Source organism: Anomaloglossus baeobatrachus, chromosome 5 (genome assembly GCF_048569485.1).
Source record: "Anomaloglossus baeobatrachus isolate aAnoBae1 chromosome 5, aAnoBae1.hap1, whole genome shotgun sequence".
NCBI lineage: Eukaryota > Metazoa > Chordata > Amphibia > Anura > Aromobatidae > Anomaloglossus > Anomaloglossus baeobatrachus.
In genome coordinates, this window is record NC_134357.1 from 276482025 (window position 1) to 276770382 (window position 288358).

Sequence of the window (288358 nt, forward strand, 5' to 3'; positions counted from 1 at the left end):
CACTGAGTACTGCACCCATGCTGGGGACAGTACAATACAGGTAATCCAGAAGGCTGACCGGGGTGTGGTACACAGGCGCATAGTAATCAGCTCTCACACATGTACCCATGAGAGGACCCCTGGGGATCCCAGGAGGGGGAAAAGCCTTGACCTTCACTGGAATAGTGGAGGGGGCCAAAAGCCTCCATCTCCTCTCAAGGGGTGTGGTAAGAGAATCTGGTTGCTAGGTGGCGTAGGCAAGAACAGGAGAGGAGGGGCAGTGAGTCAGTTAGAGCAGAACTCCATAGGGCTCAGTGAGGAGCAGACCTGTGGGGCTGTTGCTGTCTAACAGCGCCCGCGCAGTGGCTACTGACGGGGGAGAACGGTCAACTAGGAGTGCTACCCGAAATCCATCTTCAGCTAGAGAGAGAGCAACGGAGTGGGAAGTAAGGAGACTGCTAGAGAGTACCAGGCCCAAACGGGCGGCAGATCCCGGAGCGGAGATAGATCCAGCTTTCTTTTGCTAAACCTGCCGCTGTGGGGCTCTCAAAGCCCACGCCACAACACCACAAAAGCCGCAGCCACGTAGCCACAGTTAGGGCCCATAGCTCACAGGAGGCAAGAAGCTGGAGTGATCTGGCCCAGGCGACAAGCACACGGCAAACGAAGGGGAGAGAGGCTGCAGCATCTTCCCTGGGTGACCCCCATAGGGACTCAAAGTCGGGGTTACTCCAAACACAAAAAGGGCTAAGGAAGGCGAGTTGGTAGTCACCCTCATAAAGTCAGCCTGAAGGACACCTGGTTCCCGCCTGGTTCATCCCAGCTACGCCCGGGTTACTCACCCTGCCACCTGAAGTGAGTAAAAACCCTGAAAGACATTCTGCCTGTGTGGAGTTATTCTGCGCCTTGTGGTACTACGCACCTACATCGGGCCCTGGGGCTTGCCTCACTCTCAGGAGGCTATTCCAACTAACTGCACATACCATCAGCCCCAGGCGACCCTCAACCTGCAGTGGCGGTCCCCACTGACCGCAATACTGAGAGTGGCGTCACGACAAGAAGAAGATCTCCTACCTGTGACCAGATCCAGCTGAGTGGAGTCCCTGAAGGTAATGCACCGACACAACACCTGTGGGGCTTCACATCTGGCGTCACGAACAGGATAAGGACTAGACCTGTTCAGACAGGTGACCATGTGCCTGGGCGGTCCGCTTGAAAAATTGGAAGCGCCGCCATATTGCCACCATGAAAAGCGCGCTGAAAAACAACAGCAGCCCGCGCTGGGAGAAGTTACCGCCCACGAAGAGGTGTGGCTACCCAGAGATCCCCTGCAGAGTTCTGACCTTGCCAGCTATGAGAGTGGAAGCGTCCAGAGACGTCGGGACAGAAAGGAAGCCACAAGCCTGCTGCTGGGAGAGGAGCTGCTGAAAGAGGCAGAGCAGAAACTGAACAGCTTGCTATCAGAGGCAACGGCGAGTCCACAGCTGGAGAGTCGTGCAGAAGAGGGCGCAGAAGAAATGGCGTCTGACCGCAGAAATCCAGAACCGGGCTCCGCTGCCTGGTGGTATCGGGAGCTGGCCCAGTTCTGCGACCGACTGGAGACCCGGGTTGTGGAGCAGATCCGGGAAGAACGAATGGAAATGCTGGAGATGACCGCGGCGGTTCGGGCCTATGAAAGGAGAGCCGCGCGCCGAGTGCCAGACAGGACGGCGATGACGCAGACCCCGATGCTGCCACCGGTGGGTGAGTCGAGTGATGCCCCGGCCAGCGCAAGTGCCCCGACCCCTGCTGCCACGCCCGCGGTCCCCGAAGAGGCGTCCGGTGCGGCGACGCTGAAGCAGGCCGCAGCCACACCAGGTGCGGCCTTCCAAGCCCCAGCGGCCGCAGCGATGCCCTGCTCGGCCCACCAAGACCCGGTCCCTGCAGCAACGCCCAGTCCGGCCCGCAAAGAACCGGCTGCCACCGCGACCCTCATCCGCGCCGCAGGCGTAACGCTGACCCAGGCCGCCGCCCTGCTAGGCCCGGCCCGCCGAGACCCCACCGCCGCAGCAACGCTCGTCCGCGCCGCAAGTGAGGTGCTGAACCAGGCCGCAGCCACGCCAGGCGCGGCCCGCCAAGCCCCGGCCGCCGCAGCGATGCCCTGCTCGGCCCACCAAGACCCGGTCCCTGCAGCGACGCCCAGCCCAGCCTGCACAGATCCCATCACAGCTGCGACGCCGATCCAGGCCGCCGCCATACAGGGCGCGGCCCGCCAAGACCAGGCCGCCGCCACGCCAGGCTCGGCCCGCACAGACCAGGCCGCCGCCATGCCAGGCGCGGCCCGCCAAGACCAGGCCGCCGCCATACAGGGCGCGGCCCGCCAAGACCAGGCCGCCGCCAAACAGGGCGCGGCCCGCCAAGAGATTGCATCATCATTTACCCCGGCCCGCAAGGCCAGAGCAGACACCGCCCCCCAGTCCAAAGAGGTCCCTGCTAGGAAGACCCTGATAGGAGAGGACCCCGAATACTGGAAGCTGAAGGCTGACCTAGAGGCCCAGTTCCCACAAGAGATGGTGGATCGGTATCTGCTCCCTCCGCATACCCCCAAGGAGATTCAGGCAACCCCTGCAGCCGCGCCAGAGAGTCCACCGCCCAGACCAGCTGAGGACCACTCATCTCCAGCGCTACCACAACCAGAGTGCTCAGAAGCACTAAGGGGGAGAGGAGGCCAGGAAGCTGAGGAGCTGACTCCGGAGCCACCGGCAGTGGAGCAATACTCAGAGCCGGAGATGTTACCCTATTCCCGTTGGGATGAGGAGGACTTGACACCGTCTGCTGACGAAGACCAGCCCAGAAACCTCACCTGGGGCCCTGCAGGCATTGAGGTAACAGCCCAGCAGAACCCAGCCCGCAAGACAAGGCGTCGCAACAGAACAACGCTGTCCCCTGCACCGCCATCCCCAGAGCAGAGAGAAGTCACGGCCAGAGATCTACAGGAGAAAAGGTTCCTGAGAAGAGCCAAAGCCCAGGCCAGAGGACCCCTTTGCAGAGGAGTTGTGGAGGACTTTAACTTGAAAAGCGGATATGGCTTTATAGTGGCACCGGGTATGAAAGAGGGCATTTTCGTTAATAGGAGGGATGTGAGAGCCCACTTGCCCAGAGGACACCCTGGCAGAAACCTAAAGATGGGAGACACAGTGCAGTTCACCATGCATCAAGGCGAAAGAGGACTGTACGCGCTTGACGTAGCACTATGTACCAGCAAACCTTACAGCCACCCCATGCTACAGGAAAGAGAAACAGATACAGGAAAGGAAACAGATGAAGATCAAGAAAGAAAAGACAAGGAACCTACAGATGAAACTACCTCAGACGACGACAAAGAGCAAGAAAGCAGCAGGTGCCGCAGCCCAACAGGCCAAAGCCCTGGTATGGAGGAGTAAAGTAAAGAAAGAAGTTATCAGTTAAAGTTTTGAAAAAGTTTGTTTTGCAACGTTCTCAAGTTCAAGTAATGTGCCCACAAAAACTATTGTGAGAAAACCATAAACCTTAAGGCTATGAACTGGCTATAGCCACAAACTCTCGCAGTGTAAATAGTTACACCAGAGGGCACCACCACCACCAGAGTCAGCCTGTTTAGGGGCTTGGCTCGTCTGCAACCAGGAGGAGCCCGTCCGTATATAGGGCCTTGGCTCGCCTGCGACCAGAGAGCATGCCTGTTTATGGGGCCTGGCTCTCCACCACAAAGAGGGTACCTGGTCAGCACCAACTGTGGAGGCCGCCTCTGCATCCTGCCAGAAGAGGCTGAAGGCGCGGATCCACCAGGCCAGGTATACCCTGAAACCACCAGCCCATGAAAGCCGCCTCTACATCCTGCCAGAAGTGGCTGAAGCCGCGGCCAACGTGAGAGGGTTTTGGGTGGGTTAACGGACTTGTGGGTGGAGGGTGGTGATGTATGGTACCTGGTGCTTTTAAAAATGTTTTACATGTTTTAATGTTTTATGCATTTTAAAATGTTGTCTTGCAGCCCGAGGACGTGCTGGTGATAACTAAGGGGGAATGTGGCGCCCCTGACCTGGTCAGGCACCACTGAGTACTGCACCCATGCTGGGGACAGTACAATACAGGTAATCCAGAAGGCTGACCGGGGTGTGGTACACAGGCGCATAGTAATCAGCTCTCACACATGTACCCATGAGAGGACCCCTGGGGATCCCAGGAGGGGGAAAAGCCTTGACCTTCACTGGAATAGTGGAGGGGGCCAAAAGCCTCCATCTCCTCTCAAGGGGTGTGGTAAGAGAATCTGGTTGCTAGGTGGCGTAGGCAAGAACAGGAGAGGAGGGGCAGTGAGTCAGTTAGAGCAGAACTCCATAGGGCTCAGTGAGGAGCAGACCTGTGGGGCTGTTGCTGTCTAACAGCGCCCGCGCAGTGGCTACTGACGGGGGAGAACGGTCAACTAGGAGTGCTACCCGAAATCCATCTTCAGCTAGAGAGAGAGCAACGGAGTGGGAAGTAAGGAGACTGCTAGAGAGTACCAGGCCCAAACGGGCGGCAGATCCCGGAGCGGAGATAGATCCAGCTTTCTTTTGCTAAACCTGCCGGTGTGGGGCTCTCAAAGCCCACGCCACAACACCACAAAAGCCGCAGCCACGTAGCCACAGTTAGGGCCCATAGCTCACAGGAGGCAAGAAGCTGGAGTGATCTGGCCCAGGCGACAAGCACACGGCAAACGAAGGGGAGAGAGGCTGCAGCATCTTCCCTGGGTGACCCCCATAGGGACTCAAAGTCGGGGTTACTCCAAACACAAAAAGGGCTAAGGAAGGCGAGTTGGTAGTCACCCTCATAAAGTCAGCCTGAAGGACACCTGGTTCCCGCCTGGTTCATCCCAGCTACGCCCGGGTTACTCACCCTGCCACCTGAAGTGAGTAAAAACCCTGAAAGACATTCTGCCTGTGTGGAGTTATTCTGCGCCTTGTGGTACTACGCACCTACATCGGGCCCTGGGGCTTGCCTCACTCTCAGGAGGCTATTCCAACTAACTGCACATACCATCAGCCCCAGGCGACCCTCAACCTGCAGTGGCGGTCCCCACTGACCGCAATACTGAGAGTGGCGTCACGACAAGAAGAAGATCTCCTACCTGTGACCAGAGACAGCCGAGTGGAGTCCCTGAAGGTAATGCACCGACACCACACCTGTGGGGCTTCACATAGTCCTCAAAGTTAAATTATGTTCACCCATTTCCTTAAAACAAGCCAATCTATGAGGTTTACTGTGAAACAATGCTGTAGGTGATGTGAGGCTGTATATAAGTGGAGTCGGATGATGCCTCACGGAGCACAGAATACACAGGAATGTCCGGCACAGAGAGAAATTTATTAACATCATTCTGTAGGTTACCATACTGACACATACATACTTTATATATACATATTTACAGATTTAGCACTGACATAACAATGTGTAACCCTGATAGGCTACTTTTGGCAACTAACCCTCTCAACAAAGCCTACAACTTGCAGTAACCCTCATTCCACTATACCGCTGCACGACCAGCTCTACCCTCACCTACTGTATCCTCACCCATCCCCCTCATTCCACTACACCGCTGCACGACCAGCTCTACCCCACCCCCTGTAACCTCACCGATCCCATTCATTCCACGATATCGCTGCATGACCAGCTCTACCCTCACCTACTGCACCCACACCCATCTCCCTCATTCCCTTATACAGCTGCATGACCAGCTCTACCTTCATCTATTGTATCCTCACCGATCCCATTGATTTCATTATATCGCTGCATGACCAGCTCTACCCTCACCTACTATATCCTCAGTCCTCACCCATCCCTCTCATTCCACTACACTGCTGCACAATCAGGTCTACCCCCACCTACTGTATCCTCACCGATCCCATTCATTCCACTACACCACTGCACAACCAGCTCTGCCCCCACCTATTGTATCTTCACCGATGCCATTCATTCCACTATACCACTACATGACCAGCTCTACCCTCACCTACTGTATCCTTCCCCATCCCACTCATTTCACTATACCGCTGCACGACCAGCTCTAAGCTCACCTACTGTATCCTCACCCATCCTTCTCAGTCCACTATACCCCTGTGCGACCAGCTTTACCCTCACCTACTGTATCATCACCCATCCATCTCAGTCCACTATACCGCTGCATGACAAAGTCTACCCTCACCTACTGTGTCCTCACCCATCCCCCTCATTCCACTACACCACTGCACAACCAGCTCTACCCCCACCTACTGTATCTTTACCGATCCCATTCATTCCACTATATCGCTGCATGACCAGCTCTACCCTTACCTACTGCAACCTCACCCATCTCCCTCATTCCACTTTACAGCTGCATGACCAGCTCTAGCCTCACCTACTATATCCTCATCGATCCCATTTATTCCATTATATCGCTGCATGACCAGCTCTACCCTCACCTACTGTATCCTCACCCATCCCTCTCATTCCACTACACCGCTGCATGACCAGGTCTACCCCCACCTACTGTATCCTCATCGCGATCCCATTCATTCCACTATATCACTGCACGACCAGCTCTACCCTCACCTACTGTATCCTCAACCATCCTTCTCAGTCCACTATACCGCTGTTCGACCAGCTTTACCCTCACCTACTGTATCCTCACCCATCCCACTCATTCCACTATACCGCTGCACGACCAGCTTACCCTCAACTACTGTATCCTTACCCATCCATCTCAGTCCACTATACCGCTACATGACCAGCTCTACCCTCACCTACTACACCCACACCCATCTCTCTCCACCATTCCACTATACAGCCGCATCACCAGCTCTACCCTCACCTACTGTATCCTCACCCATCCCACTCATTCCACTATATCGCTGCACGACGAGCTCTACCCTCAACTACTGTATCCTCACCCATCCTTCTCAGTCCACTACACCGCTGCATGACCAGCTAAACCCTCACCTACTGTATCCTCACCGATCCCATTCATTCCACTATATCGCTGCATGGCCAGCTAAACCCTCACCTCCTGTATCTTCACCGATCCCATTCATTCCACTACACCACTGCACGACGAGCTCTACCCTCACCTACTGCAGCCACACCCATCTCCCTCATTTCACTATACAACTGCACGACCAGCTTTAGGGTACTTTCACACTTGCGTTTTTTTCCTTCCGTCACAATCCGCCCTTTTGGAAAACAGTGGAATCCGTTAACGGATTCCGCTGTTTCTCATAGACTTGTATGGATGACGGATTGTGCGAAAAGGACCTGCGTTGCTTCCGCAGGAACGAAGCATGTAACGTTTTTTTGAGCAGCGGAATCCTCAGGATTTAACTGCGCATGCTCTCTCTGGCTCCCTGCACCCGTAACCAAGATAAATATCGGGTAACCAAGCAAAGTGCTTTGCCTAATTATACCCGATATTTACCCTGGGCACGTGTGCAGGGAGCCCGACACTTCCCCGCTTGGCTCCGCCCCCTCCCGCACTCCACTCCACATGTATACACACACACACACACACACACACACTCACCTGTCCTCAGCGCCATGGCCCCGCTCGGCTCCACCCTGCACTCCGCCCCCATTCTCGGCGGCCGAGCAATCAGCTGATCACCCGGCGGCCGGCTACTGGGAGCGGTCAACTGATCACCCGGCGACCGGCTGCTGTGAGCGATCAGCTGATCACCCGGGGGCCGGCTACTGGGAGCGATCAGCTGATCACCCGGTGGCCGGCTACTGGGAGCGGTCAGCTGATCACCCGGCCACCGGCTGCTGTGAGCGATCAGCTGATCACCCAGGGGCCAGCTACTGGGAGCGATCAGCTGATCACCCGGTGGCCGGCTACTGGGAGCGATCAGCTGATCACCCGGCGGCCGGCTACTGGGAGCGGTCAGCTGATCACCCAGCGACCGGCTGCTGGGAGCGATCAGCTGATCACCCGGCGGCCGGCTACTGGGAGCGATCAGCTGATCATCCGGCGACCGGCTGCTGGGAGCGATCAGCTGATCACCCGGCGGCCGGCTACTGGGAGCGATCAGCTGATCATCCGGCGGCCGGCTACTGGGAGCGATCAGCTGATCACCCAGTGGCCGGCTACTGGGAGCGATCAGCTGAGCAACCGGCGGCCGGCTACTGGGAGCGATCAGCTGATCGTTCACAATAGTCTGCCGCAGGTAAACTGTAAAAAAAAAAAAAATCAAAACGGATTCCGTTGTTTTGCAGCATCCGTTGCATCCATCACACAACGCAATGCAACAGAAGCCAACCAACGCAAGTGTGAAAGTAGCCTTACCCTCACTCACTGTATCCTCACCCATCCCGCTCATGGTAGCATAAAGCCCATTATAACTAATTAATTTACCATTAATAAAGAAATAAATACTCAGACACATGACATTTGGACTAAAATGGCCGTGGTGTTTTATTATTGGTAACTTGATAAATTAAAATACCATATTATTAAAAATAAATAACCATAAAATATCATAAATACCACCATAAAGTACAATTAACCACTTATAAAACCACAATCCACCCAACATAGTTGGGCGATTTTTCCCCAACTAATAAAACATCACGACAAAAAATAATAAACAGTTAAAAACCATGACTTTACACTGGGAGGGCGGGCGGGGGATTCTTCTTTCTTCACAGCTGGAAACTGACACAGCTGGCTCACAGCTGACTCCTTATAAAGGCAAGTCTCCTGCATATTTACCTCTGTCCACCAATGACAGACTTTAAAATTGGCGCGCAGCATGCTGACCAATCACACAGCCTGCTCGCGTTACTCACAGGGGGCAGATTAACCCTATAAATTCCCACCATAACTACTTGATAAATTAAAATACCATATTATTAAAAATAAATAACCATAAAATTTCATAAATACCACCATAAAGTACAATTAACCACATATAAAACCACAATCCACCCAACATAGTTGGGCGATTTTTCCCCAAACGGCCGAGTATTAACAATACGAGGCCCCCCCCAAACACCGCAGCCATTTTTCTATCATATTCTGAATACCCACATTAAAAATGTCCAGACCAACGTCAGAGAGATGTACCCCATCTGACCTGTATAGGCCAACCGTAAAACCTTCCAGATCACTATGGCGATATGAGAAGTCGCCCAAACTAACAAAAAATTTTGCCATGTCACGATTGACACGTTTCCTTATTTTTTCCAAAAAAGGCAAGCTGGCCATTCCAGACCAGTCTTGGTACAATTTCAGAAAAAATCAGCGCTGAATAAGGAAAAAGGTTCTTTATTAGCGCAAAATCTCTGTGGAAATTAGATAACAAGTCCAATGTCTTTATTTTACCTAGGTCATTTCCTCCAATGTGTAAAATTATGAGATCAGGATACGGGTGAGTCAACAGCATACCTTTTAAGGTGCCAACTAAATTAGAAAATTTTAGCCCCCTTATACCGTACCAAAAAACATTTATCAGATCATACTGAAAAGATAAGTTCTCTGTGTAACTTCTACAAGCCGCTCTCCTCTGCGCCCAATGTATACACGAGTGACCTACAAGCCAAATCACCATTGGGCCTAGAATTGGAGAGAAACAGAATAAATTAATTATAATAAATTAGGACGTATATACAACTGATAGCGTTTTGACGCCCATCTACCAATTTTACCAATTCTTTTTCCTTTGAGCCTTTGAGGCCAGCTCTTGCTGCCTCGGTAGCAGCCCCGATCCGAAAAGAATGTGAGGAGAAGTTGGAGCTATCTAGCTGTAATTTAACCATACATTTTTTTATTATTGCATTAAATTGAAACTTAGTGGCAGGAGAACCGTCTACATGTAAAAACAACAAACCCGGGGTATCCCCCCCGTACAGTAAGCCATTGATATAAATTGGTGACGGGGCATATACATGAACCCCGTAAAGGGCGCAACTTCACAGAACACCCTTTACCAAGTTGGTCCATTTTTGATCTACTAATAAATAACACAGCACAAGAGTCAGATACATTAACATCCTTCCTATATAAACCCGAGGTGTTGCACCGACTATGTGACAACAACTCACTAATCCTGAGTGCTGCGAAGAAACAAATCACAAAAGCTGCACGAAATAAACATAACTCAAAATTATTAAAACAAACTTCACTCAACATAAACCATAACCTTCCTAATAGATTCACGGATATAGGCCTGCGGCGATCAGGCACAACACAACCTTTTTTACAACCCTTTAGCGCCTGCCGAACCGCAAATAAGCTTAATAGAGACTCCTCACCATATAATTTTAAGAAAAAAGAGATTCCACAAAATGTTTTATACAAAAAGGTATAACGATAACCTAAACCAACATAAAAATTCAAAAAACCAAGTGCTGTAGACACATCACACTTGTGGGGAAACAGATTCCTGGAATCACAAAATTGATTCCAAGCCAACCAAGCAGCCGAGTATGCCTTCCAAGTCCCTGGTGCAATAGAATTTTTAATGGAAGCTGCTACTAATCCAAAATTGCCTCCCATAGCTGGGACGGGCATGCAGTCAAAAGGGGGTCCATCTTTCCTGAACTCTTCCTGAATTCCTCTAACCGCTGAGAAGAGAGGTAAAAAACGGAAGCATTATTGCACTCAGGAGCAAAACGAGCCTTCAACCAAATATTCCACCTCAAACACAAAAGGACCAATTTTCGCAATATACCACCTAGAAACCTACACTTCACCACCAAAGTGTTTAAAGCAAAACCCAAACCTTGACAATGTGATATGAATATAATCCTCCTATATGCTAGTTCCTTACCCCAAATATGCACTGACACAAAAACCGGAAAAAGCTCCAATAACACCTGTTTCTCCAGCAAACCTTCCGACAACCAAGATGAAGGCCATGAAGAAAAGCACCAGTGTGTACGAAAAATCGTACCGAACCCAACTTCCTTAGACACCCCTGTAAACCAAAGGAGATCCTGAGACAACATAAAATCCTGCTGAACGCAGCTAATCCCGTTAAAACTTTCTAAAAATTCATACCAAATTCTTAAATCCTTCCTCATCTCCCACGAAATTCTAATGTGTGAACCTGAACACCTAACACCCTTAGTTGCATCATACAAACGTCTTGAAAACACTCTCCCCATTGGCAAAATTCTTAATGCAAAGTTCAAACCACCCAGCAGAGATTGGAGCTCTTGCAGGGTACACTTTTTCTTCACTAAAAAACTCGCAATACAGCCTTTTAACTTCATAATCTTCTGGCCAGGGAGTCTCAATTCCATTTTTTGTGAATCCAAAACAATCCCTAAAAACTCAAGCTCTGTACAAGGGAAAACTGTTTTATCATGAGCTAACGGAACCCCAAAAAACTTCATCAAACCCAAAAATGTATTTAGTAATTGCAAACAACGTCCTGACCTACCAACAAATAAGAAATCGTCCAAATAATGTAACATACCCCCCTCTGAAAACCCCTCTTGAACTGCCCAATGCAAAAACGTGGAAAATGACTCAAAATAATAACATGATAAAGAAAAACCCATAGGGAGGCACCTGTCAAAATAAAAAGAACCCTCAAAACAAAAACCCAAAGAATTAAAACCCAAGGGGTTAATTGGCAGAAGCCGGAAGGCAGACTTAATATCTGATTTGGCCAGGAAACAATCCGGGCCAAACTTCCGTAACAAATCCACTGCCTCATCAAAAGATGTGTAACTCACCGAAAATGCATTAGGATCAATAGCATCATTCAGTGAGCTACCTGTTGGATAAGACAGGTGATGTATGATCCTAAAAGAATTAACCTCCTTCTTGGGGACAACCCCCAAAGGTGATATCCTAAAATTTGTAAACGGAGGAAATTCAAAAGGACCAGACACCCTGCCTAACAACAGTTCTTTTTCAATATGTGACCTGACTACCTCCTTATGGCTATCGACCGATTGTAAATTCTTAGTTACATTACAACCTATACCTTCAAAAGAAGGTACAGGAAAACCAGCCTGAAACCCACTAAGAACCAGCGCTGCCTTCGGCCTGTCTGGAAAACGGTCTAGCCACGGGAGCATTCCTTCCAGGCTCACTGGAGTCTGAGCCTTTGAAAAACTGCTCCCTAACACCAGATGGCTGTACCGTGGACTGACCATGCTTTTTAAAACATTTAAACAAGGGGTGAGCCCCGCCACAAAACGAGCACTCATGGCGAAAGCGACAGGTACCCTGCCACTTGCATGAGGACTCATTGAATGCAAAGCACACCCCCCTTTTTGAATTGACATTCACCTGCTGTCTGTGAGGGTTCTGTCGCTGAGGCAGCATTAAATTCAGCCATAATCCGACATCTTTAACACCCCACTTGACAGCAGGATGAACAGCCAATTTCTGTCTGAAAGACTCATCGTAATTCAGCCACGCTAAGCCACCGAAATTACGATAAGCCTCCAGAATACAATCTTGGTGTTGAAACAAACCACTACATAATTTAGGAAACTTCTCCCCAAGAACTGCAGCATAAATGGAGAAAGCCTGCAACCATGAATAAAATGATTTAAAATTTTTCTTTAGTTCTGACTCAACCTCTTGTTTTCCATCAGGTTTCTCCACTTTATGCTGCAATTCCCTAGCAACCGGTAAAAGAGAAAAGATATCTACATACTCTTGTCTCCAAATCTTTTCTTTAATGGAAGCACTGAGATGAAAACCCAAAGGGGAAACATCACATGTCAGTGCTTCCTTTAAATGAGACTCTGCCACCCCAGGGAACCTGTCCTGAATAGAAACTTCAGCAACAGGTGCCTGGGGAAGCACTACATGGCCCCCCAAGCAACTCGGACAAAGTCCTAATGACCATATCCTTAACACAATTAATATTGGGTGCTCCAGCAAGGGGGCTCTCACCATGTCCTCCGCTCCCGGGTCCATCCAACACGCTGTACAGGGGTTGACGACCTCCACTTGCTGCGGCGTCCTCTTCGGATTCTTCGGTCGAGCTCCAGACCTGCGTCGCCGCCGCCAAAGCCCCAGCCGAGCTCTTTTTCGATGGGGCCGGCGCGTACAGGCCCGTGAGTGACCCAGGATCTCCGCTATAACCGGCCACAACAGCCGGAGCGGAACTCCCGGCGGCGACTTCCGGGATAATCGCCCGCCGGGCATTCTGGGAGTCGCGCCCTGATGACGCGGCCAAATCTCGTCGGCTTCTTGGGCGGTCTCGCGATGCTCCGGACCCTCCTCTCGCCGGAAGTCCCGCCTCTTGCGATGTCTCCGACGCCTTCCTCAGCGCCGCGCCGACCGCGAGCAGATGCCGACCTCTTCCTCCCTCCGCCGGACCGCTGGGAACAGGATGCAGGCGGTGAGTAGACGTCGCTCTTCTTCCTCTTCTTCCGCAGAGATCTCCGGACGTCTTCTCCATCTCCGGGCCGCAGAAGCTCTTCCCTCCGCGCAGGAACACCGGCGGGATCCGGAGCTGGATCCAGGACCACTTCGGCGGCTTCGTTCACCGGCGCCAGACACCTCTTCAGCCACTCTTCGCCGTCCGCTGCGCCGACCCGAGCCATCATCTTCTCCAGGAGGGACTCCATCTGGATTCTTCTTTCTTCACAGCTGGAAACTGACACAGCTGGCTCACAGCTGGCTCCTTAACAAAGGCAAGTCTCCTGCCTATTTACCTCTGTCCACCAATAACAGACTTTAAAATTGGCGCGCAGCAGGCTGACCAATCACACAGCCTGCTCGCGTTACTCACAGGGGGCAGATTAACCCTATAAATTCCCACCATAACTACTTCCATTACAACCACGCAGCAGGCTGACCAATCACAGCAGCCTGCTCGTGTTACCACATGAAGGGTATTAACCCTTCATTCCCCATACTGAATTTGGCACCGCTGAATGCCACAACCTAAACCTGTAACACCTATAAACATAACGTCAAGGGGGGGGGGCCATGCCACCATGTAATCACCAGGCTATACGCTGCTAGTGATTATACATTCCACTATACCGCTGCACGACCAGCTCGACGCTCATCTGCTGTATCCTCACAGCCTCCTTGTAGACTATGAGCCCTCACAGGCAGGGTCCTCTCTCCTGTACCAGTCTGTGTCTTGTACTTTTCATGAGTATTGTACTTGTTTTATTATGTATACCCCTTTGTCACATGTAAAGCGCCATGGAATAAATGGCGCTATAGTAATAATATTAACAAAGAATAAAAATAAATTCCAAATTAATGAACAATTCATTGGTACCAACCCCCATAGACATAGCAAGATTTTCTTTTGACTCGTCTCTTTAAATAATAATAGTGATACCCATGCCGAGACAGCCTAGCCCTAACCAATGGAAACATGTATAATTTTACTAACAATGTCCTTAAAACAGATTGATCATTTTCATAATATAATAACATATGCAGACGTAGCGGAGGGAAATTTTTCATTAAAGGGGCTTTCCAGGATTAGAAAAACATGGTCGCTGTGAAAATGGTTGTCCATGATTAGAAAAATATGGCTGCTTTCTTTCAGACCCCTGATCATGGGTTGTGTCTGGTATTGCAACTCAGCCCCATTGAAGTGAAAGGAGCTGAGCTGCAGTACCATACCCAACCAATGAAACAATATGGTAAAAAAAAGAGATGCTGCACTAGATGCTGCGCTAGAAACCACAAGAATCCAAGGATATATGATGAAATCCTTTTTTTTTATTTCTGCTGGTCAACGTGTTTCAAAGACATATCCGTCTTCTTCATCAGGACAAAAAGCAAAAGGAACAATATAGCAACAACCACGCATATGTGACGCCCTGGGCAAGCCAGGGGTCACAGGTCACAACACCAACATGCACCCCACATTCCCTGCAGGAACACCAAGGTCAGAACACAAATCCTTGTTGCCTTCCTCCAGGGGCTGATGTCCACACCAGGGGGTGGGCCAGGCGGTTGGCTCCGCCCACCGAGGAGTTCAAAGCCCTGGAGTCGGGAAAACCAGGCAGATCAGTCTAGACAGAGTTAGAGAGAGGAAGGAGAAGGAGGACAGTGAGAGTAGTGACAGAGAAAGTGACAGTTGAAAAGCCTGAAGTTAGTCCGGGTGTGTGCCCCGGACTGAGACAGCAAGGTTGGCAGACGGCGGTGACCGTCTGCAGGAGAGGCTACTTGGAGGTTGCCGAAAGGACCGTGGACGGGTGGTGGCCCGGCGGTACCCGAGCGGTATACGAAGAGAAGCCGGCACCATTGGCAGGGGCCTTTCGGATCCCGGCAAGGCTAGGAGTCGCCGTGAATTTGCCAAATCCGTCAGTGAAGGGGACCTCAGGGTCTCCCAACAACCAAGTCCCGATTGAAGGCAACATTCCGACCGTTAAAGAGAGACACCGCCACCGCCAGGGCACCAGTTTCTCAGGGCCAGCGCCTGCGGGCAAGAGAGGGGCTCCTCCGGCTCATATCCAAGCTGGGGAGCGGGTTACCGGTGGGAATCCATCGCTACCAAAGAACCGTACTTAGGTGCAGGGAAGTGACCGTCACCGCTAACTGCAGGGAACATCAGCACCGTAGCCGTCCAAGGGACCCGTCCAACCAGCCGTTTGTTTACCGTGAACTGTGTCATCATCCTTGGTCTGAGTGAGTACCTCCGTGCCGGGCGGCACAGCGCTACCACTGCGTCCCTGCACCTCCACAGGCCCCATAACCCGCCTGTCCACCATCCCAACCCCATCACTGGGCCCCGGGACCACCAAACCCCCTACCCACGGAGGGGCCAATCAACAACTAGCTGCTCCATACCACCACTCCCGGGATCCCCAGACAGAGCAGCGGTGGTGTCCACACAATCACCACAACCGTGGGTGGCGTCACGGACAATAAATTATCCCAAAAACCAAACCCCTTTCACTCACGGGCGAGGAGCGCCGCTCGAGTCCCCGGGATCCGGCCCATCGCTCGAGCCACCGAGCAGCAGCAGGCCGCAGCAGCAGCGGCAGCCGGACCCGAGCAGTGGGAGAGCGCAGCGTCCCCTCCTCCGCCCGCGACACATACATATATACACGCCTAGGATGTGCCATGTTTACAAATGTGAGTCAGCTGCAGTACCATACCCAACCAATGGTCAGGGTTGGAGCTGACTTGTTTTTCTAATCCTTGACTACTCCTGTCAGTTTCTGCTTTGTGAAAGTGGTTGTCCCAACTGGGCATTCCCAAATATATTTCTACCATGAAGGGATCTTCCCCCCTGTCCACTACTATCAAGGTTTGAGAATCCCAGCTTAGATCTGTTTCTGGTCGTCTTGAGGACTTTATGCCAAAGTATGTTGTGCAATACTTAATGTATTTCAGTACTAAGAAACGTGACCAAACGCATCTTTCGCTAGTGATGGATAAGAGATATAAAAACAATCAAGTGGGATAAATCCTTTAGGGTATGTCCTTACACACAGGGCCGATTCTAGCTTCTCTTCTGCCTGGGACATGAATGGTGGCCCTCCCTGCAGCACAATACAAACCTGCAGTGAATATACGGAATTCCGCTGCTGTTGTGTTTTACTTTTACAGTATTCATTGTATAGTGAAAATTACCTGGCAACAAAATTTTCCCACTCAGAACGATTATGGTAATACTAAGTATGCATAGATGTTTTCTTATTTTAGTTGTGAGCTTTTTTTCATGGTGAGTTGACAATTTTATTGATACCAATTTTTGGGTACATACAACATTTTGATTGATTTCCATTGCATTGTTTCGCGGAGATGAGGTAACACTCCCGCAGCCCCTGAAATTCTGACTTTTTTATTTTTATTCTTGTCTTGACATATAATGTTCAATTTAGTTAACTTTATACTTTGAAAATGTTCACAGACCAGACTTTTGCGGATTTGATTATAGCAAATAGTGTTTTTAAAATACAGTTAGGTCCAGAAATATTTGGACAGTGACACAAGTTTTGTTATTTTAGCTGTTTACAAAAACATGTTCAGAAATACAATTATATATATAATATGGGCTGAAAGTGCACACTCCCAGCTGCAATATGAGAGTTTTCACATCCAAATCGGAGAAAGGGTTTAGGAATCATAGCTCTGTAATGCATAGCCTCCTCTTTTTCAAGGGACCAAAAGTAATTGGACAAGGGACTCTAAGGGCTGCAATTAACTCTGAAGGCGTCTCCCTCGTTAACCTGTAATCAATGAAGTAGTTAAAAGGTCTGGGGTTGATTACAGGTGTGTGGTTTTGCATTTGGAAGCTGTTGCTGTGACCAGACAACATGTGGTCTAAGGAACTCTCAATTGAGGTGAAGCAGAACATCCTGAGGCTGAAAAAAAAGAAAAAATCCATCAGAGAGATAGCAGACATGCTTGGAGTAGCAAAATCAACAGTCGGGTACATTCTGAGGAAAAAGGAATTGACTGGTGAGCTTGGGAACTCAAGAAGGCCTGGGCGTCCACGGATGACAACAGTGGTGGATGATCGCCGCATACTTTCTTTGGTGAAGAAGAACCCGTTCACAACATCAACTGAAGTCTAGAACACTCTCAGTGAAGTAGGTGTATCTGTCTCTAAGTCAACAGTAAAGAGAAGACTCCATGAAAGTAAATACAAAGGGTTCACATCTAGATGCAAACCATTCATCAATTCCAAAAATAGACAGGCCAGAGTTAAATTTGCTGAAAAACACCTCATGAAGCCAGCTCAGTTCTGGAAAAGTATTTTATGGACAGATGAGACCAAGATCAACCTGTACCAGAATGATGGGAAGAAAAAAGTTTGGAGAAGAAAGGGAACGGCACATGATCCAAGGCCCACCACATCCTCTGTAAAACATGGTGGAGGCAACGTGATGGCATGGGCAACGTGATGGCTTTCAATGGCACTGGGTCACTTGTGTTTATTGATGACATAACAGCAGACAAGAGTAGCCGGATGAATTCTGAAGTGTACCGGGATATACTTTCAGCCCAGATTCAGCCAAATGCCGCAAAGTTGATCGGACGGCGCTTCATAGTACAGATGGACAATGACCCCAAGCATACAGCCAAAGCTACCCAGGAGTTCATGAGTGCAAAAAAGTGGAACATTCTGCAATGGCCAAGTCAATCACCAGATCTTAACCCAATTGAGCATGCATTTCACTTGCTCAAATCCAGACTTAAGACGGAAAGAGCCACAAACAAGCAAGAACTGAAGGCTGCGGCTGTAAAGGCCTGGCAAAGCATTAAGAAGGAGGAAACCCAGCGTTTGGTGATGTCCATGGGTTCCAGACTTAAGGCAGTGATTGCCTCCAAAGGATTCCCAACAAAATATTGAAAATAAAAAATTTTTTTGGGTTTGGTTTATTTGTCCAATTACTTTTGACCTCCTAAAATGTGGAGTGTTTGTAAAGAAATGTGTACAATTCCTACAATTTCTATCAGATATTTTTGTTCAAACCTTCAAATTAAACGTTACAATCTGCACTTGAATTCTGTTGTAGAGGTTTCATTTCAAATCCAATGTGGTGGCATGCAGAGCCCAACTCGCGAAAATTGTGTCACTGTCCAAATATTTCTGGACCTAACTGTATATATATATCTAATATATAAAGCTGAGTGTGTGTGTGTGTGTGTGTGTGTGTGTGTGCGTGTGTGTGTATGTCCGCTAAAGGAATCCGCACCGTCGCATTTACAATCACGAAATTTTGCATAGACACTCCATGTGACCCAGGGAACATCATAGACTCTGTTTGGGCGTCAAAATTTAACTCCGCGCTTTATAATTACTCTCCAAAAATCCTGCTGCCATTAAACTGAATGGAGGTGGGGGGCTATAGTTATTAATAGCAACTGTCAGTGGTTGCTATAGGAACAAAATAAACTGTTAGTATAACAAGCTTATGTGTGAGAGAGAGACAGGAAAAGATAGAGACAGACGGGGATAGAGACAGAGATAGAGACAGAAAGAGACAGCCGGGCAAAGAGACAGACCTGGAAAGAGACAGACCTGGAAAGAGACAGCCGGGCAAAGAGACAGACCTGGAAAGAGACAGCCGGGCAAAGAGACAGATGGTGAAAGAGAGAGACAGACAGACTGATACTAATACAGAGAGATAGAAACAGACAGAGACATAGACACAGACAGACAAGGAAAGAGACAGACAGAGAGACAGACAGACAACGACACATATACAGAGACTGGGAGAGAGACAGTTACAATCCCGGGCATATATATATAAAAATAATAATGGGGAGGTGATTACAATTTATTATTTTTTTTTTACATTTTATATTATATCTTAAAAAACGTTTTCCATTTTGTACACCTTTTCAGAGACTTGGACCTGCAATCACCTGATCACCTAAACTGTATACACTCTAGTCTTATATACTGCAATACTATAATATTAATCAAAGTCTCATATGAAGCCTAGCCTCTGACTGAGCTTCACAGAAAAGCTGAAATGGCAGCAACAGAGGTTTCAACAAGCCTCAGCTGTCATGGTAGCCCAATGGGAACCACAAGATCGTATTGTGGGAAGAGGGGTGGGGGCGAAGGGTACCAATGTCATGTGTCTAAATGGTTAATAGAAACTATTGGTGCTTAGCTCCAGCCACTGCTGCTAGAGGTAGATGCCGGCTGTGTAATATAGCTAACACCTATCGCATGTGGAGCAGGCTCATCTCCTGAGAACACTACTCACGTCCCCTAACCCACTTTGAGGCTGACTTTTTCGGCAGATATCACATGTGGTGGCACCTCAGGCCACCAACTGAGGCGAAATGCCTGAGGCGACATCCCTCTTGGCAGAAGCAGACCTACATGAGTTTCTACTTGCTTTACCAGTATAGTGGATGACATCTTACATAACATACAGTGGTATGGAAACATTTGGGCACCTCCAATCAAAGTTACTGCTATTGTGAACAGTTAAGCAAGCTGAAACTGAAATGATCTCTAAAAGGCATAAGATGACACATTTCCTTTGTATGTTAGGCAAAAAACAAAAGTTATTTTCATATTTTACATTTTTAAATTGACTAAAAGGAAAATGGACCAATGCAAACGTTTGGGCTCCCTGAATGGATAGTAGGTAGTAGCACCCCTTTGGCAAGTATCACAGCTTGTAAACACTTTTCATAGCCAGCCAAGAGTCTTTCAATTCTTGTTTGAGGGATTTTCCTCCATTCTTCCTTGGAAAAGTCTATTAGTTTTGTGAGATCCCTAGGTCGTCTTGCATGCACTGCTCTTTTGAAGTCTAGCCACAGATTTTCAATGATATTCAGGGGACTGATTTTTTTTTCTCCACACATACCTTTGGTCATTGTGGTCAAAAAGTTCTATTTTAACCTTATTGGTCCACAGGACTTGTTTTTTCAAAATGCATCAGGCTTGTTTAGATACTTTTTGAATACTTCTGACGCTGAATTTTATGGTGAGGACACAGTAGAGGTTTTCTTCTGATAACTTTTCCATGAAGGCCATATTTGTGCATGTGTCTCTGAACAGTAGAACAATGTACCACAACTCCAGAGTCTGCTAAGTCTTCATGAACGTCTTTTGCAGTCCAGGAAGGTTTCAACTTGCCTCTCTAGCAATCCTACGAGCAGCTGTCACAGAAATTTTGCTTGGTCTTCCAGACCTTTTCTTGACCTCCACTATTCCTGTTAAATGCCATTTCTTAATTACGGTACATTTAGAACTGAGTAAAGGGCAATTTGAAAACGCTTTGCTATCTTCTCATAGCCTTTTCCTGCTTTGTGGGCTTCCAACATTTTCATTTTCAGAGTGACAGGCAGCTGCTTAAAAGAACCCATGGCTGCTGTTTTTTAACACTACGTTAGAGGAGGCTGGGTTTTCATAAAGCTGTTAAGTTTACATCTACTGGCCTTTCCTAACGATGATAGTGAACAAGCTATAAGCCTAACTGGCCAATTAAGGTCTGAAAGCTCGGTCAAAGATTTTTGAGTACACAATTCCTTAAGGGTGACCAAACGTTTGCATTGGCCCATTTTCTTTTTTGTAATTTTTAAAATGTGAAAGATGAAAATATTTTTTTTGCCTAAAATACAAAAGAAATGTGTCATCTTTAACTTGATACCTTTAAGAAATTATTTAATCTTCATCTTTCTTAACTGTTCACAATAACAGTAATTTTGACCACGGGTGCCCAAACTTTTGCATGACACTGTTATGCACATAATTTAACATTAACAGCAAATCAATTTAGGCTTAGGATTTTCACTATCGATTTTACCTTTTGCAAAGAAATCCATGACAAACTGTGCACAGCGGATAAGTAGCTTACCTGCAGTCCTATGCAAAGACATAAAAACACACTTTGAGCATGAAGAGTTGTGCCTCAGTTCTGCTACACCTATGAAAGTCAGCTCTGCTACATGTTTGGCAACCTCAGCAAAGACAAATTTACATCTGTTTGTAATATCGTGTGCATCAGAAAATTTATCTTTCATGGAAAAATCTTTAAATCTAAGCCCAGCTGTTCACATCGCACCATAAATCAGGTGGCTTGTATCTCCAGTATTTATCTCTGGTGTTCATCTTCATTTCTGCTTCCAGGAAAGGGTTAATCATGTACTAAGTTGTGGATCCTAAACCAAATAACACGCCAGAAAAGGGTCACGGTCATAAGGGGAGGGTTTGTGACTGGGAGATTGGACTCTGCATAAAAAGGTCTCCACAGAAGCTGGTGACAGAATGTAAATTTAGGAGACTAAATAGTAGGGCGAGCCAGGGGGAGGGGGTCATCTCTGAGACATGCCAGCGCTGGAATATTGGGACTGATGGAAAAAGCAGAGATTATCTCAGACAACTTCGAGTGGGATGTGAGGAGAGGAAGAGCAGACTAGGAGTGTGAGATTCTTGTTGGGTAGCGGGACACAAAGCTGTTTCTCCAGATGAAGAAATGTAAAAGATACAAGCATCATCAAGAAAGCCACACATTTACAGACGATATCCCCCAACATATGTCTCCCCTGCTCCAAGCTGACAACTACATGAGTTTTGGGGGTGCACCCCTTATATTTCTACAATGCTGACAACATATACAGACATGCACTTCATATATCGAAATGGACACATGCATCATCAGACACAGACCAGACAGTGGAAATCAATATATCTTTGGAAAAGTTGGGTTAGAACATACAATGGAGGAAAGGTATTTCAGCGTCTGTTAAAGGGCCAGGGGTAGCTGCAACTCTGACTTCCTGTTGATTACTCATATGTCCAAAGGCAGGGAGAGAGAATCCGGTGGTGACTGGGCACGGGGCTCCCATGACATCACAACCTGATGTGAGCCCTGGGTACATCAGCACTGGCATCACTCGAACTTCGCCAGCACAGGAAGTGAGCATAAGATTTTTTATTTTAATGGCGCCAAAATGGGGAGTGAGGAGGTATTGTCCAAGTAGTGGACAACCCCTAAAAAGCCTTCAACCCATGTATACTAGACAATAGTGTGACGCCCTGGGCAAGCCAGGGGTCACAGGTCACAACATCACATGCACCCCACATTCCCTGCAGGTACACCAAGCTAACCCAAAATCCTTGTTGCCTTCCTCCAGGGGCTGATGTCCACACCAGGGGGTGGGCCAGGCGGTTGGCTCCACCCACCGAGGAGTTCACAGCCCTGGAGGCGGGAAAACCAGGCAGAACAGTTTAGGAAGTGAAAGTAGAAGGAGGTGAAGTGGTAGAGGAGCTTAGAAGAGAAGTTGAAGTAAAGTGAAAAGAAACAGTTTTGTAAAGCCTGAAGTTGGTCCGGGTGTGTGCCCCGGACAGTGACAGCAAGGTCAGCAGACGGCGGTGATAGTCTGCAGGGGGACTGCTCGGAGGTTGCTGGAAGGACCGCGGACGGGTGGTGACCCGGCGGTACCGGAGCAGTATACAAAGAACAGTCAGCACCAGGGCAGGGGCCTTTCGGATCCCTGCAAGGCTAGGAGTCGCCATAATTTTCCAAATCCGTCAGTGAAGGGGACGTCTGTCTCCTAACAACCAAGTCCCGATTGAAGGCAACAGCCCGACCGTGAAGGGGAGACACCGCCAGGGCACCAGTTTCCCAGGGCCAGTGCCTGCGGACAAGAGTAGAGCTCCTTCGGCCCAGCTTGAAGCCGAGGAGTGGGTAACCGGTGGGAACCCATCGCTACCAAAAGGACTTTACATAGGTGCAGGGAAGAGACCGTCACCGCTAACTGCAGGGAACATCAGCACCGTGAACCGTCCGAGGGACCCGTCCATCCAGCCGTTTGTTTACCGAGAACTGTGTCGTGTTTACTGGCTGAGTGAGTACCTCCGTGCCGTGCGGCACAGCGCTGTCCCTGCGCCCCTGCACCTCCACAGGCCCCATCCCCGCCTGTCCACCATCCCAACTCCATCACTGGGCCCCAGGATCACCAACCCCTACCCACGGAGGGGCAACACAACAACTGGCTGCTCCGTACCATCACTCCCGGGATCCCCAGCCAGAGCAGCGGTGGTGTACACTCAATCACCACAACCGTGGGTGGCGTCACGGACAATAAACAATCGCCACACCCAAACCCCCCTTTCACTCACGGGCGAGGAGCGCCGCTCGAGTCCCCGGGATCCAGCCCATCGCTCGAGCCACCGAGCAGCAGCAGCAGGCCGCGGCGGCCGCCGGACCCGAGCATTGGGAGAGCGCGGCGTCCCCTCCTCCGCCCGCGACAACTGTAATGTAGTTGATTTGTAACCGTGTGCTGAGTGCACAATGGGAGGCCTATTTATGTACCTTTTATTGTGCATGCCCCCCCAAAATATTTTGCCTTTTAGTGCATACAGCTTAAGGCTGCTTTACACGCATCGATATCTCGTGCGATCGTTTGTGCGGCACGGGCAATTTGTTGCCCGTGTCGCACAAAGTCAGTAACCCCGTAACACGTACTTACCTCTCGAACGACCTCGCTGGGGGCGGCGAACATCCATTTCCCGAAGGGGGAGGGACGTTCGGCATCACATCGACGTCACACAGCGGCCAGCCAATAGAAGCGGAGGGGCGGAGATGAGCGGGACATAAACATCCCGCCTACCTCCTTCCTTTCGCATTGCCGGCGGCCGCAGGTAAGCTGCAGTTCATCGTTCCCGGGGTGTCACATGGAGCGAGGTGTGCTGCCTCGGGAACGATGAACAACCGGAGCACAGAAGGACGTTCGATCTTTTTGAAAATGAGCAACGTGTCAACGAGCAACGATAAGGTGAGTATTTTTGCTCGTTCACAGTCGCTTATTTGTGTTACACGCTACGATATGTCAAACGATGCCGGATGTGCGTCACTTACGACGTGACCCCGACGACATATCGTTTGATATATTGTAGCGTGTAATGCCCGCTTTAGTGGTTGGCTCTAAGGTTACAGATTACAAACACTTTGTATGTAGTCTGATCATGTAGTCACTGTAAGACATCTCAAAGTGGATTTCTATGGTCAGACTTTGTTCTGGCCCCTGTGTCAAGTACAGCCAAATTGACTCCCCAGAAGTTACACTTTAACATCCAGAATACACTACATAGGCCACAAGATGGCATTTACAGGTATTGTTGCAAAGCCATACCTTGTCCTTGACGTATCTATAGGGATAGGCGGGTCTCCAATGTAAAACTTCCCTTACCAACTGTACCTAAAATAATGACACAGACTACGACTTTATTGCACGAATGGCCACAGCTTTATTTAACAGTATATATGTACCCAAACTCGTGGCTCCACATGCCACCCATTGATAACACATAACCTGTACATATATACTTATTCTCCACAAAACCCACCTGATAGATCCGTCCGAGAGGCCAAACCATCATTCCTATCCCCCGGCCGTAACCTCCAACCGGCCCAGAGGACCACCTCGGCCGTGACCAACCGACCCGAGGTGTGGGGTAATAACGTTCCATCGTTAATTACCCCTCCCCAGAACCTGCAGGACCTCCGCCCACAAGTTCCCATCCAAACCGAAGCCACTCCCCCTGAGTGGCTTCATACCAACAAACCGACTGTCGGTACTTCCAACCTCTCTGAACGGACCTATCACCCCGCTGTGACAAAAACAAAACTCTTTATTTTTTTTTTATTTTTTTTTTTTTTTATTTTTATTTATTTTCTTTTTTTTTTTTTTTATGATACTTCCACCCCTGTATAACTTAGGTTTTTTTTTTTTTTTTTTTTTTTTTTTTATATTATTGCAGGGCGAGCGGGTGGGACACATTGATTGTAGGACAAAGAGGCAGTGACCTATGCACATCCCCCTTTATACCCCCTGCAACACCCCACCCCTTCCAGTCTATCCCCCAATCCCCTTTGCCATTTCTCCCACCAATCCAAAAGCCCCATATACAACCTTCTAGCCATATACCTTAACCCTTTCCTACCCTGAACCCTCCCGATTGTCATGGGGCCTATTCACCCCTATGGGGTTCACTGCCCATCTTGACGTATCTATAGGGATAGGCGGGTCTCCAATGTAAAACTTCCCTTACCAACTGTACCTAAAATAATGACACAGACTACGACTTTATTGCACGAATGGCCACAGCTTTATTTAACAGTATATATGTACCCAAACTCGTGGCTCCACATGCCACCCATTGATAACACATAACCTGTACATATATACTTATTCTCCACAAAACCCACCTGATAGATCCGTCCGAGAGGCCAAACCATCATTCCTATCCCCCGGCCGTAACCTCCAACCGGCCCAGAGGACCACCTCGGCCGTGACCAACCGACCCGAGGTGTGGGGTAATAACGTTCCATCGTTAATTACCCCTCCCCAGAACCTGCAGGACCTCCGCCCACAAGTTCCCATCCAAACCGAAGCCACTCCCCCTGAGTGGCTTCATACCAACAAACCGACTGTCGGTACTTCCAACCTCTCTGAACGGACCTATCACCCCGCCACAGACCGGCCAAGTGACACCTTACTTGGCCCGGGCCCGCCACACCCCCATTGTTTGCTTTAAGCCATCCTTCAAAACCAACATCCACAAATCCAAACCTATGCCCGTGAGATGAACCCCATCTCGCCTCAATTAATGCTCGGTGGACTCCTCTAGCTCTCCCTGTCGGACCACCAATCGTCCATTTCGCGCTCCGACCCTGCCAATGCCCGGTTCAATTTTGTACCCGGGCCCTGTTAATATGATCCACCGACCTCGCGAAACGCCACTGCTTCCGGCTATGATACCGGACCCTACAATCAAAATACCAGGGAACGCCTTCCACAAATGCAACAAGTCAAACCTGATATCCCTCTTCAACTCTGTCGCCACCCTCACTCCAAGGTCATTCCCTCCCACATGCTGAATTAACGCATCCGGTTCCCGATCAATACAGCTAAAAACACCACCTCAAGGCGAACTCTCCCCCAGGTCATGACCAATTTCCGAGCCATTTCAGACGGGCTTCCGTCAGCGCCACTCCGAGCTGCCGACCTTCCCGGCGACCATCCGCCCACAAAGCTTCCCACCATCTCCCAATCTGCCGAAACCATTCTTCACTCAGACCTCACCTAACGGCCTCAGTCGCTGCCCCAATCCGGAAGGAGTGGGACCCTCAATCCCTTGTCTCCTCCCACACCCGTACTAAAGCCGTCTTCAGCACTGCGATAAACTGGAATCACTATAAAGCGGATCCATCCCCATGCCTAAGGAAAACAACAGGGTAACCACCCCACCTTCCAAAACTCCTTCACTTGTACCACCGGGCGTAGCTAGTGCCCTGGAAATTCAACAACACCACCAGGCATCCCCGGCCCACTTGATCTGTCATTGAAAACCATAGCCAGCATTCCGCTCTATCCATCCCAAGCATCACACCCTCCACCAACAGTCCGCCTCCTGCTTGCCCAGCCGGGCTCACCAATTCTCCGATGCGAAAGGCCCAAAGAATGCCAATACGAAGGCCACCGTGAACAAGGCTCATTCATAAGGAAACGAGCATATATCCCCACAAACACCCCACCACACGACCCAACAATGGGAACGCTATAGGCCGCCTTGTGACCCGCGACCGCGCCCCCTTTCGAACACCCCTTCATCGCCTGCCGTTCCAGAAAAAATCTTTGTCGCGTCCCGACCCCTTGCATTTCAAACAAGAAAGCCCACGCCTCCAACTTGAAACCTATGACCGAACAGACCGACCTACAGAAAAATCCCCATTAATCAACGACAAAACCCCCAACGTTCCTCCCGTGTAACCAGGCTCCATCCAATCCGCCTTCACCAACTCTACCCATTTCTGCCACACCGACTGATACCGGCAACCAGTAGCCTCGGACACTGATCTCCTAAGCCCCCCAAATGCTACACCGACACCAGGTCCCACAGCCATTAGGGCATAGCACTCCATCCTCGTCTGCTCCCGTCACAGTCACCGGAACCTGTGCTACTGCAATCGAGATAGCGCATCACCCACCTCATTTTGAACCCCGGCACATACCGCGCCACCACCCCAATGTTGAGCGCCAAGCAACGCAACAATAGCTGCCTCAAATACCCCACTACTGGAGGTGATTTAGCCGACAGTGAATTGCTAGAATGCACCACCGCCATGTTATCACCATCCATGCCAAGCTTCTTGCCTCCAAACTCGGGCCGCCACTCTAAAGCCACTAAGATGGGAAACAATCCCAGCAGCGCAAGATTCGTTACAAGCCCCCTTTTTCACTCACAGCCGTGGCCATTTTCAACGCACCAATGTGTTTGAAAAATTGCCCCAAACCCGAGGCCCCCCCCGCGTCCGTAAAGAATTCCAGCTGTTTATTTGACAATGCCATTGGCCAGCCATCACATCTTTCCATTGTATTGTTCCAGAAATGCATCCCACACCAGCAGATCTCCTTTCATCCCTTCGTCACTCTGACAAAATGATCCGAAGCTGTCACCCTTGTAGCTGCGCCTGCCAATCGCCTATTAACTATTTGCCCCATCGGCATAATGCGACAAGCAAAATTCAATTTATTACGCACTGACTGCAAATGTCGCAACCGCACCTTCCCAGCCTAAGACAAAACTGCACTGACGCCTTCAAATCATGCAGCTTGCCCCACCGGCAATCGGCGTTCCATAGCCACCGTATCAATTCCGTTGCCCGAAAAAACCTTGAGCCGTCCCTGGGCCTTCCGCTTTTTTTTTTTTTTTTTTTTCTTTGCAAACGGAATACCTAGGCTTCCTGCTAACCCCTGTAACGTTAAGATCAACAAAGGAACAAACTAAGGAGCCCACCGGGCCAACGTAAAGAAATCAACCCAATAGTGAATCACCGCATGGACTACTGCCACTTCCCTGAATACCACTTCCACAAAAGAACTAAACGCTGCAAAATAAACACATGAACTCGAACAACCCCGTGGGCAGGCACCGATCCACATAATATTCACCATCCCACATGCACCCTGAAAGCTGAAAATTCTCCGGATGCCGGAATTAACCAAAATTGCTTCCACCTCCGCCTCGGCCATCAGGGCCCCCCCCTGCCGGGCTTCCCGCAGTGACTCCCATGCCGTGTCAAATGAGACATGCAGACCACAGACAACTCAGGTGAAAAAACCCATCGATCACTGACAAGTCTGCCGGATAGGATAATGATGAATGAGCCAAAAGGTGTTCGGCTCCTTCCTGGGCACCACCCCAAGTGGCGAAATCCTCAAGCTGTAGAATGGCGGGTCCTTGAACAGGCCCGCCATCATCCACAACTCCACCCCCTTCTGCAGCTTTTCCCCCTACCACCTCCAAATTTTTTTTTTTTTTTTTTTTTTTTTTAGCGGACCTCAAATTACCGAAACACCGGCGCCTCGGATTCAAACGGAATCCGGAAACCCTCCCTAAAACCTGTCGCCAACAGCTCCACCGCCCGAACATACGGTTATCTATTTAAATAGGGGTGCATCGCCTCTACCCTCACTGGCGGCCTCCCTTTCCAGACCCCTCCCCCCAACTCTCCTTAACCTTGGTCGAAACACCTGGCCAAAGAGCGGGGGCCTCCACAACCGGAACACTCGTATTGTAACCGACACGACGCCCCCAAACTCACTTGCCCCTCATTAAATTGCCAGCCTGGCCCTTTTTCTGACCAGCCGGGGACTCGCCGCTCGCCCCCGGGCTCCCGGCACCCCCTCGAAAGGGCTGGGACGAGGCCGTCATTAACCGCATCCACAAAGAAATATCTTTGTGGTCCCACCGGATGCCAGGCCGCAGAGCCTTCCGCTGCCGGAACTGCGCATCATATCACAGCCAGCCTAAACCCCCATACCCTCAGTTAGCCTCGCCGATCGAGTCCATGTAACCGGAAAAGGGGGGAGGGGGGGGGACGCTCCGGCTCCTTTTCCCCAATCACCCCGGCTAGGGCCACAAAGTACTGTAGCCAGTTAGTAAAAGTGAGCAACCTATACTTCCTTTTCTCCTCCTCCTCCTTTCCCTTCTTGGAGTCACTCGCTTCCTTCGTCCACGTTAAACTTTTCCAAGGGGAGCAGGGAAAAATTTTTCACATACTCCCCTCTTCGTATCTTCTCCCTTACCTCTTTTTTTTTTTTTTTTTTAAAATGTACCCCCAACGGACTTTCAACACCCACGTATCCTGATACTGCACTCCGTGCCCTGTCGCCCAAACGCGCAACCTCGTCCTTCTTTCCGTTTGTCTTTTCCATGTCCTTGCTAACCACCGGCTCAGCCGCCACGCCGTCCGCCTGACCCGCAACAACCGCCAGCCGAAGTCCCCCGTCAGACCCAGGCCCACTCTGACCTCACCGTTCCGCCAACACCCCTGCAATACCCCCCAACAGCTAAGCCCAAAAATTCCGCCCCGGGTAACACCGACTGACTGACCGCCCCCAGCATGCTACCCCCCGCAGAGGAACCCCCATCCCCGCTACCCACAACATTAAACAATAGTGGTCGTCCTCTTACCGAGCTGCCTCTGAACCGAGCAGCCGTAACACGAACGTCCTGCTGCCGCTCCATCCGTTCAGCCGCCTCCTCCAATCCTTCTTCCTCGCCGGCTTCAGAGACGCTGCTGAATTCCTCAGGGGGGACCAGCGAGGGGACAGCCTGCCTCCAGCGGCCGTCAACCCCCACGGTCACCTCACCCTGCTCCTCCGGGCGTCTCCCGCTGGGCCTCTGTCTTTTTGCTACGCGGCATCCTGCCGCCGTTCTTCTTTTCTGCCTCCACTCCTGCCTGCTGCCCATCCCCCCTGCAGGCATCTGTATGGGTCTCCCTCCCTGCCGACTGCAGGGAGGCCGTGCCGCTCCGACATACGCAGGGAACTCCCCCCAGCCTGATCCTTGCTGGGGGGGACCGTTATTACTGACCGGAGCGTCCGGCCCTGTGGACTGCAGGGCCCTGCTCCCGGTCCTCTCCGGCTGCCGCTCTGATCCGCGCCGCCCCGCACGCACCGATCGCTGCCCTGCCGCCTGCAGGAGCTCTCCGCTCCCCCTCCACAATGCTGGGCACCACCCCCAGCCAACTCCTCACTGGGGGCTGCCGTCGCTCCGGTCCGGGGCCGTGCAGGCCGCAAACCGGAAGTAGGCCTTGCCGAAGCTCCGCCCACTTCCGGCCTACGGGATCTCCGGCGAGGATTCCTCCCGGCGGCTGGTGACTCTCCAGACAGGTGAGGAGAGCTCCGCTGCCCCGGAGGGTCCCCGAGGGGGGGGGCTCCCAGATCTCTTCCTCCTCCCCCCGCCAGGGGAGTAGCGCTCCGGCGGTCGCGCCCGCCGAGCGCGCAGTGCCGGCCTGGGAGCAGAAGCAGCAGGCCTAACCGCTCCAGCCCCCAGCCCGCCGCCAGCTGCTCCTGCAGCGTGTCCACTTCGCTGACTTCAGAGGCCCCACCAGCAGTGCAGCCAGGGCCGCCATCTCGCAGGTCAGCGAGGCAGCAGCACAGGTGGGACACATTGATTGTAGGACAAAGAGGCAGTGACCTATGCACATCCCCCTTTATACCCCCTGCAACACCCCACCCCTTCCAGTCTATCCCCCAATCCCCTTTGCCATTTCTCCCACCAATCCAAAAGCCCCATATACAACCTTCTAGCCATATACCTTAACCCTTTCCTACCCTGAACCATCCCGATCGTCATGGGGCCTATTCACCCCTATGGGGTTCACTGCCCATCTTTCACATAACCATCAACGATTTGCAACTAAATTTAAGGATACTATTAATCTACAATACTGTGAAAATGTTTTAGGCAGGTGTGGGAAAAATGTTGCAGAATAAGAAACTTTATAAAAAAAAAAAAAAGTGTTAATTTTTATCAATAAACAGAATGCAAAGCAGGAATAAAACAAATGTAAAGATAAATCTAAATTAAACCAATATTTGGTGTGACAATTCTGTCTTCAAAACAGCATCAAACTATCAATTCTCCTAGGTACACTTGCACACAGTTTATAATGGAATTCAGGAGGGAGGTTGTTCCAAACATCTTGTAGAACCAACGACAGATCTACAAATTGTAGGTTTGAGCAAATCTTTCTGTCTTTACATTTTATGCCATATAAGGCTAAGGACAAAGAGCACAAAATAGGGTCTTATCAGGCATTAAAGTGTAATGTGCATGAAATAACACTCACTTATTGGGGTTGTGAAAGTCAGAACCCCTTTGAAGGCTTGAGGTAATGATGGCTGCCGCAGCCCCACGTGCATTGTCGGACTGGCTACCGTAGAAACCGCCAATAATACCAAGCCTGGCTGTGGTTACCTGCATTGAACTCCGGAGCTCTGACCTGAGCTCTGGAGGGCAGCCTGGACTGAACTCAGGGTTTGCAGGACTGAACCGCTAGCGCCGACTGATTCCCCCAGAAATTGAGGTTCAGTTCATGTCACAGCTGCGGAAAGGCCGGGCTGAACTCCGAAGCTCTTACCTGATCTTTGGAGTTCAGCCCGGCCTGTCCACAGCTGTCATGAACTGAACCGCAATCGCTGGGGAATCGGTCGGCGCTCGTGGTTCAGTCCTGCAAACCCTGAGTTCAGTCCAGGCTGCACTCCAGAGCTCAGGTCAGAGCTCCGGAGTTCAATGCAGGTAACCGCAGCCAGGACCCGTACTACTGGTGGTTTCTTTGGTAGTCAGTCCGACACTGGACACGTGGGTTGAACTTCAGTGCTGGAGAGGAAGAACGGGGTTAATGCCGCACTGCTGAATGAAAAAACTGTTGATTATTAAAATATTCTTCTTTTATTTCATAGGTCTACGCATTTCAGGGATCAAGTCCCCTTCTTCAGGACAAAGGAAAAAGAAGGGGACTTGATCCCTGAAATGCATAGACCGTGGCATTAACCCCTGTTCTTCCTCTCCAGCAATACATTTAATGCCAGATAGACTCAATAATGTTGAACCTCTACTGTGTTTCACTGTTGCCTGTAGCTACTCCAGCCCTTTAATGATTAAACTCTCTTCTATTACATCCAAATATTTGAGTCATCAGTCTACTTAATAGTAGACGGGATAAGCTGAGTCACACTGGTAGCTGCCAGTTCTGAGCTGATAGCACTGCTAAACTAAAGGTCCAGTCACACTAAACAACTTACCAGCGATCCCAACAACGATAGGGATCGCTGGTAAGTTGCTAGGAGGTTGCTGGTGAGATGTCACACTGCGACGCTCCAGCGATCCCACCAGCAACCTGACCTAGCAGGGATCGCTGGAGCGTCGCTACACGAGTTGCTGGTGAGCTCACCAGCAACCAGTGACCAGCCCCCAGCGCGGAAGATGCTGCGCTTGGTAACTAAGGTAAATATTGGGTAACCAACCCGATATTTACCTTGGTTACCAGCGCACGCAGCTACATGTGCAGAGAGCAGGGAGCAGCGCACACTGCTTAGCGCTGGCTCCCTGCTCTCCTAGTTACAGCACACATCGGGTTAATTACCCGATGTGTGCTGCAGCTACATGTGCACAGAGCAGGGAGCAGCGCACACCGCTTAGCGCTGGCTTCCTGCTCTCCTAGCTACAGTACACATCGGGTTAATTAACCCGATGTGTCCTGCAGCTACATGTGCACAGAGCAGGAGCCGGCACAGACAATGAGAGCGGCGGAGGCTGGTAACGAAGGTAAATATCGGGTAACCAAGGTAAGGGCTTCTTGGTTACCCGATGTTTACTGTGGTTACCAGCCTCCGCAGAAGCCGACTCCTGCTGCCTGCACATTTAGTTGTTGCTCTGTCGCTGTCACACACAGCGATCTGTGCTTCACAGCGGGACAGCAACAACTAAAAAATGGCCCAGGACATTCAGCAACAACCAACGACCTCACAGCAGGGGCCGGGTTGTTGCTGGATGTCACACACAGCGACATCACTAGCAACATCGCTGCTACGTCACAAAAGTTGTTCGTTAGCAGCGATGTTGCTAGCGATGTTGCTAGCGATGTTGCTTAGTGTGACGGGGCCTTAAGTTTTCACGGCCAACCACCAAGGTCCTCAACATTGCCCATTTCGTAGTGTCCTCATTGCTGAGAAAAACAAGCAGATACTTATGCATCATGCAATACCATCAGAGAGGCATCTGATTGGCATAATTCTACTACAGAATAATTTTTGAGTCAAACATCCAGATAATGTCATTAACAACTATCTTTAGCGTAAAGAGGAACATGGAGTTGAGCAGCACGGTAGTTCAGGGGTTAACACTGCAGTCTTGCAGCACGGTGGCTAAGGGGTTAGCACTGCAGTCTTGCAGCACGGTGGCTCATGGGTTAGCACTGCAGTCTTGCAGCACAGTGGCTCAGAGGTTAGCACTGCAGTCTTGCAGCACGGTGGCTCAGAGTTTAGCACTGCAGTCTTGCAGCACGGTGGCTCAGGGGTTAGCACTGCAGTCTTGCAGCACGGTGGCTCAGGGGTTAGCACTGCAGTCTTGCAGCACGGTGGCTCAGGGGTTAGCACTGCAGTCTTGCAGCACGGTGGCTCAGGGGTTAGCACTGCAGTCTTGCAGCACGGTGGCTCAGGGGTTAGCACTGCAGTCTTGCAGCACGGTTCCTCAGGGGTTAGCAGTGCAGTCTTGCAGCACTGGGGTCTTGGGTTCAAATCCCACAAAGGACAATATATACAAAGAGTTTGTATGTTCTCCGCATGTTTCTTTGGGTTCCCTCCTACACTCCAAAGACATCCTGATAGGGAATTCAGGTTGTGGGTCCGAATAGGGACAGTGATAATCATGTCTGTAAAGCACTGTGGAATTAATAGCGCTATATAAACAAGTAAAATAACATCATTGGTCTGGGAGAGGATGCATCGGTCGTCAGTGAATGCCCTCTATAAGGAAAACCAAATTTAAATAGTCATGTCATGGTACCACACCCCGGAATTGCTACATAAATGTAATCCAACTATCCCAGATGTGTGCTGGCGATGTGGGAACTCAGGGGCCTCACTATTTAATATTTTCTGGACCTGCCCAACCATAAGAAAGTATTGGAAGGAAGTGGAGTCACTGGTGGAGGGGGTCCTTTTGTGCTCAATTCTATTAGATCTAGCAGTCTATCTATTAAACATATTCCCTCAGGGGCTGACTAAATACAAAATGAAATGCCTATGACATATGCTTACAGCCGCTAAATGTCTCATATCTCTCTCATGGAAAAAGGTGGCACCCCCATCTAGAGAGGATCTATATGCGCGTATCAAAGATGTACGTACAATGGAACAAATGACGGCCTCCCTCCATAACACCATAGATGCTTTTTTACAGGTTTCGAGCGACTGGGATGCTTTTGTAGTATCCTTCCAACTGTAGGCTCTGTGAAGTAGATAATATTCACGTACAGTATTATAAGATAGACTTCTTCTTTTTCAGGAGCATACATAGCATGGACTGCCAAGTTGACACTGGACTCATTCCCCCCTTTTACTACTTACCCCCCATTTTCTGGGTTCAATCTGCATTCTCTTTTCTGTATTTTATAGAGAAACTGTTAGCTTTATATGACTATATTTGTAGACATAAATGTAATGTACTATGATTGGCTCATTCCTAATCAAAAAACAATAAAATAAAAAATTGGTTAAAAAAAAAACCATCATTGAGAAAGTCTATGTGGGATTACATGAAAAGGCAGAAGATTTTGACCAAGTCTACATATGCAGAAGATCTGTGATTGGTTCTCTAAAGCCTGCTTTACACACTTCAATAGATCTTTCAATCCGTCGTCGGGGTCAAGTTGTAAGTGACGCACATCCGGCATCGTTCGTGACGTATTTGCGTGTGAAACCTACATGCGATCAAGATTGAACGAAAATACGGTGATCGCATACACGTCGTTTATTCCTCATACATTGGACGTTTGGTAGTACGAAACTAGTCAATTGTAACGTGTGACATCCATCATACGATTTTGATGTCTGAGGCTATGTGCACAGGTGTGTGCTCTGCACCGCAGCTTAAAAAAGGTCTGTTTCAGAGCGCAGCTGAAAAGCTGCGTTCTGAAGCGCCTCACAATGTCTGTCAATCACTAATCTCTGTCAGTCCGTCACTATCTCTGTCCCTCTCTCTCTGTCCATGTCAGTCTATCCCTCTTACCCCCTCTCTCATACTCACCGATCCCCGATCCCCGGCGCTGCACGGCATTCACACTGCTGCGGCGGCTTTTAGTGTTTTGAAAAAGCCGGCCGCCCATTAAACAATCTCGTATTCCCTGCTTACCCCGCCCACCGGCGCCTATGATTGGTTACAGTGAGACACGCCCCCCACGCTGAGTGACAGGTGTCACACTGCACCCAATCACAGCAGCCGGTGGGCGTGTCTATACTGTGTAGTGAAATAAATAATTAAATAATTTAAAAAAACGGCGTGCGGTCCCCCCTAATTTTAAAACCAGCCAGATAAAGCCATACGGCTGAAGGCTGGTATTCTCAGGATGGGGAGCTCCACGTTATGGGGAGCCCCCCAGCCTAACAATATCAGCCAACAGCCGCCCAGAATTGCCGCATGTGTGTCGCCCTGGGCAAGCCGGGGGACACAGGTCACAACACCACCACACCCCACACTCCAGGTAGGCACATCACAGCTAACCACAAATCCTTGTTGCCTTCCTCCAGAGGTTGATGATGCACACCAGGGGGTGGGCCAGGCGGTTGGCTCCGCCCACCAAGGAGCTGACAACACTGGAGGCAGGAAGAGACCAGGCAGTCTAGTCAGGGAGGAGGAAGTGGAAGGAGTGGAGGAGTAGTCTAGACAGGGCAAAAGTAAACAACTAAGTGAAAGTGAAGGAAGGAAAGTAGTAAAGGAGGAAAAGCAAGCAAAGTAACAGAAGAGAAAGACAGCCTGAAGGGTCCAGCTTTGTGAGGGCCAGAACAGCAAGGTCAGCAACGGCGGTGACTGTCTGGAGGGGGACCGTTTGGAAGTTCCTGGAAGGACCCCGTTGGCTGTGTGCCCGGTGGTCTGGAGCAGTGTTCCGAAGGACAGTCAGCACCAGGGCAGGGGCCTCTCGGACCCCGGCAAGGCTAGGAGTCGCCAGATTTGCCAAATCCGTCAGTGACGGGGACGCAGCTCCCCCAACAACCAAGTCCCGATTGAAGGCAACAGCCCAACCGGTATTGGAGAGACACCGCCACCGCCACGGCACCAGTTTCTCAGGGCCAGCGCCTGCGGGCAAAGTGTAGAGCTCCTCCGGCCCAGATTGCAGTCGGGGAGCGGGTAACCGGAGGGAATCCACCGCTACCATCAGTCAACACAGGTGCAAGGAAGAGAGACATCACCGTCACCTACCGGGAGTGCAGGTGCAGCCGTCTGTGGGACCGTCCTACCAGCCGTTGGTTTACCGTACAAACTGTGTCCGTGTGTCAGGCTGAGTGAGTACCATAGTGCCGCAAGGCACAGCGCTGCCCCCGCGTCCCTGCGCCCTCCAGGCCCCACACTTCACATCTCATCACCGGGCCCCGGGATCACCAACCCCTACCCACGGAGGGGCAACACAACACCTGGCTGCTCCGCATCACCATCCCCGGGACCCCCATACTGAGCAGCGGTGGTGCAATCACCACAACCGTGGGTGGCGTCACGAACTATAACAATCCCCACACCCAACATCCCCTTTCACTCACGGGCGAGGAGTGTCGCTCGAGACACCCCGGGATCCGGCCCACGGCTCGAGCCACCACTGAGCAGCTGCCGGACCCGAGCAGAAGGGGTGAGCGCGGTGTGCTGACACCCTCCTCCCTGCCCGCGACAACTTGGCGTCACGAACAGGATCTTACCGCTCTGCCGTCAGGTAGAGGTGCGCCTTGTTACCGCCGGAGGTATCCGGCAGAAAAATTTCAGAAGCCGCCATCTTTGGCGCGAAAAGTTCCCGCTCGAGCGTCTTCTCGAGCAGTAGAGGCGCGAAGGCCAAAACCCCGCCCCGAGAGAGGAGGGGCCGGAAAGAGCTAAGGGGGACGCGATGGCGGCCGGCCGCATGTAGCCGCGGCTATAAAAGCAGGGACGCCAGGACTCTGCAAACATCCCGTTCCTGGAAGCAAACGAACCAGCCGTCATGTGGATGCCGTCCCGCGACACCGTACCCCCCGCGCCTGGAACCGCGGCGTGGGTGGAGATCCGGACCGCGCAGCTCTACCAACGGCTGCAGGTGAAGATGCAGCTCCTCATGGAGGAGTGGGAGGCCGACATGGCGGACGTTGTAGCCACCGTGCGGGGACGCGAGGAGGAAGCGGAGAAAGGGAGGATGAGTGACCCACGTCCCGATGCCCTGGAGGGGCCGGTCATCGCGGCTGTGGGGCCCGGTCCAAGCCCTCTCCCTTCGCTGCCTCCCTCGCCACCCGTTCCGGAGGCCGTGACCCCGCCACTAGGCCTGCTACCACCGCAACCGGTAGCAGTACCCAGCGTCCCCGCCCAAGCGGGCCAACCTGTAGCCGGAGCCCGCAGCCAGTCAGCGGTGTTGCCGTGGAAGACTCTGAAGACCGAACCGGAGGCACCCCCTGAGAAACTCCCCGAGCCGGAGCCGAGGACCCGTTCCGAGCCGAAGGCCCGGCTGCGGAAAGCCCCTGTGCCCATCCCCCACACCTCGGCTGAGGTGGCGCCGGGTTGTTGCTGCAAGGCAGCGCCCAAGGCCATGACACCGCGGGATACGCTACCCACCTTCCTGACAGTGGGTAACGTGCTGGATGTCTCGCGGGGCTCAACCCGTGCGCCGGAGCAGGTAGCAGCGCCATACTGGGACAGGGAGCCGACAAAGCTGGGCCTGGAGATCGCGGAGAGGGAGAGGAGGAAGGCCGAGCTGGTGGCCAGAGCGATCCGGGAGAAGGAGAATCTCCGGCAAGCGTCATTCCGTGACCGGGGACCGCTGCACGAGGGACAGGTGAGGCGGTTTGATGTCCGCCGGGGCTACGGGTTCATCTACGAGCCAGGCCTGGAGGCCGAGGTGTTTGTAGCCCGGCGGGATGTGCATGCTCACCTGCCCGAAGAGCATCCCGGCCGTAACCTGATGCCGGGAGATATTGTGCACTATACCCGGCACTTTGGGGAGCGAGGGTGGTTTGCGCTGGACGTTAACCTCAGGAGGGGCCCGGAGGCCCGAGCAAGCGCAGACCTCTACCCCTTGCCAGCAGCCCCAGCGCTTGAAAGACCGGAGTAGGGCAATGGATGCCCGCAGCACCGTCCCCGTTGGGACCATCATTGAAGTTGTTGTTTGAAAAAGTTTAAAAGTTCTGCAAATGATAAGTGAAAATGATCCGAAGTTCACCTGATTCACCATGTGATTAGCAACCGGCAGGAGCTGGCACCGTTGTCCCCGTGGGGACCGTTTAAAATGCATGGGAACTATCCATGGACAAGCCCGTGAACTTGCAGGGCACCACAAACGTTAAGTGGCTTGTAAATATGTTGGGTACCGTTACCGTTTCCGCCATGCCGCCTCCGGAGAGGCAGGTTGGAGGGAGGGCCCTGAGCAGAGCAGGCCAGGGCCCAGCCACCAAAGGAACCGGTGGCCACCCTCTGGAGGGGAAGGACAGATCCCGCTCGGGTAACTTGTGCTGGACTGTGGGTCAAGGGGTGCTGCCTGGGCTTTAGGGGCAGCATCAGGGCCAGGTTGCTTGGGTGGGAGAGAGCGGAAACCGTGACCGTATACCGTTGCAACGTTTAAGTAAATGTGCCTCCCGTCTTGGGAAGAGTTTTTGATTAAAAATGTATTTATGTTTGCTTAACCCTGTTATCCCCTTTTTACAGAAAAATAAAACCGGTGTAGGACGGCAGCCCGCGGACGGTCTGCATTTTGCTAAGGGGGAATGTGTCGCCCTGGGCAAGCCGGGGGACACAGGTCACAACACCACCACACCCCACACTCCAGGTAGGCACATCACAGCTAACCACAAATCCTTGTTGCCTTCCTCCAGAGGTTGATGATGCACACCAGGGGGTGGGCCAGGCGGTTGGCTCCGCCCACCAAGGAGCTGACAACACTGGAGGCAGGAAGAGACCAGGCAGTCTAGTCAGGGAGGAGGAAGTGGAAGGAGTGGAGGAGTAGTCTAGACAGGGCAAAAGTAAACAACTAAGTGAAAGTGAAGGAAGGAAAGTAGTAAAGGAGGAAAAGCAAGCAAAGTAACAGAAGAGAAAGACAGCCTGAAGGGTCCAGCTTTGTGAGGGCCAGAACAGCAAGGTCAGCAACGGCGGTGACTGTCTGGAGGGGGACCGTTTGGAAGTTCCTGGAAGGACCCCGTTGGCTGTGTGCCCGGTGGTCTGGAGCAGTGTTCCGAAGGACAGTCAGCACCAGGGCAGGGGCCTCTCGGACCCCGGCAAGGCTAGGAGTCGCCAGATTTGCCAAATCTGTCAGTGACGGGGACGCAGCTCCCCCAACAACCAAGTCCCGATTGAAGGCAACAGCCCAACCGGTATTGGAGAGACACCGCCACCGCCACGGCACCAGTTTCTCAGGGCCAGCGCCTGCGGGCAAAGTGTAGAGCTCCTCCGGCCCAGATTGCAGTCGGGGAGCGGGTAACCGGAGGGAATCCACCGCTACCATCAGTCAACACAGGTGCAAGGAAGAGAGACATCACCGTCACCTACCGGGAGTGCAGGTGCAGCCGTCTGTGGGACCGTCCTACCAGCCGTTGGTTTACCGTACAAACTGTGTCCGTGTGTCAGGCTGAGTGAGTACCATAGTGCCGCAAGGCACAGCGCTGCCCCCGCGTCCCTGCGCCCTCCAGGCCCCACACTTCACATCTCATCACCGGGCTCCGGGATCACCAACCCCTACCCACGGAGGGGCAACACAACACCTGGCTGCTCCGCATCACCATCCCCGGGACCCCCATACTGAGCAGCGGTGGTGCAATCACCACAACCGTGGATGGCGTCACGAACTATAACAATCCCCACACCCAACATCCCCTTTCACTCACGGGCGAGGAGTGTCGCTCGAGACACCCCGGGATCCGGCCCACGGCTCGAGCCACCACTGAGCAGCTGCCGGACCCGAGCAGAAGGGGTGAGCGCGGTGTGCTGACACCCTCCTCCCCGCCCGCGACACATGCATTAGATGCGACAGTTCTGGGACTGTACCCGGCTCTTCCCGATTTGCCCTGGTGCGTTGGCAAATCGGGGTAATAAGGAGTTAATGGCAGCCCATAGCTGCCAATAAGTCCTAGATTAATCATGTCAGGCGTCTATGAGAAACCTTCCATGATTAATCTGTAAATTACAGTAAATAAACACACACACCCGAAAAAATCCTTTATTAGAAATAAAAAACACAAACATATACCCTGGTTCACCACTTTAATCAGCCCCAAAAAGCCCTCCTTGTCCGGCGTACTCCAGGATGGTCCAGCGTCGCATCCAGTGCTGCTGCATGGAGGTGACCGGAGCTGCAGCAGACACAGCCGCTCCGGTCACCTCCATACAGCAACTGAAGACAGCCGCGCGATCAGCTGAACTGTCACTGAGGTTACCCGCTGTCACTGGATCCAGCGGTGGATGCAGCGGTGGCCGCGGGTAACCTCAGTGACAGCTCAGCTGATCGCACGGCTGTCTTCATTTGCTGTATGGAGGTGACCGGAGCGGCTGTGTCTGCTGCAGCTCCGGTCACCTCCATGCAGCAGCGCTGGATGCGACGCTGGACCATCCTGGAGTACGCCGGACAAGGAGGGCTTTTTGGGGCTGATTAAAGTGGTGAACCAGGGAATGTGTTTGTGTTTTTTTTTCTAATAAAGGATTTTTTCGTGTGTGTGTGTGTTTATTTACTGTAATTTACAGATTAATCATGGAAGGTGTCTCATAGACGCATGACATGATTAATCTAGGACTTATTGGCAGCTATGGGCTGCCAATAACTCCTTATTACCCCGATTTGCCAACGCACCAGGGCAAATCGGGAAGAGCCGGGTACAGTCCCAGAACTGTCGCATCTAATGCAAGCGGCAATTCTGGGCGGCTGTTGGCTGATATTGTTAGGCTGGGGGGCTCCCCATAACGTGGAGCTCCCCATCCTGAGAATACCAGCCTTCAGCCGTATGGCTTTATCTGGCTGGTTTTAAAATTAGGGGGGACCGCACGCCGTTTTTTTTAATTATTTAATTATTTATTTCACTACACAGTATAGACACGCACACCGGCTGCTGTGATTGGGTGCAGTGTGACACCTGTCACTCAGCGTGGGGGGCGTGTCTCACTGTAACCAATCATAGGCGCCGGTGGGCGGGGTAAGCAGGGAATACGAGATTGTTTAATGGGCGGCCGGCTTTTTCAAAACAGTAAAAGCCGCCGGAGCAGTGTGAACGCCGTGCAGAGCCGGGGATCGGTGAGTATGAGAGAGGGCTGCTCAATTCAGTTACTCAGGAGTTTAGCGGTCACCGGTGAGCCCTTCACTGGTGACCGCTAATCGGGACGCGACACAGACGGAGCCGCAGCATGACAATGAAGTCGGGTGAGGTTCACCCGAGTTCATTCTGACAGTGCGGCTCTGTCTGTGTCTGCTCTCATCTGACATTCAGCTCTGCTACATGGCTGTCTGTGTCTGCTGTTAGCGGCCATGTAGCAGAGCTGAATGGCAGATGACATAGTAAAAACGCATCCCTGCATTACACACGCTTGGCAAGTCAATAAATAAAAAAAAAAAAAAAGGTACCCAATGCATACGTCACAGAACACATGATCTAAAGGATCGCACACAAAATTGATCAATTTAACATAGACTACTAACGCTCGTGTGACAGCAAATGAACGACCTACGTGCAATCTCATTCGATCGCATATGCGACCTGGGCGTGTCACATCGCATACGAGATCGCACACCTAATTGTAAGGTGTAAAGCTGGCTTAAGATGTTTGGAACAACCACCCCGGCGAATTCCTTTAAAAACTGTGTTGAAGTAGTGCATCTGGGAGAAATGATGCTTTAATGCGGTTTTTAAGGCAAATGGTAGAAATTCCAAAGATTGATTTGATTTAGACTTCTCTTTTGCTCATTGCATTTTGTCAGTTAATAAAATATATTAACATTTCTATTTTTCTTAGTTTGAAACATTTTTTCTACACCTGCCAAAAACTTTTTCACAGTACTGTAAATATAGTTGTACATACATTCTTATGATTAAGAAGATAACTCCATCTAGCATGATCACTTCATTGTTTATTTAGTTATAGCACCACTCCTACACCTTCTTATAAAACACTGAATTATTAAGATATATCATGGGTTCCTAAAGTGTATGGGACCAACTGCTCCACTATATACAGTGCTGGCCAAAAGTATTGGCACCCCTGCAATTCTGTCAAAGAATACTCAGTTTCTTCTTGAAAATGATTGCAATCACAAATTCTTTGGTATTATTATCTTCATTTATTTTGCTTGCAATGAAAAAAACACAAAAGAGAATGAAAAAAAAATCAAATCATTGATCATTTCACACAAACCTTCAAAAATGGGCCAGCCAAAAGTATTGGCACCCTTAGCCTAATACTTGGTTGCACAACCTTTAGCCAAAATAACTACGAACAACCACTTCCGGTAACCATCAATGAGTTTCTTACAATGCTCTCCAGGAATTTTAGACCATTCTTCTTTGGCAAACTGGTCCAGGTCCCTGAGATTTGAAGGGTGCCTTCTCCAAACTGCCATTTTGAGATCTCTCCACAGGTGTTCTATGGGATTCAGGGCTGGACTTATTGCTGGCCACTTTAGTAGTCTCCAGTGCTTTCTAGCAAACCATTTTCTAGTGCTTTTTGAAGTGTGTTTTGGGTCATTGTCCTGCTGGAAGACCCATGACCTCTGAGGAAGACCCAGCTTTCTCACACTGGGCCCTACATTATGCTCCAAAAATTTTTGGTAGTCTTCAGACTTCATAATGCCATGCACACGGTCAAGCAGTCCAGTGCCAGAGGCAGCAAAGCAACCCCAAAACATCAGGAAACCTCCACCATGTTTGACTGTAAGGACTGTGTTCTTTTCTTTGAATGCCTCTTTTTTTCCCTGTAAACTCTATGTTGATGGCTTTTCCCAAAAAGCTCTACTTCTGTTTCATCTGACCAGAGAACATTCTTAAAAAAGGTTTTAGGCTTTCTCAGGTAAGTTTTGGCAAACTCCAGCCTGGCTTTTTTATGCCTCAGGGTAAGAAGTGGGGTCTTCCTGGGTACCCTACCATACAATCCCTTTTCATTTACGCGCCGACGGATAGTACGGGTTGATACTGTTGTACCCTCAGACTGCAGGGCAGCTTGAACTTGTTTGGATGTTAGTCGAGGTTCTTTATCCACCATCCGCACAATCTTGCGTTGAAATCTCTCGTCAATTTTTCTTTTCCTTCCATATCTAGGGAGGTTAGCCACAGTTCCATGGGCTTTAAACTTCTTGATGACACTGCGCACCGTAGACACAGGAACTTTCAGGTCAAAGGAGATGGACTTGTAGCCTTGAGATTGCTCATGCCTCCTCACAATTTGGATTCTCAAGTCCTCAGACAGTTCTTTGGTCTTCTTTCTTTTCTCCATGCTCAATGTGGTACACACAAGGACACAAGACAGAGGTTGAGTCAACTTTAATCCATGTCAACTGGCTGCAAGTGTGATTTAGTTATTGCCAACACCTGTTAGGTGCCACAGGTAAGTTACAGGTGCTGTTAATTATACAAATTAGAGAAGCATCACATGATTTTTCAAACAGTGCCAATACTTTTGTCCACCCCCTTTTTTTGTTTGGTGTGGAATTATATCCAATTTGGCTTTATGACATTTTTTTCTTTTCATTGAAGACAAATTAAATGAAGATAATAATACCAAAGAATTTGTGACTGCAATCATTTTCAAGAAGAAACTGAGTATTATCTGACAGAATTGCAGGGGTGCCAATACTTTTGGCCAGCACTGTAGTGTAAACCAGGATTCTAGTGCACATTGCTGTTAATTACCAATTTCTAAACTACCCTTACAGGGGCTATTAGGCTATGTTCAGATCAAGCATTTTTCAAGGCTTTAAAAAAAATGAATTTTTAAGAGTTTTTTTCTTTTCCTCATGCATTTTTTGAAGATTTATATATATATATATATATATATATATATATATATATATATATACTTTTCCTGAAATATTTTTTTGCAACCTTTTAACTTGATGTGTCAACTTTAGAAGGAATTCCTACTGGATTCCTCAAAGAAGTTACACTTCTTTTATTCTACCATGAGTTTTTCAAAATCTGAAGAGGTAAAGTGTTCAAAAGACTGAACATTTACAGCAAAGTGGATCACCATCGAAGCCTGAACTTCCCAGACAACACAAACTGATTCTACTCTTGTGATGTAGCACATGAACCATTAGATTAAATCTGTTTACCAGATTAGATCATCTGTTTAGTCGGTAATAATGTTTGATGACATTTCAGGGAATAGTCACTGAAGTGAGTGATAAATTATGTAGAAATAGTAAAATTTACAAATTTCTGTGGTTTGCAATCAACTAATCTAACAAGATCAATTTACATAGCACATGACTTCTGTCTGTGCTAGCCTTAGGCAAATTTCACACATCCGGCTTTTTGCCGGTTTGCCGGATTCAGCGCACTCCAGTACAGTGTATACAGTACAATGGCAGCGCAGCCAGCTCCGGTCACATGCTGTCATGTGACCGAAGTATGTGACCCGGAAGATGCCGCGCTGCCATTGTACTGTATACACTGTACTGGAGTCCGCCGAATCAGGCAAACCGGGGAAAAGCCGGATGTGTGAAACTATCCTTAAAAGGTCTATGGTCATGATGTCAGAAGAGAAACCCAGCATGGGGTACTACAAAGGGAGGAGACCAAAGGGAGCCAAGCCCAGTGCTGGAGCCAGGACAGGTAAGTACCACTCATGGGTAAATAATTCTGAAACTGTAGGGTTCAGTAAAAGTAACATTTGTTTACTGCAAACAATTTGCTATGGGGACTGAATAATTCTGATTACAGCTGTATATAGTAGAATTACCAGTACCGATGCCACATCATTTTGTACCAAATACATAAAGTAGTGGTCAAAAATCTGTGTTGAATGGGTCAGAATATGTGTTAAAGGGGCTGTGCAATAATAGGACAATCCCTTCTTATTCCCCATATTTGACCACATTAAAATAAAAACACTTATACACACCTCCGGTGCCGGCCAGTTTTCAGCAGTACCAGCACTCGCTCCTCCAGGGCTCATGAGAGGCTGTTACGTCACATGATCCCTACGCCCAATCAGCACCAGCTTCCCTGTTCCCGCCTTCAGACGTGTATGTAATCAAGAGGAATGAGCCATGGGAGAGTGAGTGCTGACGCTGATGAAATGGCACCAACACGGGAGATGAGTATAAGCTTTTTTTATTTTAGCAGAGATAATTATGGGGAATAAGGAGGGGTTGTCCTAGTAGGGAACAACCCCTTTAAACCATAGATTCCTAGATTTCCACATGTTCCCTCATGGTTCTGCTGGCTTCTGAATTTACAATGAGCACATTTCAATTAGAACAAGGAAAACTGTTATATAAACATGTGTGTCCAAACTTTTGACTGATACTATACTTAGTAACCTCTAGATGTTTCAGCCCCCGACTCCCTTCTCCTTTACCAAGATCAGGAGTTGCTGATTTGTGGGAAGGATTTATGCAAGCCTCGAAACCTTTGGTCTAAATCGTCAGAAATTTGCCAGGAGTGTTTTCGGAAAATTGTGACAGTTGGCATATGTGCAAAAAATAAACCAACTATGCTTAATGTTTATACTTCTAAAATGTAAAAAATGGGATAGGTGCAAGACTTACAATAATAATAAAATCATGATTTTATTAATCAATTTAAAAACCTCAGATGAAGCGGTGAATGCGAAACGTGTGTCAGTAAAGGGTGGCTGTTACATAATAGGGATTTTTTGCGTTAATACATTTAATGATTTATCTTCTCTTGATGTCTGTTGCACTCGCATGATTGGGACACAATCCTGTGATTTCACATTAATCTGCATACTACCCTTTTGTACTGTTTCTTTACAGATAGCCTGCATTGACACTTTCCTTTTCTTCTGGATTTTTTTCTCATGTTACCTATCGTGTTTCTGATTTATGTACTTGTTTTTATTGTCTTAAATATCCAGTTTATTTACAGTCAATAATATCATGATTTTTTTAGTATTAGAAGACTTGCACCTATACTGTTTTTTTCAGTATTTTTCCATGCTAAAGACTTTTAATACTGGGTGGTTTATATAATTGTATCTACTGTACATTTCTGGATGAACTCAGTTTCTGTGTTAACTTTCCCAGCTGGGAATAACCCTTTAACATCTATATTGTGTTGATCGTTGGGGATCTGACTGCTGGGACCCACCACTCCCTTCTTTGTCTATAGGACAGCCCAAGATAGCCTCACTCTATTTTCATAAGGTGTTTCAAAACCATGTTTTTGGGTTCAGTGGCGGTGGTTAGCCAACCAAGTAATCATCAAGATATCACTTATCATGTGGATAGGTGATAACTTGTTCCGTTGGGAGAAACTCTTTAAGTTTGCTTTTAGGTAAGCAACATTGTGAATCAGGAGAACTATACTACATTTCTAATTGGAGGTATTTCCTAATATTATTATTATTATTACACCTACTACATATTAGGATAGCATCTTTGAGATGGGAATACCCCTTTAACTCTTTTAAAATATAAATATTCTCTTCATCTGCATTCTGCCACCACCAGAGGTGAAGGAACTTTTCTCATTTCCCGCCGTAGACTGCACCTGCTTTTGTCCAAGGCCTGTCTTTAGCTGAAAACCCTTCTGAAAGGCCCCATTTACATGTATGTGTATCACCTATGTATTTTATCTGTGTTTACACGTGTAGAACATGCACCCATTATAGTGTATTAGCAAGTTAACATTTATGGGTTTTTTTTGTGGACTGATTGTCCACTTATGCCTTTATATTTGACAGATAGGGAAGCAGGAGCAAAGTGAAAAACACCCTCCCCGCCACTACCTCCCCCATATCTGAATCAGCATTTCCAGTGCAAAAATACGGAATACAACTGACATCAAGTTTCACGGAATGTACCCCTATTCATTTGATAAAGGGCTGATGTGCAGTACCCTGCTGTGGCCACTATACAGTTGACGGAGCTGTTCTTCGCTACTAAGCACATCCAGCCACTGCCGGCACCGGGAAGAACTAATCGGTGTGGGTGCCGGATATCGCACCCACGCCATTCTGGTAGTGATGACCTACCCTTGGCCTTCTATATTAAAGTACTGGAGAGTGGGCAACTCTTTTGAGTATTAAAAAGAATAAAGTGGAAACAGACATACAAAGAAGCATATTTAACTTGTAGAGCAGCTCAAATAAATGGTTACAGAAGCTCACAAACCGACCTTTGGGTTACTGACAATCACAGCAATATAAATGTATTTTTAAGTTAAAATAAAACAACTTCCTATGACTTTTGTGCAACATTTTACAAGACATGTATTTGTAATATCCATATATTCATTTGGTTCTGTTGATCTTGTTCAGAAATCAACATATCTACAATCAGTGTCTTCGCTATATCTACTAGTTCATAGAGTGGAAAAGTCTTCATCTGTAGGAAGGTTGTGATGCCTCCCACGTCTGGGCAATGAGGACTGAGAGACATATTGTGTGGACAGAGGTATGTCTGAGAGTTGGGTATCTAGATCAGGTTCCGGACAAGACACCTCAGAACATTGGTCTAGTATATAATACTGCTCAAATGCTATGAAGTTTATAGAAACTAAAGCTTATGTCCAAGGGGTCAGTTACTTTACTTCACCTCAGTGTTTTCTCCTCCTGTTCTATGTCAATATAGTTCTTGGCTAAAATTGTCTCATACCTGTCTTCTTAAAACATATCTTAAAATCCGAGGCTAGAACTTGTTCAAGGTTTCTTTTCATGTGCACAACCATTTCTACAGCACGGTCTAAAAGCTCCTCACTCATGTAGATCTCTCCTTCAAGAAATACAGATTTAGAGCCCTCCTTCAGGATACACAGATGTAGATCCCTCCTTCGGGATATATAGATGTAAATCCCTCCTTCTAGATATACAGATGTAGATCCCTCCTTCAGGATATATAGATGTAGATCTCTCCTTCTAGATATACAGATGTAGATCCCTCCTTCAGGATAACAGCTGTAGATCTCTCCTTCAAGATATACAGATGTAGATCCCTCCTTTGGGACATACAGATGTAGATCCCTTCTTCAGGACTAACAGATGTAGATCCTTCTTTCAGGATATACAGATGTAGATCCCTCCTTCATTATATACAGAAGTAGATCCCTCCTTTAGGACATACAGATGTATATGCCTCCTTTAGGACATACAGATGTAGATCCCTCCTTTAGGACATACAGATATAGATCCCTCCTTTAGGACATACAGATGTAGATCCCTCCTTAGGACATACAGATGTGGATCCCTCCTTCAGGATATACAGATGTGGATTCCTCCAGGACATACAGATGTGGATCCCTCCTTCAGGATATACAGATGTGGATTCCTCCAGGACTTACAGATGTGGATCCCTCCTTTAGGACATACAGATGTAGATTGCTCCTTCAGGATATACAGGGACCTAGAGTGTTCTATAGGACATGCTCCGAGCTGCTTTCAGGATAATCAAAGCTGTGCTGGCGTTCACTCAGGGTGATTTGCTCTGTGGTACTGCTGCCCATCTTCTCACGGTACCATGTGCTTTCACTGTTTCGTGACTTTCCAGCACCATTGCTACAGCTATCGACCAGTTTGTGTTTTTCACAGATGCTTCCGAGTCCGGCTCGAGGGGTTTGGCTATTTGTATGCTTGTATTCCTCTTCAATATCTTTTCCAAGTTTCCACAGTTTCCATTTTTTCAGAAGCTCGTACTGGACCTGTGGGTGGACAGATTGAGCGAATGTTAAAGAAGGCGGATAAAGAAAAAGAACCCATGTCACTTGCCTCCTCACAAATCATTCCTGTTTAGTAGACATCATGTAATTGAGCCCTATGTCTGTACTGATGTATGTGCCCTCCTTTCCGTCTCTTCCTTCCCATGCACCTCCCTGGAGGGTCTGATCTTCTATCCTCTCTCTATTAGTCACTTTGTGGAGATGTTTTCCCCGAATTCTGTCTACATTTTCTTTGATTGGTTTACATACTAGAAAAGTATACATGTCTTATATGTAAAAATATTTAACTGTCTTTTGAGTCGGAGAACGTCAAGGTGATAGTAGCATGTGGCAAACATATCGAAAAATTAAGAAATACGATCTGCTTAAATGAAGGAACACATTAGTGACCATCTTAGCTCAGCATCTTTATGCAGAATTACACCACTTACCCACCACTTTAGCATTTTCACATACAGCCCTGGGCCTGGGGGCCATATGTGCAAATTTACATGACTGATAAGGCCTCCCAACCCCTTCTACCCAATATCGCCTTTCATATTATGCATGTTTGCTCCATTATTGAGGCTTTTTTCTCTAAGTCCCACATCTGTACAAATCTTCCATTAAAGCTTGGCTGAAGATTGTGTTTACAGATAGACAATGATTTACATATCTTCTCTATAAATAAAGATGCAGATGTCCTGAGCAGGAAGCAGGAGTCCGCACCATCAGTGGAAGCCATAGACAATTACATCAAATGTATCACTGAGTTTAAAGAAAACACACACTGTATGTGGCGTCCATGTGGGGTGCATGAGCATGCGGTGGTGCATGACTGTATGTGGCGTGCATGAGCATGCGGTGGTGCATGACTATGTGGCGTGCATGTGGGGTGCATGAGCATGCGGTGGTGCGTGACTGTATGTGGTGTGCATGTGGAGTGCATGAGCATTCAGTGGTTCATGACTGCATGTGGGGTGCAACAGCATGTAGTGGTGTGTTACTGTATGTGGAGTGCATGTGGGGTGCATGAGAATGTAGTGGTGCGTGACTGTGTGTGGCATGCATGAGTGGTGAATGAGCATGCGGTGGTGCGTGAGTGTATGTGGCGTACATGTGGGGTGCATGATCATGCAGTGGTTCATGACTACATGAGGTGCGTGACTGTATGTGTGGTGCATATGGGATGCATGAGCATGCAGTGGTGCGTGACTGCATGTGGGGTGCATAAGAATGCGGAGGTGCGTGACTGTATGTGGGGTGCATGAGCATGCAGTGGTGCGTGACTGTATGTGGAGTGCATGTGGGGTGCATGAGCATGCAGTGGTGCGTGACTGTATGTGGAGTGCATGTGGGGAGCATGCAGTGGTGCGTGACTGTATGTGGAGTGCATGTGGAATGCATGAGCAAGCAGTGGTGCGTGACTGTATGTGGTGTGCGTGTGCAGTGTATGAGCATGCAGTGGTGTGTTACTGTATGTGGCGTGCATGTGGGGTGCATGAGCATGCGGTGGTGCGTGACTGTATGTTGCATGCTTGTGGGTGTATGAGCATGCGGTGGTGCATGACTGTATGTGGAGTGCATGTGGGGTGCATAAGCATGTGGTGGTGCGTGACAGTATGTGGAGTACATGTGGGGTGCATGAGCATGCGGTAGTGCGTGCCTATTGGAATCCTCTATGCATCTAAGAGCTTGGGAATCTAGCTTTTAGGGAGCTGCACTAGTAATACCTAACTCCCATGATATTGAAAGTGTTTTCTGTGTGGGTTTCCTCCGGGTTCTCCGGTTTCCCACACTCCAAAGGCATACTGATAGGGAATTAGATTGTGAGCCCCAATGGGAACATTGATGATCATGTCTGTAAACACTGCGGAATTAATGGCGCTATATAAGCAATGCATAATAATTATAATAATGCTGACTTTAGTGTATGAAGAATAATTGTAAGGTGCCAAAATAATTTCTAATTTTATAACATTATTTTATTTGTTTTTCTCTGTAATGTTTAGGTTTATAAGTAGTCGATTAATAGATCTGTAAATCCAAACTTTACTGAAAAACTAAAAATGTAGATTTTTGTTAAAACCTATTTTCCCCCATGTCAGTGTTTTGTCAGGATGATAATATCTCCAGTGAACACACAATTCTCAAGCTCTTCATACACATTAAACTTGTTAGAACTCGTCTTATATGTACAGGGCCATACAGACTACTCTAACATGATGGCAGAATATCAGCAGACATTCTGGGAACATTAAAGCATAACTAAGTAATTAAAGGTACATATCATGTAAAAACGCTATTTACCTGAAGATTTGAGGTTAATCTGCAGGTTAATAGAGTTCTATAGCTGCTGCACTGACAGCTTGGCTACCAGGAGAAAATGAGCTTTATTGCTCTTGGCGGCCTCCGACTTTCAGTTATAGAGGCGCATCCGATGAAGCTTCAATCACATTTCCTCTCTGTAGCTGGGCTTTCAATGCATTGGTCTCAAGGCTTTAGAACGTTATTAACCAACAGAGTAACACTATATCTGCAGGTTAGAGATGTTTTTTACAAGACGGGTTCCCTTTAACACTGAAACTGTGCTGTTTCACTGCTCAGTTTTTCTGGCTTTGTACAAGGGGTTAGCAAAAGTTAATCCTGAAGCTTTAGTTTTCACCTGAATTTAAAGAGGCAGTCTGGGCTTGGAGTAAAAGTGTAACGCCTGCCTGGATCCACAGACTCAGACGAGCTGTAATAGACAGGCTAGAGTGAAATCACTTCACCAAGCAGGACCCCCAGAACCCTGAAACCCTTTAACCCCTATACAGGGATTTGGAATTACACAGGGCCCTGGAGATCACTACCTGTGGAAGGCTGCAGTCCGAGAGAGTAGCAGTCAGGTAGGGTCAAAACAGGAATTGCAGAACAGGAACAGAATCGATAGGCAAGGACGTAATCAGAAAACATAGCAGAGGTCAAATTCGGATCGGGCTGCGAGGTACAAAAACAGCAGGCAGAAGACGTAGTCAGGAAACAAGCGGTAGTCAGCACACAGGAATCACAAAACAGAATAGGGCAGAACAGGAGCCAGAATATCAGAACTATCTCTGGCAGTGGTCAGCAGGCAGGAGGGGAATTAAGAAGGGTGTGGTGTCTTCCCATAGGCTGTAGCTGAACGCTGGCAAATTCAGCTGGAAGACACACGCCACCTATAGTCAGCCAGTGGTTCTGCAGATCCCAAGGAAACTCAGACCAGTGGATGAGCAGAGCCTGCACCCACCGGCGCCGCTGGCATCGATTCCTCTCCCATCACCACCACCATCCATGGCGTCGCCTGGCGATCGGAGTAGAAGTCGCTGGACCGGACTCCGGTGGTGATGTAACAATAAGTCAACAGTCAACCTATGTGACTGCCAAATCGTGACAGTGTGCGGTTCACAAACTATCATGATTCCCTGGTATTTCTGATGCAAGTGGCTCATTTGGTTTCCCTCAATTTACTTCTATTGTATTGAGAAAAGCTGAATGTATTTAGTCAGCACATGACCGTATGTATGCAAATTGTAAACATGCAGTCAGGTAACCAACTGATCGCATTGGGGATACCGTGGAATCTTGACAGTATGTACACTGTATGCTATCACAACTCAGTAGTTTTCTGTCACTTCATGTGACTGCAGATTTTGTCCTATTACTAGACAATCCCTTTATTTCATATAATATGGTACTCTGACAATAGCTTTTTATCTCTGCTTTGATAACCGTTTTCCTTTGAAGAAGAGTCTTCTGCATCTGACAGTTCTTTTAGCTTCTGGTCTAGCCTATCTCCGTAACCACATTTCCTGCCATTAATCTAATCTTTAGAAAAAGCTTCATAGGCTATGTGCGCACACTGCGTCTTTTTGACGCTGCGTTTTTGGCCGCTAAAAACGCACAAAAACGCACCTGCGTCGAAAAACGCGACAAAAAACGCACGCGTTTTGCCGCGATTTGGTGCGGTTTTTTTTGCTGCGTTTTGCTGCGTTTTTGCTCACTGCGTCTTTATGCATTTTTTATCAGTGAACAAAAAAAAAAGGTCTGATGTCATTTCCTTCTTCAATGTGTTCTTCATTCTCCACTAGTGTATGCAGAAGAGCAGACAGCTGCAGAACTACAAGGCTCAGCATACTCCATCCAATAGTGTATGCAGGAGAGCAGACAGGAGCTGCAGAACTACAAGGCTCAGCATGCTCCATCCAGGACTATATGCTTGAGGGAGAGTCAGGGGGAGCAGACCTACAAGGCTCAGCATCCTCCTTCCAGGACTGTATGCAGGATTTCTTTGCCCCCCCCCCAAACAAAAAAAATGACGTAGGCTTCGCCATATTTTTGTATTCTAGCCGGGTACAGCAGGCAGGTACGGGCTGCCCCCAACCCCCAGCTGCCTATTTGTACCCGGCTGGGAACCAAAAATATAGGGAAGCCCTTTTTTTTTTAAATTATTTCATGAATTTCATGAAATAATTTAAAAAAAAAATAACGTGAGCTTCGCCCAATTTTTGAGTCCAGCCGGGTACAACTAGGCAGCTGGGGATTGGAATCCACAGTGCAGGGTGCCCATGCTTTCTGGGCACCCCCGCTGTGAATTGCAGTCCCGCAGCCACCCCAGAAAATGGCACTTTCATAGAAGCGCCATCTTCTGGCGCTGTATCCAACTCTTCCAGCTGCCCTGATGCCGGGTGGCCCGCTGGGTAATAATGGGGTTAGGGCTAGCTGTATAGCTGGCCCTAAGCCCGAAATTCATGGTGTCACGCCAATATTAGACATGGCCACCATGAATTTCTAGTAAAGATAAAAAAAAACACAACACACAGAAAAATATTTTTATTAGAAATAAAACACAACACAATTAGTGACTCCATCTTTATTGAAATAAACCCCCCTCCGCAGTAATCCTGGGTCAAGGGTCCCGCGCCGTCCAATCCGGATCCAATATCATCTGATCGGTTTGCTGGAAGGCAAAGCGATCAGATGATGTGTCAGGATCAAGTGCCTGAATCACATGACACAGCAGCTGATTGTATAAAAGCCGATTATACAATCAGCAGATGCATCAGTAGAAAAAAAAAAAAAAAAAAAAATACTCACTTATGTGCTGATTACCGGCAGCTCCTACAGCGATGGGGCGGGAGTCTGATCCTGTCCGATCGCTGCAGCAGCTGCCGGTAATCAGGGATGAAGTCTCCTGACGCATCCGCTGATACCGGCCGGGCGCCCGCGTCACCGCGATACTTACGATCAGCTGATGCGTCAGGTGACTGCATCAGGTGATCCATCGCCAGGTCCTGCATCCATCGGAGCTTTCCCGGCCGTCTGCACACAGCCGGAGCGGCGATACCGTGAGAGGAGATGGGAGCGGGCATGGCACCGGGAGGCTGCAGACAGGTGAGTATAACTTTTTTTTTTTTTTTTCTACTGTTAACTTTTGTTTTCGCAGCCGCTTCCACCTCCTGCCTGTACATCACGCCGCACGGCAGCATACATGCACAGGACGGGAGGTGGACGCAGCGGTGACGGTACCGGGAGGATTCACGCTTCTGTATATACTGACAGAAGGAATCCTCTTCCTGTACACGTCACTTTACTACCCACCTCCTGCGTTTATAGCTGCGTTTTTGGTCTTAGAAACGCACCAAAACGCAGCTATTTGCGTTTCTCATTGCGTCTTTCAATATCCCATTGAACTCAATGGATGAAAAGCGCAGTGAAAAACGCGGGAATAATTGACATGCTGCGTTTTTGTGGCACCACAAAAACGCAGCTGAAAAAAAACAGATGTGTGCGGACAGCAAAAATTAAAACTCATAGACTTTGCTGGGGAAGCAAAGTCCTGCAGTTTTGAGGCCAAAAACGCACCCGAAAAACGCGCAAAAACGCCGCGAAAAACGCACTGTGCGCACATAGCCATAAATTGTGTTATGCTTTAATCTCATGTTATTTACAGGATTACTCCTGATTTTAGTCATGAGATCGACCTTAGAAGTTGTGGAGAAATCTAAATTCCAGTGTTACCCACTAAGCGAGCCATAGACATACGCTACTTGTTATGTAATAGGCATAGGGAATGGACATATTTACTTCAGAGGCCTGCTCTTATAGACTGAAGGTTGCTCTTTAAGAAAAAAAAACATTACAAGGCACAATATTGTTGGCCAAACATTGAAAAGAGATTTTTCTGGATCTCTTGCTATCTGTATACAGGCTAACGTGTCCCACCACCCATTCTAAAGTACCCTCACTTACCTCTTTGTTGACAAAACAATACAGTACAGCTACCAGCATACCCTGCGGACAAAACATTGAGCAATGTGAGGTTCTGCTGGGAAATGGAGACAGAAAAAGATTTAGAGAACCAACCTACCTGGAATGAACTAAAGAATAAATCGAAAAAGAGTTTAACCAGCCTCAGAGTCCCATGTGCAGTTTCATCTGTGATCACTGCAAAGACCACCTCATGTATTCCGAGCAGAGGGATTAGGGTGAGTGTAGACCTGGCCAACCTGAGGAGAGACATTGTGAGAAATGTGAATTTGTATCTCACACATGTATTCTCCAATATAAGCTGGCCCTTCAGTTGTGAATATATAGTAACTCTGTGCTCCTGTAGTCTCTTAGCATTGCTATTATCCTGCTGAGCTGACATGTCTCTCACCTGAGTTTATAGTCTGTGTACCTCATCTGATGAGCTCTCATCTTGGACAACAGAATCTGGATAATCCGCATGAATATCAAGAAATTGATCTAAAAGAAATAGGAAAACATAGTCACCCAGGTGAATGGTGTCATTAAGGTTACTTGAACATACAAGACTGACATATCCTTCATCTAGTGTGAATGGTAGCCTAGCTGGTGGATCTGGCTAGCAAAGGTTGGTCTGGAACTGCACCAAAAGTAGGGAGTCTGGAATGGCAGCAGAAACATCAGGTAGGTGGAAGGTCAGAATATCGGCTGAGGTCAAACAGGAAACTAATTAGCAGGAGAAAGGCAGACAAACACATGTGAACCAGGGCAAGGAGAACTATAACTGGCAATGGAAACAGGAATTCAGGTGTTTAGGTAGCCATCAAACCTGTCCAGGGTTAACAGCAAGCGCTTAGCCATCAACCCAGCCAGGACAGCACCATAAATCCCAGAGAATCACAAAGGACTACAACATTGACAGGCCATATCACCTGCAACAAAGGTGCAACACCACTCAGCAACAGATGCCGAAACGTAGGGGACTGGTACTGACAAGGATGTCACACAAATAGAATGGACCAAGTTAACCATGCAACCTTGTCACCAGGTCAACATCCTACTGGTCTGCTACAAAACAACAATAAAACTGAAATATGTCCCATAAGTAATGGATCTTCTCATCTAGTAATAATAGATTAGATGAACAAAATTTTAAAAAAATATATATATTGTGAGGTTCTAGTGGCAACATTACTGAAGGTCATTATTGATATACTGCAACAAAGATCTCTCTCCTCTTTGAGGAAAGACAGAATTACCCAGATCCCCAAGGACGGATCTAATGACATTGGATTCTTAGCATTTGATCTCCCTCCTGAATTCTGATGTGAAGGTACGTGCTAGAGTTCTGTGGTTTTATTAGAAACTGTTTGACATCAGGTCATTTTAAAAGACTTTGAGAACTTACAAATTAGGAGGGAGAAGATAAAGGACAATTATAGCACTTAATGCATCTAAGTCCTTGGATTGTGGTGACTGCAGTTATTTTTAGGCAGTCATAGTTAAGGAGGGCTTTGCCCTCAGATTTTTTTTAAACTGGGCAAAGTTATTAAATTCACTTCCAATAGCTAAAATTATAATAAATGGTTATCACTGGAGAAACACAACACTGAATCCTGGCAGGTTCACTACAGCCTGTTTCTTTTATTTTTAACACAGGCATTCTATTGGCCTGCAGAATGCTGAAAAGGAAAAAAGCCCTTTAACTGATCTACCAAGATGTGAACTCTAAATAATAAAAAGTGAGGGTAATATAAAATTTGGGGAAGAAATGGTAATAAACCCCCTCTTAAGGAATAACGGAGCCCTAAGCAGAGTCATGGGTAATGGGTTAAAAAGCAGAGCAAGCTAATAAGTGCTTGGAGTCAAGAGTTTAAGGGGAGGTACTTTAGAGGGGAGTGGTCAGGAGACTTATAGGGGAATATACTATATATATATATATATATATATATATATATATATATATATATATATACACAGTGCCTACAAGTAGTATTCAACCCCCTGTAGATTTAGCAGTTTTGATAAGATGCAAATAAGTTAGATCCTGCAAACTTCAAACAAGAGCAGGATTTATTAACAGATGCATAAATCTTACAAACCAACAAGTTATGTTGCTCAGTTAAATTTTAATAAATTTTCAACATAAAAGTGTGGGTCAATTATTATTCAACCCCTAGGTTTAATATTTTTTGGAATAACCCTTGTTTGCAATTACAGCTAATAATCGTCTTTTATAAGACCTGATCAGGCCGGCACAGGTCTCTGGAGTTATCTTGGCCCACTCCTCCATGCAGATCTTCTCCAAGTTATCTAGGTTCTTTGGGTGTCTCATGTGGACTTTAATCTTGAGCTCTTTCCACAAGTTTTCAATTGGGTTAAGGTCAGGAGACTGACTAGGCCACTGCAACACCTTGAGTTTTTCCCTCTTGAACCAGGCCTTGGTTTTCTTGGCTGTGTGCTTTGGGTCGTTGTCTTGTTGGAAGATGAAATGACGACCCATCTTAAGATCCTTGATGGAGGAGCGGAGGTTCTTGGCCAAAATCTCCAGGTAGGCCGTGCTATCCATCTTCCCATGGATGCGGACCAGATAGCCAGGCCCCTTGGCTGAGAAACAGCCCCACAGCATGATGCTGCCACCACCATGCTTGACTGTAGGGATGGTATTCTTGGGGTCATATGCAGTGCCATCCAGTCTCCAAACGTCACGTGTGTGGTTGGCACCAAAGATCTCGATCTTGGTCTCATCAGACCAGAGAACCTTGAACCAGTCTGTCTCAGAGTCCTCAAAGTGATCATGAGCAAACTGTAGACGAGCCTTGACATGACGCTTTGAAAGTAAAGGTACCTTACGGGCTCGTCTGGAACGGAGACCATTGCGGTGGAGTACGTTACTTATGGTATTGACTGAAACCAATGTCCCCACTGCCATGAGATCTTCCCGGAGCTCCTTCCTTGTTGTCCTTGGGTTAGCCTTGACTCTTCGGACAAGCCTGGCCTCGGCACGGGTGGAAACTTTCAAAGGCTGTCCAGGCCGTGGAAGGCTAACAGTAGTTCCATAAGCCTTCCACTTCCGGATGATGCTCCCAACAGTGGAGACAGGTAGGCCCAACTCCTTGGAAAGGGTTTTGTATCCCTTGCCAGCCTTGTGACCCTCCACGATCTTGTCTCTGATGGCCTTGGAATGCTCCTTTGTCTTTCCCATGTTGACCAAGTATGAGTGCTGTTCACAAGTTTGGGGAGGGTCTTAATTAGTCAGAAAAGGCTGGAAAAAGAGATAATTAATCCAAACATGTGAAGCTCATTGTTCTTTGTGCCTGAAATACTTCTTAATACTTTAGGGGAACCAAACAGAATTCTTGTGGTTTGAGGGGTTGAATAATAAATGACCCTTTGAATAAACTTTTCACAATTTAAAAAAAAAAATAAAAAAAGAAATAACATTCTTTTTTGCTGCAGTGCATTTCACACTTCCAGGCTGATCTACAGTCCAAATGTCACAATGCCAAGTTAATTCCGAATGTGTAAACCTGCTAAATCTGCAGGGGGTTGATTACTACTTGTAGGCACTGTATATATATATGTATCATTACTTACAATTTCTAAATCAGATTACCATAGACGAAGTACTGATAGTGGTATGAGTAGTTTTAACGACCAGATACAGTAACTTGGAGCTGTGCATCTTAAGTCCCAGTGTTTCAACACTAACTCTGGGTCACTGTTAATAGGTCACTGGGTTACCATACTGGTCACAGCTGAGTGCCAGCAAGACAACTGAGAAATAAGACGTGGGCAGTGAAATGAATCTTCACTACAGGTAAAGAAAAACTCGGGCACATCGTTAACAGGATCTTTTCAAAGTGTCCATCTATCTTATTGAGGAGACCTACCAGATCTGCCCTGAGAAAAACACACTCGTTTTCCTACTTGAAAACACATACTTGTTCTCCTAATTGAAAACACATACTCGTTCTCCTCCTTGGAAACACATGCACGTTCTCCTACTTGAAAACACATGCACGTTCTCCTACTTGAAAACACATGCTCGTTCTCCTACTTGAAAACACATGCTCATTCTCCTACTTGAAAACACATGCACGTTCTCCTACTTGAAAACACATGCTCATTCTCCTACTTGAAAACACATGCTCGTTCTCCTACTTGAAAACACATGCTCATTCTCCTACTTGAAAACACATGCTCGTTCTCCTACTTGAAAACACATGCTCGTTCTCCTACTTGAAAACACATGCTCATTCTCCTACTTGAAAACACATGATCGTTCTCTTACTTGAAAACACATGCTCGTTCTCCTACTTGAAAACACATGCACGTTCTCCTACTTGAAAACACATGCACATTCTCCTACTTGAAAACACATGCACGTTCTCCTACTTGAAAACACATGCTCGTTCTCCTACTTGAAAACACATGCACATTCTCCTACTTGAAAACACATGCTCGTTCTCCTACTTGAAAACACATGCTCATTCTCCTACTTGAAAACACATGCTCATTCTCCTACTTGAAAACACATGCTCATTCTCCTACTTGAAAACACATGCTCGTTCTCCTACTTGAAAACACATGCACGTTCTCCTACTTGAAAACACATGCTCGTTCTCCTACTTGAAAACACATGCACATTCTCCTACTTGAAAACACATGCACGTTCTCCTACTTGAAAATACATGCTCGTTCTCCTACTTGAAAACACATGCACGTTCTCCTACTTGAAAACACATGCACGTTCTCCTACTTGAAAACACATGCACGTTCTCCTCCTTGAAAACACATGCTTGCTCTCCTCCTTGAAAACACATGCACGTTCTCCTCCCTGAAAACACATGCACATTCTCCACCTTGAAAACACATGGACGTTCTCCTCCTTGAAAACAAATGCACATTCTCCTCCTTGAAAACACATGCACGTTCTCCTCCTTGAAAACAAATGCATGTTCTGCTTGAAAACACATGCACGCTCTACTGCTTGAAATCACATGCACGTTCTCCTGCTTGAAAACACATGCACACTCTACTGCCTGAAAACACATGCACGCAGAGCCAAATGAAGCATGAATTGACATTGACATTCAATTATTACTAGCCTTTCCCTTATGAGTTCGAATTGGGGACTATTTCAATAATGTAAGATCCTTTTTTTAGCACCTTAATGATCAGTTGCACACTCTTTTGTAGTATGGGGTATCATTTCGACCATTAATTACCAGTATAGCAAGGAACACAGGAGACCGTAAGATCCACCAGAATGCCATGTTGTGATTTGTGGTCCAACACCTATACAGAAACATGAAAATGTTGGTTAAAAGATGTTCTTCATTTTGACAATGATTTCTTGCTGATGTACAATAGTCATTAATACCACTGACTGTCTAGATTTTTCTTCATCACCAAAGGTCATTCCTTCTATCAGGGGTGGACACAGACAGAATAAGGCCCCTGTGCAAGAACAATATGGGCCCTTTACAGTCCAATAAAGGGTCTGTGACAGAAGGTGCTTGCTGTTTTGGAGGTAGATGTGGAGGATGTTGGCTCCCTTACTTCTTGACTAAAGGGGGCTTTACACGCTACGACATCGCTAATGCGAACTCGTTGGGGTTACGGAATTTGTGACGCACATCCGGCCGCATTAGCGATGCTGTTGCGTGTGACACCTATGAGCGATTTTGCATCGTTGCAAAAACGTGCAAAATCGCTCATTGGTGACATGGGGGTCCATTCTCAAAAATCGTTACTGCAGCAGTAACGAAGTTGTTCCTCGTACCTGCGGCAGCACACATAGCTCCGTGTGACCCCGCAGGAACGAGGAACCTCTCCTTACCTGCCTCCCGGCCACTATGCGGAAGGAAGGAGGTGAGCGGGATGTTACGTCCCGCTCATCTCCGCCCCTCCGCTTCTATTGGGCGGCAGTTCAGTGACGCAGCTGTGACGTCGCTGTGACGCTGAACGAACCGCCCCCTTAGAAAGGAGGCGGTTTGCCGATCACAGCGACGTCGCCGGGCAGGTAAGTATGTGTGACATGTCTGGGCGATGTTGTGTGGCACGGGCAGCGATTTGCCCGTGTCGCACAACAGATGGGGGCGGGTACCCACGCTAGCGATATCGGTACCGATATCGCAGCGTGTAAAGTAGCCTTAACTGTTGAGCTGGACAGATTGCACCTAAGGTATGTACCGCTCTGCCTTTTATACTGATCACAGGCCAATTATTAATTATTTCACTTGGCTCCTATAGACTTTAAGAATTCTAATGAAAGAACAAATCAATTGAATCCACATTAACCCATTATATTTTAAATACAAAATTCAGATCATCTAATCCAGAAGATCTGCTCTTCTAGTGTAAAACTGCAATTTAAAACTGTTATACAAAAGATATGCAGTTATAAATCAGCACTATGGCATATTTTTGTCTTTGATACTTAACATCACACTTGCCAACTTACCAAGGCAACCATCCAGGAGATAAAAAGTATTTCCCGCATGCCAAATACATTGCTGATCATTTTTTATGTATTTGTGCTCTGTTACCAAATTCATGACCTTCCCATGTTTGTTTCACTGCCTCTCTGTATAAAAAAAAATATTCTAGCTTCACTATTTTCTTGGAAATTTTGGGCAAATTTAGTGGGGCCTGGAAGATTTGCTAACCAGATTTGCTCCCGGAGATTTGGCAAGTATGTTTAATATGCCTTGTTGGGACTATGTGACCTTCTGCAGGACAACACACCAACTATCCATGCTGTATATGCAGAACATATACGGCAAATATATGTGCAAGACTGTCTCGAATTGTAGTCAAAAATACTTTCTACACATTGTTCTATTAACACTTTTTTATGTGCGAAAACTTTGTGATAGCCGTAGACAAAATAATTGATAGTCGACGTGGAACGGGGGCGCCCGTAAACTTAAGGTGTCATTCCCTCCATTGCTAGGTAGGGACACCCTCCTATCTAGGGTCATCAGGGCCCCCCCCTCCCGTCCCTTCACTCTAGTATCAGTTGATGTAAGGGTTGTCCTGACCCTGTGTTATTGTTTTTGTTTGTGTGTTTATTGGGAATTTTTAAGAATTTATAATAAACTTGTATTTTAATAGGGGTTGAGGATTTTTGTTAGGCTGTGATAGCCGTAGACAAAAGACAACATTAACTAACAGATGTTTCCCTCGTTCCCTTCTGAAGTGAATGTGCTGACTCTGTCCAAGTCTACACAGCAAAGCTGAACCTGAAGTGAAGAAAGTCAGTTATTGTTTGGCCAGTGAGAAAATTGAAATATTACAATAACATTACTCTCGGACAAATGCAGAGTTGTTATAAATCCAGTGTATAATGAAGATTTGCAGTGGAGAGAAGTGCTAGCTAATAGCTGTACTACAGATTCATGGTTTTAAGCGACGTTTGTTGACATTTGGCTCTGCTCCAGAGCGTCTCAGGAAATTGGCCAGTCCCTGTGACAAGCAGTAATGAGTCTTATCATCCGCAACAGCTTTTAAATAAACAGAGCTCATTTTCTGTGAATCAACTTGCATCAGCGTTACCTGTGATCCCTGCACTACGTCTCAGCTGATGTTATTTCCCTGCTCATACACGTTCTTACATATTTCAGTAACTATGGGGGGCTGCGAAGGTAACAATTGGATCCGTACCTGGGGACGCAGTCTTTCCTGATCCTTAACCTTTGATCGCATTTATCTCTATATGCTTCAGGCTATATTTAACAAATGTACTATTCGTAGGTTGTGGTTTTTTTTAACATTTTATATTAATAAATCTTTAATTTACTACTTAGTTTGATAGGTCCTCATCAGTGAAATTTATTAACTATTTAATAAAAATGTTTTACACTTTTATATCATATAGTAACTATAAGTATTTCTAATTCAGATAATCCCAGATCATTTTAAAACAGAAGTAGAAAATAATCAGAGCAAAAACCTAATAAACGTCTAGCGGACCTCTTACATATACTTACATTACATTTTCGTAGGTATATTTCACAGCCACCCAAGGAATGATGAATAAGAGTGGAGCACCTGAATAAGAGACAATACTAATTAAGTAACATAAATCCAATGGACCGAGCAAAGATTTATACTTAATTCCCTTAAATCAAGTCATCTTTATGATTGTTCCTGGGTGGACCAGTATCTCATGAATAGATGGTGTTGGTGATAGATCATCTCAAATTAAAAAGGAACCTGTCAGGTTCAATATGAACCCCGATAAACATGAGCAGTTCTGGGTGTATATTGCTAATCCCTGCCTAACCGTCCCTGTATACAGTAGCACAGATAAAAAGAGCTTTAGAAAAAGTATTTCTAAAAATCCCATATGATATGCTAATGAGGCCAGTGACTAGTCGCAAGGGTCTTACTTTCCTTGACTGGTTGGCCCCCTTAGCATGTAAGCACATCCCTGTGGGTGTGCTAACATGCTAATGAATGAGCAGCGTCAGAGGATGGTCACACTCATCTCTCTTCTGCCATCGCATCCTGGATTTCGGCTCATTGCGCATGATCCCGAACCTTTGGTCATGTGCACTACATGAGTTTAAAGCCAAGACATGTACACCCGGCTTGACCGAAAGTCCAGGATCATGTGCACTGAGCCGAAATCCAGGAGTCAGACACGATGGCAGCAGAGAGATGAGCATGACTGTCTTCTGATGCTGCACATTCATTAGCATGTTAGTACGCTCACAGGGGCATGCTTACATGCTAAGGGAGCCGACTAGCAAGGGAAGCAACGCCATTGCGACTTGTCACTGGCTTCATTAGCATATCATATAGGATCTCTTGAAATACTTTTTCTAAAGATCGCTTATCTATCTTACTAGATACAGGGTTAGTTAGGCAGGGAATAGAAATATGCACCCAGAACTGCTCATGGTGCAGTAAAGTGAATATTACATCTGACAGGTTCACTTTAATGAGGCTCTTTTACCACAGATACACAAGTCTCGCTCACAACACCCCTGGTGGGTGTGAAGCATTTCCCTTTTCAGCATCCACTGCTTGTGATATAAGGTATTATATGTGATATTATAGATGGACAGGGACTACCTCTCTATTCTAGGGCAAAGCAGGAGAACCCCATCTAATTGTCCATATGTCCTAATACCTTTAAAGTAGACTAGGACTAGACCTAAAAAAAAAATAGATCTTTGCTGTGTGAACTTTAGGCAGCCTTTAGTTAGGTTGTCAAATGGTGCACACAGTAGATATTTATCAGAGCATTGCTGATTGTGCGATTCTCTTTGAAATATAGGTCAAGTCTAGGATGAATTGGTGTGCGAAATGCTTAAAGTTCACAAAAAATATTTTATTGAAATAGAGGAATACAAAGCCAACAGTTTGTGTACCCTTTCTAATTAGTTCTTTCAGCCATTTTTAGTACCATGTATTGCTGACAAATCCATAAAATCAAGCACACTGTCATGTGGACTCCATAGGAAAACTGTAGAACTATCATGTTGCCTTAGGTAAAGATCCCATGATAACTTTTCGGTGAGGTTGTGATGTTGCGTATTTTTGTTACACATAAAAACGCAGTCTCTTCCAGTTCTAGTAAAATGGATGGGATTTATACAATTCTCACGTGCACTGTGCTTTTTTACGCAGCGTAAACTGATTTGCAGTGCGTGATTGAATTCTCGTCAGTTTCTCTGTACGCTATGTTTTATGAGCGGATATCTCCCATAGAAAAGCATTAGATGTGGAAATGCTGAAAATCTACAAATAAAGAACGTATGTCCCTTTTTAGTGCGTTTTGAAAAATGCTCTAAAAATGTATGTACTCTGCACATGACTGTGTTAATAAAGGTTTTTCAAAGCAAAATAACTGGAAGTATATATAACAAAGCAGCTTTATGTAAAATATGACACAACAAAAAGAGATAAAAGTCGCAGCATCAAAAACGTGATGAAAACACGTAAAAAACACACTAAAAAATTCAATGAAAAAAACACGGAGATTTGGAAACTCTGATTCTTCCAAATTTCTTATATACTTATTAGGGATGATTGAATACCTCAAATATTTGGCAACGCCCATATTCGCCGAATAGGTCGCCGTTATTCGATTATTTGCGAATATTCGATGCGCAATGTAAGTCTATGGGAAAACCGAATGGTTGCCAAATAGCAACTATTCGGGCTTCACATAGACTTACATTGCGCATTGAATATTCGTATAGCGGTGGCCTATTCGTCGGATATTCGCGAAGCCGAATATTGCCGAATATTTGTGATATTGGATCATCCCTAATACTTATGTGTAAAATACATATTCTAAGATAAAAAGCAATGATAATAAAATTAAATTTTGTGGGGTTTTTTGTTTTATTTAAGCTTTTTCTGAGTTTTGTTGACTTCTTGGAAAACTAGATAATGTGGCTGCCAACCATGACATCCAGATGACATCTCACAAAGCTTATCAGAAGCTTATTCTATACTGATGAGACACAAAACTTAATAGACAGTAGAAGTGTTTTTAAGGAGGCAGCAGGTTCATTATCTACTTGGTCCTTTTGCTGCCTATAGTGAAGTCATTTTTCTGGTCAGTTTTACGGGGAAGTTTACTATATGTGACAGTTTTCTTCCTTTTGGAGTGGAGCTTTCTGGAATATTGATGTGATTTTGAGCATCTTAGTTACCCTGGTTCCTTAGACTTCTGAAGATATGTTTAGTTGTATTGCAATAAATGTTTGGCCTCCATGATGATACTTTGCAGAGCAGATTTATTATTCAGGAGCCTGGGAAAGTTTGTTTACTCTTGAACTCCCATGGGATGGCAGGTGGATAACCCAACAAAACTAGTTGACCTCCTCACCATCACCAGTATTGTCTACAATTTCTCGGAGAGTGGTGCTGTTGCCTTCTTCACTAACATAACATCTAATCACCACATTGGAAGGATCCTAGATCCCTTAATTACTACATACTGGTACTAGTAGTGTCAGAATGACTATGGAATAGCAGGGAACTGGGGCTCCTAAGCTGACCCTCAACCTAGGGGGCCCTCTGCTTTCCCTAACCTTAGGGATACTCCTGATGGTGGAGAGCCCTGAGTCTCCTTCCTGGCCCTGCTCCTGATCAGTCCTGATCTGATTTCCCCTCCCATTATTCCCAGGGAGGGATGGGACAGGAGTGTGTTGAAAACCACAGGTAAAAAAAGACAAGCGAAAACCAAAACTCTGTCACACTGCACGCACACACTAAAGGTAAAGAAAATAAGAGATTCAGGAGGAAAAATAAGAGTACAAAACAACCGGGTTAAAGCCCACAACTGCTCAAAGCAATAGGCACAACTTAAGCACAACTTTCACCAGAGAGTCTGGGACATCACACCTCACAGACCAACATAGAATAAACTATAGCTGGCATGGCTAGAAGGATTCCACCAGCATAAATAGGAGGGGAGCAGATATGCTAGATCTCCTCACAACCTGTGATTAAAGGAGCAAGCAGACGAGTAGAGATTAACTCTTGCGAGCCTGCCTATGAATCAGCACACAGGAACTTGACACCCGAGTCTGCCTGTATTGATCCCAGACACCAGAGAAACCATTGGGTGGAGTGTCAGAATCTGCAATGTAAACACAGCTCAAGCCGCCATGACAGTCAGTGAAGTTTGTGCAAAACTCTGTGTGACAAGTAGCTTTGCAGGCTTATGGAACTGATCTATAATTCTTGTGTGTGACCTCCTTACTCACCCCATCCGATGCAAACATACAGAGCAAAGTAGCTTCTCTCTGAAAATACAGATAGGACCAGCAGGTTGTGCAGATATATCCCTTCCACCAGCAGCCAGCAGTAGTTAGCGATGATTCCATAGTGCATGAGAACAGAAGCAGCTCGACACCCAGCCTGAGAGTTTTAGGGTAAAAAGGGTAGAAAATAAAAATATTATAGCGATGATTGGAATCCACATAGAATCTAAGAGTCGTAAGTGCATTCTCATGTACTTCTAAAGTAGTTTACCATGCTATTTAGTTAAATGTTTGGTGGGTTTATCATCATCTATCCTTACTGTCTAATATGGTACCACTTTGGATCCATTTCTGATAATTTTTACACACTAATAGACTTGTATAGGTGATTCTGATCTGTGATTCTGATCAAAGTGGAAATGTTTCCTTTATTTTTTTGTGGACACACGGTCATCTAATATATAAAGCTGAGTGTATATGTATGTTTGTGTGTATGTGTGTGTGTATGTTCGCTAAAGGAATCCGCACCGTCGCATTTACAATCACAAAATTTTGCACAGACACCCCATGTGACTCAGGGATTGTCATAAACTATGTTTTGATGGGAAAATTTAACCCACGCTTTACAGTTACTCTCCAAAAAAACCTGCCTCCATTAAAGTCAATGGAGCTTCAAGCTATAGGTTATTAATAGTAGCTGTGAGTAGTTGCTATAGGAACAAAATAAATTGTTGGTATAAGAAGAAGCTTATGTGTGAGGTAATAAGATGTCGGTGGGAAGATGGATAGAGAGAGACAGGAAGAGACTGAGAGACATAGACACAGACAGAGTAAGTGGCAGACAGGGAAAGAGACAGAGAGACAGAGACAGACAGGGAAAGAGACAGAGAGAGAAAAACAGACAGTCAAAGAGAAAGACAGAGGCAGACAGGCACAGAAAGACAGGGACAGAGACAGGGAAAGAGACAGAGAGAGACAGACAGACAGACCGACAGGGTAAGAGACAGAGAGAGACAGAGACAGACAGAAAGTGAAAGAGACAGAGAGAGAGACAGACAGTCAAAGAGACAGAGGCAGACAGACACAGACAGACAGGGAAAGACAGGCAGACAAAGAAAGAGACAGACAGGGAAAGTGACAGACAGGGAGAGAGACAGGGAAAGAGACAGAGACAGAAAAAGAGACAGAGACAGGGAACGAGACAGACACGGAAAGAGACAGACAAGGAGAGAGACAAAAAATATGAAAAGAGACAGAGACAAGGAAAAAGATAGGGAAAGAGACAGAGACAGGGAAAGAGACAGCGACAGATGGGGAAAGGGACAGATTGGGAAAGAGACAGAGCTGGAATGAGACAGACCTGGAACGAGACAGACCTGGAACAAGACAGATGGGGAAAGAGACAGACTGGAAAAGGGACAGACGGGGAAAGAGACAGACGGGGAAAGAGACAGACCTGGAACGAGGCAGGCAGGGAAAGAGACTGACAGACAAACAGACACAGAGATAGAGAGAAATAGAGAGACAGACAGACAGAGAGAGAGAGAAAGAGACAGACACAGAGATAGAGAGAGACAGAGAGGCTGATTCCGAGACCCATATGCATCTTCTGCGTGACTGATGTTCACTCATATGTACGTGCTGTCTTGATATTGGGAATGTCACTTTACCTCTGACGAGGCTGAGCCCATAACTTATTTCCCATTGAGAATATATCATTAATTTCTAAAAATAACATATATAGCATGATTTGGTTCTTAAGTCCCTCTCTTGTTTCTACATTAGCTTACCATATACAGAAAAATATGTTTACCTTGAATCTTATTGCAAGCTTCACAAACATCTTTGATGATTTACTTTGCGTTTCACCTGTAGAGGTATGCAATAGATGGGCATGGGGAAATGCCATTGCTATTATTCTACCTGTGCATACTAACAGTACTGTCATCCATTTATAGATGGTCATATGTCATGATCTTATACTATTTCACATGTGGGAATACTGAGGCTCCATTACTTTCTAGAGGTCGTTTCAGGTATGCACTCACTCACCCCTAGCTTTCCTCCTTCAATATAGGACCCTTCCTTTTTTTCTTAGCCTCATTAAGTTACTTTACTTGTTTGTGATGCAAGTATTCTTTTTCATCACCCTAGATTTATCAGCAAGTAATCTATAAAGACATTCATGACTTCCTTTGGTGCATAAAGAAAGTGTTTCTAGTTCACATAGGTAGGTTCAATTTATTCTTGTCCCTCCTCCAGTATTAACTCTACTATTCATGTTTTAATAGATCTCATTTGACATAAAGGAGACCCTTTAGAATAAGATTGATCAGATGGGAGGCTGCATTTTCTGTCTATTTGAATAATGTAACATTGTATGTATTTATCATGCATGAATATGGTTGCATTTGCATTTTTGTTTTTCATTGTATATGATGTCACATGATGTATTGACTTGTTATCTATGTCACAATTATGATTCATTTTGTTTTCTGGTTTATTTGTATTTCTCTCTTATATTCTATGTTAATAGACCTATGTCCTTGAAGAAGACCCACCAGGGTCGAAACGTTGGATGATGCACAAATAATTAATAATAAAAAAAAAATTTTAAGCACCATATTGGACACTTTCACAATTCTATTTTAGTGTGTCAAAGTATTTTTTCATTTTTGGACTTTATTTCTCCAGAGCACCTATAATTTCGATAGCTGAACCAGGTTTATTCAACTAAATATAGACACAGAGAGACAGACACACAGAAACAGACAAACAGAGACAGACACACAGAGACAGACACACAGACAGAGACAGACATACAGACAGAGACAGACAAAGACAAACAGACAGAGACTGGGAGAGAGACAGAGAGACAGTTTCTATCCCAGGCAATGCCCAGGTACTACAGCTAGTCAAAAATACACAAAAAAAGATAATTGTGTTCTATCTGTGAAAAACATTCAATGAGACCTAAGGACTAGTGATGAGCGGACACTACCATGCTCGGGTGCTCAGTACTCGTAACTAGTGATGAGTGAGCACTACCATGCTCGGGTGATCTGTACTCGTTACTAGTGATGAGTGAGCACTACCATGCATGGGTGCTCAGTACTCGTAACTAGTGATGACTGAGCACTACCATGCTCGGCTGCTCTGTACTTGTAATGAGCAGTCGGAAGCTCAGATAGGCTCAACTCAAGTACCAGAGTATAATCAAAGTCAATGATGGACTCAAGCAATTTTCAAGGAAATCGTCCAGAAAAATGTTCGAGTCACCATATTGATTTCCATTATACTTGGTACACAAGTGGAGCCCAGCCAAGCATTAACTGTGCGTTCAAGTAACGAGCACCCGAGCATGGTAGTGGTCTCTCATCACTAGGGATGGGCGATCCCGATCTGTAAAGCTAGGGGATCGTACCGATCACATAGTGATCGTGCACACGATCCCGACCATGAGTTTTCCTGGGAGGCTCGTGTTACAGGTCAGGTTGAGATCGGGTCCAGATCGGGTCATGGGCTGTAAAAAAAATAAAAAGCACATTATTAAAAAAACATTGTCATTATACTTACAGGTCCCATGACACGTCCTGCAGACTCCCGGACGCTCCTGCTACTTGCGACCATTGCTGTGCTGCCGGTAACCATCAGTGACTTGCAGGACCTTCAATGACATCATAGCATGTGAACGTCTGGTGTGAATGTTGATTGGCTTACAGACTAGACACATGACTATGACGTCATTGAAGGTCCTGGTAACTGAACTTTAATTGTCACTGTGCGAGTGTCGGATCATGGTGCACAATCTGCCCACAGGAGCGGTCGGCTGCATGTATTTCCATGCAGCTGTTGTGCTCCTGTCCGTAGATTGTCAGACTGTGCGGGGATATGCGAGTCGCAAGTGCAATCATCCCCTCACTGTCAGGCTGCATGTTGCTCTGTAGAGAGCGATGTAGCAGAGCTGACTTGGCTCTCTGTGCTTTTCACTGTGTATAGACTGTGTCTGTACAGAGTGATGAAGCTGACAATGCTCTCCCTGTGGACTACGTTGGACTAAGGATTGTTTTATAATAAAGGTGGAGTCTCTAAATGTTTTTATTGTTTTATTTCTAATAAAAAAAAAATCTCTGTTTTGTGCTTTTTTTAACTGTTTACTAGAAATTTATGGTGGCCATGTCTAATTTGGCGTGACACCATGAATTTCGTGCTTAGTACCCTCTGAGAATACAAAGCTGGTATTAACCCCTTTATTACCCAGCATGCTACCGCCATCAGGGCCACTGGACGAACCGGGTAAGGCACCCAGAAATGGCCCTAAGAAACAATGCACCATTAACAGGGGCGGCTGCGGGCTGCCGAGATTCCCAACCCCCAGCTGCCTGGCTTTACCTGACTGGCGATCAAAATGCGGCAGGAGCCCATGCATTTTTTTTTTTTATTATTTTTTAAATAAAAACAAATTAATGGGCTGTATTTTGATCGCCAGGTAGGTAAATCGAGACAGATGGGGTGGCAGCCTGTAGCCGTCCACTTTATCTGCGCTGAGAATCAAAAATACCGTGGAGCGCTTGGTCATTTTTTTAAATTATTTATTTTTATACAACTATATATTGTGTACTATATATATATATACATATACATATATATATATATATATATATATATATATATATATATATATATACACACACACAGTACAGACCAAAAGTTTGGACACACCTTCTCATCTCTAGAACAACTGTTAAGAGGAGACTTTGTGCAGCAGGCCTTCATGGTAAAATAGCTGCTAGGAAACCACTGCTAAGGACAGGCAACAAGCAGAAGAGACTTGTTTGGGCTAAACAACACAAGAAATGGACATTAGACCAGTGGAAATCTGTGCTTTGGTCTGATGAGTCCAAATTTTAGATCTTTGGATCCAACCACCGTGTCTTTGCAGAAAAGGTGAACGGATGGACTCTACATGGCTGGTTCCCACCGTGAAGCATGGAGGAGGAGGTATGATGGTGTGGGAGTGCTTTGCTGGTGACACTGTTGGGGATTTATTCAAAATTGAAGGCATACAGAACCAACATGGCTACCACAGCATCTTGCAGCGGCATGCTATTCCATCCGGTTTGCGTTTAGTTGCACCATCATTTATTTTTCAACAGGACAATGACCCCAAACACACCTCCAGGCTGTGTAAGGGCTATTTGACTAAGAAGGAGAGTGATGGGGTGCTACGCCAGATGACCTGGTCTCCACAGTCACCAGACCTGAACCCAATCGAGATGGTTTGGGTGAGCTGGACTGCAGAGTGAAGGCAAAAAGGGCCAACAAGTGCTAAGCATCTCTGGGAACTCCTTCAAGACTGTTGGAAAACCATTTCCGGTGACTACCTCTTGAAGCTCATCAAGAGAATGCCAAGAGTGTGCAAAGTAGTAATGAAAGCAAAAGATGGCTACTTTGAAGAACCTAGAATATAAGACATATTTTCAGTTGTTTCACAGTTTCTTAAGTATTTCATTCCACATGTGTTAATTCATAGTTTTGATGCCTTCAATGTGAATCTACAATTTTCAGAGTCCTGAAAATAAAGAAAACTCTTTGAATGAGAAGGTGTGTCCAAACTTTTGGTCTGCACTATATATACTGTATATATATATATGTTTTTCTGATTTTTCGCTTTATATTTTTGAGTAAAATGTAAATTGTTCTTTTATTCTATAAACTAGTATTTTGAGAAAATAAGTACAACATTTATTGCTTGGAAATTTGGAGACATGTTGTCAGTAGTTTATAGAATAAAATAATTTGCATTGTACTAAAAAATATAAAAAGAAAAATCAGAAAAACTGACAATTTTGTATATATATATATATATATATATATATATATATATATATACATATACTAGCTGTACTACCCGGCTTCGCCCGGGTTAATAACTGCTGTTAACAAAATAGAATGTATTAACAAAAATGTATTCTGCACACAAAAAACACAAAACAAATAGATAGAAATGTAATTATTAAATTGTTGCCTATATTAACCAATCAGAGCTCAGATTAATTAACTGTAGCAAAATAGAATCTAATCTGTGATTGGTTGCTATTGGCAGCCTGATAAATCTCCAGGCAACAGAAAGCCCTCCCCCCTGACAGTATATATTAGCTCACACATACACATAATAGACAGGTCATGTGACTGACAGCTGCCGTATTTCCTATGTGGTACATTTGTTGTTCTTGTAGTTTGGCTTCTTATTAATCAGATTTTTATTTTTGAAGGATAATACCAGACTTGTGTGTGTTTTAGGGCGATTATGTGGCGAGGTTGGTGTATGTGTGGTGAAATGTGTGCTGAGGGTGGTATATGTGCTCAAGCACGTGGTAGTGTGTGGCGCCTTGTGTGTGTGTGTTCATATCCCCGAGTGTGGTGAGTATCACATGTCGGGGCCCCACCTTAGCAACTGTACGGTATATACTCTTTGGCGCCATCGCTCTCATTCTTGAAGTTCCCCTTGTTCACATCTGACAGCTGTCAATTTGCCCCCAACACTTTTTGTTTCACTTTTTCCCCATTATGTAGATAGGGGCAAAATTGATTGGTAAATTGGAACACGCGGGGTTAAAATTTCACCTCACAACATAGCACCCGACGCTGCCCGGGATGTCTCTGTTTCTCTCCCATTCTCTGTCTATCTCCCCCTCTGTATATATCTCTCTGTCTCTCTCTCTATCTCTTTGTCTGTCTGTCTCTTTCCCTGTCTATCTCTTTCTCCGTCTGTCTCAATCTCTTTCTCCGTCTGTCTCAATCTCTTTCCCTGTCTGTCACTTTCCCTGTCTGTCACTTTCCCTGTCTGTCACTTTCCCTGTCTTTCCCTGTCTGTCTCTTTCCCTCTCTTTTCCTGTCTGTCTCTTTCCCTCTCTTTCCCTGTCTGTCTCTTTCCCTGTCAGTCTGTCTCTTTGTCTGTGTCTGTCTCTTTGTGTCTGTCTCTTACCCTGTCTATGTCTGTTTCTTACTCTGTCTGTGTCTGCCTCTTTCCCTGTGCGCATGCTTCTGAAGTTCTGGCTGCACTGTGGCTCCCAGCTCCATTCGCTTTAATGGAGGCAGATTTTTTGGCGAATAACTGTAAAGAGCGGGGTTAAAATTTCCCCTCAAAATATAGCCTATGACGCTCTCGGGGTTCAGACGTGTGAGTGTGCAAAATTTTGTGGCTGTAGCTGCGACGGTGCGGATGCCAATCCCGGACATACACACACACATTCAGCTTTATATATTAGATATATAATTATATATATATATATATATATATATATATATATATATATATATATATATATATATATTATATATATATATAGTTGTATAAAAATAAATAAATTATTTTAAAAAATGACGTAGTGCTCCGCGTTTTTTTTTATTCTCAGCGCACATAAATAGGGATGGCTACAGGCTACCCCCATCTGCCTGACTTTACCTTGTCTGGCAATCAAAATACAGGGAGCACATTTTTTTTAGCTATTTAAAAAAGTAATTAAAAAAAATGCGTGCACTCCCGCTGCATTTTCTATTGCTAAGTGTAATCCAAGCAGCTGCTGGCTGCTAACCCCCCACTGCTTGCTGTTACCTTCACTGGCAATGGAAAATCCAGGGAAGCCCTTTCTTTTCAGTTTTTTGCCCAAAAAGTAAAAAAAAATAATTGATGTGGGCTGCGCCATATTTTTGTATGCTAGCCAGGTACAGCAGGCAGGTACGGGCTGCCCCCAACCCCCAGCTGCCTATTTGTACCCGGCTTGGAACCAAAAATGTAGGGAAGCCCTTTTTTTTAATTATTTCTTGAATTTCATGAAATAATTTGAAAAAAAAAAATGACATGGGCTTCGCCCAATTTTTGTGTCTAGCCAGGTACAACTAGGTAACTAAGGATTGGAATCTGCAGCGCAGGATGGCCCAAGCTTTCTGCCCACCCCCCCGCTGCGAATTGCAGTCTGCAGCCACCCGAGAAAATGGCACTTTCATAGAAGCGCCATCTTCTGGCGCTGTATACAACTCTTGCAGCGGCCCTGGTGGCATGCTGGGTAATAAGGGGTTAATACCAGCTTTGTTTTACAAGCTGCTATTAAGCCATAGATTCTTAATGTCAGGCCAAGTTTGACCCGGCCATTAAGAATCTCCAATAAAGGGTTAAAAAAAAGACACCACACAGAGAAAAAATACTTTATTAGAAATAAATACACAGACACACTTAGGGACTCCATGTTTATTACTCCCTCTCACCCCTCCACGATCCTGGTCTTCTGTCTTCTTCAACCAATCTAGCTCTGCTGTATCAGAATGCAAGAGGGGAGGAAGAACGCTGCTATTCCCTGTGCGTCTAATCATTCAATGAGTGATCAGAGGCTGCTGGTTGGTAAGCAGTGATGTCACCGCTGCCACCGTTGCCATAGTAACCTGACGGGCGGGTTACTATAGCAACGATGATCTCCGATCACCTGATTCACGACGCCGCTATCCACCGGCTGTGACAGCAAATCCCTGCATGTGGGCTGACTCTGTAAAGGACGGGGAGCTGAGTGTGTGTACGAGAATTTCGCCGGTACGTGGCAATCGCTGGGTATCTCGAGTACTGAGATGCTTGGGCGAGCACCGCGTACCGGCGAGATGCACTGACAAGACCTAGCATGACATCATAGCCATGTGACCGGTCTGTAACCAATGAGGTAATACAACATTCACACGTGACTAGTCACATGCTATGACGTCACGGAAGGTCTTTTGGTTACCGGGCGGTACAGCAATGATCGTACTCGGAAGGAGAACCGGCAGGAGACAGTCTGCAGAACGCGTCGTGGGACCTGTAAGTATAATGACAATGTTTATTATTAACGATATTCTTTATTTTACAGCCCTCCCTGCCCCATTCCATAACTGTAAAGTCAAAGATCGGTGATCGGGGCGCAAGATCGTGTTATCTCGATCCCGATCTTTACAAAATGATCGGGCAAGTCTCCCTGATCGAGACCATCGGGGGATCGCCCATCCCTACTCATCATTACTAAGGAACATTGAGGACGGTACATTACAAATTATATGGATGATACTGGAAAAAAAGATTCCAAAGAGATGCTAAAACCTAATAGTTAACAATAGTGACCTCTTTTTTCTATTTCTGATGACATGAATTTCCAAAATAATTCAATACAGACATAAATTCTTCTCACTTCACTACTAAGCCAGACTTGTAGGTATTCCTCCTCAATACTCTCATTGTAACGGGTTTTCAGCATGGTGTCAATCACTAGCACAGACACACTCTTCAAAATGAACGAGATGAACAGGTTGATGTGAATGTAATTCCTCATACAGTGGAGTTTACTGCAAGAAATGGAAATACATAGTCAGACATAAGAACTATGGAATCATTCAGGTGTAAGAGTAATGGTCACCAATCAATTCGATAACCCTTTCCACGATGGGAAGTACTAGCCCTGGTATAGCAGAGATAGTGTTGGTTGTTAGTGTTTTGGGTGAATAAGCCTGAAATTAAAAGTCACCTTTCTAATGTAGAGCCAATGTGTCTATTACTTATTACCAAGTATTATTGGTAAAGTCAACAAAGACCTAACATCTGACTAAATACCACTCATGTCTGTTATTACAGTATCTTTCTATGTCTGTAGCAACCAGTTCCATCTTTTTCTTATGGATCATTTGTATCATACGCCTCATTGTTCATTTGCCATTCACATTCATTTACCCTTCGCATTCTGTCAGATCTATATGGCCACCTCAGCAGGGTTTAGGCACATACAGTATATACATTAGATACCTGTTGGCAGTTCCAACAAAGTAGTGTCTATGGTGGAGCAAAAATGTTAAACAGCTTGCAGATCCCATCATAACTGATTGTATTTACCAACAAATATCTCATGTCTATGGCCACAGGCCTCCATTAAATTGGTCATGTACAGTCACGGCTGAAAATGTTGGCACCCTTGAAATTGTTCCGGAAATTAATTATGCCTCCAAGAAAATTATAGCATTTTTGTTATACACGTTTATTTCTTTTGTGTTTATTGGGACAACACAAAAAAAAGAGACAAAAAGGAAAATTGGACATAATTCACACAAACCCCTCAAATAGGCCAGACTCAATTGTTGCTATCCTAAATTTAATATTTAGTTGCACACTTTAAAATAAATAACTGCAATCAATCGCTTCCTATAACCACCCACAGCTTCTTACACTTCTCAACTGGAATTTTGGATCACTCATCTTTTACAAACTGTTCCTGGTCTTATATTTGAAGGGTGTTTTCTCCCAATAGTAATTTTATGATCTCTCCACGTTTGTTCAATGGAATTTAGATCCGGACACATTTCTGGCCACGTCAGAACTCTCCAGCACTTTGTTTCCATCCATTTCTGGGTGCTTGTTGAAGTATGTTTGGGGTTATTGTCCTGCTAGAAGACCAATGACCTAGGACACAAACCCACTTTTCTGAGCCTGGGCTATTGCAACCAAAAATCCTTTGGTAATCTTCAAATTTCATGATGCCGTGCACACAGTGAAGGCATCCAGTGCCAGAGTCAGTAAAACAACCTCAAAGCATCTTTGAACCTCCACCATATTTTTAACTGTAGGTACTTTGTTTTTTTCTTTGTAGGCCTCATTCGATTTTTAGTAAACAGTAGAATGATGTGCTTTACCAAAAAGCTCTATCTTGATCTCATCTGTTCAAAAGGTGCTTTTCCAGAAGGATATTGGCTTATTCACGGACATTTTGGCAAACTACAATCAAGATTTTTTTTTTGTGGCACTGTGTCAGCAGTGGGGACCTCCTGGGTCTTCTACCATAGTGTTTCATTTCATCCAAATGTCAACAGATAGTTCACGTTGACACTGATGCACCCTGAGCCTGCAGGACAGCTTGATTTTCGCTGGAACTTGATTGGGGCTGCTGATCCACCATCCGGACTATCCTGCATTGCAACCCTTCACCAATTTTTCTCTGCTGTCCACAGCCAGGGAGATTAACTACAATGCCATGGGTTGTAAACTTCTTCATTATGTTGCGCATCATGGACAAAGGAACCTTAAGATCTCTAGAGATGGACTTATAACCTTGAGATTGTTGATATTTTTCAACAATTTTGGTTCTCAAATCATCTTCTCTTTCTGTTCTCCATGCTTAGTGTGGCACACACAGACACAAAATGCAAAGATTGAGTCAACTTCTCTCCTTTTTATCTGGTTTCACATGTGATTGTTATATTGCCCACACCTGTAACTTGACACAGGTGAGTTTGAGTAAGCTTCACATGTATGAAACAAAGTTGTTTACCCACATTTTTGGAAAGGTGCCAACAATTGTGTCCTACCCATTTTGTTGTTTTTTTTTTATATATATACAGTATGAAATTTTGTACAATATGCCTTTTATTCTATGTTTTGTTTTATTCCAATAATCACAAAGGAAATAAACATGTGTATAACAAAACATGAGTAATTGCAATTATTTTCTGGGAGCAATACTTAATCTTGTGGAACGATTTCAAGGGTGTCAATACTTTCGGCCATGACTGTACCTGTAAATTAGACCTGACTTCTCCAAATGCATGTCCAGATTAATGAAACATGAATGTTCAGCAGTGTTAAAATCTATCCTTTCATATGCTTTTTTTCCGTTTGAAGATGTGAAATGACCATTGGCCAGTCTATAAACGCAACTGTCAAAATTGGCAAAATTGACCTAAAATGTCTGATGTGCATGGCCATATTTAGGGAGTATCCCACAGAGGAGGAAAGATCGGTTATGGAATTAGATTTGCAGAGATTTTTACAGACAAATAGGATAGGGGAGACAGGAATTGTTCAAACCATAACAGCCACCTACCTGAATCCCACAAGAATAGCAAGTGCCAGTACAAGTGCCCCCACAGATATAGAATATCCTACAGTGTACATGATCTTAAAGCTTTCATAGGTCTTGGCAAATTTTTCCTGTAAATTAATGACAACAGATCTGTTATGGATAACAAAAAGCACAAACTTAAATCGCATTATCCATAAAATTGACATAAAAATGCAACATGTACATATTCCATCATCATGGAGCTTCAATAATCAATGTTTCTGAATCACTTTGACATTGCTCAGATCACATTATCTATTAGGCTATGTGCCCACGGGAGCCTGTCTGTGCGGATTTTGCCGCGGAAAACCTGCGGATTTTTCTGGATTTTCCAGATAAATCCACAGGTTTTAGCATGTACAGTCACTCCCCATGTTATCCTATGGGACATGGGGTGTGCTGTGTCCACGCTGCAGAAAGTGCGGCTGCTGAACATGCTGCGGATGTAGGCATCTGCATGTATAATTGCATGTCAATTATTCATGCGGAATTACCTGCGGATGTCCCGGACCTCCGCTATGGAGATGAGAGGCCGAGACGTCTGCAGGTAAGCCGCGTGAATGTTCGCATGTTTCGCGCAGCTATTCCGCTGTAATCTAGCAGCTAAAAATAGCTGCGGACGCCGGCGGGCAGCTGCGGGAAACATGCGCTCGTACCTACGGATACATCCGCAGGTACGAGCGCCCGTGGGCACATAGCCTAAAAGTCATTTCCCATTATACAACCCAAGTCACTGACATCAATCACCCAAGAACATAATTCGACAGAAACGAACATTCTCGATATTAGGGGTCGCTCACATCTGCGTATCAAAAAAATCGTTCTGATATTCATCCAGGAGTGTAGGACAAGTGAATTCAAATTGGTTTTCCGTATGTCATGTGAGTGCTATGTGAGTGTGGGATTTTTTTCTCACCTACTATTTATATGTCATGCACATGTCATCTGTATGTAATGAGTTTTATTCTCAGGAACTTTTATTCCACAATCATTTATAGGACATTTACAGTGATCTATGCTGAAGAATGGTAATAAAAGGCATACAGATGGTCCATTTGTCATCCTTTTTTTCTCTCGCAACTATAGACTTGCATTAGCGAGTCTTGCCGTTTTACGTCACCATAAACAGCATGCTGCAATTTTTTTCATTATTGTTTAACATTGGTGTGAGTGCAATCCAATTTTTTATCGGATTGCACTCAGAATATTTATACGCAGATATGAGCGAACCCTTAAGGGTGCTTTACACGCTGCGACATCACTAGCAATAGCTAGCGATGTCGTGCGCGATAGCACCCGCCCCCGTCGTTTGTGCAACATTTGGTGATCACTGCCGTAGCGAACATTATCGCTACGGCAGCGTCACACGCACATACCTTTTCAGCGATGTCGCTGTGACCGCCGAACAATCCCTCCTTCAAGGGGGAGGTGCGTTCGGCGTCATAGCGACGTCACTGCGGCGTCACTAAGCAGCTGCCAAGTAGCAGAGGAGGGGCGGAGATGAGCAGAGTAGGGGCGGAACATGTTTACATTCCATGTAAACAGGAATGGTCAAAAATACCTTCATCCAGGATCCAGGAACTCATTAAAAGCTACAGGAAGTGACTAGAGGCTGTTATTTTTGCAAAAGGAGTATCTACAAAATATTAATGTCACTTTTATGTTGAGGTGCCCATACTTTTGCACTGGTCAAATTTTGTTTAAATGCGGATTGCGCATTTTCTGTTAGTATGTTAGTACAATAAACCTCATTTTAATCCAGAAATATTACTCAGTCCATCAGTTATTAGATATATGAAACTGAAATAGCTGTTGCAAAAACCCAAAATGTTCTAAAGAAAAAAGGTTAACATTAATAGGGGTGCCCAAACTTTTTCATATGATTGTATCTCTGAAACACAGGCCGCTTATGGTAACAATGTTGTCACAGTATTACGCCACTTTGAGTTGCTGTCCCCAGTCTATTTGTGATAACCAATGCAGGTAAAAATCGACAGCTGTGGGCTGCAGCCACCAGCTGTGTGCTTTACCTTGGCTGGTTATCAAAAATAGAGGCTCCTACACAACATTTGTTATTTATTTATTTAAATAAATAATAAAAAATATGACTTGTGCTCCCACCGATTTTTGATAACCAGCGCAGATAAAGCAGTGAGCTGGGGACTGGAATTTTCAGGCTAGGAAGGTCCATGATTATTGGGCCCTCCCCAGCCTAAAAATAGCAGCCCGCAGCCACTCCAAAATTGGCGCATCCATTAGATGCGCCAATTATGGCACTTTACCCGCCTCTTCCCGAATGCTGTGGTGCGGTGTCAATCGGATATTATATAGGGTTAATGTCAGCTGTGATTTGTCAAAAGTATGCTGAACATTAACAATAGGAATATTCAGAGTCTCTAACTTTCTATGGTATTTGAGGATGAAATCAAACTTCTGCCAGGAAATCTTAAATGAGTAAATCAGGAAATAATAGTAGTAGTAATAATAATAATAATAATAATAATAATAATAATACAATTGCTTTATATATATCGACAACATAATTAGCAGCACTTTTCAAATGGTACATGTGAAGTGACAAGTCTGGGAGGCCTCTGGCTGTGTAGTCGTGGCAGCACTGTATTCAAGGCACATCCCTGGCTTCATCACTTCTTTAATGTTGAGAGAGTGTATGTCGGTGTCTTCATCGGCCGATGCACAAAAAGGCTGCAGGCAAAAGTCCAGATGCAATAAAAACGACATTTATTCACAAAGATAAAACACTCCGGGCAGCAGATTCCGGCAATATTAGTGGAGCTGGGGACACCCTGCCCGAACGCACCCTCTGGTGGGAATATGCCCAAAGTACTCCACTTCCTACGGGCTTCCACTCTTCAGCCAAGCATACACCGGACCCACACTGGCAGAATAGGCTTTGAGGTTGCGTTCACCTCCTTATCTCCGGTGTCCCTTGATGGTCCGCTCACACAATCACACTTGCCGTTGCAGATGTGCACTCTCCGCTGCCCCGGATCCTCTCTCCCTACACACATTCAGACCTTGCCTAGATATCCGGCCGACTCCTCCTCCCCGGTGGCAACAGCCGTCCCACCCGGCCACTAGGGGGTGCCCTAACACATCATATACAATAATAAAAATCAACACTTTTAATAATCACAATGCCGGGTAACTATGCTAAACTAGTAGGGGGTAGGCCCACCCACTACATGCCTCCCCTCTTAAAATCCGAGCCTCCCGGCAAGGCTCTAAAACTTTAAACATATTGACAAAAAAAACCTTTTGGGTCAGTCCTCAACAGCGGCACCAGTTCAGCGGCACTCCCGGTCTTTAGGGGCGCTTAATGGCGCAGCAGCGCTCCCGGTCTCTGGATAGCGCCCGGAGGCTCAACAGCGCTCCCGGTCTTAGATGGGCGCCCGGAGGCTTCAATAGCGCTCCCGGTCTTTGCTGAAGGTGCCCGGAGGCTTCAAAAGCGCTCCCGGTCTTTGCTGAAGGTGCCCGGAGGCTTCAGAAGCGCTCCCGGTCTTTGCTGGAGGGCAACGGGCCCGTAAAACTTTTCAACAACAATGGAACTTTCTGCCGGTCTGGAACAACACCGGTCTTTGAAGGTGCTGAAGTTAACAACTTACTCTGGGGGCCAGGCTCGCTTCCATTCTTCCGCTTGAGCCTGGATATAGGCCCCCAGAGATTGTCCCGGCTGGCGGCGGATTCGCCTGAAAGACACAGGGGCGAAAGGCGGCTCCGCCGGTGCAGCTGCTGCAGCTCCTCTTGGGGGTGATGGTGTCTCTGCCCGAGATGGCGGTGGTGCGTCCAGCATGATGACCGGCTTGTTTGTAACATTTTGCGTTACCGCTACCACGGTTGGAACCTTCTCCGGGTCAGGGGCCGATGCAGTCGCTGTTTCCGGGACAGCAGCCCTGACACGCCGGGGTTGAGAGGGCGCGGGCGGGAGCGATCTGGCATGGCTCCGGCGCCGCTCTTGCTGCTCCTCCCACTCAATCTCCTCCTGCCACTGCTCCGCTTCCCGGGTGGTTGGCATGCGGGAGACACAAACAGCAAACAGGCCGCGGCTACCTGCGTCCGGCAGGAACTGGACTTTCTCGCCCGGCCACAAAGTATGGAGTCGCTTGGGCAGTCCTTCCACGTCGAGATGAACTCTATTATAAAAGTAATCATCCCCGGTCTCGACTTCTCGGATGAATCCATATCCGTCCTGCTGGTTGAACTTAACAACCACCCCGGTCACAAACTGCTGTGCCAGCTCCTCGCCACCAGAACCGGACAGCATTTCCCGGACGATGGTCTCGGCCAGGAGACGTTCCTGGACGGGGTCAGGCTTCGGGGTCGGGACACTGGGGCGCGGCTCCGCAGGCGGGGCGATGACTGGATCCCAGAAGAAGCCCCGGTGATCTTTCTCCAAGCGCTCAGCAAACTCCTCAGCCGGCTCCGGCACAAATGGGGAAGCGGCGGCGTTAAGCTGCGGGGTCTCCCATGGGAAGACTGCAACCCCCGGACGGTTTGGCATGGGTGGGGTGGCATAGGTCGCCTTCACCTCTGTGATGGTGCTCCCGGTTTGAGCATCCCATGAGGTCTTCCAGGAAACTTTGTCCGGCCTGGTGGAACCTCCCGGTCCAATGGGAAGGTCCGCCAACGCGGCCTCACTAGCAGGGGCGAACCGGGGTCGACCTCGACCGAGGCTGATTAGGGCCATAGTCGTTGCCAACTCCGCGGGTTGCCCAAAGGTCTCCATCTCGGTCTCCGACAATATCGCTGGTAATGGCGGTGATGTCGACGCTGAGACTGGGGAAAGTGGAGGCGGGTCTTCGTTTCCCGCTCTTAAACGGACTCCACCCCCAGCCTCACGCATCATCTTGACTCCTCCGCTGAGGTACTTCTTTTTCTTTTTCTTCATCTTCAATGCCCTGGAGCTGGCGCCTCCCCTCTTTGGGCGGAGTACTCTGTCCTTTTTCTTCGGCGCCGGCCAGCCCCAGGCTCTTCTTTTGGCGCCAACTTTTCGCGCGCTCTCGTTATCTTCACAGACGACGGCCATCTTGCCGCCATCTTGTGCCCGGTCCAACGCCTTGGGCACTTCTTCCTCCCACCATGGGACTGGAAATCTGTTCTCATAGCCCGGAGACGGTGCACTCGGCACCACTTGGTCTCCGGCTTCTTGGGTTCCTGGCAGGGGAATCGGATCCTGCCGACTACGCCACTTGAAGTGACAAGTCTGGGAGGCCTCTGGCTGTGTAGTCGTGGCAGCACTGTATTCAAGGCACATCCCTGGCTTCATCACTTCTTTAATGTTGAGAGAGTGTATGTCGGTGTCTTCATCGGCCGATGCACAAAAAGGCTGCAGGCAAAAGTCCAGATGCAATAAAAACGACATTTATTCACAAAGATAAAACACTCCGGGCAGCAGATTCCGGCAATATTAGTGGAGCTGGGGACACCCTGCCCGAACGCACCCTCTGGTGGGAATATGCCCAAAGTACTCCACTTCCTACGGGCTTCCACTCTTCAGCCAAGCATACACCGGACCCACACCGGCAGAATAGGCTTTGAGGTTGCGTTCACCTCCTTATCTCCGGTGTCCCTTGATGGTCCGCTCACACAATCACACTTGCCGTTGCAGATGTGCACTCTCCGCTGCCCCGGATCCTCTCTCCCTACACACATTCAGACCTTGCCTAGATATCCGGCCGACTCCTCCTCCCCAGTGGCAACAGCCGTCCCACCCGGCCACTAGGGGGTGCCCTAACACATCATATACAATAATAAAAATCAACACTTTTAATAATCACAATGCCGGGTAACTATGCTAAACTAGTAGGGGGTAGGCCCACCCACTACACATGTACAACCAGATTTAGCATTTAATAGTATGAAACTATTTGAAAATTCAAACAAAAGGCATAAAGATCCTACTTCTAAGAGCTAAAAGGCAAAAGTATTTAATGTTAAATCAATGAAGCCATCTTTAATAAAAAGAAAAAATGGAAGTATACATACAGATGAATGAGTTAGTCACCCAGCTAGTATCTGTGTGTGTTCTGAGAAATATAGTAGAATGTGTGGTAGGCCTACCTATAACAAAAAGTGTACTTTAAAAGTATATTTAAGGAACTGTGGATGTTGGGAGTTAATGCAGTAGTGCATTCCATAGAGCCTAGGTGCAGCATGAGAAAAGTCTTGGAGAAAGGAAGACAGTTTGAAGTTTGGAATATCTAGATAATTAGAATTCTGATTCCTTAATTAGTTCTTTAAGCAAAATGTGTTCTCTTGATCCTTTCTTAAAGAAAACTTGGTAAATGCCACTGAAACACCAGTAGTAACTCTATTCTGACTCCAAAATAATTTGCTTGTTTATATCTGCATTTTCTTATTTTTAGCAAAGCAGGATATACCAACTCAAACAACTTGGATTTTTGGCAAGCTCAAGAGCCAACCTAAAGTTGATGGTGGAAATGGGTTGAAGAATGTCATGGCAAAAAGCCCATCAACAATCAGAAACTACCAGCTTGAGGAACAATGAGTTCCATTGAGCCAATACCTTATCTGAAAAGAGCGATACAATCAGTGTAACGGCACCTCAAAAGTGACTGAGGCGCCAACAGACAATAATGGTTCTGTAGAGCATATGAAACAGCACAATGTTTGTAGAGAACTCTATATAATTGTACCTGGTCCTCCATATCTGCTTGGTCAAGTTGACATTCCCGAGCATCACGTAAAGGATGGCCATGCACCATGGGTGCCCATTGCCCATCTGGTCCACAATGTTTGTATACGGAGCCATGCTGCACTGAGAGGGGACAATCTTGTTACTGACTCATTTGTTACAAATTAAGCTTACTGAAGATGTCTTACCTTTCTTGTACCAAGGCAAGAACCAGGGGCAAGAGACATTGGCAGTGGTATTAGGTTGAGTATCTGGCCAGCAGGAAAACTTATCAAATGTCCTGTTGCAGACCAATCCTGAGGAAACATCACAGTTTCAATTATGGAAATTAATTACATACTGTAAAGGAATAAATCAATTTAATAAAAATAGAACACAGCTTTTTAACTTGATAGAAGAACTTGATGTAAAGACAATGAATATCCTTTAATAGAGTGCAGTTTGGCCATATTCCTATTATTTTGTTAGTCAATGAAAGAGAATCTCTGTTAACCACTTTGTTCCATTTACAGTTAGGTCCAGAAATATTTGGACAGTGACACAATTTTCGCGAGTTGGGCTCTGCATGCCACCACATTGGATTTGAAATGAAACCTCTACAACAGAATTCAAGTGCAGATTGTAACGTTTAATTTGAAGGTTTAAACAAAAATATCTGATAGAAATTGTAGGAATTGTACACATTTCTTTACAAACACTCCACATTTTAGGAGGTCAAAAGTAATTGGACAAATAAACCAAACCCAAACAAAATATTTTTATTTTCAATATTTTGTTGCGAATCCTTTGGAGGCAATCACTGCCTTAAGTCTGGAACCCATGGACATCACCAAATGCTGGGTTTCCTCCTTCTTAATGCTTTGCCAGGCCTTTACAGCCGCAGTCTTCAGGTCTTGCTTGTTTTTGGGTCTTTCCGTCTTAAGTCTGGATTTGAGCAAGTGAAATGCATGCTCAATTGGGTTAAGATCTGGTGATTGACTTGGCCATTGCAGAATGTTCAACTTTTTTGCACTCATGAACTCCTGGGTAGCTTTGGCTGTATGCTTGGTATCATTGTCCATCTGTACTATGAAGCGCCGTCCGATCAACTTTGCGGCATTTGGCTGAATCTGGGCTGAAAGTATATCCCGGTACACTTCAGAATTCATCCGGCTACTCTTGTCTGCTGTTATATCATCAATAAACACAAGTGACCCAGTGCCATTGAAAGCCATGCATGCCCATGCCATCACGTTGCCTCCACCATGTTTTACAGAGGATGTGGTGTGCCTTGGATCATGTGCCGTTCCCTTTCTTCTCCAAACTTTTTTCTTCCCATCATTCTGGTACAGGTTGATCTTTGTCTCATCTGTCCATAGAATACTTTTCCAGAACTGAGCTGGCTTCATGAGGTGTTTTTCAGCAAATTTAACTCTGGCCTGTCTATTTTTGGAATTGATGAATGGTTTGCATCTAGATGTGAACCCTTTGTATTTACTTTCATGGAGTCTTCTCTTTACTGTTGACTTAGAGACAGATACACCTACTTCACTGAGAGTGTTCTGGACTTTAGTTGATGTTGTGAACGGGTTCTTCTTCACCAAAGAAAGTATGCGGCGATCATCCACCACTGTTGTCATCCGTGGATGCCCAGGCCTTTTTGAGTTCCCAAGCTCACCAGTCAATTCCTTTTTTCTCAGAATGTACCCGACTGTTGATTTTGCTACTCCAAGCATGTCTGCTATCTCTCTGATGGATTTTTTCTTTTTTTTCAGCCTCAGGATGTTCTGCTTCACCTCAATTGAGAGTTCCTTAGACCGCATGTTGTCTGGTCACAGCAACAGCTTCCAAATGCAAAACCACACACCTGTAATCAACACCAGACCTTTTAACCACTTCATTGATTACAGGTTAACGAGGGAGATGCCTTCAGAGTTAATTGCAGCCCCTTGTCCAATTACTTTTGGTCCCTTGAAAAAGAGGAGGCTAAGCATTACAGAGCTATGATTCCTAAACCCTTTCTCCGATTTGGATGTGAAAACTCTCATATTGCAGCTGGGAGTGTGCACTTTCAGCCCATATTATATATATAATTGTATTTCTGAACATGTTTTTGTAAACAGCTAAAATAACAAAACTTGTGTCACTGTCCAAATATTTCTGAGCCTGACTGTATGTCACATCGGTCCTAGACTTTTCCGAACAACTAACTTCCAGATGCAGCTGTACCACAAAGAAAGGCCAATTTGGTTAGATCTCTTAGGGGTACTTCTCACATAGCGAGATCGCTGCTGAGTCACAGGTTTTGTGACATACCAGTGACCTCATCAGCGATCTCGCTGTGTGTGACACTAAGCAGCGACCTGGCCCCTGCTGTAAAATTGCTGATCGTTACACACTGTTCTGGTTCATTTTTTGGTCGTTGGGCTCCCCCTGTGCAGCACGCATCGGTGTGTTTTATACCTTACCCAACGACCTCGTTCGTGACTCACGTAGGCGTGCATCTTCGTTGTATTCTGTGCCCTCTCTGCTCCGATTGGTGATCGCTACTGCGTTCGGATTGGCAGCTTCCATCCTCTATTCTGGCTTGTAGATCGCAGTACATTTCAGATGGCTGAATTCACTTGTCCCGGACCGCGTGTAGCAGCAGATCGTAATACAGTCCATTCTGCATCGAGACTGTAGGATGGACAAGGATGGAGAAGGATGGAAGGGCTATTATGTTGCCTTCTCTAAAGGCAAGGCCGCCCAGTCACAACGCAGTTACGACCACCAATCAGAGCAGAGGGGGCGCGGAAAAGGCAATGCAGATGTGCGCCTATGTTACTAATCAAGATTTGAATCGTGCTATGTGACAGGGTCCCAGCGACCGCCGTATTGTTGCTGCGTCGTTGGGAAGATCTGACTGTTTGACAGCTCACTAGCGACCCTGTAGCGACGTACCAGCAATCCTAACAAGGTCGTATCATGGTCGGAATCGCTGGTACGTCGTTTAGTGAGACGGTACCCTTAAGCCTGCTTTACACGGTACTATCAATCGTGCAATTTCACAATCGATCGTACCCGCCCCTGTTGTTTGTGCGTCAAGGGCAATTAGTTGCCCGTGGCGAACAAAGTCGTTAACCCCCGTCACACGTACTTACCTGCTGTGCGACTTCGCTGTGGGCGGCGAACATCCTCTTCCTGAAGGGGGAGGGACATTCGCCGTCACATCGACGTCACACAGCGGCCGGCCAATAGAAGCGGAGGGGCGCAGATGAGCAGGACGTAAACATCCCGCCCACCTCCTTCCTTCCGCATATCCGGTGGGTGCCGCGGGACGGAGGTAAGCTGCAGTTCATCGTTCCCGGGGTGTCACACGGAGCGGCGTGTGCTACCCCAGGAATGATGACCAACCGGCGCTATTTTAATTAAACGAGATTATGAAACCGAGTGACGATTACACGACTCACGATTTGTGAGCGATACTGCGTCGCTCAGAGGTGTCATACAGCCCGACGTCGCAAGCGATGTCGGATGTGCGTCACAAAAACAGTGACCCCAACGATCTATCGCACGATAGATCGTTTCGTGTAAAGCACCCTTTAGTCTTGTTAAGAATAACAAGAAGAGGTGACTGCAAATTTGCTATGTTGTAATTGTCATGTGTTACTGATTGCTTATACGTTAATATATAATAAGGAGCCTACATTTTGTAAGTATATATGATAAAGACAGCATGCTATTAACCTGTTGCAGGGGACCCCATTGACATATTCTGTTGGCACTCAGTTTCATACTTCTTCCAGCTGTCATACAGGTAATCCATTACCTGAGCTGAGACTGCCTGTGAAGAAAACAGATATGGAAGCCAATTCACAGACATACAGAAAAGTGATGCTATACAGAGTCTAACTGCAGCTTACAAAATTGCTTCCTAAATGAAAGTAACCTGATGCACGGCTCATTTCATGCACATAGCTTACAATGATGCAAGTAAGCATTCCATTACAACTTTTCAAAGTCATATGAAAAAATAATAGATTTTATGTATACTGTGCCAATGCTACTCAAGAGTCAAACTTCAGATAATCAAGGTGTGTGTAGCAGAATGAGGTTCTTTTCAAGATTTATGTCTAAAATCTGGAAGAGGACCTGGATGTTTGAGAAGTGGTGTCTGTCACTCCACCTTTCCATGTTTTGGAAAGACCAGGTAGGCTCCTAGGTTCCAATTGGGAGAGCCCAATAAGAGGTTCATGAGCTTTTCCCATAATGCTCCCAGTTTGGTGCAAGACAGGTTGTAATAAAACCTATTGGACTCACTACAAGAATGGCATGGTCAATGTGTGTTTGATTATGAAGTACTGGGGAGTAGGCGTAGTCTCATAGTAAGGGGTGCTGCATATGTTTTGCTAGAGTTTAGATGGCCTAGGGCTTACTTTGGAACACTGTGTTGTAAAACTGCTTATGTTGTGTTTAAATATAATGAAGAAGTTTGAGGCCAGCCCCACATTTGGAGAGTATTGGGCATAAATAGAGGTTTCCTGATTAATCAACTGTCTTGTACAATGCTACCTCTGCTACAGAGCTTGTGTGGCGCCCCTGACCTGGTCAGGCACCACAGAGTATTGCACCCATGCGGGGACAATGCTTCCAGGTAATTTCCAAAGGCCAGGATGAGGTGCACACACAAACAGATAGTGACCAGGTCTCCCACACCACAAGAAGGGACCCTTGGGTAGCCAGTAGGGGGTTAACTTGCAATTCCCAGCTAGGGGTGTGTTCAGAGGCTGGTTGCTAGGAAGCAGGGCAGAGAGGAAGTGAGAAGGAGTCTGGAGCTGGAGGTGAAAGGGAGCAGAGGGGCTCTCGTGTCAGACGGGTCCTGAGGAGTGCAGTAGCTGAAAGCGGGGGAGAAAGGGTACCGTGGGTCGGCCTGAAAGACACCCAGAGAGAGAGGGGTGGCTGAGTACGGAGATCCTGGTATCCGAGCACGCAAGGGGAAACAGATCCCCAGTACAGGCAGCAAATCATCCAGAGCTGCTTAACCTACAGGTGGGGGGTACTTTATGCCCTCACCACTACTACACAGAGCTCGAGCCAAGCAGCAATCACCAGGCCCATAAGGGGACAGAGCCAGAAGCCATCCCACCAAGGCCACGCTGCCGGCAGACGGGCCAGAGAGAGGGGAGCAGGCTAGTAACAGCTTCCCTGGAGGAGTCCTACCACGCTTCAAGCAAGGGATCCTCCCAAACAAAAAAAGAGTGCAAGGAGGGCGAGCGGACAGCTACCCTCAGAACGGCCTCCTGGAATTCCTGGTTCCACCTGGTTATCACAGTGTCGCCCGGGCATCTCACCGTGACCTCTAAACAGTGAGTAAACACGTTAAAAGACTTCTTGGACTGTGTTTGAGTCATTCTGCGACCTGTGGTCCCACCCACATACACCGGGACCTGGGGCTTGCCTTACTCTCAGGAGGCTATTACAACCTACTGCACCCACCATCAGCCCCAGGCATCCCTTAACCTGCAGTGGCGGTCCGCACTGACCGCAATTCTGAGAGTGGCGTCACGACGAATCCCAAAACGAAGGTTCCCTACCTGTGACCAGACCGTCCCATCCCGTGGAGTCCCTAAGGGTAATACACTGCTGCACCGCACCTGCAGGGCTTCACATATCTGGCGTCACGAACAGGATTTGGACTAGACCTGTTCAGACAGGTGACCGTGCGCCTCAGAGGTCCGACCGCAAAAATTGAACCGCCGCCATATTGCCATCTTCAAAAGCGCGCGCTGCAGCCCGCGCGAGGGAGAAGAGCACCGCCCACGAAGAGGTGTGGCCGCCCCAGAATCCCCACAATTCAGAGAGCGTTCTGACCCAGGAAGTGGAAAGGGAGCGCGCAGATTTTTGAAGAAAAATGGACGCTGCAGGAGGTAATGCCCCTGGTCAGGGCGACGCAGCCCAAGCGATGCCAGCCCCCGTCGCGCTGGACGCAGCAGCGCCCGGTGCCGGTGCCGCGGTCGCAGCCGCGCCGGCCGAAGTCTCCCCCATAATGCCAGTTTCCTTACTGTATGTCCCAGGAGCGCAATGGCTGCCCCAATACACCGGTAAAATAGACACGCTGACCGGGTTTAAGAAGAAGATCAACACCCTGCTAGACATGCACGCGATGACTGGTAAGCAGAGGGCCGCTGTGGTGCTGGGACAATTGACTGGAGCAGCAGAATTGGAAGCTGAGTCCTGGACCAATGATGACCGGGGCTCTGTTGAGACCATCTTTGCCAAACTAGCAGCTGCTTTTGAACACCGCACAGAGGGAGAGCTGAGGACGGACTTCTATAACTGCCGTCAGAAGCCCCAAGATAGCATAAGAGACTATGCCCTCAGGCTGCAGGCTGCACTACGGGCTCTCAAGCTGGTGGACCCTGTCAGTGATCAGGAAGGAAACCGGATGATGAAGGAACAATTCTTGCGGGGCCTGCGCTCTCCTGAGGATGGGAAGCAGATGAAGCTGTGGTCCCTGGAACACCCTGACGTGGACTTTGCCATTCTGAAAGACAGGGCAGTGAAAGCACTCCAACCTCCTGTGGACACAGACCCCGTCGCACCCGCATGGCCTGCCAGTTCCACGGCTGCAGGAGCGGAATCCTCCTCGCAGTCCCTGGTAACTGCAAAAGGACTCAACGCGTCAGCAGAGACTATAAATACACTATCCTCCCAGGTGCAACAGCTCACTAAGGATGTCGCACAAATCCTGAAAGCAATGCAGTTGCCCTCAGAAACCAAAGTCCCTCATCGGATCCTGCTAGCTGACAGCCCAGAGGACGTCCCTTGGATGCGGAGGAGAAGAGGTCCTACAACCCGAGGCAGGAGCAGTGATCGCTATGACTCATCTGGACAACCCATCTGTCGTCGTTGCCAGGAGGCAGGTCACTATGCAAGGGCTTGCCCTTTAAACGAGCCAAACCTGGGGCCGAGGGCCAGTCCTCAGGATTAAGAAGATCAGGCCCAGGTCGCTGCCGTGAGCAGTACGTGGGTGGGCGTCCTGTCCTGTCCATCGTCCTGGATGGGATCCCTACCCCGGCATTATTGGACACCGGCTCTCAGGTAACCACGATTCCGTATGTCCTGTATCGTAGGTTTTGGTCGGACGACGATCTCCGACCACCGGACCCCTCCCTCACCATCTATGCTGCCAACGGACAACCTATAGACCAGATTGGGGTCAAAGAGGTAACCATAAAGGTGGGAAGGCAGGAAAAGAAGGGACAAGGACTGATTGTTGTGGACACTGATATTAGAGAAAGGAACCCGCAAATGATTTTAGGCACTAATGTCATAGAAAATTGCCTAGGGGAAGTGTTGTTGTTGCTTCACCAGATTGTTGAAGGTGCTGAGGGCAGGTCGCAAAGAGCCTTGCAAAAGGAGATCCGAATCATTCTGAGGAAGCAACAGGTAAAACAGACTGGCGGTGAGATTGGTAGTGTACGGGTGATGGATGCTAACCCCATTGTGATACCCCCACGGAGTGAAATGATGATGTGGTGTAGAGCAGCGGTAGGTCTCAGAGGACAAGATTACCAGGCTGTACTAGAGCCCACTCATTCAGACCACTGGCCCACGATTCTGACAGCCAGGGGGGTAGTTGATGTACACAAGGGACGAGTGCCTGTACGAGTGTTGAACTGTGGGGAGGAGGAAGCCAGACTACCAAGGTACGCTACCATAGCCAAACTGTTTACATGCTCAGATGACGCCATAACACCTGTAGGTCCCCTGACACAAGCTGACTCAACAGAGGACGAGACCTCCCAAAAGCAGTTAGAGGACTGGTGCCAGAAACTACACGTGGGGACTGACTCTACACCCGTCTACCAGAAACATGGGGTTTACAGGGTCGTGCAAGAATACGAGCAGGTCTTTAGTAAGAACCCACTAGACTTTGGTAGGATCAAAGGGGTGCAACATCACATACCCACAGGCAGTCATCCTCCCATTAAGGAAAGACAGGCCTATTCCACCAGCCCATTACCAGCGCACAAAGGACATGCTGAAGGACATGAAGGAGGCAGGAGTCATAAGGGACAGTTGCAGCCCCTGGGCGGCTCCCCTGGTCCTGGTGAGAAAGAAGGATGGCACGATGAGGATGTGTGTGGATTACAGATGGATAAATCAGATAACACACAAGGATGCCTACCCTTTGCCAAGGATAGAGGAATCCCTCGCTGCCTTGAAAACCTCTAACTACTTTTCTACCCTAGATCTTACTAGTGGCTACTGGCAAGTATCTGTAGCAGAAGAAGATCGGGAGAAGACGGCCTTCACCACCCCAATGGGCCTCTGTGAGTTCAACAGCATGCCATTTGGACTCTGCAATGCCCCCGGGACCTTCCAGAGGCTTATGGAATGCTGCCTAGGGCACCTCAACTTTGAAACCGTCCTGCTCTACCTGGATGATGTCATCGTGTACTCCAAGACCTACGAGGACCACCTGAAACACCTGGCTGAAGTCTTTGAAGCGCTATCCCGATATGGAATGAAGCTGAAACCATCCAAGTGCCATTTACTGAAGCCAAAGGTCCAGTACCTAGGTCACGTGGTCAGTGCAGAAGGAGTAGCACCGGACCCAGAGAAGGTCACAGTCATCCAGGAATGGCCCACACCTACTACCGTTCGGGAGGTACGTCAGTTCCTTGGCTTGGTAGGCTACTACAGAAGGTTCATCAAGGGATACACGAAAATGGCAGCGCCTTTGCAAGAGCTCCTGGTAGGCCACCCAAAGAAGAAAGGAAAGACCTCCGGCCCGCCATTTCACTGGGGAGAAGCAGAAGAACACTCCTTCAGACAAATGAAAGGGGCCTTGACGGGTGAAGAGATCCTAGCCTACCCTGACTACAGTCTACCATTTGTACTGTATACAGATGCCAGTAATGTGGGACTGGGAGCAGTGCTTTCACAGGTGCAGGAAGGCAAAGAGCGTGTGATTGCTTACGCCAGCAGGAAGCTCAGGCCTACTGAAAGAAACCCAGAAAATTATAGCTCATTTAAGCTAGAGTTCCTGGCCATGGTATGGGCTATCACAGAGCGGTTCAAGCACTACCTGGCAGCCACCAAATTCACTGTCTTCACGGACAACAACCCCCTGACCCACTTGGATACTGCTAAATTGGGTGCCATGGAGCAGCGTTGGGTAGCCCGACTGGCGAATTATGACTTTACTGTCAAGTATCGAGCTGGCCGCAAGAACGGCAACGCAGATGCTCTGTCCAGGATGCCTCACCTAGCAGACGAGGGTGAAGATGTAGATGATCTTGAAGAGATTGAGCTGCCAGCGTTCCATCGCCATGGAGCAAAACAGTGTCGGCAGTTGCGTGCCAACCGCCAAGAGGTGACCCTGAACCCACTACCTCACTACAACTGGAAGGAGACCCAGGAAAATGATCCAGCGGTAGGCTTGGTAAAGAAACTGATCAACCAGCCTGGCGCCAGCCTTGACAAAGGAGCCCCAGCTGAGGCACAGTACCTATGGAAGGAGAGGGGTCGATTATTCATCTATCAAGACAAACTTTACAGGAGCATCATTGACCCGAGGACGCATGAGAAGGTGTGGCAAGTGATTGTACCACAGAAGGATACGAGGATGGTGCTAGAAGCCTATCACAATGGTGCAGGCCACTTTGGTTGGAAGAAACTGGAGGCCCTACTGAAAGTAAGATTCTACTGGGTGGGCATGAGATCTGCCCTAGAGAAGTGGTGTCGAAACTGCGGGCCCTGCAATCTTAGAAGAAAAGACCAGCCCAGCCAAAGAGCACCACTCCAGCCAATCCAAACTAAACGGCCCCTGGAGATCGTGGCCCTGGACCATGTAAAGTTGGCACCCAGCAGACAAGGCTACAACTACGCTCTCACTATGGTTGACCACTACTCCAGATTCCTGGTGGTAGTACCAGTCAAGGACTTGACCGGTCAGACTGCAGCCAAAGCGTTCCAGACACATTTCTGTCGACCACATGGCTATCCAGACCAAGTGCTCACTGACCAAGGACCAGCCTTTGAAGCTGAAGTGTTTAAGGAGTTTTGTAACCTTTACGGCTGCAAGAAGATCCGTACCACGCCTTACCATCCTCAGACCAATGGCATGTGTGAGAAAATGAACCACATCATTCTCGACCTTCTGAAGACTCTCCCATTAGAAGAACGAAGTCGGTGGCCGGAAAAACTGCCCGATCTAGTGGACATGTATAACAACATCCCTGTGAGTTCCACGAACTGCACACCGGCATACCTGATGAGGGCCAGACCAGGGAGATTGCCAGTAGATCTGGAAATGGGAGTTGAGACCCCTGAAGACCATCAACAAGGTGCTGATTGGGATTCCAACCGCCAAGCCCAATACAAGAAAGTACAAGAGTGTGTGGAGCGAAGCCTGACTCAGCAGCGTGAGAAACAAGAAAAGGCCTACAATCGAAAAGCACCTGCTGTTCCTTTGATGCCAGGAGATATAGTTCTCAAGAGAAAGAGAAGACATCATAAACTTGACAATCACTGGGAAGAAGAACCCTATACTGTGTTACCATCGACGCTTAGCAATGAAAAGACATGCCGTATCAGCAAGGATGGAGGAAAAACAACAGCTGTCGTTTCTAGAGATCGCTTAAAGAAATGTCCTGAACAACTAAGAACCCCTGAAGAAATTCCCCACCCTTTGCCAGTTCAAGAACCAAAAGAAAAGATGATCCATACTGTACTTGGAGATTTCCCAGCAAGTTGGCCTCAATACAATGGAGCAGTAGTTATTCCAGTCATTACATTCCCTCAATCTAGAGAAGTAAGAGAACCAGAAGAACCTGTTCAGAACCTGGAAGAGCCAAATGTAGCTGAAGCAGAAGACCATGCACTGGTATCAATACCCAGTACACCCATTATTCACATTGAGACACATACATCGGGTGGGAGGACACAACCTCAGACAGATGACAGTATAGTACTGCGTAGATCAACCCGCAGCAACTTTGGTCAGCTCCCATTACGCTATAGAGAAAGTACAGTTTAGTTCAAAGTGACGGTATGAAATGTAATGTTTAACCTGTTTACAGTTAGGTAACGTTTAAGTGAAATGTGCCCACAAGGACTATTGTGAGACCTCTTTAAAATGTTTTCTTTGCACTAGTTCACGTGCACTTTAAAAATGGACCATCAGTTATGAACTGGCTTTAACCACAAACTTTTGCATTGTAAAAAGTTACCTCCTTGGTATCAACCACAGAGTCTGCCTGTTGAGGGGCATGGCTCTGCACCAACAAGGGGGCACGCCTGTTTATGGGGCCTGCCCTCCAACACTCGGAAGCGGGTACGCCTGTTTATGGGGCCTACCTTACACCACTCTCCTCAGGAGAGGAAGATTGGAGGAAAGGTTTGGGGAATGTGATGGCCCAGACCTGGTCACCAAAAGGACCGGCGACCTACCTCCTGGAGGTTTTTGGGTGGGTTTCGGACATGTGGGTGGTTGGTGGTGAAATGGTACCTGGTATGTTTAAATGTAAATGATTGCCCCTGTGTGGGAAAAGTTTGTATTTACCTTTTTCTCTTGTCTTTGCAGCCCGAGGACGTGCTGATGATAACTAAGGGGGAATGTGGCGCCCCTGACCTGGTCAGGCACCACAGAGTATTGCACCCATGCGGGGACAATGCTTCCAGGTAATTTCCAAAGGCCAGGATGAGGTGCACACACAAACAGATAGTGACCAGGTCTCCCACACCACAAGAAGGGACCCTTGGGTAGCCAGTAGGGGGTTAACTTGCAATTCCCAGCTAGGGGTGTGTTCAGAGGCTGGTTGCTAGGAAGCAGGGCAGAGAGGAAGTGAGAAGGAGTCTGGAGCTGGAGGTGAAAGGGAGCAGAGGGGCTCTCGTGTCAGACGGGTCCTGAGGAGTGCAGAAGCTGAAAGCGGGGGAGAAAGGGTACCGTGGGTCGGCCTGAAAGACACCCAGAGAGAGAGGGGTGGCTGAGTACGGAGATCCTGGTATCCGAGCACGCAAGGGGAAACAGATCCCCAGTACAGGCAGCAAATCATCCAGAGCTGCTTAACCTACAGGTGGGGGGTACTTTATGCCCTCACCACTACTACACAGAGCTCGAGCCAAGCAGCAATCACCAGGCCCATAAGGGGACAGAGCCAGAAGCCATCCCACCAAGGCCACGCTGCCGGCAGACGGGCCAGAGAGAGGGGAGCAGGCTAGTAACAGCTTCCCTGGAGGAGTCCTACCACGCTTCAAGCAAGGGATCCTCCCAAACAAAAAAAGAGTGCAAGGAGGGCGAGCGGACAGCTACCCTCAGAACGGCCTCCTGGAATTCCTGGTTCCACCTGGTTATCACAGTGTCGCCCGGGCATCTCACCGTGACCTCTAAACAGTGAGTAAACACGTTAAAAGACTTCTTGGACTGTGTTTGAGTCATTCTGCGACCTGTGGTCCCACCCACATACACCGGGACCTGGGGCTTGCCTTACTCTCAGGAGGCTATTACAACCTACTGCACCCACCATCAGCCCCAGGCATCCCTTAACCTGCAGTGGCGGTCCGCACTGACCGCAATTCTGAGAGTGGCGTCACGACGAATCCCAAAACGAAGGTTCCCTACCTGTGACCAGACCGTCCCATCCCGTGGAGTCCCTAAGGGTAATACACTGCTGCACCGCACCTGCAGGGCTTCACACTTGCAATAACTAGGCATTGAAGAGCTAAGACATGAAGGTTGAGCTGTGTTTGATGCCTGTTGCTGACAGATCAGTGATGTGAAACTGCAAATGTTGCTGTTTTGATGCGTGTGGCAGAAGATTATCCGCTGCCATATGGATCAACAATTTGCAGTTTTGCATCATTGATTTGTCAGGGACAGGCATCTAACACAGCTACTGCTTGTGTTAGATCTATTGTGTCTAGTTAACAAGCTCCATTATTCAGGCACAGCGGAGTGCAGTGTACAGGACCATAAAGTGATGGGGCAGATTACATTGGTGAAACACGTACAGCCACAAAGGAGCCTAAAAGATAAATGGGCCCACTTCCATTTCCCAGTGGTTTTCTCACAAACATATAAAGAGGAAAATTATGATGAGCTACTGGACTGCAAAGGGCCCATTCAACGTACAGGGTATTATAGACATAGATCAGCTGGTTAATGTGCCAAATATCTGTGACGGAGCTGAGCACAGTATAACAGAGTTGTGCTGGAAGCCTTACATATTCATCTGTCAGAAAGCTTCCATCACAGTTCAGTTCTGAGTCATCAATTCAGAGGGTTAGGGCTAGTAATGAGCACACAGGAGAAAGAGATGAGGTACTGCTGGGAAATGTCTTTGCAGGGTAAGAATAGGACAGCACATTTAGCTATGTAAAGCTAGATGCTCAGAGGTGCAGAATAGCTGCTTATGTTGGGCTTGATTTCTATATTAACAATAAGGGGTACTTTACATGCTGCAACATCGTTAGCGATCGCCAGCAATGTCGAGTGCGATAGCACCCGCCCCCATCGCACATGCGATATTGTGTGATAGCTGCCGTAGCGAACATTATCGCTACGGCAGCTTCACATGCACATACCTTGTCGGCGACGTCGCGGTGACTGCCGAACAATCCCTCCCTCAAGGGGGAGGTGCGTTCGGCGTCACCGTAACGTCACTAAGCGGCCAGCAAATAGAAGCAGTGGGGCGGAGATGAGCGGAACATAACATCCCGCCCACCTCCTTCTTCCGCATTGCCGGTGGACGCAGGTAAGGAGATGTTTGTCGTTCCTGCGGCTGCACACAGAGCGATGTGTGACGCCGCATGAGCGACAAACAACATCGTATCTCCTGATGTAGCGACATTATGGAAATGAACGACGTTACACAGACCAGCGATTTTTTACGCTTCTGTGCTCAATCACTGTCGCACTTAGGATTTACAGGTTGCGATTTTGTTACCGGCGCCGGATGTGCGTAACTAACGACGTGACCCCGACGACATAACGGTAACGATGTCGCAACGTGTAAAATACCCCTAAGTATGCGTTTACTATTCTTTCTGAAAAATAATGAATTTGAAGGAATAACCCTTTAAAGTAATGTATCACAGTGGGTGAAATAAGTATTGAGCACCTCACCAATTTTCTAACTAAAAATGTTTCTAAAGGTGCTGTTGACACAAATTGTTCACCATATGTTGATAGCAACCTGTCCATCCACACAGGCAACAGAATCAAACTACAGATGTCCAGAAATTAATGATGTGTATTAATGAGAAATGACACAGTAAAAAAGTATTGAACACACTTACCAGAATTTGCATAACAAATCTTAATGACCTTCAGCTCGATCTCTAGCCATTGCGACTTGATGGATGAATGCTCTGTAGGAAGATCAATCTTGTGCAAGCCTAAATAGCTCCACCAGGGTCTTCTCCACTGTTATCTTAATAGTATCAAGCCATCAGGTTGCTGGTCTTCCTCTTTGACTTGTTCCTTCTATTCGTCCGACCATGATGTCCTTCTCCAGTGATTGCTCTCTACATATAATGTGTCCAAAGTAGGTAAGTCATAGCTTGGTGAAACTTATTTCAAGTTACATGTCTGGCTTGCTTTCATCCAAACTTGATTTGTTTGTTCTTTTTGCCATCTATGGTATTGAAAACATTCTTCTCCAGCATCACATTTCAAAATCAATGATTCTTCTTATTCGTCCAGGTTTCACATCCATATGTTACTACAGAAAAGACCAGACTATGTATGAGCCATGTCTGCATCACCAATGAAATGTTCCTCAATTTGAGGATCTTGTCTAGTGATATCGTTATTGATTTGTCCATGGCTATGCTCTTATTGACTTTTGTTGTCATCGCTGCATCTTGATTGATCACTGATCTAAATAGGTTGAAATCCTTTACAACTTCCAGTTTGTCGCCATCCATCTCAAATGAGTCCCGGTCATACCTGGCAGTAGTCAATATCTTTGTCTTCTTTGTATTGAGTAGGAGTCCCATGTTTGAGTTTTTCATCTTAACATTTTGTAATAAGTACTTTATTCATCTACAGTATGCTTGTTGCTATTAAGGTTGTATCATCTTCGTATTTATTATTGTTGAAGATTCGGCCAGTAATTTTTATTCCGTCTTTTTTTTCAGCAAGTCCAACCTTTCTGAAAATAGCTTCTGCATATAAATTGGAGAGAAATGGTGACAGGATGCAGCCTTGCGTGACGCCTCGCTCTACTTTGAACCATGCCGTGTCTTCGTGTTCCATTCAGACTGTTGCTTCTTGGTCTATGTGAAGGTTCCTGATGAAGCTGATCAGATGGTTTGCGCACCCATATCCCTCATAATATTTCAAAGTTTCTGGTGATCAACACAGTCAGAGGCTTTGCTGTAATCGATGAAGCAAAACTAGAGCTCCTTTGGCCCTTTTCCATTATCCATCTTATGTTAGTAATAACACCTCTTGCTCCTCTGCTTTTTCTGAATCCTGCTTGTTCCTCTGTCAGCTCTTTGTCAAAGTAAAGGGGGCTTTACACGCTGCGACATCGCTAATGCGGAGTCGTTGGGGTCACGGAATTTGTGACGCACATCCGGCCACATTAGCGATGCCGTTGCGTGTGACACCGATAAGCGATTTTGCATCGTTGCGAAAACGTGCAAAATCGCTAATCGGTGACATGGGGGTCCATTCTTAAAAATCGTTACTGCAGCAGTAATGAAGTTGTTCCTCGTTCCTGCGGCAGCACACATCGCTGCGTGTGACGCCACAGGAACGAGAAAGCTCCCCTTACCTGCCTCCCAGCTGCTATGCAGAAGGAAGGAGGTGGGCGGGATGTTACGTCCCGCTCATCTCCGCCCCTCCGCTGCTATTGGGCGGCGGTTCAGTGACGCTTCAGTGACGTCGCTGTGACGCCGCACGGAAAGGAGGCGGTTCGCCGGTCACAGCGACGTCGCCGGACAGGTAAGTATGTGTGGCGGCTCTGGGCGATGTTGTGCGGCACGGGCAGCGATTTGCCCGTGTCGCGCAACAGATGGGGGCAGGTACCCACACTAGCGATATCGGGACCGATATCGCAGTGTGTAAAGTAGCCTTAAGGCTGTATCCGTCCTTGTGGGATCTTCAGTAGTATTTTGCTGCCATGAGGTATGAGTGCAATAGTCCAACTATTTACACAGTCAGTAGCATCTCCCCTCTTCAGAATAGAAATAAACAGTCACCTTGCCTAGTATTTGGGACATCTGCCAGTAGTCCATATCCATTGACAGAGGTGTGTGACGACATCAACTGCTGCTTTGAAAGACTTTATTCATTCTATTGGAATATTGTCACATCCAGGTGTTTTGTGTTTTGGCAGAAGCTTTATCGCAGCAAAGATTTCGTCTTTTAAGATGTTTGTTGCTGATTCCAGATTTTTCTGTAGCTCTCCACACATGGTCCTTGTCTCTTGGACAACAATTCTGATAATTATTTTCATTTCTCTGTCTGAAATCTTGTGCGGAGCACCTGGTCGTGGCTGGTTTATGGTGGCACGATGTTCTTTCCAGTTCCAGAGTATGGTCCCAACAGTGTTCATTTGTGAAGGTCTTGAGACAGCTTACTGGTTTTACCCATCTTGAGCTGTTTCTTGTGTGGCATCTTGGTAATGAGATACCTCTTTATAGGCAATCAGTTGAACCAGCTATTATCTTTCGTTAAGTGGCAGGATTGCTTTCTAATTATTAAAAGATTTTAGGGTGTCATAACTTTCCATGCATTTTGTGTCATTTCTCATCATTGCACATAGATTAATTTATGGACAGCTATGGCTTGGCTTATTTGCCTATGTGGATTGGATGGGTTATTATTTATAATATATTAACTTAGACAATTGGTGACGTGTCCAATATTTATTTCACCCACTGTAAACTTTTACAAATTAATCATATTCTTTTATACCAATCTGTTTTTATCTGGACAGAAATTATTCTAAGCATGATTATGGGGGTAGCCATCCTGACTAAGCTGCTGCTAGCGCGGTTTATAACAGCAACTTGGACTTAAGGGTGCTTTACATGAGACAATCTATTGTGCGATAGATCGTCGGGGTCACGGTTTTTGTGACGCACATCCGGCGTCGCTTGCGACGTCGGGCTGTGTGACACCTTCTAGCGATGCAGTATCGCTCACAAATCGTGAGTCGTGTACTCGTCGCTAGGTTTCATAAAATTGTTTATGAAACATGGCACCGGGTGTTCATCGTTCCCGTGGCAGCACACGTCGCTCCGTGTGACACCACGGGAATGATGAACATCGCTTACCTGCGTCTCGCGGCTGCCGCCGGCTATGTGGAAGGAAGGAGGTGGGCGGGATGTTTACATCCCGCTCATCTCCGCCCCTCCGCTTCTATTGGCCGGCCGCCGCTTGACGTCGCTGTGACGCCGAACATCCCTCCCACTTCAGGAACAGCGACGTCGCCCGGGAGGTAAGTACGTGTGACGGGGGTTAACGAGTTTGTGCGCCACGGGCAATCAATTGCCCGTGACGCACAAACGACGGGGGCGGGTATGATCGATCGTGAAATCGCACGATCACTCGTCCCGTGTAAACCAGGCTATAGGAACGTGTAGACTGCAGATGTTCATTGACTTCTATGGGAACATTTACTAGACATGTTCTAGACATGAACTATGCAGTTGTCATTATGCAGACAAAATGAAGACGTAATCATCTATTGTGAATGAAATTCTCTGTGTTATCTATATAGGTGTTGGTGTTACCTTCTATTATGATTCTGCATTTGATAATAATGAGATGATTGCTGAAAAGTGATCAAGAAGTGCCAGTGTTTTCTGAGAGTCAATGGCCAGAGTTAAAACTCCAAGATTTCAGAGATTTTTTAGTAGATAGATGATTTTTTCCACTTCACTAACATTTTCAGAATTAACGTAAAATCTAGATTAACACAATAGGTCAATCCCCTATGACGTCTTCTCTTTAAGCCAACACGAAACATCAGATGACAAAACACGCAGTCATTCTATGCTTGGGCAAACTCATGCGGATTGTGTAAAGAATACGTGAACAATTTTTTTTGTTTAATATGCATAGGCAACTTAATTCCTATTCTATTCGACTATTTAAGATATCCATAAATTTGCAAAATAGTTATACCGACATTGTGTGGGTAATACTTCTTCCAGATTCTGAGAATTATGGCTCATTAGTCATCTACCTATCTTATAGAAACTCCTTAGTATGCTAAAGTCGCTATTGCTAGGACATGTCTTCCCTCACTATCTCACTAGTTTGCCTCAATGTTATGTTGTTATATAAGAAATGGATAATCAGAATAGAAATTGCCATTTGACATTGGTGGCCACTCCTCTTCTGATACCCTTCAACCTACTCTATGCCGTCACCATGTGAAATTCAGTAACTGACAGTATTTTATCATTCCTGCCTGGATGGAATGTCTTGTGTATACTGACCTATATTATATCTTATCACTTTATTACAGGTGCTATTATTATGGGCCCCCACCAGATGCTCAAAAACTGCTGCAGAGAGTTTGTACATGCTCATACATTTCTATTAAAGTGAATCTTCCACCAGGTTTTTGCTATGTAATCTATGAGCAGCATCAGTGGCGTAACTAGAGTTTGATGGGCCCTGGTGCAAAATTTGGACCAGGGCCCCCCTCCATGTACACCGACACTTAGGGTACGGGATAATGATGCTGACACTTGGCTTTTACCCACAGCACTCTGCTTTCCCATGATCTGATATCCATCTTATCCTCAGCACCCAGCTTTCCCATGCTCTGTCACACATCTTTCCCTCAGCACCCAGCTTTCCCATATCAGAGCATGGGAAAGCTGGGTGCTGAGAGATGTATAGCAGAGCATGGGAAAGCTGGGTGCTGAGGGAAAGAGCCTTCACACCTCAGCACAAAACATTCCCATCCCATACTTGTATCTTTGTCCCCCCTCGTACATAGTTCTCCAAATACTATAATGGCCCCCACATAGCCTTCCATATAGTATAAAGGGTCCCACATAACCGTTCATATATTAGAATGCACTTCCATAGTCCTCCATGTATTATAATACATTTTCCATAGTTCTCCATATTTTATACTGCACAACATAGTCCTCCCTGTTTTATAATGCACCCCCACAGACCATGTATAAACTAGCCTCCATAGTCCTCCATATATTATAATGTAGCCCCCATAGTCCTATATGTATTATAATGCAGCCCCATGAATCATATTGTATTATGCAGCCCCATACTCCTCCATGTATAATGCACCCCTATAGTCCATGTATAAGGTGTCCTTCATGTTTATTATGCAGTCCCATAGACCTCCATGTATCATGCAGCCAGCACCCCCAGGCCTCCATGTATCATGCAGCCAGCCCCCCAGGCCTCCACGTGTCATGCAGCCAGCTTGCCCCGGGGCCTCTACGTGTCATGCTGCTAGCCCAGCCCCCCAGCCCCACCAGGTGTCATGCAGCCAGCCCCACAGGCCTCCATGTGTCATGCAGCCAGCCCCCCAGGCCTCCATGTGTCATGCAGCCAGCCCCACCAGGTGTCATGCAGCCAGCCCCACAGGCCTCTATGTGTCATGCAGCCAGCCCCACCAGGTGTCATGCAGCCAGCCCCCCCAGGGCCTCTATGTGTCATGCAGCCAGCCCCACCAGGCCTCCATGTGTCATGCAGCCAGCCCCACCAGGTGTCATGCAGCCAGCCCCACAGGCCTCTATGTGTCATGCAGCCAGCCCCACCAGGTGTCATGCAGCCAGACCCCCAGGCCTCTATGTGTCATGCAGCCAGCCCCACCAGGTGTCATGCAGCCAGCCCCCCAGGCCTCTATGTGTCATGCAGCCAGTCCCACCAGGTGTCATGCAGCCAGCCCCCCCAGGGCCTCTATGTGTCATGCAGCCAGCTTGCCCCGGGGCCTCTACGTGTCATGCTGCCAGCCCCCCAGCCCCACCAGGTGTCATGCAGCCAGCCCCACCAGGTGTCATGCAGCCAGCCCCCCAGGCCTCCATGTGTCATGCAGCCAGCCCCCCAGGCCTCCATGTGTCATGCAGCCAGCCCCACAGGCCTCTATGTGTCATGCAGCCAGCCCCACCACGTGTCATGCAGCCAGCCCCCCAGGCCTCCATGTGTCATGCAGCCAGCCCCCCAGGCCTCCATGTGTCATGCAGCCAGCCCCACAGGCCTCTATGTGTCATGCAACCAGCCCCACCAGGTGTCATGCAGCCAGCCCCCCAGGCCTCCATGTGTCATGCAGCCAGCCCCCCCCAGGGCCTCTATGTGTCATGCAGCCAGCCCCACCAGGTGTCATGCAGCCAGCCCCCCCAGGGCCTCTATGTGTCATGCAGCCAGCCCCACCAGGTGTCATGCAGCCAGCCCCCCAGGCCTCCATGTGTCATGCAGCCAGCCCCCCAGGCCTCCATGTGTCATGCAGCCAGCCCCACAGGCCTCTATGTGTCATGCAGCCAGCCCCACCAGGTGTCATGCAGCCAGCCCCCCAGGCCTCCATGTGTCATGCAGCCAGCCCCCCAGGCCTCCATGTGTCATGCAGCCAGCCCCACAGGCCTCTATGTGTCATGCAGCCAGCCCCACCAGGTGTCATGCAGCCAGCCCCCCAGGCCTCCATGTGTCATGCAGCCAGCCCCCCCAGGGCCTCTATGTGTCATGCAGCCAGCCCCACCAGGTGTCATGCAGCCAGCCCCCCCAGGGCCTCTATGTGTCATGCAGCTAGCCCCACCAGGTGTCATGCAGCCAGCCCCCCAGGCCTCCATGTGTCATGCAGCCAGCCCCCCAGGCCTCCATGTGTCATGCAGCCAGCCCCACAGGCCTCTATGTGTCATGCAGCCAGCCCCACCAGGTGTCATGCAGCCAGCCCCCCAGGCCTCCATGTGTCATGCAGCCAGCCCCACAGGCCTCTATGTGTCATGCAGCCAGCCCCACCAGGTGTCATGCAGCCAGCCCCCCAGGCCTCCATGTGTCATGCAGCCAGCCCCCCCAGGGCCTCTATGTGTCATGCAGCCAGCCCCACCAGGTGTCATGCAGCCAGACCCCCAGGCCTCTGTGTCATGCAGCCAGCCCCACCAGATGTCATGCAGCCAGCCCCCCAGGCCTCCATGTGTCATGCAACCAGCCCCCCCAGGCCTCCATGTGTCATGCAGCCAGTCCCACCAGGTGTCATGCAGCCAGCCCCCCCCCCCCAAGGGCCTCTATGTGTCATGCAGCCAGCTTCCCCCGGGGCCTCTACGTGTCATGGAGCCAGCAAAATAACAAAAAACAAGTACAATACCTCTCAGCTCCTTCCGACCCCTGCGACCGCGGTAGTTACGCCCCTGCCCCCATATGTCACACACCCTGCTCCCCATACAGCCTGCATCCCTCCATATCACTCACACACACACTACACCCCCATATGTCACACACCCTGCCCCACATAACTCACCCTGCCTGTACCCCAAATTACCCCTCTCAAACACTCTGCACCCCTTCACATGCTTCTATCGCAGTCTGCACTCACCCTGCAGCCCCTCCCCTCATGTCCCCTCTTTTCTCATTACCAGTCATGTGTCCAAAGTATCGTCTCCTGCTTTCTCCCCGGCAATCCTGTGTCTCCTCCCACAGTCACATGGGCATGACATCATCGCAGGTCCTGCAGGATGGATTCCGCCTGCCGTGCAGGAGCAGTCCTGCTTTGCTGCAGGTCAGGAACGCCTGGTGGCCTCTCCAGGTCAGGGGCCCCTATGCCCCCTGCTGACACCGGGCTCCCCTGACTCACAGGCCGGCCCCCTAACAGTCGCGCAGTCGGCCACTACACAGCGGCACTACACATAGGGGCCCGGCAGCCGGCTCTGCAGAGCGGCTGCCGGGCCCCTTTAACCCCGCGGGCCCGGTCGCAGTGGCGACCTCTGCGACCGCGGTCGTTACGCCCCTGAGCAGCATGACGTAGAGGAAGAGACCCTGATTCCAGCAATATATTACTTACTGGGTTGCTTGCTATAATTTTGATAAAATCACTGTTTTACTTGCTGTAGATCTACCAGTTCTCTGAATGCTGAGCTCTGTATAACCCTCCTAGATCACTGATTGGCAGCTTTCTGTGTTCACTGTGCATAGACAGTTGCCAATCTGTAGTGAGGGTAGAGTTAAACAGAGCAGGAGGACTACATGACATGAGTCAACTAGTTCTCCAATGAAAATCTATTGATACAACACTGATTTTATTGAAACTACACTCAGCAGCCCAGTAAGTGACACATTGCTGAAATAAGGGCCATTAGCCTCTACCCCTACATCATGCATACACACACACACTATATGTATATATATATATATATATATATATATATATATATATATATATATATATATATATTGAATAATGATTTTTGTCATCATAGTTTTGCAATTAGGCAACTGGACAGATGCTTTAAGCCTGGCCCAATCAATGAGGCCACGTGTACATGTTCAGTATTTGGTGAGTTTTTACCTCAGCATTTGTAAGACATAACATGGAGTGGGTAAAAAATGGAGAAGCGGTGCCCGTGTTTCTATTATATTTTTCCCCTGATTGCTCCACTCCTGGTTTTGGCTACAAATACTGAGATAAAAAACTCACGAAGTGTGCATTTGGCCTAAGGTTACATTACCACCATGAGTTTTAGATGTTGCAGAACTTATGCATCATTTCTGTACCTATGATGTAAATTAGGTCACTTTTATTGTGTTTTTTTACATGTGTATTTGACGTTGCATTTTGTGTCTCTTTTTGGTATGTCATGCTGCTCTATTTTTGATACCTTCTGATATTTGGCTTTGAGAAAACCTTATTGATACAGTCTTGGAGTGATTATATCTGTTTTCGACGTGTTTCTCTACTGCAGAAACACACTAAAAACACATATGTGTTTTCATAGGCATACATGGAAAATCATGGTGCTCCATAGCAAAAGTTCTAATTGTTCCCCTGAAAAAAAATAAACAGACAAATAAATACATTAATATTCATCTGGGCTAAAGGAGATCATATCCCAGAACGTTACAGCCTTTACAAAGCAATTTTCCTTCTATTGAAGCTCGTAGATTCCCCTTGCATTGCACCTACAGTGGGGAAAATGAGTATTTGATACACTGCCGACTGCAAGTTTTCCCACCTACAAAGAATGGAGAGATCTGTGATTTTTATTATAGTTACACATCAACTGTGACACACAGAATCCCCTCTCAAAAATCCGAAAATCACATTGTAAGATTTTTAAATAATGAATTTTTTGCATTTTATTGCATGGATTAAGTATTTGATCACCTACCAACCAGTAAGAATTCCAGCTCTCACAGACCTGTTATTTTTTCTTTAAAAAGCCCCTACCTGCACTTTGAACCCATTACCTGTATAAGGCTGCTTTCACACATCAGTTTATTGCCATCAGGCACAATCCGGCAAAAACATGAAAAAACGGATCTGGCGTCTGTTGCTAAACTTTCATTAGCGCCGGATTGCGCCGGATGGCCTTGCGTTTCATCCGTTTTTTGCCGGATCCGGTAAAATTTACTTGTCCGGCGGCCGGATAAAAGTTGAAGTGAACGTTTTTGTGTCCGGCAAAAAAACGGATTGCACCGAACGGCATGTTTTATAATGGAAGCCTATGGACGACGGATTCGGCGTAATGCGTCATGAAAACGATCCGGCCGCCGGATCCGTTTTTTTGAACTGAGCATGCTGAGTATCACACCGGATCTGTCAAAAAACTGAAGGAACTGATGGAAAAAACTGATGCAACTGATCCGGCGAAAAAACTGATCAGTTGCATCAGTTTTTTCCATCAGGTCCTTCAGTTTTTTGACAAATCCGGATCCGGCGTCCATCCGGCACGATCCGTTTTTTTTGCCGGACACAAAAACGTTCACTTTAATGTTTCATCCGGCCGCCGGACAAGTAAATTCGGCAAAAAACGGATGAAACGCAAGGCCATCCGGCACAATCTGGCGCTAATGAAAGTCTATAGGGGGAAAAAACGGATCCGGCGGCAACAGACGTCGGATCAGTTTTTTCATGTTTTTACCGGATTGTGCCTGATGGCAAAAAACTGATGTGTGAAACTAGCCTAAAAGACACCTGTCCACATAATCACACTCCAACCTCTCTGCTATGACCAAAACCAAATACAGTTAGGTCCAGAAATATTTGGACAGTGACACAAGTTTTGTTATTTTAGCTGTTTACAAAAACATGTTCAGAAATACAATTATATATATAATATGGGCTGAAAGTGCACACTCCCAGCTGCAATATGAGAGTTTTCACATCCAAATCGGAGAAAGGGTTTAGGAATCATAGCTCTATAATGCATAGCCTCCTCTTTTTCAAGGGACCAAAAGTAATTGGACAAGGGACTCTAAGGGCTGCAATTAACTCTGAAGGCATCTCCCTCGTTAACCTGTAATCAATGAAGTAGTTAAAAGGTCTGGGGTTGATTACAGGTGTGTGGTTTTGCATTTGGAAGCTGTTGCTGTGACCAGACAACATGCGGTCTAAGGAACTCTCAATTGAGGTGAAGCAGAACATCCTGAGACTGAAAAAAAAGAAAAAATCTATCAGAGAGATAGCAGACATGCTTGGAGTAGCAAAATCAACAGTCGGGTACATTCTGAGAAAAAAGGAATTGACTGGTGAGCTTGGGAACTCAAAAAGGCCTGGGCGCCCACGGATGACAACAGTGGTGGATGATCGCCGCATACTTTCTTTGGTGAAGAAGAACCCATTCACAACATCAACTGAAGTCCAGAACACTCTCAGTGAAGTAGGTGTATCTGTCTCTAAGTCAACAGTAAAGAGAAGACTCCTTGAAAGTAAATACAAAGGGTTCACATCTAGATGCAAACCATTCATCAATTCCAAAAATAGACAGGCCAGAGTTAAATTTGCTGAAAAACACCTCATGAAGCCAGCTCAGTTCTGGAAAAGTATTCTATGGACAGATGGGACAAAGATCAACCTGTACCAGAATGATGGGAAGAAAAAAGTTTGGAGAAGAAAGGGAACGGCACATGATCCAAGGCACACCACATCCTCTGTAAAACATGGTGGAGGCAACGTGATGGCATGGGCATGCATGGCTTTCAATGGAACTGGGTCACTTGTGTTTATTGATGACATAACAGCAGACAAGAGTAGCCGGATGAATTCTGAAGTGTACAGGGATATACTTTCAGCCCAGATTCAGCCAAATGCCGCAAAGTTGATCGGACGGCGCTTCATAGTACAGATGGACAATGACCCCAAGCATACAGCCAAAGCTACCCAGGAGTTCATGAGTGCAAAAAAGTGGAACATTCTGCAATGGCCAAGTCAATCACCAGATCTTAACCCAATTGAGCATGCATTTCACTTGCTCAAATCCAGACTTAAGACGGAAAGACCCACAAACAAGCAAGACCTGAAGGCTGCAGCTGTAAAGGCCTGGCAAAGCATTAAGAAGGAGGAAACCCAGCGTTTGGTGATGTCCATGGGTTCCAGACTTAAGGCAGTGATTGCCTCCAAAGGATTCGCAACAAAATATTGAAAATAAAAATATTTTGTTTGGGTTTGGTTTATTTGTCCAATTACTTTTGACCTCCTAAAATGTGGAGTGTTTGTAAAGAAATGTGTACAATTCCTACAATTTCTATCAGATATTTTTGTTCAAACCTTCAAATTAAACGTTACAATCTGCACTTGAATTCTGTTGTAGAGATTTCATTTCAAATCCAATGTGGTGGCATGCAGAGCCCAACTCGTGAAAATTGTGTCACTGTCCAAATATTTCTGGACCTAACTGTAGCTGTCTAAGGACACCAGAGACAAATTGTAGACCTGCACAAGCTGGGATGGGCTACAGGACAATAGGCAAGCAGCTTGGTGAGAAGGCAGCTACTGTTTGTGCAATTATTAGAAAATGGAAGAAACACAAGATGAGCGTTAATCTTACTTGGTCTGGGGCTTCATGCAATGTCTTGCCTCGTGGGGTAAGGATGTGTTAGGATGTGTTAGGATGTGTGACTAGCTAGTCTCCACACTTGTACTAAACAGAAAATCTTTGGAGGGAGATGAAACTCAATATTGCCCAGTGACTGCCCCAAAACCTGAAAGATCTGGAGAAGATCGGTCTCGAGGAATGGGCCAAAATCCCTGCTGCAGTGTGTGCAAACTTGGTCAAGAACTACAAGAAACATCTGACCTCTGAAATTGCAAACAAAGGTTTCTGTACTAAATATTAAGTTCTGTTTTTCTATTGTATCAAATACTTATTTCATGCAATAAAATGAAAATTAATTATTACCGTATTTTTCGCTTTATAAGACGCACTTTTTTTACCCCAAAATTGTGGGGAAAATAGGGGTGCGTCTTACAAAGTGAATGTAACTTACCGGGCAGTGATGCAGCGGTGGAGTGAGTCACAGGAGGCTAGTGCTGGTGCTGCCGCTGGAGCGGAGGCGGCCGCCATGGATCCCCCGGCAATCGCTGCGGTGGCGGCCGCCATGGATCCCGCGGCAATCGGCTGCGGTGGCGGCCGCCATGGATCCCCCGGCAATCGGCTGCGGTGGCGGCCGCCATGGATCCCCCGGCAATCGGCTGCGGTGGCGGCCGCCATGGATCCCCCGGCAATCGGCTGCGGTGGCGGCCGCCATAGCCGAAATCTTTATCTGCGCCTGCGCTGCCTCCAACGCGACTTCCGGAAAATGGCGGAGGTGACGCAGGCGCAGATGGAGATCTCAGAGAAGCGAGATCTCCATCTGCGCATGCGCTGCCTTCCGTAGCCATTTTCCTGAAGTCCATCGTGTCGGAGGCTACGCAGGCGCAGATAGAGATCGCGATCTGCGCATGCGCGGGCTCCATTTTAGATCTCCGCAGCAGACGGAGACTATCATAAGAAAGAGGAGAGAGAGAAGAACGATTCTCCCTCTCCTCGCTAGGGCTGGATGCTGATTGGTGGAGACAACTTCTGCAGAGCTGCCTCCACCAATCAGTGATCTGAGCCTGACAAAGTGTTGTCAGTTGAACAAAAAACACTGAAGGGGAACACAACCCCCATCATCAGCCTTCAGAATATACTGTATCAATCGGTGTATTCTGAAGGATGATGGGGGCTGTATTCCTTTATTGTAAACACTCCAGGGAGGGACTAATGTAGTGGCCAAAGTGTAAATGTAACTACAACCCCCCTCATCTTTCAGAATACAGCCATGTATGGTATACAGTACATGGGTGTATTCCTAAGGATGAGGGGGGTGGTAGTCCCAGATCCCCATAAAAGTGCATCATGCAGGTCCCCCATAGCCGTGTCATCCACGGATCCCACATAACAGTGCATCATCCACAGGTCCCCCATAATAGTGCGTCATCCACAGGTCCCCCATAATAGTGCGTCATCCACATGTCCCCCATAGCAGTGCGTCATCCACATGTCCCCCATAATAGTGAGTCATCCACATGTCCCCCATAATAGTGCGTCATCCACAGGTCCCCCATAGCAGTGAGTCATCCACAGGTCCCCCATAGCAGTGAGTCATCCACAGGTCCCCCATAGCAGTGCGTCATCCACAGGTCCCCCATAATCGTGCGTCACCCACATGTCCCCCATAATAGTGCTGCTATTGACTCCTGTTGAGTCTAAATTGTTAAAATAATGTTATTTTAATTTTATTAAAATGTTCTAGCACACTATTTGGCTCAATTTTTTTTTTTTAATTTTCCTCCTCCAAAACCTAGGTGCGTCTTATAATCAGGTGCGTCTTATAAAGCGAAAAATACGGTAATATCAAATACTAATTTTCCCCACTGTATAAAGTATGATGCCAACAAACGTGCTTTACAAATACTGCACAATACCCCCACAGTGAATTCATCCATATTACCCTCCGCACTGACAGTATGAAGACCCTATTGCATCCACCGTCAACTACCGTTGCAAAATATGGTGACCCCCAGCACAGTATGATCCCCAACTATGACCTCCACACAGCCCTCCATGCAGTATAATGGCCTCCACATTTTTCACTCTTATAATGAACCCCTGTAGCCCTCCAAACCGTATAATGGTCCACACACAGACCTCCACATAATATGATGGACCCCACACAAACCTTCACACTGTACAATTGCTTGGATACAGTATAATGGCCCTCAAATAGACTTTCATAAAGTATAAAGGCTCCATCATAGCCATCCAAATATTATAATTGAACCCCATAGTCTTCCATATAGGATAATTGGCCACACAAAGTCCTCCGTATAATATTATGCATCCCACGTAGTCCTCCATATAGTATAATGCACCCCATAGTTCTCCATATAGTATACTGCACCCCATAGTCTTCCATATATTATAATCCACCCCATAGCCCTCCATATAGTATAATGCACCCTAATGTCTCCTTAGGGAGAGGTCTGCACATATTGGCACAGTGGGTGCGTGGTAAAGTGCTGGGACATCAGAGTGCAGACACAGCGGGAGAATGATGGAGGAGGAAGCGGAGCGTTCCTTTTTCATTATTGCTTTCAACTGTATTGGCATCCACAATCTGCCACCACTGACCGTACACCAATGTGTGTTTTTACCTGCAGATTTTAGGCATCTGATTTAAGTCTATGGGAAAAATCTTCAGATAAAATTCAGCAACAGAAATTGACATGTTATGGATTTGAAACACACACCGCAGGTCAATTTAACACTGAGTAAAAAAGAAGCATGACATTTCTATATATCCCATCTACCTTGTTAGAACTGTAAAACACTTCATTTTTGATACATTTAATTAAAACTCACCAAAAATTCTTGGTGTCACACAGCCTTGATGATTTTGCTAATTGATTCATTAACACTAGAAGTCCCAGAGAGGGGTCATTTAAAGGGAACCTGTCATCAGAAATTTGGCTTTCAACCTAAAAGCTTCCCCCTCTGCAATTCCTAGGCTGCATTCTAGCAAGGTTCCTGTACTTTTTGTGCCCCCTTTTAAACCAAAATAAATACTTTATAAAGTTATACCTTTTGGTATGAAAATCTTGTAAATTCTCCATGGGGACGGGCTCTCTGGTGTCCGTTGATGTCCCTCCTGCAGATTGACGCCGTCCCCCATTGCTTCATTTCATATCCCAGAATGCCGCCCAGTGCACCCGAGGTCCCGTGCACGCCAGGACACCTGGTGACGTGGTCGCAGGCACGAGAGTATGGGCGGCGCTGTGATTGCATCGCAAGTGCCCGCCCATACTCTCGTGCCCGCCCTTTCCCCACTGCCTCCAGCGTTCTGCGCCGGCCCGACGTCACCTCCTTGCCATCGTACCCTGTAGCAGGAAATAGATGGGAAGTACGGAGCAGCACAGCACAGGAGAAGCAGAGAATCTGAGCGACGTACAGAGGGAAGAGCGCGGCCACGAGAGTATGGGCGGGCACTTGCGATGCAATCACAGCGCCGCCCATACTCTCGTGCCTGCGACCACATCACCAGGTGTCCTTGCGTGCATGGGACCTCGGGCGCAGTGGGCGGCATCCTGAGGGATGTTTTGGAGCGTGGGGGGATGGCGTAAGGGACAGCAACGGACACCAGACGGCCCGTTCCCATGGAGAATTTACAAGATTTTCATACCAAAAGGTACAACTTTATAAAGTATTTATTTTGGTTTAAAAGGGGGCACAAAAAGTATAGAAACCTTACTAGAATGCAGCCCAGGAGCTGCAGAGGGGGAAACATTTAGGTTGAAAGCCAAATTTCTGATGACAGGTTCCCTTTAACATTTCTACCTTTGGAACCCAGAGACGCGTCGAATGACCTGAAGGATTTTAGCTAACATCCTATAATCACCATCTTTTGTTCTGTAATTAAGGCCATTACTGTCGCATCAGGAGGTTGTTGTTTTCCATTGAGTTTAGCCATTTAGTTTCTAGTTAGTTCTATTCAGTTTATTGTATGTCATTTGACCCTCTTTCGGGACTTCAGGGGGGAGCTCGAAATTTCTGGGACTTCTAGTGTTAATAAGGCTAAACAGAACATAAATTAATTTATTTTAAATAAAAAAATAATTGCTTAGTAAGAGGTGACAATGAGCAGACTAGAAGGATCCACACCCCTAAAAAAGAATAGGAAATCTGCTATATTTTGACTTATGATGAGAGTGACATCTTCACCATTTAAATTTGGAAGGTTAATATCACTTGTGAACGGCAATGCACTTTAATGTGGCTTCTTCACGAGGCCTGCAATTCATTAGAAAGACATTGTCTGTGAACTGTCACTCTTATTTACATCCATGTATGATACATGACGCTGTGTGTGCACGTCTCCCTCTCACACAGAGGATGTGACCTGCACTCCTGGTCATTCCCTCATGAGCACAGTTGGAGGACTTCCAGGAAACACTGGTCAATCTCTGTCTTTTGAACAATCACTGGGTACATAATGAAAGAAGCAGAATCATACATTTCATTTATTCCTGTACCTGGCAAAGCATTATTAGTACCAGTAAGACACGAAGGAAGGCAGTCTGGGGCATCACTGGGCACTGGTAACCTCATCTGGAGGATCTTCTGATCTCTTCTGATGGAGCTTTCGGGAGAAGTGCACAAAACAGAGGCTGGGCTAAGAAGAGGATACACAAAGTTCATACTTAACCAAATAAATATCAATCTCAGCTTTTCTTCAATACATTCTGCTGTAATTATTCTTGCATCTGTCATCATTTATAACCTTGTCTTCTAAAGAATAATAAAATCTCCCATGAAAGGAATGCTAGTATGTTCATCGATCACTGTGTATGTCCAACAGGAATTAGAACACATTTTTGCCCCAAATGGGAAAATACAGTTTTATATATTGGGTGCAACTTTCAATACTATACAAGTTATTTCAAATGTTTTCCCGAAAAACTACGTCTTAAAGTAAATCTGTCAGCAGGATTTCACCTACTAAACTACTTATAGGGGCATGTTGCCCCAACAAAGAAAAATCTAGAAATACTTTTATCTGGCCAGGCTGATCCTCCGTTACTAAGAAATCAGCATGTAAATTTATATGCAAATTAGGCAGTATATTTCAAGTCTCTGTCACTCCAGAATACTCACAGCAGGATAAAGCAGTGGTGAATTGCTCAGGCCAAGAAAAACAAATGCACTAACAGGGTGCAGCGAAACCCCCAATAGATGGAAGCATCACAGGTGCGTTAGGAGAAAATCACTCACACATCTCCAGAATATGGCAGGCCCGCCTGATCGAATAGTATGAGCTTGTAATAGGCTGCTGACTGGGTTACTATGCATCTGTAAGTGTGAACGGAGCCCTATGGAAGCCACTAGTGTGCAATTTTACCATCCAGTGATCACCCCCTCCATATTCTGGAGTTGTGTGAGTGATTTGCTCCTTTTGTACCTGTGATACTTCCATCTATTGGGGGTTTCGCTGCACCCTGTTAGTGCATTACTTTTTCTTGGCCTGAGCAGTTCACCACTGCTTTATCCTGCTGTGAGTATTCTAAATTGTGGAGGATATTTAGTCCTCTTTCAGCTATTTTGCTATTTTTCTCTGTCACTCCAGCTCTAGTTCCAACCTTACACCTCCTCCTTCTGCTTGGCAGACAACCTCTATGCTGTGCGACTGCAGGCAAAGGAGGCATCAGTCAAGCAGAAGAAGGTTGTGTTGGGCAGAGAATAGAGCTGGAGTGACAAAGGCTTCAGATCTACAGCCTCATTTGCATATCAAATCACACTCTGATTTCTCAGTAACGAAGGAACAGACTGATCATGTAAAATTATTGCTGAACTTCTCTTTACGCACAAATAAACAGTTTGGGGTTTGAACTCCTGTCGACAAATTCCCTTTAATATGATCAGACTGGACAGTACTTTCAATCACTCAGGGTTTGATAAAAATTAGGATTACTTAAAGGGTTTGTCTGGATGTAGTTTTTAGGCACATAGTAAAAAAAAACTAAAACTGGCAAGTAGTAGATAACAGAAAGTCCTACCTGCCTGTTGTAGCCAACACCTGCACAGAGCAGACATTGACCGCTTCTGCCGGCAATTCAGCTGTTCTATGTCAACCGTTCAGCTATTCTCCTTCCGAGCTGATCTGTTGACATGGCATGACTGCTGGCATAGTGCTGATTGACAGCATCCCACAGTTAGTTAGCGGGGAGCCAGCTGTCAATCAGCAAGACATCGGGAGTTATACCCTGTCATACAGCAGAGAGGAAAAGAAGCTGCCGCTCTTTCGATGCTCTGACGACGTGACGTCAGTGGAAGCCATTGAACTGCTGGCAGGAGTGGTGTGGAAGGTAGTGACCACCTTATGCCCACTTAGGCCATATGAACTCGCCATCAGCACTAAAGAAAAGGTATTGTCCTAGTTGGAAGTACTCTAAGGCTGCTTTACACACAACGATATCGCTAGCGATCTCGTTAGTGATGTGACACGCCCAGATCGTTGTTACAATTTGCCGAGATTGCTCCTAGGTCGTTTTGTAGCGCTCACACGTACACATCTCAAAAACGACGCTACATCGTTCAGCGATATATTGTTTGATCAAGGCGGTCGTGTAGATGTTGTTCGTCGTTTGCAGGGTATCAAACGTAGCAATATGTCTGTTGCGTTCCAAACGACGAACAATATTTTGCAACTGAACGACGTGTCAACGATCAACGATTTTCACCCTATTTGCGATCGTTCGGAGTCGCACGTAGGTGTCACACGCAACGACGTCGCTAACGATGATGGAAGTGCGTCACGAAAATCGTGACCCCGACGACATATCGTCAGATAAATCGTAGCGTGTAAAGGCCGCTTAATGGCTATGTACATATTCAGATAGGGTTTTTATCAATGTTCATTTCCTTCCTATTTGCAAAGTGAAGCAACTTTCTAAACAGTTATTTAAAAAATTGCACTATTTTGCAGCTGAAGATGTCGATATGTACTTTAGCTATGTGATCCGCATTAGAGTTTTAGTCTATGTTACAGTGCACCTTTTTTTTGCTATTCTTTCAAGGATTCATTAGGAATTCAAACTGTCTGACATTGCCAAATTTAAGACCTATTTTTCCAGTCTCATATACAACATATTAGGAGGACATTGTGTTACCTGCAGGATTACCACATCATAACCTGGGAATACATTATATATGTTTGCTTTATTTGCGTATTTATTTAATTTAACAAGAAAATCAGGGATAACTCAGATTAGTTGGGGATACATCTGAGTTATCCCTAATTTTCTTGTTAAATGAAATAAATACACATAGAAAGCAAAAATATACACTACTCACAAAAAGTCATGGATATTTGGCTTTTGGGGAAAATTTCAGGATGATTCTAAAATGCCCTATAACCTTTTCAGGTGAACCTAATGTGACCTTCTCTACACTTTTGGATGCACGTGTCCAACTGACCAGTGTTTCAGTACTTTTTGCACAATTTGCTGTTCTCTAACAAGCAGCTAAATGGAAAATTTTCAACAGCTGTATGATCCATGAATCGCCCAATAAATTTCGCGGTTCAATTAGAATTGGTATTTAAGCAGTGCTCCTCATCATGCTGCTCAAATTTTGACATCATGAGAGCAAGAAGACACCTAACAATTGATCATATAGGTAAGGATGGTTGACCTTAGGGAGATCAACATCCAGCACCGCGGAGCACCTGCCAGCGTTGAGAAACATGTGAAGGTGTCTCCGCGGCTTCCTTGTTTTACATTTGATCAACAGTACTTCGCCATTGATAGGCTTCAAGCAGGATGTTCTCGGACAGAAGTAGCCATTGAGCTTAGAGTGTCACAGAGTGTCATCAGCAGGTTGCAACTGAAATACAGAGATATAGAGAGACTTTAAGAGTCACAGAAAGGCATAGAAGTGGAAGTCGTTTTAGCCACATCCCACATTGATGAGTGCTTTATTGTGAACAATGCCCTTGGGGTACCTCATATAGAGTGGCCTTCACTTTCTCCAGACCTGAATCCAAGTCATAGTGTAGAGGCTCGTAACTCTGTCTCAGAATCTCAATGACCTGAGAGACCCCCTTCAAGAAGAGTAGGATGCCACACCTCAGCAGACAACAACTCGACTTGTGAACAGCAAGAGATGTTGTTGTCAAGTTGTAGTTGATGATCAAACCCACATGACAAATTATTGAGACATTGACATATTTGAGGGGTGTACTCACCTCAAATGTTGTTGGCTTTTGCTTCAATAAACTGTTTGAGATGAGGAAATCACCACTGCATGCTTCTGCTTAAATTCCCTAATTTCATGATGAAACATCACTATAGAGTGAACCTTCTACGATTTACCATAAAAATACGTTTTTCATCCGAAAGCCAAATGTCCCAAACTTTTGTGAGTAGTAATAATGCATTCTCAGGTTCTGTTCCAGTAATCCTGAAGGTAACACAATGTTCTCTTGTATAATCCTCAATTACACATTCAGACACCATGATTTATAATGTAGACGATTATTTTTCAGCAATTAATAAATTTAATATAATATCCTTGATGTGCCACAAATCAATGACATTGAACAAGTTTTCCAGAAAAGAGTATTTCAGCACTAGATAAATAGGGAACACCACTATATATAGCTCCCCGACCATTATCTTCTATACACACAATTGGTTTTGCTTGGAAAAATGTCAGAATTACACAATGCTTGTTTGTACAGTATTTGCCGACATGTACGAGTTTATCTAAGCTCCACCTTTGGAGCTACTTTCTAGGCTAGATTAGGGAACTGCTTAAATAGCAATTCCTCAATGTACATGTTAATATGGTGTATTGGCCTTGAGGTAAATTTCCACATTCACTCTATGTAACTGCAGAGTAGTGTATACCGGCTTAAAGGGAACCTGTCATCAGAAATTTAGCTTGAAACCTAAAAGTTTCCCCCTCTGCAGCTCGTGGGCTGCATTCTAGCAAGGTTCCTGTACTTTTTGTGGCCCCTTTTAAACCAAATTAAATACTTTATAAACTTGTACCTTTTGCTATGTAAATTTTGTAAATCGTCCATGGGGGCGGGCTCTCTGCTGACAGTTGCTGTTCCTCCAGCACATTGACGCCGTCCCCCCACGCTCCATTTCATCCATCAGGATGCCGCCCACTGCGCCCGAGGTGCCGCCCACGCCAGGATCGCTGGTGACATGTGTCACAAGCACGAGATTATGGGCGGCGCTGTGATTGCATCGCAAGTGCCCGCCCATAATCTCGTGGACGCGCTTTCCACACTGCCTTCAGCGTTCTGCGCAAGCGCTCGCCGGCCAAATGACCTGACGTCACCTCCTTCCCATCTTACCCTGCAGCAGGGCAAGATGGGAAAGAGGTGACGTCGGGTCATCTGGCCAGCAAGCGCTTGCGCAGAACGCTGGAGGAAGAGGGGAAAGTGCGGTCACGAGGTTATGGGCGGCACATGCTGATGACACTCACAGCGCCACCCATAACCTCGTGCCTGCGCAAAACGTCACCAGCGGTCACACGTGCACACAGTCCCGCTACAGTCGCACAGCGCATGCGCGGGACCACGGGCGCCCAGGGCGGCGTCCTGAGATATGAAATTCAGCATTGGGGGGCGGCGTAAATCTGCTGGAGGAACAGCAACGGTCACCAGAGAGCCCGCCCCCATGGACGATTTAGAAAATTTACATAGGAAAAGGTACAAGTTTATAAAGTAATTTGGTTTAAAAGGGGCCACAAAAAGTACAGGAACCTTGCTAGAATGCAGCCCACGAGCTGCAGAGGGGGAAACTTTTAGGTTTAAAGCAAAATTTCTGATGACAGGTTCCCTTTAAACACTTACTGTCTGGATTCCCATCAATAGCCAGATCGTATGAGTAGTTACATGACTGTCAGTATGTGATTTGCATACTGGTGGTCAAATACCGACTAGATTCTCATCTGCCTCTTTCCACAGAACATTAAGAAAAAAAATGATATATACATTTATATACAGTACTCAGCATAAATTAGTACACCAACCTTTGAAAAGCAAGATTCTAATCAATAGCTCACTGAACAGAAGAACAATTTCCAAAATGTTCACAAGACTGAGTTTCACAGAATATTTTTTTAACACATAACAGGAAAGTAAATTTAATAATTGAATTTTCATAATAAAATCTTCAGTTTTACTCAAATTTGTTGATGCATAAATGAATACACCCCACATCAGCACTACTACATCTAACATTTTCCATGACCTCAATGATTACTAAGGATAATACCAAGTCTTCTAAGCATGGAATGAACCAGTTGTCGACATATTGCAACGTCTATCTTTTTCCATTCTTCAAGACGACCTCTTTTAGAACCTGGATGCTGGATGGAGAGTGATGAGAACTTGTCTGTTCAGAAATCCACATAGGTAATCGATTGGGTTCAGATCAGGAGACATACTTGGCCACTAAATCACTTTCATTCTGTTCTCCAGAAATTCAACAAATATGTGTTTTGGATCATTGTCATGTTAGAAAAGTACACATCTACAAGTGCATCTCAATAAATTAGAATATAATCACAAAGTTAATTTATTTCAGTAATTCCCTACAAAAAGTGAAACATATTATATAGAGTCATTACACACAGAGTGATCTATTTCAAGTGGTTTATTTCTGTTAATGTTGATGATTATGGCTTACAGCCAATGAAAACCCAAAAGTCATTATCTCATAAAATTGGAATAGTTACCACAAAACACCTGCAAATACTTCCTAAGCATTTATTTCAAATCTGTTTTATTGATGAAACTGTTGTCAACATACAAACATATCATTTGTGCAATTACAATACATAAACATCATTTTCTCAATGCCGGGATAACATCCAGAAATTGTTACATTACTAAATTTCTTGGAATTCTTCAAATTATTTTTGTGCTATTACCATACAACCACTTATAAATTATAGGTCAGAATTCCCACTTCTTTTGACTTCCCGTATCCTAATATACTCATTCTCCTTGTGTGTCTATTGTCTTATGAATTATTGATAAATCTTTTCATATAAAAAATGAAACTAGAAAAATGTAGATTAATGTTCAGAAAAGAAAGAAAGAAGAGGAAAGATACAAGCATAAAGAAGAGGAAATTAGAGAGAAGGGGGGAGAGGGGGGAAAGCAAGAAAAGAAAAGAAAAAAGGGGGGGAAGGAATGAGACTCCCCACCGTTTCTCAGTTCAAAAAGCTCGCCAAACTCTCCACAAACTCTGGGGACTCCATGAACATAATCCATGGTCTCCAAACTGTAGTAAATTTTTCTGTGTTCCCATTTAGTTCTGCTGTCAGCTCCTCCATTCTCTGGAGGTTTGTCATCTCCTCCAACCAATCCAGCACCGTAGGGCATCTAGTCTGTTTCCAAAATCGTGGGATAATTATACGGGCAGCCGCCAGGCAAAATCGCAACATATCCCTTTTTTGTGTTTTAATAGCTCCTGGGAGCATAGAAAGAAGAGCAACCTGGGGGGATTTTTCTATTTCACCTCTGCTCATCTTTTTGTACAAGTAGAACACTGAGTCCCAAAAGGGTCGCAGCTTAGTACAGCTCCACCATATGTGTAGCATTGTACCTGTGTCTGTGCCACACCTCCAGCACACATCAGACACAGAGGGAAATATAGCATGTAATTTAGTCGGGTAATGGTACCACCTTGTGAGAATTTTATAACTTTTCTCTTGAGCGGCGCACGCCAAGGAAAGCTTGTGGGTCCAAAGGTACGCTCTGTTCCAATCGTCCTCTGGAATATCCTCTCCCAGTTCCTCTCCCCACCTACAGACAAAGTGAGGTTTATCCACCCTATTTCTCTGGTTCAGTATTTTATAAATGAGTGAGATGCCATGTCCAGGTGATGACCCCTGTAAAAATATTTTCTCAAAAGGAGTAGGGGTTGTCCTCATCCTTCTCTCCCTGTCTTCCTAAGCATTTAAAATGGTCCCTTAGTCTGGTTCAGTAGGCTACACAATCAAGGGGAAGACTGCTGACTTGACAGATATCTAAAAGGCAGTAACTGACACATTCCACATAGAAGGGTAAGCCACAAAAGGTCATTGCTAAAGAAGCTGGCTGTTCACAGAGTGCTCTATCCAAGCATATTAATGGGATTTTGCCTGGAAGGATAAAGTATGGGAGAAAAAGATGCACAAGCAACCGGGATAACTGCAGCCTTGATAGGATTGTTATTAAAAGGATATTCAAAAATTTGGGGGAGATTCCCAAGGAGTGGACTGCTGCTGGAGTCAGTGCTTCAAGAGCCAGCACACACAGACATATCCAGGACATGGGGTACAAGTGTCGCATTCCTTGTGTCAAGCCACTCATGACCAATAAATAACGCCAGAAGCGTTTTACCTGGGCCAAGGAGAAAAAGAACTGGACTGTTGCTCAGTGGTCCAAGGTGTTGTTTTCAGATGAAAGTAAATTTTGCATTTCATTTGGAAATCGCGGTCCCAGAGTCTGGAGGAAGAGTGGAGAGGCCACAATCCAAGCTGCTTGAGGTCTAGTGTGATGTTTACAAAATCAGTGATGGTTCGGGAGCCATGTCATCTGCTGGTGTAGGTCCACTGTTTCATATCAAGACCAAAGTCAGCGCAGCCATCTACCAGGAAATTTTAGAGCACTTCTTGCTTCCCTCTGCCGACAAGCTTTTTGGAGATGGAAGTTTCATTCTCCAGCAGGACTTGGCACCTGTCCACACTGCCAGAATACCAATACCTGGTTTAATAACCACAGTATCACTGTGCTTGATTGGCCAGCAAACTCGCCTGACCTAAACCCCATAGAGAATCTATAGGGTATTGTCAAGGGGAAGATGAGACACCAGACCGAACAAAGCAGATGAGCTGAAGGCTGCTATCAAAGCAACCTGGGCTTCCATAACACCTCAGCAGTGCCACAGGCTGATCGCCTCCATGCCACGTCGCATTGACTGCAATAATTCATGCAAAAGGAGCCTCGACCAAGCACTGAGTGCATTTACTGTACAGACTTTTCAGTAGGTGCCAACATTTCTGAGTTAGAAATAATTTTTTCAATTGGTCTTATATAATATTCTTTATTTCTGAGACAATGACTTTTGGGTTTTCATTGTCTGTAAGCCATAATCATCAACATTAACAGAAATAAACACTTGAAATAGATCCCTCTGTGTGTAATGACTCTAAATAATATATAGTAATAGGTTACTCTGTGTGTAATGACTATATAATATAAAGGAATGTGTAATGTCTCTATATAATATATAAGAATAGATCCCTCTGTGTGTAATGACTCTATATAATATATAGGAATAGATCACTGTGTGTAATGACTCTATATAATATATAGGAATAGATTCCTCTGTGTGTAATGACTATATAATATATAGGAATATATCCCTCTGTGTGTAATGACTCTATATAATATATTTGTTTCCCTTTTTGTATTGAATTGCTGAAATAACTTAACTTTTTGATGATATTCTAATTTATTGAAATGCACTTGTACCAAGGGCATGGAGTGATGGTTGCATCTTTTCTTTAAATATAGAGCAGTATATCTGTTAATTCATGATACCATTATCAAAATATAGCTTCCCGACACCAGCAGCATCATGTACAGTAGTTCCACATAAGACACTGTCACTGCCATGATTCACTGTACGTACCATGCATTTTTCTAAATTATTGTTTATTTATTTATTTTTTTTTATCAAATTCTGATCCAAGGCACTGATGATTAACAGACAATGTTTTTATGTCCGAGAATACGCACTTTGGTAAACATTGCATGCAAGAAATTTGGAACTGCATTACCGCCAAAGCAACTAGGTTAAAAATGAGGTACTTGTAAACAATTTGGCATGATAAGTCCAACAGCTTGTGTTTATCACGAAATAGCCAAATTGTATACAGAGTACCTCATCTTTAAACTAGTTTCTTATATTCAATATTTCCCTAGTACAATATTTCAGTGTGCAGATGTATTGACTTAAATTATATGGACTAGTTCCTTCAGTATGCACCTGTTCACATTTGTCTGTCTCTTGGATGTATCAGTCAGTTTTTTTATATTTTAATAATGATCAGCAGCCAAACCCATTGCATGATGATCATGAAATATTAATGTAAACATATCTGCTGTCAAAGCCCTAATGAAGGCTTCCCAGCCGAATAAGACATTGGGGAGACACCATTTCTGCCAGCATTTCCCAACCTTGTCTTTACATAGGTGAGCTCTCAGTCTTTTCCATTCTGTCCTTACTACGTAGCTTCATTGACTATTTGACTTGACCACTGCGTCTTTCCCAATGTGAATCCTTATTATATGCCTAGACTGGTTGGTTCTATACATTTGGGTATATTACTGTGTGTATATTTAATTACACATTGTTGTTATTCACACATTATTTCTACCTTGCTACTGGAATGTGCGCCCCCTACTTGTTTGTTTGTGCAGCATGTTGTCATTTTTCATCTGTCTTAATAAAGAATTACACTTGTTCATTATATGGGTGTTAGATCGCTTTTTTTTTCTCCTTCCCTTTTAGTCAGTTTTTTGCTATTTGTAGTAAACTCCCTTCTGACTGAGCACTCCCCCACCAGCTAAGGGCATTTTAATTTTTATTATAGCAGGAACCTACCTGCCCTTTAAATTATAGGCTTTCAGCCAAGGTAGAGGCATTCAAGGATAGGGCCCTAACAACGGGGTACACCTTGTCGCTGGCTGTTGGGCTTATCACGAATTGTCCAAATTATGTACCAAGTACCTCATTTTTAACTTAGTTTTTAAGGTAGTAATGCAGTTCCAAATTTCCTATATTCAATGTTTAGCTAGTACAGAGGAACCTCGGTTTCCGAGTAACTTGGTGTGCGAGCACTTCGCTGTACGAGAAATGCTTGTGGTAAATTTGTAACTCAGTTTACGAGCAATCTTTGCTGTACGAGCAAATACTCACCGCACACACTTCCAGTTCCGTACTTTCACCGCGCTCTGACCTGCTCTTTCAGTCCGCACAAACACACACACACACACACACACACACACACATAAACACACACAAACATGCACACACACTTATTATGCTCACCTCACCTTCCGTTCCATCGCCGGCCTCCTGGTTCTTGTAGTTCGCCGGTACAGGATGTGTATCGGGTAACCATCGCGACGATGGAGGAACTTCCGCTGTCAGCCGCTTCTCAAAGGCAGCGCACTGACCAATCAGAGACAAGCAGCTCATACCTTTGGCGTCAGCGCGCTAGCAGCGGAAGCTCTGGCATCGGTCGCAATGGTTACCCGATACACATCTTGTACCAGCGGAATACAAGATCCAGGAGGCTGGCGATGGAACGGAAGGTAAGGTGAGCATAATATGTGTGTTTATGTGTGTTTGTGTGTGTGTGTTTGTGTGTGTTTGTGCGTGTTTGTGTGTGTTTGTGGAATGACACAATAGGGGACCAGGGGGGAACATTGAACAAGTTGTGGAACGAATTGTTTGAGCTTGCATTATTTCCTATGGTAAATTTTGCTTTGCTAGACAAGTAACTTGGTTTACAAGCACACTCCCAGAACGGGTTGTTCTCGTAAACCACGGTTCCACTGTATAGTATTTCAGTGTGCAGCTATATTCACTTTAAATGTATGGACTATTTCCTTCACTTTGCATGTGTTCACATTTGTCTGTTTCTTGGATGTGTCGGTCAGTGTTTTTGATATTTGAGAGAATTCACAGAGATATAAATGGGGATGAATGTTGCTAACAATTTGGAGCTTATTAGTGTTTTTAACCTATTTGTCCCTGTTATTGCAATAATTTAGAATATATATTACTATGTTCTCCCATTATCCCTCTTATTTTCTCATGTTATTTGGTTTATACTTTTTTTTTGTTTTTGTTTTTTTTTTTTTTTAGGGAAATTGGATTTTGCCACAATGCATAATGACCAGCTTATGGCAAGTCACATCAGATCTATAGTTATAGACGCAAATATGAGGCACACTTGTATCTACTATGAAACTGTGATTATTGGGCTCTTTCACAGTGAATGTATAATTTTTACACACCCGATTCCAACACATGTAATATATATATACTGTACATATACAGTATATTCCATGTGTTGGAATCGGGTATATAAAAATTCTACTGTATATATATATATATATATATATATATATATATATATATATACTGTACATACGGTGTATATATATATATATATATATATATATATATATATATATATATATATACTTTGCTATGGACCCCTTACTGATAACAATTGGCCTTCCGAGGCTTCAGGGATGTAGATTATAGACCAACAGGAACAAAGCTATTAAATGTAATATATTTAATTAAAAGTATAGGCAGTGTTAAAAATATACAAAATATATCACAAATGGAGCAAAACAATACAGTATATGCAGTTACAAAAAACTCAAAGGTATAAACAAAGGAAAAATACTAAACCTGATGTCATGGAAATGGCGCAGATTTATGGAGGAAAGAAATCCAATGAAACGTGGAACAATCCTACACAGCAGTGTGTCTTCCATCGTCAACTCAAAATCTCTATTTATTAAAGAACAATCACTCCTACATATCTCCCCTTTGTGACCTCAGAAGAGGCTGGTCATAGGATGCGGCTCTGGTCTCTAGAAAATTATGTGATCCCCAACTTTCAGGATATCTTCACCCATGGAGGTGAAAGATTTTAATGCCATATTTCCTATCATGATTGTAACTATCCATAGATTGGAAATATGACATAAAAACCCATTCATTGGGCTGATTTTAATTTGGGGCTGATGCTCAGGCCACACAGTTATGCAAGAATATGCATGCTATCCCACTTGGGATCACTGTGCTGAAAATGTGTCTCCCATAATTATATTATCCATACTTTCCATAAAAGCCCAAATATTCATATCTTGGCTGTGGCTTATGTCTGTTGACTGCCAGTCCTTTGAAGCTTGCAAGAGTTATTTATTGAGGTGACAGAAGTGTCACTTCTCAAGCTGTGTATACACAGAGCCTAGAATATGTGTCTGCTTTACAGCAGATAAACCAGTTCTGTTGCCTGTTCAAACCTCTGGGTCCTAGCAGAACAGGGGCCAGATATTAAGTGCTGGAGGAGGATAGGGGATAACTGCACTTTCCCATCATCCTGACAAGCTGTGGGTACCACTGTCCCATCCTCCTGTCAGGTTATGGGTAACACTTCCCATCACCCTGACAGGCTGGAGGTAACACTTACCCACCACCCTGACAGGCAGAGGGAACCACTTTCCCATCACCCTGACAGGCTGTTGGTACCACTTTTCCACCATTCTGACAGTTTATAAGTAACACTTTCCCATCCCCGTGACAGGCTGTGGGTACCAGTTTCCCATCATCCTGACAGGTTGTGGGTAACAATTTCTAATCATCCATACAGGTAGTAGGTACCACTTTCCCATCTTCCTGACAGGCTGTGGGTAACTTTTTCCCACCATCCTGACAGATTGTGGGTACCTCTTTCAGATCATCCTGACAGGTTATGGGTACCACTTTCCAATCGTCCTGACAAGCTGTGAGAAACACTTTACCTTCCTCCCATAAAACCTCAGTATCAGTGCTAATCATGGGGCAGCTATCACCGACCATGCCACAGTCCATCATGACACTGACAAGCTGCACTCAACCACCTTCCCTGTGGTCCACAAAACTGATGCCATCTCCCTTAGCTTCAATTCTTACTCCTTTGACGGGATCCTCAGGGACTTCACACCACAGCGTGACATGGCTTAGATCATCGACTAATACCTTAGGATCAGTGCTAATCATGGACCAGCTACCACTGGCCAGAATCTGTTGTGACACTAGTCAGCTGCATGTGAACACCGTTCTCATGGTCTTCATGTCTGTCTTCATTGCCTTTACCACTGATTCTCATGCCTTTTTAGGGGTCCTCAGCAACCTCACCCTGCAGTATGACATGGCTGAGTTGCCCTGTATAATCAAACACATTGTCATTATGCACGATATTGATATCTACATCATCAATATTTGGATTACATGAACTACCAGATTCGGTTGGGTGGTCAGGAACATATTGACCAACCAACCATCCTAGATCGGTCCCTAATAAAACATTTGCAGGAGGTTTTTGGATACCCCCACTTCTGTCAACCCCCTCCAGGCCCCCCATTCTAAGATAACTTAGGCCATCAGTAAAGGTCAGTGAAAATACCCAATCCTGGTGACAGTGTGGCGCCCTGGACAAGCCAGGTCATCACAGAACTACACCAACACACCCCACACCCCGGTTAGGCACACCGAAGCCAAACACAAAATCCTTGTTGCCTTCCTCCAGGGGCTGATGTCCACACCAGGGGGTGGGCCAGGCAGTTGGTCCCGCCCACCGAGGAGTTCACAGTCCTGGAGGCGGGAAAAGGAGGAGATGAGTTTGGAGTTGGAGAAGTGAAGTGGTAGAGGAGCAGTCTGAAGGCGGTCCGGGTGTGTGGCCCGGACGGACAGCAAGGTTGGCAGACGGTGGTGACCGTCTGCAAGAGAGGCTAATTGGAGCAAACCGTATGGACCGTGGATGGGCGGTGGCCCGGCGGTACCGGATCGGAGAGTAAAGAGAAGCCAGCACCATCCGGCAGGGCTTACGGACCCCGACAAGGCTAGGAGTCGCCGTTAAATTTGTCAAATCTGTTAGCGAAGGGAACCTCCGGAGTTTCCCAGCAGTCAAGACCTGATTGAAGGCAACCGCTCAAACCATAGAGGGAAACACAGTCACCGCCAAGGCTACAGTTCCCAGGGCCAGAGCCTGCGGGCAAAAGGGGCTCCCTCAGCCTCCATCCAAGCCGGGGAGCGGGTTACCGGTGGGAAGCCATTGGAACCGTAACACAACACAGGTGCAGGGAAATGCAGTCACCATCAACCTGCCGGGAGGAGAAACACCGCAGCCGTCTGTGGGACCCATCCATCCAGCCGTTTGTTTTACCGGAGACTTTGCATTCGTCATTGGCTGAGTGAGTACCACCGTGCCGTGCGGCACAGCGCTGCCCCCGCGACCCTGCACCTCACCAGGCCCCGTAACCCGCCTGCCATACATCCCTACCCCCTCACCGGGCCCCGGGACAACCAACCCCCTGCCCACGGAGGGGAGAACTAACATCCAAGCTGCTCCCCGTCATCGCTCCCGGGATCCCCGTCCAGAGCAGCGGTGGTGTCACCAATCTCACCACAACCGTGGGTGGCGTCACGGACAAAATCTCTAAAATCAAACCACCCCCTTTCACTCACGGGCGAGGAACGCCGCTTGAGTCCCCGGGATCCGGCCCACCGCTCGAGCCACCACCGAGCAGCAGCAGCAGCCGGACCCGAGCAGTGGGTGAGCGCAGCGTCCCCTCCTCCGCCCGCGACAACTTGGCGTCACAAACAAGATCTTACCACTCTGCCGTCTAGTAGAGGTGCGCCTTGTGACCGCCGGAGCTGTCCGGCCAAAAATTTGGAGAAGCCGCCATTTTGGGCGCGAAAAGTCCCCGCTCAAGCGTCTCCTTGAGCAGTGGAGGCGCGAAAATCAAAACCCCGCCCCTGTAGAGGAGGAGCCGGAAAAAGACTAAGGGGGACAGATGGCGTCTGGCCGCATGTAGCCCGCGGCTATAAAAGCAGGGACGCCAGGACTCTGCAGCGATACTGGGTTCCTGGAAAACCTCATTGCCGAGATGCACAGTCCAACTACCAACAGTGAAGCCCCCGCGCCCGGCACGGCGGCGTGGGTGAGGGACCGGACCGCCCCGCTGAGTGACCATCTGCAGGCCCACATGCAGCTCCTCCTGGAGGAGTGGGAGACCGACATGGCGGACGTGGTGGCTGCTATGCGAAGACGCGAGGTGGAGGAGGATTTGGAGGAGCGGGTAAGAGACCCACGCCCCTGTATTCCCGAGGGATCGGCCACTGCGGCTGAGGGGCCCGGCCTGCACCCGCTCACCCTGCCTCCTCCCCCGCTACCCGTGTTAGCTGCTACCGCCCCGCCACTAGGCCCGCTACCCGTCCAACCGGTAGCGATACCCTGCCAATCCGCCCCGGCGGACCGACCGGCTGCAGACGCTCAGGGCCGCCCTGAACCGCTGCTACGGGAGCCACCGAGGCCGCGACCCCTTAAAGAAAATGTATCAGAGGCCCCGGCCAGGATGGCATCGCTGTGCCCGAGCCCGGGACCGTGATGTGGATGAAGGCCAGAATAATTGAGTTCAACCAACGCCAGCAGAATCAGATATACCTCTTGATGGAGCAGTGGATTAATGAGGTGGAAATGCTGATTGCGGCTGCCCCAATGTATGGGATGGGAGCAGATGTGACGGAGCCGATGGGTGACCCACGTCCCCATGTCCTACCAGGACTGGCCACTGCGGCTGGGGGGCCCGGCCCAGTCTCGGCCCTTGCATTGTCCCTGCCATTACTTATGGGGCGCCTCAGCGTTAACCAACCTGACCTGCTGCCCCGTGCTACTACAGAAGGATCTGATGTGCTGGATGCTGGAAACCTGGAGGCTGCGGCAGCTGGCGGCAAACCGCCAGGCGCAGAGACAAGTGATAGTGACTCCAGCTCTGGCGCCGAGCCCACCTCTGAATTCGGGAAGGCGAGTGAGCGTCTCCGCTACGAGGGAGAGCCGGTGGTTTATTACATCCCGCGCACCGGGGGGAACGGATGCCGGGCACCCCTTTCCCAGCAGGCCTGTCACTGCATGTTCGATATGTTGGTGGCAGGGGATGAGGCCACCTCAGCGGAAGGTGAGCAGTGATGGCAGCGGAGCTCCGCTGCAAGTTGTCCCCGTTGGGACCACCAGTACAGTTTAAAAGTTTGTGAATGATAAGTGAAAATGATTAACCGAAATTTTACCTGATTAACAACCGTGATTGAAACGGTCGTTGCCGGCAACTGTTGTCCCCGTGGGGACTGTCTGTATTCTTGCGTAAGGAACTGCTTACGGACAAGCCCGAGAACTTGCAGGGCAACCACGAACTAGTGGAATGTAAATAAAAATGTTGTTGGCTTGAAACCGTGACCGCCTCCGGAGAGGCTGATTTGGAGGATGGGCCTGGAGGAAAGAGATGGCCCAGGCCCGCCACTACCGTAACTGGTGGCGATCCTCCGGGGGGTTCAGGGGTCCCAATGGACGCGGGTCTCCTGAAAGGGACAGAACCCGCTCGGGCAACTTGGTGCTGGACTGGGGTCAAGGGGTGCTGCTCATTTGCTTAGGGGCAGCATCAGGGCCAGGTTGCTTGAGTGGGAGAGGAGCGGAAGCCGTAACCGTATTTATTAAAAAAGTTGGTAACGTTTAAGAAATGTGCCTCCCGATGTGGGAAGATTGAAAAATGCTTGTTTACATGTTTACCGTTTTTTTATCTTTTACAGTTAAAATAAAACCGGTGATGGACGGCAAGCCCGCGGACGGTCTGCATTTTACTAAGGGGGAATGAGGCGCCCTGGACAAGCCAGGTCGTCACTGAACTACACCAACACACCCACTCCCCGGTTAGGCACACCGAAGCCAAACACAAAATCCTTGTTGCCTTCCTCCAGGGGCTGATGTCCACACCAGGGGGTGGGCCAGGCGGTTGGTTCCACCCACCGAGGAGTTCACAGTCCTGGAGGCGGGAAAAGGAGGAGAGATGCGTTTGGAGTTGGAGAAGTGAAGTGGTAGAGGAGCAGTCTGAAGGCGGTCCGGGTGTGTGGCCCGGACGGAACAGCAAGGTTGGCAGACGGTGGTGACCGTCTGCAGGAGAGGCTAATTGGAGCAAACCGTATGGACTGTGGACGGGCGATGGCCCGGCGGTACCAGATCGGAGAGTAAAGAGAAGCCAGCACCATCCAGCAGGGCTTACGGACCCCGATAAGGCTAGGAGTCGCCGTTACATTTGTCAAATCCGTTAGCGAAGGGAACCTCCGGGGTTTCCCAGCAGTCAAGACCCGATTGAAGGCAACCGCTCAAACCATAGAGGAAAACATAGTCACCGCCAAGGCTACAGTTCCCAGGGCCAGAGCCTGCGGGCAAAAGGGGCTCCCTCAGCCTCCATCCAAGCTGGGGAGCGGGTTACCGGTGGGAAGCCATTGGAACCGTAACACAACACAGGTGCAGGGAAAGGCAGTCACCATCAACCTTCCGGGAGGAGAAACACCGCAGCCGTCTGTGAGACCCGTCCATCCAGCCGTTTGTTTTACCGGAGACTTTGCATTCGTCATTGGCTGAGTGAGTACCACCGTGCCGTGCAGCACAGCGCTGCCCCCACGACCCTGCACCTCACCAGGCCCCGTAACCCGCCTGCCATACATCCCTACCCCCTCACCGGGCCCCGGGACAACCAACCCCCTGCCCACGGAGGGGAGAACCAACATCCAAGCTGCTCCCCGTCATCGCTCCCGGGATCCCTGTCCAGAGCAGCGGTGGTGTCACCAATCTCACCACAACCGTGGGTGGCGTCACGGACAATATCCCTAAAACCAAACCACCCCCTTTCACTCACGGGCGAGAAACGCCGCTCGAGTCCCCAGGATCTGGCCCACCGCTCGAGCCACCACCGAGCAGCAGCAGCACCAGCCGGACCCGAGCAGTGGGTGGCTCCAAAGTACAGTTCAATTGTATCTGAAAATATTCTGCATGGAACAAATTAACGTTTCAGTATTGCCTATATAAATGCATAAATTTAGATAAATGAGTCTGAGCTATTTTGTGACATACTTTATATACTCTGCAAAGTTTCCTGAGCTGTGGAGATGGTAGGAGACACGTAATTCAGCGATTCTTTGATGAAGAACAAACAGTGATAGTAAACAACAGATGGTGCAAAACGAAACAACGGTAAAGCTAGAAAACAAGGTAGAATAAATTGTGAACTGCAGTGGTTGCCAATTAAAAAAGGGCATGCTTTCTATGAAGTCAGTAGTGGCCCCTATGCAGCTTTGGACTGGCGCAATGGAGGATCGGAGAATCCTCTAGAGGACTTAAGGCTGCTTTACATGCAATAACATCACTAACGAGATATCGCTGGGGTCACAGAATTCGTGACGCACATCCGGCCTCGTTAGCGACATTGTTGCATGTGACACCTACGAGCGACCGCTAACGATACGAAAAACGGCAAAAATCGTTGATTGTTGACACGTCGTTCCTTTCCCAAATATCGTTGCTCAATTTGGATGCAGGTTGTTCGTCGTTCCTGAGGCAGCACACATCACTACGTATGAAACCCTGGGAACGACGAACAACAGCGTTCCTGCTTCCTCCAGCAACGAGGTTGGAGTGACGTTAATGCGGCTGCTCTCGGCCCCTCCGCTTCTATTGGTGGCCCGCTGTGTGACGTCGCTATGACGGCGCATGAACCTCCCCCTTAAAAAAGAGTTTGTTCGCCGGCCACAGCTACGTCGTTAGGAAGGTATATGCGTGTGACGCGTACCTGCGATATTGTTCGCCATGGTCAGCGATTTGCCCGTGACGCACGCACGACGGGGGCGGGTGCGATTGCTAGCGATGTTGCAGCGTGTAAAGTGGCCTTTAGACACGGGCCCAAGGACAGATTCTAGCCACTGCTAATAAAATTGACATACAGTTGCCCTCAACCAGCATAAAGTTGGTGCCATAATTGTGGTGTAAAATTGTTTGAAATATCACAATTTCTTTGGGCAACTGTCGTAAAAATGTTGCCACTTTTGGCCTTTTTACACCGGTTCCGACCATGGAGCACGGTCAAGCACTCCTAACAAATGTATAATTTACCCTACAATGGTTGTTTCAATTGTGACCGAAATATATTCTAGTCACTGCCGACAGTAACATTTCTTGGTGAGCGCTACCATGAGTCCTGTGTCATGCCAACAGTAAAGCATCCTGAGATCATTTATGTGTTGAGTTGCTTTTATTCACGGAGTAGGCTCACTCACAATTTATCCTAAGAACACTGCCATGAATAAAGAATGGTATCTAAACAACGTAAACCTAAACAACCAATGACCTAGGAGAGATTTGGTGATGAACAATGCTTTTTCCATCATGAGAGACAAAACAATCACTGATCTCGGGGAGACCAGCCAGAGAAAATACTGCCGGCAGCCAGCAAAGACGCTCAACACAGTGAAATCCTAGGTGCATTGCCCCACGGACCTTTTTTAATTTTCCACCATGAGAAAGTCCAATGTCTCAAGACAAAAGTGATAACTAAGTGGCTTGGTGAACAAAACATTGACATTTTGTGTTCATAGCAAGGAAACTCCCCAGATCCCAATTCCATTGAGAACCGGTGGTTAATCCTCACAAAAATGGGCAGACAGAAAAACATAGAAATTGTAATAAAATCAAAGCACTGATTAGGCAAGAATGTGTTGCCATCAGTAATAATTTTGGCCCAGAAGCTGATATCTAGCATGTCAGGGTTAATTGCAGAAGTCTTGTAAAATAAAGGTCAACATTGTAAATATGGAATCTTTGCATAAACTTGATGTGTTTGTCAATAAAAGCTTAATAACTTATGAAATGTTTCTAATTTGTACACCTGACTGAAAGATATAAAAATTGTGAAATAGTAAGCTTTGTGAAAACCAAAATTAGTGTTAGTCTCATAACTTTTACGATTATACATGCATAGCCATGACACCTCATCCATATACAGTGTCAAAACACAGGTGCCCCTCCCATATAGGTTCATAGAAACAACCACACTGTGACACTAGTCACCACAGGGTAAGTCGTGAGGTAGAATAGTTAAATATTCTGGGGTCAAGAACCAGGAGATCACGTCAACATTAAGGAGGATAGGCAGAAGAGTAGTCAGGTCATGACCCAGAGTCAGAATACCTAGAGGTATTGGATAAGAACAGAGGGACAAGCCAAACGGATGGTCAAACCAAGTTAGAGGTCTGGCAGCAAAAGATCAATCCACAGAGCACAGATAACTGAGGCCAACAAGCACCACTGATCAGTCGGCTAAGACTGGCAGTATTCTGAGACTGGCTGCTCAGCTAAATAGCTGGGAAATCAGACTGAACATGGCACACCTGGAAAATCCAGTACCTACCAGTCTCAGATGAGACAACTGAGTTGTCACTGAAAACATCAAATCTCAGCATGTCCCTGCACTAGATTGGATGACTGGGCTGTCAATCAGCATATCGACAGCTGAGCACACCCAGAATTGTGCAGCAGTCATCTATTGCGTACAAGACGCATTGAATGAATCGTGACACTCCCAATGCCTATCCATAAGGTCCCCCTCTATATATAAGTATAGTTACAGCCCTTCTCCATATACAAAGATAGTTTTAGCAACACCCCACCCTCCATATAAATTGATAGGTGCAGAGTCCACATCTATATATAGTGACAGCTATAACATAGCAGACCATTGCACAGTAAAAACCACAGCTCACCCCCATAAACAATATAATGCACAGTAATTTGGTTAGCTGAACTCTACAAGATTATGGTTATTATCCCATAAAACAGTATGGCGTCAGGTTAGGAGATGCATATGTGATGACAGGTTGCATTAAACCCATTGCCGCTGGAGACATTTTTCATTCATTCGCTTATTTTTTTTTTCCTTTCTCCTAAAAGTCATAACTTTTTTATTTTTGAGAGCTTTTTCATTAGGCAAACTGTAAATTATCATATAATGAACTGAAAAATGGGGGCAAATTTTCTTTGCGGGGTGATAAGATGAAAAAAAATCAATTCTAATATGTTTTTGCTTTACAGCATTCAGGAAGAAGCAAACAATATATTGTAAATTTATTAATCAAATTAGTAGGATGACAAAGATAGTAAAAATATAGAATTTTTTGTTTTGAAAAAAGCTAAATTTGGATTCCATCGCTATATTCTAAAAGTCATAACTTAATTCTTTTTCATCAATAGAATGGTGGGGTCTTGTTTTCTGATGCCTGAGCTGTAGTTTCTATTGGTATCATTTTAGGTTTCATGTGACTTTTTGATCACCTTTTATCCGTCTTTTTAGGGAGGTGAGGAGATAAAAAAGGAAACTCTGATGGTTTTTCTTTGCGGTGTTCATGGTGTGATTAATAATGTTATGTTCTTGACTTTGAGAATAGCTAATACAGCTAATGGGTGATTTTAAAGGGAATCTGTCGGTAGGTTTTTGCTATATAATGTAAGGGCAGCATAATAAAGGGGCAGAGACTCTGACTCGAGTGATGGGCTGTGTGCAGCTGTTTTTCAATAAAATGCTCCCCTCCTTGAATGCGTTCCCAGAGGTGCTGAGCACTTGCTAGCTGTTTTGCATTCACTCTGATATCCAGCTCATCACAAACCATTGCAACTAGGTTGAGGCCAGGAGATTATTGAGTCCATGTCATCTGAAGCAGAGCTCCATCCCTCTTCTTCTTGATCACATAGTCTTTACAGAGCCTATAGAAGTGTTTTGGGTCAAAGTCATTTTGTGACATAAATGATGGTATTCAGTGGCGGACCAAAAAAGCACTTTTACTGTGAGATAGGAACACAACATAAAAAAACTATATAACTCTAGTATCATTGTAATTGCACCGACCTGAGGAATAATAAAGCCATCTTACCACTAATACCGCAAGGTAAACTGCGGAAAAATAAAAATAAGAACTATTCCTGTACTGTTGTCTATTTGATAATTTTACCTCCGAAAAATCAGAATAAGACACGATTCACATTTATCCTGCGCTCTCCACTGAGCACTTATGTCGAAGTTTCCATGTAAAACTCCAAAAAACGCAATTCAGACAAAACCCCTTTGGAACAACTTACTAGGGTGAGGCAGATGGAGACACACTGGACTCCACCTGGTCTCTGTGACTCATTATTTTAGGCGTCTTTTTAGCGCACAAGTGTGGACAACCACAGTTCTGTGTATGCCTAAAAATGATGGATACCAATAGAACAGATGCCAAACAGAGTCCATAGTGTGTCTATCTGCCTCATTATAGTGATTGGTTCCATTTGAGGTTTTGGCTGAACTGCATTTTTTGGGATTTACATGGAAACACCGCCGTAAGTGTTCAGCGTAAAACACAAGAAATAGATAAAAAAAGTTATCAAAAATGTTACCAATAAAACCCAACTTATCTTGCAAAAAAACAGCCCTCATTCAGGTTCGTTATCTATCCCTGGAAATACAGTAGGTACCCAAGTTACTGTTACAAAGTCTCTGTAAAAGCAACAGCTCCCACCCCCAAATAAAATCCAGAGAAAGATGTGTTTCCAAATCCAGTTGCCCTCCCCCCCATCTGAGCCCCACTGTGCCTAAACCACCATAAGTAACGTGTAGGGCATTACTGTAGCAGGGAGAGCGCATTTAACAATTTGCGCTGTGTGTGTCTAGAAACATCAGTTGGGCACAATGTATGGGGGTGCTACAATATATGGAAACACAATGTATGAAGGTGCTAGAATATATGGGAGCACAAGGTTTGGCTACCAAACTAGCATTTTTTTAAAATTCTCCAGAAAAAAAGGCATGGCATGGATGTTACAAAATAGTCAATAGAGAGGTGCAATTTGTACAATGGGGTCACTTTTGGGGGTTTTGTGCTTTTTTGGCACCTTAGGGACTCTGCAAATGCCATATGATGTCCAAATTTGCGTTTTAAAACTGAATGAATGAATGAATGAGTTTTGCCATGTGTACAAAGATTAGTTTTTGACAACATATGGAGTATCACTGTGTACGGGAGAAAATGCATAACAAATTAAGGGGCAATTTTCTCCTGTTACCCCTGGTGTAAGTTATACATTTGGTGCTAAAACAGTAATTTAGGGGGGGGGGATGTATTCTTTTTGTTTTCAGAAATGGTATAAAATTTTGGGAATCACCTGTAGGATAAAAATACTCAGTCAGTACACCTGTACACAAATTCCTTGAGACATCTAGTTTCCAAACTGGTGCTGTTTTGGTATGTCAAAGGCTCTGCAAATGTGACATGTTGTAGCAATCTATTCCAGACAAAATTACGCCCTTCCATGTGCCCGAACGCAGTTTTTACACATATAGGGTACTACCACATTCAAGAGAAATGGCCGAAACAAATTATGGGGTTCATTTTTTCCTATTATCCATCAGACAAAGATTACAAATTTGGGGCTAAAATAAAGTTTTAGCAGAAAAACATGTAATTTTTCTTTTCATATCCACATTTTAAAAAGTTTTGTGAAGTATCTATGGGTTCATGAATGATGAATTGCTTTCATTGGTATAGTTTTCAGAATGGGGTCACTTGTGGGGGGGGTTTCTGCTCTTTAGGCACCTTTAGGTGTTCTATAAGTGCGATATGGTTCCTGCAATCTATTTCAGCCAAACTTGTGTTCCCAAATTCAAATGTGCTCCTTTTGTTCCGGCCGTTGTGTTTGCCCAAACTGAGGTTTCTGACCACATGTGGGGTATCAGCGTGCTCAGAAGAAACCGGGTAAAAAATTGTTGGGTCTATTTTTTGCTCTCTCTTACAAAAGTGAAAGAATTGTGGCTTAACCTAAATTTTAGAGGAGATTTTTTTTTTTTCATTCCATTTTGTATCAATTTCACTGTAGCACCTGAAGGGTCAAAACATTTCCTGACAGCAGTTTTGAAGCGTTTGAGGAGTATGGTGTTTAAAATGATATTACTTTGGGGGAGTTTCCAATATATAGGCCCCTCAAAGTCCGTTTAAATCTGAATAGGGCCCTAAAGAAGCAGGTTTTGTAAATGTCTTTAAAAAAAATGACAAATTGTTGCTAAAATTTTTACCCTTAAAACATCCAAACAAAATAAAATAAAATAACATTTGAAAAATTATGCAGATGTAAAGTAGACATGTGGGAAATGGTATTTATTAAATTGTACAGCATGGCTTACTGGTTTAAGGATATAAAAATAAACATTTTGGAAATTGCAAAAAGTTTGCATAAACTCTGATATTTTCACAAATAAATGCAAAAAATATTGACCTAAATTTACCACTAACATAAAGTACAATGTGTCATGAAAAAACATTCTCAGAATCACTGTTGAACATAAAGCGACACTGGTCAGATTTCCAAAATTTAGCCTGGTCATTAGGATCGAAATTGGCTTGGCCAATAAGGAGTTAATACTATATATATATATGCAGTTAAATAGCATTTTCTGGGATGACAGGTTCCATTCAAGATAGTTGTTAATGACATTGGCTGTATGTTTGGGATCATTGTTCTGCTGCAGAATAAATTTGGAGCCACCGTGCTTCATTGTTACCTGCAGACATTCATTATTGTACTGCTCTCCGGCCCACTGACAAACTGCTTTCTGTTACAGCCAAATATTTAAAATGTTGACTCATCAGTCCAGAGCAACTGCTGTCATTTGTTTCCGCACCTCAGCTCCTATGTGATTCTGCACAGTTGAATCTCTTTGTCTTGTGTTATTCCCTTACTGGTGTCCCTGCACTGTTCTGCTGCTCTCCCCTGTCAAGGACGCCGACACTCTCACCTTCCCGATCGCTCAGTGGTGGCTGCTCCATACCTGGTACCTGCCAAGACATCCTGGGGCCTGCACATATGGCACAGGCTTCCTGGGAGTGCTCTTAGGGCAAGTGCACATGCATCTTGCCTTAAAGGGTTAGTATGCACTATCCTGGAAGTGTCTCTCAGCCTATGGCTGAGAGGCATCAGGAATTAAAGGCACCTGCCCCTTAAGGGAGGTTCCTGGGCAACGTAGTCTTTACATTGCTAGTTCTCAGGTCTCTAAGTGCTGCTGCTGTGTAGTGCTGTGTTTCACATTGCTAATACAATTCTGTGTTCCAGTACCTGACATATCCACTACTGCTGCATCGTACCCTGTCAGCCTAGTCTGCTATACTGGGTCCTGCATCGTACCCTGTCGACCAAGTCTTCTATACTGGTCACTGGAGCATCGTACCCTATAGGCCAAGTCTGCTATACTAGCCGGAGCCGGATTGTACCTTGCCGGCCAAGTCTGCTATACCGGCCGCTGCTGCATCGTACTCTATCGTTCAAGCCTGCAATACCAGACGCTACTACATCATTCTATATCGGCTAAGCTTGCTGCATTAGCCATCTTGGCTGCACCTACCATATCAGTGATTGTTTTTGTCCATAACCCTGGGGAAAGCTGTCGCAGCACCAGTCTTCCTGAGTGGCACCTGGTTACTACCTGCAGCACAACACCCTCACCGACAGGGGCTCTGGTCTAAACCTAGTGAGAAATGAGAATCAAGCCGCTCTTTTTTTTTGTCTGCTGAGGCCCAGTGGGTCCACTCCCCACTTGCACCCGCAAACATTACACCTTGTTTCTATGACAAAGGCTTGGATTTTTAACCACAATTTTTCCATGAACACTAATACTAGACAGACTTTTCCAAACAGTAGATAGGTCTAGCTGAGTCTCCTTGGTTGCTGACAGTTCTGAGCTGATGGCACTGCTGGACATATTTTGATTTCAAAGGGAAGTGGGCATGAGGTCTTTCATTTGCTGCGCTATGTTTCCTTGGCCGACCAATGTGTCCTCAACATTGCCTATTTTTTTTTGCTTTTTCAAAATTGTTTCAAACTTGAGTCTGTTTTAGAATATTTGCCTAGAATCTTGCCATAATGTGACACCTGTGGTGTCTTCTACAATCTCACCTTAGTAGTAGAGTTTGGCTGTTCCTCGCCTCGTTCTCAGCTTCCTACACAACTGTACTGTTTCAAGTAATTACTGTGTTTGAACCTACACTTAAAAATAATGATCTTTATTACCAGTTTGGTGTGAACGGCTACTCATACACCTGACTATAGTCTTAGAAAATCCCTGACTTTCTACAGGTGCACTTACAAGAATTCTGATTTGAAGGTAAAGAGTGGTCACACCAAATATTGATGTGATTTAGATTTCTCTCTCGTTCATTCTCCTTAATTGGTAAAAATAAACTATTAAAACTTCTATTTTTGAAAACATTCTTTGTAGCACTTTTTTCCACACCTGTCAAAATCTTTTGTACCGTATTGTACCTGTATATATGATTGCAAATACACCTGCAAATCCAATAGGCAAGTTCATATACTCAATAAATATAGAATTTAGTTAAAGAAAATCACTAAATAAGTATTGCGTTTTAAGGAAGCTATGAGCCTAGTCAAAACAGAAGGGTAACACTCTAGCCACGGAGTGGTTAACTTCTATGCAGTTCAAAATCAGGTCACAGAATAGGAAGTTCACAGTATATATGCACACATTGTGGTTTCATATGGTCACATTTGCAAGTTATCACACGCATACAGTCATCAATTACAGAAGTCGAAGCATTTACTGGAAGAATAATACATGATAGATTGGTATTAATCAAACACATTATACAGTATGTCATACCTGCCATGCAAAATATTTTTGGAAACTAAACTCAAGTATGGCCCATAGACCATTATTATAGCCAAAGCATCTCTGTTAATAGCTTCAGGGGTGTAACTATGTCTATGATAAGTGTAGAGGTTGCAATTGCACCCAGGCCATGGAGTCTAGGGAGGGACAAAAGGTTTTTTGTCTTATATAAAAAGTTTGTTACCATTAACCCCTTCACGACCAGCCGATTTTTCGCTTTCAGGGTTTTTTTTTCGCCATTCTTCTTCCGAGAGACGTAACTTTTTTATTTTTCAGCCAATATGGTCATGCGAGGGCTCATTTTTGGCGGAACGAGCTGTACTTTTAAATGAAACCATAAGTTTTACCATATATATTGTACTGGAAAACGGCAAAAAAAATTCCAAATGCGGAAAACTGCAAAAAAAAGTGTGATAGCACTATTGTTTTTTTAGATATTTTATTCACTGTGTTCACTATATGGTAAAACTGATGTGTGGGTTGATGCCTCAGGTCAGTGTGAGTTCGTAGACACCAAACATGCATAGGTTTACTTTTAGATAAAGGGTTAAAAAAAATCGGAAGTTTGTCCGAAAAAAGTGGCGCACATTTTACGCCATATTCTGTGACCCATAGTGTTCTCATTTTTTGGGATCTATGGCTCAGTGACGGCTTATTTTTTGTGTCTCGAGCTGACCTTTTTAACGGTACCATTTTTGCGCAGATGCTACATTTTGATCGCCTGTTATTGCATTTTGCGCAACATTTGTAGCGACCAAAAAACGTCATTTTGGTGTTTGGGATTTTTTTTGCCACTACGCCGTTTACTGATCAGATTAATTGATTTTATATTTTGATAGATCGGACATTTCTGAACGCGGCGATACCAAATGTGTGTATATTTTTTATTTTTTTAACCCTTTAATTTTCAATGGGGTGAAAGGGGGGTGATTTGAACTTTTAGGGTTTTTTGTTTTTTTTTAATTTTTTAAAACTTTTTTTAACTTTTTTTTTATTTTACGAGTCCCTCTAGGGGGCTATATGGATCAACAATCCAATCACTCTGCCATATCTGCTGATCACAGCTATACAGCTGTAAACAGCAGATATGCTAATTTTCTGCCTCACTCAGCTCCGGGCCGAGTGAAACCGAAAGTAATTCATGTAAGCTACAGGAATCATCACATGACCCGGTGCTACAACAACCACCGGAAGTCAAGTGATCACGTCACGTGACTTCCAGTATCGAGCGGTAAGTAAATGTTTACCACTGATGTTGTTATAATGGCACTGACACATATTGACAGCGCCATTTAAGGGGTTAAACAGCACGAGCAGATAACGATTCTGCTCGTGCACACATCTCAGCTGTGAAAATCAGCTGAGATGTGTGCCGATCGCAGCAAGCTGCCGGCAGCAGACCGCAGGCAGTAACACTATGACCGCTAGGACGTAATATTACTGCCCGCGGTCGTTAAGGGGTTAAAGACATGTGACATTGGACATTTTGCATTGGGACCCACAAGCTTCAAGTTACGCCACTGAATAGCACCCTTTTAACAGATTACCTCTAATAAAGCATATCATCAAGCATGTGTCCTCATAACAGAGCACGACGGTGTGTATTTGACTGTAAAAGGTCTTATTTTCAGCTGACAGTCCAAGGAGGATCTCAAACTACCAAAACACAATAAACAGAGTAGTCAGATGTGTTGGCAACCAATTTGTAGAGATGAAGAGAAGACTGGAAATCAAAGGACGTAAGACAATTAAAAAGGAGGGCATTTTAACCATGTATCCAGCATTTAACTGGGAATCAGGGACATATTTTGAAGCTTGTGGGCACCAATGCAAAATCTCCAACAGGGCTCTTAAGGTCACAGGTCTTTAAAAGTAATAGTCTTTACCTACGAGTCAACGTGTCCTTTTGGGCCGCCATAGTCTCTAGGGCCCTAGTGTGATTGCAACCCCTACACCTATTATAGTAATAGTTTGGAATAATTTATTGAGAACAGGTAGGTAAATGATAAAATTGTTACTTCCGGGTACCACAAGTAGGATTTTATTTCATGTAAATTTGTACAACTTCCAATGAAGTCAATTGGGGCATGCTCTCAGCTTTGAAGCCCAGCCCCAGTGATGACTACTGCAACCTCGATTATAATGGGTGCCCATAATATATAAAACGATTCTTTTAAAATGGACAATAACTGTTGCCAGTGTTTTTTTCTGTAATGCTAGGTTCACATCTGCACTAAACATTTCTTTTATCTCATAGGATTATAACCCGGAAAAACATAAGGCAGATCCAAAATAAGAGAGACAAGCCAGAAGTGCCCAATGCAAATAAGTGATTATAAAAAGGGGTATTTCAGGATTCCATAATGGTGTCATTCTATTTTCAACTTTTTCCCTTATTTACCCCATGTTATATCATAGTGGTGTCATCTAAAGTCCAAATTTACTATATAAACACAAGCTTGGGTATGTGTTCATAATGGCATAAGCTGTGTAGAAAAATACTGCAAGGCTCAATACAGCATGAATTGCATCCTAACAACAAGTGTTTGAAGAAAGCTTAGAGGTATTGCACACGGAAAAGAGGTGTGCACTTAACCGGATGCATTTTAATCTGATTTGGGCATTGGGTCACTGATTGAGCCTTACACAGGTACCATGCACCACATGGTAGAGCCTTAGAGTTTGCTTAAACAATACACTTGTTCATTAGGCAGATTAAATCGTTTCACATTTTTATGTTTAATCCGGCTAGAGAGAAGATTTGACACACGTAATATTGTTCTTATGCACCCTTGGGGGCAGCATTCCAGGGCCAGCTCAAACCAGATTCCACCACAGGCACCACCAACCAGTTAGGAAGTTTTAATAGAAAGAGAAACTACTTCATAGAAAGTCTCCAGTCTTCAAGATAAGGTCATGGCGTAAGCCATTACCCTCCTAAGCGCACACAGGAAACATTACTAATTGCTAAATAATTGCTAAACAGTTTTCAGTGTTAGATGTGACCTGTGACCTCTCCATAACTTGAGCTCTTTAAACCAAAACATGAAGCCAGGACACCTGTAGAGAAGCAGTAGAAGTGACGATCCAGATTCAAGAAACATTTCAGCCGGATTAGGGAGGTAAGCGACAGTTCCCCACTGACAAGCCAACAAAGAACATCTCCCAAACAGGGCCCCATGTTCTTTACCTGGATGTTCCTTCAATAGAAATATGGCTTTGGTCCAAAGTATTATGTCACGCTAGGTACTGGGAAGTACCAAGTGTTATGATCTGGTAACCGTGGACGATCACAAAAAATCCCATTAATCAGGAAAAAACAAAACCACAAGAGTAGTTGGAAACTAAGCTGATCGCAATCCCCTATCTTATCAAACAACACTAGAAGTAGCAGTGGGATTTTCCTAACACACCTAGACACCTCGTCACTGCCGGAGAAACTTGTGTAGTGACCAGAAAAGCCACTACTAATGTGTGTTCTGTATTATCTATGTGATTACATTTGTGACACCTATTCCCCACCTTGGGAGGAGGTAAATTATTTAGCGTTGTGCTGCCCTCTACTGCCTTGCTTTGGTATTGCAATTGATTTGAAAGCAAGGAAGTGGCTGTTGGGGGTGGAGCTTGAGGAGGCAGTTTAAAAAGAAAAACCGGTTAGATGCGGTTGAGTTGCTGTGATGCAGCAAAAAAAAGAGAGACCTCCATTGAGATATGCGGGGAGTGTAATTATCACACTATTCGGAGCGCCCTGTTTCTGCAACAACAGAGTACTGAAAAACGCAGTTAATCCAATAGCTAGTGACATCCATCTTCCCAAGGGCGGGATAGGAAAAATGCTTGAACTAGTCCACTGTAATCCTTGGTGTCTGTCTTCCTTCAGCGGCCTTATACCTGGCAGATATCACCACAACTCAGTCTCCTATCTCTGTTATTTTTCTCTTTATAATTGGCCACCTAACCTAGGGATTTGCTGGAGCCATCGGAGACACCGTGACCTGAACATCCTCTGAGGTAGTAGGCCCGGCTTCTCACAAGGCGGTGCGGCAAATTACAAGTGGCGTCACGAACAGGATGAATCTTATGTGCCTGCATGTACTGCTGTACACCAGATGAGGATTCACTACTGTCATCATATGTGAAAATACGCTTCAACGGTGAGTTAAAAAAAACTATACACACCGGTATATTGACAGTGAACAAGTGAAATTCACAATGGCAGACGAGAATGAGAATGAGACCCTTTGCAACAGCAGTTCTGATAAAGCCTCCACTGCATTTATGCCCTTCACCATGCCTTATTATTTGGGAGCTCCCTGGATACCACATTATAATGGGGAAGCAAATACATTACAAGACTTTAAAGAAAAAATGACTGCTTTTTTTTGCCTGTACCCCATGACAAATGAACAAAAAGTAGAAATCCTGAGTGGTCAGCTCCAGGGTGCACCTTTGAGAGAAATCAAGTCCTGGCCCAGAGCTCAGAAAAAGACTATAGAACAAATCCTGGAGCGGTTAGAAAGCATATTTGAGGTCCGCTCTGCATCTGAGTTAAAAATGCGTTTCTTTAGCAAAAAACAAGAAGTTAATGAGTCTTTACGAGACTATGCTTTATCCTTGCAAGAAGCTTGGAGGGCCATCGTACACATAGAGCCCCAGGAAGCTAGGATTGCAGATGAAGTACTGAAAGAGCAGTTTATTGAAGGGTCTGGCACAGAAACCCTACGCAGTCAACTAAAAATGTTAGCTCTCCAGCATGCAGATAGTTCCTTCCAGGAATTCAAAGAACTAGCTATTCAGATTTTAGGAAGAGAATTTCGCCCATCGACTAAAAAACTTGAGCTATCCACCTTTGCTAGTGATACATCAGTTCAATCTTTGCCTAATTGTCCAAGTGGTAGCGCTCCAATATCGCAAGCCGCCCAAACGCAGGCTCCAAATGCCAATACTATGATGGAATTACAGAAACAAATGGCCGAGTTAGCTAGCGGACTAGCTGAGGTCTGCAAGAAAATAGAAAGACTAGAGGTTCCACTACTAGAATCTGCTCCCAGAACCCAAATGGGACTCCCTACTAACCGCCTTAGCCAAGAATATCAGACCCCATCTGGGAGACGATCTACTGACCGTTTTGACAAGCAGGGTAAGCCAATCTGCAGACATTGTCATCGCGCTGGACATTTGGAACGTCAATGTTGGCGTTTAAAAGAGCAATCCCCGAGGCAGAGGACCGCCCCTCGGGAGGAAAGACAATAGGTCCTGAAAATGTTACTTGGTTTTCCAAATATGTAGGACCTCGTCCAGAAGTGACCATTCGCATCAATGGAGTCCCATTTACAGCACTGTTAGACACTGGCTCTCAGGTCACCACAATAGCCAAGGACACCTTTGAAAGACATTGGGACCCTAACCTCCTTATGCAGCCTCCAGATCAGTGGTTAGATGTCATAGCCACTAATGGACAGTCTGTACCAATAACAGGGTATTGGGAACCCACTATTTGTGCAGGAGAAACCCAGCTTCCACAACAGGGAGTTCTGGTTATAAATGTCCCAGAAAGACTAGATACCTCTGTAATCCTAGGTATGAATGTCCTGCGCAACTGCTATGGTGAAATGTTAGAGGCTCTTCACAAATCTGTACCTACGGCATCACAAGCACAGCAAAGAGTATTGCAGAGAACTATCAAAGTGTTGTCAGCACAGCAGCAGTTCAGTAATCCTCGAGGTGAAATCTGCCGTGCCCACATCTGCGATGTACGTCCTGTCATTTTGCAACCCAACACTGAAACTATGCTGTGGTGTCGTGCTCGACCAGGGATCCAAGGACAAGACTATCATGCCCTAGTAGAATCCTTACCCATGGCAGAACATCCTACGCTTATGACCGCAAGGAGTCTCGTTACTGTATCTGCAGGAAGGGTACCAATTCGTATGCTAAACCTAGGTGACACTGCAGTGGAACTGAGAAGGTACTATCCTGTAGCTCAATTATCCATAATTTCCTATCAGGATGTAGTGAGCCCCACTCGAAAAGAAGTCCGACAGACGACTCAAGTATTGGAAGAAAACAATGAAGCTCTGGAAACTCTGTGGTGGTCTGACATACATGTAGGAGAGGTGACCACCCCACCTAAACAAATTGAAGAAGTACTGAAGCTTGTTCAAGAATTCCACCAAGCCTTTAGTAAATATCCTATGGATTATGGTAAAGTACGAGAGATAACGCATACCATCCCCACTAGTTCTCATCCTCCCATTAAAGAGCGGTACAGACCTATTCCACCGGCCTTGTATCAGCCTGTAAAAAAAATGATCCAAGAAATGAAAGATGCTGGAGTAATCCGAGAAAGCCACAGCCCCTGGGCTGCACCTGTAGTTTTGGTGAAGAAAAAAGACGGCAGTATCCGGTTCTGCGTGGACTATCGCAAGATAAATAGCATTACCCATAAAGACGCATACCCATTACCACGCATTGAAGAATCATTAACAGCTCTAGGGTCTGCTGCATATTTCTCCACCTTAGATTTAACATGTGGATACTGGCAAGTGCCTATGTCGGAGGAAGATCGTGAGAAAACAGCATTTACCTCCCTAATGGGCCTCTTTGAGTTTAATGACATGCCTTTCGGACTCTGTAATGCCCCAGGAACTCTTCGAAGGCTAATGGAACGTTGTTTGGGCCACAAAAATTTTGAGACTGTTTTGCTTTATCTGGACGATGTCATTGTCTACTCCAAATCTTATGATGACCACTTACAGCACCTGGCAGAAGTTCTCCAGATTCTCATTAAACACGGCCTCAAAGTCAAACCCTCAAAGTGTCACTTATTACAGACCCAAGTACGCTACTTAGGACATGTCGTGAGTGCTGAAGGAGTAAGACCTGATCCAGACAAAACCGCCGTGGTCAGGGATTGGCCCACACCCACTACCCTGAAAGACGTCCAGAGTTTCTTAGGTTTTACAGGCTACTATAGATGTTTTATACCTAACTATGCTCAAATTGCTGCACCACTGCAAGAGCTTTTACGTGGTCATTCACAAAAGGAAGGAAAGAAATCCATTGTTAACCACTGGACAGAAGAGCAAGAAGTTGCCTTTCAACAGCTCAAAAAGAAGCTTACCACTCCACCTATTTTAGCTTATCCAGATTACAGCAAGCCTTTCCGTCTTTATACCGACGCCAGCCTAAAGGGGCTAGGAGCAGTCCTAAGCCAGAAGCAAGAAGGAAAAGAACGGGTAATCGCTTTTGCTAGCAGATCTCTTAAAGGAGCAGAACGTAATGATCAAAATTACAGTTCTTTTAAACTAGAGTTTCTCGCTCTCGTGTGGGCCGTTACAGAGCGGTTCAAGGACTATCTTGCTGCTTCTCCATTTATCGCCTACACTGACAACAATCCTCTTGCTCATTTAAGCACAGCTAGACTGGGAGCTTTGGAACTGGGCGTCAAGACTTGCTAACTACGACTTTGTCATCAAGTATCGTGCTGGGAAGTCCAATGAAAATGCCGATGCTTTATCCCGTTTACCAGACACTTCAGATCCCTTGCCAGATGAAGATCACTGGGAAGAAGTGGAAATGCCGAACTTCTATGCTCGATTTGCTCAACAAAAGGTGGCCAGTGCCTTTTTGCAGGAAACGACTGACTCCTACTCATAAGGAGCTAGTTCAGAACCCCTACTAGATGAAACTAGATGGATACAAGTACAGACTGAAAGTAGAGTTATTGCTGAAATTTCAGAATTCCTGATAACAGGAAAACCTCCCGGGAGAATTCGCAGAGGTGATGCTGACCCTGAACTTATTCGTCTGTGGAGACAACGAAAACGGTTCTTTGTGAAGAAAGGATTGCTGTACCGTAGTAGCATGGATCCCATCACAGGTAGTCATCTCCATCAAATTGTGATCCCAAGGAGAGATGTAGACATGGTTCTCACTGCCTATCATGATCAGTCTGGTCACTTTGGAGTGCAGAAGACAGAGGCCACAGTCCGTCGTCGATTCTATTGGATTGGCATGAGGGGAGACATTGAAAAATGGTGCCAGGAATGTCACACTTGTGTAACTAGGAAAAAAATGAAAGCTGATCAGAAAGCACCACTGCATCCAATTGTGAGTCGACGTCCATTAGAAATGGTAGCCATTGATCATCTGAAAGTAGAGCCCAGCAGAACCGGCCATAGCTATGTCCTAACCATCATTGATCACTTCACCAAATTTGTAGTGGCCGTCCCTGTGAAAGATCTAACTGCTAAAACTACCGCTGCTATCCTCTGGAAATCCTTCTTGCTACCTTATGGGTGCCCAGAGAAGATTTTGACCGATCGAGGCTCAGCCTTTGAATCACAACTCTTCCAAGAAATGTGCACGTTCTACAATTGTCAGAAGCTCAGAACTACAGCATACCACCCGCAGTGTAACGGGCTTTGCGAGAAGATGAATCAAACCATCCTGAATTTGCTAAGAACTATTCCAGCTCACAGAAAATCTGACTGGCCAACATTACTCCCAGAGCTCATCTATATATATAACAACACCACGCAAAGTTCTACGGGTTATACCCCATATAATCTGATGTTTGGACGCCAACGAAAACTACCAGCTGACCTTGCTCTAGATGTGAACATCTCAGATGAAATTAATCCTCTGCCTGCTACTGATTGGGTGAGTGACCATCAAAGACGCCTGGTGGAAGCACAAGAAATCGTAGATGTCCGTATGGAACAAATTCACAACAGACAGCAACATAATTTTGATAAACAAGCAAAAGCTACACCTTTGCATGTTGGTGATAAGATCAGGTTGAGAAACGATCATCGTACAGGAAAACTAGATACACAATGGGAGAGACAGCCTTACATCATCCAAGGAATTCCATACCCAGGGAATGACATTTATTGTATCCAGAAAGATACCCAAGAACCCAAGGTTGTTCATAGGAATAGACTGAAACTCTGTAAGTCTGAATACCTCTATCCTGATTCACCGCCTGCAGACGAGTTGTTTGAGTATGAACGCTTCCCTAAGTCCAGAAGATCCCAAAGTTCATCTTTTCCGGAATTTGATAGAAATGACTCGTTATCTTGGTGTTTTGGTCCTATGATGTCTACCCGTGGACAAAGACAGACAACTCCTGATCAAGAGTCGCTCCCTGCAAGAAGAACTAATCCCAGAACTGACCCTGCAGAGATATATCCTGATCCTATGGAGGAAACTACCCTTGTCCGACGCTCTCAAAGGATCAACAAAGGTCAGTTGCCAGCGAGATATTTAGACTAAAACTTGTAGAATGATTTTTACATTTTTCCTGTTTTCTTCTGAAAAAGACTATTTTTTTCAGTTTGTTAGTTAATTTTTACTTAAGTTAATTTTTGTTTTGTTGGTTTTAACACTTTGCTGCATCCATCCTTATTGAAACACAGGGACTAAAAAAAATAAAACAACAAAAAAAAAAACAAAAAAAAAACAGCCGGTGCAGCCACGTTAATGGACTGTGTGCCCCGACTCTGCACCCGGGGACCAAAACATTTTCACATTTTTACACATGGCTTTAAGGCTGTTATTCAAGTTTTTAGACAGGAAGATTTGTTCACAAGAACAAGCTATGCTACCTCCAAAGAGACTCTGGTGTTTGTGTTTATTTTGTTAATTTTTTGAGTTATTGAAAATGCTACAAAGTTTATTGTTGCACTGAAATGCATGTTTATCTGATGTTACGGTATTTTCATGATTATTAAGTGCCCTCAAAGTTTTTACAGAGAGTAGGAAGAACATTACTCTATTCCTAGTACCTCAACATCAACTATGGTACATATTTTGCAGTTATTCGGGTTTCCACCTATATCTTAACGGGTTTGCCAACCTGAGACAGAATCCTTTCTAGGAATTCCGATGTAACCTATGGGGAGAAGTATTGAATGGACCCCATAGATTTTCTATAGACATAGGGTTCTGCCCTAACTTAGCGCCCCACTGCAACTCACATGTTGCTTAGTTACTAAGTCTACACCCCACAATTGAGAGGTGTAGACGCTGGTGTCACAACCCGCTGTTGAGAATTGTGACTTAAGTAGCACTTTGGCTCAAATTTGAAGGTGACCTGTGTTATGGTATAACAGATATTTATGGTGGCAAACGCCGGGGACGGCTCTGTTTAAACTAGGGGGGTATATGTAGTGACCAGAAAAGCCACTACTAATGTGTGTTCTGTATTATCTATGTGATTACATTTGTGACACCTATTCCCCACCTTGGGAGGAGGTAAATTATTTAGCGTTGTGCTGCCGTCTACTGCCTTGCTTTGGTATTGCAATTGATTTGAAAGCAAGGAAGTGGCTGTTGGGGGTGGAGCATGAGGAGGCAGTTTAAAAAGAAAAACCGGTTAGATGCAGTTGAGTTGCTGTGTTGCAGCAAAAAAAAGAGAGACCTCCATTGAGATATGCGGGGAGTGTAATTATCACACTATTCGGAGCGCCCCGTTTCTGCAACAACAGAGTACTGAAAAAAGCAGTTAATCCAATAGCTAGTGACATCCAGCTTCCCAAGGCCGGGATAGGAAAAAAGCTTGAACTAGTCCACTGTAATCCTTGGTGTCTGTCTTTCTTCAGCGGCCTTATACCTGGCAGATATCACCACAACTCAGTCTCCTATCTCTGTTATTTTTCTCTTTATAATTTGCCACCTAACCTAGGGATTTGCTGGAGCCATCAGAGACACCGTGACCTGAACATCCTCTGAGGTAGTAGGCCCGGCTTCTCACAAGGCGGTGCGGCAAATTACACTTGCTACACCTCAAAGATAGAAATGAGGAATCCTAACTTGCCTGAGAGCAGTCCCCAAAGAAATAGCAAGCCCCCCAACATGCAATAACAGTGATGTAAGAAAACACAATATATAGATAGAAAATATGGATTAGCAAAGGTGAGGCCCGACTTACTAGATACGACAGGACAGGAAAGATAACTGATTGAGGCCAGCAAAAAACCCTGCAAAAAATACCAAACTCTTGATAGGAAAAAAATACTAAGACCACTGGGTCTTCCCCTGCTATATCAGGTACTCTTGTGCCAGACACTTTAAAGTGAACTGCAGATATAATGGGAAGAAACAAAAATCACAGAACAAACATTATTCTAAAGTGCAAATAATCCAAACATGAACAGGGAGCAAGCTTCCTTTCTTGCTGGAGGAACTGCCCTGCTCATAAAAGAAATCAAACACAGAACCAAATGGAATAAGCAGAAACACCCTTAAGTGCAATTCCAGCAATTAAGCACAGAAAATAGCAAACTTATCTGGAGTAGATTCAGGCACAGAATAAATGGGAGAAACTGAAGGGAAAACTCCCAGCCATCTTCAGAAGCAGCAGAAAAACACGTATCACCAGTGGCCGCCAGGCAGAAAATGCTTTTCTAAATACACTAGGCTGATCTGGAATAGGACTTCCTGAATTCCCAATTAACTCCAACACCTGTCTGAGTCACAGATTCAGACTCAGCTTCATTACCATTCCTGGCCACCAGAGGGAGTTCCACATCAGCACCCACTCGAATGATATTCACAACAACCAAGCGAATGGTGAAAGGCAATGGAAACCCTGTGAAAAGGGAAGGGGAGATGGTGACCCCTGTCTAAGCCTACAGCTGGGCCCTGGCTTCCCTCGCCACCTTAGATAGGTTCTGCACCTATATGCTGAGCTTGATACCTGGCCAACCCTGAAATATGCCCCAGGTAGGGAGCGAATGGGATAAGTGCTTAGTCAATCCCACTAAGCTCTAAAGACACAAGGATAACAAACAGGGAGAAAGTAAACATATAACTTATCTCCAGATGACTCAGGGAGAGGAACTGCAAACAACAAAGTTTCTCCAGGTGAATACAAGCTGACTGCTTGCACTGAAGATTTGTTAAGAGTATTAGACCTATCACCAGCACAGAGTAATGGGAAATTAGTGTATATAAAGATACCAAGGGAAGAGCTGATGAAAAGCAGTGAAGAACTCCACAGCGGTGAGGAACTCCACAGGGTTCTAAAGGGAAAGGGATGAAAACCAAGTTGGGAGATACATAGGATACCAAATACACCAAGCAGGCATAATAGAAGGTCAGAGAGCAATTTGCACAGCCAAACACTGTGACCTTCTACAGCCAGATACCACAGGGCTGACTGTCACCCATAATACACCCGTGACAGTACCCCCCCTTGTACGAATCATCTCCAGACACTCAGGATCAGGCTTACCTAGATGGGCAGCATAAAATGAAAGAACCAACCTTCTGCCATTCACATCCGATGCTGGGACCCACATCCTCTCCTCCAGTCAATAACCCCTCCAGTGCACCAAGTATTGAGAGGAACGATGTAGAAAACGAGAATCAACAATCTTAGCTATTTGAAACTCTAAATTGCCATCAACCATGACTGGGGCTGTAAGGGCGATGGCTCCAAAGGCACCACATACTTCTTGAGCAGAGATCTGTGGAACACATTGTGTATCCTAAGAGTCTAAGGTAACTCCAGACGAAACGTTCCTGGGTTAATGATGGTGATTACCTTATAGGGACCAATAAACCTAGGTGCCAGCTTCTAGGAAGGAATCTTCAACTTGATATTTCTGGTAAACAACCACACATAGTCATTCACACTTAGGTCCGGACCTGGCAATCATTTTGTTTTGTCAGCCATATATTTGTATCTGTCTCCCATCAGCTTCAAATTACTCTGAACCCCTTTCCATACAGAAGAGAGCGATGAGGCAAAACATTCCTAGTCAGGAACTCCCAAAGCCCCTCTACCACTAAAGGTACTAAATTGTAGATGAAAACAGTATGTTTTTCCAATAGATGACTTGCCAATAATTCCTGATGATGATCATTTATAGCAAATTTGGCCAATGGTGAGTAAGATGCCCAATCCTCCTGGTTCTCAAAGACAAAACACCTGAGGTAAGTTTCCAAATTTTTGATTTGTACGCTTGGTCTGACCATTCGACTGAGGGTGGAAGGCAGACAAAAAAGTCAACTGCACCCCTAATTGACCACAAAATGCTTTCCAAAACTTGGAAACAAACTGAGTTTACTGATCTGAGACCACATTGGAAGGAACCCCATGAAGCTTCACAATCTCATTGATGAACACCTGAGCTAAAGACTTGACATTTGGAAGTGTCGGTAACACGATGAAATGTACCATCTTACTGAACCTATCCACAACCACTAAAGCCTAGGTCACACGTAGCGACGCAGCAGCGTTCACGACAGCGATCTGACCTTATCAGGATCGCTGCTGCGTCGTTACATGGTCGCTGGTGAGCTGTCAAACAGGCAGATCTCACCAGCGACCAGTGACCAGCCCCCAGCCAGCAGCGACGAGTGGAAGCGATGCTGCGCTTGGTAACTAAGGTAAATATCAGGTAACCAAGCAAAGTGCTTCGCTTGGTTACCCGATATTTACCTTGATTACCAGCGCACACCGCTTAGCGCTGGCTCCCTGCACTCGTAGCCAGAGTACCCATCGGGTTAATAAGCAAACCACTTTGCTTATAGTTACCCGATGTGTACCTTGGCTACGTGTGCAGGGAGCAGGGAGCCAGCTTCAAGAAGCTGCGGACGCTGGTAACGAAGGTAAATATCGGGTAACCAAGCCTTTGCTTGGTTACTCGATATTTACCTTGGTTACCAGCGTCCACAGAAGCCAGCTCCCTGCTCCCTGCATATTCAGTTTGTTGCGCTCTCGCTGTCGCACACAGCGATGTGTGCTTCACAGCGGGAGAGAAACGACCAAAAAATGGTCCAGGACATTCAGCAACGACCGGCGACCTCACAGCAGGGGCCAGGTCGTTGCTGGATGTCACACACAGCGACATCGCTAGCAAGGTCGCTGCTACGTCACAGAAAATGGTGACTTAGCAGCGACGTCGCTGTCGTTGTGTGTGACATGACCATAAGACCACAGTTTTACCTGCAGACAAAGGTAGGACAGTAATGAAATCCATAGATAAATGCGTCCAAGGTCTACTAGAGATAGCCAATGGCAGGAGAGAACCAGATGGCTGAGTATGCGTAACCTTGGAATGTGCGTAAATACTGCAAGCAGACACATAGTCAACCACATCCTGATGCAACTTCAGCCATCAAAAGCAACGAGAAAGGAGGTCCAAGGTTGCTTTACTACATGGATGACCCACAAATACAGTATTGGGATGTTCTCCAATTATTTTACGGGGCAAATTAGGTGAAACAAACAACCTCCCTGGAGAGCAAGAGGTTGGGTCGTCCACCCTGAGCCTCCAACACTTCCCCCTCCAGGTCTGGGCACAAGGCCAAAATGACACTCCCTGCTCTAAAATGGGGACAGGGTTCACATGATCACTGCCACGAGGAAAACTCCAAGAGAGCATCGGCCTTGACGTTTTTAACCCCTGGACGGTAAGTGACATTAAAATTAAAATGAAATCTAGTAAATAACAAAGACCATCTAGCCTGCATAGGATTGACAATTTTGGCAGACTCAAGGTATGACAGGTTTTAATGGTCTGTAATTACAGTAATGGGATTGACTGCCCCCTACAACCATTGGCGCCATTCCTCGAAATCCAACTTCATCGCCAAGAGTTCTCTCTTGCCAATATTATATTTTCTCTCAGTCCAAGACAATTTCTCGGAAAAGAAAGTGCATGGATGCTATTTACTAGGAGATGGACCCTGTAATAACAACCCCCACCTCTGATGCATCAACCTCTACAATAAAAGGCTGAGAAACATCAGGCTGGATGAGTATACGTGCTGTGAAAAAACATCTCTTTAAAGAGAAAAAAGCTTGAAAATGTCAACAGGTACCCCAAATATTGTACCTCTGGGATAGGGAAAACACAATTCTCCAGTTTGGAATACAGTTATATCTCTTAAAATCTGTAATACTTGTTTTTACATGTATCTGATGTGTCTACGTATCAAGTAAGTAGAACAAGATATCGTCCAAATAAACCACCACAAACCTGCCCACCAAATAGAGAAAAATATCATTCACAAAATGTTGGACAACGGCAGGGGCATTAGTGAAACCAAATGGCCTGACCGGACTTTCAAAATGCCCCTCAGGTGTATTGAAAGCAGTTTTTCATTCAACCTTTTCATTCAACCCCTTCTCTGATTGTAACCAGATTGTAACCCCCCTCTTCCTTAAGCCCAACTTGGAGAACCATTTAGCTCCCACAATCTGATTGAATAAATCTGGATCAGAGAAAGAGGTTATGGGTCTAGGACAGTAATCTGACTCAATTCCCGAAAATCCAAGCAAGGGTGGGGAGTCGGACCCCTTTCTTCCTTCTTAATGAAGAAAAATCCTGCCACCCGGGCGAAGAGGAGGGTCTGATATGTCCCTTCTCCAGACTATCAGCAATGTAATCTTTCATGACTTGTCTCTCTGAAGCAGAAAGATTATGCAGTCTGGTTTTGGGTAATTTTGCTCCAGGAAGCATAATAATGGGGCAGTCATATATATGATGGGAAGGCAAATCCTGACACCCCTTTTTGAAAATACATCCTCAAAACCTGACAAAAATGCCGGTAAGGTCTCCGTAGAGAACGCAGAGAGAGATGTGTTCAGGCAATTATCAAGACACGCCACAATTTCCCTAGATTGCCAGTCCACTACAGGACTATGTTTCACCAACCAGGGTAGACCCAGTATAATAGGAGTAGGAAGGCCCTCCAGGACATAACAGGAAAGTACTTCACAATGCAGGGGTCCTACCCTCAGTTTCATATCATGTACAATCTGTGTCAGCCATTCCTGAGCAAGCGGCTTTGAGACAATGGCATAGATGGAGATGGGATTATTAGCCTACTGCAGGTAAACCCATGAGTTTTTACACACAGAGCATCCACCATGCTGAATCCTGCTCTACTGTCCATAAACACAGACATTTTCTCAGTCCTACTCTCTAGCGCCACCTCTGCTGTCAGGACAAACTGAGAATTACATCTAGAAGACAAACACACTCTGATTGTCCACCCTCACACCACCAAGGATCAGCTGAGAACCAGATGTTTCTTTTTGCTTAGGAATCGAGGGGCAGGCTCCAATAAAATGTCCTTTTTACTACAAATAAAAACTTTTTTATTGTGGATCTCAGTAGAAAGATTTGAAGTAGTGGCTCACTCTAACTTTATGGGCTCCTCCAAACCCATGATAGTTCCACCACAGATTGCTCCCTGACAATGGAGTGCTGCCCCGAGGTAGGGTCTCCAGGGAAAGTGGTCTGACCATTCTATCCACATGAATAGCAAAGGACATGGTGGCTTTCAAGGTTTTAGGGGTTTCATAAATAACGAAGGTATCCTTTAACCTTTCTGAAAATCCCTGGAAAAACTGGCTTCTAAGAGCCGTTCATTCCACTTTGTGTCGGTTGCCCATCTACAAAATTCAGAGCAATAAGCCTATGCTGACTGACTTCCCTCCTGGAGTCAACACAGCTTGTACTCTGCCATAGAGACTGGATCAGGATCATCATAAATGAGACCCAAAGCCTCAAAATATCCATGCACCAACCGGAAACAATGTGGCAAAGAGAAAGCCCAGTATTATGGATCCCCCTGCAAGATCGCAATCCTCACTTGCTCCTCCTCATCCCTAGGGGAGTAAGGCTGAAGCCTAAAGTACAATCTACCGTTCTCCTTGAACACCAAGAATTTTTCTCTACCCCCTGCAAATGTGGCGCCCTGGACAAGCCAGGGGCCACAGAGCACAACACCAACACACCCCACACTCCCGGTAGGCACACCGAAGTCAGACACAAAACCTTTGTTGCCTTCCTCCAGGGGCTGATGATCACACCAGGGGGTGGGCCAGGTGGTTGGTCCCGCCCACCGAGGAGTTCACAGTCCTGGAGGCGGGAAAGGAGTCAGATAAGCTAGGGAAGTGAAAGTGAGAGGAAGGAGAAGTAGTAGTGGAGCAACTAACTGACAGCGTCCGGGTGTGTGGCCCGGGCGGTACAGCAAGGTTGGCAGACGGTGATGACCGTCTGCAGGAGTGGCCTATCGGAGTTACCGTAAGGACCGTGGACAGGCGGTGGCCCGGCGGTACCGAACCGGTACGCGAAGAGAAGCCAGCACAATCTGGCAGGGGCTTACGGACCCCGGCAAGGCTAGGAGTCGCCGTGAATTTGCCAAATTCGTTAGTGAAGGGAACCTCCTGGGTTTCCCAACAACCAAGTCCCGACAGAAGGCAACCGTCCAGCCAAGAAAGGGAGACACCGCCACCGCCAAGGCAACCGTTTCTCAGGGCCAGAGCCTGCGGGCAAAAGGGGCTCCTCCAGCCCATATCCAAGCTTGGGAGCGGGTTACCGGTGGGAACCCATCGGAACCATCTATCGTACTTAGGTGCAGGGAAAGGCAGTCACCATCAACCTGCCGGGAGAAACAACACCGCAGCCGTCTGTGGGACCCGTCCATCCAGCCGTGTGTTTTACCAAGAACTGTGTCCTCATCATTGGCTGAGTGAGTACCACCACTGCCCCCGCGACCCTGCACCTCACCAGGCCCCGTAACCCGCCTGCCATCCATCCCTACCCCCATCATCGGGCCCCGGGACAACCAACCCCCCTACCCACGGAGGGGAGAACTAACAACCAAGCTGCTCCCTGTCATCGCTCCCGGGATCCCCGTCTAGAGCAGCGGTGGTGTCACCAACATCACCACAACCGTGGGTGGCGTCACGGACAATAAATCCCCACAATCAATCCCCTTTTCACTCACGGGCGAGGAACGCCGCTCGAGTCCCCGGGATCCGGCCCACCGCTCGAGCCAACACCGAGCAGCAGCAGCCGCAGCAGCAGCGGCCGGACCCGAGCAGTGGGAGAGCGCAGCGTCCCCTCCTCCGCCTGCGACACAAACTTGACTGGGAGAGCAATCTTTGGCTCTGGGTGGGCCTGCCTACTTGCAGAATCTCCAAAATCAGGAGTCTTTGACTGCGGCTGCTGCTGCTGAACTGCTAACTTAAGGTCAGCTACCAGAGAGACACCCTGAAGTGCTGAGCCAGAACGGGATCCATGGGAAAAAAATGCAACAACGCACCCTAAAAAAACCCATGTGTTAGGTTTTTTTGCGGCTGGTGATAATGTCATGCTAGATATGGGGAAATACCAAGGAACGGTGAAATGGAAGGAAAACCCTGTGTGTAGGGAAAAGGGAGATGGTGACCCCTGACCAAGCCTACCACTGGGCCCTTTTTTCCCTCACCGCCCTAGATAGGTTCCGCACCTATGTGCCGACCTGGATACCTGACCCTGCCTGCCCCTGAAATAGGCGCTTGGTAGGGAGCGGAAGGAATGAGCGCTTAGTAAACTCCAGTAAGCTCTAAAGAAGACAAAGGGATAACAAACAGGGGAAAAGTAAATGAGGTTGTAACGTCACATGAGCCTCATGCCCAATTACAATCGGCGTCTCTCTCCCAATCACGAGGAACACGAGCGCTGGTGTGACGCCCATGGACTATCAGGTCGTCACAGGGTACTGCACAAGCTGCCCTTCCGTGCAGTATTCTACCTCCCTCTTGGTTCTGGGTCCCTATCAAATAGTGTTTCCTTCAACAGCAAATCAAATCCTAGATACACCCTGAACCTCACCCACCAGGCACACCAGCGGACGTATTGAGTGGAATAGAGTTGCCCACCTGGGGGGTCAGGGAGGGGAGGTGAGGTGTGTAGTCAGTAGTCAGTAGAAAGTTGAGAGAAACCCTTGAGCTGTGAGGAGCTCAGAGGAGGTCAGGAGCGCTAGCTCCTAGAGAAGCTGTCTGGGTTGCAGATGGTGGTCTGGGCTTAGAGGAGTCGGATTCCTGGTCGCAGAGGATTGTGGCAAGGGGCCTGGACCTGTCGAGGAGGACAGCCGGCAGCCTAGCACTGTCACCAGTCCGGGACCGAAGGCACGGCGTGGTACACGGACCCTAGATCGGCGAGTAGCTTCAGGCAACCCGACAATTCACCTGCGGAGAACGGAGCCTTTATGAATCGTTCCCACCCGCTCCAGAATTGGGGCAATAGCGCAACGAAGGGGATAGGACTTTCCAACCCAAAACGGTTTAGAAAATCCCAAGCGTGAGCCCTGAGCGCAAGCTCCCACACTTAGCCACAGTGGGGAGCGGGGCCCGGCAAGTTCCATACTACTGGGCCACCACGTTGAAGTTAAACTTAGAGCCAGGAGACAGGTCACGGATCACCAGGCAACACTATAGGGGATGGGACCCGGACGAGCTCCCCTCAGCGGCAGCGGTACCCAGAGAATTGGTTTACCCAGTTGTCAGCGTCTGCTTATGAACTGAGTGAGTACACGAGTGACCCCTGCATCCAACGGCACCCCACACCGAGTCCTGGGGCACCTCCCTACCCAGGAAGGCTACGACACCTTGCTGCCCCACTTCATCACCCTGGGTACTCCCAACAGCAGCGGTGGTACTCCCAAATTACCGTACACCATGGGTGGCGTCACGAACTATACATCAACTCCCCTGTAAATACCCCCTTTCATTTGAGTGGCCCCACGACTCCCGAGTCCGGAGACCCTCGAGCCACAGCGAACCCGGATCCGAGTAGCTCGGCTGCTTCCACGGGGGCGGCACACTGGCACCAATAGATCGGCACTATGATGGGAGGTGAGTATAAACGTTTTTATTTTAATGGAGCCAAACATGTGGAATTAGAATAGGTTGTCTGAGTAGTGGACAACCCTTCTTAGTAGTTTTCTGGTGAAAACAAGGTATCACCCATCTTCAGGATAGGTGATAACTTAGTGTTCGGTTGGGTCTAAGGGCGGCATCACACGGTACGATATATCGGGCGATATGTCGTCGGGGTCACGGATTCCGTGACGCACATCCGGCAGCGTTAAAGATATTGTAGCGTGTGACAGCTACGAACGACTGTGAACGAGCAAAAATACTCACCTTATCGTTGCTCGTTGACACGTCGTTCATTTTCATAAAGTCGTTCCTCCTTCTGCACGCCGGTTGTTCGTCGTTCCCGAGGCAGCACACATCGCTCCGTGTGACATCCCGGGAACGACGGACACAGCTTACCTGCATCCCGCCGGCAATGCGGAAGGAAGGAGGTGGGCGGGATGTTATGTCCCGCTCATCTCCGCCCCTCCGCTTCTATTGGGCGGCCGCTGTGTGACGTCGCTGTGACGACGAACGTCCCTCCCTCTTCAGGAAGAGGATGTTCGCCGCCCACAGCGAGGTCGTTCGGGAGGTAAGTTCGTGTGGCAGGGGTTTAACGACTTTGTGCGCCACGGGCAACTAATTGCCAGTTATTTTAATGAATCAGCAGGATGCATACTCAACTGCTGCTTTGTTAATTCCCTTTGTGGCTGCGAGGGGCTGCATTCAGCTTCTCTTGGTGGCTCCATAGAGAAAAAATGGTGCTGTAGTCAGGCATCCAACCTATAGCTCCATTCTATAATGAGGAGAAAATGCTTCAATGGTAACTGAAATTCCCCATTCTCCTGATCTGTGTGGGTTTCAGCGGTTGGACCCATCAGTAAGTTATCATCTATCTAAGTTATCATCTATCTTACAGATGGGAGATAACATTTTTTCGCAGGGCAATCCCTTTAAGCTTTGTGGTGTTGTGGCTCCAGAATATGGATTGTGCAGTCTATGCACACAGTACTTACTATCCTATGAGAACATTTTAAAGATTTCCTATAAATTCTTGCTTCCCTCCCCAGAAATTTTAGGTTAAATAAAGGTACACGACCTCAGAGTAGCTGCCTAGTACAAAGGTCAATCAATGGAGGATTATGTTTACAAAGACAAGAATAATACCCATTTTCCATTTACTTATTGGTAAATTGCTTTTGCAGAAATTCAACCAGAAGGAAAAAGAAAGGGAAAAACAACATGGGCACCTGTCCTCTAAGGGACAAATTGCAAGAATCTTGGCTTGCCCCATAGGTAATCCAGAGCAGGTTCTGCTTACATAAGGGAAATAAAGTGACTGGAGAGTAATGAGTGATTGATCTAATAGCAAAGCAACCACTGCTCTGAAAACTGCATTTATGATTCTATTTGGTCAATTTACCAAAAGATCCAACCAATCGATATGGTATCAGATAAGTTCCAAAGAAACAAATATTGTTAACTTGCTTTTGTGTGAATACCACAATAGTTATTCCTAATCATTTTGTTTCTACTGGAGGCAATCTCTAGAAAAAGTGCCTTTGAATCAGGATTTATCCAATTTGTTTTGAATTCTGAAGTCTCCATAAGAACATGTGAACATTCTAGAACTTCACAGAGAAAACTACTAAAACCAGGCAATAGAGGTCCAAAATCCATGTTACTTTCAGAGATCTATTCATAACCGCTCTTTTTTAATTGATGCCTATTACTACTTTCAGTGCACCACAGGATATAACCAACCAAGCCTCTGGCCAGTCAATCTTTCCATTGGTCACCAGTTCCTTCTAGCCTCCAACTTACACAGCCCTGTAGACCTAATTTGCAGCCTCCCACTTGGTTGAATCTAAGGCCCATTCAACTGACCTTGACTCCCTTTCAGGTTTATCTCCCCCATACCCTCAACTGACTCCTTATACCTAACCCTTCCCAAAGCTGACAGTATGTTCACCTAAAGCCAAGTTACCAACAGCCTGCAAATAGCTCTGCAAGCTGTAGCTGTCTAAAGGTTTGCAGAAACACTAGACTAAAGTCAGCCAAACCCCTGATTTTGGTGAGATCAGCTGATAGACTGATGTGTATGTGGATCTCCTGACTCTCCCCAAACAGATGACGTAGGGGAAAGAAGGATTTGGTCGTTGGCATTTCAACAACCAATTATTTTGTTTGGCAGAGAGATAAGTAGATGGCAAAAGAGGCTGTGTATGGGGCTCACCCAAATACTATCTAATGTGTAGGGGAGGTCTTATGATTGGGTTAACAGCTATCTAATGTGTATGTGTGCTGACCCAGCAGTGGATCGAACCGCTCGGATCCGGGGGTAGTGTTCGTTCGTGGCTCAAGGGTCTCCGGACCCGGGGGCTTAGGGGCCACACTCTAATGTAAAGGGGATATTTACAGGGGAATTGTTATTGTTCGTGACGCCACCCGTGGTGTGCGGTAATTGGGAGTACCGCTGCTGCCGGTGATAGGACCAGGCTGCTAACCGTCCTTCTCGACAGGTCCCAGGCACCTAGCCTCAATCCTCTGTGACCGGGGGTCCCACTGGTGTGTCTGACAGGTGTGGTGCAAAGTGTATCTAGGATTTATGAATGCTGATGGAGGCAACACTGCAGGATAGAGACCCAGAACCATGGGGGTTGAATACTACACGGGAGAATAGTTTGTGCAGTACCCTGTGACGACCTGAATAGTCCAGGGGCGTCACATATGGAAGTCTTATAGTTCAGCCAATAACCATCTAATGTGTGGGGGGATCTTGTCGTTAGGTCAACAGCTATCTAATGTGTATACTGTCCTTATTGTTCAGGCAACAGGTATTTAATGTGTATGGAGACCTTATCATTTGTAATTACATTTTTGATAAACAATTTCACATTTGTATATGAGCATAATACCAATGAACAATATTACACAATTATGAGCTTGTTCCAATGCTCCATCGGCTACTGCACAATTGCCTCAATCCCAATCAACTGATCACTGAAAGTCATACCTATCTAGGACTAGAATTTCTACACCTCCTTTTTGTAGGTGTAATTGATGAAAGAGCGAACAATCTCCATTTGCATTAAAAAAAAACTTTTTTTGATCAAGAACTACTTTAATCACAATGAACACATCATTCAGCGGCTCAACCCATTCACATTACACAACAATGAGTCATTAATGTTACAATCTGAAGGATTATCGGCCAGTGTAAATGCAAGGGGATTTCCCACAAACAAAGTTCATTTTAATCAATAGATCTTGGAATAAAAATAATTTCCACAATTGGATGTGTTTTTAAAAAATGATCCTGTGCCTAGATAATCTTAAAGGGAACCTGTCACCTAGAATATGCGTTTTGACCTATCAGCAGATGCATGTGTGCCTTAATTACACCTCCCTACCCATCCTTGTGTTGTAAAATTGTATAATATGAAAGTAATAAAAAACGTTTTATTACCTTCATATTTCCTATGTAAATTAGAGAGCAACTGGCCACATGGGTGGTGCCTTGAGCTATGGACGGCTGCATACTTTCCGTGGTATCATGCCCCTGTGGGCGTAATACCATGGAGTCACATGAGCGACGTCCCCGTCGCTCATTCTATCCTGTGCACGTTTATATTTACCATTGCGGCAGGCTTCTCTTCCGGCTCCTTGTTAGTTTCAGACGCGCACTGCGCATGCGCAGTGCGCGTCTGAAGCTGGCGAGTGAACACCCAGAAAAGAAGCCTGCCACGATGCGCGCAGGATAGAATGAGCGACGGAGACGTCGCTCATGTGACTCCATGGTATCACGCCCATAGGGGCGTGATACCACGGAAAATATGCAGACGTCCATAGGGCAAGGCGCTGCCCATGTGGCCAGTTGCTGTCTAATTTACATAGGAAATCTGAAGGTATTAAAACGTTTTTTATTACTTTCATATTATACAATTTTAGAACACAAGGATGGGAGGTGTAATTAGGGCACACATGCGTCTGCTGAAAGGTCAGAACGCATATACTAGGTGAAAGGTTCCCTGTGTCTCTGCTTGTACAGGGACCGTATAAGGACATGGTCTGATCATACCACATCTCCTGTGCCAGAGAGGAATAAAATAGTATGCAGACATTACAGCATGGGATTAGAAATAAATCTTTCTCTGAGGTAAAACATTTTTAAAAAACAGGCATGAAATTGCTTAACCTCACAAAAAGAATCAGCTATGATCCCATGCTGCGCTAATGGTATACTCTCGTTTGCATCGTCTCCTGTCCAGGAGCTGTGGTATGATCAGACCATGTCCCTGTACGGTCAGACACGGCCATTACACAGCACATAGCAGGGACACAGATACAAGATTATCTCAGTATGGAAAAAAAAAATGTTAAAACACATACAATTGCGGAAATTATTATTATTCCAAGATCTATTGATTAAAATGAACTTCAAAATTAACTTTGTTAGTGGGGAAAAACCCTTTAAGTCTACCCTAGCCAAATTACTTAAAAATGACACCATTTATTCTGGACAGCAAATCATCCAACCCACCAACTCTTTTGCAATGAATAAACCCATCCCAGCCTCCAGTCCACTGACAACATGGTACTTTTTCCACAATGTTGTCCAAACCTACACTGTGTGCAGAATTATTAGGGAAATGAGTATTTTGCTCACATAATACTTTTTATCCATGTTGTCCTACTCCAAGCTGTACAGGCTTGAGAGCCAACTACCAATTAAGTAAATCAGGAGATGTGCATCTCTGTAATGAGGGGTGCGGTGTAATGACATCAACACCCTATATAAGGTGTGCTTTATTATTGGGCAACTTCCTTTCTTTTGACAAAATGGGTCAGAAGAGGGATTTGATGGGCTCTGAAAAGTCCAAAATTGTGAGATGTCTTGCAGAGGGATGCAGCAGTCTTGAAATTGCCAAACTTTTGAAGCGTGATCACAGAACAATCAAGCGTTTCATGGTAAATAGCCAACAGGGTCGCAAGAAGCGTGTTGGGCAAAAAAGGCGCATAATAGCTGCCCATGAACTGAGGAAAATCAAGCATGAAGCTGCCAAGATGCCATTTGCCACCAGTTTGGCCATATTTCAGAGCTGCAACGTTACTGGAGTATCAAAAAGCACAAGGTGTGCCATACTCAGGGACATGGCCAGGGTAAGGAAGGCTCAAAAACGACCACCTTTGAACAAGAAATGTAAGATAAAACGTCAAAATTGGGCCAAGAAATATCTTAAGACTAATTTTTCAAAGGTTTTATGGTCTGATGAAATGACAGTGACTCTTGATGGGCAAGATGGATGGGCCAGAGGCTGGATCAGTAAAGGGCAGAGAGCTCCACTCCGACTCAGACGCCAGCAAGGTGGAGGTGGAGTACAGGTATGGGCTGGTATCATCAAAGATGAACTTGTGGGACCTTTTCGGGTTGAGGATGGAGTGAAGCTCAAGTCCCAGACCTACTGCCAGTTTCTGGAAGACAACTTCTTCAAGCAGTGGTACAGGAAAAAGTCGGTATCGTTCAAGAAAAACATAATTTTCATGCAGGACAATGCTCCATCACATGCATCTAACTACTCCACAGCGTGGCTGGCCAGTAAAGGTTTAAAAGATGAAAAAATAATGACATGGCCCCCTTGTTCACCTGATCTGAACCCCATAGAGAACCTGTGGTCCCTCATAAAATGTAAGATCTACAGGGAGGGAAAACAGTACACCTCTCGGAACAGTGTCTGGGAGGCTGTGGTGGCTGCTGCACGCAATGTTGATCGAAAATAGATCAAGCAACTGACAGAATCTATGGATGGTAGGCTGTTGAGTGTCATCATAAACAAAGGTGGCTATATTGGTCACCAACTTTTTTGGGTTTTGTTTTTGCATGTCAAAAATGTTTATTTCCAAATTTTGTGCAGTTATATTGGTTTTCCTGAGGAAAATAAACAAGTGAGATGGGAATATATTTGTTTTTTATTAAATTGCCTAATAATTCTGGCCAGTAATAGTTACCTGCACAAACAGATATCCACCTAAGATAGCCAAATCTAAAAAAAACCACTCCAACTTCGAAAAATATTATATTTATGAGTCTTTTGAGTTGATTGAGAACATAGTTGTTGATCAATAATAAAAAAAATCCACAAACATGCAACTTGCCTAATAATTCTGCACACAGTGTATATTATGCTTGGCTTTTGACAAAGCAAAATAATTCCCTTTTTTTATTTGCTGTGCTGTTTAGTATTTTGGATAAAGGAGACAGATTTTGGAAAATGCTGATGTCCTTTTGCAATTTGCATTATTTTCTCCAAAGGCAATGAAAAGGGTTCTCTTATCCAGGCTCTGACGCAATCATACAACCTAACAGTCTTGGATCAAACAGTGAATTTTGTGGATCTTAACAATCCCCATTTAACAGATGGACCCCTCAGATTGCAAACACCTCACTTTTAAGCAGATGGTGGTGGGGTGACTCTTAATACTGTGAGATAGTCTTTACTTTTTTTTCCTTAGTGCTCTCCATGAATCCCAATGATGTGCCCCTTTCAGATAATTGCTAGTAGATGTGTAGGTGGGGTCAAGGCTACATCCCCCCCCCCTAAATAAGTAGCTGGCACACCAAAGATTTTGTCAGATGTCATAAAATGTAATGTGTAAGTTGTAAACGGCCACCAGGTGGCAATGTGGTAATGGCGGCTGACCTGGCACCTCGATAGGCAGCTATAGGGTTAAGAAGGGAGGAAGATAGGTTATATATAGGACAGAATGTAGAAGGAGGGGAGGAGAGTCCCAAGTAGGAGATAGAGAGAAAGGCCATATATTCTTTGATTAATGATCTTAAGGGTCAACCCTTTGATCCCGGAGACCTGGGGTCCTGCTGTTTAGAGGACTGTTGAACTGCATCCCCAGAAGAGGGGTTTGAGTCTGGTCGGCTGGGGCAGTGTCCGTTCTTTCGTGGATAAGAAAACCCATACAAATTCCCTGCAAGACCGAAGGTCAATGGGCCCTTAACGGAGAAGGGTAGGCCCTGGCCAGAAGCAAGAACAGAGGAGTACTGCTGCACTGAGCCCTTCCAAAGTGCAAGCTAATCCCTGTGGGTGGGACGGATCGGCTTAAGGACTATTTGAATCGGTTCGTGCAGCGGGACGTCAGGCAGGAGATTGAGGGGCCTAGTAGTGTCCAATGGAGCAGAGGTGCCAGGAAAGCGGTCAGATGATAAATTAACTGTTTGAGTGGAGTCTGAAGGGAACCCCATCAGGACCAGAAGCGGTGTCCGTGTTACACAAGTGGAAAACGTTCCTGCATTGAAGATCAGTAAAGTCCAGTTGTTTAAAGTAAATTTACCGGTGTCTGCTTTATTGACTCAGAGAAAGAATAGACTGTGGTGAAAGCATCCCTGCAGTGGAGCGGCGACCGGGAGGCAAGGGGTTACCGAGCGACTGCTCTGCGGCCAGGCAATCTGCGGCCAGGCAACCCCTACACACACGACTACCACTGTGTCCCCTGGCCGTTCTACAACTGTACTGGGTTCAGCTCTTGACGTTAAACAGTGAGGATCCAGAGGTCGTAACTTCTATCAGACCAGTGGTAAAGCTTTTATCTTCTTATTAGATCTTATTCATAGGTATTCGTGATGAGTGAGCTTTATTTGATCGAGCATCAGAGTTCTTTGGCGCGAATCGAGTACGAAGTATAATAGAAGTCAATGGGCAACTCAAATATTTTTAAACACTGATGCTCGATTAAGTAACGAACAGTAACAAGCATGCGCGCTCATCACTAATAGGGATGTGTTCTTTTCTTGTTTGAAATGCTTATAGGGTTGATGGATGGACAATTAGTGAGCTGTAAATATACCTATATGCCTATATAGTAATTTCACTTAACAAAACACCCAGTTCTTGAAACGTCATAACAATTAAACAGGAAAACCACATTCGGCACAATAAAAACCACACTATATATACACTTGTGCAGAATAAAAGGTCATTTCACCACAATTACCAATTATTTAGACATGCATCACCACAACACGATATCAGCTAAGCAACTTAAATGCAATATCTGTTGCTACTTTTCATGCAATTACTGCCCTAGTTTTGATACAAACTATTTCCATTTCCAAGTCATGACAACCATTACAGAATAAATACCGGTGTCATAGTTTTTGAAGTTACTAAGAACACCGAGGAGTCAGTGAAAAATCTCTGAGATCATTTCCCACACTACCGTGGTATTACCAGGGAACCTAACAGATATAATCCACCTCCCGCTAGATTCCCTCTGATACCTGCATGTATTTGTATATACTATACCCTTGCTATTCCATTGCATTAACCTGCCCTCTGGCTCCCTCAATCGTTTCCATCTCATGCTGCAATATAACATGGACAGGTCTATACTGCAAAGTGTTCTCAAAAAGATTTCAGCAATTGGTTTTTGGGGCCTTGATTTCCACCCTTGGCCCTTGCATTTCAATCTTGCACATGATACCATGGATTCAGAAACTTAGAAATCCATTTACAAAACTGGGTTGTTTGCCCCCATGGTTCCTGAAAATTAGTTGGAAATTGATTTTGGGGACAGCAGTTTACACCCTCGGGTCCCTGCATTTCTGATTTCCATCTTGTATATGATAAATTACTACTATGGTTTCAGAAACTTAGAAATCCATTTTCAAAATTGCGTTGTTTGCATCTACGGTTCCTGAAAATTAGTGAAAATTTATTTTGGAGACCTCAGTTTACACCCTGAGATCCCTGCATTTCTGATTTCCATCTTATATATGATAAATGACTACTATGGTTTCAGAAACTTAGAAATTCATCTTCAAAACTGAGTTGTTTGCCTCCACGGTTCCTGAAAATTAGTTGTAAATTGATTTTGGGGGCCTCAGTTTACACCCTGAGATCCCTGCATTTCTGATTTCCATCTTATATATGATAAATGACTACTATGGTTTCAGAAACTTAGAAATTCATCTTCAAAACTGAGTTGTTTGCCTCCACGGTTCCTGAAAATTAGTTGTAAATTGATTTTGGGGGCCTCAGTTTACACCCTGAGATCCCTGCATTTCTGATTTCCATCTTATATATGATAAATGACTACTATGGTTTCAGAAACTTAGAAATTCATCTTCAAAACTGAGTTGTTTGCCTCCACGGTTCCTGAAAATTAGTTGTAAATTGATTTTGGGGGCCTCAGTTTACACCCTGAGATCCCTGCATTTCTGATTTCCATCTTATATATGATAAATGACTACTATGGTTTCAGAAACTTAGAAATTCATCTTCAAAACTGAGTTGTTTGCCTCCACGGTTCCTGAAAATTAGTTGTAAATTGATTTTGGGGGCCTCAGTTTACACCCTGAGATCCCTGCATTTCTGATTTCCATCTTATATATGATAAATGACTACTATGGTTTCAGAAACTTAGAAATTCATCTTCAAAACTGGGTTGTTTGCCTCCACGGTTCCTGAAAATTAGTTGGAAATTGATTTTGGGGGCCTCAGTTTACACCCTGAGGTCCCTGCATTTCTGATTTCCATCTTGTATATGATAATTGACTACTATGGTTTCTTTTCCTCTACTGTTCTTGAAAATTATTTGAAAATTAAGTTTGGAGGATTGGTTTACACCCTGGATTTCTGATTTTCATCTAGCATGTCATAAATGGCCACCATGGTTTAAGGTTCTTAGAAATCTCTACTGAGAACCGAGCTGATTGCCTCCACGGAGAGAAACGTCTTCATCACTTATATCATATAGCATTTCATGCTGAGGAAACATCACACATATGATTAAAGAAATCTAAACCCGATAGTGAAACCAGCATCATGAAAGATATTAGTGTAAGGGTGCCCATAACTCCTCAGACATCTCCACGCCTTTCCTCCTCAATGTTCCGGCAAAAAGTCTATAATTCTAAACTTCACAATACTCATGAAAAGTTTTCAATACATAGAAAATTAACAGTATTTTTATAAAAAAAATGTTGTGCAATCCAGCAATTGGGACCAATACCAGAATATCAAATTTTGTATTACTGATTAATCAGAAGAGAAAAACAGCCCATGAAGGGTTCGTTATAAAAGAATACATACACAATTATTTTATTCTGAAAAAATGATATACACCCAACAATGCCCACCATAGATTATAGTGTTAGGGTGATGCACGACTCCGGGGTTTTCTTTATGGTGTCTTTTGGATGCCTCTGCCATGCACTGTCCCTCAGCCCCTGCGCAAATGTGAACAGAGCCTTAAATTTTAGTAGTTAGAATAACTTGGATATTGTGGTGAACTGTGTGATTGCCTGGAATATTAGATGCTGGATTAAAAGGATTGTATTGAACCCTGTCTAATTAGAAACCACTAAGCAGCCAGGTTTTTCCGGTGATTTTTTTTCACTGACCCATTATGCACTGAGCATACATTAAGACTACTTATATGATGTGGAATTACAATTTTAGAGAAAAATATCCTGAAACATTAGACAAACTGACATTAGGCTTTTTATTCTTCAATGGAGTTGACATTGTATAAATGCACAGTTAGCTTCCTGTAAAAAATCGCTTTTCACATGCACAATTTTTATTGAACGGATCATTTCCCATTTTCACTACTTGTTTTCCTGAGACTTCGACATCCCAAAATAGCATTGTATGAAAGGAGAAATCTGCTATAATATCTGCAAGTGTTGCAACAGAAGAGCACCCCATAGTGGTTTACTAATCCAGGAAACCCCAAAAAGTTTGTTAATAAATTGATTTGCTGCTTTATTGCAGGGGTGGACATAGCAAAGGTATATCCTATGCAGCTGCACAGGGGCCAAGAGGTGGACAGGAGGGGATCAGGACCAATTCAATCTCCAAAACCACTAGCAGATTATGTCCCAGATACAGAAAGAAATGCTTTAAGATGAGCTATTGGACTATTCTTGCACAGGGGTCCCACATTTATGTTTTAATGACTGCACAGAGGATGAATTTGTAGCAACTTAATGGCCCCCAAAATAGAGCACACATATGATAAAATCTATGGTGATCTTCACACCTCCATGTTTTCATGTCCGTTTTTCCCGGCAGCATGGATCATACAAGTCAATGAGTCTGTAAAAAAAGTACATCACACAGATGACATGACATCTGTGAGACACCCATATGCTGTTCGTGTGACAAGGACCACAATTAAATTCGTTCAAGAAATTAATGATTTTTATGTGTTAAAGATGTGCAAAGATGACAGACAGACAGACAGACAGACAGACAAATAGTTAAGTAGCTTGTAGACCTTTCTAATTAGCCAAATAAATAAATAAATAATAAAAAAAATGTGGAGTCGCCCTTATTTTTGATAACCAGCAAAGCTAAAGCGGTCAGATGGGGGCTGATTATCAGGCTGAGAAGGTCCATGGTTATTGAACTCTTCCCAGCCTAAAAATAGCAGCCTGCAGCCACCCCAAAAGAAAGGCATCACGAGATGCGCCAATTCTGACACTTCACATCGGCTCTTCCCGATGCTCTGGTGCTGTGACAATTGACATAATGGTATTTGGGTTGATGTCAGATGTGTAGTGACCTAAAAAACAGCTGGCATCAAGCTATGGTGTTAGTAATGGAGAGGTGTCTATCAGACACCTCATTGCTAATCCAGTAAAAAAAAAAATAAGACACTTGCACACAAAAATACTTTATTAAAATAAGTTGGCCCCACAACTTTCCCGTAATCCCCACTTTATTATATTTAAAAAAAAAATCCACGCAGGTCCACCATAGTCCACCGAATCTGTTGTAGTCCATAAATGTAAACCTGCTAAAAAAACAGAAACAGAAAAATACAGAGAAATAAAGCAAGACACTTAGCTTTGTTCGCCACTTTGTTAAAAAAAAAAAATTGAAAAAAGAGTTCCCAAGCAAGTCCGACGGATTTCAACGATTCCATGTAACAGAGTTTATGGAGCATCATTCTGACACTTCGTAGACTTTGCTAACAGGCACTATTGGGTCAGGACCCAGCTGAAGAATGGTGACATCTATAACGTTACTGATCTTCAGATGTTCAGAGTAACGCTGCACTGTTAATGAAATGGTGTCTCTGAAGAGCGGTAAAGTTACAGATGTCACCACTCTTCACAGTCGCAGGATCTTGTGAAGCTCAGCGTGTTCCACAAGTGCCTGTTAACAACGTCTATGGAGTGTCAAAACCATGCTCCATAGACTTTGTTTGTCGGAATTGCTGTACTACGTCAGACCTAAGTGGGAATTTTTTTCATTTTTTTAATACAGTGGTGAACCGCAAGTGCCTTATTTTATTTATTTGTGTTTTTTATGTTTATTTTTTTCATATGACAGATTCAGTGGACTAAGGCAGATTCCCCGGACTATGGTGGACCTACGTGGATTTTTTTTCTTTATTTTGTAATAAAGTGGGGAACAAGGAAATGTTTAGGGGATTGTTTATTTAAGTATTTTTGTGTGTGTCTTTTTTTATTACAAGGTTAGAAATGGGAGTGACTGGTAGATGCCTCTCCATTAATAACATCAGGACTTGAAACCAGCTGACATTATACAGCTGAACGTAACCCCAAAAAACCTATTACCTGATTGCCACCACATCAGGGCAATTGGGAAGAGCCAAAGGGAAGCACCAGAATTGGAGCATGTCGTGATGCTCCACTTCTGGGACGGTTACGTGCTGGTATTTTTAGGTTATTTTGAAATGAGCTCAAAAGCCAAGAACCCTCCTAGCTTAATAATATCAGCCCCCAGCTGTCTGCTTTACCTTTGCTGGTTATCAAAATTAGGGGACTCCATGTTGTTTTATTCATTTAATTATTTATTTAGCTAAATATAAAGCTCTACAAGCTATCTATCTATCTATCTATCTATCTATTTATTTATCTATTTATCTATCCCTCTATCTATCTATTTATCTATCTATCTATCCCTCTATCTATCTATATATATATATCTCTCTCTCTGTCTATCTATCGCTATCCCTCTATCTATCTATCTATCCATCCATCTATCTCTCTCTCTATCTATCTCTCTCTATCCATCTATCTATCAATCAATCCCTCTATCTATCTATCTATCTATCTTTCATCTAGCCATTATCTATCTCTGCACGTCTTTAACAGATAAAACCATTAATATCAGTGTCGTGTTTTTTTCCAGTATGTGTCACACGGATGTCAAATGGATGGCACACACAGATATCACACAGATGGTACACGGATGACACGATGACACACACCTACACGGATAGCCACATGGATGGTCAAAACAGATTGTGCCACACATGCGTTGTTTTCTGAGCACGTGTGAAGGGGGCCTTAGTGAGCCCCCAATCCAGTTAGTAGAGTGAAATATTTCATTGTGATAGCATCATCACATGAGCTTTTTCTGTGCTTATGACTTGTCAAGATGGTTGATGAAGAGTTGGTTGTGCTTTATGCACCAAATATTGGACCCCGATCAGAAATAGAGGGCGTTGTGTGAATGTAGTGTATTATCTTTACCTCTAGTTTTTATAGTCTCACTCTGAACTGTTATTTTGGCCACATACATCCAGGCAATGCATGATTTCAAATATGCGATCTATTGACCCACACGTTTCTTCATGCTATATATATCTACACACCTGGTATATCCCAGCTCTCACCCACACTGTTTAGAGTCACAAGGTGATCAGTAACCTGTAGCTCATTGCACAACTCAGGAAATACACTACTAACAAGATGCAGTATAAATTTACAAAGTCCAAACAAGTGCCTGTAGCAAACACGCCGTCGCCACTTCCGCAGACTTGGAATGCAGATTCCCAGGTTTTTGGCATCAAGGAATATCAAACCCCAGGGGACCTCCTGTGTGGTCAGCTACTCACTCTACTCTACTCACATACGTAGTGCGGCCACTAAGCTGGCCATGCAAAAGTGCAGCACACCGTGTCCAATATTAATGCTGACACATGCTCAATAAATGGTAATGACAAACATCGTCAATGCACACGATCATTATTTCGATTGTCGTTTTATTATAGCACTTGCGCCTATTTTTTGTCTAGTTTTGAAGGCTACTTTTAGTTTCACTCCAAATGCCCCCCATTGTTTGTGACTTTTTAAAGTCTGAATATTTTAGCACAAATGCACAAACACATAAGACATATTAACGGATCATGCAACTTTTTGCACTAATAGGCGCAAAAAAAGTATGAAGCATTTTTTATTTTCCGCAATATTCATGAACCTGCATGTGCTGTTTTGAAGTATCTTGGGACTAAAAGGCAATGAAAACCACAAGAAAAAAAAGAAAGTGACAAATGTATGGAATAATCCTGAAATTGACTGTTATCGGGTATGAGTATGAAAAGTATATAGACAACATACACAAACAGTCATTACTGGATCCATCAGCAGCTTACATCCCACACTCTCTAGGCTATGAATCTAGTGACTCTCCTGTCACTTGCTCCTCATCATTCATCGATCTGCACAGTAGCCGCTTCCCACACAGGAATACGTGACTTCTAACCCAAACTCCCATTGGGAAAACATCAGATATACAAACTGTGGGAAGACTGGACGGTGCACAAACACATTACTAAAGTCATCACCCCTTAATGCAGAATTAAAATCACGGCAATGCTGAAAATCTGATATAAAAGGGGAAATAACACTATTATTATATATGTGACTACTATAGGATTAAGAAGAGGTAGAACTACAAATCCCAGCTCAACAGGGCATGGCTGGAATTTGTAGTTTCACAGCAAACAGAGAAGAATAAGTTATTAGGCACATGGACAATGTCTTCTCTTAGGTAGAACTATAAGTAATCGTATTGTCCCTACTATTGATACAAAGTGTCACTATATGTAACAAAGCGGAATAAAACTATAACATTAAGAAAGCAGAGGGGAGGGTGAGGATAAAATACAACGATAGGGAGGTCAGGCACTCACAAAGTTCTTGGTGCAGTTTGGAAGAGGCACTTGTGGAATAGAATATACTCCCATAAGAGTTGTGGAAGTCATCCCTCAGCATCCATGCCCATCCTGAGCTCAGCCATGGCATAGAGGACTTGGTAGGAAGCTCCTCTGCTTTCTTCTTACACCCAGAGCAGGTTACATGTCTCACCAGGAGCTGGTGCCTTTGCCAAAGTCTGTACTTGACAGATGCAGAATGCAGCCTGCCCTGTGGGTGGGGACACAACCTGTCAGTTATGCTGGCTGAATGGGAGAACAGCAGACTCTGCTACTGGGTCCTAAAAGCACTGATCCCACAGGACTGCAGGCAATGGACAGCTGAAGCCGGGGATAGCTATGTACAGGTGGCCACCAGATCCAGAGGACACAGTGTGTACTGCAATTACTGGAGTGGCTTTGGCTCTGCTTGTCTCTTCTTCATGCCCCTAATCAGGACTGCAACCCTGTGCCTGTGTTTGGATCCTGCTGCTTCCCAAAATATGAGAAATGTTACTGTTACTGGAAAATATGTGTAATACAAAATTATATTGTGGTACCGTGTTAGCCAGAAAAATCTATTTAAATACTTAAGTCCCAAAATGACAAAAGTATTCTAGGACCGATACCTTTATATTGGCTAACCAGGAAAGTTATATTTGCAAGGTTATAGAACGCAAAGGCTCCATCATCAGGAGGGTTAAAGGGAATCTGCCAGTAAGATCAACCCTCTATACAGCATACAGGGCCGTGCAGGTCTATAAAAGCTGCGATATTGATATCGCTAGCGAGCGTACCCGCCCTCGTCGGTTGTGCGTCACGGGCAAATCGCTGCCCATGGCGCACAACATCGCTTACACCCGTCACATGGACTTACCTTCCTAGCAACGTCGCTGTGGCCAGCGAACCGCCTCATTTCTAAGGGGGCGGTTTGTGCGGCGTCACAGCGATGTCACACGGCAGCCGTCCAATAGAAGAGGAAGGGCGGAGATGAGCAGGCGGAATATCCCGCCCACCTCCTTCCTTCCTCATTGCCGGTGGACGCAGGTAAGGCTGCTTTCACACATCCGGTTTTAGCAGTGCGGCTAAATCCGGCTCTAAAACCTATGCAACGGATGCGGAGAAAAAAACGCATCCTTTGCATAAGTTTTTACATGCGGCCCGTCCTGTTTTTGCCGGTTGCAGCACACTACTGAGCATGCGCAGTGCAAAAAACCGCATGCGGTGGCCGGATGTGGTTTTTGCCGCATCCAGCATCCATAGGCATGCATTGGGAAAATGCGGGTTTTTTTGCCGGACAAAAAAACATGCCAGGCAACGTTCCGTCTGGCCGCCGCATGGGCTAAATATGCCGCATCCGGCAAAAACCAGACCGAATGCAAGGCCATGCGGCACAATCCGGCATTAATGAAAGTCTATGCGGAAAAAAACGCAACCGGCGGCAAAAAAAACTGTTGCGTTTTTTCTGCAAAGAGCCGGATTGTGCCGCACAGCAAAAACCGGATGTGTGAAAGCAGCCTAAGGAGATGTTCCTCATTCCTGCGGTGTCACACACAGCGATGTGTGATGCCACAGGAACGACAAACAATCAGCGGCATGCACCACCAACGATATTATGAAAAGTAGCGCGGTGTCAACGATCAACAATTTTTCACGTTTTTGCGATCGTTGATCGTCACTCCTAGCTGTCAAACGCTGTGATGTCGCTAGCGATGCCGGATGTGCGTCAGAAACACCGTGACCCCGACGATATATCGTTAGCGATGTCGCAGCGTGTAAAGCACCCTTAAATCTATCAACAGTAAGGCCTTGTGTGCACGCTGCGTTTTTTGCCGCATTTTTCAGGTGCAGTTTTGGTCACAAAATGGCATGCATTTCCTTCCCCAGCAAAGTCTATGAGATTTCGGTGTGCGCACGTTGCAGTTTTTTTTTTTTGGCTGCATCTTTGTTGCAGCATGTCAATACTTTTTGCGTTTTGTCCCTGTTGTTTGAAGGACTGGCAGATCAATCCTCCGCTGACTCAAGGTCGGCGGGGGATTTATCCTTGATATCTGGCCCAAAGTCTATGGGAACCAGAATCCGTTGCAAAGGGGAAGGAGCAAACGCTTCATATTTAGCAATTCACTGGGGCAGCTGTCAGACTGTTCCAGCAGCCTCTCATTAGGCTCATACATATTCACTGCCCTGCCCACCAGCGTCTGTGGTTGGCTACAGTCAGACAAGCTCCCAAGCTGAGTGACAGCGTGTTTGAGGCTTCCAATCACAGACACCGGTGGGCTGGTCTATATCTTACAGTAAAATAAATAAATAAATCATAAATTGGTGTAAGATCCCCCAATATTATGATATCAGCACAGATAAAGTCCGACAGCTGGGGGCTGGTATTCTCCGGCTGGAGATTCCCATGGGTATTGGGCGCCCCCAGCCTAAAAATATCAGCCTGCAGCCCCCGGAATTGCCGCATCTATTATATGCGACAGTCCCGGCACTTTACCCAATTGCCCTAATGCGGTGGCAATCAGGGTAATAACGAGTTAATGGCAGCCCACAGCAGCCACTAATTCCTGGATGTCTATTAGACCCCATCACTATTCTATAACTAAAAGTGAATAAACACAAACACCGAAAAAATCCTAAATTTGAAATAAAAGGAAAAAAGCACTTTCTTTCAACCCTTTATTAACCCCAAAACAACCCTTCAGGTCCGACATAATCCACACGAGGTCCCACAACGCTTCCACCACTGCTACATCTGAAGCTTACAGCAAGTGTGACGCCCTGGCAAAACCAGGGTGTCACAGAGCTTGCAGAAATCCAGCAAAGTGCACGCCATTCTCCTCCTTGGCACCAACACAGTCCTCACACAGATGCACACCAACCAATCAGGCCCTACTCACCCCCTCCTCAGGAAAATGGGAGGGATTGGAAAGCACTGAGGAAGTGTTAGAGCAGAGTTTAGTCAGTCTGTGCTGAAGTCAGTGAAAAGCTGACAGGGGAAGCTTGCAGCTCCCCGGAGAAAGTGGTAGGAGCCCTGAACTACCAGACTAGGGGGCTGCAAGGGCCCTTGCTGTGCATCCGTGTGCGGGACCCGAGCACACCCCTGCAGAGGCTACCGGCATCCGGCCTTGGTTCACTATAAGGACTCTGTGTGACTTTAATCTGAACAGTGAGTATACCAGTACCCTCAGGCACAGCGCCGCGCTACGCCACCCTGCCCTGCACCCTTCCAGCAGCTCCATCGTCATTACCCCAGCGGGCCCCGGGACTCACACCTCCTACCCACGGAGGGGTGAACACCTAGCTGCACCACAACACCGCCACCCGGGAGCCCCCACCATCATCAGCAGCGGTGGTGCCAACAATCACCACGACCCGTGGGTGGCGTCACAAACAAACTCCATGGTGGCCCCGGCCGAGCACCCACCCGATCACCAACCCAATCCCCATTTTCACTCGTGGGCGAGGAGAGCTGCTCGAGCCCGGGGTCCGGCCCACTCGAGCCACCAAGGAGAAGGTACCGGACCCGAGCGTGATCTCCCCAGGTAGCCCCCGCGATGGGGGACTGGCCCCCGCCCGCGACACAAGCGCCTGTGTTGTTCAGGCAGTGACTGAGCCGCGATCAGTGGTGACGTCACTCAGCTTAGTTGCAGCCACTAATGGAGTACTCTACCTGTGACCGCAAATCACCTGAGTGATGTCACCGCTGATCGCTCAGCTCACTTCAGTTGATCTCTGGAGCTCACAGTGGGCAGTCATATTCTATGGTGCTTAGTGTGAGCGTCAGATGTAGCAGTGCTGAAAGTGTTTTGGGACCTCATGTGGATTACATCAGACCTGCAGGGGTGTTGGGGGTGAAAGAGTTGGGGAAATAATAATAATAATGTGGTGATTTGTCTTTTATTTCAAATAAAGGATTTTTGGGGTATTTGTGTTTCTTTACTTTCACTTACAGATTAGAGGGGCTTCATAGATGCCTCCCATTACTAACTAGTGCTTAGTGGCAGCTGTGGGTTGCTATTAACTCCTTATTACTCCGACTACCACCGCACCAGGGCAATGGGGAGAGCTGGGTGTAGCGCCAGAATTGACGCATCTAATGGATGTGCTTCTGGGGCAGCTGCGGGCTGCTATTTTTAGGCTGGAAAGGGCCAAATAACCGTGACCCTTCCAACCCTAATACTATCATTCCCCAGTTATCTGCTGTACCTTGGCTGGTTTTAGAAAAATTTGGGAGAACCCACGTCATTTTTTAAAAAAATAAATCAAGCAATTTAAAAAAAAAGCGTGGGATCCCCTCTATTTTTCATAACCAGCCAAGGTAAAGCAGACAGCTGAGGGTTGCAGCACACAGCTGCTGTACCTGTGCTGAATATGAAAAATGGAGGGGACCAAAAATCATTAAAAAAAACAGCTGGCCAAGCTAGCTATCACTCTATTTATCAAGCTATTCTGTTATTTCTTTCTTTCTATCTATTCTCTGTTCTTTATTATTATTACCTATTATATATGTTCTTTCTTTCTACTATTCTATATGTTCTTTCTATCTATTCTTTCTATCAATAGATTTGACTTAAAAAATGCATTGGGCAAAAATGTGATAAAAACACAGCAAAACGCGGCAAAAACGCATGTATTTTTGGAATGCTTTTTAGCCACGGGTGCGTTTTTTTGGTCACCACAAAGATGGAGCATGCCCACATAGCCTTATACATCTTACACTTGTTGCTGCATTACAGAGAAATTAGCACTTCAATGCAAATGCAAATTAGTCAATAAGTGCTTCCTTCCACAGGTTGTTTCTCCTCTCAGCATCAGACTCTTTAATTTGATAGCTCTTTGTCTATGTGACAACAGGCACATATAGTTACATAGTTACTTAGGTTGAAAAAAGACCTAGGTGCATCTAGTTCAACCTTCCTCCACCAGTTCTACATTTGGTCACTAAGGGTGGCTTTACACGCTACGATATCGGTACCGATATCGCTAGCATGCGACCTGCCCCCCTCTTTTGTGCGAAACGGGCAAATCGCTGCCCATCGCGCACCCGCGTCACACGTATTTACCTGCATAACAATGTCGCTGTGACCGGCGTACCGCCTCCTTTCTAAGGGGGCGGTCCGTTCGGCGTCACAGCGACGTCACTAAGCGGCCGCCCAATGAAAGCGGAGGGGCGGAGATGAGCGGGACGAACATCCCGCCCAACTTCTTCCTTCCGCATTGTGGCCAGCGGCAGGTAGGAGATGTTCCTCATTCCTACGGGGGTCACACACAGCGATGTGCACTGCCGCAGGAACGAGGAACAACAACGGCAAAGCGATAGTATCGATAATTGGGAGCGGACCCCCATGTCAACAAGGAGCGATTTTGGACGTTTTTGCAACGATCCAAAATCACTCCTTGGAGTCACACACAACGAGATCGCTACAGCGGCCGGATGTGCGTCACAAATTCCGTGACCCCAACGAGATCGCTGTAGCAAAAATCGTAGCGTGTAAAGCCCGCTTAAGTCATTTATAACCAACAATGTTGTGTGTACTGAGGAAATCATCCAGCCCTTTTTTAAAAGCTGTTATAGTGTCTGCCATTACTACCTCTTGTGGTAGGGCATTCCACAGTCTGACTGCTCTAACTGTAAAGAACCCTTTCCTATTTAGCTTTCGGAATCGCTTTTCTTCCACTCCCAGTGAGTGCCCCCTGGTCCTTAGTATTGTCTTTGGAAGAAATAAGTCATGCGCCAGTGCTTTATATTGACCACACATGTATTTATACATATAAATGAGATCTCCTCTGAGATGTCTTTTTTCTAAGCTAAACATATCTAACTTTTTCAACCTGTCATCATACGGGCGGCCTCCATTCCTTGTTGTAGTCTAGTTGCCGTCTTTGAACTGACTCTAACTTCTGAATGTCCTTTTTAAAATGTGGAGCCCAAAACTGGATCCCATATTCCAGATGTGCCCTTACAAGTGATTTATAGAGGGGTAACAATACGTTGGGGTCACGGGATCTAATCTCTCTTTTTATACACCCTAAAATCTTGCTTGCTTTAGCAGCTGCTGCTTGACATTGAGTGCTGCTGCTCAGCTTATTTGTAATGAGAATACCCAAGTCCTTCTCCTGTTCTGTAGTCCCAACTTTACTTCCATTTAATGTATATGCAGCTATAGGATTACTCCTTCCTAGGTGCATTACTTTACATTTATCAACATTAAATCTCATATGCCAAGTATCTGCCCATTCTGACATCTTATCCAGATTTTTTTGTAATATTGTACTATCAAGGTCAGTTTTTAATATCCTACATAGTTTGGTGTCATCAGCAAAGACTGAGACTTTACTATCAATCCCATCCACAAGGTCATTAATAAAGAGATTAAAAAGGAAATCAGACAATAAGACATCCTTCAAGCTAATGAGGTTGGTGGTTGGTAAGTAAACAACCTGGGGAGGCAGAGACTGTCACGCCCAGAGCATTTAATGCCTCATTTCCAGATTAATTAAAACAATGCTTTCTCAGAAATGCAGCAACCGATAGAAGATATAAAGGTGTTAATTGATTTCAAAGAACGGCATGCCCATATATACAGTTTGTGGGGTTCAGCTTACTGATTTATTTCCTTTAATTGTTTTGCATTAAAGGGGTTATCCTTCAAATAATGATGGGGGTCCCAGTGGTCAGGCCTCACATCATTCATACATTTATCATGTTCCCATGCTGTTTATGGGACAACTCATTTAAGTTTTATTTTGCATGCAGGGTCAGATGTTGGCGGTTGCACCTAAAGAGGAGGATATTGATCTCCAGTGGTAATCCCAATATAGCTGCGGAGCAATGTATGTTTCTGGAGCCTGTGTAATAGTAAACCAAGCCACTTTCTTAGACTGCTGAGACCCACAACCAAACCAACCCCCGATGCCCGACCAAAACACACATTTGTAATAAAACAAGTAAACTTTATTGGAGAGATAATCAAGTGCAAACATATAAAACTCTCATCTTTTGCTGGCTTGAGGTCGGTCACAGCTTTTACATTAATTTGTGCAAATATCAAAACCAACTTATACTGCTGTCAAGACGAGGCGTAATGCCAGGCCGGTCACCCGGCGCAATTAGCCTTCGCTTGACACCACCATTCCAGAACTGACCGCCACGGAGGAGCAAAGTCCCTAGACAGCGCTCCGACCCCCACCCATTAAAAGAAGTGCCTGCTCGATGCCATCTTGAAGGCCTGATAAAAAAATATCGATGCCAATGTCCGACAAATGGACGCCATCCGGCAACATGAGGCTGGAGTTGTCCCCTTCCAGCTGCCTATGTCTGACGACTACACCACCCTTAAAGCGGATGAAACGGGACATTCTCGCGTTCAAAGTACGGAGTGACCACTCAACCGCTGCTGCGTCGCGAGCCCCCTGCCATGCAACGCGGGGAATTACTTCTGACCAAATGAGAACCAGCTCGGGAAAGAAACCGTGGAATTTATCCACGTCAGACCTCATAGTAGTCAGGAGCTCTGCAAGCCGGTAGGAACAAAGATCATTGCCCCCGGCGTGTATGAGAAGAATCACCGGGGACACAGCAACTTGAGCGATGCCGACTACCTCCGGGAGAACCTGCGGCCACATCAGGCCTCTGATGCCCCTCCAATGCACGTCGAGGCCACGAAAGCCGAGATGCCTTCCACCCGGGCGATACGCCGCTCTCTGGCCAGCCCAAAAAAATATATGAGTGGCCCAACAGCCACACCGCCGGCCGTGCACCGCCTATGGAAAGAAACAGAATTAGTAAAGCAATAAATCAGGTCGAACGTAGCGCGCAAAGCAAGAAGAACGCCATCTACCAATGCGCTGAATCTCGGAATTGGACAAACCAGCTCTCGCGGTCTCGGTAGCCGCACCTATCCGAAAGGAGTGTGTACCAAAATCAGTAGGCTTCAAGCCAAACGATCGCAGGCATTTACGAAAGAGGGCCAAAAACTGGAACTTTGTGAGTGGTGAACCATCCTCGTGAGATAAGAAGGACACACCAGAGCGACGCACAGCTAGATGTTGTTTACCAAAACAATGGGGCAGACAGGGCCAGGGATAGCGAATAAGGGGATCCAAGAGCCCCTGCCAGATGGGTCCGTTTTGGACTTACGGATGCGGATACGCAAACCCCCATTGCAAACTATAACATCATTGTGCCGGAGGCCACCGGGACGGTGCTTCGACAAGGACAAAAGCTCACCAATTCGCAAAGCGCCAAAAAAGGCCAATCCAAAGGAAACCGCGAAAAGGGCGGATTCAAAGGAGGATGAGCAAAAATTATGGACGGCCCCAATGAGGCGAGCCAACAGTGCAAAAGAGATGGACCGTCTATGCTCCTGGCGGGGGGGGTCAACCGACACCAACCACGAACGGCCCGACTGATAATAAAAGATTTTGTGACGTCCGACCAGCCGCGAAGCTTGAAATGGAAGGCGATGCCAGTTAAACGATTCCGGGCCACGGACCCAGAAAAACCAGAATCACACAAATGTATCAAGTACCGAACTGTAGCTGCCAAACGGGCAGGTTCTGAACTGTCAATCGGGGGGTGCCCCGCAAAATTCAGCCATTCCGACCATGCCTTACCATAAGCTTGCCACGTCGCAGGAGCCACGGAAGCTCTCACCAACGGAATCAGTTGCTGAGAAGGAGGTTCCACATACTGACAGGGCAGGGCAAGCTGTCCGGCTGAGCGCGAGGGCAAAGCTCTCGAAATTTCTGTAAATGAAAACGAGAAAGAGCATCAGCAGCAGAATTGCGAAAACCAGGGACATGACGGGCACGAAACCAGATGTTAAGTTCCAAACATCTAAGGACTAATGACCTGAGTAATTTTATGACCGGGGGGACGAGGAAGACAAATGGTTAATTGCATGAACTCATATTGTCAGTCCAAAACAAAATGCGCTTATTCCGTAGAACAGTTCCACAAATAGCGACAGCCGCCACTATGGGAAAAAGCTCAAGCAAGGTTAAGTTGGAAACCCAGCCTAAGGCATGCCAGGAATCTGGCCATCGTTCAGCACACCACTGGTCATCAAAAATCACTCCAAAACCAAGTGACCCAGAGGCATCAGAGAAAAGGGATAGCTCCTCATTAGTTATTTCCTCCTCCTGAAAGCATGTATGACCGTTGTACTGAGAGATAAACTCAGTCCAAACAATCAAATCAGCGCGCAGCGGTGCCGAGATCCGAATCCGGTGGTGGGGGAGCCTGACACCCCTGGTTGCGAGGGCCAGGCGACGAGAAAAAAATACGTCCCATAGGCATGACACGGCATGCAAACACCAGGAGGCCCAGTAAAGATTGCATTTGACGTAAAGTAACGCTACGAACTGAACGAAAACCCATGAGCAATGAAAGTAATGCAGAAACTTTGTCAGATGGGAGGCGAAAAATCATGGCCTCAGAATCGATTTCAATCCCCAAAAAGGATAGCGTTGAAACCGGACCAACTGTTTTTCCTTGTGATAAGGGAACGCCAAATTTTTCCATGAGCCGACAGAAATTATCCAACAAAAATTGACATTATGAGGAATCACCTGGTCCTACAAAAAGAAAATCATCCAAGTAGTGAGTGATGGAATGGGAGCCAGACTCCCATCTCACCACCCACTCCAAAAATGAACTGAAAAGTTCGAAATAATAGCAGGAAATCGAACAACCCATGGGCAGGCACGTGTCGTAATAGTAAGAGCCATCAACGAACCAGCCCAGTAAATGGTGACAGTCGGGGTGAACGGGGAGGAGGCGAAAGGCCGACTCAATGTCAGATTTTGCCATCAACGCGCCCCTTCCGGCCTGTCGAACTAGCGAAACCGCTCTATCAAAAGACACGTAAGTCACGGTGGCATCTGCTTCAGATATGCCATCATTTACTGATGATCCTTTGGGGTAAGACAAATGCTGAATGAGGCAAAATTTGCCCGGTTCCTTTTTGGGAACAACACCCAAAGGAGAAACCCTTAAGTTGAAAAAGGGGGGTGAAGAAAATGGGCCTCGAATCCTGCCTGCTGACAATTCGCTTTCCAACTTCTGTAGTAACACATGATGAAACTCAGTAGCCGATTTTAGGTTCTGAGCAAACGAGGGGTCCCTACAAAAATTAAAAGGGATGAAAAAACCGAAAGTAAAACCAAAACGCAGCTGGGCCGCCGCCTCTTTATTGGGGTACTGGTCGAGCCACGGCCCCATCGCGAGGACGCTCACTGGCGTCCTTATCCGGCATGCTGGATGTTTTTGCAGGCAATTTTGCGGATGGACGGGTACACTTGGCTGCGGTATGAGGTCCACCGCAGGCGGAGCACTCGTGCTTGAATTTACAGAGGCCAAAGAAACGACAGTGGCCTTCATTAAATGACCAGCACGTGCCGGGTCTACGAACGGCCACTGAGCCGGAGCCGGCGGTGGTGCTAGGGGCCGCTGAATGAAAGGGCTGATAAGCCTTCTGGGCCAGCATCAGTCGCAGCCATGTGTCCGTGGCTTTGACCCCCCAGCCTAGCTGGGGTTGGAGGGCTAAACGACGACGAAAATCTTCGTCGTAGCGCCACCAGGCAGATCCCCCGTGCGATTTGTAAGAATTGTATATGGTGTCAAGATAAATGAACAACTCGGAACAGCGCTCGGGGTGCTTCTGACCCATTACGCATCCCATGACACAAAATGCTTGCAGCCAGTTGTTCATAGACCTGGCTACTTTTGGCCTCCTTTCAAAAGGACGATCCGCCGATCGCCGCTCTTTATCAACTGTATGTTGATCGGTGGAAACCAAGGACCATATATCAATATAGTCATTGGCCCATATTTTTTGAACAGTCTCCTCGCTCAAGTGGGATCCCAAAGGGGTAACGCCACAGAAAAAAGCGTCTCTGTGAATATCCGCGCGTGGAGGGGGGGGGGGGAAGGAGGGAGGGGGGTGGGTCAGGTTGGTTTGAAACTTGAGCATTAAATGAAGGGTTAACTAGTATTTTTCCCCCCGCCGCAGGCTGCAAATTTGCCAAAAGTGCTTTAAGAGCTGCTGGCATACCCACACTATCCCCCCATGCCCCAGAGTAGTGGTACTCACCAGCATCCTGAATAGGGGCAACATAAGGCTCCAGTGGTGGATCAACGAATTCCACGGGCTGCGAACGCGCTGTGGGAGGAACCGACTCCCTCTGCGGCTGATGGTGACTTCGGCGATGATGCCCATGAGGCACGACGGAGGCGTCTGAAGAAACTGATGAGGCGGAAGGAGAGCGCCACCTCGATGAGCGAGAGCGGCGGCTCCTCCGAGAGGACCTGGAACGGCGGGAATGGCTATGTGCTCCTTGCGACCTAGCAGGGCGCTCGTATCGCTCGGGGGTGTGCGATGACGCAGATGAATGTGTCGCTGAGCGTTCGCGGCGGCCGCGGCGGCTACGACCGCGGGCCAGAGCTTCAGCATTCATCTGTTCCAAAGCAATCATGTGGGCCTGTGAAGTGTGGACTAGTGGGAACAGATCAGATGGGGGGTGGGCAGACGCAGCTGGCTGCACACCCGCAGATCCCTGCATAATGGGTGGCAAGACCAGCATCTGGGGGTTAATGTGTGCTGAAGGGCTTATTACTGCCCCAGCACATAAAGCAGGTTGGCTTGTAACAATGTTTGCCTGTGCTGTTTGTAAAGGCTGGGTGGGAGGGGGAGTGGGCAGTGGGGGCACAGCGTCTGCAGTCTCCTCTATGGATGAGGAGCTGCAGCTATGATGACCTCCCATAGTTGGTGGCAAGTGGAATAGTGGTGGTTCAGGGTGGCAGGGGTTACCAGCTGCCGACCGCAGGTCCGCGTTACCGGAGGGACAGAGTCGGCGTGCGGCAGCCGCGGTCGGGATCTGGGAGGAAGTTGGCGGAGCTTGCCGCGAGGCGCGCGCACGAGTGCGCATGCCCCGTGACGTCATTGTGGAAGGACTCAAGCGCTCCGGCGGGCGTGTACGCCGAGCGGATCGCCTGCCGCCGGAGATAACCGCCCGAGCCTCAGGAGGGAGAGGACGCATCTCAGCTAGGATGGAGGTAAGCCATGCGTCCCCTTCCCTCCCGATCCTGTCCCTAATCGCTGCAGCGAGCGCGTCGGCCATCTCTCACCAGAGGCTGCTGTGTCCGGGGTACCAGCAGCACAGCAGCTTCCAGGTCTCACGGATGAGGAGAGACCGAACCAGGAAATAAGGGGGATTTTATATGGGAAAACTGGAGGAGGAGAAACACTGGGATTGGACACGGACAAGGGGGCGGACGGTTCGGGCATGAGAAGGAGGAATTAACCCCTTCAGACCGGGCTCAGCAGTCAGGGTGCATCCAGCTCAATATTACTGATATGCCCCACACATTAAGAAGGAATTTTTACATGTATTTTAAAGTCAGCATAAATGTACATCTCCAACAGTTCTGGAGAGCCAATAGTTTTGTCCCTTATGATCCTTAGTTATGGTCTTAAAAAAAACAAAAAACGATAAAAACATACAGTAAGACAAAAACAAAATGACATACAAATTAATATAGTATAAGCTGTGGATATAAAGTATATATAAAAGAAAAAAAAATTGGTACACCATATATTAAGTATAGTCCATGGTTGTAGAATAATGTAAAGACAAGATATATACAGGTTCTCTTTCATCAATCCCATACATTTCTGGAGCATGTCAACACTGGGTACTCATCACATCATTAATTGGGTGGGATTTAGTGGACCTGTGTAAAGTGAGTAAGTATTCCCACCAGAGAAGAAGTAGGTGTATGTGTGCTGCCCCCATGTCAGCAGCCGGGCTGTCCGGATCCGGATCCATGTTGGCTCAAGGGGCATCCGGACCCGGGGGTCATGCGGCCACTCAAATAAAGGGGGGTATTTACAGGGGATGGTATATTTAAAGTTTGTGCAGCTGGGAGTACCCGGGGCGATGGAGTGGGGCAGCCAGGTGTTAGAACCCTCCATGGGTAGGGGGGATACCCCGGGACTCGGTGATGGTGTTTGGGGAGTGCCGTGGGGAGTGAAGGGTGACTTACGTACTCACTCAGTCCATAAAGCTGACACCGACAACCTGGTAAACCAAAGTCCTGGACACCGCTGCCGCTGAGGAGAGCTAGTTTGAGTCCCGTTCTCACTGGTGTTGCCTGATGATCTGTGACCTTTAACTTGGCACTAAGTTCTCTTGCTAGTTGGCCCCTGTAGTGTAAAACTACTCGGGTCCCACTCCCCAGTGCGGCTAACTGTGGGAGTTTGCTCTCAGGGTTCACGCTTGGGATTTTCTGGATCATTTTTGTGAAAACTCCTATCCCCCTCGTTGCACTAGTACCCCTATTTTGGAGCAGGTGGAGAGCGGATCTTGAAGGCTCCGTCCTCGTCGGGTATATTGTTAGGTTGCCTGAAGCTACTCCCTGACCTAGGGTTCATGTACCTCGTCGTGCCCTGGTCCCAGCCCGGTGATGGTACAAGGCCGACGGCTGTCCTCGACAGTTCCGTGCCCCTTGTCACAATCCCCTGCGACCGGGGGTCCAGCTCCTACTAGGCCCAGACCACCGTCTGCCACCTAGTTACTTCCAAGGAGCCCGGCTCCTGACTTCCTCTCCCCTTCGCTTCCTACACTTCACTGACTTACTCCTGACACTCCTGACCTCCCCTTACTAACCCCCCAAGTGGGCGACCCTATTCCACTCAGGCCGTCCACTGGTGTGTCTGGTGGGTGTGGTGCAGAGTGTTCCTAGGATTTTGATTGGCTGGTATTGGCAACACCATAAGTTGGGGACCCATAACCAAGGAGGAGGTGGATATTGCACAGAAGGACAGATTGCACAATACCCTGTGACGACCTGATAGGCCAGGGCGTCACATATGTCTATAGTGGGGTCTACATGAGGAAGAGGGACTGTAGTCCAGCGGTGAGAGGTCAAGCCGCATCCAAGAGGAACTGACTAGATGACTTCAAGAAGCGGCCAGGGTACTGACTTATTGGTACATGATGAACGTTAGGAGCAGCTTTCAAGTCCAGCAGAGTATGCTGCAAAGTGAGCTTGATCTAAGACCAAGAAATGAGTATGGTCAGCTGAAAATATAGTGACAAACCTAATGTCAGACGGCACCATTAGGACCAATTTGGATCAACTATAAAAACTGGCGACATGTCACGTAACAGCAATACTCTAAAAACTCAAGTGACAAAGATATTTGTGCAACTTTAGCTATGTGTGACCTGTGAAATTGCAACCAGAGTACAGAGGGGGTGCTGATACAAGTTCTATTTAGTATTTAGTCAGGAGACAGCTTAGTCTCTATATGCTGTCTCCTCAGTGAATAAGCGGAAAGACATTGGACAGTTAGTGTCGAGAATATGGAGCCTTCAGAGCAAAAATGCAATCATATGTTGTCACAGGGCTACACCCTCACTCTGACAGCTCTGTACTCTGCTTTACCTCTGCTGTTTGAGACTAACGAATCATGACATCACAGGAAGGGTTTAGAGCCTCCCATACCACGGAGGTAAGTAAGAGGTGTGATTAACTGCAGGATGGGGCTGTGAATATAGGGCTAAAAGGAGAGATGTTCTCCAGGATGGGGCTGTGTATAAGGGGCAAAAAATACTTTGGCCACCAGCTATCTAATGTGTATAGGAGGACTTAAATACATTTTCGATTTTCAAGAAAGTTGTGTCTACAAGCACAGTTTGTTATTTATTGAATTGGTGACGTGATGTCAACAGTCCTGCAACCAATCACTGAGCTTAGTACTTTGTAGGCAGAGCTTGTGAGCTCACTGATTGGCTGCAGCTCTGTTGATGTGATACAGCACTGCAGACAATTATACGTACCAGATTAAATTAGTAGAGATGGAGAGTATAGCACAATTAATTATTTATTTATTTAAAAAAAAAAAAAAAGACTGCACCAAACTGACGGTTTACCAAAAACAGAGACTTTACTTCTTATAGTTCAAGAATGTAGTCATAGAATTATGATACATATATTGTCATGGAAACTGCACAGAAAATGGGAGAAATTCAACTGTTTTCCATCAGTGTGACATCCGTTTTTCTCACATCCAAAAAGCCAAAAAATATCAAGATTCTCAACCCATTGGACAGGAAAAAGCAAACTGTAAAAGGCTGATATAAAAGATTTCAGAGTGCTATCCATTTTTTTTGACTGACCCCTTCACTAAAATGGGCAAGTTTGATCTGAAAATGCATACCGGACCATACATGTGTCCTGTCCGTGAAAAACACAAATAAAACACATATGAGAAAAACGCCCAAGAGGATTGGGCCTAATAGAGGAAGTCTAGAATTATGTCATGTTAAGGGTGTATAAAACATTGAATGATAATTATTATGGACATTATTATGTGTAACATGCATGATCATTACAAAGAGTAAATATAGTCTTAGATCCAGGGTTTCAGCAAATACCACCATCAGTAGCATAGCTACCAGGGGGGCAGAAGGTGTGGTTGCCAGGTGTCGCGGGCGGGGAGGGCGCTGCGCTCACCACGCTTGGGTCCGGCGCTGCTGCTGCTGCTCAGTGGCTCGAGTGTTGGGCCGGATCCGGGGACTCGAGCGGCGCTCCTCGCCCGTGAGTGAAAGGGGAGTAGTTTGGTTTGGGGATTTGGTCCGTGACGCCACCCACGGGTTGTGGTGAGGTTGGGCACCACCGCTGCTGTTGACGGGGATCCCGGGAGCGATGGCAGGGAGCAGCTGGGATGTTTCTCTCCCCTCCATGGGTAGGGGGGGGTTGGTGGTCCCAGGGCCCGGTGAGGTGACGAGGAGGCAGGGTCGGGCAAGGTGCAGGGGGGGCGCTTAGACTGCGCAGCGCGGTGCCGGACGGCACGGTAGTACTCACTCAGCCACAAATGGATGCAAGTCTCTGGTAAAACAAACGGCTGGATGGACGGGTCCTGCAGCCGGCTGCTGTGGTTTCTCCCGGACGGTTGGTGGTGGCTGCCTTTCCCTGCACCTTTTGTGTATCTTCGGTCCCGATGGCTTCCCACCGGTAACCCGCTCCCCAGCGTGGATATGTGCCGAAGGAGCCCTTTTGCCCGCAGGCTATGGCCCTGGGAACTCTAGCTGTGGCGGTAGCTGTATTTCCCTTGTGCTGTTTGGACGGTTGCCTTCAATTGGGTCTTGGCTGTTTGGAAACCCCTGGGGTTCCGGTCACTAACGGATTTGACCTGTTTAACGGCGACTCCAAGCCTGGTCGGGTCCGCAGGCCCTGCCGGTTTGTGCTGGCTACACTTCGCTCCCCGGTTCGGTACCGGCGGGCCACCGCCCGTCCCCGGTCCTACGGTTCTGCGTTGATCTGCCTCTCCTGCAGACGGCCACCACAGTCTGCCAACCTTGCTCTTGGTGCCCGGGCCACGTACCCGGACACAGTCAGTTTGCTCCTCTACTACCACTTTACTCCTCACTCTTTCCCTTCCCTAACTTCACTCGAGCTCTGCCCGAGCTTAACTAACTTCCTTTCCCGCCTCCAGGACTGTGAACTCCTCAGTGGGTGGGGCCAACCGCCTGGCTCCACCCCACCTGGTGTGGACATCAGCCCCTGGAGGGAGGCAACAAGGATTTGTGTCTGACTGATGTGCCTATCTCGGGGTGGGGGTGTTGTGTTGTAGTACCTGTGACGACCTGGCTAGTCCAGGGCGCCACACCAGGGGCCTACCCAAAGCTGCTTCCGCTCTTAACTATATCTATAAGATATATAGTTAGGTTCTGAACTGTTCTGTGTTAGAGCTGAGAGACGTGATCTGAATACACTTGCACTACTACTCACCATTTTGTAGTCGTTTTGAGCCTGCGTTCTACAGCATGGCAGGGTGATGCGCAGGTAGTCAGTGGCCCGATGCGATAACAGCAACTTGGTCCATCCACACATTGCCAATAGACTCTTCTGGATCCTTGATTAGATAAGTATATACATTTTTTTATTTCAATTAAAACATGTGGTGCTTCTCGGGGGGCATCATAAAGTATGGGGCTCCTGTGGGTTCGCCCCTCATACATTGTAAGGATTACTGTGGGGAACCCTTATACAGTGTGGGGCCTCTATTAAAGGTGGGAGTATTTATACAGTGTGGGAGCTAATGTGGGGGCCACTATACAATTTGGGAACTCCATTAAAGGTGGGGGTATTTATACAGTGTGGGAGCTAATGTGGGGACTGCTATACTGTTAGGGGTCTACCTTGGGGGTCCATCATACAGGGTGAGGACTATTATGGGAGCCATTATACAGTGTGGGAACTATTGTGGATGCCATCATACAGTGTGGGAGCTAATGTGGGGGCCATCATATTGTGTGAAGACTATTGTGAGTTCATCATACATGGGGGGACTTTATATAGTGTGGGAGCCACTTTGGGGGGCCGTCCTAAATTGTGTGGGTCATTATACAGTGTGGGAACTAATGTGGGGGCCATAACACAGTTTGGGGGCTATGTTGGGGGCCATTATATGGTGTGGGACCTAAAGTGGGGGCCCTTATACAATGTAGGAGCTAATATGGGGACCATTAAATAGTATAGAGGCTACTGTGGGGTCTATTATAAAGTGTGGGGGGCTATTATACACTTTGGAGGCCATTATACAGTGTGAGTGCTACTGTGGGGGTCATTACACTCTGTTTTTTGGGAGCTGTGGGCCTATCTTACTGACTATAGGGGCGCTGTGGGTCTATCATACTGTGTATAGGGGAGTTGTACATGAAGGGATCCAGGGGACATCATTAAATGATAAGTAGATATATAAGAAGCATTATTGTTATGGAAGCACTCAGAGCTTTGTGACCATCAAAGGTGCACACGGGGCATTATTACTTTCTAGGGGCAATATGTGGACATTACTTTCTGGGGCACTTGCACAGGGCATTAGTATTTTCTAGAGGGCACAAATTAGGCATTATTACCATGTAAGGGGCACAATGGTGGCATTACTATGTGGGCCAGTAAAGGAGCGCTGTTTTTGTACCACACAACAGGGACAGTAATATGGACACACACAGCATCAGCGGCTCAGCATTGAGCATCTGTGTACCGCCCCGGGGCTCGGCCGGCTGCCGAGCCGCTCGGATCCGTGCTCATCGGTGGGTGGCTCGAGCTCCTCACGGACCCGGGGTTCACGTCGCTCTGAAGGGAGGTTTCTGGCGCTACGTGAAGGGGGTGGTGATGTACAGTGGTGTAGTCCACGGCCGGGACTGAGGTTGTTTGGGGGTTTATGTTTGTGACGCCACCCACGGGTTGTGGTGAATATATGGACACTACCGCTGCCATTGACTAGGCTCCCGGGGACGGTGTTGCGCAGCTTGGTGTTAACCCCTCCGTGGGTGGGGGTGATGGTCCCGGGGCCCGTGGGATGCGGGGCTGGGGGAGTGCGTGATGTTGCAGTGAGGTGCAGTGCTGCGCCCTGCCCGAGGGCACTGTTGTACTCACTATGACAGACACACTGGAGTCTCTGGTAAACCAAACAAGATGGTGGACGGTGCCCGCAGCCGGCAGCGCTTCTCCCCTTTTTCAGGTTGGTGGTTTCCACCTTTCTCCTGCACCTCACTTTGAATGGAATGATGACTCCTATGCCTGAGCAATGGTAGTCCGCTCCCCAGCTTTGTGTGTGTCAGAAGAGCCCTTTTGCCCGCAGATGCTGGCCCGTGGGATCTCTATGCCTGGGCGGTGGCTTTCTAACCCTATGGGTGGGTTGTTGCCTTCAGTCGGGTCTTGGGTGGGAAAGGACCTTAAGTCCAGACCCCAGTCAGTGAATTCGACTCGGTCCAGTGGCTTCTGGGCCTCGTACTGGGTCTGAGTACCCCTCCTGGTGCTCCGGTTTCCAATCGGTTCCCCCGGTTCGGTACCGGTGGGCCACCACTTGTCCCAAGTCCTTACGGTTCTGTTGCGGGCGGGGAGGACGTAGCCGCTGCTGCGCGCTCGCTAGCGCTCGGGTCCGGCGCTGCTGCGGCTGCTGCTGCTCGGTGGCTCGAGTGATGGGCCGGTTCCGGGGACTCGAGCGGTGCTCCTTGCCCGTGAGTGAAATGGGTGGTTAGTTTGGGGGATTTAGTCCGTGACGCCACCCACGGGTCGGGGTGAAGATGGGCACCACCGCTGCTGGTGACGGGGATCCCGGGAGCGATGGTAGGGAGCAGCTGGGATGTTGTTTTCCCCCTCCGTGGGTAGGGGTCGGTGGTCCCGGGGCCCGGTGATGTGACGGGGAGGCTGGGTTGGTGAGGTGCAGGGTTGCAGGGACAGCGCGGCGCGGTGCCGGATGGCACGGGTGTACTCACTCAGTAAGAAACGTACAAAGTCCTCGGTAAACCAAACGGCTGGATGGACGGGTCCCGCAGCCGGCTGCTGTGTCTCTCCCCGGACAGGTGATGGTGGCTGTCTTTCCCTGCACCTTGATGTTCTCGTTTGACTACTATGGATCCCCAACGGTAGTCCGCTCTCCGGTGTATGGGTACCGGAGGAGCCTGTTTGCCCGCAGGCGCTGGCCCTTGGGTCTCTAGCATTAGGCGGTAGCTGTATACCCTCACGGTGTGGGCGGTTGCCTTCAATCGGGACTTTTGCTGTTAGGAAACCCCTGGGGTTCTGGTCACATTCGGATTTGACTATTGTCGGCGGCTCCAAGCCTGGTCGGGGTCCGATGGCTCTACTTGTGTGTGCTGGCTTCACTTCACTCCCCGGTCGGTACCGGCGGGCCAACGCCCGACCCCGGTCCTACGGTTCCGCGTTGCTCCACCACTCCTGCAGATGGCCACCACCGCCTGCCAACCTTGCTGTCAGTGCCTGGGCCACAAACCCAGACACCCAAGTGCTCACTCAACTCACTTCAAACTCTGTCTGTCACTTTTCCCACCTCCAGGCCTGTGAACTCCTCGGTGGGTGGAGCCAACCATTTGGATCCGCCCCACCTGGTGTGGACATCAGACACTGGAGGGAGGCAACAAGGGTTTTTGTTTGGCTGGTGTCCCTGTCTAATGGGGGTGGGGTGTTTGTGTGTTATCTGTGACGACCTGGCTAGTCCAGGGCGCCACAGTTCCACCGGCTGTAGTCCCAGCTCCTGCAGGCGGCCACCACCGTCTGCCTCCTAGCCAGAGGTGACTGGGCTCCAACCCAGATACCTGGTGTTAGACTGTGGCAGACCTGGACACAGGTCTGCACTTGAACTCCACTCCACTTCACTGTCAAGACTAATCTACTCTGTTTTTCCTGCCTCAGGGTCTGTGTACTCCTCGGTGGGCGTGGCCAACCGCCTGGCTTCGCCCCCCTGGTGTGGACATCAAACCCGGAGTGAGGTGACTAGGTTTTGTAGGTTGGCTGCTGGTACCTTTTTAGCGGCAGGTGTTTGTGCAAGGGACTACCTGTGACTACCTGGCTAGTCCAGGGCGTGACATCAGCAGCATGGGGAGTTTGTGCAGGTTGTTAATAGATGGCTACGATGTTGGATATGTGAAAACTCAAATGTAATCTCTGCAGACGAGTCGTAGTTGGAGAAGTTGTCGTGTCGGTCAGGGCAAGATAGAAAAGGCTGGAAAAATGGACGACTCCATAAGAAATAACATCAGTAGTAAGTCACTATCTATAAGGTCTATATGGTCACCATATGGCAGTAATATTGAGGGTTTTCTTTGTATAGAAATTTATTTGCATTAACAGCATGGTCCTCGGCTCAGGTCCCTCTATACTAGGGCTCTGGAACCTTTCTTCTGCCAAGGTCCATTTAAATATTTCTACCATTATTCAGGGAGCGGGCAGAATTATCAACTTGAAAATTACCCTGCTATATTTAGTCAAACAATACACAACTCTGGCAAAAATTAAGAGACCACTGCAAAATTGTCATTTTTTCTGATTGTTCTCTTTATAGCTATATTTTTGAGTGTCTTTTAGTCTATAAACTACTGACAACATGTCTCCAAATTTCCAAGCAAAAAAAATTGTATTTATTTTCTGAAATTGAGAAATGGTCAAAATGCAGTGCTTTTAGATACCTCAAATAATGCATAGAAAACCAGTTAACAATCATTTAGAAACAACAATAGTAATGTTTTAACTCAGGAAGAGTTCAGAAATGAATATTTTATGGCATAACCATGATTTTTAATCACAGCTTTCATGCGTCTTGGCATGCTTTCCACCAGTCTTTCACACTGCTTTTGGGTGACCTTATGCCACTCCTGGTGCAAAACTTTAAGCAGTTCTTCTTTGCTTGATGGCTTGTGACTATCCATCTTCCTCTTGATTACATTCCAGAGGTTTTTAATGGGGTTCAAGTCTGGATATTGGGTTGCCCATCACAGGGTTTTGATGTGGTGGTCTTTCATCCACACATTGATTGACCTAGCTGTGTGGCATGGCGCATTGTCCTGCTGGAAAAAACAGTCCTCGGAGTTGGGGAACATTGCCTGAGCAGAAGGAAGCAACTGTTTTTCCAGGATAACCTTGTATGCGGCATGATTTATATGTCCTTCGCAAAGTTTAATCTGCCCAATTGCAGCCTTGCTGAAGCATCCCCAGATCATCACCGATCCTCCACCAAATTTCACAGTGGGTGCAAGACACTGTGGCTTGTACGCCTCTCCAAGTCTCAGTCTAACCATTAGATGACCAGGTGTTGGGCAAAGCTGAAAATTAGACTCATTAGAGAAGATTACCTTACTACAGTCCTCTATGGTCCAATCCTTATGGTCTTTAGCAAACTTCAGCCTGGCTCTCCTTTGCTTCTCAATGATGAAAGGCTTCTTTCTAGCTTTACATGACTTGAGCCCTGCCTCTAGGAGCCTGTTACGAACTGGTCTTGCCGTGCACTACACCCCAGCTGCCATTTGCCATTTCTTTTGTATGTTATTTGATGCCATCCAGCAGTTGCTGATTTTTGACATTTGAATAAGATGACGGTCATCCCGGTCAGTGGAGAGTTGCTTTCACCCTCTGCCAATCTGTAATCTGGTTGAAATTCAACTGACACTGGAATGAAATGGCTGTCAGACTTGTAGAGAAGCTGATTTTTATAAAACTGTGGAGTGGTCTCTTAATTTTTGCCAGAGCTGTATATCACTGGGGAAGCTGGGGGCATATAAATCACTGGAGAGGCAGGGGGCATATATATCACTTGGGAAGGGCTGTAGCTTATATATCACGGGAGAGGGCTGGGAGCATATACATCATTGGGGAATGCTAGGGCCATAGACATCATTCTGGAGGGCTCCGTGCATATACATCAATTTGGAGGCTGGGGCATATATTACTGGGGAGGCTGGGGGCATATACAACACTGGGAGGGCTGGGGGCATATACATCATTGGAGAGGGTGGGACATATACATCACAAGAAGGGGCTGGGGAGAGCTGAGGGCATATATATCACTGGGGAGGGCTGTGGCCATATGAATCACTGGGGAGGCTGGGGGCATATATATATTACTGGGGAGGGCTGGGGCATATACAGCACTGGTGAGGGCTGGGGTAATATACATCATTGGCATTTACATCACTGAGAAGAGCTGTTGACATATACATAACTGGGGAGGACTGGGGGCATATATCTCACTGGGGAGGCTGGGGACATATACAGCACTGTGGAAGGTTGGGGGCATATACAGTACTGGGAGACTGAGGCCTATACAGCAATGGGACACTGGGGGCATATACATCACTGGAGGCATATATAGCACTGAGGAGACTGGTGGCACATAGAGCTCTGGTGATATCTGGGGGCACATATATCACTGGGGAGGGCTGGGGGCACATACAGCACTGTAGAGGGCGGGGGGGCAAATACAGCAGCGGGGAGGGCTTGGGAGACATATAGCACTGGGGAGGGTTGGGGTGGTACACAGCACTGGGGAGACTGGGGGAATATACAGCACTGGGGAGGGCTGGGGTCATATACAGCATTGGGGACAGTGGCAGCACATACCACACTGGAGAGGGCTGGGATCATATACAGCACTGGGGACAGAGGAGGCACATACAGCACAGGGGAAGGCTGGGGTCATATACAGCACTGGTGATGGTGGCTGCACATATAGCTGCTGCTCTCCTCATCTGTGGGGCTGGACTGCTTTGCCCTCTAGCTCTTCTGACAAAGTACTGGCGCTGGCCAGCGTGAGAATGTATTCCTTCACTGCATACATAGAAAGCATTCAATAGTGAACACTGTGTGTGGGTGTTCGCTGTACAAGTTGGGGTTTAAAGGCCCGGCAAATTGAGGTTGCCAGCCCAAGCACTTCTGCCACTGGAAATCTGCCCAGGGGCCGTAGAAAAGGTAATTCATGTATAGGGTTGGTCTGGTGATAGCCAGGTCGGGGAACATAGTCCTGCACCCACACGATATGCTACATGAACTGGGGAGTGAGTATACGGTGGAGTCAGTGTGGTGTGGTTACCTGAGGGCCATGGTACTTTTGGGCTATCAGCCCACAGCTGCTGGTCCAGTACACACACTGTAGGTTTTGTTCCATTGACATTAAAGACGCACTCAGGCCATTTGCAAAATGCTTCAAATTTGCTGTTAATGTGTTCCATACACCGACATTCTTCTTTCGTAGAGAGGCACATATTCTTTAAAGGCATAATCTTCCTTAATACACCACGGCTCTTCCTTCAACTAATGTATATGTAGCGCACCTGAAACCAGGGTGCTACAAGGTTCTGCATCCCCACAAGGAGGCAGGGCCTACCCCCTTACGGACCCAGAACCCCAGTGCCGGTACCAACAAAAACCCAGGTAATCCTAGTTTTCCCCAACAATTCCCCATACAATGGTGAATCCAGCTAGGGTGGGACCAATGGATGGCCCGGTGCGAGGGGTGGACTATGGAGAGTCAGAACACAGGAAGACAGTAGAGAGAAGGAAGTCTGTAGTGAAAGGGAGCAGACAGTGAGAGAGTTGAGAGGAGATGGTTTGACGCGGGTTAATGGTGACCTGGTACCCAGGAGAAGTGGTTGCCGGTGGAGTACAGTGGAGTACTCCCGGAAATACGCACCAACAAGGTACAGGACAGGACAGGAAAGAGCTCGAGGCCGACCTGTTAACACCTGCACAGCAAGGGGACCATCAAGGACCTTGCTGACCCTAAAGAATCCGAAGACTCAGTAGCAACGGCAAAACCGGGGACAGGACCAGAGACTCCAACCCCACAGGGTTCATGCCACCGTCAGGTGGACAGAAGTAGACAAACCACAGAACGGTGATCCCCAGTTGTTCCATACCACGGGGACCCACTTACCAGAGACAGGTGCAGGGGAAGAAGGTACCAGAGAACCAAACTGGCACTGGGACGAAGGGGACCTGGAGGCGAAACCAGCAGGCCTTGGGCAACCAGTCAACATCTACCAGCAGTGAGTAAACCAGTTGCACTGAATACCTGTGTGGACTACCTTCTTCCGACGCCCACTGCACCATACACCCTCTGGGACAAAACCCTACTTGCGGAGGGTCTACCATTCTAGCTGCCAATACCACCAGCCCCAGTAGAGACATTCTACAGTGGCGGCTCCCTACACTTAGCCGCAATACCGCAAGTGGCGTCACATGAGAACATTATCTTATTCTCCCCTGTAAATATCCCCTTACAAAAAGGGCCCAGGGCAAGGAATCGGGTAACGACCACCACCGTGACTTCCCCAAAAGTACTGCCAGGAACCGAGTAGCCCATATCCCTGGGTGCTACATATACAGAGTCCCACTGGCTACTAGGAGCATAAGAGTTCTCTACTTCAGGTGTAGGCACTTTGCAGATCCTAAGAGGCTAGTCTACACCCGGTTTACATCTGAAGGCCCTAAATCCTGCCGTAATGGTGGCTGTCCAAAGACTAAGGCCCTTTTCTTGACCGCACTACTTCTGTCTGCCTGCTTGCCATGGAGGCACTGTTCTCTGGTTTCTCTCAATACCCCAAGGAGCTGCTCTGCTACAACCTCTTTCTGAAGCAGATAAGGAACATAAGAGATGTGGAGCTATTACTGCGCTGCTAAAGATATAACATAAATCCAAGGAAGATTGAATGGAGGTGGTTTTATTCAAAACAACGTGTTTCTGGTCACCAGATACTGTATTCCTCCTGCCCAAACTTCAGCCTTTTTCTTGCTCACCACACCGTTCTTCCCACTCTGCCACATTGTTCACTTCATCTCTATGACTAGTGATGTGTCGGTCACAAACGATCAGACACAGAGATCCGGCTCTCTGCTGTGACTGACAGGAGCCGGATCTCCAGTGAGAGCCACTTCTCTTAACAGCTCTCAATAGGCGTAAAATGTGGGTGTTTAGTGGGCGAAACCCCACCCACATGATCAAAATCCCACCCACTCGGCAATTTAATTGGCCCGTTGTGAGTGGGCGGGGTTTAACAGCAGGTGAGTTTGGTTTCGGTTGCGTTAACTTAAGCTTAAATATGTGTTCACCTGGGGTGAACACATATTTAATAGGTATCCATGAACGATCCGAAAGAGCTGGCTCTTTTTGGTGAGCGGAGCCATGGGAATCAGATCACCAAAAAGAGTCGGACTGCCCATCACTACCTATCACTAACTAACTACAACCAGGAAGTCCTACCTCCTTTTTTCTCTAGACTGTGGGCTGGGCTTTCTTTACTAACCCTTGCAGTCCTGCCACTGTACCTTCTATCTGAAACTCCCTCCTAGCAGTTAGAGAATGCAGTGCCATCTAGTGGTAGCTGGCAGGACTGTGATATAACCCGCAGGACAGCTTACATATGTTACTCTAAAATACATAAAATACATTTTCTAATACAGCAACCGATGTCTTCAGGGGGGAGAACTGACTATAGGTCACCCTCCTACATGAGAACCAGAGGTTCCCGACCCCTGTTCTATAACCACAATTAGGGTGCGTCACCATAGTTTATACATGGTTACCTGGTCAGGGGTCCACTTAGATGTTTTGACTTCCCTGAGCTGAACACCTAGATCTGACTACTATCCATGATAGGCTTAGCTACAACAGCTCAGCAGGCAGTATCAAGCAAGGTCTTAGCAAACAGTATCACGTTTCAAATTATGGCTAATATTTCTTACCAGAAGGCCTTTATTTTGTATGTACTCATCCATAGTCGCGTGTACTAATAAAAGAGCTTAAAGGGGTTGTCCATTACTTGGATTGTTTTTGAATGTGACACCTGTCACCCCCATGTTCAGCTGTTTTCCACATATAAAAAATCAATAAATGACAAAGCTTCTCCTGTACATTACAATGTTAATCACTGTCAGCACATGGCCTGCACACAGATTCCATCCGTGCGTTGTCTGTGATTTGCACAGGCCAATAGATTTATATGGGTAATTTTGATTTGTGACTTATATAAAAAACGGACATATCTCCATGATTGTTTGCAGACCACAAGGTCATGTGAATAGCCACGTAGACTATAATAGCTATGTGTTCTATCCATGAAAAATGCAGATAGAACACATACTTGGCTTTCAGACAGCTAAATAGAATCTTAAATCAGACCTGCATCTCAGTGTATGATAACTAATTAACGGGGTTCACTGGTAAACCTAAATTTCTGCTGTGCCTCTACACTCCCTGACAGAAGTTCTGTTACTTATACATGTTATGTAAATAAAAGCTTATAACCTGACTTTAAATTCATCCATTGGTTTTATAAACTACTCCTTTGAAAGCTGAAACCCGCCCAAATTTGGTTTAGGTTATGAAAATAAAGTTGCTGCAAAGCTGAAATATTGATCATTTAATGAACGCAGAAAGGTCAGATTTTGGCAAGACAAAAGATTTGTCGCCTTGTCATATAATGCACCCAATCCTAGTTTATATCCTTACCTGTGCTCACTAAATGATCGCTTAATTAGTGAGTGTGTATAAAAAGAAACCCAGCACCCCAGACCTTCACTTGAACTGCAACTTGACCTCTGAGAGCATGCCAAAAATCCACCCTGCGACCAAAGCCTTGACTATCAAGAGGCTGAAGACCAGATTTCCTGCAGAGGTGGCTGGCACCCTTAATGTGTCTCAGCGTCAAGTACAAAGAATTAAAAAAAGATTTGAAGAGACTGGAGATGTTTTTGACAAGCCCAGATCTGGCAGACCCCGCAAGACAACTGCTCAGGAGGAACGTTTGTTGGTTAGAAAATCCAAATCCAGCCCCTCTTCCACTGCAGCAGAGCTCCAACAGGCCTGATCATCTCAAGTCCCTGTGTCAACTAGAACAGTTTGTAGGATTCTGTCTCGAAATGGCCTCCATGGTCAAATCAGTGCCCAGGTGCTCAAGGACTGGCCAGCCCAGTCACCAGACATGAACATCATTGAGCATGTTTGGGGTAGGATGAAAGAGGAAGCTTGGAAGACAAAAACAAAGAATATAGATGAACCTTGGAAGGCATGTAAGACTGCATTCTTTGCTATTCCTTATTACTTCATCAATAAATTGTATGAATCATTGTTGAACCACATTGATGCAGCAGTCCTTCAAGCTCATGGAAGTCACACAAAATATTAAATATGGCTCTAATAGCACCACAACTTCATTCACCAATGTTATGCAACATATTTTTGTATTAGAAGTTAATTATTTGTTTGAATTTCACATTACTTTCTGTGGGCGACAAAACGTTTGTCTTGCCAAAATCTGACCTTTCTGTGTTCATTAAATAATCAATATTTAAGCTTTGCAGCAACTTTATTTTCAAAAGAGTAATTTATAAAACCAATGGATGAATTTAAAGTCCAGTTGTAAGATTTTATTTACATAACATGGATAAGTGACAGAACTTCTTTGTGGGAGTGTACATGTAGCTGAATCGTCAGTGTAACTTCACAGTATTGTACTGTAACTTCCCATATATATTTTTCTATACGCCAATATGTAAACTATACATGTTTGTAGATATATTCCTAAAATAAACAGAAAAACACTAATGGATTCCAGACATGTGCAATCATGTACATTGCCACCGTGACTGAGCTACTTTTTAAAAGGCCTAATAAAAGGATTCCTCTATGTGTGGAATTTCACACGTATATGGTCATTTCCTGAACTCTTTCTACTTCTTTTTGCTGAAAACCGTTTATTAGCATGCATTCAACGAAAACTATATTATTATTTAATGGCCTTTAACTTGATCTCAAGCCATGGCGACTTGATGGATGAAGGCTCTCTAGGAAGATCAATGTTGTGCAAGCCTAGATAGATTCACCATTGTCTTTTCTGGCGTTCTCTTGATTTTATCCAGCCATCGGGTTGCTGGTCTTTCTTCTCCACCTTGTTCCTGCTAATCTTCCAACCATGATGTCCTTCTCAAGTGATTGCTTTCTTTTTATGATGTGTCCAAAGTATACAAGTCTTAAGTGGGCTTTACACGCAACAATATCGCTAACGATATGTCTTCAGGGTCACGTCGTTGCATGTGACACCTATGAGCGAGTGTTAACGATCAAAATTACTCACCTAATCGTTGATCGTTGACCCGTCGTTCATTTCCCAAATATCGTTGCTGGTGCAGGACGCAGGTTGTTGGTCGTTCCTGAGGCAGCACACATCGCTTTGTGTGACACCCCGGGAATGACAAACAACAACGTACCTGCGTCCTGCCGGCAACAAGATGGGTGTGTCATTAATGCGGCTGGTCTCTGCCCCTCCGCTTCTACTGACGGGCCGCTGTGTGACGTCGCTGAGACACCGCATGAACCGCCCCCTTAAAAAAGAGGTTGTTTGCTGCCCACAGCCTACTAGCGATTTTGTCCACCACGGGCAGCGATTTGCCCGTGACGCACAAACGATGGGGGTGGGTGCTTTCATGAGCGACATCGAGCAGCCTTAAGTTTGGTGATCCTTGCTTCGAGTGACATGTCTGGCTTGATTTCTTCCAAAATTGATTTGTTTGTTCTTCTTGCCATCCATTGTATTGATAACACCCTTCTCCAGCATCACATTTTGAAGGCATTGCTTCTTCTTCTGTCTTGTTTCTTTACTATCCAGGTTTCTCATCTGTATGTTACCACTGAAATGACCAGACTATGTATGAGCTGTGTTTTTGTCACCAGGGTCCAGTGACTTCATTGTTTATTTGTCCATAGCCATACTCCTATTGACTTCCAGTGTCGTTGCTGCATCTTGAGTGATCATTGTTCCGAGAAGGAAGACATTTACAACTTCCAGTATGTCGCCGTCTATCTCAAATGTGTCCTGGCCGTATCTGGCAGTAGTCAATATATTTGATTTTTTTTTTAGTTAACCCCTGCGGCAGTGCTGAGGAGACGCGCTCTCCCTGCACTGCTGCTGAGGACAGTGCACACGCAGGACATCAGAGTCCCAGCGTGGTGACGTCATTGGTAAGCGCCGGGACTCTGATGTCTTGTGTGTGCGATGTCCTACCCGCACTGCACCGCTCAACACCTGCTGGAGCAGGTGATTATATGATTGTTTATTTTTTTTTATATGTAGAACGGGGGACACATATACCAAGGCTGGGGGCTCATATATACAAGCATGGGGTCCAGGCTGGGAGCTCATATATACCAGCTGTAAGCCCATATATACCAGCAGAGGGCAGGCTGGAAGCCCATTTACACCACGATGGGACCCAGGCTGGATGCTCATATATACCAGCATGAGAGCCCATATATACTAGCATGGGGCCAAGGGTGGGGGCCCATATACACCAGCATGGGGCCTGGGGTGGAGGCCCATATATACTACCATAGGTCCCAGGCTGGGGGTTCCATACACACCAGAATGGGGACCATTTTGGGGGCCCATATACACCAGGCTGTGGTTCATATACACAAGACTGGTGGTCCATATACACCAGGCTGGGGGGCTATATACAGCAGGATGGGGACATACTATATATACCAGGATGGGGGCATTACTACATAATGAAAGGGTTGCAACACATGTCTTTATAGGATTTAGAAAGATGCAAGGGCCCGTACATGTGACATAAACATGTTGCATCGGGGTCCATCAGACTCTAGTTATGCCACTGGTGTGGGGGGAATGTATACAGTGTAAGGAGCCTTTATACAGTGTGGGAGCTAATTTAGGGGTTATAATAAAGTGTGGGAGCTAATATGGGGCTTTTCTACAGTATGGGAGCTAATGTGGGGGCTGGAATATACTGTGGGGACTACTTTGGGGGCTCTAATACAGTGTGGGGGGCTACTATTGAAGCCATTATACAATGTGGAGGTTGCTGTGGAGACAATTAATCAGTGTGTCAGCTACTGTGGTGGCAATTATACAGTGTGTGGACTGTCGCGGGCGGCGGGGCACTGCGCTCGCTAACGCTCGGGTCCGGCGCTGCTGCTGCTGCTCGGTGGCTCGAGCGGTAGGCCGGATCCAGGGACTCGAGCGGCGCTCCTCGCCCGTGAGTGAAAGGGGGTAGTTCGGGTTGGGGATTTGGTCCGTGACGCCACCCACGGGTTGTGGTGAGGTTGGGCACCACCGCTGCTATTGACGGGGATCCCGGGAGCGATAGCAGGGAGCAGCTGGGATGTTTCTCTCCCCTCCGTGGGTAGGAGGTTGGTGGTCCCGGGGCCCGGTGAGGTGTCGGGGAGGCAGGGTTAGCAAGGTGCAGGGTCGCTTGGACTGTGCAGCGCGGTGCCGGATGGCACGGTAGTACTCACTCAGCCACAAATAGATGCAAAGTCTCTGGTAAACCAAACGGCTGGATGGACGGGTCCCGCAGCCGGCTGCTGTGGTTTCTCCCGGACGGTTGGTGGTGGCTGCCTTTCCCTGCACCTTTGTGTATGTTCGGTCCCGATGGCTTCCCACCGGTAACCCGCTCCCCAGCGTGTATATGTGCCGGAGGAGCCCTTTTGCCCGCAGGCTCTGGTCCTTGGAACTCTAGCTGTGGCGGTAGCTGTATTTCCCTTTGCTTCTTGGACGGTTGCCTTCAATCGGGTCTTGGTTGTTAGGAAACCCCTGGGGTTCCGGTCACTGACGGATTTGACCTATTTAACAGCGACTCCAAGCCTGGTCGGGGTCCGCAGGCCCTGCCGATTTGTGCTGGCTTCACTTCACTCCCCGGTTTGGTACCGGCGGGCCACCGCCCGTCCCCGGTCCTACGGTTCCACGCTGATCTGCCTCTCCTGCAGACAGCCACCACCATCTGCCAACCTTGCTCTCGGTGCCCGGGCCACGTACCCGGACACAGTCAGTTTGCTCCTCTACTACTACTTCACTCCTCACTCTTCCACTTCCCTAACTGATCTGCCTTCCTTTTCCCGCCTCCAGGACTGTGAACTCTTCAGTGGATGGGGCCAACCGCCTGGCTCCACCCCACCTGGTGTGGACATCAGCCCCTGGAGGGAGGCAACAAGGATTTTGAAACTGGCTGATGTGCCTATCTCGGGGTGGGGGTGCATGTTGTAGTACCTGTGACAACCTGGCTAGTCCAGGGCGCCACATTCCCCCTTGGTTAAATGCAGACTGTCCGCGGGCTGCCCGTCCATCACCAGTTTTATTTTTCAACTGAAAAAGGTAGAAAACATGTGAAAACATTCAACAAAGCATATTTATAAATCTTCCCTTAACGGGAGGCACGGTACTTTAACGTTACAAATACATTTTTATTAATAACGGTCGGCTTCCGCTCTCCCACCCAAACAACCTGGCCCTGATGCTGCCCCTAAGAAGTGGGCAGCACCCCTTGACCCCAGTCCAGATCCAGGCTGCCCGAGCGGGAACGGGTAGTTCTCAGGCATGTCCATAAGCAGTTTCTTATGCAACGGTACAAAGGGTCCCTACGGGGACTAGTTGCCGGCAACGGCCGGATCAATCACAGTGCCAATCAGGTAAAAACTTCGGTTGATTCACAGTCATTCGTTCTCTTATTTACACACTTAACGCATAATGTCCCTAAATGGTAGTTTCCCTGTACCTAAGCGGGGGTCGACCTAGGTTGGGACGTGTGGACCTTCGGGGACCAATGTCAGTGGTTACAGGCACTGGGGCAGAGGAAACAACTGGTTCCTCTTCCCGTGTATTGTGTGGGGCAGGCGGAGACATAGGGGAACTGGGTACAGGCGCATCCCTGGACACTGGCTCATTGTCGGCTACTTACATCTCTTTTTCCTCCACGGGTTGTGGGAACGGTATCACTGGAAGAATCACTGCGCCGTTCTGCGTAGGCCAGTCTGCCGGGAAATCGCCCATCATGGTGTGGATTACCCCTTTCTCTTTCTCCCCAGCTGGTCTGGGGACCGGAGCTTCAGTTGCCACCCTCAATGGCGGTGGGCACCTCTTCAGGTGGTCCCTGGAAACCATGGCCAAAGTCTTCCCCTGGTCACGACTGATCTGGTAGGCCTTCCCATTCTCCCATTCAGTGGGTTGTATGACATATGGGGTCTTCTCCCATTGATCATCCAGCTTATGAGTTCTTCTCTTTCGCTTCAGTACTACATCCCCAGGCTGAAAGGGACCTGCAGGAGCCTTCCTGTTGAAGCACTGCTCCTGCTGTCCTCGACTCCGACTCAAGTTCGTTTCTACGTATTCTTGGACCTGTCGGTACTGTGCCCTTCGCCGAGTGTCCCATCCAGCAGTCGAAGGGAGGGCTTCTGGGGCTTCCAAACCCATCTCTAGGTCTACTGGCAGCCGACCGGGCCGAGCTCCCCTCAGGTACGCCGGTGTACATTTGGTAGAGCTGGAAGGGATGTTATTGTACATATCGACCAGGTCAGGTAGCTTTTCTGGCCACAGGTTCTGCTCCTCTAGCGGTAATGTCTTGAGGAGACCCAGGACCAGATGGTTCATCTTCTCACACATGCCATTGGTCTGGGCATGGTAAGGTGTGGTCCGAATTTTCTTGCAGCCGTACAACTGGCAGAATTCTTGAAACACCTCTGTTTCGAAAGCCGGGCCCCGGTTGGCAGGGTCTATTCCGGCAGAGCCTTGTTCCACCAGGGTCTTGACCAAGGGGACAGCAGGTGCCTGGTCCTGGGCTTCTTGCCACCCTGGCTGGGCAGCGGATCTAAGTTCACTTGTTGTTGATGGACATGCAACTTCTCGGCTGTTGCGCGGTGGAACGCAGGAAACTCGATTTCTTCGAGGTCATCATCATCCGGCCCTTCTCCCAACAGGTGGGGCATCCGGGAGAGTGCGTCTGCATTAGCATTTTTACGGCCGGCTCGGTACTTGATGTTGAAGTCATAATTGGCCAACCTGGCCACCCACCGCTGCTCCAATGCACCCAGCTTAGCTGTATCCAGATGGGTTAGCGGGTTATTGTCCATATAACGATGAACTTGGCTGCCGCTAGGTAATGGTGGAATCGCTCGGTGATGGCCCACACCAGTGCTAAGAGCTCAAGCTTGAAAGAGCTATAGTTCTCAGGATTCCTTTCCGTAGGTCGGAGTTTCCGGCTAGCATAAGCGATCACCTTCTCTCTTCCGTCCTGGATCTGGGATAGGACTGCTCCCAAGCCTACATTACTGGCATCGGTGTAGAGGATGAATGGGAGACTGTAGTCGGGGTACGCCAGGATTTCTTCCCCGGTCAAGGCCGTCTTCATCTGGCGGAAGTACTCTTCATGCTTTTCTTCCCACGCCAACGGGGTTCCAGGGGACCTGCCACCCTTGGTCTGTCCCACGAGGAGGTCTTGCATGGGGGCGGCCATCTTCGTGTATCCCTTAATGAAGCGGCGGTAGTAGCCCACCAGACCCAGGAACTGTCTCACCTCCCTCACCGTGGTCGGCCTCGGCGAGTCCTGAATGGCAGTGATCTTTTTGGGATCTGGGGCGACGCCTTCCGCGCCCACCACATGTCCGAGGTACTGCACCTTGGGCTTCAATAGATGGCACTTGGAGGGCTTCAATTTCATCCCGCACTTGGCAAGGGACGCGAACACCTCCGCCAGGTGCTCCAGGTGGGCTTTATACATCTGTGAGTATACAATTACATCGTCCAGGTACAGCAAGACTGTCTCAAAATTCAGATGTCCCAGACAGCATTCCATCAGCCATTGGACGGTTCCAGGGGCGTTGCACAGCCCGAATGGCATGCTGTTGAACTCACAGCGTCCCATGGGTGTAGCAAAGGCAGTTTTCTCACGGTCTTCAGGCGCCACGGCCAACTGCCAGTACCCACTGGTGAGGTCAAGGGTAGAGAAGTAGTTAGCAGTTCTCAGCGCGGCCAGGGACTCTTCAATACGGGGCAGAGGATAGGCATCTTTATGCGTTATCTGGTTAATCTTCCGGTAATCCACACACATCCTCATGGTGCCATCCTTCTTCTTTACCAGCACCAGCGGGCCGGCCCAGGGACTGCAGCTATCCCGAATAACCCCCGCCTCCTTCATGTTCCTCAACATGTCTTTGGCGCATTGGTAGTGTGCAGGGGGATAGGTCTGTATCTCTCTTTAATGGGGGGGATGCTCGCCGGTGGGGATGTGGTGTTGGACCCTTTTAATCCACCCAAAATCTAGGGAATGTTTGCTAAAAACCTGCTCGTACTCCTGTACCACCCTGTATACCCCTTCTTTGTGATGTGTGGGGGTATCATCAGTGCCTACATGTAACTCTTGACACCACTCATCTAACCGCTCCGGGGATAGGTGGTGACTGGCAGGAGGCGGTGAGGTCAGGGGAACGGCCTCCTGGATGGTGTGGGGGTCTAGAGTAAGCAGCTTGGTGAGGGTAGCGTATCGGGGAAGCCTATTCTCCTCCTCTCCGCAGTTTAACACCCTTACGGGCACTCTCCCTTTCTTGACGTCTACCACCCCTCGGGTGGCAATTACTGTGGGCCAGTGTTCGGAGGGCATGGGCTCTACCATGGCTGGGTAATCCCGTCCCTGGGGACCTACCGCTGCTCTGCACCAAATCATCATCTCACTCCTGGGAGGCACAATCAAAGGGGCCGCATCCATCACTCTCACTCCCCTAATCTCCCCTCCTGTTGAATTCACTTGCTGCCGATACATCAAGGCCCGGATCTCACGCTGCACAGCCCTCTGTCGGCCTCCTGCTGCTGTGGCGGCCAGCTGCTGCAGTAGGGTCAACACCTCACTCATGCAGTGCTCCAACACATTAGTTCCTAGCACTACCTTCGGGTTATGGTCGCTGGGTTCATTCATTATCACAATCATTCCCTGGTGCTGCAGTTCAGCCCGCCCCACGGTCATGGCCACTTGTTTGTACCCCACTTGGGTCAAGGGGAGTCCATCGGCTGCGACCAGTGTCATGCTACGTCTGGGGGGGCAAGCTCATCATTCCCCCAATACCGCTGATACAGTGTGTAGGGTATTGTGGTTACCTGGGATCCAGTGTCCAGGAGTGCCATCAGCGGGATGCCGTCCACTGCCAGAGGGATGATGGGCCGGGCTCCGATGTACCGGTCCCGCCAGTCTGGGGGGCCACTGGGTTCTACTCCTGAGGATTGGCCCTTGGCCCGAGGGGTTGCTCGTTTAACGGACACCGTCGGGAGTAGTGGCCGGGCTTGCTGCACCAGTAACAAATTGGAGGTCCATACCGTGAGTCATTGGCCCTTCTCCGCTGCATCCAGGGGACGTCCTCCGGGCTGTCGGCGAGCTGCATCCTCCCCGGGGGCTTGGGTCTCGTCGAAGGCTGGATTGCGGCAAGGATCTTGGCGAGGTCTCCATCCATGCGATGGACCTGGGCAGCCAGCTCCTCCATCATCCCGCCAGGGGCTGCAGGCGCCGAGGGAGCGGGGAGAGAAAGGGCTACCACGATGGGAGGCGTCTCAGCTGGCCATGGGGCCACTTCAGGGACGTCGGATGCTGGGGGCTGCAGAGCTTTGATGGCCCGTTCTTTCAGCATGGCAAAGTCCACATTAGGGTGTTCTAGGGCCCACAGCCGGAGCTGCTTGCGGTCCTCCGGGGATCCCATCCCCTGCACGAACTGCTCAACTAACATTTTGTTGCTGTCCACATCATTAATGGTATCCAACCGCTTCAGTGTACGGAGGGCAGTCTGCAGGCGCAAGGCATAGTCTCTGATACTATCTGCAGGCCGCTGTCGACATTGATAAAACTGCATCCGCAGCTCGGCTTCGGTGCGGGTCTCGAAGGCAATCTGTAGCTTTTCAAAGATAGTGGCCACAGAGGCCTAGTCCCCCTCGGTCCAGGTCTCCGTCTACTGCTCTGCCGCGCCGGTTAGCTGCCCCAACACTACCGCTGCACGTTGCTTATCGGTCAGGGGATACAGTTCTAAGACTGGGTTAAGCTTTTTCCAGAAGACCTGTAAAGCATCAGGTTTCCCGTCGTACTGCGGCAGCCAGGTAGCTCCAGGCACATAGGGCAAGGAGAACGGCATCACCTGAGCAATGGCGGGGGCCGCGGCCTCACCTGCTCGTGCGGCCGGAGCACGGCCTGGCCCATTCTCATTCACAGGCGCCGCTGCGGCTACGACCGCCGCTCCTCCAGCGGCTTCGTCGGGCCCAGATATCTTGTTTCCACCCCCCTTGGTCTTTTTTCAGTACCTCCTCTTCAGGGGCGGGGCTTCGGCTTTCGCGCCTCCACTGCTCGAGAAGACGCTCGAGCGGGAAAATCTTCGCGCCCAAGATGGCGGATTCTGAAATTTTTCGGCTGGACACCGCCGGCGGGACACAAGGCGCACTTCTACCAGCCGGTAGAATGGTAAGATCCTGTTCGTAATGCCAAGTTGTTGCGGGCGTTGGGGCGCTGCGCTCGCTAACGGTCGGGTCCGGCGCTGCTGCTGCTGCTTGGTGGCTCAAGCGGTGGGCCGGATCCGGGGACTCGTGTGGTGCTCCTCGCCCGTGAGTGAAAGGGGGTAGTTCGGGTTGGGGATTTGGTCCGTGACGCCACCCACGGGTTGTGGTGAGGTTGGGCACCACCGCTGCTATTGACGGGGATCCCAGGAGCGATGGCAGGGAGCAGCTGGGATGTTTCTCTCCCCTCCGTGGGTAGGGGGTTGGTGGTCCCGGGGCCCAGTGAGGTGTCGGGGAGGCAGGGTTGGCAAGGTGCAGGGTCGCTTGGACTGCGCAGCGCGGTGCCGGATGGCATGGTAGTACTCACTCAGCCACAAATAGAGGCAAAGTCTCTGGTAAACCAAATGGCTGGATGGACGGGTCCCGCAGCCGGCTGCTGTGGTTTCTCCCGAACAGTTGGTGGTGGCTGCCTTTCCCTGCACCTTTGTGTATGTTCGGTCCCGATGGCTTCCCACCGGTAACCCGCTCCCCAGCGTGTATATGTGCCGGAAGAGCCCTTTTGCCCGCAGGCTCTGGCCCTTGGAACTCTAGCTGTGGCGGTAGCTGTATTTCCCTTTGCTGGTTGGACGGTTGCCTTCAATTGGGTCTTGGCTGTTAGGAAACCCCTGGGGTTCCGGTCACTGACGGATTTGACCTATTTAACGGCGACTCCAAGCCTGGTCGAGGTCCGCAGGCCCTGCCGATTTGTGCTGGCTACACTTCGCTCCCTGGTTCGGGCCACCGCCCGTCCCCGGTCCTACGGTTCCGCGTTGATTCAAATAAACTATTTTTTGCTGTGCGTGTGTTTGTTTACTTTACTCTTACCAGGTTAGTAAGGGGGGTGTCTGATAGACACCTCTCCATTACTAACCTGTCTGTTGGAATTTGTGCCCATTTATTTACAAGAGCATTTGTGAGGGCAGACACTGATGTTGGATTACAGGGCCAGGCTTAAAATCTCCATTTTAGGTCTTCTCAAAGGTGTTGGATAGGGAAGAGGTCAGGACTTTGTGATGGTCATTAAAGTTCTTCCACACCAAACTCCCTTAACAATGTCTTTAGGGACATTGCTTTATGTGCTGGGGCACAGTCATGCTGGAATAGAAAATGACCTTCCCCAAAATATTCACACAAGGTTGGAAGCATAAAATAGTCTAAAATGTCTTCTTATGCCAAGGCATTTAGATTTCCCTTCACTGGAATTAAGACTTTATTCACACACGTATATAAGTGTTATCATCTAAGTGTGGTGCCCCTGAGGCTTCAGTCATCACAGGGCTTTGCATTTCATTTAGGGTGCAATGCTTGGACTAGGGTGATGAAGGAGTTAATCAATGGCGTTGTTTTTCCCTTACAAACATCTAGCTATGAGTCACCACTTAAGCTGGTGTCACACATAACGACGACGACAACGACGTCGCTGCTACGTCACCATTTTCTGTGACGTTGCAGCGACGTCCCGTCGCTGTCGCTGTGTGTGACATCCAGCAACGACCTGGCCCCTGCTGTGAGGTCGCCGGTCGTTGCTGAATGTCCAGCTTCATTTTTTGGTCGTCACTCTCCCGCTGTGACGCACACATCGCTGTGTGTGACAGCGAGAGAGCGACGAAATGAAGCGATCAGGAGCCGGCACTGGCAGCTGCGGTAAGCTGTAACCAGCGTAAACATCGGGTAACCAAGGGAAGACCTTTCCCTGGTTACCCGATGTTTACGCTGGTTACCAGCCTCCGCTCTTGCTGCCAGCGCCGGCTCCTGCACTGTGACATGTGGCTGCAGTATGCATCGGGTAATTAACCCGATGTATACTGTAGCAAGGAGAGCAAGGAGCCAGCGCTAAGCAGTGCGCGCGGCTCCCTGCTCTCTGCACTGTGACATGTAGCTGCAGCACACATCGGATTAATTAACCCGATGTGTACTGTACCTAGGAGAGCAAGGAGCCAGCGCTAAGCGCGGCTCCTTGCTCTCTGCACATGTAGAACAGCGACGTTATGATCGCTGCTTCTGCTGTGTTTGACAGCTAGCAGCGATCATAACAGCGACTTACAAGGTCGCTGTTACGTCACCGAAAATGGTGACGTAACAGCGACGTCGTTGTCGCTGTCGCTTAGTGTGACACCAGCTTTACACAGGAAGCCAGGCAATCTGGGGAAATCCAGGTTACCAGGGCAACAGCCACTAAGAGTCATCCCAAGGGTGGGGGCACTGAGTGAGGAAGAAACACACAAACAGATTCTAGTCAGAACAGTCTGAGACAGCGAAGGAACAAAAGGTCCCCTGGGTGGAGTGCTACACTCAGTTCCCCTCAGGGAAATCGCCTGGGATGTGTGCTTAGAAGCTATCTCGGGAAAGGAGGAAAGAGTGCTAGAACATCATGGGATTTGTAGTACCACGGCTACTATAGAGAGCGTATCACAGAGCTTCTATAGTTATGACCAGCCAGACTGGAAGAGGGCGAGAGACAGAGGCGACCGGTGGAGATGGTAAGACAAAGGAGACATGGCAGCTGATGGGGCTTAACTGGTGCCAGTGCAGTTGGGGCACAGAACCCTCGGTTGGAGACACCTTCATGGACTCTAACAAATCTGCAGGGGTTGGGGATTTCATGTCCCATCGCCCACCACCCACTTTCCTAGAGCACAGTGACATATAGGATCTGGGGTCTGGTTTACAGCTAGGCCCCACGGCGACCTGCATATGGGACGGGACACTTAACACGGACAGCAGAATCCCCAAGTTGCTTTAGGCCACGGGGAGCCATGAGTCAGTGCAAGGAGGAAGGTCTCACACATTTCCACAGACACAGGCGATTGCCTTTGATTCACTCGAGACTCGCTGGAGTCCATCCTTGGCGGCGGAAAGCGGCACCTCCGGGAACCATTGAGAACCATGAGTAAAAAGAACTTTGGACCGCAGCCCCGGTGTCATCCTTGTCATTGCCGGCGCCGCCACCCCGCGTTTCAGCGCCATCAGCCGTCCCCATCATCCTCATCCTCCCTGGGGCTCGCTCCACCTGTGGGGAGATGAACTATCTGGGCTGCATTAACATCAGCCCTGGAGGAGAGCAACATCTCGCAGCGGTGGCTAGTCCCTGGCTGCACACCACGGGTGACGCTGCAAAGCATCCCCCATTCCCATCTAACACCATTCCTTGAAGAGGAAAAGTTGCAGGAAGGGACCGCGGTGGAGGAGGTCGAGACCCTAGTAACCACTACAACCAGTGACACACTTCCCAGGGACCCTTTACCCTCCTTCCATCCCCCTGCACATCAGACACCTTGCACCTGTTTGTTTGCCTTTTACATGTAGCCGACAGGGTCACGGAGCCGGATCAGGCCAGTCACAGCAACCTCACTAAACCACTGGCCCGATGACGAGTAACCCCTTAGGCCCCGTGGGGCGCTACATCAGAAAAACAGATGGATTTTTTTTTCTGAGGTGTCATCCTACTTGCATGTGGGTTTTTTCTATCCTTTTTTTCACTGAAGCAGGTAGTCTGAACATTTATTTATCCATTGACTCTTAGAAATCTATATATTCAAAACAGATGAAACTCAGATAGAACTCTGAAGTACAAAGTAGGTCTTCCATGTTTCACCCATCCAAGGTCACGTGCACATAATGAGTATTTGGTGAGGTTTTTTTACATCAGTATTTGTAAGCCAAAACCAGCAATGGATAAAAAAAATACAGAAGTGGTGCTCGTGTTTCTATTATACTTTAAAACATTAAAATTGTCTCATTGCAGGTAACGTTCTCCTGCAATTTGCCAAGACCTAAACTTCCCCATTTGACTGTCAGACTCATCCATCAGAATCAACAGAACATGTTTCATCTAGTCCAGAGTCCAGTGCTGATTTTACACTTCTCCGAAACTTGGCATTGGGCTTGGTAATGTAAGCGTTGTATGCTACTGCTCGGCAATGAAAGCCCATGCCACGAAGCTCCTGTTGCACAGTTTTGGTACTAAGGTTAATACCAGAGGAAAACTGGACTCTGCAGTTATTAAGTCAGCAGAGCAATGATGACTTTTATATGCTATGCACCTCAACATCTGGAGAACCCTATCTGTAACTTTACAGTGTGGTGATTGTGGTACTTGTTGCTGAATGAGGTTGTGGAGTTAACCCTTGATGCCTTTTGTTGCTACCTTCCTGCTCTTGCTTCTCTCCTGAGTCTCTTATTGCCTATTCCTGTGTATGTGCAGTGTGTCCAAATTTTGGTTTTCCCTTGTCTGTATTTACTTGTTTTTCCATCTCACTTCTGCCCTTTCCTTCCCTGGTGGGAGAGTAAAATTAGATTAGTTCTGGTCATCAGAATATCAAGACACAGGACTTAGGCATCTCCACCATTAGGAGTAACCCTGAGGTTAGGGATAGTCTAGGGTCCCGTATTGAGGGACAGCATAGCCCCTGTTCCTTGTTAGCCACTGTCACAGTGACTGTAGGATAAGTTGCTGTGGTTCTTAAATGCCTCCACTTTTCAATAATACCAGTCACAATTCAGCTGAAGAGCTACAGATAGCCCTTCAACCTCATTTGTATCTAAATTCAAATGCTCATTTCTCAGTAATGGAGGAACGGGCTGGCCATGTAAAGTTATTGCTGGACTTGGCTTTGAAAGAGTTCCATGTGCATATAAATATAGTTCTTTAGAGTGATTCTGCTGACAGATTCCCTACAATAAGCTTTAGTAAATCACCCATACTGTATACAGAGCCTAAACCAAATAATGGCATGATATTGAATTATACATAATCTGGCCAATAAAGTATAGCATCAAGAATGAGCTGTCAGCTGTGGTCCTATTGCCCTTCTAATACCACAGTGGACAGCAAAAGAGGGTCAGCCTGATACAAGAGCGTAAACCTCAATACATATTCTCCTATGAAAAACAAATGATCTATTACTATTAATTCTTTCATGACATGGAAATCTAAATGTATTTTAGCTGTCAAGTGCCGCACTACCTAGAAATTCTATTATGATTTACTGCCTAAACCACCACTAGGTTCTGTTTTAAACAAGTTGCCTTATTAAAATTAGTTCAGTGGTAACATCAGTGAACTACATTGATGTTACTATTAAATATACTTCCCAACATTCTTTGTTTTCGAACTTGTTTAAAAAAAAACTATATTTTCCTCCACATTGAGTCTTAAATGCTGGAAAACCAAAAGGTAAGATAAATGAAACAGGTAATACAATGAAGATACTCATTGGGGAAAAAAAGCAAACAAGTCTCAAATCAAATTACATAGAGAAAAAAAGATGTAGACGATATATTTATGGTTAGTGAGCTACATTGTAATATCTTGTGCCAGGCAGTTGGTGCCAAAGCAAATGAGATCAAAGAAGGCATTATTGAGAGATGCATAGTTTTACCATTACATACCAGTCAACACTTAAGCATGGAAAAAAAGGTATAATTCTTCACGCAGGTGACAAAAAAAACTACGTTATGAACTTATGACAAACCCGCTTGTCATAAATTCTGAATGTTAACAGATGTTTTTATGTTTTTAGTGAGTGCCAGCTACAAATACCACCAGTGTTCCTACTGACCCCTAAAGTTCTTTAGACACAAGACAGGTGTTCCTCCTTAAAGGCAAACTGTCAGCAGGTTTTTGCTATGTAAGCTGAAGCCAGCACGCTGTAGGGGTTAGCACAGAGAGTTCAGGCATGCCTGTTTTGTCAATGTCCAATATTTTGCTTATTTGCGATGTTTGCTTATGCAACAGGAACCTTGTCATTACAAGACTAGAAACTCACATGCATAGAAGTCAGACACACCACCTGGCTGTGACTGACATCTCACTATAAGGGTAAGTTCACATAGTGCGTTTTTCGCGGCGTTTTTCGGGTGCGTTTTTCCTCAGAAAACTGCATGACTTTGCTTCCCCAGCAAAGTCTATGAGTTTTCATTTTTGCTGTCTGCACACAGCGTTTTTTTTTAGCTGCGTTTTTGTGGTGCCCACAAAAACGAGCATTTCAATTATTTTTGAGTTTTTCACTGCGTTTTCCACCCATTGAGCTCAATGAGATGTTCAAAAATGCAATGAAAACAGCAAATTGCAAATATAGCTGCGTTTTAGTGCGTTTTTATTATTAAAAACGCAGCTATAAACGCAAGGGGTGGGTAGTAAAGTGACATGTACAGGAAGAGGATTCCTTCGGTCAGTAAACACAGAAGCGTGAATCCTCCCGGTCCCGTCACCGCCGCTTCCATTTTCCGCCCGGTGCCATGTCCGCTCCCGTGCAGGAGGTGGAAGCGGCTGCTAAATCAAAAGTGAACAGTAGAAAAATGTCATACTCACCTGTCTGCAGACTCCCGGTGCCATGTCCGCTCCCAGCACCTCTCCCGGGCCCTCCACCCCCGCTACGGCTGTGTGCTGGCTCCCAGGCACGTACGATACCTGCATGACCTGGCCGTGAGGACCTGGCGGTGATCACCTGATGCAGTCACTTGACACATCAGCTGATCGTAAGTCTCGCGGTAACGCCGGATTTTACCGCCGAGTGACTGATTCCCCGGCGCTTGCAGTCAGTTCATGACAGCTGCAGACAGGCCGGGGTGATCTCCGGAGTTCAGGTGAGAGCACCGGAGATTAGCCCGGGATATCTGCAGCTGTCATGAACTGAATCGCAAGTGCCGGGGAATCAATCACTCGGCGCTCACTCGCTGTACAGTCTCGGCTGCAGTCTGTAGCTCAGGTGAGAACTCCGGAGAGCAGTTCAGGTACCTGAATCCAGGCCTGGCATTACTGGAGAGTCCTCCGGTAGCCAGTCCGACGCTGCACAGAAGTGTTTGTTTTTTTTTGCACTGATGCATCAGCTGATTGTATAAACAGCTTTTATACAATCAGCTGCTGTGTCATGTGATTTCGGCTCTTGAACCTGACACATCATCTGATCGCAGATGATATTGGATCCGGATTGGACGGCGCGGGACCCTTGACCCAGGATTACTGCGGAGGGGGGTTCTTTATTTCAATAAAGATGGTGTCACTAATTGGGTTGTGTTTTATTTCTAATAAAAATATTTTTCTCCTGTGCCTTCTCTAGATGGATGGAAATAGAGAAGTTATGGCTCGCCCCAATACACCCCAATTCCTACCTCTGGGGCACCTCATCTAATAAGCCTGATCCACATACGCTGGGCCCTATAGCCTTCACTAAGAGGATATGGGACTGTTGTGTCAAAAAGTTTCCACTTAAATCTGAACACTCTCCATTGACTTCTTTTCTTTTTAATCTCAGAATGCCAGACGGTATGCAGGGTACAGCTAGTCGCTGGTTTGACAGGAAACTCTTTTGCTTTGCTGACATAGTAGACGCACGTTCCAGAGTCCTTCTCCCCTACGCCACCATAGCTGCTAAATTTAATCTCCCTGGCAATTCCCAATATCGGTATTTACAAATTAGACACCTGATGCACTCCCTTTTTACCTTCTTAGAAGTCTCTATCCCTACACTTTTTGAGAGATTATGCAGAGCTGGGTTCTCTACTAAAGGCCTCATCTCAGATATATACCGTATTTTAATTACCCCCTGCCCAGAAGATAAGCCAGATCATACATATATGAGGAAATGGGAAGATTTCCTTGGTGAGACCATTCCCCTGTGTATGTGGAAACGGATCTGGGATACTGCCTCTAAGACATCCTCATGCTATGTCTATAAGGAAAATCAGTATATATTACTCATGTATTGGTATCACACCCCATCACTACTACATAAACTAAACCCAGCTATACCTGACAATTGTTGGAGGTGTGGAGCCACAGGAGGAGACATACCGCACATATTCTGGGTATGCCCCATAATCCAGTGCTTCTGGAGGTTGGTGCAATCCCTTATATATAAAGTAACTGGCCTTCGGGTTCCCCTGGATCCTAAATTCTATATATTAAATATACCACTTGTTCAACTGGGGAAAAGAGTGAAGCGGTTATTGTTACATATAACTACAGCAGCTAGATGTCTAATTGCCCGTAACTGGAGGTTAGCCCGTACACCCTCACTTACAGATCTCCATTCTCGGATCCAAGATGTGAGAAGGATGAAGTATCTATCTGCCCTGTCAAATAACACGGTAGATCATGTTGAGAGCGTTTGGTCACTTTGGGACACCTATTGGGCCAATAAAGAATAATAATAAGGTATGGTTTTGATGGAAGCCTGATATATCCACCATCACCACTTCTTCATCATCCCCCCCTTATATCTCCTTGGTTTACAGTTATTGCTCATATGCTTGTGAACATATCTATGCATTCATGTACTTTTTTCGTGTCTGTTTAAAAAAATTTAATAAAACATTCAGTTATAAAAAAAAATATATATTTTTCTGTGTGTTGTGTTTTTTTTTTTATCTTTACTAGAAATTCATGGTGGCCATGTCTAATATTGGCGTGACACCATGAATTTTGGGCTTTGGGCCAGTTGATAATATACAGCTATCCCTAACCCCATTATTACCCAGCGAGCCACCCGGCATCAGGGCAGCTGGAAAAGTTGGATACAGCGCCAGAAGATGGCGCTTCTATGACAGCGCCATTTTCTGGGGTGGCTGCGGACTGCAATTCTCAGCGGGGGTGCCCAGAAAGCTTGGGCACCCTGCGCTGTGGATTCCAATCCCCAGCTGCCTGGCTGGACACAAAAATTAGGCGAAGCTCACATCATTTTTTTTTTTAATTATTTCATGAAATTCATGAAATAATTAAAAATAAAGGGCTTCCCTATATTTTTGGTTCCCAGCCGGGTACAAATAGGCAGCTGGGGGTTGGAGGCAGCCCATACCTGCCTGCTGTACCTGGCTAGCATACAAAAATATGGCGAAGCCCACGTCATTTTTTTTGTTTGGGGGGGCAAACAAATCATGCATACAGTCTTGGAAGGAGGATGCTGAGCCTTGTAGTTCGACAGCTGCTGTTTGCTCTCCTGCATACACAATTGGATGGAGGATGCTGAGCCTTGCAGGTCTGCTCCCCCTGACTCTCCCTCCAGCATACAGTCCTGGATGGAGCATGCTGAGCCTTGTAGTTCTGCAGCTGTCTGCTCTCCTGCATACACTAGTGGAGAATAAAGAACATATGGAAGAAGGAAATGACATCAGTCCTTTTTTTTTTTTCCAACTGTGAGGTAAATCCGGAGATATGACGATAAATCATGATATTCAAGTATGTCAGGAAGCCCTCTCCTGGTGTCACCCCCCCTTTCCTTCACACAACTGGTTTAGCAACAAATCCCATGGCCATGTCCTGTGATATGGAAATTAGGTGGCTTAGGGACAATGGACACAGGATGACTCCCTGCCGTGACCCTGTAGTAGGAGCTGCTAGCTAGTTAGCAAGGCTATGGAAATAGCCAGACAGAACGACTCCAGTAAAAAATGGTTCATATCTCGCAAGCCATATTTCCGATAAATATGGCAACCATAAAAATGGTGTCTCCGCATGTGGACGATGCCGGCACCCCCTTTTTATGGGAGCAGGACATTGGGAAATGCCCCAGGCGTGATATCAGCCAATGGGGAACTGGCAGACAGGTCATGAGTCCCCTCGTTCTGTAGCTAAATTCATAACTGTCACAATGAGAGCATTGGCGTCTGCCTACGACGCTCCCAGGCAAAGTTATGGCCAATATCCCCTTTGCTGGATAATTCTGATCCATGCAGGGGGAGTGGCAGTGCTTCCCTGTGAGGTCACTAAGGTAGGAGGGGACCTGGATCTGCCCAGGTTGATAACCCTACTTCGGCCATTTTCCAGGGTTCTTCTGCTCGGGGGCCTGGTTGGGAAAGACCTGTGAGGGAGTTCCTGGAAACCTGGTCTACAGCGCCCCCCTGTGGCCAGACGCACAAGGTAACTGATTGAACTGTGTATGCCTGTTTGTAAACCATGCTTTATCTGTAACTGTACTCTGACATATGTATATTCTGTAGATTCCCTATTGTATATATTGTAGTTCTAGTGTGCTTTAGGCTGATTAAATTATATAATTAATCTTGGGCTGTTCTGTTATCTCGATCTTGAATCCCACGTCTGTGTGTTCGGCTAATAGTTACCGTAAATCGGTTGGTGGCAGCGAATTGTGCCAAGGATTATTGTGGGGAGGCCAGTGAGATTCGGGGAGATTTTATATATTCCGCCCGCGGAGGTCGGGGGAATATATACCTTACTCTCACCGGGGACCCTTCAATAATCGGCATAAGTAGTATAGCGGCCTCCTTGCTTATTGTCGGGCAATTCCATAATTGGCCTGACTATAAGAGGGGCGCTAGAGAGCGCGTCACGTGCTCTGTCTGTCGGTCGGGAGGTATAAAGGAGGGGTGACCCCCACTTGTTACCCCCCGATTGTGACGTACTGGTAGCCAGCGCGGGGGATTTCTGAGTGACCCCCCCGGTGGTTTGTGACATATTGGTGGCATAGCGGTGGGATCGAGATAATAGTGTGTGTGAGTGTGAGACCCATACTCCCAGACACTAAAGACTGCCTGCAGCAGCTGTGGCTGCTGGGGTCTTCAGACCAGCTCAACACTAGAGTGTCAGAGTGCAGATACTGTAAGGTGTGTGGAGGCATCAGGTGTCAGTTCTGTGTCAGTGACCAAAGTCTGCAAGAATGGCTGATGGCACCAGGAGCAGAGCTATGCAACTGGCCAATGCTAAGGCAGGAGCCGAAGAGAGGGAGGACGGTGCTGTGGACAGTAATGAGGAGGTTGCCCACGAGTCCTCCAGGAGCTCGACGCCAGAAAACAGCTCTGCAGAGGACATTGCACAACCTAGCAATTATGGACAAGATGAGGAGCAGCTCACCCAAGGGTCCTCAACGAGCCAGATGCCAGCCCTCCGCTCTGCAATGGACAGTGAGGCACCAGGCTCCGCAGCGGGTCGCAGATCACCACGTGCCATTCCACCGAGCCTGGGAGGCTCGGATAGCCTTCTTCAAATGGCTATGGCCCTTCTCCAGGCTGGAGACCAGGAGGGCTACAAGGAACTCCTGGCAGAGCGCAGGGCAGAGCGGCAGGCAGCGCGTGATGCTGAGGCTGCGGAGCGGCAAGCAGCGCGTGAAGAGCGCCAGGCAGAGCGTGAGGCTGCGGAGCGACAGGCAGACCGTGACTACCAGCTGCATCTAGCCAAGCTCCAGCCCTCATCAGCCACACGTGACCTTCAAGACACCAAACTTCCAAAGGTCCGTGTTGAGGACTTCCCAGTGCTGGAGAAGGATGGAGACTTGGACTCTTTCTTGACTGCTTTTGAACGGACTTGCTTGCAGCACCATCTGGACAAGGACCAGTGGGCCAAATACCTGACCCCCCGTTTAAGGGGTAAGGCCCTGGATATCCTTGGTGACTTGCCTGCTGAGGCAGATCAGGGCTACGACACCATCAAGCGGGCCCTGATCCAACAGTACAACCTCACTCCAGAGTCCTACCGCAAGAAGTTCCGGAGCCTACAGAAGGGACCAAAGGACTCCTGGGCTGACCACCGGCGGGCACTTGCCCGAGCTGCCGACCACTGGACCCAAGGCCTGCAGCTTTCCACCGGACCGGAGATCCTGGACTTGTTCATCACGGAGCAACTCTTGTGGAACTGCCCTGAGGATCTCCGCCAGTTCATCCGAGACCAGAAGCCAAAGGGGTCCACGGCTACAGCTGCCCTTGCCGATGACTACACCAACAACCGGGCCCCTGAGGCCAGGAGAGCGGCCACCAGCAGCACCTGGAGAGGGGGTAAGATGAATTCGGCGACTGCCCCACCTGCCCCTAGACTGCAGGGGGTGTCCCCCTCAACTCCCCTCTCCAGGCCCGTGGCGGAACCAAGACGGTGCCACCAGTGCAACCTACCTGGACACTTCAAGGCCATGTGCCCTCAGCGTCCCAAGGCCCCGGCTCCGTCCCCGTCCCAAGGGCCGCCCAAGGTGTATTGTGTGGGTGGGGGTGGTGGTAGGTCCCTGGACAGCTTCCAACCTGTCACCGTCGGCCGGTCTGTGACCATAGGACTGCGAGACAGCGCCTCGGAGGTGACTCTGGTGCGGCCTGAGATGGTGTCCCCCCAAGACTTGATCCCTGGAAAAACCCTCGCTGTCTCCGGGATTGGAGGCATTGACCCGGCGCTGCCTGTTGCTGACATTTATGTGGACTGGGGCGCAGGGCGAGGGGTGAGGGAGGTGGGGGTAACTGATCGGATCCCTGCAAACGTGCTACTTGGGACAGATTTGGGGCAGATAACCTCCCAGTTTGGGCCCCAACCAAGGGCTGAACCTTCAGCCCGTACTGACATGACTCCTAACAATGTTAATGTGTTATCTATGAATGATGTAAGGGAGGAGGGAGTGAACTCTGATTTTTCTGCTTGCATAGACACCATAGACACACACTCAGCTGCAGCTGTGACAGGGGAGGGGGTCAGAGAAAGGTGTGACAATGCCTCTACAAGTAACCAGCCTGTGAGCTGGGATCTGTTGCCCTCTGCAGGGATAAGCAGAGAGCAGGGTGCTGCAGGGGGAGGACCAGTGTGTGGGGTGGGGGCTACCACAGCAAATGTGGGGTCCCCAGAGATTTCACAGCGGGGTTCTGTTGCTGCAGGAGGGGAACAGGCAGGTGAGATTGGGGCCGGTCCAGGAGCGGAAGTGCTCCCAGGTAAGATCTCGGTGCATGGTTCCCCCACAACCGGGGTGTCAGGAAGCCAGGTCGGTCTGCCTGAACCGGCGACTTGGTCAGGAACGGAGGAGGAGCAGGCACGACCCACGGTCGCAGCGGCTGTGGCCGCTGTCACCCGCAGTGGGAGTGCTGGAAGCCAAGGGGCCTCCCGGAGGTCCGATAGCTCTTCCCCTTCTGACCAAGTGGCAGCCGAGTCAGGTGGAGGCCAGGACACAGGTCCCGGGGTACTGACTGAAGATGTGACAGTCTCGTCGATTCTGGCCACATCTAGTCAGGGGTTTCAGGCAGCGTTAGAAGCTGACGACAGCCTGAAAGCTCTTAAGGAGCAGGCGGCACAGCCTCCCTCGGACTCGGACCCGGAGCGAGTGGTCTGGGACCAAGGACGGCTGTACCGGGCCACGGTCCAGCAGGGTTCACCGGAGGCGTGGCCCAGGGACCGACAGTTGGTGGTACCCTATCCGTTCCGGACGGAGTTGTTGCGGATCGCACATGAGATTCCGATGGCCGGACACCTAGGGATCGCTAAGACCAAGGCCAGGTTAAACCAGCATTTCTACTGGCCAAAAATGGGGGCCGATGTGGCTGCCTACTGCCGTTCGTGTGAAACCTGTCAGAGAGTGGGGAAGGCGGGGCCACGCCCCAAAGCCCCACTGGTATCTCTGCCAATCATCGATGAGCCTTTCAGGAGGGTGGCTGTGGATCTGGTCGGCCCGCTGGCCATCCCCAGCAGCTCCGGGAAACGCTTCATACTGACGGTAGTGGACTATGCCACCCGGTACCCAGAAGCAGTGGCCTTGTCGTCCATTCGGGCTGACAAGGTGGCCACCGCATTGCTGGAGATTTTCTCCCGAGTGGGTTTTCCCCAGGAAATGCTCACTGACCGGGGGACCCAATTCATGTCCCAGCTGATGGAGGCCCTCTGTAAGCAAGTCCAGGTGCGACATCTGGTGGCCAGCCCGTACCATCCACAGACTAATGGCCTGTGCGAGCGGTTCAATGGCACCTTAAAGCAGATGCTTAAGATGTTGGTCGACTCCCATGGGCGTGACTGGGAGCGGTATCTCCCACACCTGTTATTTGCTTACCGGGAGGTTCCACAGGCCTCAACAGGATTCTCACCGTTTGAGCTCCTGTACGGGCGACGTGTGCGGGGCCCCCTGGCTCTGGTGAAAGAGGCTTGGGAAGGGGATTTGGCCACCCCTGGAGTGTCGGTTATCGAGTATGTCATGCGCTTCCGGGACAAAATGCAGGCCTTGACGCAACTGGTACACGACAATATGGCTCAAGCCCAGGCCGATCAGAAGCGTTGGTACGACCAGAACGCTTGTGAGAGGACCTACCAAGTGGGTCAAAAGGTGTGGGTACTGGTCCCCGTACCACAGGACAAGCTTCAGGCAGCCTGGGAAGGCCCATACCTCGTGTACCAGCAGCTCAACCCTGTAACGTACCTGGTCACCCTGGACCCCGCCCGTGGAAGGCGGAAGCCCTTCCATGTGAACATGATGAAGGCACATCATGAGCGGGAGGCATGTGCGCTCCCCGTGTGCAACCTGCCCGAGGAGGGAGAAGCGGAAACCCTCTTGGATATGCTAGCCCAGGTTAGGGCAGGTGGATCCATTGAGGATGTGGAGGTTGGCCACCAGCTCTTGGAAGACCAACGGTCCCAGCTGTGGGCCACCCTCCTCCCCTTCCGGGGGTTGTTTACCAACCAGCCCGGAAGGACTGACTTGGCTGTCCATCACGTGGACACTGGGGATCATCCCCCGATCCGGCGTTCAGCATATCGGGTCTCCCTGGAGGTGCAGCAACACATGCGCCAGGAGATTGACGAGATGCTGAAGCTGGGGGTGATCCAGGCATCCAACAGCGCTTGGGCCTCGCCTGTAGTCCTCGTCCCTAAGAAGGACCGAACCACTCGGTTCTGCGTGGACTACAGGGGGCTCAATGCGGTCACGGTCGCCGATGCGTACCCAATGCCACGCATCGATGACCTGCTCGATCAGTTGGCCGGGGCTCAGTACCTGACCATCATGGATCTGAGCCGGGGATATTGGCAGATCCCCCTGACTCGCAAGGCCAGGGAACGCTCTGCCTTTATTACCCCATTTGGACTGTACGAGTCCACGGTGATGCCATTCGGGATGAGGAATGCCCCTGCCACTTTCCAGCGGATGGTCAACACCCTGCTCAAGGGACTTGAAGGGTACGCGGCCGCGTACCTGGATGACATTGCCGTCTTCAGTCCCACCTGGGAGGACCACCTAGAGCATCTAGCACAGGTGCTCAGGCGGATCCACCGGGCAGGTTTGACCATCAAGCCGGGAAAGTGTCAGCTGGCCATGAGCGAGGTCCAGTACCTCGGTCACCGGGTAGGTGGGAGAACACTGAAGCCCGAGCCTGAGAAAGTGGAAGCCATCGCATCCTGGCCCACCCCCAGGACCAAGAAGCAGGTGATGTCCTTCTTGGGGACCGCTGGGTACTATAGGAGGTTTGTTCCATGCTATAGTAGCCTGGCAAAGCCCTTGACGGACCTCACCAAGAAGAAGCTGCCCTCTGCAGTCGATTGGACAATGGACTGCGAGACAGCCTTCCGGGCCCTAAAGGACGCCCTGTCCAGCCCGCCCGTGCTACAGGCAGCCGACTTCACGCGGCCGTTTGTAGTACAGACCGACGCCAGTGACTTCGGCCTCGGTGCGGTGCTCAGCCAGGTGGACTCTGCGAGCCAAGAGCACCCAGTCTTGTACCTGAGCAGGAAGCTGTTACCAAGGGAAGTTGCCTATTCCACGATGGAGAAGGAGTGCCTGGCCATAGTGTGGGCCCTGCAGCGTCTGCAACCCTATCTATACGGGCGCCACTTCATCGTGGAGACGGACCACAATCCCCTCAGCTGGTTGCACACCGTCTCTGGGACGAATGGGCGATTGTTGCGATGGAGCCTTGCGCTCCAGCAATACAACTTCACCATTCGCCACAAAAGGGGCCGTGACCACGGTAACGCAGACGGGCTGTCCCGACAAGGAGAGGTCGCGGACGGGCGCACGGGGGAACACCGGAGTGTGCTGCCCCCTAGCGCCCTCAAAAGGGGGGAGGTGTGAGGTAAATCCGGAGATATGACGATAAATCATGATATTCAAGTATGTCAGGAAGCCCTCTCCTGGTGTCACCCCCCCTTTCCTTCACACAACTGGTTTAGCAACAAATCCCATGGCCATGTCCTGTGATATGGAAATTAGGTGGCTTAGGGACAATGGACACAGGATGACTCCCTGCCGTGACCCTGTAGTAGGAGCTGCTAGCTAGTTAGCAAGGCTATGGAAATAGCCAGACAGAACGACTCCAGTAAAAAATGGTTCATATCTCGCAAGCCATATTTCCGATAAATATGGCAACCATAAAAATGGTGTCTCCGCATGTGGACGATGCCGGCACCCCCTTTTTATGGGAGCAGGACATTGGGAAATGCCCCAGGCGTGATATCAGCCAATGGGGAACTGGCAGACAGGTCATGAGTCCCCTCGTTCTGTAGCTAAATTCATAACTGTCACAATGAGAGCATTGGCGTCTGCCTACGACGCTCCCAGGCAAAGTTATGGCCAATATCCCCTTTGCTGGATAATTCTGATCCATGCAGGGGGAGTGGCAGTGCTTCCCTGTGAGGTCACTAAGGTAGGAGGGGACCTGGATCTGCCCAGGTTGATAACCCTACTTCGGCCATTTTCCAGGGTTCTTCTGCTCGGGGGCCTGGTTGGGAAAGACCTGTGAGGGAGTTCCTGGAAACCTGGTCTACAGCGCCCCCCTGTGGCCAGACGCACAAGGTAACTGATTGAACTGTGTATGCCTGTTTGTAAACCATGCTTTATCTGTAACTGTACTCTGACATATGTATATTCTGTAGATTCCCTATTGTATATATTGTAGTTCTAGTGTGCTTTAGGCTGATTAAATTATATAATTAATCTTGGGCTGTTCTGTTATCTCGATCTTGAATCCCACGTCTGTGTGTTCGGCTAATAGTTACCGTAAATCGGTTGGTGGCAGCGAATTGTGCCAAGGATTATTGTGGGGAGGCCAGTGAGATTCGGGGAGATTTTATATATTCCGCCCGCGGAGGTCGGGGGAATATATACCTTACTCTCACCGGGGACCCTTCAATAATCGGCATAAGTAGTATAGCGGCCTCCTTGCTTATTGTCGGGCAATTCCATAATTGGCCTGACTATAAGAGGGGCGCTAGAGAGCGCGTCACGTGCTCTGTCTGTCGGTCGGGAGGTATAAAGGAGGGGTGACCCCCACTTGTTACCCCCCGATTGTGACGTACTGGTAGCCAGCGCGGGGGATTTCTGAGTGACCCCCCCGGTGGTTTGTGACACCAACAATCTTTAATGGCAATGTTCACTGATAAAAAACGCAGAAAAACGCAGCAAAACGCAGCCAAAAACGCACCAAAACGCGGTAAAAACGCGTGCGTTTTTTCTTGCATTTTTTAAAGACGCTGCGTTTCAGTGCGTTTTTAGCGCAAAAAAATGCACAAAAATGCAGCGTCAAAAAAACGCAGTGTGTGCACATAGCCTAAATGTACAATCTCTATTGAGAGCCTGGTGTGGGCGGGGATAGCTCCCTGGACCCAGCTACATGATTAAACATAAAAATTCAGATTGTGTCAGAACAGCTTCAGCCAGTAATTTATGTGATACACCATTGGATTCAGAATCTCCTTGCCTTCACCATGCTGCTCTCAGATGAGGTAGCAAAAATCTTCTGACAGATTCCCTTTAAGTGCCATAGCCATAATTCTGCCTCCAATTGGGACAGCCACAGTAGTACGCCGGTAAGAACATGAGCTTCGTTTATATGCCAGAGGAAGTGAGATGTCTCAAAATTCCAAATTCAGAGTCAAATATTTGAAGTCAAAGACAGGACAAGATCGTATCCTGTGAAATCAGAAAAGTTGTAGCACAAAATATAGACACCCTACCTAGAATTCAGAAGAGGGACCTTTCACATTTCTAGCTTGTATAAACCCAATTACTTCTTCCCAAGTAGACTCCCAAACCCGGTAATCAGATCAGTGATCAGCTTCTACTGTCACTGGGAGCTAAGGTGTTACATCTCCTCTTCTTCATGATACTGTACTTCTTTTTTCATGACTTTTTAGGAACAGACAAGTTTAAAAAAATAGGAATTTGGTGCAGTCGGTGACAGTTCCCTCTTTTTGCCTCAGTGATGTGGGGTAGCTATTGTTTCTTTAACGGTAAATTGTCAATATGTTTCCCCCATGTAAAATTGGGCCAGTACCTGTAAACCCTCATATACAGCATTTTAAAATGCTTTATATATGTCCCCAAAGTCCTCTGCATAGCACAGAAAAGACCATTTATTGTCCGGACTGATAGGCATCTCTGGTCTTGATCCGGTCCCTTCTCTCTTCTTAAAATTGCTGCTCTCATTCTTGCTTGTGGATGATACATCAGACGTCATCCATACTGTGTCTTCCATCATGCTCCTTGATATGCGTATTTCTCTCTACTTTGCCGAGGGTAGAACAAAATACTGAGTGCAAATGCGCAGGGAAGGGCTAAAGAGCGCTGGCGCATGCGCACTACAATACTTTGCTCCAGGTGCTGGACCTATTTTAACTGGTGACAGGTTCCCTTTAACTCTGAATTTGAGAACTATGCTTTCATTAAGTAGCTCTGCTATATTTTGCATTTAGTTCCCTGTTTGTGCAAAACAACGATCTCTTCTGTTTACATTCTGGTTCACTCCCTTGACTTATTACTATATTTCTCACATTTCTACCATTACAGGTATTTGATGTGTTTTAACATAGACAAACCTGATGCAACTATTGAGTGCTTGAGACCCTTGATTTACACGTGTGGTCTTGGATTATATTCAGGGTTTGAACAACAGTCAGTAAATGATTTCATGTAGAATTTGGAGAACCCACTTCTTATCTAAGTTGTGTTGGGGTACAAACAGCAGAGAGTTTGTACATTTTGCTAATAATATTCCTAATTTGCAATGTAGGGTTGAATACTTTTGCTTGCAATCGTAGCTGTGAGTCAATGTAGTTCTTAGAGCAGTGATAGACTTCCTAAGTGGCGCCACATCGACTTTTTGGCACACAGGTAGCACTGTGTTGTATTCATTGGTGGTTTTTGTGGCCCTTTCATTTTCTTTATTCAAATATTTATTGGAGGATACAGAAACAGATAACCTTTTTATATACAAATTTCATATTAATACCTCTAATAAAAAAAAAACCAGAGTGATCCGCTCTGTCGCCAAATGCTTGTACTTCTGAGAGTCAGATATATGAGAATTGAGCTCCATAGAAACAATGAGACCACTGCATATAATTATGATATTATTTGGGATCTCGCTTCTCACTATCACACTGAATACTCATTGACCATCACATACGTGCTGAACAGGGAAGGAAATTTCCATTGGTCTGGTTTTATGATCAGCAAAATAGGAACATATTTTTAGATGTGTATCATTATGTAAAGCGAAAGCAGCAATAACAATAAATATGTGACCAATACAAGGCGCCAAGGAAAAATACAAACCAAGCAAATCAAATCCTGTGGAACCGGCACTATTCCAAATGGTCTACACAATCAATCAGAAATTGTGCTATTTGCTATACCAATTCTCTTTCAACATTCACTTTTCTGAGTGGGCAGGTCCTCCTCATCAGCATTTTACCAGCACTACCCAGACCTTCCTCTACCTCACTTTCCATACAATGGCATTGTGTCTCATGTTGCCCAATAACTTTATCAATCATCAGAATATTGCTGCTGAAATATGCATCATTCCTGCTTTACTGTGCAGTCTTTGTCTCTCTTGAGACCATGGTCAGCATGCAAACAGTTCTCAAATAATGCCTATATATCCAGTGGTAGATTGGGTCAGTCTTACTTATTGAACTTGGGAAGGAATAAGCCAGCCCAAGGTTGCACAGGTGCCACTCTCCTTCGGCAAGGAGTCTCTGTGTGTGGACATAGATTCTGGCGGGTGCATATCACATACTTGCTGATTTGGGACAGTTCTCATCACCCCTGCTGCCAGTCATCATTGCTGTCAGGTAGTAACATCAGAATTCACTTGACCAACCAGTTTTTTATTTACTTTTATTCTTCACAACATTTCAATAGGGAATTGTGTCTGTTTGTCTGTGATACTGTGAAAAAGCAAAAAAAAAAAGTTTGTCTTGTGATTTAATTAGTAGTATTAACCACACCTGTTTCTAGAAGCTTCTGGTAGTCCTTGTGGAAGTATATAAACCAGCCAGAACAAGCGAGGTTGCTGAGCATGCGAGGTTCTGCAGCAAAGTGCGGGGATTGCAGATAAGTGCATAGTTTAAACACAATCTCATAGTTTGACACAAGAACATAGGTTGAATTTATCCTTATACGTTTCCCATTGTTTTCTTTTTCTTTGTTTTTCTACATTACTGTTTATCCCCATTTAAATAGGTGCTCCACGGACAATGCTACCAGGTGTGTATCTTGTCAAATGTATGCATGCCTTGAGCAGCTGTTCGAGGGTGAATATGTCTGCACTCGATGCAAGCATGTTGCATATTTGGAAGCCCAGGTAACTGATCTAAATAAGCAGCTTGCAACACTCAGGGGCATTGGAAACCTGGAGAGGAGTTTAGAGCTCACCGAGCGTTCTCTGGCTGGGGTCAGTGATATGGAGGAGGGTGGAGGTGGGGGAAGATCAGGACCCAGAGGTAGGTAGCTGGGTACACCTTTAGAAGAAGAGGTAGGGGGAAAAGTGTCAGGGAGCCTAGTCCTGACCTGGCACAACCTAGTAAATATGCCTGTTTGGCTGATATTAGGAATGAAGGGCCAGGACTAGGATCACTACAGCAGGACATTGCTCCTAGCAACCAGGAAAATGATTGCTGTAGGAAGGAGGGAAATAGGAGTGCAGCAAAGCCAAGACAGATATTGGTGGTAGTGGACTCTATAATTGGGCGGACAGTCAGGGTCATCTGTCGCCGAAACCGTGAATGCCGAACAGTGTGTTGTCTGCTGGGTGCTCGGGTTTGGCATATTGCGGATCGGATAGACAGATTGCTGGGTGGGGTTGGGGAAAACCCAGCGGTCATGGTGCACATTGGTACTAATGACAAAGTTAGAGGCAGGTGGAAGGTCGTTAAAAATGATTACAGGGAACTAGGAGAGAAGCTGAAGTCCAGGACCTCCAAGGTGGTGTTTTCAGAAATACTACCGGTGCCACGAACGTCACTAGAAAGACAGCGGGAGCTTAGGGAAATAAATATGTGGATTAGAAATTGGTGCAGGAAGGAAGGGTTCGGGTTCATGGAGAACTGGGCCGACTTCTCAGTCGGCTACAGGCTCTACGGTAAGGATGGGCTGCACCTCAATGGGGAGGGTGCAGCTGTGCTGGGGGAGAAAATGGTCAGACGGATGGAGGAGCTTTTAAACTAGGATCTGGGGGGAGGGAGGGTAGTGGAGCAAATAAGGGGATAGATAGAGCAGATAGAGACAGTGAGACGGTAGTGGTCAATGAAGGATTAGGGGGGCTGGGACATGCAAGGAACGTAGGTGTTACGAACCAGCTCCGCCATAGCCGCAAGCAGCCTGCTGCGGTCTCTGTTGCGCCCAGGCGCCAGCTGCTGTTCTTGGCCGTGCCTCGGGTCATCCAGTTGGCTGCTCCTTCCACCACGTCTAAGTGTGGAGAGGCGGCTAGTGCGCATGCGCGCGCCGATTTACCCCAGCCAGAGTCTAAGCCCGGTGTTTTGCCTAGTGAGCATGCTCATCCTGATTGTGTCATTTCTGAGACTAAAGCCTGCTTTACACGCTGCAATGTATCTTACAATGTGTCGGCGGGGTCACGTCGTAAGTGACGCACATCCGACATTGTAAGGTACATTGCAGTGTGTGACAGGTACGTGCGATTGCGATTGAACATAAAAACGTTCATCGCATACACATCGTATCTTTCTCTAGAATTGCACGTCAGATTGTTCATCGTACCTGGGGCAGCACACATTCCAGCGTGTGACACCCCGGGAACGATGAACAGATCTTACCTACGTCCTGCGGCTCCCGGCCCACAATGCGGAAGGAAGGAGGTGGGCGGGATGTTTACGTTCCGCTCAGCTCCGCCCCTCCGCTTCTATTGGCCGGCTGCCGCATGACGTCAATGTAACGCCGAACATCCCTCCCACTCCAGGAAGTGGACGAGGTCGTATGGAAGGTAAGTATGTGTGACGGGGGTTACTCGTATGTGCGGCACGTTCAACAAATTGAAGGTGCCAAACATACAATAGGGGCGTTGCAAATCGCATACGATATCGTATGCGAAATTGCAACGTGTAAAGCAGGCTTAAGTCCTCAAATCAGGCTACTGAGCATGCTCCCACAATTAATCTTAACAGCCTCTTTGCACAGGTTCTTGGACTTCGAGCTGTGTCTAAGTTCTGAGATGTGCCTACTGAGCATGCTCAGGCAGATAGTCTGATTTCTGAGTCTGTTGTTCAGGCTACTGAGCATGCTCAGGCACTTGGTGCATCAGAGGCAAGGTCCGGTAAGGACCTCACTGAGCATGTCCGTGAGGTGGCAGGCCCTGATAGGGCAGAGGATGTCAGGTGTCCTGATGATGTGGCAACTCCGGACTAGCTCGCAGTGGCCCGCCCCTATGATCTGGCACTTCACCATTGGTCGTCAGACGATGACTGGTGAAGTGTTTGGGGCGTGGCTGCCATGAGGTCATCAATGACGTGGCGGTTCCGGATAGGCCGCTGGTGACGTCGCTGATGACATGGCACCCTGCAATTGGACCTTGGTGGTTCCACCCTGGGTTTGGGGCGGACCCAGGTTATAAAAGGGGCTGGAGACAGCATGGAGGGGTGCAGTCTTCACTTAGAATTCATGGTGGCATAAGCCTTGTTGGATACGATAGGTAGGGCTAGGCAAACGGTTCCTGTCACGCCAAGATTCGTGGCTCAGCACATGAGGGTCAGGCGCCGTGCTTCCTTGCTACCATTCCTGTTGTGCTAGAGCAGTCCAGTGGCGTTAATTTGACTGCGGCTGCTGCGTCACCTGTCCAGTTGTGCCTCCTACGCACACGGACAGCATACCTGCTGCGTCACCTGTCCGAGAGTGCCCTCTACGCACACGCACAATGCACCTGTTGCGCCACCTGTCCGGTTGTGCCTCCTAAGCGCACGGACAGCATACCCCAGGACCCCTGTAGAGTTAACCGGGTGTTCCAGGATTGGGTATGTGAACCTATTATCCTTCTTGGCTTCCCAGTCAACGCTACTGGTGTGATCCCTTGGCCTGACGTGTCCTCTACACACGTGGCCATTCGTGTAGTGACCAGAAACGCTAATCGAAGGACCGCTCGGCCTGTCGTGTCTGACACACGTGTCCGACAGCGCGCTGTCGCATCGGTCTTCTCGGTTAACGGTACCTGGTCACCATCCGGCCTGACGTGTTCCCTGCACACGTGGTCGGAGTTGCGCCAATTCCACCAAAACGCTAACTGGGTTGTCGTCCGGTCTGACGTGTCACTACACACATGACCGGTTCCCTGGATTATCTCAGAGCCATCCAGCTCTATAGTCTCCGCCTAACCCACAGGGTGCTAGCAGCTCCATTACAATCTGGAGCACGGTGAGCCCCGACTGGCGATTGGGATATATACCCCCTGGTCCTAATCTGCCGGTCCCCCGTAACAGTAGGGAGTCTAGGAGTAATAAATGTGTTAATAGTATTAAATGTCTACTGGCAAATGCAAGAAGTCTTGCAAACAAAATGAATGAATTGGAGACTCTTATGTCAACCATGGATTATGATGTGGTGGGCATTACGGAAACCTGGCTGGATGAAAGCCATGACTGGGTGACAAACATACAGGGTTATACTACATTCAGGAAGGACAGGAAAGACAAAAAAGGTAGTGGGGTGTGTATATTTATCAAATCTAACCTAAAACCTGTGTTGAATGATGACATTGGGGGGAACTGCAACAATTTAGAGTCAGTATAAGTAAATGTACATGGGGAGAGGAATAATGGAAAAATACTAATTGGAGTTTGCCTTAAGCCTCCTAACATACCTGAACAAATAGAGGGTGAAATGCTGGAACAAATTGAAAAGGCAGCTAATAATAATAATCGGGTTCTTATTATGGGGGATTTCTACTATCCAGACATACAGTGGGACATAGAATCTTCTGGTTGTGCTAAAAGCTGTAAGTTCTTATCTACTATTCAAGACAATTTCCTCTCTCAGATGGTAGATGAACCGACGAGGGGAGATAATTTGCTAGATCTGGTCCTGTCAAATAGACCGGATACAATTTCAGATCTACAGGTCCGGGAGCACTTGGGCACCAGCGATCATAATATGTTAAGCTTCAACGTAATATCCAATAGAACATTTCAAAGGGGAAATGCTAAAACCTGGAATTTTAGGAAAGTTAATTTCAACAAATTAAGGAAAGAGCTTAAATGTGTAGATTGGGACCAAGTCATGGTAACTGGGGATACTTAACATAAATGGGGAAAGTTTAAGGATATACTGCTAGAGTCCTGTAAAAAACTTATACCCTCTGGTAATAAAATGTCCAGGAATAAAAAGAAACTACTATGGATAAATAAGACTGTACAAAGTATAATAAAACAAAAACAAAGGGTGTTTAAAATCTTCAAGGCTGAGAATACAGAAATAGCATTTCAGAAGCATAAAGATATCAATAGGAAATGCAAAAAAGAAATCAAGCAAGCAAAATTAGCTACTGAAACAAAAATCGCCAATGACATTAAAATAAATCCCAAAATCTTTTATAAATACATTAATGCCAAAAGGAAAACAAAGGATAGTATTGGCCCCCTAAAATATAATAACAAGTTAGTTATAGAGGACAAACAAAAGACTGAGATATTAAATAAGCATTTCTCATCTGTGTTCACCAAGGAACTGACTGTACTAGGCATCATTCAACAAGTCAAAAATCAAAGTTCACCACTAGATATAATTAATTTAACGCAAGAAGAAGTACGCCTATGTCTGAGTAAATTAAACATTTGTGTCAAAGAAAGGGGAGTAATTGCACATATATATTATACAAAAATTGCTTTTATTAGTACAAAAATAACACAAAATACAATACAGTTGTTAAAAACTCATTAAAAGATTGAAGTATTACAGTGTATGGTACACAATTGAGGAGATTTAGAACACTGTGCAAGTAATAATTGCCTATGGCTTTATAATTTTGACGCTTATTGCAACAGCAGTGTGCTGTTACTTTGTGTCAATGTGGCTGTTATCAATAATGGATGTCCACCTTTGCTGTGGACTCAGAGCAGTGCTGATGCTAAGGCTTGTAAATTTCTATCAATTAAACACATAGTGTGAGCCCGCATACAGTGCATATCTCTGTGTTCACGTGCAAGAAGTATATATGTCTATTTAGTCATGCAGTGGACCCTTATCCATCAATATGAATTTCTATCAATTAAACACATAGTGTGAGCCCGCATACAGTGCATATCTCTGTGTTCACGTGCAAGAAGTATATATATGTCTATTTAGTCATGCAGTGGACCCTTATCCATCAATGTGAATTATATGCCCCTCACTTGTTGTTAGCAGAATACTGATATTTAAACTTGGATCTATAAATGCAAGGTAAAGTGGGTATGCATAAATTCCAGTTAGGGTTTTTTTTTATATACTCACAAAATGGATGCGTCCACTGCTAAAGTGTAAACGTTTAGCTCAAGGTGTGCAGCAGTCACATAGAACAAAGTGTATCATTAGAATAAAGCCAGATAATTTTGGATCGTACCCATATTGGTTGCTTCCACGTGTTGTATCCTATGCCCCGATGCGCATTTCACATCGTGCTTCCTCAGGGGGCTGCTAGATAATCGGCACCCCACATCTTATGAAGACAAACATTCACATAGGCCAGCTGCAAGTCATTAGCGGCGCACGCGTGCCGCCGTCCGATCACCCCTCCAGGCCCGCCACTCGTCAGCGGTGAGGACGCGCGCGCCGACTCCAAATGTCAGTGCACACGCGTCCACCCCATAGACAGCGGCACGATCTGGGGCCATGGACCGGAGTGCGGCAGGCGCGCGCACGGGACCGCAGGTACCGCTACATGTCACAATGTGTGAATTTGATTTAACCGGTTAAAGTACGGTACCTAGTAGAAATGTTGCATATACACATATACATGAACAATATATCAGATCATTTAAATGGTATACATTTAGCCAATTCATATATATCATGTATTTAATTTTTAGTGATGACGGAAAACATTTCACATGTGCTCCTCCCTATCAATAGCAGAGAGCATACATGCAACTATTCAAGAGTGACAAAAAAATTGAATTATTATTATAGTTGTGTGAATTGCATGCAGCGCTCCCCGACAGTGGCAGAGAAGAGCCACATATACTATTTTTAATAACAAAAAGCATATTGCATATACATTTTTGAAGAAAGCTGACAATGGACATGTCAGATATACCATTCTTTAGTAATAGCAAAGGACATGTGGTTTACACAGTCAGTTAACAGTAATAAGAGGCATGTCACATTAAAGCTCTATAAGGAGGATAAGTAACATATCGTATATGCAATCCCTAGGATTTGACTGCAGTCAAGATTTTTGGTAGAGGTGAAGAATTATCCATGTTGGATGATGGATGTAGCCTGGATGATGCTTGGGGGAAACATAAACTGTAATTAAAAGAAAATAAAAAAACGATTAAAATAGTGAAAACGGAACTCAATGGAGAAAGACGTTAGAATCAGATATTTAATTTATTGTCAATGGGATTGGTAAATAATGTCTAATTTCACGAATATAATAGAGCGTAAACTAGAGAAAACAGGCAAATGAGTTTGTTTCGTTTAGTCCCAATGGGGACAACGTTCCCATCATTGTGATCCATTTGCACTCTTGCTGCAGTAACTTCCTTTTAATATTACCACCTCTAATTCCTATGGTTACATGCTCTATTCCTCTTACCATAAAGGATCGAGGGTCACTGTTATGCTTCAGTTTGTAATGTCGTGGGATTGTCTTCAGTTCTTCAAGGTTTGTGATGTTTTTAGCAGCAATAATGTCCCTAACATGCTCCCGAGTCCTCACTCTCAATTGCCGGGATGTCAGGCCTATGTATATGAGCCCACATCCACAGATGGCATAATATATAACCTGAGTTGTTGAACAGGTTATATATTGATGAATTTTGAACTCTTTATCTCCTACAGATGATCTAAAGGTTTTGGTCCTAAGCATATTGGTGCAGGCTGTACAATCACCACAAGGATAGCAGCCTTTTATTGGAGGGCCTGGGCAAAGAGGTCTTTGGGTGTTTGCCACATAGTGGCTCCTGACCAATAAGTCTTTAAGGTTTTTCCCTCTCCTGAAGGTCATCTGGGGATAGTTCAATAAGTAGGTCTGTAGACTGGGCTCAGTTTGTAGTATGGGCCAGTGCCGCTGCAAAATCTCTCTTACCTTGTTGCATTGTGGATTGAAGGTGGTAATAAATCGGATACTATTTGTCTCATTTTGTGGCTTAAGTGAGGGCTGTAGTAATGATTCACGCGTGGATTTCTTGGCCCTATTGTAACCCTGTTTAATGGACCTCCTGCTGTATCCTCGTGACTGGAATCACTCTTTGAGTAAGTCCGCTTGATTTTCGAATTTTTGAAGGGTGGAGCAGATGCGTCTCATCCTCAAGTATTGCCCAACTGGGATCGCTTTGATGGTACTATGATGGTGGTTGGACTCTGCATGCAACAGGGAATTTACTGCAGTGGGCTTCCTGAATAGATCAGTCTGTATTCGTCTGTTGGTATCAATTTCAATCTTAATATCCAGGAAGTCCACCGCCTCCCTGCTGCACACATGAGTCAGCTTGATATTAAAATTATTTGTGTTATGGTATTTCATGAACTGCTGGAGCACGTCCCCACTCCCCTGCCAAATAAATAAAATATCATCTATGTATCTAAGCCAGAGGGGTACATGGTCCACGGCCTGTGCGCCCTCGCCCCCCCACAAACCTCTTTCCCAAAACCCCAGAAAGAGGTTTGCAAACGAAGGTGCGCAGGCCGCCCCCATCGCGGTGCCCCTCCTCTGTAGATAGTGTTGTTCTTTAAATGAAAAATAATTATGTGTGAGGACGAACTCCAGCAGCCCAAGAACCAATTCACATGTGGGGCCTTCCCAGTTGCTGCCACCGAGGAAGAAACGCACCGCCTCCAAACCCTGCCCATGATCAATACACGTATAGAGCGACTCTACATCCGCAGTCACGAGGTACATATCTTCCTCAAGGTGTATTCCATCGATTCTGGCTAGTACATCCGTGGTGTCACAGACGTACGATGGTAAAGCCTCAGCCAAGGGTTTTAAGTAAAAATCTACGAACTTATTTACTGGGTCGCTGAGTCCTTCCAGGCCTGACACTATGGGTCTCCCTGGTGGTTCAATGGCATTTTTATGAACCTTGGGTATAAAGTAGATTGTAGGTGTTCTGGGGTATTTAACAGTGAGGCTGTCATAGATATTTTTTGGAATTACTCCCTGTGTGAACGCATCGTATAGCATCAGATCGAGTTCTGCTGCATATGCCCCTGTGGGATTCATGGGTAACTTTGTATAGGTTGTTCTATCTCTCAGCTGTTTTAAGGCCTCTCTCTCATACATCGTTTTGGGCTATATCACGACATTCCCTCCCTTGTCCGCCGGTTTTATGACTATGTCATCCATTGCTTGTAATTCGTGTAGAGCATTACGCTCAGCCCTTGTGAGATTGTCACCACATTGTGCCGTGGAGACCTCCCTCAGATCACGGATAACCAGATCCGTGAAGATCTCCACAGCGGGACTCAATGACAAGGGAGGGAACGTCTGTGATTTTTGATACAAATGTTTAGGGTATTTACCTTGGCTAGGGCTGTCCTGCTCATCCAAGAGTGAGTTCAAGTTTCTCAGTGTTTCTTCCTCCATCAGAGTCTCTGGCGTGATCATGGATACATCGGACTTCTTGTGATGTAGTTTTTTTAAAATCAGCTTCCTTGAGAAAAGGTTAATGTCCTTTATGGCTGTGAAAAGATCAAAACCGTTAGTTGAAGCAAAGGTTAACCCTCTCTCAAGTAACTGCCTTTGTGGAGATGTTAATTCGTGTTCAGACAAATTAATTACTGTAACTTGTTAGGGTTGTTTTTCCTATAACCTTTTCTTTGTGTTCCGGTTGACATATTTTTGTCTGAATCATTAAATCTCCTGTCCGTGGATCTCAAGACAACTCAACTCAAGATACTCGCTGTGGATTCTTGATTAATTGAACCCTCATTGGACGTGCAGGACGTCTGTGAGCCCGTTCTAGATCTAGCACTTTTCCATTTTCCTCTTTGCTTTCTTTGCCACCTGTACATGTTGTTCTGGTTATGGTCCAAAGTGTCTCTTTGGAATTTTTTTGTTTTGACTTCACATATCTCCTTTTCCCATTTGTTGCCATTACTCGCTGTGGATTCTTGATTAATTGAACCCTCATTGGACGTGCAGGACGTCTGTGAGCCCGTTCTAGATCTAGCACTTTTCCATTTTCCTCGTTGCTTTCTTTGCCACCTGTACATGTTGTTCTGGTTATGGTCCAAAGTGTCTCTTTGGAATTTTTTTGTTTTGACTTCACATATCTCCTTTTCCCATTTGTTGGATTTCTCCTCAATTTCTGCATTGAGTTTGGTTAATGCTTCACTAGATAGATTATCGTGCAATTTTTTCTGTATTGATTCTATTTCTATATCCATTTCGCTGACCGTTTGTTTATTCAGCTGTATGAGCAATTCCATGAATTCCCTAGAGCAGGAGGTAGCTGCCTCTTCCCATTTGTTCCTGAAAGACTCATCTAGCACCTCAAATGCTGGGAACACCTGGACTCTCAGTCCTCGTGGTATTAACTTTTTCTCAAGGTATTTCTCTAGAAACGCCCTATTCCACCATATCGTTCTCACACATAATTATTTTTCGTTTAAAGAACAACACTATCTACAGAGGAGGGGCACCGCGATGGGGGCGGCCTGTGAGCCTTCGTTTGCAAACCTCTTTCTGGGGTTTTGGGACAGAGGTTTGTGGGGGGGCGAGGGCGCACAGGCCGCGGACCATGTGCCCCTCTGGCTTAGATACATAGATGATATTTTATTTATTTGGCAGGGGAGTGGGGACGTGCTCCAGCAGTTCATGAAATACCTTAACACAAATAATTTTAATATCAAGCTGACTCATGTGTGCAGCAGGGAGGCGGTGGACTTCCTGGATATTAAGATTGAAATTGATACCAACAGACGAATACAGACTGATCTATTCAGGAAGCCCACTGCAGTAAATTCCCTGTTGCATGCAGAGTCCAGCGACCATCATAGTACCATCAAAGCCATCCCAGTTGGGCAATACTTGAGGACGAGACGCATCTGCTCCACCCTGCAAAAATTCGAAAATCAAGCGGACTTACTCAAAGAGTGATTCCAGTCACGAGGATACAGCAGGAGGTCCATTAAACAGGGTTACAATAGGGCCAAGAAATCCACGCGTGAATCATTACTACAGCCCTCACTTAAGCCACAAAATGAGACAAATAGTATCCGATTTATTACCACCTTCAATCCACAATGCAACAAGGTAAGAGAGATTTTGCAGCGGCACTGGCCCATACTACAAACTGAGCCCAGTCTACAGACCTACTTATTGAACTATCCCCAGATGACCTTCAGGAGAGGGAAAAACCTTAAAGACTTATTGGTCAGGAGCCACTATGTGGCAAACACCCAAAGACCTCTTTGCCCAGGCCCTCCAATAAAAGGCTGCTATCCTTGTGGTGATTGTATAGCCTGCACCAATATGCTTAGGACCAAAACCTTTAGATCATCTGTAGGAGATAAAGAGTTCAAAATTCATCAATATATAACCTGTTCAACAACTCAGGTTATATATTATGCCACCTGTGGATGTGGGCTCATATACATAGGCCTGACATCCCGACAATTGAGAGTGAGGACTCGGGAGCATGTTAGGGACATTATCGCTGCTAAAAACATCACAAACCTTGAAGAACTGAAGACAATCCCACGACATTACAAACTGAAGCATAACAGTGACCCTCGATCCTTTATGGTAAGAGGAATAGAGCATGTAACTATAGGAATTAAAGGTGGTAATATTAAAAGGAAGTTACTGCAGCAAGAGTGCAAATGGATCACAATGATGGGAACGTTGTCCCCATTGGGACTAAACGAAACAAACTCATTTGCCTGTTTTCTCTAGTTTACGCTCTATTATATTCGTGAAAATAGACATTATTTACCAATCCCATTGACAATAAATTAAATATCTGATTGTAACGTCTTTCTCCATTGAGTTCCGTTTTCACTATTTTAATCGTTTTTTTATTTTCTTTTAATTACAGTTTATGTTTCCCCCAAGCATCATCCAGGCTACATCCATCATCCAACATGGATAATTCTTCACCTCTACCAAAAATCTTGACTGCAGTCAAATCCTAGGGATTGCATATACGATATGTTACTTATCCTCCTTATAGAGCTTTAATGTGACATGCCTCTTATTACTGTTAACTGACTGTGTAAACCACATGTCCTTTGCTATTACTAAAGAATGGTATATCTGACATGTCCATTGTCACCTTTCTTCAAAAATGTATATGCAATATGCTTTTTGTTATTAAAAATAGTATATGTGGCTCTTCTCTGCCACTGTCGGGGAGCGCTGCATGCAATTCACACAACTATAATAATAATTCAATTTTTTCGTCACTCTTGAAGAGTTGCATGTATGCTCTCTGCTATTGATAGGGAGGAGCACATGTGAAATGTTTTCCGTCATCACTAAAAATTAAATACATGATATATATGAATTGGCTAAATGTATACCATTTAAATGATCTGATATATTGTTCATGTATATGTGTATATGCAACATTTCTACTAGGTACCGTACTTTAACCGGTTAAATCAAATTCACACATTGTGACATGTAGCGGTACCTGCGGTCCCGTGCGCGCGCCTGCCGCACTCCGGTCCATGGCCCCAGATCGTGCCGCTGTCTATGGGGTGGACGCGTGTGCACTGACATTTGGAGTCGGCGCGCGCGCGTCCTCACCGCTGACGAGTGGCGGGCCTGGAGGGGTGATCGGACGGCGGCACGCGTGCGCCGCTAATGACTTGCAGCTGGCCTATGTGAATGTTTGTCTTCATAAGATGTGGGGTGCCGATTATCTAGCAGCCCCCTGAGGAAGCACGATGTGAAATGCGCATCGGGGCATAGGATACAACACGTGGAAGCAACCAATATGGGTACGATCCAAAATTATCTGGCTTTATTCTAATGATACACTTTGTTCTATGTGACTGCTGCACACCTTGAGCTAAACGTTTACACTTTAGCAGTGGACGCATCCATTTTGTGAGTATATAAAAAAAAACCCTAACTTGAATTTATGCATACCCACTTTACCTTGCATTTATAGATCCAAGTTTAAATATCAGTATTCTGCTAACAACAAGTGAGGGGCATATAATTCACATTGATGGATAAGGGTCCACTGCATGACTAAATAGACATATATATACTTCTTGCACGTGAACACAGAGATATGCACTGTATGCGGGCTCACACTATGTGTTTAATTGATAGAAATTTACAAGCCTTAGCATCAGCACTGCTCTGAGTCCACAGCAAAGGTGGACATCCATTATTGATAACAGCCACATTGACACAAAGTAACAGCACACTGCTGTTGCAATAAGCGTCAAAATTATAAAGCCATAGGCAATTATTACTTGCACAGTGTTCTAAATCTCCTCAATTGTGTACCATACACTGTAATACTTCAATCTTTTAATGAGTTTTTAACAACTGTATTGTATTTTGTGTTATTTTTGTACTAATAAAAGCAATTTTTGTATAATATATATGTGCAATTACTCCCCTTTCTTTGACACATGTGTATGATGGAGTTAGCATAAGACAATATAAAAATGAAAATCTGGATTTATTTATGTCTAGTAAATTAAACATTGACAAATCCCCAGGGCCAGATGGCATTCATCCACGAATATTGAGGGAATTGAGCTCCGTAATTATCTCATCTTTTTAGACTCGCTTGTAACAGGGTTGGTGCCTCAGGATTGGAGGATTGCTGATGTGGTACCGATATTTAAGAAAGATAAGAGGGTAGATCCAGGCAACTACCGTCCAGTAAGCCTGACATCAGTAGTATGCAAAGTTTTTGAGGGCATTTTAAGGGATGACATGCAAAAATATATTGGAGAAAATAATAAAATAACTGACAGCATGGATTCATGAAAGATAAGTCGTGTCTAACCAACCTGTTGGGGTTCTATCAGGGGGTAAGTTCAAACCTGGATATTGGTAACGCAGCTGATGTGATTTATTTGGACTTTGGTAAGGCATTTGATACTGTACCACATAATAGTCTTATGCTAAAGCTCCAGAAGCAAGGACTAGGTGAAACTATATGCAACTGGGGGAGGAACTGGCTAAAAGATAGGAAACAAAGAGTAGTCATAAATGGTACATTCTCTAAATGGGCTATAGTCAGCAGTGGGGTGCCGCAGGGATCTGTGCTAGGACCAATTCTTTTTAATCTCTTTATTAATAACCTTGTGGATGGGATTGATAGTAAAGTGTCAGTCTTTGCTGATGACACCAAACTATGTAGGATATTAAAAACTTGACCTTGATAGTACAATATTACAAAAAGATCTGGATAAGGTGTCAGAATGGGCAGATACTTGGCAAATGAGATTTAATGTTGATAAATGTAAAGTAATGCACCTAGGACGGAGTAATCCTATAGCTGCGCATACATTAAATGGAAGTAAACTCGGGACTACAGAACAGGAGAAGGACTTGGGTATTCTCATTACAAATAAGCTGAGCAGCAATACACAATGTCAAGCAGCAGCTGCTAAAGCAAACAAGATTTTAGGGTGTATAAAAAGAGAGATTAGATCCTGTGATCCCAACGTTTTGTTACCCCTCTATAAATCACTTGTAAGGCCACATCTGGAATACGGGATCCAGTTTTGGGCTCCACATTTTAAAAAGGACATTCAGAAGTTAGAGTCAGTTCAAAGGCAGACAACTAGACTACGACAAGGAATGGAAGGCCTCCCATATGATGACAGGTTGAAAAAGTTAGATATGTTTAGCTTTAGCATCTCAGAGATCTCATTTATATGTAAAAAATATATGTGTGGTCAATATAAAGGACTGGCACATGACTTATTTCTTCCAAAGACAATACTAAGGACCAGGGGGCACTCACTGCGAGTGGAAGAAAAGCGATTCCGACAGCTAAATAGGAAAGGGTTCTTTACAGTTAGAGCAGTCAGTCTGTGTAATGCCCTACCACAAGAGGTAGTAATGGCAGATACTATAACAGCTTTTAAAAAAGGGCTGGATGATTTCCTCAGTGCACACAACATTGTCGGTTATGAGTGACTTAGTGACCAAATGTAAAACTGGTGGAGGAAGGTTGAACTAGATGGACCTAGGGCTTTTTTCAACCTAAGTAACTATGTAACTATGTAATGACAGACATGGTCTTCCTTTCTTTCTCTCTCTCTCTCTGTAATGTACTAGTCATTGTTCTGTCCGCCACTATTTCTGACCTTGTCTTCAATGCTCAGGGGTCTGCACCTACTTATCCCTATTGTAACACCCCGGTGTCGAGGGTTCTTCTCCCGACACATCGCCAGGCCAGGGGTGCAGATCCTCTGCATCATCACAGGCTGGCCTGGCCCAGTTTCATGACCCTGAGTTGTACAGAGAGGAAGGAAGGCGGTGGACGGGAGGAAAGATGGAGGATGGAGTTGGTAGTGACAGTTAGGAAAGTCTTTTTAGATCGTGACGCTACCTGTGGTCTGCGGCCAGGAATGAGCCGCTGCTGCGGGTGCTGCTCTCCGGGGCTGATGGTAATGGTTGCAGGCAGGATGGTGTCGCTCCCCACAGGCGGAACGGGGTTACACCAGGGAGGATGGACGGTGTTAGTCCCCGTTGGCGCCGCAGCACTGGGCGATGACACCAGTAATGGAGAGGCAGAGACAGGAGGTGCGGTTCCAGGTCTTTTTACTCCCAGGTAGTTCAGGCGCTGCCCCAGAGTACCGGTCTCCGCCACGATGGGCTCAAGCCGATCCTGAATCCATTGAAGGTCAGATCCGGTGTGTGTCAGCCTATGAGCCCTTCCTCCTTTGATGCGCTAAGTATCGGATCCCCATGGTGTGAAGCACTTGGGGATCCCGGTGTCACTAAAGTGTCCCGTTCTGTATGCTGATAGCGTGGTTCAAATGTGGGGCCGAATGAAGACCTCAGACCCGGATCCTGTATGCTATTTGGCTCCAAACTCAGTGGGACAGGCCCGTTGACTTTTCTAGCCATTCCCGCGACCCTTGCAGAGTTGGTAGACAATGTAAAGTATGCCTGCCCTAGGGTTCTGTACCCTGACAGCGCCGGTCCTGTGGAAGCAGCCGCCTATTTCTCCCCAGCGACCGTGTAGAAAACGCCTTGGCCCACAGAGCTGCCTAGCGGCACGTCCGCTCTGCTCTGTGTCTGTAGCTGTTCTCTCCTTGTTGTAGTTGTGTTGTGTGTTCCAAGCTGTTGCCCCCAGCCCCTGCCACCGGCTGGTTCACTACTCTCACTAGGTCAACCTGCTCTTCCCACTGTCTGCTCCTTACTCCTCCGGTGGTTGCTTCTCCCTAACCCTGAGTCCCGGTTCCAGTGGATCGGGGAGCCCCTGGTGAGGTGGCGTCCTGTAAACCCAACCGCTGTAGTGACCCTCTATTGTGACCCAACCATAGCCTGGTCCCCATTGGGGAGGGCAACCCACTGTAACTGTGTGTAGGTGCGTGTGAAACCGGTACCGATCTTCACTGGACCTGGGATAAGTACTACACCCTAATAGAGGTGCAGTACCCTGTGGCGCCTGAAGCCTCAGGGGTGCCACACTAATGCCGCACAGCTTTGTCCACTTCTGGGCCACGATGGCCTCTATAGTGGGACGACTCTCTAAGCCCGTTGGAGTGAGCCTTAGGCTCTGGATCACCAGAGGTTACCATATATAATTGTGTGGATCACCTGTGGTTTTAAAATTCTCACTACAATGCTGAGTGACTTTGTGACAGGGTACAGTTTCCAATATTGGGTCACTTTGGGGGTTTTCTGGTTTTCTGGCACCTCTTCAGATACGACTTGGCATCTGTATTTTGTTCCACCTAAAGTTGTGCTAACAAAAAATAATAAATAGCACTGCATGACTTCTGGGCCATACTGTCTGCCCATACTGTAGTATACGACCACATATGCGGTATCAGCGTACTCTGGAGAAATTGCACAACAAATTGTGAGGTCCATTGTCTCCTATCATCCTTTCTAATAATGAAAAATTTGGTGCTAAAGAAAAATTTTAATGGAAAATATGTCATTTTCATTGCCCAATATTATATAGAGTCATTACAAACAGAGTGATCTATTTGAAGTGTTTATTTCTGTTAATGTTAATGATTATGTCTTACAGCCAATGAAAACCCAAAAGTCATTATCTTAGAAAATTAGAATATTATATAAGACCAGCTGAAAAAATTATTTCAAACTCAGAAATGTTGATCTACTGAAAAGTCTGTACAGTAAATGCACTCAATACTTGGTCGGGGCTCATTTTGCATGAAATACTGCATCAATGCGGCGTGGCATGGAGGTGATCAGCCTGTGGCACTGCTGAGGTGTTATGGAAGCCCAGGTTGCTTTGATGGCAGCCTTCAGCTCGTCTGCATTGTTGGTTCTGGTGACTCTCATCTTCCTCTTGACAATACCCTATAAATTCTCTATGGGGTTTAGGTCAGGCACGTTTGCTGGCCAATCAAGCACAGTGATACTGTGGTTATTAAACTAGGTATTGGTACAGTGTGGAAAGGTGCCAAGTCCTGCTGGAAAATGAAATTTCCATCTCCAAAAAGCTTGTTGACAGAGGGAAGCATGAAGTGCTCTAACATTTCCTGGTAGGTGGCTGCACTGACTTTGGTCTTGATAAAACACAGTGGACCTACACTAGCAGATGACATGGCTCCCCAAATCATCACTGATTGTGTAAACTTCACACTAGACCTCAAGTAGCTTGGATTGTGGCCTCTCCACTCTTCCTTCAGACTCTGGGACCTTGATTTCCAAATAGGGCTGAGCGGATCCGAATTGTAAAAATCCGAATCCGCGCGGTTTCAAAGATTTCAGGGTGCCGAATCCGGATACGGAATTCCGGGTGCAAGGTCCGGATCCAAAACTGGGGAAAATAATTTAAAAATAAAGAAAACCAGAAATAAAACAGCATTTCATTCTTACCGAGACTCGGTGTCATTGCGGCACACTGCTTCCGGGTCGCGCATTCAATACCTGTACTATGCATTGTATACACACAGCTTTCTGGCTCTTTCCCCGCCCACCGGCCGTCCTCTCATCTATGTTTGGTTGCAGACAGACGCGCCCCCCCCAGCATGTGACAGTATCTGCTTGCCGTGAAGTCATCGCGGCACAGTCATTGTCTGCACAGCCAGCGGTCATGCTGTATGGCTGCTAGCTATGTAGCAGAGCTGAAGCGGCGTGGGACCTCGTGTGGATTACCCCAGAGCTGCAGGATGTTTGGGGTTAATAAAATGGTGAAGGAGAGTGTGTGTTTTGTCTTTCATTCCAAATAAAGAATTTTTCTCTGTGTTTATTTACTTTCATTTACAGGTTAGTGTGATGCAGGTATCTCATAGACGCCAGTGCTATCACACTAACCTAGGGCTTAATAGCAGCTGTGCGCTGCTATTAAACCCTTATTACCACGATTGCCACCACTCCAGGGCAATCGAGAAGAGCCGGGATTGACACATCTAATAGATGTTGTAATACCAGGCGGCTGCAGGCTGAGAATACCAGCAATGATAAATGAAGAAGATAATCCAGCTGGGTGCTCAGGTGATTTATTCAGTGCAGTTCAGACAAAGTACAGAGACGTCAACGCGTTTCTGGCTTGACGCCCTTAATCATAACCAACCAACTTAATCATGGCTGGGGATGAAAATTAGGGGGGACCACACGTCGTTTTTTTTTTAAATTATTTACTTAAATAATAAAATAAAAAAAGCAGCATCACCGACACAGCCGCACACTTCTGATAGGAGTGTGCATGTGTTTCTAGGTACATGCACACTCATGTTCAGAGAACGCAGGCTGTGTTGGCTGATGTCATGTCAGACTTGTACGAGTCTGACAGCGCATCAACTGCACAGGCGCACACTTCTGACAGAAATGTGCATGTGTTTCTGAAAGACATGAACGTTCAAGATACTGACCCACCGACACTTCCACTGCTTTCCATGCCCACCGGCCGTCCTGCCGCCTGTTATTAGTTGCAGTCAGCTGACATGCTGCCACTCAGGGTGGGGGCGCGTCTAGCTGCAACCAATTACATGCGCCGGTGGGGTGTATTCAAAACAATGAATATTAAATTGTCGGCTTCAGAAGGGAAAAGCGTGACCCGGAAGGAGTTTGCTGCCATGACACATCCTTGGGTGAGTACACCGCGCGCGCTCCTACCCCCTTCCACAAACGTTTTTAAAGGGAACCTGTCAAATCAAAAAAGTGTTCTAACCTACAAGCAGGAGCCTGTGTAAGCTGCTAACCCCTTCCTACCCATCCCTGTTATTATATTGTGTAATATGAAAGTAATAAAATAACGTTTTATTACTTTCATATGTCCTATGTAAATGAGCAGGGTCTCTAGCCCCATTGGCGTCTCATTGCCCTGTGGGCATCTACATCCTTTCCATGGTATCACACCCTGTGGGCGTGATACCATGGATTTACATCAGCGATGTGACCGTCGCTACTTCAGAATCTCATGTGTGCGCGCGCGCTTACCATTATCGCTGCCTCATCCTGGTGTTTGCGTACTGCGCATGCTCAGAAGACGCCTGCGGTTCCGGTCATGCGAGGGGCGCGTCAGAAGCCTTGAAGCAAGCGCCAAGATGAGGTGGCGGTGAGAATGCTAAGTGCGCGCACCTGAGATTCTGAAGCTGCAGAAATTACGTCGCTCATGTAAATCCATGGTATCACGCCCACAGGGGCGTGATACCATGGAAAGCATGTAGACGCCCACAGGGCGATGAGACGCCCAAGTGGCTAGAGACCTATGCTATTTACATAGGACATATGAAAGTAATAAAACGTATTTTATTACTTTCATATTACACAATATAACAGCACAGGGATGGGTAGGAAGGGGTTAGCAGCTCACACATGCTCCTGCTTTTAGGTTAGAGCGCTTTTTTTGACCTGACAGATTTCCTTTAATCTCCAGATTCTGGCCCCCATAGACTTATATGGGCACCGGAATCTGGAGCGGATGCGGATTTTTTGTTCAATTCGGCAGGGATCCACCGGTTCCGGATTTTGGCGGATTCGATCAGCCCTATTTCCAAATGAAATGCGAAATTTAATTTCATCTGAAAACAACACCTTGGACCACTGAACAATAGTCCAGTTCTTTTTCTCCTGGCCCAGGTAAGATTCTTCTGGCGTTGTCTATTGGTCATGAGTGGCTTGACACAAAGAATGTGACACTTGTAGCCCATGTCCTGGATACGTCTGTGTGTGGTGGCTCTTGAAGCACTGACTCCAGCAGCAGTCCACTCCTTGTGAATCTTCCCAAAATTTTTGAATGGCCTTTACTTAACAATCCTATCAACGCTGCGGTTATCCCGGTTGCTTGTGCACCTTTTTCTATCACACTTTTACCATCCACTCAACTTTCCATTAATATGCTTGGATACAGCACTCTGTGAACAGACAGCTTCTTTAGCAATGACCGTTTGTGGCTTACCCTCCTTGTGGAGTGTGTCAATGGCTGCCTTTTGGACATCTATCAAGTCAGCAGTCTTCCCCATGATTGTGTAGCCTACTGAACCAGACTAAGGGACCATTTTAATCACTTATGAGCAGGTGTTGTGTGGTAAACTGATTTTCTGAGATAATGACTTTTGGTTTTTCATTGGTTGTAAGGCATAATCATCAGCATTAACAGAAATAACCATGTGAAATAGATCACTGTGTTGTAATGACTCTATATAATATATGCGTTTCCCTTTTTGTATTGAATTACTGAAATAAATTAACTTTTTGATGCCCTGAGCAGGGCAGATCAAAGTATTGTAGTGTGCCTGCGCAGGACCTCAATACCGGCTAGTGTGGATGATGTTGGCTGCATCATGCACCCAGGCTTCAGAAGAAGGAGGACAAAGATGGCTGAAAGAGGTGGCGCCGGAGAACGGAGACACCCATCCAACCAGTCTCCAGCACACCGACCGTTAGGTGAGTATTATAAAGTGATTTTTACATTCTATACAGCGGCCTGGGCCCTTATATACAGTATTCTAGAATGCTGTATACAAGAGCCCACTGGTGGTGGCCGCAGCTTATAGTCGCCAAATCTAGTGACAGGTTCCCTTTAAACTTTTAAACCTAAATTTACCACTACATAATGTATCCAAAAACAATTTCAGAATCATTGAGATATGTAGAAGAATTCCAAAGTTAGTACTAGATACATTGAAATGTTAGAGATGAAAAATTTGTCCTGGACAGGAAGGTCAAAACTGGCTTTGGTAAAAGGTTCTGGGAAGCTATAAGAGCATTTTCTACATATTAGAGGCTGAAATGTGTTTGGTATTATATCGTTTTTAACCTGTGTACATCAAGGATTGCACCTTTTTATTTTTTTAGGAAATCTCATTACTATAAATAGATATATTACTACTGTAATTTCTATAGGAAACACACCTCCCGGATCATTATTGAGTGAACACACAAGCTGTGTACCAGGTACATGCCAATACTGCTCCTACACATAGAGGTCACAGCAAGTCATCGCTTGTTACACAATTACGTTTATGCTCGTTGCCTTAATGCAGGCTTTTCTAACACACGAGCTCCAGCTTGGTATGTTTATTCAGGCAGATCAAACAATGAATCCACTGTTGCCTGGTCATACCCAAGACCCACTTACCAAATGACCACCCACTATTAATTCATGGGCTCTGAACTAATGTTACAGGTGTAGGTGCACTCCTCTGTAAATATTCATGGTTATCAGCGGGTTCTTGCGTATGTTGGGAAATTGAGCTAAGTGCTTTTCATCAGATACAATATTTAATTGTGTGTAGTCAGCATTTCACCTTATCAGCCTTTCCATTAACTCATTATGATCCTTCCTAATGAAGTTTCCCTATAACCACTGTACAAGGTGGCCATAAAATAACCTAAGGTGTTTGGAGCCGTGTGCAGACTGACCCAGTGGACAGAATTGGCTGAAAATTGGTATGTATGCTATTCAAGGCATGGGGAAATGGAAGGCATCTTTAAAAAAAATTTATATCAAAACTCCCAACCAAGTGAAAACGTCTGGTGTAATGCTGCGCACTTTCAAAAGGATGCAATCTTTGAAGTCAGCCAGGGTGTCTACATTTCCCTGACAAACACGCTCTTTCAAGTGTTCCCACAACCAGAAATCACAAGGATTGAGATTGGGTGAATGTAGTGGCCATGCGTTAGGGAAGGAGCAGCTCAAAATCCTGTCATCGGGAAAATGTGCACGCAGAACATTATCCACACAATTTGCGATGTGAGGTGTTCCATCATGTATGAAGGTGGTCGTCTGAAGACACTGCCGCTGTTGGAGTTGGGGAATGACCACTGTTTTCAGCATTGCCTGGTATCTCGCTGCTGTCACGGAACAGGTAGCAACCGGAGTTGGCCTCATTTCTTCGTAAAAGAACGGTCCGAGGATGAATGATGAGGTGAAGCCACACCAAACGGTTACCTTTGGCGTATGCAGCGGAATCCCCTCGACTGCATGCGGATTTTCGGTAGCCCATATGCGACAGTTTTGTGTGTTCACAGTTCCATTCAGGTAAAAATTCGCTTTGTCGCACCACAGAACATTCTGTAACACCCGTAGATCGGTGTTGTAGGTAGATAGATACGGTGGTGCTATGGAGGACTCAGAGACACAATGATGATAAATAACAGTTTTGCTTTATGTGTTTCAATTAAGATGAACAATCGCTACTCCTTACAGCTTATAGGCCACAACAGCCTGAACAGTACAATTTACAACCTATGCAGCTCAGAGAACGTCAAGTACCGGCCCATAGAGAGGGTGAGGACTATATTCTCCGGCTATCTACTCCCTCCCTTAAATATTAATGGGGTTTACCTGGGATGTGCTACTACTGGTTGCAGTACGTGGTCTCTCCAATAGTACAATCTTACAACCGACACCCCCTTATATTCACAAATTACATAGGGTGCCCGGCCAATTCTCCCCTTAAGTTACTCTGCAGAAAACACTTAACACTATATATATATATATATATATATATATATATATATACACAGTTAGGTCCAGAAATATTTGGACAGTGACACAATTTTCGCGAGTTGGGCTCTGCATGCCACCACATTGGATTTGAAATGAAACCTCTACAACAGAATTCAAGTGCAGATTGTAACGTTTAATTTGAAGGTTTGAACAAAAATATCTGATAGAAATTGTAGAAATTGTACACATTTCTTTACAAACACTCCACATTTTAGGAGGTCAAAAGTAATTGGACAAATAAACCAAACCCAAACAAAATATTTTTATTTTCAATATTTTGTTGCGAATCCTTTGGAGGCAATCACTGCCTTAAGTCTGGAACCCATGGACATCACCAAACGCTGGGTTTCCTCCTTCTTAATAATTTGCCAGGCCTTTACAGCCGCAGCCTTCAGGTCTTGCTTGTTTGTGGGTCTTTCCGTCTTAAGTCTGGATTTGAGCAAGTGAAATGCATGCTCAATTGGGTTAAGATCTGGTGATTGACTTGGCCATTGCAGAATGTTCCACTTTTGTGCACTCATGAACTCCTGGGTAGCTTTGGCTGTATGCTTGGGGTCATTGTCCATCTGTACTATGAAGCGCCGTCCGATCAACTTTGCGGCATTTGGCTGAATCTGGGCTGAAAGTATATCCCGGTACACTTCAGAATTCATCCGGCTACTCTTGTCTGCTGTTATGTCATCAATAAACACAAGTGACCCAGTGCCATTGAAAGCCATGTATGCCCATGCCATCACGTTGCCTTCACCATGTTTTACAGAGGATGTGGTGTGCCTTGGATCATGTGCCGTTCCCTTTCTTCTCCAAACTTTTTTCTTCCCATCATTCTGGTACAGGTTGATCTTTGTCTCATCTGTCCATAGAACACTTTTCCAGAACTGAGCTGGCTTCATGAGGTGTTTTTCAGCAAATTTAACTCTGGCCTGTCTATTTTTGGAATTGATGAATGGTTTGCATCTAGATGTGAACCCTTTGTATTTACTTTCATGGAGTCTTCTCTTTACTGTTGACTTAGAGACAGATACACCTACTTCACTGAGAGTGTTCTGGACTTCAGTTGATGTTGTGAACGGGTTCTTCTTCACCAAAGAAAGTATGCGGCGATCATCCACCACTGTTGTCATCTGTGGACGCCCAGGCCTTTTTGAGTTCCCAAGCTCACCAGTCAATTCCTTTTTTCTCAGAATGTACCCGACTGTTGATTTTGCTACTCCAAGCATGTCTGCTATCTCTCTGATGGATTTTTTTCTTTTTTTTCAGCCTCAGAATGTTCTGCTTCACCTCAATTGAGAGTTCCTTAGACCGCATGTTGTCTGGTCACAGCAACAGCTTCCAAATGCAAAACCACACACCTGTAATCAACCCCAGACCTTTTAACTACTTCATTGATTACAGGTTAACGAGGGAGACGCCTTCAGAGTTAATTGCAGCCCTTAGAGTCCCTTGTCCAATTACTTTTGGTCCCTTGAAAAAGAGGAGGCTATGCATTACAGAGCTATGATTCCTAAACCCTTTCTCCGATTTGGATGTGAAAACTCTCATATTGCAGCTGGGAGTGTGCACTTTCAGCCCATATTATATATATAATTGTATTTCTGAACATGTTTTTGTAAACAGCTAAAATAACAAAACTTGTGTCACTGTCCAAATATTTCTGGACCTAACTGTATTTATATTTATACTTTTATGTAATCACTTTATTTTTCGCTGCCTCCGGGCAGTGGGAGGAATCAGAAAGAAAATAATTTTAGTCCTCTGCCGTGAGTAAAACACAGTGTCACTTTATATACCTTCTGGATTAATGCAAACCGTCTTCATTTAGCACAGTCCTTTCTCTGTTAACAGTAGTCTTTATTTATAAGGAGTCTTTGCTCTAAATAACTGTCCCTATCTAACTATTAACACACATTGACCGGTCTCTCAATAGTTAAGCGGGCTTTACACGCTACAATATCGCTAGCGATATCGAGCGTGTAAGCACCTGCCCCCGTCGCACATTCGATATTGTGTGATCGCTGCCGTAGCGAACATTATCGCTATGGCAGCGTCACACGCACTTACCTGGTTGGCGGCGTCGCTGTGACTGCCGAACAATCCCTCCCTCAAGGGGGAGGGAAGTTCGGCATCACCGCGACGTCACTGCGATGTCACTAAGCAGCCGGCCAATCAAAGCGGAGGGGCGGAGATGAGCGGGACGTAACATCCCGCCCACCTCCTCCCTTCCGCATTGCGGCCGGCGGCAGTGTCACACACAGCGATGTGTGCTGCCGCATGAGCGACGAACAACATGGGTAAACAACCCTTACCGATTTTTGGTTTTGGGACGACCTCTCCACGGTGAACGATTTTCACCATTTTTGAGGTCGCTTAAGGTCGCTGATAAGTGTCACATGCTGCGATATCGTTAATGACGTCGGATGTGCGTCACTAACAACGCGACCCCGATGATAAAACATTAATGATATTGTAGCATGTAAAGCCCCCTTTATAACTCACAGGCTTATTTCGATGTCTTTTGCCACAGAGACACAGCACTCAGGGTTAATTCGCAGGAGGCCAGTCTGTTATCCCAAGATGGCAGATCTCTGTTTGGAGGCCAGTCTGTTATCCCAAGATGGCGGATCTCTCTTTCTCCTCACAATATTCACTCTGCTTCTTCTTTATTTAAACCACGAGTTAAAAACTTCATTCCTTAGTTCAGCATCTCCTTTATGACGGAGCAATAAAAATCCTACTGTGGAGACAGATCAGCAGTCATTCCCTTTTCTCAAAAGAAAGCAACCGAGCCCACAGGATCACACTCTCCTCTCCTTAACAGCTCCAGCGCACGCACGTCACTTTTTTCGCCCAACTGCCACACTATTTTAAAAATCAACTGTGCACAGTCATGCTCTACAGTGACACCTGGTGGCCATTGAAATCATAGCACAGATATTCTCCACTATATGTATGTCTTTCACCCTGTTAGGCTATGTGCGCGCGTTGCGTATTTGCATGCAGTTACACTGCGATCTGCACCGCAGCATAACTGCATGCGTCCTGCGTCCCCTGTATAATCTATGGAGATTATGCAGGAGACATGTGCACGTGGCATCTTAGAGCGCAGCGCTTCAGCTGCTGCCCGAAGCGCACGTTCTAAAAAGTGACATGTCACTTCTTTCGTGCGCTCTGCATGAAGTCCCTGCTCTGTCTATAGGAAGGGGCTGGCAGGGGCTACATGCAGAGCGCATGAAATCGGCTTTTGTTTTTGCAGCGATTTGAAGCGCACATGTGCTGTTCAAATCGCTACAGAAATTTCTGCAGGGACAGTACGCAACGTGCGCACATAGCCTTACACTTCCATGGCCAATTACCATTCACTTCCACTCTCGCCGGAAACATGAATGCAAATGTCATGCGGGTATCATTGTCACGAGGAAGAAGTTGTTGATGATGGCTAATTTTGTAAGGGTATGCCCGCAAGACCTTTCAGAGAACTTTCCACACTGTGCTGTATGGGAGCCCCAATTGCCTGAAAACACTGTGTGCACTGCTGTTCCCAGCAGGGATGTTTGTGCCCTGCTCCACGACGGCAGTGGCAATGTCCTCCACAACCTCACTGCTTGTCGGTCGTCACCTGCTCCCTGGCTAAAAACTCAGTAATCTGTTGCCTCAAAATGTGTCATCATCTATCTCACGGAATTGACAGCCATTGAAGCGCTACATGTGTGACGGTCTTTTAAATGACGAGAGGCTCTCAGTGCAGCTGTAGCATTCCTGGCATTCTCATAAAACAACCGCACTAACAGCGCACGATCCGGCAAAGAGACAAGCATCTTGCAGACTGAGTTGCAAGGCCCGCTCACTGTACAGCGCCACTTTTTCACCTGGTGGGGAGTTTTGGTATAAAAAAAAAAATTAAGATGTCTTCCATTTCCCCATGCCTTGAATAGTATACATACCAATTTTCAGCCAATTCTGTGCACTGGGTCAGTCTGCACACGGCTCCAAATGCCTTAGGTTATTTTATTGCCACCTTGTAGATTAAAGGGAACCTGCCCAAACCAAGTGCAGCATGAATTAGAGTCTGGCTGCATAACTGCCAGAACGTTTCCTAGAAATAATTTTAATATGTGGGGTCCAGTGACCATTGTGAAGACGAGACTCGTCCAGTGCTGCCCCAGCACCACTTTAGATGATTGATAAGTCTCTCCTTAAGTACACACATGGGTGAGACCTCTCAATCAACTAGAATGGTGCATGGAGAAGCTGTTTGAGAGCAGCAGTGAGACTACTCTCATCCATTCCTATAGGCGAGATCTCTACATGTTTGCAATGAAATACGTTTGAGTTTCAGAGATAAATATACCTGGCTCCCATTATTTGTGGAGCTTCTGATTCATGATGCCCTTGGTTTGACCAGCATGAATCGGCTGATAAGTTCCCTTTAAAACATGTGTAATCAGAAATGAAATAACATAATAATCACAATTAAGAGTAGGGAAGGGGAAATGGGTACACATGGGAAGATAAATAGAGAAGGGAGTGGGGGGTGGTGACATCACAGCACATATAACAATGAGCAACGGGATTTAGCCTATATAGGAGCACACCCCACCCATACAGCACTTACTATATAACAATGACACAAGGGATTTAGCCTTTTTAGGAGCACACCCCACCCATACAGTACATATAACAATGAGCGAAGGGATATAGCCTATATAGGAGCACACCCCATCCATACAGCACATATAACAATAATAGAAGGTATTTAGCCTATATAGGAGCACACCTGTTGTGAATGTCATCCGAGTGGGTGCTGGTGTGGAGCTCCCTCTGGTGGCCAGGAATGGTAATGAAGCTGAGTCTGAATCTGTGACTCAAACAGGTGATGGAATTAATTAGGAATCCAGGAGTCCTATTGCAGATCATCCTAGTATATTTAGCAGAGCAGTTTCTGCCTGGCGGCCGCCTGGGTTAGCTGTTTACTGCTGATTCTGAAGATGGCTGGGAGTTTTCCCTTCATTTTCTCCCAATTATTCTGTGCCTGAATCTACTCCAGATAAGTTTACTAGTTTCTGTGCTTAATTGTCGAAATTGCACTTTTCGGTGTTTCTGCTTATTCCATTTTGTTCTGTGTTTTGGTTTCTTGTTTGTGAGGATCTATCTGCTTTTTGTGAGCCGGCCAGTTCCTCCAGCAAGAAAGGGAGCTCCCTGTTCATGTTTGGATTATTTGCACTTTAGAATATTATTTGTTCTGTGATTTTGCTTCTTCCCATTATATCTGCAATTCTGTTTAAAGTGTCCGGCAGAAGAGTACCTGATATAGTGGGGGAGAGACCATGTAGTCTTAGGATTTTTATCTATCAGGAGTTTGGTATTTTGCAGGTTTTTTTGCTGGCCGCAATCAGTTATCTTTCCTATCCTGTTGTATCTAGTAAGTCGGGCCTCACCTTTGCTAATCTATATATTCTGTGTATTGTGTTTTCTTACATCACCGTTGTTGCATGTTGGGGGCTTGCTATTTCTTTGGGACTGCTCCGAGGCAAGTTAGGTTTGCTCATTTCTATCTTTGAGGTGTAGAAAGTTTCTCCGGCAGTGACGAAGTCTCTAGGTGTGTTAGAAACATCCCACTGCTACTTCTAGTGTTGTCCGATAGATAGGGGATTGCGGTCAGCTCAGTTTCGATTTACTCTTGTGGTTTTGTTTTTTTCCTGATTAATGGGATTTTTTGTGATTGTCCACAGTTACCAGTTTATAACATACACCCCACCCATACAGCACATATAACAATGAGTGACAGGATATAGCCTATATAAGAGCACACCCCACCCATACAGCACATATAACAATCAGACAAAGGATTTAGCCTATATAGGAGCACACCCCACTGATATAACAGTGAGAGAGGGGATTTAGCCTATATTTATTTATTTATTGGTCGAACTTATATGCCACCCCTCTCTGAAGACTCGGCGCGGCTCACAACAACGTAAGTATATAATAACATATGATTCCTATCAGTATGTCTTTGAATGTGGGAGGAAACCTGAGTACCAGGAGGAAACCCACGCAAGCACACGGAGAACATACAAACTCCTTGCAGATGTTGTCCTGGGTGGATTAAAACCCAGATCCCCAGCGCTGCAAGGCTGTAGTGCTAACCACTCAGCCACCAAGCCGCCCCATATATAGAAGCACACCCCACCCATACAGCATCTATAACAATGAGCAAAGCAAATTAGCCTAATTAGGAGAACACCGCACCGATATTACAATGAGAGAGGGGATTTAGCCTACATAGGACTTCCCCGTAGCCTCTAGTCTGTTGAAATTTTAACTAGTAGACCACAGTTTATAAGAATTTATTATGTGTTCCATACAGGGATGACCTCAAAGCCTCCATATACAAGAGTACATTGACCTTACAGACAGGTCTACCTTTTCCAACAAAGGTATTTATTATATTTTACTCACTTATGTTGCAACACTAATTCCACAGCATTTTACAGACATCATCATCACCCACAATCTAGATTCCCTAAGAGTATATTTTTAGAGTCTTGGAGGAAATCTGAGTACCTAGAGGAAACCCAAAAAACACAGGGAGAACTTTTACACTCCTTAAAGATGTTGTCCTTGGTGGGATTTGAACTCAAGACCCAAGTGCTGCAAAGCAACAGTGTCAACTAAAGAGACACCATGCTTTTTAGTGCCAGGATGGATGGTTGTGATAAGAAAGTCAGTTGGTGACCCTAGAACCTAAAATACTACACCATGAACCTTGCCAGGTTTCCCAGGACAATGGCATTCATGGCCTCACACTTTGACAGATTTATTTAAACTCAAGCATAGTGTTTTAGTGAGAGGTGGCCTGGTTGGTTCCAAAAAGCAATGAATCATCTAAATAAACAGCATCTTTACAGACCTGTCCCTTTACTGCTATGAAAGAAATATCTGAGCTGGAGTGAATTGATAATGAAAGGGCATCAGACTAAAATTACAGATAGGGGATGCCATTACAAATTTTGAACTTCTCCAAAAGATCACTATTCGGTTGGAGTTCATGTACAATGGAGTCCAAGGAGTATTCTTTTTCTGAGGGACGTTGCAGTTTACTAACTAGTAATTATGCATAGACCATCTCATATGTCTCAGGGCTGCCAGAGTATACAGAATGTGATGAACATCTGGATACCTCATGGGTGGAGTCTAATGCTACTTTAACCCCTTCACGACCGCGGGCCGTAAAATTACGTCCTATTTTAACGTGACTTAACGACCAGGGACGTAATTTTACGGCCTAAACTTCATTTGATTGCCGTGGCCATAGCAACGGCTTTCAAATGATGTCCCCTGCTGTTTCTTACAGCAGGGGACCTTTGCTTGACCCCAGGGGGGGTGGCATCGCCACCCCCTATCGACGATCGATGTGATTGGCTGTTCAAATCTGAACCGCCAACCACATCGATCGCACTAATTTCGGCAAAAATAATGCCCGAATTAGTGCGATCCTGTGAGATCCAGCTATGAGATGCCGCAGCTGCTGCAGCATATCATAGGTGGACCTCAAACATGCCGCCCCCAGCCCCTGCAGCACTGATTGGAGCGATCGTGCTATGACGCGCAATCGCTCCAATCAGTGTGCAGTGGGGCGGTCTGATCTGCCGGTGGCCGCCCTCCCCAGGCCTGTACTGCTCTGGGGACCCTCCCCCAACATGGCTGCAGCGTGGAGTGGCTGGTACTTTTGGTACCACGCCACCGCTGCTGCTGCCGCCGCCGCCTCTGATGTCTCCGCCGCTGCAGCTCTAATGGTAAGTATTCCGCTCCCTGCGCGCTCCCGTGAAGGCCCCTGCGCGCTCCCGTGAAGGCCCCTGCCCGTGCCCCCCCCCGATCTGCCCCCCTACGCCCCGATCTGCCCCCCCGGCATCCCGATCTGCTACCACCGCTGCTGCTGCAAAGTGAGTACTGTGCTCACTTTGCAGCCCGTGCGCGCTCCCGTGGTGCCCCTGCGCGCTGCCGTGATAGCCCCTGCCGTGCCCCCCCCGCGATCTGCTCCCCCCAACCACCCCCCCCCCCCCGACATCCCGATCCGCTCCCCCTGCGATCTGACTGCCTCCCCCATTATTTCTATTCTGCTTCTGCAGCTCCCTCTCCGGTCTCCCCCTCTGCTCTCCCCCCCTCTCCCTCTGCTCCCCCCCCTCCCCCTCTGCTCTCCCCCTCTGCTCTCCCCCCTCCCCCCTCTGCTCTCACCCCCCCCTCTCCCCCTCTGCTCTCCCCCGACGTCCTCTTACCTGTCTTCACCGGCCTGATCACATCTGCGTCCATCGCTGGGTCCTTCCTGGGCATTCTGCTGATCTGCCTGCTGCTCCTGTAAAGCTGTCCATCTCTCTGCCATCTATTCCTCTGCAGCTCTTCTGGTCAGTGATCCTCCTGCTAGTCCTCTGGGTACTGTGAGTATAACTTTTTTTTTTTTTTTTTCCGTATCCCCTGTCCATTTTTACACCTCATCCGTCCGTGCGTCCCGCCAAGCGCTGATCAGGGATGCAGATAACGGATCGGCATCCCTGCTCAATTTTTGGCGTGACTTTTTTTTCCGTATCCCCGACGCTTTTTGTATCGCATCCGTCCGTGCGTCCCGCCAAGCGCTGATCAGGGATGCAGATAACGGATCGGCATCCATGGTCAATTTTTGGCGTGACTTTTTTTTCCGTATTCACGACGCTTTTTGTATCGCATCCGTCCGTGCGTCCCGCCGAGCGCTGATCAGGGATGCAGATAACGGATCGGCATCCATGGTCAATTTTTGGCGTGACTTTTTTTTCCGTATTCACGACGCTTTTTGTATCGCATCCGTCCGTGCGTCCCGCCGAGCGCTGATCAGGGATGCAGATAACGGATCGGCATCCCTGCTCAATTTTTGGCGTGACTTTTTTCCGTATTCGCAACGCTTTTTGTATCGCATCCGTCCGTGCGTCCCGCCGAGCGCTGATCAGGGATGCAGATAACGGATCGGCATCCCTGCTCAATTTTTGGCGTGACTTTTTTTTCCGTATCCCCGACGCTTTTTGTATCGCATCCGTCCGTGCGTCCCGCCGAGCGCTGATTAGGGATGCAGATAACGGATCGGCATCCCTGCTCAATTTTTGGCGTGACTTTTTTCCGTATTTGCGACGCTTTTTGTATCGCATCCGTCCGTGCGTCCCGCCAAGCGCTGATCAGGGATGCACATAACGTATCTGCATCCATGGTCAATTTTTGGCGTGACTTTTTTTTTTTACGTATCCCCGACGCTTTTTTTTATCGCATCCGACCGTGCGTCCTGCAGCGGCCGATCAGTGCACTGCGTTTGAAAAGTCAAATGGCGCTCCTTCTCTTCTGAGCCCCGCCATGCGCTCAAACAATTACTTTCCACCACATATGAGGTATCTGCGTACTCAGGAGAAAATGCACAATACATTTTATGGTGCATTTTTTCCTGTTACCCTTGTGAAAAAAAAAGCTACCTGGTTGAAGCAACCATTTTGTGGTAAAAAAAAAAAAAAATTCTTTTCACGGCTCAACGCTATAAACTTCTGTGAAGCCCCCAGGTGTTCAAAGTGCTCACCAAACATCTAGAAAAAATATTTGAGGGCTCTAGTTTCCAAAATGGTGTCACTTGTGGGGGAGCTCCACTGTTTAGGCACCATAGGGGGTCTCCAAACGTGACATGGCGTCCGCTAATGATTCCAACCAATTTTGCTGTCAAATGGCGCTCCTTCTCTTCTTAGCCCCGCCATGCGCCCAAACAATTACTTTCCACCACATATGAGGTATCTGCGTACTCAGGAGAAAATGCACAATACATTTTATGGTGCATTTTTTCCTGATAGCCTTGTGAAAAAAAAAGCTACCTAGTTGAAGCAACCGTTTTGTGGTAAAAAAATTTTTTTTTCTTTTCACGGCTCAACGCTATAAACTTCTGTGAAGCCCCCAGGTGTTCAAAGTGCTCACCAAACATCTAGAAAAATTATTTGAGGGCTCTAGTTTCCAAAATGGTGTCACTTGTGGGGGAGCTCCACTGTTTAGGCACCATAGGGGGTCTCCAAACGTGACATGGTGTCCGCTAATGATTCCAACCAATTTTGCTGTCAAATGGCGCTCCTTCTCTTCTGAGCCCCGCCATGCGCCCAAACAATTACTTTCCACCACATATGAGGTATCTGCGTACTCAGGAGAAAATGCACAATACATTTTATGGTGCATTTTTTCCTGTTACCCTTGTGAAAAAAAAAGCTACCTAGTTGAAGCAACCGTTTTGTGGTAAAAAAAAATGTTTTTCTTTTCACGGCTCAACGCTATAAACTTTTGTGAAGCCCCCAGGGGTTCAAAGTGCTCACCAAACATCTAGAAAAATTATTTGAGGCCTCTAGTTTCCAAAATGGGGTCACTTGTGGGGGAGCTCCATTGTTTAGGCACCTCAGGGGGTCTTCAAACCCGACATGGCGTCCGCTAACAGGTGCAGCTAATTTTGCACTCAAAAATTCAAATGGCGCTCCTTGCCTTCCGAGCACTGCTGTGTGTCCAAACATTTGATTTCCACCACATATGAGGTATCTGCGTACTCAGGAGAAAATGCACAATACATTTTATGGTGCATTTTTTCCTGTTACCCTTGTGAAAAAAAAAGCTACCTAGTTGAAGCAACCGTTTTGTGGTAAAAAAAATTTTTTTTCTTTTCACGGCTCAACGCTATAAACTTTTGTGAAGCCCCCAGGGGTTCAAAGTGCTCACCAAACATCTAGAAAAATTATTTGAGGCCTCTAGTTTCCAAAATGGGGTCACTTGTGGGGGAGCTCCATTGTTTAGGCACCTCAGGGGGTCTTCAAACCCGACATGGCGTCCGCTAACAGGTGCAGCTAATTTTGCACTCAAAAATTCAAATGGCGCTCCTTGCCTTCCGAGCACTGCTGTGTGTCCAAACATTTGATTTCCACCACATATGAGGTATCTGCGTACTCAGGAGAAAATGCACAATACATTTTATGGTGCATTTTTTCCTGTTACCCTTGTGAAAAAAAAAGCTACCTAGTTGAAGCAACCGTTTTGTGGTAAAAAATTTTTTTTTTCTTTTCACGGCTCAACGCTATAAACTTTTGTGAAGCCCCCAGGGGTTCAAAGTGCTCACCAAACATCTAGAAAAATTATTTGAGGCCTCTAGTTTCCAAAATGGGGTCACTTATGGGGGAGCTCCATTGTTTAGGCACCTCAGGGGGTCTTCAAACCCGACATGGCGTCCGCTAATGAGTGCAGCTAATTTTGCGTTCAAAAATTCAAATGGCGCTCCTTCCCTTCCGAGCTCTGCCGTGCGCCCAAACAATTGATTTTTACCACATATGGGGTATCAGCGTACTCAGGAGAACATGCACAATAAATTGTATTGTGTACTTTCTCTTTTCTCCCTTGTAAAAATGAAAATTTTATGGCTAAAGTAACATTTTTGTGTTAAAAAGTAAAATTTTCATTTTTTCCTTCCACATTGCTTTGGTTCCTGTGAAGCACCTAAAGGGTTAATAATCTTATTGGATGTGGTTTTGAGCAGTGTGAGGGGTGTAGTTTTTAGAATGGGGTCACTTTTGGGTATTTTCTGTCACCTCGGCCTCTCAAAGTCACTTCAAATGTGATGTGGTCCCTAAAAAAATTATTTTGTAAATTTTGTTGGAAAAATGAGAATTTGCTGATGACCTTTGACCCCTTCTAACTTCCTAACGGAAAAAAAATTTGTTTCGAAAATTGCGCTGATGTAAAGTAGACATGTGGGAAATGTTATTTAGTAACTATTTTGTGTGACATATCTCTCAGATTTATGGGCATAAATTTTCAAAGTTTGAAATTTGCGAAATTTTCAAAATTTTCGCCAAATTTCCTAAATTTTCACAAATAAACGCAAAAAATATCGGCCTAAATTTACCACTGACATGAAGTACAATATGTCACGAAAAAAACAATGTCAGAATCGCCAGGATCCGTTGAAGCGTTCCAGAGTTATAACCTGTCAAAGTGACACTGGTCAGAATTGCAAAAAATGGCCCGGTCATTAGGGTGTTTTAGTGGCCGGGGGTGAAGGGGTTAAAATCTCTTTCAAAATTCTCTTGCTTATGTAAATTCATCATTTGATTGAAATATTAACTCTAAGGTATACGTTAGTGATGCAAAATGGCCTCTCACAAGCAGTAGAAAACAACCATCACTGTAACTTCACAAACTGCTAAGAGATGGAACTAGAAATTAAAATAGAAACACCCATTGAAGGTAGGTGTACTAAATCCCACAACCATTGTTAACCAAAAGTTAACAATAAATGGTATAATTTAAAAACCTCCTGTCCCCATGTTTTTCTTGCACATTGCTCCTACACCTTGGCCATGTCTTGGAAACCCTGTAGATGATACATATACCCATAGGAACATTTACTATGAGTAGAGATACTTGATGTGGTGGAAGAACCTTGTCATAGGGAGAACAGATGGATTTTGATAACAAATGATTACAACAATGAATTGAATTCCTCACCACTGTCCTCCATGAACCATTGGTAGAATTCCAGCTCCATTTATGGCAGCGTATAAGAGGTTTTTGTATTGTGCTGATGGTACTCTGAGATATTCCAGACTGACATTTTGTAAAAGGTATATGCTGACAATGACGTAGTGTTTATGTGCGGCATATCCTATCCACTAATTATGTATGTTGTTGCAAAGGAGTGGCCCCCACCAAACAACGTGATAACGTGTCCAGGTTCTCCACTAACCTAGGAAGAAAACTTCAGCTCACCTGCTGCCCAGACTGTTCAGCCTAGCGGGTGCCTAGGATCCTTCGGTTTATCCCAACCGGTAACAGGCAACGTGGAGTGAAAAGAAAAGGATGATCCGGCACAAAATCTCCTTTGGTAAAAACATCCAAAATTTATTGAAACATCATTAAAGATAGCGTGAAGACCAAGTATCCACTCAAATAGAAAGCATGCAGGTCATGATAACTTTACGCGTTTCGGACAGTTATAAAACCTTATGATTAAGGACTTTTTTTGCTTTTATAACTGTCCAAAACGCGTAAAGTTATCATGACCTCCATGCTTTCTATTTGAGTGGATACTTGGTCTTCACGCTATTTTTAATGATGTTTCAATAAATTTTGGATGTTTTTACCAAAGGAGATTTTGTGCCGGATCATCCTTTTCTTTTCACTCCACGTTGTCTCCACTAACCTAGGCTTGATCTAATTAGGACTTCAACATCAAAACAAATGCACTTCTGAAGTATATAACTATGGATTATGATCTTCTCAATGCCATAAGTTTGACTCATCTTCGGACAAATATTTTGGGGTAAGGGTGGTACAGCAAAGCTGGCAGTGATGTGAGAGGAGGAGTGCTGACAGAACGGTTTGTAAGGTTACATAACTAAACTCTGTGCTGCCCTTTCCCCCACATTGACCATAAATGGGTCATCCCACGTAAAGTAATAGATCTTGAAATAATAATAGTAATAATAATTTCCACAATTCGATATGTTAAAAAAAAGTGTGCTGACTGAATTTTATAAATGTAGCCCTCCTATGTGCTGTGTAATGCCCACATCTGACCTTTTTGTCACCTGGCGAGAGTGGTGATGAGTTATAACGTTACTGTTGTTCATTGTTCCCGGGGTGTCACACGTAGCGATGTGTGCTGCCTCAGGAATGACGAACAACCTGCGTCCAGAACAAGGAACGATATTTGGGAAATGAACGACGTGTCAACGATCAACGATTAGGTGAGTATTTCTGATCGTTAACACTCGCTCGTAGGTGTCACACGCAACGACTTCGCTAACGATGCCGGATGTGCGTCACGAATTCCGTGACCACAACGACATATCGTTAGCGATATCATTGCGTGTAAAGCCCCCTAAAGAACCCTCTCAGAACTGATGAACAACAGAGCCATTTCCTTGAGGGAAGATTTTCAAGAAGACGCCAGGTCAGGTGATAGTTGTTGCCCAGCAACAAAATACAAACGCTCGAAGTGTCACAGGAGGGGCAGAGTTGGGAATAATAGAAGAAGAAAGAAGACATGCAAACTGTTGTGTGGAGTGCTCATCGCCCTTCTGAAGAGACAATCGGGACTATTGATATCCTGAATAGGCCTAAATTGTGTCAAGGCACAGACTACACCAGTCAAGACCTGGAGCCCCAACTACGTTATCAAGTGCTCAAGAGAGAAGACCAACTACCATGGGCAATCCAAGTGAGCCGAGTGGTTACTTCCTGCCTAGCCGTGCTATACTTAGTGATGTGAAGCACTCTTTATGATTGGACTTAATCTCTAGTGGGTCATTCTGTGAATAGTCTGCAGTCAACATAACTTAGAATTGAATAGCTTTATAATGCTGACTGTGACTGACTCTGTTAGATTGTGGCACTAACAGATAGGCTGGAGTCATACAAGTGTATGGAATACGATGCAATACGCTAATGGCCCTCGGCTCCCGCTCTGCTGCCAGTGTGAGCCAAGCGTCATGCAAATGTGATCTGTTCACAGCTGCAGAAGAGAGGGAAGGATTCATTTCTCCATCTCCTCTATTGTCAGTTGATGCGTATATCGCACTGCACTTGGATGTCATCTGAGTGCAGTGCGATGTTTCACTCATACCTATAGACTTGTATGGATGCGAGTGACGAGAGACTGGCAGACACTGCAATATTTTTCCTCAGTCCACTTAGGGCTGAGGAAAAACTCACAAATGTGAGCTGCACCATTGTCTTACATGGGGCCGAGTGCAATGCAAGATTTTCTCATATTGTACTCGTGCATGTCATACGCCAGTGTGAGCGTACGCATATGTGACGCCCTGGCCTATCAGGTCGTCACAGGGTATTGTGCAAACTGCCCTTCTGTGCAATATCTACCTCCTTCTTGATTACGGGTCCCTAACCAATGGTGTTGCCAAAACCAGCTAATCAAAATCCTAGGAACACTTTGCACCACACCCACCAGACACACCAGTGGACGGCCTGAGTAGAATAGGGTCACCCACGTGGGGGGTTGGTTAAGGGGAAGTCAGGAGTGTCAGGAGTAGGCCAGTGTAGGGTTGGGTTGGAAGTGAATGAGAGAGGAGGTCAGGAGCTGGGCTCCTTAAAAGTACTAGGTAGCAGACGTTGGTTGGGCCTCGTAGGAGCTGGACCCCCGATCGCACGGCATTGTCGTGGAGGACAGCCAGCAGCTTTGTACCATCACCGGGCTGGGACCAAGGCATGACGGGGTACGTGGACCATAGGTCAGGGAGTAGCTTCAGGCAACCTGACAATTCACCCGACGAGAACGGAGCCTTCAAAATCCACTCTCAACCCGCTCCAAAATCGGGGTGCTAGCGCAACGAGAGGGATATGTGTGACGCCCTGGGCAAGCCAGGGGTCACAGGTCATGACACCACCACACCCTACACCCCGGATAGGTACACCAAAGCTACACAAAAATCCTTGTTGCCTTCCTCCAGGGGCTGATGTCCACACCAGGGGGTGGCCCAGGCGGTTGGCTCCGCCCACCGAGGAGTACACAGCCCTGGAGGCGGGAAAACCAGGCAGTTGAGTTGACTTGAGTTTTAGTAAGTGAAGAGAACAGTGAGGAAAGTGAAGTGGTAAAGGAGCAAGAGAGAGGAGTAAAAGTGGAAGAGAAAGTGACACTTGAGGAAGCCTGAAGTTGGTCCGGGTGTGTGCCCCGGACTGAGAACAGCAAGGTGAGCAGACGGCGGTGACCGTCTGCAGGAGAGGCTGCTTGGAGGTTGCTGAAAGGACCGTGGACGGGTGGTGGCCCGGCGGTACCGGAGCGGTATACGAAGAGAAGCCAGCACCATTGGCAGGGGCCTTTCGGATCCCGGCAAGGCTAGGAGTCGCCGTGAATTTGCCAAATCCGTCAGTGAAGGGGACCTCTGGGTCTCCCAACAACCAAGTCCCGATTGAAGGCAACAGTCCAACCGTTAGAGAGAGATACCGCCACCACCAAGGCACCAGTTTCTCAGGGCCAGCGCCTGCGGGCAAAGAGGGGCTCCTCCGGCGCATATCCAAGCCGGGGAGCGGGTTACCGGTGGGAACCCATCGTTACCAACATAGACTTAGGTGCAGGAAAAGGGACCGTCACCGTCAACTACTGGGGAAAAGCAACAGCAGCCGTCCGTGTGTTTTACCGAGAACTGTGTCCCCGTTTCAGGCTGAGTGAGTACCACAGTGCCGTGAGGCACAGCGCTGCCCCCGCGTCCCTGCACCCCACCAAGCCCTGCACCGGCCCCGCCATCCCTCATCCCCCAACTCATCACTGGGCCCCGGGACAACCAACCCCTACCCACAGAGGGGAGAGCTAACAACTCTGCTGCTCCCTGTCACCGCTCCCGGGATCCCCATACAGAGCAGCGGTGGTGTCCACACAATCACCACAACCGTGGGTGGCGTCACGGACAATAAACAATCCCAAAAACCAATCCCCTTTCACTCACGGGCGAGGAGCGCCGCTCGAGTCCCCAGGATCCGGCCCATCGCTCGAGCCACCGAGCAGCAGCAGGCCGCAGCAGCAGCGGCAGCCGAACCCGAGCAGTGGGAGAGCGCAGCGACCCCTCCTCCGCCCGCGACATATGACTTTCCACTAAAACGGTCCAGGAAATCCCAAGCATGAACCCTGAGAGCAAGCACCCTCAGTTAGCCACACTGGGGAGCGGGACCCATCTAGTTTCAAGCTATAGGGGCCAACTAAGAAGAGAACAAGGTGCTAAGGAAAAGGTCACATATCAGCAGGCAACACCAACAGAAACGGGACCCAAACGTGCTCCCCCTCAGTGGCAGCGGTGTCCAGAACTTTGGTTTACTAAGTTGTCGGTGTCAGCATTATTGGACTGAGTGAGTACAAAAGTGACCCTTACCTCCCCAACGGCACATCCTTGTCACCATCACCGAGTCCCGGGGCATTCCCCACTACCCGTGAAGGGGTTAAACACCTGGCTGCCCACTCCTTCACCCCCGGGTACTCCCCAGCTGCAGCGGTGGTACTCCATCTTACCACACACTACGGGTAGCGTCACGAACTGCAAAGGCACAATCCCCTGTAAATATCCCCTTAATTGGAGTGGCCACACGACCCCCGGGTCCGGACGTCCCACGAGCCACCGCAGATCTCGATCCGAGCAGCTTGGCTGCTGACGCGGGGGCGGCACACATACAAGTACTCTGACTCTCACTATAGTTCAACTTGGGGCTACCTATTGCATAGTTGAAAAGTAGACACAGCTTGGTAATCTAAGTTAGAAGCTGTTCAGTAGAAAAAGGTGTTTCTGTATACTTTCTGCAAACTGATTATCATGTGATCTATTTAATTTATTCTTGATTCTTCTGTATTGTGCCATATCTTGAGTTGTATAATAAATCTTATTACTGAATCACCACTGCTCTGTCTTCCTGTGTGCTGTTGCATCCATAGAACCTGTACTTCACTTTGATAATGATAGTGTACAATCTATCCTGAAGTATTGGCTCATTCTTGAAATGGATGAGGATATAAAAACCACAATGGGCCAAAACAACCTTATATTATACAAAAGGGATAGATTATTATTATTACTATTATTATTATTATTTATTATAGCGCTATTTATTCCATGGCGCTTTGCAAGTGAAAGAGGGTATACGTACAACAATCATTAACAGTACAAAACAGACTGGTATAGGAGGAGAGAAGACCCTGCCCACGAGGGCTCACAGTCTACAGGGAATGGGTGATGGTACAATAGGTGAGGACAGAGCTGGTTGCGCAGTGGTGTACTGGACTGAGGGTTATTGTAGGTTTGTAGGCTTGTTGCAAGAGATGGGTCTTGAGGTTCCTCTTGAAGCTTTCCACGGTAAGGGAGAGTCTGATATGCTGAGGTAGAGCGTTCCTGAGTATGGGGGAGGCACGGGAGAAATCTTGTACGTGATTGTGGGAAGAGGAGATAAGAGAGGAGTAGAGAAGGAGATCTTGTGAGGATCGGAGGTTGCGTGCAGGTAGGTACCAGGAGACTAGGTCACAGATGTAAGGAGGAGATAGGTTGTGGATGGCTTTGTATGTCATGGTTAATGTTTTGAACTGGAGTCGTTGGGCGATGGGAAGCCAGTGAAGGGATTGGCAGAGTGGCGAGGCTGGGTAATAGCGAGGGGAGAAGTGGATTAAGCGGGCCGCAGAGTTTAAGATAGATTGGAGGGGTGCAAGAGTGTTGGAAGGGAGGCCAGAGAGCAGGAGGTTGCAGTAGTCGAGGCGGGAGATGATGAGGGCATGCACTAATGTTTTTGCTGATTCTTGGTTAAGGAAAGCACGGATCCGGGAGATATTTTTGAGTTGTAGTCTCCATTATGTCGCTTCAAATACAAAAATATGGCTACCAGTAAAATGACGGGTTTTTATACCTGTGGTGATTGTATAGCCTGTCATCTGATACTGAAATATAAAACCTTATCTACAAGGTGACATGTGAATGTGGTCTCGAATAGGTAGGAAAAAACAAAAAGAGATTTTAGGAGAAGGATTGGGGACTACATGGGTGACATCCTATACAAAAGAGATATCCCCCTTGTGAAGAAGTAAATATAATACACAGGGACAAACCCACTTTTACGTTTGTAGGAATTTAAAAGATACCAGAACCAAAGAGAGATGATAACTAGGACAAAGTTATTTTACACAGAGAAGCATGGTGAATTTATCAATTAAAAACTAAACTTGTTGAGGTAGAATGAACAATTGAATTATGCTTCTTATAACCATCCTCAAGCCCTCTCTAACTTCCTCTGTTACTCTGTACATCTTACAATGGCTGCTTCGCACCCTTTGAATACCTCCCATGTCTATTCAGCAGATTAAAATTAATAACAAGAAGTATACTTTGGCTCTGCAGTTTTGCATAACGTGTTTCCCCCAATCACCAAGCGGGAATGTTTGAGTCAGAAAATGCATTTCACCAGGACACGCATTACTTGTGGTCTAACTAGCTTCATATAGATGGATGTGACATGATCATGACCGAAAGGGCATGAATCAGTTATACGTCACATCCACTCTTGCGTTCCAAACACCAGAATTGATGTTACTTGGTACGGGTATCGACACGCCCACCCTCGGTACACATCACATCACATGTGCCACGGGGTGGATGTGACGCCAATCGGGGAAGTGAGGGCATCTTTGCTAATGCGGAGTACTTGAACACCACCGGAAAGGGTACATTGTTTATGTGGGGATGAGTAATCTCCCGCATAGTAGATTGAAACGCTGCAGCAGTCGTTATACAGAAGGACCTTTAGCTAAAAGTCTCCAGATACAGGGAACTTTTACTGGACCAGCTCTAACATAAAATACCCTGGAAGCATCTAACCCGCCCGTAATGGGGCCGTGGGGTACATGTTATCGGGCCGTGGATCTGTTTCTGGGACGCTGCGGTGGCAAGGCCCGGTTCTGTGACCCCGGCGGTGTAAGTGAAAGAATGAGAGAAATGATAATAGTTTGTGACGTCACCTGTGGTATGCAGCAAGATTGATGCCGCCGCTGCAGGAGGGGGGCCTCTGGGGCAGATGATAACACAGCTTAGTTGGTATAGCTCTCCACAGGCAGAGCTGGGCTCCAGGGCAGATGGGAGTAGTAGTCTATGATGGCGGGGGTGCAGGGCCAGAGGCGCAGTCGAATAACGGAGTGACACAGGGATGCAGTCTCAAGGTTTTTACTCACTGTAGCAGATTCCAAGGTAACACAACTAGTCAGTGACCGCCTTTGGAGTGCTAGGTTCCACTGTGATGGGCTCCAGTCGATCCCGGGTAGCTCGGAAGTCAAGACCGGTGCACCTTTCTTATGCTCCTTCCCTGGTCGTCTTCCTGCGCTAACTTCTCTCCTGCCTGTTCTGCGCCTACACACACAGTGCCCTGATCTGGTGTCTGCGGACCCTGTCAAGTGGCTTGAAGTTCAATCCCTTGGCCCTATGTGGTCCCCTTCCAGCGGATTCGTGTGCGGAGTTGGCCTTGGTACTAGATGTGTTCTTAGCCTCTCGTTTTACTAGTGGAGCATGTTGGTTCTTCTCCTCTAGTCTAGGGACTAGTCCCTGTTCTGCGGCCAAGTCCCTCCACACCAATATGTCGTGTGTGGAATGAGACCATGTTTGTATGGTGCCTTCTCCTGTGGACTCTAAGACCCCTTCAGTCTTGTGCCTGGGTCGAGCTGCACCAGGTCCAGACCACAGATCTTCACTCCTCCACTGCTCCTTCTCGACTCTCTGACACTAAAGTGTCCCCTCATTCACTAGACCCCACCCCTAGGCTCTGTCGGACTAGGGGGAGGGAGGTGTCATCACCAGTAATGGCTATACATAGCATTAATGACACCAAGCCCTAACCCTGACCCGGTGAGGAGCTGCTAACTGAGAGTGTTGTGTGTTTTTGTGTGAACCGGTGGATGACCTCTTCCTTACCCAGGGATAGAATACCACACCTCTGGCTGAGGTGCAGTACCTCTGTGGCGACTGAAGGCTCAGGAGCACCACACATCCCTTGATGAATCTATATACGAGGAAACGCATCGGGGTCCAGAAGGAATTTATAGGACAAGATTCATAGGGTCAGCTGTGAACTACTCTTGTGAACGTTGAGGGCTTTTGGGGATTCTAGGGCCAATACAGCTTCACAGGGCTTTATAGAGCAAGTCTCTGGATGAAATACCCACTGGGAATTTTTAAACGGAACACCCTGAACCACTGGACTAGCTCCAATCCACAAACTGCATAAGAAACAGCGGTGAGATTGTTCCATTTTCTATACTCCATACTTACTGCCTAATCTCTGTTTGAGGCCTCTGACACACATCCGTGAAAAACATGCACGTGTGTTACGTTCCGATTTTCAAGTCCGTTTTCTGTTTTTAAGTCCGTTTTTATGGTACGTGTGGCATCCGTGTGAATTGCGTATGCTAGCCGTGTGTGCGTGTTGAATGTCCGTGTGTGCGTAAGATACATAAGTGACATGTCCGTGTGTTGCCAGTGTGGAATGTCCGTGTGTGATGCACAATGACATTGCTACATGCCGGCTCACAGCAGACAGCGACGCGCGATGAGAATGAACTCGGATGAACTTCACCCGACTTCATTGTCATACTGCGGCTCTGTCTGTGTCGCATACTGATTAGCGGTCACCCGTGAAGGACTCACAGGTGACCGCTAATCCCTTGAGTGACTGAAGTGAGCAGCGCGATAAGCTCCGCGGTCCACCCATGACCGTAACTCAACTGTGACTTCATCGCTGTCACTCGGGCGACTTGCAGTCACAGTTGGAAGATCCAGCGGTGGCCGTGAGTAACCTGAGTGACATCATCGCTGATCGCGCCTCTCACCTCAGTTGCTGTGTAGAGCTGACTGGAGCAGCGGTGTTCTTCTGCAGCTCTTGTCATCTTCATGTTGCAGAGCTGGAAGCAACGTGGGACCTCCGTGGATTATGCCGGACATGGATGGCTTTTTCGGGCTTAGTAAAGTGGTGAACAAGGGTATTTGTTAGTGTTTATTATTCCAAATAAAGGATTTCTTCGGGTGTATGTGTTTATTTACTGTAACTTAAAGATTAATCATGGAAGGTATCTCAGGGAGACGCCTGACATGATTAATTTTGGACTTAGTGGCAGCTATGGGCTGCTGCCATTAACTCCTTATTACCCCGATTGCCAATGCACCAGGACAAATCGTGAAGAGCCGGGTAGCGTCCCGGGACTGTCGCATCTAATGGATGCGGCTATTCTGGGCGGCTGATGGCTGATATTGTTAGGCTGGTGGGCTCCCTATAATGTGGGGCTCCCCATCCTGAAAATACCAGCCTTCAGCCGTTTGACTTTACCCTGGCTGGTATAAAAATGAGGGGAACCACACGTCGTTTTTTTTAAATTAATTATTTTTTTATTTTACTGCTCGATATTGACACGCCCAACGGCGGCTGTGATTGGTTGCAGTGAGACAGCTGTCACTCAGCGTGGGGGCGTGTCTCACTTCAACCAATCATAGGCACCAGTGGGCGGGGAAAGCAGGGAATACGAGATTGATTAATGAGTGTCCGGCTTTTTCAAAATAGTAAAAGCCGCCGTTTTTTTAACAGCTGTGCAGCGCCGCGCCGGTGATCAGGGAACGGTGAGTATGAGAGAGGGGGAAGACTGACCGACAGACTGAGAGAGGGACAGACAAGACAGAGAGACCGACCAACAGACTGCAGGAGATTGACCGACATACACAGAAAAAGAAAGAATGACTGACATCGCTAGAAAAAAGTACAAAACATACACGGAGCATACGGAGATGCATCTGTGTCACGTAGTGTGCTCACAGACCCATAGACTTCCATTGGGTCCGTGTGTGCGTGTTCCGTGCAGAAAATGAACATGCTTCCGTGCAAAACGGATACACATACGTATCACGGACACAGACACACGGACCATATGGAATAACGCACGTGTGACCTCAAACATAGCATAACATTGGTTCACATTTGTCCGTGTCTCCGGTATATACGGAAACGGACCAAACACGCACGTGTTTCACGGATTTGTGTTTGAGGCCTGAAACAGAGAATAGAAATGAATAGGTTATTTTAGTGACACTAAGAATATTCCACCTCTTTTGTACTTAGCACTTTATATCAAAGGACTATTAGGGACAAGTATCTTTTCATATGTTTTTTGTTCATGTTTGTATCGCGTCATATAGTGGCTCACTTTTTAATGTAAGATTAAAGTTATATTTTATATATGCTCTCATTTGCTACTGATATATAATACCGGTAAGTCGATGCTCTTGGAACATCTGCTATTTTTCTGGTTTTCAACAGAAAAAAAGGAAAACACGCATACTCAAAGCAACAGTAGGTATAAAATAAGAGCAAAAATTGGCCTTTTGGCAGTTCCTCTTCAAGACACTGTTATTTGTGCACAGTATATGATATTATTAGTGTTCTATTGTATGCGCTCTAATAGGGAAGTACTAATGTGTGTTTATTTTTGGGTTTGTTTTTTTAGAGAAAAGTGGGTGGTCCAAGGCAACAAAAGCTACTGTTAGTATGCGGTAGTTGTAACAGTCATTAGATTCTGGCACGTCCACCTGGATTATTGCTTATCATCTATTACTAAATGATTACTAGCTTTAAAATATAATGAAGCTGTGAATAACCTGCACCCAAAAAAGTATGTGCCTGTATTACGGTATATACCGGTTTTGTATAGGGGAAAAGGGATAGGTTTATATTAACGGTAGTCTTACAGTACCAATGTTGGTGGCCCAGTGATATAACTGACTGTGCTTTGTGCTTCCTGTACGGTGGAAGCTACTGGTATAAATCACACACTTGTATTTATTTTATTGGTTCAGATGATGAAAGATGTGCAGCTACATGGTACATTTTACTTACAGAAAGGAAGACATCATGTAAAAACCATCTGTAATAGAGAATAGCATTAAAAAGAAGAAAGCCATCAGAGATATTGCTCCTGCTTAGTGTTCTTATGTGTCGTGAAATTCCCAAGAGGGTTATTGAAACACGAAATCTTGATTCATGAAAGCTTTAAGAAGAATTCAGATGCCTGATACACCAAATCTTTGATGTTGAACAGGACACACAATGTAATAGTGGCTGCAGAGCCGAATATAACATTTTTTTTACAATACTATGATAGGGGGATAGCTGATAGAAGAGTTAGTAAGGTGACACAGCTAAGCTCAGCCGTGCTGCCCCTTCCCACACAGGGACCTTATCTGAATGGAGTAAGTCATCTGTGCTTTCTAATCATGTAGAAGGCTGGTCCAGGAGATCAAAGCTATATAATTATGCAGCAGGTTAAATAAGTATTAAACATATCACCAATTGTCTAAGTAAATATATTTCTAAAGGTGCTATTGACATGAAGTTCTCACCTGATGTCGATAACAACCGATCCAATCCCCACAGGCACAGAAATCAAACCGTTCATGTTCATAAATTAAGTCATGTGTAATAATGAAAAATGACACAAGGAAAACGTATTAAACAGATGAAGAAAGAGAGGTGCAAAAAGCCATGGGAAGTTATGACATCAGCTGAAATCTATTAATAGTGAAAAATATTGTCAGCTGGTTCATCTGATGGCCTATAAAAAGGTGTCTAATTACCAAGGAGCCACACAAGAAGCATCTCATGATGGGTAAAGTCAGCGAGTTGTCTCAAGAGCTTTGCAACCTTGTTGCAAAACATACTAATGAAATCGGTCACAGAAGAAATTCTAAACTATTGAAGATTCCAGTGAGCACTGTTGGTGCCATAATCCGGTAGTGGAAAGAACATAATTTCACCATAAAGTGACCATGAACTGGTGCTCCCGGCAAGATTTTAGACAGGTGAGTAAAAAGAATTATCTGAAGAGTTGTCCAAATGCCAAGAACCTCCTATGGAAAGCTACAGAAAGACCTGGAATCAGCAGGTACAATTGTTTCAAAGAAAACAATAAATAATGCACTCAACCTCCATGACCTATATGAACACTCACCACGCAAGACCCCATTGCTGAACAAAAAGCATGTTCAAGAGCATTTAAAGATTGCTGAACATTTTGACAAGTGTGTGAAATACTGGCTGAGCATTATCTGGTCAGATGAGACCAAAATTGACCTCTTTGGATGCCACAATATACATCATGTTTGGAGGCCAAAAGGCACTGTATATCACTCCAAAAACACCATACCAACAATGAAGTTTGACAGTAGAAGCATCATGGTGTGGGGTTATTTTTCAGCATATGGCACTGGCAAACTTCATATGATTGAAGGAAAGATGAATGGACAAATGTATCAAGACATTCTTGATAAAAATAGACTGTTGTCTTCTACCAAGATGATAAATATGAAACGAGAGTGGACATTTCAGCTAGACAATGATCCTAAACATACAGCCAAGTAAACTCTCAATTTTTTTCAGAGAAAGAAAATTAAGCTGCTAGAATGGTCCAATCACTTGACCTAAATCCAGTAGAAAATTTATGGAAGGAACTAAAGCTCAGAATTCATAGATGGAGCCCAAGGAACCTTTAGAATTTAAGGAGTATTTGTGTGGAAAACGGCCAAAATCACACCTGAGCAATTCATGCAACTATTTTTTTTCATACAGGAGGAGTCTTGAAGTTTTCATCACCAACAAAGGCTTTTATTTGAATTGTTAAATAAATATCAGTGAGCATGTTCAACACTTTTCTCATTATTACACATTACTAAATTTATGGACATCTATGGTTTGGTTTCTTTGTTTGTGTGGAATGGATGGATTGTTACCAATATCTAGTGAGAAATTCAGGTCAATAACACCTTTAGAAACATGTTTACTTAAAAAAATTGGTGAAGTGTTCAATAGTTATTTCACCCACTCTATTTTGCATACTGATAAACCTAAGCATTGTGAGGGTGTTCATTTTCTCCTGTCTGTCACACAGAGGTTTTTATAAACATCACCGACTGTCATTGTGGCATTGGGATCCCTTTAGACTACAGATTCGGACACTATAACTGATATCTTCTCTGATGTCAGTGCAGGCTGACTTGTGTGTTGACCATCTAGTTTATAGGCAGGATAGCATGAGTTAATCTCTGCTGGTCTGCTTGTAAGTCTCCTTTGATCACATGTTGTGGTGCAGCCAACCACATCTGCTCCCCTTCCATATATGCTAGCTAGATCCTTCTTTCTATGCCAGCTATAGTTTATCTAAGCTGTTCCAGTGAAGTGTTGTGATCCAGATTAAATGGTGGTTGTAGTACTTGTTGCTGTGTGCAACCCTTGTTGTCTTTTTGTAGCTGCTTTTCTCCTGAGTCTCTCATTGCTTGTTCCTGTTTGTTTGCAGTGTGTCAAGAGTTTTGGTTCCCCTGTTTATCTTTATCTGTCTTTGCATCTCACTTCTGCCCCTTCCTTCCCTGGTGAGAGGGGAATCAGATTAGTACTGGTCAGAGGCATATCAAGGAACGTGACTCAGGCATCTCCACCATTAGGGGTAACCCTGAGATTAGGGATAGCCTAGGGACCCTTAGTTTGAAGGACAGCATACGAGCCCCTATCCCTCACTTTCCTGCAGTCTCATTGTGACACTGGGTTGCTGCCTGCTTATGACTGGGCAACTCATACAGAGAAAAGTGCACACCCACAGAGAAAATGCTCTAATAATGCCCACTAAAGGCCCCGTTACACGCAACGATGGATCTAACGATATATCGCGGGGTCACGGATTCCGTGACCCACATCCGGCATCGTTAGCAGCGACGTTGCGTGTGACAGCAAGGAACGACCATTAACCATGGAAAATACTCACCTTATTGTCCATCGTTGACACGTCGTTCCTTTTTAAAAAATCGTTGATTGTTGAGCACGCAGGTTGTTCGTAGTTCCTGAGGAAGCAGACATCGCTATGTGTGACACCTCGGGAACGACGAACTACAGCTTACCTGCAGCCGCCGGCAATGAGGAAGGAAGGGGGTGAGCGGCATGTTTCGGCTGCTTATCTTGGCCCCTCCGCTTCTATTGGACGGCCGCTTAGTGACTTCGCTGTGACGCCGCACGAACCGCCCTCTTAGAAAGGAGGTTTGCTGGCAACAGCGACGTTGCTAGGCAGGTAAGTACATGTGACGGCTCCAAACGATTTTGTGCACCATGGGCAATGATTTGCCCGTGACGCACAAATGACGGGGGCGTGTCCTTTCACGAGCGATATCGCTGCGTGTACCATCCCCTTTAGACTTAAAAGTTGACTTACTAGGTGCCAATATTTTGATTGCTAATATTTCTGCACATTAGAGGTGAAATAAAAAAAACTAACTTTTTTTTCCGCTCTGCAGCCACTATTACATTATGTATCCAGTTCAACATGAAAAATTTGATGGAATGTCTTCTTTAAATACTAGTATCCAGGTATGGACGCTTTTATGGACACATATATGGAGGAAAACTTTTACACATTTTTCCATATTACACCCACAAACTTAGATGTATTTTATTGGGATTTTATATAAATACCAATGCTAAGTATTTGTGAAGTGTAAAGGAAGTGATACATAGTTTTCTAAGTATTTAAAAAATATAAATCTGAAAATTTTGATGTGCATTTACATTCAGCCCCTGGAAGTCTGGTACCCCTAAATTCCTGTGTGACGAATTGCCTCCAGAAGTCACTTAATTAGTAAATTGAGTCCACCTGATTGTAATTTGTTCTCAGTATAAGTACAGCTGTTGTATGAAGAAGTTTACTTGTGAACATTAGGGATCAAACAGCATCATGAAAACAAAGAGCACCAGACAGGTCAGGGATAAACTTGTGGAGAAAAGTAAAGCAGGGTTAGGTTATAAAAAAAATATCCTAAGCTCTGAACATCTCATCGAGCACTATTCAGTCGATCATCCAAAAATGTAAGTAGTATTGCACAACTGCAAACCTATCAAGCATCCACCTAAACTGACATCCCAAGTGTAACACCACCACCGGCATCCCCGCACTGTCATGTCACCCTCCGCTGTTGGGGACACTGGAACACTGACTCTCCTGGCCATCAGAGGTGGTTGCTTCGTCCTAGGTCCCTGCTGCCAGCTCTCGGGGCCTGTGCACGCCGCACAGATCTCCTGGGAGCACACTTAGGAAGAGTGTGTGCACCTATTCTTAAATGGCCAGCACTCCCTAACCCTACGACTGAGAAGCACTAGGTATTTACGGCACCTTCCCCTTATGGGAGGTGCCTGGGCAATGTGGTCTAATCCTAGAGACGTGTTGTTAGTTGTTCAAGCTCCTTATTTATGTGCTGCTGCTGCTGCTGTGTTACTTACTCCTGTCTGTTTTGTAGTACCAGCTGATCCCAATGCATCGTTCCTTATCAGCCATACCTGCTATCCCGACCGCTCCTGCTGCATCATTCCAGATTGGCGAAACTTGCTATGCTGGCCACTGCTGCATCATTCCATATCGGCCAAACCGGCTGTTCTGGCCGGTCCTGCTGCATCGTTCCATACTGGCTGAGCGTACCGCAGCAGCCGTCCCAGCTGCACCTGCCTTATTTGAGACTGTGTCCGTGCCCCTCGAGCCAGCTCACCATCAGAGGCTCTGGTGAAAACCTGGTGTGCACCATAGTCAAGCCCCTCAGGTGTACTGTGTGCTGTGGCCCAGGCCCCTTCCACCTGCTCGCATTACACCAAGTAAGCAGAGCACTAATTAGAGAAGCAGCTAAGAGGTCCATGTTCACTCTGGAGAAGCTGCAGAGATCCACAAAGCAAGTGGGAGAATCTGTCCACAGGAAAACTATTAGTCGTATGCTACACAAATGTGCCCTTTATGGAAGAGTGGCAAGAACCAAACCACTTTTGAAAGCAAGCCATAAGAAGTACCATTTACAGTTTGAAAATGCCATGTAGGTGACACAGCTAGCATGTGAAAGAAGTTGCTCTAGTCAGATGAGACCAATAAAGAACATTTTGGGCTAAATGCAAAATGCCATGTGCAGCTGAAAGCTAACACTGCACATAACCCTAAAAACACCATCCCCACCATCACATATGTTGGTGGCAGCATCATGCTATGGGGATGGGGACAGCAAAGCTGGTCAGAGTTAATGAGAAGATGGACGGAGCTAAATATGGGGCAGTCCTTAAAGAAAACCTGTTAGAAGCTGCAAAAAGCAAGACAGTGGGGCACAGGTTCACCTTTCAACACGACAATGACACTAAACATTCTAGCACAGCTAGAATAGAATGGTTTAGACCAAAGCATATTGATGTGTGTGAATGGCCCACTCAAAGTCCAGACCTAAATCCCATTGAGAATCTGTGGCAAGCCTTCGATATTGCTGTTCACAGACACTCTCCATCCAATCTCACTGAGCTAGAGCTATTTTGCGAACAAGGTGGGAAAAAATGTCAGCCTCCAGATGTGCAAAGCTGGTAGAGACATAGCCTAAAAGACTTGCAGCAGTAATTGCATTGAAGGGTGGTCTTACAAACTATTGACTTATGGGTGCTCAATACAATTACACATCAGAATTTTAAGTTTTACTTTACATTTAAATTTGCGGGTGTAACGTGAAAAATCTGAAAACATTTAAGTGGCATCAATACTTTTCAAAGGCACTCCATATATGTATATATATATATATATATATAAATATATATATATAATATATATATATATATATATATATAATGTGTGTATATATTGTGAGACTGTGACCGGGGTTGTCTATGACGGCCGGTATGTCTCGCCCCGGTTGTGCTCCCTCCATGTATAGAAAGCAACTCCACTCCAGGGTTTATTGCTGTTTCCCTGCAGGCTGAAAGGAGGGTTAAAAGGAAACAGGAACCGGGGTGTGGGGCCCTAATGTGAGGGAGTGAAAACAACTCCCTAAGCTTCTGCCGAAGAAGCACATGTGAGCCATTTCTGGAATCTGGCTTGTTGGTTCTGGAGGAGGATATTCCGGAATATGTGTTGTGTGCTGTTTTGGATTTGGTTTTGTGCAATAAACTGTGTGCTGTGACCATTGGCGCCTGGATCCCGTGTCTTCTGCCGCGCAGCCGACCACGTTACCTCACAGATGGTGGAGAACGCGGGCATGTCAGCCCGGTGAGGTGTAGCATCCATCCCTGGTGACCCAGTAGCGCATGTCCTGGATTCGAGCGGCTACACTACAGCCCAAACCCGGCGGCGACATGGAGGACATACTAAAGCAGCTGGCTCAGGCTAATGCACAGCAACAACAGACCAATGCACACCTGCTCCGGTCGTTGGATCGTCAGCAGCAACAGCACCAGCACTCCTTGCAATTGCAGGAACAAAGGCACGAAGAACAGATGGTCCTCCTGACCAAGTCGATCCGTGCCGGACCGGCAGCAACAACCCCGGGATCGGGTGACGACGGCAGCGTCCGGAAGGCGGTGAGACAAGCGTTGCAAAAGATGACACCGGGGGATGATGTGGAAGCGTTCCTGGCTGTGTTTGAGCGGGTGGCCGAGCGGGAGAAGCTGCCGACCCCCCAGTGGGCTGAGGTATTGTCGCCCTATCTGACGGGGGAGCCCCAAAAAGCGTACCTGGACCTCTGTACCGAGGACGCCATAGAATATGAGACCCTGAAAGCCGAAATTCTTGCTCGGTTGGGGGTGAATACTTATGTACAGGCTCAGCGGGTAAATCAGTGGTTCTATGAGGAAGTCAAACCCGTACGCTCCCAGGCCTATGACTTGTTGCATCTGGTAAAGAAGTGGTTGCAGTCTGACACTCTGAGCCCTGCGCAAATGGTGGAGAGGGTAGTGGTTGATCACTTTGTGCGCACTTTACCCGTCACCATTCAACGGTGGGTAGGACAGGGCGACCCAAGTACCCTGGACCAATTAGTGTGCCTGGTGGAGCTGCATGTGGCTACGCAGGACTTGATATGGGACACTGAGACTTTGCGTGCCGCCCGTCGGTCCGGCCCCTCCAAGCTTCGGGCCAAGGACCCACCGCTGACACCGGTGCGGGAGTCCGCTACCGTCCCGTCTGAGGCCGCGCCCGCCGTCCCTGAGGTCCGGAAGGTTATGTACCCTAAACGACAACTCGTCAAGGGGATTTCCTTCCCTATTAGATGTTGGCGGTGCCAGCGGGTGGGACATATGGAAGCCCAGTGTCCACTCACCACGGAGCCCATGGATTGTGGGGTTACCCGGCGGGGTTCAATGTATGCTCAGGCGGTGTGTACCGCGGACCTAGTCTCCCCGGAGACTGAGCGCCACTTGTGCCAAATACAGGTGAATGGATGTCCGGTTACAGGCTTGTTGGATTCCGGAAGCTTAGTGACCCTTGTGCGATCAACCCTAATGGCTGAAGTAAAGGCCACAGGACGTACAGTGGGGGTGGTTTGCATACAAGGGGACCGCCGAGACTATCCCACGGGGGTTGTCACCATCACAGCACCCTGCGGTCAGGTGCAACATGAGGTGGGACTTATGAACACTCTACCCTACGACATGATCCTAGGAAGGGATCTGCCGTATTTTTGGACTCTATGGAAGGGACCTTCTAAGTCCCCTCCGGTATTGGACAGTCCGGGACCTGAGCCCGACAATCCCGAATCCGGGACGCCTGCCGTAGGGCTACCCATGATAGGGACAGAATGTGAACCCGATAGGTCACCCCTAGAGGTATTGGCAGGAGAGGCTGAGATGGTCGAGCCTATCCCAAAGTTGGAGGCGTCCCCGGATACGTTTGGGACAGCCCAACTCCAGGACCCTACATTAATTCATGCCCGGGGACGGGTGACAGTGATTGACGGGGTGGCACAGGTGCCCGGTACCCAGGTAAGGTACCCCCATTTCGCTCTTAAGCAGGACTTGCTCTACCAGGTAGATGAAATACGGGGCGTGGTGGTAGAGCAGTTGGTGGTGCCCCAGCCGTATCGCCGGCGGGTCCTCGACTTGGCTCATAGACACCTGATGAGTGGCCACCTAGGGGCCAAGAAAACGCAGGAGCGAATATTGCAAAGGTTCTATTGGCCCGGGGTCTTTGGGGAGGTAAAACGGTTCTGCGAAACCTGCCCGGAGTGTCAGCTTACCGCACCCCTGGCCCACTTTCGCAGTCCATTGGTACCGTTACCCATTATAGAAGTCCCTTTTGAACGGATAGGGATGGATCTGGTGGGGCCCCTCGTAAAGTCCGCTCGAGGGCACCAACACATCCTAGTGATCGTCGACTATGCCACCTGGTATCCAGAGGTGATAC

The 288358-nt window shown here is 46.7% G+C and overlaps 1 protein-coding gene across 2 annotated transcripts; it reads right to left on the bottom strand.

Moving 5' to 3' along the window:
* Positions 1-47183: 47183 nt before the first annotated feature.
* On the bottom strand, positions 47184-177910 carry GCGR (glucagon receptor). Of its 2 annotated transcripts, XM_075347451.1 has the most exons (14): positions 177741-177910; positions 116265-116404; positions 89524-89620; positions 86004-86111; positions 85817-85938; positions 79122-79228; positions 76446-76599; positions 67237-67390; positions 63496-63556; positions 60730-60799; positions 55911-55999; positions 55620-55758; positions 55502-55543; positions 47184-49234 (listed from the first exon to the last, which is right to left on the bottom strand). In XM_075347451.1, the coding sequence occupies exons 2-14, from the start codon at positions 116316-116318 to the stop codon at positions 48950-48952; spliced, it is 1482 nt and encodes a 493-aa protein (XP_075203566.1). In that variant the 5' UTR covers positions 116319-116404; positions 177741-177910; the 3' UTR covers positions 47184-48949. The 2 variants fall into 2 exon arrangements, with proteins under 2 accessions (XP_075203566.1, XP_075203567.1); XM_075347452.1 differs by lacking the exons at positions 89524-89620; positions 116265-116404; positions 177741-177910 and having other exon boundaries at positions 85817-85933; positions 86004-86108.
* Positions 177911-288358: the final 110448 nt, after the last annotated feature.

Coding starts and splice junctions, on each gene's coding strand:
- GCGR (XM_075347451.1), bottom strand. CDS start 116,318: ATGCCCCAGACTGCCTTCCTTCGTGTCTTACTGGTACTAATAATGCTT. Junction 63,557..67,236: donor GTATGTTTGCATCGGATGGG/GTGAGTAAGGAG, acceptor TCTCTTATTCAG/GTGCTCCACTCTTATTCATC. Junction 56,000..60,729: donor CTGTGTTCCTTGCTATACTG/GTAATTAATGGT, acceptor TATTTCTTTTAG/ATCAATTTCTTGATATTCAT.